This window comes from Cupressus sempervirens, chromosome 5 (genome assembly GCF_028749045.1).
Source record: "Cupressus sempervirens isolate cs-2001-9-10 chromosome 5, ASM2874904v1, whole genome shotgun sequence".
Taxonomy (NCBI): domain Eukaryota; kingdom Viridiplantae; phylum Streptophyta; class Pinopsida; order Cupressales; family Cupressaceae; genus Cupressus; species Cupressus sempervirens.
The window spans coordinates 557,989,808-558,278,165 of record NC_143122.1 but is presented as its reverse complement, the minus strand read 5'-3'; the positions used below and the strand labels follow the sequence as shown (position 1 = coordinate 558,278,165).

Below are 288,358 nucleotides of genomic sequence, written 5' to 3'. Positions count from 1 at the left end.
TTGATCTTTATGATGGATGTATATATCTTCTATGATGATGTATCATGTTTATCATGTGATTATCTTTACTTTGATGTATCATGGATTAGAATAGAATGATGTACCTTATTCTATATATGTATATTCTTTGAGCTTGTCATACCCTGTGACATGTACAATGGATGATTGAGCATTTAAAATGTAATATATAAACATTGGACTTATCATTAATATTTCATGTGGATGTTGTACTAGATGGATTCATGTATGTTAGTTGATATAGATGTAATGCAACGTTAAGGGATCTTTAAAGAATTTAATCTGTTATGTTTACTTTTAGATGGACATTGCTATTGCTTCCGTTATGGTGCATGAGTTATATGTGGTATTTATTTTCATGTTCTAGAAAAAAAAATGCTACTAAACTTAGTAAAATTCTAGGTTAATTCTTTGGATCCCTTGGCGGGGCATTACATTTGGTATCAGAGCCTATTTTGTACATTGGGAGTTCTGGGTACTTTGGAATAATTGGAACTTTGAATTAAAGTGTATTTGTTCAACTTGAAACTAGGTGATTTGAAATAGAACCTAAACTGTTACTTGTATATTTTTCATACTTCAACACTTAGTTTCAAAACTGGAAATTTTACTTAAACCTAAACATAGAATTGAACTTAGTCTATTGCAAACATGTGTCTTTTGATTGTAATAGTACTTTGTACTGTTGTAGGATGGTATCTGGGACTAGGTCTTCTATTAGAGGCCAGGGTCGTGGCAGAGCTGTTAGTGCCCATGATTCTTCCCATGAGGGATCGACTCATGTAGAGAGCAAGGAAGAGCACTCTAGTAGGCAGTAAGAAGAGAGCTGTAGAGAGGACCAAGCTGAGTCTAAAGAGGTTGGTTTGAGACAGATGATGTAGACTATTCTAGAATGTTTACCTCCTATTCAAGAACAACCCAAAGTGCATCAGACAGAACAAGAGCATAGACCCAGATCTAGGAGTCCTCGAAAGGATCATCAGAGGTCCATTGTGTCCACTCAGATGAAGGATCTTTCAAGATCCAAGGTCAGGCCTTTCAATGGGCAAGGTTCTGATTATGTGGTCGAGCAGTGGCTTATTTCCCTCGACAGGATTTTTGCCATGCAGGAGTTTGACAACAATATTAAGGCAAGATTTGCAATCACTAATTTAGAGAATTTTGGGGCCACTTGGTGGACAATTGAGGAAGATCCTGTAAGGAAGACTTTAGATCACCCAGTTTTGCAAGATTACATAGATGTCTTTCCAAGTGAGGTTCCAGGCATGCCTCCAAAGAGGGATATTGAGTTTAGTATTGATTTGATTCTTGGAGTGGAGCCTATCTCTAAAGCTCCTTATCGCATGACTACAAAGGAATTGGGTGAGCTGAGTCTTTAGCTTGAGGAACTTTTGGCCAAAGGGAGCATTCAACCTAGTGTATCACCATGGGGAGCTCCAGTGCTCTTTGTGAAGAAGAAAGATGGTTCTTTGCACCTTTGTATTGACTACAGATAGTTGAATAAGGTGACTATTAAGAACAGGTATCCTTTGCCTAGGATTGATGACTTATTTGATCAGATCAAGTGACCTACAGTATTCTCCAAAATTGACCTTAAGTCAGGATACCACTAGCTTCGCATTAAGGAGGCTGATATTTACAAGACCGCTTTTTGAACTCGTTATGGGCATTATGAGTTCACAGTGGTGCCTTTTGGGTTGACTAATGCTCCATCGATTTTCATGAGTTTGATGAATGGTGTGTTCTGATCTTATTTGGACATGTTTGTACTCGTGTTTCTTGATGACATATTGATATATTCTAAGACTTAGAAAGAGCATGAGGAACACCTACGGTTGGTATTGCAGTGTTTGAGGGACAATCAATTTTATGCCAATGTAGCTAAGTGTGAATTCTTCAAATTAGAGATTTAGTATTTAGGTCATGTTATTTCAGGTGATGGTATTTTAGTGGATCTTGCAAAGATTCAAGCGATAATAGATTGGCCAACACCGACTAATGTGTCAGAGATTTGTAGTTTCATGGGCTTAGCTGGTTATTATCGCAGATTTGTCTAGAACTTCTCTAGGATAGTACATCCTATCACTTCCCTTCAGAGGAAAGGAAAGAAGTTCGTGTGGATAGAGAAATGTGAGGAAGCTTTCTAGAAGCTCAAGGGGCTTTTGACCAGTGCACCAATTTTAGTCGTACCTGATCCAGAGGGTGGTTTTATGGTGTGTATAGATGCTTCTCTTGAAGGGATTGGGGCAGTGTTGATGCAGAATGGACGGGTGATTGTGTATGAATCATGCAAGCTCAAGGATCATGAGTTAAATTATCCTACGCATGATCTTGAGTTAGTAGCAGTAGTTCATGCTTTGACAAGGTGGAGACATTTCTTGTTGGGGCACAAATTTGAGCTACATAGCAATCATTGTAGTCTTCAGTACATTTTCACTCAGCCTAATTTGAATGCTCGCCAGAGGTGATGGATGGAGTTTCTACGCGAGTATGATTTTGAGGTTAAGTACATTCAAGGTAAGGAGAATGTGGTGGTAGATGCTTTAAGTCGTAGGAGACATGTGGTATCATCGATGACTCTTAGTGTGGACTTGAGGAGTCAGATTCTTCAGGAACTTCCTATAGATTCTTGGTATCAGGAAGTTTGCAGAGAGATTGATTCAGGAAGACCTTTGGAAGGTAGGTTTGCAGGTTACGTTTGAGAATCAGATGGTCTTTTAAGAAATTTGGGGAGGATTTATGTGCCATTTCTGGATGAGCTTCGCACCTTAATTTTAGCAGAAGCCCATCATACACCTTATTTAGCATAGCCAGGTGTCAAGAAGATGCATGCTAATTTGAGACATTGTTCTTTTGGTCTGGGATGAAGCGAGATATTGCTGATTTTGTGGCTAGGTGCCTTGAGTGTCAGAGGGTTAAGGCAGAACATCAACACCCGATTGGACTTTTGCCACCAAATCTCATTCCTTCTTGGAAATGGGATATCATCTCCATGGATTTCATAGTAGGATTACCTATGACAGTTCGATGTCATGATGCTATCATGGTCACCGTTGATCAGTTGACTAAGGTGGCACATTTCTCACCGATCAGGTCTTCCTACACAGCAGCTTCTGTAGCTAATGTCTTCATGCATGACATTGTGAGATTACATGGTATTCCTAGAAAGATCATTCTGATAGGGATCCTGTATTCACATCTACATTATGGACATTGTTGCAGTATGAGCTTGGAGCACAGTTAAACTTCAATTCAACATATCATCTAGAGACTGATGGTTAGACAGAGAGGGTAAATCAAGTTTTGGAGGATATGTTACGGATGTATGTGATGGATAGGCAAACACATTGGGAGGACTATCTCTACCTAGTGGAATTTTCTTACAACAACCGGTATCATAGTTCTATTGGCATGGCACCATTCAGGCATTATACGGATGTCCTTGTCGTACACCATTGAGTTGGGACAACCTTAAGGATCGCATCCTGTTGGGTCCTGAGATGCTTCGTGATATGGAGCAATAGGTAGTGTGTATCTGTGAGCATTTGACTATGGTACAGGATAGGCAGAAGAAGTATGTTGATGCTCATAGGACTGATAAGTAGTTTGTTGTGGGTGATAAGGTTTTCTTGAGAGTGCGTTCGTGAAAGAGTCCGATCCGATACGGAAAGGGTTCTAAGCTAGAACCTTGCTTAGTGGGACCATTCAAGATTCTTGAGAGGATTGGCTTGGTTCCTTACCGCCTTGCTCTATCGCCCAACCTAGCTCGCATTCATAATGTTTTCCACATTTTAGTGCTTCGGCAGTATATTCTTGATATTGTACATGTTCTTGATTGGAATGCGTTGCAGATAGAGGACAGGCAGCTGGCTTTAGAGCCGGTTCGTATTCTGGAGCAGTGGGAGTTGACCCTCAGGGGTCAAACCATTAAGCAGGTAAGGGTCCAATGGGACCCTACTAATGATTCTTTAGCTACATAGGAGGATGCAGCTAGATTGTAGGAGTTATATCCCTACCTGTTTGTAGGCTTCCAAGAGTAAGCCTAACCCAAGGGGGGGTGGATGTAGTGCCTACCCTCGTTCACATCTTTTCTGGACTTATTATTGCTATTATTATCAGACTATGATAGACTAGTTTTATGGTTGATGGATTATTGGTATTGTTATGAGACTATCAGACATTATGTTATGGATCCAGTGGTTATATGATGAGATCATTTAGACTTTACATTTTATGTATGCATGATGATCATTACATTGCTTCCAATTATTATTGATGATTAGTTAGATGGTTTATTATCTCATGTGTTTTATTATGGATACTTACCCCATACTTGCATGTGTATGGTGTGCGTGTTTTCTTATTGTATGGCATTTCTAAAAAGGTTTAAGTAACGGAGTCGTAGTCACCTGCTTAGTCAGAATCTACACGATGCACCACTTCCTGCCATTGTCTATTTAGTTTAGCATTATATATAATGTATGTACATGCATGGTTTTTCTGCAGGTTTCAGGTATCGGGTATTGACTTTCCTTAATTTTCAGGATGAGCGTACCCCATTATACTATCTCAATGATAAGAGAAGGGAGATAAATTCTCAAGTCCAAATTCCAAACCCTTAAGCCAATTGTCCTAGTGAGGTAGGACAAGTATCTGGATATTTTACCCACTGAATGTGTCAGATGACATAATTCATGATTTTTAACCCTTTAGACTAATTTTGTGTGAATTGCTCTATGATGGGTTTTCATATTTTGTCTTGGAGGTCTATGGTGAATTTTCTATTAATTAAGTCTTAATAAATAGATTTAATTAATAAATTAATTATTTTTGAGGAAATTAATATAAAATATCATGATATTTGATATTTTGATTATAATTAATTAAATGAGAATTAATTGAGAAAAAAGGATTAAATAAAAGAAAATTAGAAATTAAAATTTAAAAAAATTATAAATAATAATAAAAGTTATACAAATTAAAATGAAAGTTATAAATATTTAAATAGAAATTATATAAAAATTAAATTGGAGTTATAAGCTTGCATGGGAGTTAACGCACTTTTCTATTTCTCTTATGTCAACAACACGGGGGTTAGTGCATCAATTAAGCACATGGTGTCTACAACCCTATGGCTCATCTAGAAGGTTGGAAAAGACCCATGTTTAGTTGGCAACACCTTCTAGCTATTTCTAGAGGCATTCTAGATGTTTCCTGAGAGTTCTTTATATTTAGGCATTCCTAGAAGCTTAAACATAGCGTTTGGAGTGTAATTGGAGCATTGGAGGATTCGAGAACTCTGAAGAAGGGAGCTTGCTCTGCGGGTTTTCTGAGGAAGAGCGAATTAGCATTAGAATTCAGGTAGATTCTTGTGATTTTACTTATGCTATTTCTGCATCTTGCATTCCTTGTCTTCTTCGTGTCTTCCATATGTCTTCTAAGGAATTTCCTATTTTTATTGTATGCATTCTCAATATGGGTAGTTTAATTTATTTGAAAATTTTATATGCATAGATCTGAAAAGAACACGGGGCTAGGGTTTAGATTCATAGTCAAACCCATTAGATTAATTATTGGAAGAAGTTTGAGATCAAAGACTTATAGGAAAATTCTGAGAACTGAAATTTATATATTTATATTTCCAAATTTGAATACATATATATATATATATATATATATATATATATATATATATATATATGTCTATATGTTGTGATATTTGATTAAACTCTGTATATACACACACACACACATATATACATACATATGTATATATATATTTCATTAAAAAGTCGAATGACATATATTTCACAGCGAGTGAATGACGCATCGCGATTGGAGGGATGCATTTTAATAAAATGCAATATAATTATAAATTTGAATGGGCAGGGGGACGTGTTTTCCCACCCCCGCCGGCGACAATACCAAAGCGGATTGTGCTACTGCACAGTACCTGCGGTCTGTAGTGTACCTGCGATCCGCGGGTCATATATATATATATATATATATATATATATATATATATATATATATATATATATATATATATATATATATATATATATATATATATATATATATATATATATATATATATATATATATATATATATATATATATATATATATATATATATATATATATATATATATATATATATGTATCGACAGTTATAAACACGCCGTGTGTTGTCAAATGTTTATTAATTCAATTTTTTATATAATTCGTTTATAAGTTAATAATTATATATGTATATGTGTGTGTGTATATATATATAAGTATATGTATGTATATACATTATTAATAATAAATAATTGATATATTAATAGATGTTTTGAATTTAAAGAGTAATATTGTAATAACAAGTTATTTTATTATGTTGAGCAATATAGGTTCAATATAATCTTTTAATTTGGAAAGATGAATATGAAAAGAATTTAAAATATTATTTTGGATATGATGGGGGTCATTATCATCAAAATATGAACATAAAAGACATTTAGAACATTTAGAAAATTGAGTCTAATGGTTTTTGGGAGAAACTTTTATCTATCAATACAAAAACATGGGTTAGGTAAAACGTGAAATGTCTCCACTTGATATTTAAATTGGAAAACATAAACCGAGACTTTTGCATTTAAATTCAAGTTGGTAAACTTAGCAAAACCAAAACATGTGTTTGCATTGTGTATTCTTTATGCTATTGTTTTGGGTTTTGGGTTGACTAGTGTTGACCAATTATAAGATGTCTACCAGAGGGTTGGGAGCTATGTGATTGTGATGTCATGATGATGTTTTAATCTCGATCTTTATAAACCCAACCATGGTTATGTGATGGAATGCTCTATGTATTGTTTGTAATTACTGATTGTTATAATTGAGATTCTTATGTATGAGACACTTGACTTAACCATTTTTTGTCATCGATCAGTTATCCTTAGTTATTTTCTAGTCGCCATGATGGGACTGTAATGTGGATTTATTCTTGATGATTTCATGTTGTGACATGTTTGACTCAACCATTTTTGGAGTCTTCGATTAGTATGATGAGATATATTTTGGTTATTGAGAACCATTGGATACTTTGATTATCAGTGATACTTCAGTTGCCAATAGAGAGCTATTGTGATCATGATTTTCTATGGATGCTTGCTCATGGAGATTTGATGCTTTTATGCATATTTGATGATTTTATTATGGATTATCTTTTGTGATTTTGAGATTTATGATTCCATGAGCTTAGGGTAGGATATCTACATGTAGTGTTGGGAAGTGGCTTGCAATGGGGGCCAAGGCCCTAAGAGGTTGCCAGGGTAACTCATTGTAAGTTGGATTAATAAGTGATAACATTCACACCTAATACTAACTGAATGAACCTAAAAAGATAAGAGTTTTGGTTCTCGCCCATGCCTTGAGTGCTTGTACAGGTTAGGATGGGAGTAGTGAGAACGCATGGTTGCGACCTTGCATTCCGTAGTATGCCTCGTCAGTATGAGAGGATACGAGTGGCCGCATGAGATCAGTATAGACCCGTGGAGTTTAGCTAACTACTAGGGTAACTTGTACGTGATAAATGCGATGACACTTTTCCGCTTGCATAGTAGGTTCCTACATGTCATTGTGTGCCTCTAGGATTAGATGTCGATTTTGTGTTTGGAATCTTTGAGTTAGTATACTTTTAGGATTCCTGGAGTTATAGAGATTTGTGTTATGTGTTTTGGATAGCCTGTTTGGGGACTTGAGATTATCTCTTCAGCATGGTGGGAGTGGACCACTTAGGTACCATGCAGTTGGGTGGTAGTGTATTTTCCACTCTTATCATTTGAGATTCATTGAGACATCGTGGCTGATGCATCCTTCGTGATGGTGGATATGTATCCTTTCATTTGATGATTAGCATAGGTTAGATGATGTTATCTTATGCTTATATTTGCATGTTACATCACTTTCTACATATGATGTTGTATATGTTAGGAGTGACATTCCTACTATGTTAATACCGATGATCTCTTCGATGATTTGGAATGTTATGCACAGAGGGATGACTAGGATCCATGATGGTCTAATGATGCTATTAACGGTTGGGAGGAACCGTGCACTTAGTTTATTATATTTGATCTTTATGATGGATGTATATATCTTCTATGATGTATTATCATGTTTATCATGTGATTATCTTTACTTTGATGTATCATGGATTAGAATAGGATGATGTACCTTATTTTATATATGTATATTCTTTGAGCTTGTCATACCCTATGACATGTACAGTGGATGATTGAGCATTTGAAATGTAATGTATAAACATTGGACTTATCATTAATATTTCATGTGGATGTTGTACTAGATGGATTCATGTATGTTAGTTGATATAGATGTAATTCAATGTTAAGGGATCTTTAAAGAATGTAATCTATTATGTTTACTTTTAGATGGACATTGCTATTGCTTCTGTTATGGTGCATGAGTTATATGTGGTATTTATTTTCATGTTTTAGAAAAAAAAAATGCTACTAAACTTAGTGAAATTCTAGGTTAATTCTTTGGATCCCTTGGCGGGGCATTACATTTGGTTTATCTTTTAATGTTAAATATGATTACGCTTATAACATTACTCTTAATTAATTATAAGTTGATGATGTAATAAGTTATATTTTTTGATGATGATGCATTATGGGTATTGATCCATGTGTTATTACACTATTATTATGATGCATACGATCTTGATTAACTATCTCTTTAATGGATATTGACTCAATTTTGTTTGTGAGTGTTGAGTGGATGTAGGATTGATAAGATGAGGGTGTGGTTGAGGTAGAGAGGGTTAGCCTCTTGGAAGGGGATGCATCGAATGGTCTCATAGCCACACACACATATACACATTTAGTATTTTTTTAATGATGATTTGATTAATACGACATGCTATTTTGTTTAGTTTTATTTATTTATTTTAGATATGATTATATAGAAGTAATTCTTACATACTTTGTTAGAATAGTATATGTGGAATGTATCTGTTTTAGGTTGTTTAATATATATGATGACCAATAATTATCTATGCAAATGAACAGGCAGATAGAGATCAAACAAAACTTTTTTTTTTTGTAATTAAATTTTCTTTCTTTTTTAGTAATTTAAACATATCGATGGTGTTCTTTATGTGCTAGAATTTATCATGACTCTTGCATTTATTGGGATTACTTGAGCGACATTGATTTACAGCTAAGGGAGGAGATTGAGGAGGGAATAGAGGTTGGTATTGAGGGGAAATAGTTTCGGAGGAGTTGTCTATTAAGGGAGAGTACCAAATCTTGTTGAAAAAGGGGGGGGGGGGGGGAGGGGCGCACAGTGGGGGAATTAGATAAGGAGGGAAGGAAGAATGATGGGGCCATCAACAATTGGGGGACATTACAAATTGGGTAAATTGTTTAGTACAAAGGGAATTTGTGCTTGTTGGATTTGGCTAAGCCTTAGAAATTGATGGTTAAGGTAAGGAATTAGTTGGGAAGGGTGTTTGGTGGACATAGTTAATTTCAACGTCTTCTAGAAGCTCTTTATTGCTTTTTTTTTTCTTTGCTAGCAAATTGTATGAAATTTTTACTTGAATGGAAGTATGTTGAAATTATGTTGTGTTATCTGCTCTTGTTAGCTTGAAAAGAATAGAAATCATGTTCTTATTAGGCACTTTCCACCTTTTCCTAGGGTTTTATTAGTTTCCTTTTGTTCTGTTCACAGGTTCTCTTAAGTAATTTATTCATGTTTGAATGAAAATATGTGTCAATTTCTTGAACCATTGATTACTTTAGTAAAAGTTGTTAATTTTTTTGTTCACATTTTAGTGAATCTTTTAACTATAAGTAACTTCTAGTATTGTGGAACTCAAGTATCTCTACCTATGGATTTTGGAGTTAGCATAATCATTTATCATATTTGGAATTTAGGATTTGTTTAGTACCTAAAATTTTGTTGGCAATAGGGATGTGTTAGACTGAATTGGTATTTTTTTTACATAGCCAATGAATTAGGATAAAGAAAATCTTATTTTATTAGATTTTCTTGAGTCATGGATAAGACTGCTATGAATCACGATAACTTTTCTAGATTTAGTCAAATTGACCATTGTAGATGCAACGTATTTGTTGATAAGAATTATGTACCATGGCAAGTAGTGAGCTTGAATAGAAATTGTTAGATGATAAATTCCTACTACTATGAGCATTTTAAATTTAGCATAGGTATCCAACCATTGGCTATTCCTAAGACTACGTTATGATTATCCTAGATTTAAATTTCACAAAAATAGTAGTTTTTTTTATAAAGACGTATGCTTAAAGAACTTATTCTTATATTTTGTCGATGTTATCATACACTCATTGGTATGAATATGTGGAGGGGTTTGTATTATATCTTTTTTCTAGATTGTCACATTCTTTTCAAAGCTGACCATGATTCAGTTTAGATATTAAACTTCTTCATTATAATTCTTGTTTTCAAGTATATTTATCTAGAGAATTTTTTTGTATTATAATCAACATGCCTGTATAAGAAATGTGGATATAGCATGAAATTGGACCTCCATTTTTTTTAATAGATTTTTTAAGAGAGATTATGTTCTTAGTTCCAAGGAGGTAGATAGCCAACTAGAATAATTTTTAGTTCCATGGTAAACTAAATTAGTGATATTCCTAGGTGACAATGTTTATTCTTTTGATAATTGGTGACAATGTGGAAATTAGGAGGGTGGGATGGATGCATTATGTTTTGCCTCTCTCGGCCTATCACAATCTAGAATGTAGAATTCATTATGTATTGTCTCTCATTTCAGTATTATTGACAAATCTCTGTGCTTGGCCAAGCCATTATTTTTACTAGCATTTAAATATGTTGTTTCTGACATTAGCATATGTGTGTGACTATGTTTATTTCCATTTTGCATATGTGTAGATATGCTTAATTAAAAGAAATGAACATGTCGGTAGATATGTTATAGTTTTTCTTTCACTACATGTGGGTAGATGTGTAGTGTTCTTTGCTTTTCCTACCACATTTACGTGAATAGGCTACTAGGCACATGGTTGTATGTAGTATGTTTCATAGTTGCACCAGATCCATTCGATCCATCTTGTTCTGGGAAGCTAGGCTTCTTGAGCTAGGGTCGAGGTATTCTTCATGTTAGAAAGAATTTTGGGGGATTAAACACTCTATATTTGGTGAGGTAAAAGCACCTAGGCCACACTCTAATCTCAGTTAGTAGATGGATGATGTCCATGGGCTTTGGAGACTAGATACACTTCAGAGAACCTATCAAGTTTCAGAACCTTTTATATGGCCTTGTAACTTCATCTTAGTGATGATATACAATATTATTCTATTGATATAATGTTAATGATTAGATATTGTAAACTTAAAATTTGGTTATGAACTAATGTTCATGTCCATGATGTTCAAATGATGTTATATTCTTGCAATAGAATCAACAATTTGATGTTATGTTGAATTTTTTAGTAAAATAAGTCTATCAATTATTTAGTTTTGGATTATGAATGAGATTTGACTTTTCAACATTTATTGTGATTAGTTCCTTTTCTGCATTTTTCATTGATGTGTGATGTGGCATTTTTTCTTAGGACTTGGTTCTTACAATTATGAAGTTAGTGAATCATCCAGATCCAAGAAGACTAAACATGATACTAAACATCCACCAAAGTTACCCAAGATAAGTCCTTTTAAGAAATCCTATAAACCTATTAGTTTCAATTTTCATGAGGTGGGACATACTACAAATATTTGCAGGAACAAGCCTTATACTCCTACATGTTCAAATTTTCATGAGTTGGGTCACACTTCTAGGCTTTTCAAGAATAGACCTATTATGTTTAATGGTCATTGTTATCACTAAAAAAAATTTCATAGAGCTAATGAGTTTAGGAAAAGGATGAACAATTAGGAATTATTTGTAAACCAAAAAATTCCTTATCAGAATGAGAACTAGAGGTATGTTACATGTTCATATCACTACAATTATAGTCACATGACAATTAACTACATACCAAGGACTAATGTAGGTAATGTTATACTTTGGAAACATACTCAGATGGCATATTTTCATTTTCATAATATTGGGCATACTGCAAGGTTTTATAGATCAATAAATAATAAGGAAACTAATTGGTGAACAAGCCAAGTGATTAGAAATGGAAAAAATTACAACTATTGAAGAGATCAAAAAACAAATAAGTCAAGTCTGGTAAATAAGGATGACACTAAAGCATTAGAAGGTTTGACATCTCCATCAAAAATAGAGAATTTATCAACAAACTAAGCCTACATTGGCTCAAGGTGAGCAAGTATTGTCAAATCAATCTTTAGACCCCCTAGAAGAATGTGTGGTAAGATCTATCTACATATTTAGATGCACAAAGATGAATTATGATATGTTATGAAGTTTGTATGTATTGCATGAAGATTTACTTTACCAAAAGTAAGATCTTTAGTATTAAGAAGTGCATAGTTATGCACAAATGATGATGCATTAAAGGCTAATTTGTAAAGGCAAATAAAAGGTTTTTTGGACTTTTCTTTCTCTCTTACACATTTGAAGAGCAGTACAAAATCTTCCAAAGCAAATTTTAAAAGGTATTTATTGATCTCGAGACTTCAATTTTTTAATCTCACCATGGATACACCAATTTTTATTGACGTGACTAAAAGACCTTAATCAAAATTCAAGAAATACCCTTTCAAGTTGATTGAGGTTGATCTAATAGGTGCCCTATCTAGTGTGCCCTATGAAGTCATGCATATTAAGGATGTGAGATCTAACATCTGTTGAAAACTAGAGAATATGAATGCAACAATGATCTTTGATTAGTATAAGGGTTTATGTAATGATAATATGGTATTAATAGAGGAACATAAGGTTTTAGTAGATAAGGATTTGGTAAAAATTGTACCTTTTAAAGGACTTCAATGATGAATATGTGAGATAAGACTTGGGTCGTGTACAAGATAAAGTCATGTGGTTGGACTAGCCCTACAAGATTACCAAGGAAGAAATCCATGCTATTAATGGCTATTGTGCTACCAATGAAGTGCTCACATTAAGAACTACACAACAAGATGAGTTCACTTGGTTGGCCAAGTCAAGATGGGATGTAAGGGTTGTGGTTGTGGATGATATTGAAGATCTAAAGGTGAGATTTCCTCCATGGTAATTGGTTATAAGGTTAATCATTCAAGTCGGATGAATAACATACATGCAACGACTATACTCACTACATATAAGATGGTGGAAGAAAGTAAAAATTTTGATCTTTGTGAACCTATGAAAGATAATTTATGTTTGAACATGGAGAAGATCAAAAGGGATAAAAGGGAATCCATCAAATTCATTTAGGTATTCATGGATTTTTTCTTTCAAAATTTATGTCCTGTCATTGGTAGTATTGCATGGTCAAAGGTCACATTAACAATAGTTCATATAAAAAATTGCATTAAAATGGTTGGAGATAACTTTGCTAGTAAAGTGTAGGGATACTTCAAGAATTTCCATAAAGATACACCAGAGAGACATACTCCCATCAATTATTGTTGAGAAATACAAGGATACCATTTATTTCATGGTAGACATTGACACTTGTTTGATGAAAGTACTAGAACCTATAATTACATGGGTTATGTTGATGGGATATGAAGTTGAAGTTGGTTCTTTGATAGCCTACATGGAGTACTTATTGTTTGAACCAATAGACCAAATTGTTCCAAGGTTCAAAACATTTGATGAGAAGGATATTAGTCAACTACAACAACTAGTTATTGAGAAGATATTATAAAGGAAGTGCACTAGTTTTCCTTGAAGAAATGTTCTACAAAAGAGAATATTGTTAAGGCTGGAGAAAAATATGAAGCAAATAATGATGGTACATCTATTGTTGTTGCAGTAGAAGATGAAGAAGTTGGAGTTATATCATCAACAATTAGTAGAGCTCCAATCAATACACAAACCAAAAGCGCAATTGACAAGAAGAAAAAAGGAAATCCTCTAGTAAAATTTCAAGAAGAAAGGAAAACCATGATAAGGATGATAATCTTGATCTATGTAAGGCCAAGAAGATATATGAACTAATAAAGTCAACTAGAAAGAGGAAGAAGGAAAAGGCACAAAGAGAAAAGGTTGTTGAAAAGAGTGAAGAAGAAGGAACAAAATCTAATGGTTAAAAGGAAATGAAGACCACTAGAAGGAACTTGGGTAGTTGGTACACCTGCCATGTAGACTGTACCACCAAATATGAGTAAGTTTGTTGGTATTAATGGAACTATAGATATGGTTAGGAATATGAGTAGAAAATATCTGAAAGATGGGTTCACTCCATTGCATTGGATAGAGTCACATTAATAGTAAGTGTTAACTAGGTCAAGGAGGCATTACAAGATGGTGGTAAGCTACTCACAACTATTTATGACTTTTCAAAGTTTGTGCAATATTTGGAGAAGAGAAGACCATAGACATAAGAGGAGTTAAAGAAGCTAGTTTCAAGTTTTGATTTGGTGGTTCATTCAACCATATATTTTAGTATATTAGTAGGTGTAATTAATAATAATTTGAAGACCTACAATAATATATAGGAGAAGAGAATTGCAACCTTACTAGAATTGTAGAGAAACTTGATCCCCAAGATGGACTTGTTGCAAAAAGGATTGAAGGAAGCAAAGGTTTTCCTTTCTTCACTAGATATGTATCAAGTAGATGCATTAGAAGAGTTACCATTTTTTCTAAGAGGTAATATTTTACCATGAGGAATATACTAAAGAAATGTGGAGAATGATCTTTAGGTATTGAAGACTAATTTTACAAAAAAAATTAAGAGGATATGAGTATATGTTGATAATTTTTTTTTTACTTTTTAAAAATATCTTTACATGCCTTATCATTGTTGTCAAAGGGGAAGTAGTATGCAATGGAATTTTTCACATGGTATTCAAAGGGGGAGTAATAGATTCATGAAGTCATGTACAAGATGTTTGCATCAACTGAGGAGGAGTCACTTTTTGTTCAATGATTAGTGATTCATTTTTTCTTGTATTGACACTTAGTCAAAAAATTCACAAAGTGTTGTCAAAAATTTTAGTAAGTTTTTCCATCAATGTCATCATTGGGAATTTTATATCATAATGATGCAATTCATAATATTTATGGTACTAGATTTCATGAAGGATCATTATGGTGTTTTTATTGTTGACAATATAGTGTTATGGAATTGATGAACCGATCAAATTGGCAAAAGAGATATTCAAATAATCAAAATAATGAAGTCATTAGTGTACCAATGACTAGATATTAAAATGCAATAATTTTAATGTATGGTAATATTATTGTGTTTTAGAGTGTGTGGTTGATAGGGAAGCTTCATCAAAGGTATATCTACATAAATCTAGATTTTAATCTACTAGAGTGAAGAACAGATCAAGTTTTGATGAGTTAAATTGGTCACAACATGAAGAATAAAACAAATAACATAAATTAGGCAAGATCCTACCATTATGAGCCTCATATATGAGAGGTATTGGGTTTGAATATAATAAAACTTAATAATTAATAATTAATCACAATGCATAATAATAAAAATAATTAATCCTGGATTCTGTCCCATACCGATAAAAAAACAACAACCAACAGATTTTTTATATAGGTTCAATAATTTGATAATTGAAAAGTCAAAGGATGGGCTAGTTACCTAGTAAATTGTATTATTCTAACATTAAGACACCAATTTTAATGCATTTTCACTCACTCGTAAAATTTGAATTTCTTATGGAGTCAAATCATGGTAAACCATTTTAGGTTTTTTCCACCACCTTAAGAAAAGTATAAAAGGAGATGTAAGATCAAATTGTGGTAATTGTTGGTGTGATTTTTTATGTTGCAGTGATAGCTCAAAAGTGAATAAGTGTATTTATAACAATTTAGAGCAAGCATTTGATCAAAAATACATTGGATCTATTATGCATTAAGTGCAAATATAAAATCACCTCTACTTTTTTATTCCAACAAATCAGCGAGAAAAATCCCTTAATTAGATCACTCCTAATAGGTGAGAAAGATTCTTATGGATTTGAAGTAAAAATCCTCTAATAAGGTGACTCCTAGATAGAGTACTTTTAAATCCCCTAACTAGGTATATCTTAACAAGTCTTTGCAATAGATCTCAACTAGGCTAAAATAATCTTAATTGAGTATGTCCTTAATTAGGTGGATGTAATTGCTCCTAATAGGAAAACTTATTATTTCAGTAGCAAGATTTATGACTACTAATTCCCATTCTAGTTTTTCCCTCTAACTAAGGGCTTCCACATGGAAAATATTTGTGTTCTGTTGTTGCATATGTAGATGTTCAATTTACTTGCTTCTATATTTTCATTTTCATTGCATGTTGGTTATTGTGGAAATTATTAATAAAATTTTATAGATCTGTGGTTGCATTGATTCACTCCCCCTCTTAGTGCAATTTACCATTATCACTGGGTGCATGAAACTTCCATTCTAATTAAGCATGTAGATCTCCATTTTATGCATTGTGTTGTTCTACATATCTAATAGAGTCTTCACTAAAGAAGAAATACAAGGGTATGGAAGGAGGGGGGAGGGGGCAGGGGGCAGGTTTAAATAGAGCAATATATTTTACCAAATGGGATGAAGAGTATTTTTTCTAGGTGAGGTCGAGATTTATCTAGGAAAATGGGTGTGAGGAGTATTGGGTGGTATTGTGGTTTCATAACACATGCCCCATTCTTCTAGAAATGGGGACCCCCTAGTAAATTTTTTGTCTCTTAGACCCCTAGTCTGAGGCCTAGGTCATTTTAGAACTTCACCTATAGTTTGAGTCAAGCCCTAGTCCTCTAATTGAGAAAATTTGCTATTAAAACTGGGAAAATTGAGCCAAGGAGGATCATTTTGTGCTAAAAGATGCACTAGCACACCTAGTGCACATGCACACCCATCTGGGGTGCATAGGTGCGCTAGATGTGCAAGTGCACACTTTTGTCCTTTGGAGATGTGTACTTATGCACATGCATAGGTGCACACCTCCAAAGGGTACATGTTTCCCAGGCCTATATGATGCAGGAGCAGAGGACTGGAAAAAAAAAAAAATTGTGGAGGAGAGAGAAAGTGACGAAAATAGAAGGAAAAATAATTTAAAAATAAAATAAGGGAAAAAGGAGAAAAGAGGAATTTCTATTTTCAAGATGCATAGGTGGCATAAATAGAAAAATAATAAAAATAGTTGTTATTCCATTAATTGAGGTGTGTAGGTGGCATCATGCATAGAAAAATAATAAAAATAGTTGTTATTCCATTAATTGAGGTGTGTAGGTGGCATCATGCATTTAATATTTGTTGTGATCCACAAAAGAAATGTAATTTTCTAATTAGGCCACATAGTGGTGCTTAGTTGTATTTAGGTGGAAATTCTAGAAGGTTGTAGATATTGTAGAAGGTTGTGGAGATTCTAGAATGTTAAGTGCCTATTTAAGAAAGGCCTATTATCATTTGTAAGGAAGCTCTTCGAATGTAATCTCTCTTAAGGAAGCTTGAGAAGTAGAAGTTCAAGAAATGGAAGCTCTTCTAATGGAAGTTGGAGAAATAGAAGCTCTTCAAGACAAGCTCTTCAAGTAGAAGCTCTTCGGATGTAATTTCTTGTAGAAGCTCTTAGCGAGCAATCTCTCTTATATTGTAAGAATTTGGAGTTTTTCCATTTGGAGAATATTCTAATGAATTTCAAGTATTAATGGAAGTTTTATGAAGCATTTTGTCATCTCTCTTGTCTCCATATTATTGCATTTTTTTTGTGAGTTGGTACGGGTGGTGTGGCTCATCATCAGTGGTATCAGAGCAAGAGTTCCTGAGAGTGCAGACAGATCACCGAACATGAGGCAGTTTGCACCAGGACCTTGAGTTGGTTGAAGTTTGTCAAGAAGTTCTTGATTGTGTAGATAGATCGCCGACTATGAGGCAGTTTGCACAAGGTTCTTGTGTTGCATGAGATTTGTCTTCTAAAGACTTGATTATGGAGAAGAGAAAGAAGAAGATGACTTTTTTGATTGGATGGATTCTGAGGATTCCTCGACTTGAGAAATTTAGAGCAAGAAATCAACAATCATTGCTAGTTGATTTGTAGAAGCAAGTGAATGAATTAGAAGCTGAGTTGCGGAAACAAAGAGCATGTCACCAGAAAAGAGATGTTGATAATTCCTTGGATGTGGAAAAGAAAGATGATCCAGTGGAAGAGCAAGTAGATGAAGAGGAAATCATTTGCGAACCTAAAGTTGAAGAAGATGAACGAAAAGAGGAAGAGCATAAAGATGACAAGACTTACGAACTTGAAGTAGATCAAGATGATTTGAAGATTGCAGCAATGGAGGAGAAGTATAGTGCCTTAGTTGGAGATCAAGCAAGTGAAGTAGTTACATGCATTGTTGACAACATGAAAGAGGCAAGAAAAGATGACTATGTCAAAGAGGTAAATTTCTATGAATTATATGATGTTGAATTTGATATGAGTTTAAAAGATATTGATGATTTTTTGCATGAAGATCTTGTTAGTCATGTGTGGTATGCAAAGGAAGATTGGTATGGTGTTGCTGGATTTATTACAGGTGTGATTAATTCAACAAGATTGAATGAGGATGAGATTTATGCTTGGATAGAGTTCATTGCAAAGGAGAAATTTCAGCATCGGATACTTGTTCCAGCTATGTGTTGGAGGAAGAGGAAAAAAAATTATGTCAACAATGGCTACTTCATTTTGTGACTCCATACTCACAAAATTTTTCCTACCATGGGAGTCGGATGCAGGAGCATCATGCATCAGCAAAAAAAAAAATGTGGAAGATTTGCATGTTGGTTTTCTTGTCCCTATTGAGGTGGAAGCTTGTGGTGAAGATGAAGATGGTTCTATATCTCTCTTTTGACATCAAAGTGTGGGACACACTTTTCTATCTACCAAGGGAGTCTGATGCAGGAGCATCTTGCATGGGAAAATTAAATTATTAGAAAAAAAAAAAAAAAAAAATTGTGGAGGAGAGAGAAAGTGACGAAAATAGAAGGAAAAATAATTTAAAAATAAAATAAGGGAAAAAGGAGAAAAGAGGAATTTCTATTTTCAAGATGCATAGGTGGCGTAAATAGAAAAATAATAAAAATAGTTGTTATTCCATTAATTGAGGTGTGTAGGTGGCATCATGCATAGAAAAATAATAAAAATAGTTGTTATTCCATTAATTGAGGTGTGTAGGTGGCATCATGCATTTAATATTTGTTGTGATGCACAAAAGAAATGTTATTTTCTAATTGGGCCACATAGTGGTGCTTAGTTGTATTTAGGTGGAAATTCTAGAAGGTTGTAGATATTGTAGAAGGTTGTGGAGATTCTAGAATGTTAAGTGCCTATTTAAGAAAGGCCTATTATCATTTGTAAGGAAGCTCTTCGAATGTAATCTCTCTTAAGGAAGCTTGAGAAGTAGAAGTTCAAGAAATGGAAGCTCTTCTAATGGAAGTTGGAGAAATAGAAGCTCTTCAAGACAAGCTCTTCAAGTAGAAGCTCTTCAGATGTAATTTCTTGTAGAAGCTCTTAGCGACCAATCTCTCTTATATTGTAAGAATTTGGAGTTTTTCCATTTGGAGAATATTCTAATGAATTTCAAGTATTAATGGAAGTTTTATGAAGCATTTTGTCATCTCTCTTGTCTCCATATTATTGCATTTTTTTTGTGAGTTGGTATGGGTGGTGTGGCCCGTCATCACTATATAAGCTCAGGACCCCCTCCCCCTTTTCCATTATTATCCACACTCCCCAAAAGATCGTTCCCTCGTACCCTTCAAGGTGCACCAAAATTTAGCTTGCAAACACAAAAAATAAATAAATTCAAAACACCAAAGGTGCACACATGCACACCTATTCAAGGTGGAAAGTGTGCACCTTTGTTACACATTAAAAACCTAAAAAACTAATCAAACACCAAAGGTGCGCATGTGTGGACCTTTGAAATTCCAAACATAGGGAACACAAAGGAAAGGTGCACACATGCACACTTTTTTTCACACTATGTCTCCTTTGCACAAGTAACATAAAGGTGCACAAATGCACACCCCATCAAGGTGCACATATGCACACCCTTAGTACAAAGCAAAGGGAAAACAAGTGAAGTTCCCCCACAATGCACTTTCACAATGCATGTGTGCAGTTTGCAATGGTCTCTACACTTATCCAATATGGGTTGGTCAATGTAGCATCTCATCCTACATTAGTGCAATCCTCAAAACTTATCATGACATTGGTGAAAAACTATGTGTCAAAAGAAAGAGTTGTTAAAAGTGTCAAGGGGAGATAGTCCTGGACCTTAGACCTAGGAATATTGAGAAAGTATTACATCTCCCTAGAGCTGATCAGTATGTGAAGATAACTTATCATCAAAAAGAAAGATGGTATAGGGAGAATGACAAGAAGGCCACAAAGATCATACAATCATCATTTTTTATTAATAGAACATCGGTAGGATGTAGAGATAGAAACCTAGACATGACTAGGGGATATATAAATGATGACATCAGATATGTCATTGTACTTTTGAGCAGAGTCATGGGTCTACCGATCACTAGGCATCTTCATATCTGGATGGTCCATTTCAAAAAGACCATCAGGATAACCAAAATGCTGATTGATTAGGCCACAATGTTGAGTGAAAACTTAAATGATCAACTGGTAGGAGTTAAAGTCGACCCCAAGTTTTATATGACATCATATTTGATGTACTTATTGGTGGCAAGGAAAACTAACTACCCAAGACTGTATAAGAAGGAAAGAATGCAAGATGCCAATGCCTAGCCCTATGTGCTATATCCTCATTTGGTAAAGAAGAAGCTCTAAGATCAAAGAAAGAAGTACTAAATAGTGAATGATGCTTTTATATTTGAAATCTTCCAATTTATAGAGGGTGATTATCCTGAAAGGATGTCAATAGAGGCAAAAACAAGGATAGAAAAAATTGATGCTTACTACATCTAGTTTAAAATATTCAATTACCTAAGGATAGTTGGTACTATGGTGAATCCAAAGAAACTCCCAAGATATCCATCGAATAGACTCATCTTATTGGAGATTACTAGACAACTCACATCTGCATATGACAAAGTGAGAAAGCAACATAAGAAGATATGGGTATGGCCTATTATTATAGGTGCATTTTAATTCAAATAGAAACAAGATATTATGACCTTTGATTCATAGTGGGATCAATATCCCATGGAAGATTACAACTCCCCTCGCCCTTATTTTGATAGTATTAGTAGAGTTCAACATTTGGCAGGGAAGCAATTTGTGCATGAAGATGCTATAGAAGACCATTGGATGAATGCAATAGATGACTATGATATCCAAATAAGGGATTATTGTAGGATGACTTGATATTTGACAGAAAAGGCCTTAAAAAGAAAGATCCTTCTCAAAGTTATTCAAAAAGACACTCAAGATGTCTTGGACCCATGTACAATTGCGAAAAAAAGTCTATGATAGGCCAATCATCAATGTGGAGATAGATAGAGATGAGAATGTAGATATAAATTACAAGGTAGGGCACATAATTTAGTTGATGAGGGAATGGATCAAGAAGCCTTTTAACCTTGATCTAGTTCCACAAGTTATTACCCTTTAAGCCACAACACACCCAATTAAGGGTAAAGGTGCAAAATTTATAGTACCAACTTTCCTTTCTCAATACCCAGTTAGGCTAGAAACAGTGTATCAACATGAGAGGGTTGTTGAATACTTTAGGGCAGATAAAGGGAAGAACAAGAGGAAAAGAGAGTCCCTGAAGCAAGTTGATCTCGAGATTGAAGAGCCTCAAGATGAAGAGGTAGCTCAAGCCCAAGAAAGTGAATGACTGCCCCCACTTGGAGAAGAACAAGAACAAGAGCTGGAAGAAGAAGCATAGGAAGCACCACCAGCTGGTCCAAAGGAAGAAGCCTCCCCTTTAGTTTCCAAGAAGGCTAGGGTTGATCCTACAGTGAAAAAGACAAGAAGAGGGAAGTTATAGAAGAATTTTATTCCCATCCCTTAGATGCCTAAAACCATACCTGAGGTGGACGATGAAGAAGATGAAGAAGATAATCTCCCCTTGAGTCAAAGGACTCACCTAGTCAGGGTTATGAAAGAAGAGTGAAGAAGGAGCTCCACTGTAATGTCTCCATCTATTCCTAGGCAACCTATTCAGGTTAGGACTTCACAACATGAGCAATAACAATGGAGGTGTACTTGGCCAAGGATTTGGATCAGTTAGAGGATTGATTGAGAAGATAGTGGCTCCATTTATTCCTAGGCAACCTATTCATGGTAGGACTTCACAAGATGAGCAACAACAATGTAGGTGTACTTAGCTAAGGAACTAGATCGGTTAGAGGATTGGATTGAGAAGATAGTGACTAGTAATAAAGTAATAGAGACATTACATAAGGGTATATAGAAGCTGATAGATCAAACATAGGAGCATATTTTGGAAGCTGAGAAGTATTATAGTGATGCCTACATTAATATTTTTAAACATGAGTTAAAGACTAAACTCATTCTAGTGCAATCAGTTGTCCAATAGTTCTAAAAAACCTTTGAAGTTGATTCGTCAGAAGAAAATATCAAACAAGCATTTAGGATTGAAGAGGCACTATTGGAGTTGAACACTAAACTTGAGGATTTTGTGGATATTCGTATGGAGGTTAGCAACTACTAGCAAATAGTAAAAGATGAGTATAAAAATTTAGATTTTCCAAATGCTACCCAAGTGGTGGAGATTATAGAGAAATTTAAGAGAAAACATCCAAACATTGCTCTAGTATAAAGGGGAAGAAAATCTAGAAGCTAGAAAGTCAATTTTGACACTTGGAAATTTTTTGAATTTTTTAAACTTGCAACCAAGGTGTGTAAGGTGCGCTTTTCATACAGGTGCACCGACAATTTTGAAGAAGTAACAGTGTGCTAGCAATTAACTACTTGTTCTATTTTTGGAGCATTCCATGCACCAAAAACATGTTTTGACGACAGTTCAACCCCCAAAAACATTTAAAGAAGGCCAAGCTTCCATTTTTAGAGCTTAGAATGACTTTCAAATCCTCTTACAACTTCCTTCTTATCTACTTCTTCTTTCTTTGTTTTAAGACATGCAAATGCTCATGCACCCATTAATTGATATAAACAAGGGTGGAGTCCTACTTAGCACCATTTAGAGAGTCTGTTTGTACATAATTAGATTTGTTTTATTAGTTTAGAAGCATATATTTGGATTAAGAGAGCTCTCACTCTCAATGCATATTGAGTAGATGATTTCTTATAAATATAGGGATTGAATATGTATTCTAGGCCTTATTTTGATGCAATAATAAATGCTATTGGTGCTCTCATTCTAAGTGTAATTATTCTTGCCAGAGTGTGTTATTTTTGTGAATGCATGAATAACATTGGAGCCAATGGTTTTATTGTGTTGATTTGATTGTGCAATCTTTTAGTTCTAGTATTTTCCATGTGTTGATGAATTCCATTGACATACCAAGTTGGAGAAGAGACCACCCTATTGTTCGTAAATAGCTTCTTGTCTCGCATGGTCACACTTTTCGTGGCCTTGTGATTTGATGAGAAGTGAAACATCTTTTGATTTTTACTAAGTTACCATTGATGATTGCATCAGTGGATTTGAGGAAGCACTGCTCCTATTTTCATTGGTTTCCTACCTAATCTTTTTGACAATTTAACTCACAAACATGTTGTTACTGTGGTTTATGTCTGTTAGGAATTTCCTTTCATGTTATTTTCTTTCACCTCTTGTTACCTTATCTTTGTTATTTCCTTTACTAACACTTGGTTAAATTAGGAATACATATAGTTTCATTGTTAAATTGCATTCATCATAAAACATAAAATACCAAAAATATATCTCTTTTGTGGTTACTTTTTGAGACAACAAGCAGATTGAACATCTTATTCAAAATTGGTCTGAACAAAAAAAGGCCTCCTTGTGAACAAATACATTTATCTTCAACTGAGCAGATTCCAGTAGGTCACAAGATCGCTTGAAACCTTGGATTTGATCCTAGATTAGCTTTTCATGAGAGGAATTTGAAAGGATTCATGTCATTAAGCATTGTGCAAAATGATAGCTCAATAGAAGTGGTGCTAGAAATAGGGCCCAGAACCATTCGAACAAAGAAAAAAAAACTTGCAATTTGAAAATTCTACACTTTTCACAAGTTCAGAAAAGTTATTGTCTGTCACTGTACAAAGGCGCACTTTTTGAAGATGTATGCTTTTGCAAAGGTGCACTTTTTCAGAATTTGATACAAACTAGAAGATCTTGATCCATGATCTCCATTTCAACAAGCTTTAAGATCTTTGGATAGTGATCCCGAGTTTTCATAACTCAGTCATTTTCACAAGCCTCACAGTGATAAAGGATTTCCCAAAATTCTACCACTTCCACTCCAAATTTCATCACCTTCTGTTCCACCTCCAAACCAACCTCCACCCATTGTTCCACCAAATCATCCACCTATGGCCTTCTTTGCAAATGCAATGATTCACCAATTAAATTGCAAGGTGCATTCAATGAACTTCCCATGAATCCTAAGAAATTGTGCCCTAGGTTCATCTATGGAGAAACACGAACAATTAAGGACCATGTTAAATTTTTCAAAGAAATATGTAATCAAAAGAAAATTCAACAAGAGAATGTGGTCCTCCATTTATTCCCATACTCATTGGGAGAAGTTGCATTTAATCAGTATGTGAATTTTCCACCATGATGTATCTAGAATTGGGTCACCTTCAAAATGTTGTTCCTAGAATGATTCAACTCATATGTCAACCCTGTTGTGATACATCATTAGTTCATATCAATCAAAAGGGATCTAGCAGAGATTATTTCATGGTTCAATCATCGCTTCCATATGGCTTACTGCAAGTTGGAAACACCCTATGCTAACTAGTTGAAGCTGCAATTTAGATTTATCTTAACACTATGGACTAGTTGACAACTATCTTTCTATGAAGACTCCCTATTGCAAACATTGACACATTAGAAAGAGTCTTCAATGAAGCAAACTCTTTTACCAAGCAAGTCAATCCTAATGGAGGAGGATTGATGATTCCAGCTAAAGTGACTATAGTGAAACCAACATATCCTACTGGAACACCATTGATGCTTAGTCAATTCATTCCAATGAATCCAGTAGCACTATAATAGGAACTAGAGGTACCGGTTCCAACCATAACCTATCTAGGATATGAACCTCCAAAAGTTGCTTTCTTTGAATAAAAGGCAACAATTTTTGTTGAACTAGTAAATAACGTCAATTCTGAGATTGGTCAAATGAAGAAAACAATGTCTCAAATTACCAACAAACTAACCCACTTGAGGTTGTCACAAGGGAAAAACAACAACTTTCAGAGAATGAATGCAGCCCCTTACAACAACTATGGTTAGAATTACAACAAGAATTTCAATAGAAACATCAATGCAGGAAATAACAATGTAGGGAATAATTATAACCCTCTAGATCGCAATAATAGTTTCTAAAGGTAGAATTGACAATGGAATACTCATCCTAACAATGGAAGCAACCCTGCTAATAATAACAACAATACTCATATGTGAACATCAACCAATATGAAAATAATCAGAATATACCTAATGATGGTAGCTCATATTTTAGTAGACATCAAGAGGTGAACCAAAATTCACAAAGCAATAATGGTGAGTCCCCTATGCAGTACAATGCTATGGTGTTAGAATCTTATGATTCTCCACAAAATCAGCAAATGGAACAACTAACTAGTGAAGAATTCACATTTCTATTTAGTCAAGAATTGAATCCTTAACAAGAAGAGATGTCTTCTTTTTAAAATGACAATCTAAATACTTACAATATGCATAACTAAAGGGAACCCATGAATGATGGGATTCCTCTTGCTTTGCATCTGACACCTCATAATCCAAGAGCACCCAGTACCTACTAGAGCACCCTATGTTGGGCAACAAAATCAAAATCAAGGGAACATATCTACAATCTTGAAGAATCTTATGTGGGCAACTGAAAAGTACAATGTAGTGAAAGATCTAAAGAGATCCAAGGCTAATATGTCCATGTTTGATATGCTACAAAATTTTCCTAATCAAAGGGAAATAGTGCTGAGGACTCTAGATCATGTAAAGGCAACACCAAATGTGAACACAGTCCCTCAAAAGACAACATCACAACAAGTCAATACTTCTAAGCCAATGCCTACTATGTATAAAGACAAGGCTAAAGTTCCTCCATTTTTACTTAGTCTCAAAATTTTTGGAAAGAACATCCATAATTGTCTTATATATTCAAGAGCTTCTTGCAACAGCATGCCACTTTCAATAGCTCAAAGGTTGGGAGTCACTCCTCAATCCTCAAATCGAATAGTGATACAATTTGACAAGACAAAAGTAAAAGTTATTGGGGTATTGAATGATGTTATAATACAATTGACTATAGATGTCCAGATTTAGGACATTATAGACATACATATGGTTGAAATTCTTGGAACTTACATATTATTGCTAAGTAGAGAATGGATAAGGTGCTTGAGAGCATAGTTTTCAACCGATTTTACTCAATTATGGCTACATTGGAAGGGAATAAATAATCAAATTGAGATTGATGTTGAGCCAAAGCTTACGATGATGATCACAGAATACAATGCACCAAATGAGGTAGCATTTTTCCAAGCTGAGTTAAGCTCCTATAAAGTAATGTCTTTGGACATAAATATAGTTGAGAAAATTGACCATCTGAATAAAGAATCTATGGTTCCTACTCTAAAAGAACTTGTTGCTCAGTTTGTAGACAGTATGGTTGCAAACTTACAATGCTTAGGAGAGGAAGAAAACCCAAGTATTTTTCTTCTTCTGGGATTCTATAGGTTACACAAAGTTAGTCATTCAAAATTTGGATACTCACATTGTCAGGAAGTAGTAGCTAAGGTACTCACTCAGATAATGCAATTGAAAAATGACCAAATACAAAATAGGGTACAAAAGGAAAGTTCAAGTTCTACAAACACATTTGAATTGGTTGAGATTCATGAAGAAGAATAGCAAGATTCCAATCCGTCATATAGTGACACTTCTTAAGATAGTGGGGGCTTATCCAATCCTCCACCTAGAGTGATCAAATTCCAAATGAGGAGACATTTTATAAAAGGCCAAGGTTGGACTTTAGTGGTCATTCATCCAAAACCTTAGATTGATAAAATAACTAAATTGATTGGAGATATTCAAAGTCAACAATAAAAACAAATGACCCCTATATCCAAGATAAACTGTGGAAACTCCACCACATGAAAGATTGCAATGGGTCCCAAAGAAACAATCCTTTAAAACTCAAGTCAAGGAAAAGCTACATACAAACAAGCACAAGATCAGAAAGCCCAAAGAACAACTAATCTAACACTCAGGTATGATGACTCTAAATGAAAATTAGGAGTTGGCACTGGTATTGAGCTAATTAATCCCAAAGGTAGGACTTTTTATGCAACATATCATTTACAATGAAGTCCCCCCATAGTGCACTTTCACAATGCATGTGCGTATCCTACCAAGGTGTGTAGGTGCACAATTGCACAAAATAGTCTAAAGAATGTTATTTGGTGCACCTAGTGTACATGTTAGGATGCACAAGGTGTACTAAGTTGCATTTCAGGGCTCTCCAGGGGGATTTGAGCTTATTTCCACTATTCTGGTGATTTGGGTTTGGTTTTCTTACTTTTAGGGTTTGTTTTAGGCAATAATTTTAGATTTCTAGACTAATTTTTTTCTCTTGTATGCAAATTAAGTGGTGTCTTCATCATCCTCACTTATTGAAAAGATTACTCCAAAACCCATTGTCTTCAAGTTTCAAGATGCACCAAGGAAATCATGTTTTTAGGATGGACGTTCAGAAATCAGAGATACAAAGTTGAGACACATAGACTAGAATACATTCCTCCTACATTGCAATAAGCCTAAAGAGAGGTTCGCAATGGTCTCTACACTTATCCAATCTGGGTTGGTCAATGCAACATCTCATTCTACATTAGTGCAATCCTCAAAACTTATCATGGCATTGGCAAAAAATTGTGTCAAAAGAAAGAGTTGTTAAAAGTGTCATAGGGGAGATGGTCCTAGACCTTAGACCTAGGAATATTGAGAAATTATTCCATCTCCCTAGAGTTGATCAGTATGTGAAGATAACTTATCATCAAGCAGAATGATGGTATAGGGAGAATGACAAGAAGGCCGCAAAGATCATACGATCATCACTTTTTAGTGATAGAACACCGGTAGGATGCAAAGCCAGAAAGCTAGATATGACTAGGGGATATATGAAGGATGACATCGGATATGTCATTGTACTTTTGAGCAAAGTCATGGGTCTACTGGCAGCTAAGCATCTTCATATCTGGATGGTCCATTTCATAGAGACCATTGTAACAAACAAAATACCAATTGATTGGACCACAATGCTGAGTGAAAACCTAGATGAACAATTGGTAGGAGTTAAAGCCAACCCCAAGTTTTATATGACATCATATTTGGTGTACTTGTTAGTGGCAAGGACAACTGACTACTCAGGATTGTATAAGAAGGGAAGTATGAAAGATGTCAATGATTGGCCCTATGTGCTATATCCTCATTTGGTAAAGAAGAAGCTCTTAGATCAAAACAAGGAGTACCGAATAATGAATGATGCTTTTATATTTGAAATCATCTAATTTATATAGGGTGATTATGCTAAAAGGATGCCAATAGAGGCAACAACAAGGATTGTAGAAATCGGTGCCTACTACATTTAGTTCAAAATATTCACTTACCTAAGGGTAGCTAGTACTATGGTGAATCTGAGGAAACTCCTGAGATATTCATCAGATAGGCTCATCTTATTGGAGATTACCAGACAACTCACATCTACATATGACACAACGAGAAAGAAACATAAGAAGACATGGGTATGGCCTATTACTATAGGTGCATTTGAGATCAAGTAGAAACAATATATTATGATCTTTGATTTAGAGTGGGATCAATATCTCTAGGAAGATTGCAAATCCCCTTGCCTTATTTTGATAATATTGGTAGAGTTCAATATTTGGTAGGGAAGCAGTTTGTGCACGAAGATGCTATAGAAGACCATTGGATGAATGCAAATGCAATTGATGACTATGATATCCAAATAAGGGATTATTGTAGGATGACTCTATATTTGGCTAAAAAGGACTTAAAAATGAAGATCCTACTCAAGGATGTTCAGAAAGACACTCAAGATGTCTTGGACCCATTGTACAACTGCGATAAAATGTATGATAGGCCAATCATTAATGTGGAGATAGATAGGGATGAGAATGGGGATATAAATTACAGGGAAAGGCACATAATTTAGTTGATGAGAGAATGGATCAAGAAGCCTTTTAACCTTGATCCAGTTCCACAAGTTGTTACCCTTCAAGCCACAACACACCTAGGTAAGGGTAAAGGTACAAAACTTACAGTACCAACTTTCCCTGCTCAGTCCCTAATTAGGCTAGAAATAGTGTATCAACATGAGAGGGATGTTGAGTACTTTAGGGTACATAAAGGGAAGAATAAGAGGAAAAGAGATTCCCCAAAGAAAGTTGAGCTCTAGATTGAAGAGCCTCAAGATGAAGAGTCGGCTCAAGCTCAAGAAACTAAATGAGTGCCCCCGACTAGAAAAGAACAAGAACATGAGCTGGAAGAAGAAGCACATGAATTACCACTAGCTGGTCCATTGGAAGAAGCCTCCCCTTTAGTTACCAAGAAGGCTAGGGTTGAGCCTACAGTGAAAAGGACAAGAAGAGGGAAGTTACAGAAGAAAGTTATTGCCATCCCTTAGGTGCCTAAAACAATCCCTGAGGTAGACGATGAAGAAGATGAAGAAATCTTCCCTTGAGTCAGAGGACTCACCTAGCTAGGGTTACAAAAGAAGAGCAGAGTAGGAGCTCCGCTATTATGTCACCATCTATTCCCAAGCAACCTATTTAGGTTACAACTTTAGAAGATGGGCAACAACAATAGATTGAAGAACAAGAGGGGCAAGGAACATATGTCTGTAACATTTTTTATTTTTATTTTATGCTTGTGGGCACTAAAATGGTGGGTGATAAGATATGAGATACACCTATGAACAAACCTTTGGGAGAGGATTGGAACCAAATACCATCTCTACCATAAGGATCTCTAAGTATACCACCACCACCATTTCAAGACATTTCTTTCTTGGACAAAGGCTCAATCACCCCACTTCCTTCCACTATATAGATGGAGGAACAAGTAGTGGATGAAGAAGAGCTAGAATAGATGCCGACTGATGAAGTATTAGAGGAGGGAAAAATACTTGAAGAACCTCAACAACTTCTCAAGATATAGAGGCAAGGACTTTAGCTACAACGGATACATGAACTCCCAACATAGATCTCTCTCAGAAGGAGAAGGTTCTAGAAAGGAGTGATAAGGGAAAAGGGCTTGCAATGCAAACCTTTCCTTTAGCCAAATATATGTCTCCCATGGGCACTACAACTACTTGGCTAAAGAGGGAAGTTATTGTCTAGAAAAAGAGGCAGCTGAATTTAATTGCAGATGAGGGAATGGAGTTAATCAAAGCTATCAACAAGCTTGAGCCACCTATGAAGGACCAAGACGAAGATGTGCTTGCACATATTGCCATCCCTCCTCCACATGCTAACATTGAGGACTTGACCCCTACAGACTATCATATCAAGGAGGTTCAACTAGGGAGACCCATGGTAGATATTGCCAAAGTATTAATCATTACAGGTAAAAAAGAAGTATTTTGGCACATGGATGAAGATGAGTTTGAGTTGATAATGTTGAGGAGACAAAACAAGCTTATAAGAGGCTATTTACATGGTGTAGTGGGCCCCATTGTCCTAAATAATTGAGAGATTTCTCTTCCTGCAACATTAGAGAGGAGAGATAAGGGGAGTGTACAAATAGATTCATTTTTGGGTACATGAGAGAAATGACACGACAATTTTGAGGACAAAGGTGTACATATTATATAGGCTAATTTGAACATGTTACACCATATTTAGTCTAGTGCAGATAAATTGGTATCTATATCGAATTGATTTTGGGCTATTGGATGAGGTACATACCTAGGGAAAGGACCTCCAAGAAATTCAATCAATAAAAGGTAAAAGGTATCATGTGCTCATGGAGGTGTAATCGATTGAGGAACTGGATCAGTTAGAGGATTGGATTGAGACAGCTAGTAATAAAGTAATGGAGACATTAGATGAGGGTATACATAAGCTAATAGATCAAACACAAGAGCAGATTTTGGAAGATGAGAAGTATTACAATGATGCCTACATTGATATTTTTGAAGATGAATTAAAGACTATACTCATTCCAATGTAATCAATTGTCCAAAAGTTTTGAAAAACCTTTGAAGATGCTTCGTTAGAAGAAGATATTAGACAAGTAGTCAAGATTGAAGAGGCACAGTTGGAGCTGGACACTAAACTTGAGGATTTTGCAGATATTTGTATGGAGGTTAGCAATTACCAACAAATAGTAAAAGATAAGTATAAAACTTTGGATTTTCCAGGTGCTACCCAAGTGATGAAGATTATAGAGAAATTCAAGAGAGAACATCTAAACATTTCTTTGATATAAAGGGGAAGAAAACCCAAGAGCTAAAAATTCAATTTTGACACTTGAGAAAATTTTGAATTTTTTGAACACACCACAAAAGTGTGCTTTTGACAGAGGTGTGTCGACAATTTTAAAGAAGTAATAGTGTGCCAATAGTTAACTGCCAGTTCTATTTTTGGAGCATTCCATGCACCAAAAATGTGTTTTCATAACATTTCAACTCCCAAAAACATTTAGAGAAGGCCAAACTTCCATTTTTAGAGCTTCCAATGACTTTCAAATCCTCTTACAACTTCCTTCTTCTTATCTACTTCTTCTTTCTTTGTTTTAAGACATGCAAATGCTCATGCACCCATTAATTGATATAAACAAGGGTGGAGTCCTACTTAGCACCATTTAGAGAGTCAGTTTGTATATAATTAGATTTTTTAAATTAGTTTAAAGGCATATGTTTGCATTAAGGGAGCTCTCACTCTCAACAAAAATTGAGGAGATGATTTCTTATAAATATAGGGATGTAATATGTGTTCTATTCCTTATTTTGATGCAATAATAAATGATATTGGTGCTCTCATTCTAAGTGTAGTTATTCATGCTAGAGTGTGTTATTTTTGTGAATGCATATTCATGAATAATATTGGAGCCAATGATTTTATTTTGTTGATTTGATTGTGTGATCTTTTATTTCTGGTGTTTTTCATGTGTTGATGAACTCCACTGACATACCAAGTTGGAGAAGAGACCACCCTATTGTTCCTACATAGCATCTTGTCTCGCATGATCACACTTTTCGTGGCCTTGTGATTCAAAGAGACGTGAAATGTCTTTTGGTTTTTACTAAGTTCCCATTGATAGTTGCATCAGTGGAATTGAGGAAGCGTTGTTCCTATTTTTATTGGTTTTTTGCCTGATCTTTATGATGATGTAACTCACAAACATGTTGTTACTGTGGTTTATGTTCATTAGGAATTTCCCTTTCATGTTATTTTCTTTCACCTCTTGTTACCCTATCTTTGTTATTTCCTTTGCTAACTCTTGGTTAAATTAGGAATACATATAGTTGCATTGTTAAATTGCATTCATCATAAAACATAGAATACCAAAAATATATCTTTTGTGGTTACTTTTTGAGACAACAAGTAGATTGAACATCTTATCCCAAATTGGTTAGAACCAACAAAGGCCTCCATGTGAATAAATACATTTATCTTTGATTGAGCAGATTCCAGTAGGTCACAAGATTGCTCAGAACCTCAAAGTTGATCTCAAATTAGCTTTTCAAGAGAGGAATTCAAAAGGATTCCTATCATTAAGCATCGTGCAAAACAACAACTCAAAAGGTGGGTTTTGAAGGAAGGTGACGAAAAATAAGTTTGGAAAAATAGTTTTTTAAATGGCGGGTTCTTTAGTAAGCCACAAAAGCATGTTCTATGATTTATATTCACTAAGTTAAACTCCCATGAGATATCTAGGGTCATCTATTGTACATCTTGGTGAATTTGACTTTTCTTGCATACTTCTTATTAGTGTTTAGATCTCCTTTTGTGCATTACGTTAATCATTGCATACTTTTAATTATCTTCATATTTAATTTAATAGTTATACATGTTTTTTTTTATTAATGTAGTAATGTGTTTATTTGATGAATATTTGCACATCTCTTTCAAAGTTCATATTTACATTAGATAGATCAATCTTTTATCTTATTGTGCATGATTTTTATTACATTTAGTCCTACTTATAATATTCTTATTCATAGAAGTTATTAACTTATGGATTCTTTTGACCCCAATTCCTTTTTATTTCCTAGGAATCTTGATGAGACTAACATGCTAACTAATTATATTACTCCTATTGAGAACAAATTTTCTCACTCTTGTCATGATGAAGATGAGACCATACATTTTCCTCCTATGAAAGTCCAAAAGCTTTCCCATGAATTTTGAAAAAATTGAGAAAAAGTTAGGACAAGAAAACTCCAATCTTGAAGTCATCTTCATTGTAGAGGGTTTGAGGAAGACAATTCATAATGATAAACATGGTGCTTACATCTTGCATAGCATCTCTCATCTCATTTATATTAATTTCAATCTATTAGAGATTTGTTCCTACCAATTAGGTTTGTTTCTAGGTACCACTAGTGTTGAGACCTCTATTCTTATTCCGCATCAATACCTAGTGTGTCAACTTATGCTCCATCTCTCATAACTACTTCAGTTCAAAATACCAATCCAATACATGTCAACATTCCTAATCTTATTGATCCCCGTTTAAGTGTTCTATGTGTGTCCTTAATTTCATCAAAGCCCACTTACAATAGTGTTCCATTTTCATACTCTTACCATTCCTTCCATTTCTCAAAATGGTAAAAACCTTTCACACATCTCCTACCACACTTTTTACATGGGTATGTGAGTTTCCAACACCCATCTATGGGGGTTTATCGAAGGTGAATTAAACATTTAACTTTTTAAAATATTTTCCTTTACTCAATTTCCTTTAATTTCAAAGGCTTATTCCTAAAAAGGGGTTTGAAAAAGGAAACACATGTCCACCCCACACTTTTGCCATTTTTCTATGCGTAGGAACATGTTATAGAGCTATCACAACTTTTCCAAATAGATCAATAATAGTTATAGAATCCCTATAGGTTTTAGGCATAAACTAAGGGAACAAATGTTTTAGCCACTTTGCAACTAGGTACGAAAAAATTCAACTATTATGTACCCTCCAGATCAGGTTCAAAATTGGCAAGAAGATGGGTAATAGTCGTAGGATCTTAGAATAACAATTACAAATATTTTAGGGATTTTTTTTGTCTTTCAATCATATATATGAAGTAGAACTATTCCTATTTTAGTTCAATGTGCATATAAATCTTCCCTAATTTGCATGTCTTACCTCATTATCATTTCCCATTTTAACTTTACATATCAACAAAATAACATTGACCTGATTAGAATTTGGGACCATCCAAGACTATCGGAACATCTTTTCTTCCAAATGTGCAATCTTGAAGAGGAGAAGCAATCTAACTCTTTTCATTGCTTAACATCTCCTATTGCACAATTATATTATTGGCCATATGTGAGTCCACCAATTGCTTTTTTTTTACCATATTCTTGGCCTTAGGTAATTCTTTCAATGCATATCATATTGTTTTTTGAATCCATTTGGTTTTTATATTATTGTTCACCATATTCTCAACATAAGGTAGGTCCACCAATTTCAACATGGATAAATTTATAATGTTATCTAAATATACATTTCAATGATATCATGTTGTTCTTAGATTCGATTTGGTTTCTATGGTATTTTTCAACACATTCTTAGCCTTAAAAATTCCAACATTTGAAAAATGTATTAAATTTATAGTATTGTTTGATTATATATTTTAATGCATGTCTATTTAATTATATATTCAATGTATACCATTTTGATATTGAGTTGGTTTCTATGTTTATTTTTTGTACAGCATAGGTATTCTCGCAAACTATCTCAATGCCTAACCCACTTAACCTTGATCTTGGTGCGAAGTTGGGGTTGGGAAGAGATAAGATTAATGGGGTAAAAACCCATATCCCAATCTATTAAAGCCTTAGGTAAGTTGAGCAATTTTTATTTTATTATCTTCATTAGGTAAGTATTGATCCTAGTTTTTGAATTTAGTATTATAATTGTCATGGTTTCACAATAAAATCCCCATTTTAAGCACTTGCAGAAATGAGGATCCCCTCTTTTTTGCTTCTTTTGTCTCTAGTCTCTCTTGATTTTGTTAACTATTATTTTTAGGTTCTTGTGTTTTAGTCCTTTCCTTTCCTTGTTTTTTTTTTGAATTTTGGAGTGTTTTTGAAGATCAAAGATGTGGAACATCTAATATGTCTGAAATCCTGGTCAAGTCAATCAAGTTGAAGGTAGATTTTTGGAGTTTTGCACTTTGACACCTCCAAACACCCTAATATCTCCACATTTTCTTCCTTCCACTTCAAAAATTTGTCCAACTCCATAATATTTTTCAAAGTTGTCAAATGTTTAGACATCTGATATCTTTTCTCTTCTAAAAACTTTAAAATCTAGAAAAAAAGGTTTCCTAAGTCCATAATTTTTTTTGGACATGTCATACTTTCAGACATCCAAAAACTTCAAAAACTTCAAAAGTCATAAACCTCCACATTGGAATTCCAACCAAAAAATTAAAATAAAATATTCTAAGTTGACAATTTTTTTGAACATGTCAGACTTTTAGACATCTAACACCTTCGACAACTCCAAAAGTCTGAAAACCAGTATTGAGTAAAATTCCCAATCCCATAAAACTTTAAGAAATTGTGGAGTTTTGCACTCAAAATTTTCAAGTTTCACAAATTGGAATTAAGACCATCTTCCTTATGAGTGGCTTCCATAGAAATTTTATTTTCATCTTGGTATAATGAGTAATGTGTCATACTCGGTAAAGGCATATCTCATCTACCTCCTCTCTATCATTTGCATATTTGATGACCATATTTCTATCTTCAAGAAACTTAAAATAATCCAATTTCATCTTTATAACCAAGGCCTTTTTAAGTTTCTGAAGGTGTGCACTAATAATTATATTCACTATTCCCCTTTTCTTTTCTTCAATTTGAACTTCTAGAAAGCCTCTTCAATGTTTTTATGAGTGTTATCAAAATGCACTAAAGCTACAATAACTATATCATTTGAGACTCTTCCCTAATTACTTGCTCCAAAATCCTCATCTAGAAATAAAATTTGTGATTGGTCATTCAATTAAAACCATTTAGTGGCATCCTCATTGCCAAACTCATGTTTACAATTTTGGACAACCCCTTGGTTGGAAGAAATTTAATTATTTATTGCACTACTTTCAAATTTATCAAGAGTATTTTCCTCCTCTAAATGTATGGCCTCACATACTATTATGCCATCATTTACTAAATGATTCATCAACGTGGGAAAATATATTTCCTTCTTCATAGACATCTTGAAAATAAACATCATCATAAAATTGCATGTTAATAAACACTTCCAAGTCACCAAGTATGACGCTACTATATTCCTCACCATTAACCATAGTTGATTTCAAGTGAGGAATATAGTAGCGTCATACAACTATACTTTAATAATTATAAAGTTAATAGTTATACTTTAATTACAATAACTTTAAGGGTGACCCTTTTCCCTTGTTGTTTCCATACATGTGATCAAGTCAGCAAGCCTCTCGGGATGTAAAACAAATATGCTCTTCCCTTATTTAGTTCCTACTCTTTTTAGAAGGTCCTAAAACTTGTACATTGAATGATATCAGCTTATTTTTCATCATATATTCCTTAAACCTTCCAATCTTATGTTCAATTAATTACATCATGATCTCATAAGGCATAAGTGAGAGTTTATATTCCCTCTCCAAAATGCCAACGAATCAAATTGTAAATATTTTCTTATGTCACCATCCTAATCTAAGATGAATGGCGTGATTTTTTTATGCAAGCTCTCACATGGTTCGGATGATGCTTCTTGAATTCTCTAAAGAAACATTGAAACAAATGTAGAATCGTTTTTTTTTACAATTAAGATCCAACATGGTGATAAAAAATCCATCTTCTACAATAATCTCGAAAGTCTTATCCCTCTTATCAAAGGTAGGGACTTTGACATCATGTAATCCACACAAAATTTCTACTATTAGTTGAAGAACCTTCTTGGATATGTTATCATTATAAGTTGTAGTGAAGCTATTACTTATATGATTTCACTAAGACAAGAAGCAACTATTAGTCTCACAACTTCACACAGATGTTCCATTACTTGCACTAGACTAAAGAAACCATCGAGTGTAGTAAGTCTCAATTCAACAACCTCTAATCAAACTGGTCCATTTTGGATAAACATGATTCCATTTCTTCCATCTTAGAAATAAGACTATCTTGAGATTTTCATATTCTAATTGCAATCCAATGATATACAATTCATTCCCTATTTCTTCTTTTTGGAAGTCTCATAGCTAATTGCCATTGAATGTATCATTAGTTTCCTTTGAGAAAAAATGCATTTTGGATTTTTTTCCCACATTTTAAAAATTTTGTTTCACTTTCACCAAATCTGATGCATGAAATAATACCTCTATTTCCACTATGATTTCTCCATGAACACTACTATATTATCTCAGAATTTTCACCATACAATTTGCATGCATGTTGGTTGGATGTTCCAATCTTAAATAGAATTGCCAAAAATAATTGCCATAACTCAAAGTCCAAATTAATATCATAATGTAAATGTGAATGAACACAGATTAAAAAGCTCAATGATTGAACAAAAATGAAAACTACCACCAACTTTTTAGTCCTCTAACATGTTACCATTTGTCAAATTGTTTTAAGGTGTTTATCGTATAAATGAAAACCACCGCCAAATCTTTTGTCCTCTAAGATATTATCATTTTGTCAAAAGGTTTAGGGTGTTTATTGTATAACCAATAAATTAAGAGTTTATGAGAAAAGGTTCCCACTAACTTTCAATTCTATCAGCTATCTCCTCAGGTTCTACTCATGCCAAACTACTTATTGAATCCCTTGAAATATTTCCTAGCAAATTTAGAGTTTACATTGAAGCCATGAGATAGTACTACCAACATGTATATCCACTAATGAGTGATAAATGACAGCATTTAGACTGAGTCATCACTAGTTTGACAAAAGAACACTCATGGAGGAGAAATCATTTTTCCTTGCGCTATAACTCCAAGAAACCAAAATGTCAACCTTATTGATATGATAATAGTCCATGACATGTATATTCAATTCTATTTTTGCAGTATTCTAGTGTCCAATCAGATTTAAATTAGAAAGACCTCCCTCCCAGATTGCATTAATTATGCAAATTTTTAAAAATTACACTCACAATAAAAATCTACAAACTTTACACACAATTTGTGGGAATTTTTATTTGTAGGAAACAAACTTCTTGATACACCTTACAACCCTAGTGAATGTAAAATAACAAACAAGAACTATATGGACTCTAAATATTTTTTCATGTTCTTACAATACTTCTAGTTAATGATGACCTTCCACCAAATTTAAACTCTATTTATGAGGATGTACTCTTCTTATGAATGATTATAACAAGCTTGACTGGGCTGACAGGTTCACTATTGACACTCAAGTATAGAGAATCTTTTCCCATAAGCCAATGTCTCATTGATAATGTGTAATACCCCCCTCTAGCATTCAAGTAATTACACTATCAATTAAAGAATAGAAAGATATCTTGATTATCTATGATAAATCATTTGATAAATAGAGGCAAGTATTTCATATATAAGTAAAATGATTATATAAATTCTAAACATGAATTAACTAAATATTACAAACAAATATAAGTTAAATAATTAAATCAATCAATATATAGACACGAACTAAATAGTTAAATAAAAATTAGTACTACTAAATATAGAAGTAATAAACAAATCTTTATCGATAAATGGAATCCCATATTAGATTTAATAATATATTAAAATCAATCTCTACTTTACAAGTTTAAAAACTATTATAATAAACTTCTAAACTCTTAAGGAAAGTATTATTAACCATTCTTAATAATTAAGGCAGAAATCCTACATAGTCGACAAAGGTGGCAAAAGTGTAGACATGCCCCTTGGCACAAATGAATAGAGGCATATATAATTTTATGTGGTTACAATAAAAGGGTATGGAGCGATAAGGTGAAAATAAAATAAAGAAAGGAAAAACAATGGCACCATGGAAGGAGGAGATAAGAAAATACATAAAATATATATTCATAAGAAAAAGGCAAGTACCCACATTGGAAAGGATATAAAAAAATTGATAGGGATTATAGAAGAGAAATCCTTTTGAAATGAGTGAACTTCCAAATACATGGAGTTAAGGGGGTTAAAATATATTAATTGAAGAGATATAAAGTACAACCATAAACATAGAATAAAATATAAAATGGATAGGAGTGAGCAAATTTGAAACAAAAGACAAAAGGTCTTTGGAAAATAAAGGAGCCACGAGAAACAATAGAGACCAACACTAAAATTGGGTGTATAAAAATGTAAGGGAAAAAAGTAATTTAACTAACTCGTATATGTCATTAAATATAAGGTGGAATAAGATAGTCTAAAGAATTAATGCCTTTAGTCCCCACCACTATAACATACTATATATGAAGAGGTTTATAATTTTAAAATAGAAAAATACGTATGTAAGGTAATAAAGCATAAGGAGAAAGGGTGAATATCAAAATGGTAGAATAAAATGAAGGGAAATAATAGAGGATAAATACAAAGTATATAAATTGAAAACTTTCATATTATTAGAGGAATTCATAATATTAAATGCACCCTACTTTGTATACAAAGTAATTATCTTTCACATATAGATATATTATTTAAGATCTTATATATCTTTGAAGGGACATAAACTTCATACAATGTTTGAGTGTAAAATATAATCAAAATTACTCATAATATCTATTTTGAACCCCCAAATACAAATTTGAAGCAATTAAAGAATTTATTCAAAATGGAACATTATATAATGTCAACACATCTAATTCATCTTATATTTATTACCCATACAACTAATACTTCACGACCAAGTCACCATGATTTTGATTTTTCCCTTTGTGAAAACAATGCTACCAAAGTAGCCCAGAATGAGACGATGACAATATCAAACCTAAATTTTTTTGTTATGTTCTATCACAACATACCACTAAAATCATGCTTAGAATGTTGAGAGAGGATATAAGTCATCTCTTCAATATGTTCACTAGATGTTTTTGGCTTTATTCCCATGGAAAACTATCAAGAATCGTGAAAAAAGTCTGTAATTTTAACTCTTTCTCCAAAATGGATATTGAAAAACTATGGAAATACTAAGGTTGTTCACCATTCATTATTTCAATTACCAAACTTCTTTCTTGTTCAAAACCAATACTCTTGCAAATGGTGACCACATAGAAGTATGAAAACACACAAATCCTCAACTTTCAAACTTTTCAAACCATCCATATGATGTAATCCAACTTCCATCTCAACTAATGACATAAAAGGTTTGCTCAATTGATGATTCTAGTTACATTTGTCATTCCAGTCAAGGAAAAACTAAGATTCTTCTTAGTTGCATCGACTATGCTCTAAGTTATGATGCAAGTCTTTCAACTACTACATAATAATATCAATAACATTCTCCAAACGATTGTTGATATGCCTTCTTTCTTTACACAAGTGCATATTTATTCACCCAACCAATAGAAATGTCACCCTTAAAGTATTACACCTATAACTTCCTAAGTACTGATCATGAAATATTTGATCGCATCTTTACAGATATATTTGTGGCAAGGCGATATTTGATGTCTTAGTGCTATATTGTTTCAAAATATATATAATAAGTGTCACTTAATATGGGTTCAAGAATTTTAAAGGCAACATGAGCTTATAAATCTGATTTACTAGTTCCCATGGTGAGAATAAGTAGTTGGATCCACTATTGTATGAATCAACTTTGATACTAATACTTCTTCAAACCAAAATGGAGTGAGCATGGACATAGAGTTAGACAAAAAGGTTGAGGCCATCACGAGATGGAATTTGAAGCAACACTTTGAGCCACACAATGATAGCAGATCCAACATAAATAGAGAAGTAGGAGAAAAAATAGAAAGCACGAGGGAACTATGGGTCAGACAATGGATTTCAGGAAGGTGGAGTGATGAAATCAAGGAGGAAATACCAATGCATGAATCTATGGAAAAGATCAACAATGGATGAATGATTTATGCTAAAGAACTGGAACAACTAAACCATCAACATCAATCATAGTGGGTTTTGAAAGCTAATAGTTACATTGATAAATCATGGGAAAACCACTCAAAATCATGATAACCTCCTCAGATTTGGAAGCCAAAATAACTTCTCAATCCCATAAACCCTCTATGGGAAAGAAGGTTTGGACAAAACTATAGGTTGTGGTTACAAATAAACAATCAAAGTAGGTATGGGAAGTGCATGCAAAATGTTAATTCATAAAAAAAATGGCAAGAAGAAAAAAAAAGCCCTAGCAAGCCCTAATACATGAACCAACTAAACTTGGAAATCATAGGTCACGCATGCAAGGATCCAAGAACAATCCAATCTGGTTTTGTCTACTACTCCAACATGTGGTTCTATTAAGCTAAGGCAAGGACATATAAAACAATCAATCAGGAAATATCAAGACACTTGCTTAATATTAAAATAGAGTGGAGGATTCATTGAATTAAGAACATAAGAAAACCAACTTTTGATAATTTGGGTGTAGATTTCTAGATCCACAAATTGCCTTCAATTTTTTTCTTTATGAACCTTCCTTTAGAACAAAAAGGGACGACATTCTAAAGTGGGATGCTAGAAGGTAGAGGGTCAATAACTACTCATGGACAATGATAACTTAATATTTATCAATGAAAGTTTGAATTTAGCAAAAATATCGTGTGGATAAAGATTGCATGAATTGTTAGTGGAATGTGGATAGAAATGTCTTAAAAGAGATAGTCAAAGGAATAAGAGAGCTTCATGAAATTGGAGAGATTATTTCAGATGAGAATTGGGGAGACTATATCATTCTCAATATCAAAACTACTATGTATGCCTAGAGCCTGGGTGAAATTGAGATTCGGTCTGGATGAAGGATTTGGAAGTAAAAACTTATTGAAGACATAGAATCAATTCTTCACCAAGAAAGGACATCAAGGATATGAGGTAGTTGTAGCACCTCAGATCGTGACCAAAGAACCCTATGTCAACTCAGAACCAAGGAAAGAGATAGGAACTCACATCCTAGAAGAAAACCCTAGACAAGAAAGAGAAATATTAGTCGCTCCTAAAATGGGCCAAAAAAAATCCCAACTTTACAAAACCAGCAGAGCCTATCAAGATAAGAATGACGATGAAGAATTGTAGTTAGAAGAGACAAATCATGCAAATCAAGAAAGTGGTTCACTAGTACCTCTAGTATAGAGAATTGAAAGGAGGCATAAAATAATTAGTCAAATGGTAACAATGATGATTGTATTAATGAGGCAGAAGGGTTTGAGGACATGGTAATAGATGAGGTAGTGGATTGTGATGAAGATATAATCAATAGGATGATGGAGCTAGGTATTGTGCAGTAATCCTCCAAATGTAAGAAGTATGTCTACACCTCGTAGAAAAGGAGAGATCACAAATCTAATGCACATAAGTTTGTAATCGTCACCAATGCAAAGTGTTAGAGAAAATTGTAAAATGGGCCATTTAAGCCAAATGGTGGCACATCAAGTGCCAAATTGATCAAAGAAATGCTGACCTCTTCATGATTCAAGACACAAAGTGGGACCAAGAAGAAGGAGAAAAGTGTTTGAGAGCATAGAAGCAATGTTAGGGACTTCTTTTGGACATCCTAGGAGATTCAAGAGTTTTGAGGGTAATATGGAACCCTAGAACCATGACTTGTTCACTTAACCAAGAAAACCAATTTTGGATACTAGTTGATTGCAAATTGCTTAGCAAGAACAAAAAAATCATATTGATAAATGTATAAGACCTAGTATCAACACTTCTAAAAAGTGTATTATGGAGGGAAATTAATGAGTGGTTGGGTTACTATAGGGATTGTCATATCATCATTGGTGGATACTTCATTGCTACCCTAGATAATTGAGAAAAGAAAGGGAGCATGAAGAAAACCTTTAGAACTCAAGTAGACTTCCAAAACTAGGTTCAAAGGATAACTAACCTAAGAGAGATTGTAACCAAGAATGGTGTGTACACTTGGACAAATAGGAGAAGTAGATTTACAAGTATTGCAAAAAATTTGGATAATTTGTTTATGAATGATGGATGGAATGAGCCACTTGATTCTTTTGAATCACATATTACCTTATTCTAGGTCTACTCACTATCTAGTTCAACTCACTGTAACCTAGGGTCATCCCTTGGGAAATTCCCTCTTCATATTTATGAATAGGTGTCTAAGGTTTTACCCATAGTGGTCAAAAAATGGAGGGGAGAGGTCAAGTGTAGGAATAAACACAAAATGACTCAATTCAAAACAAAAATCGCTCATAAGGAATGGAACACAACTTCAAAGACATCTTCAAGGAGAAGACCAAGGTTGAGGATGCATTAGCTAATTTAAATGAAAAGGTAATCATATATGGAATGAGAGATGTATATTTTCTAGTTGGGGAGGAAGTCTTCTAGAAGCATAAGTCCAAACAAAATTAGCTTATTGAAGGTGACAAGAACACAAAATACTTTCACAAGACCAAAATGGAAAATAGAAGTAGGAATCAAGTTCATTAAATCATAAGGTATAATAAAACAACATGGCCACTGTAGAGGAGGTTAATCAAACAATCATTGACTATTTCCAAGACATTTTCAATCAGGATTATCTGGCAAATGAAGAGGATCGAGGTTGCACTCCTTAGCCATATCTCCACTTTAATCAGTGATGAAGATAATTAGAACCTTACACAACCAATTAGATTAGAGAAAACCAAGAGTTGTTTTTCAATTAGGTGCAGACAAGGCCCCAAGGGCCGGCTAGGTTCCCTACCATATTCTTTTAGACCTTCTAAGGTATTGTAGAGAAGGATCTTCATGGAGAAATGGAAGAATGTAGGTGAAATAAGATTATGTTGGGTTTCTTTAATCACACCTTCTTGGCATTAATCCCCTAAAAGAATCTATTATAAACAATAGGGGACTTCAAACCCATCGTATTATATAACACCATATGTATAGTCATAAAAAAGGTGATAAAACATAGGCTCAAGATAGTCTTGAATAAGATCATTTTGAATTAAAAAATCACTTCTCTCTAGGCCGGTCAATTTCAAAAAGGGAAAATCATTGCACATGGAGCCATTTATATAACTAGAAAAACAACATTAGACATACTTAAGGATAATGACTTGGTAGACAAATATTTGTTGTCATGTATTTCAAAAATTTGGAATTTGAAATGAATGGGTAAGTTGTGTCATTTTTTGTATTTCAAATCCACACTATTTGATTTTGGTCAATAGTGTGGTGCAAGGCTATTTTTTCTCCACAAGAGAGATTTGCCAAGTGGATCTCTTATTCCCCTTCTTATTCATAATATACGAAACACATTAGGAAAAGCAAATCAACACCATAATTCCACCAAAAAATGAACTCAAATAAGAGCTTGCCTAGGAATAGATAACGCTACATGTCAACCATTTGCTGATGATACAATTTTGCTTAGAAAAGCTTGTCAAATAGAAGCCAAAATCATCAAGTCTTCTCTTGATAGTTATTCGAGGGCCTCTAGGAAGATAATTAAGTGGAGGAATTCTAATGTCTATTTCCTTAATGTCTAACAAGGGCTACATATTGATATTGCAAGGATTCTAGACTTGTAAAATAGTTCCATGCCTTGGTGAATTCTTAGGAATGCCACTTTTTGGTGGACTGAAAAAGAAGGCATATTGGGATTATCTAATTGTAAAGTGCAAGAGAATGGAATCTAGGAAAGCCAAGTAGTTATCATCAACAAGAAGGAAATTGATGATTAAGTCTATGCTATCAGTGATCCCAATCTATTCTATGACATGCTTGAAATTACCCAAGGTTGTGGATAACGATCTTGTCCAAATTATGAGGTAATTCTTGTGGAATGAGCTAGAGGACAAAAATGAAATTCATTTGTTGGCAGGGGATAAGGTCAACAAGCCTTATAGTGTCCAAGCAGCATGCATTAGGGAAATTCACAATATGAACCTAGTAGTGGGTGTTAAACTAGTTTGGAGTAATATCAAGATGGTGACAGGAAATGAGTCAAATTGATCAAAGGAAATATTTGGACTTTGATGACCCTATCAAAATTCTCAACACTTTGGATTTGTGATTTGGAACTTTGACATTATGGAAAGCTAGAAGGTAATCCTCAAACATATCATGTGGGAGGTCAACAATTGTAGGCGAGCATAGTTTCAAGAGGATTCATGGGAAGGAAACTCGACCCTCAAAACCTTGTTGGAGTTGGATGAAATCAAATTTTAGACCTCTAGGTTATGGGGAAACAAGGTTGATAACTATGGCTAGGTGGATAAGCCCAATAGTATAAAACAACGAAAGCTCTTAGATTATATTCATGCCCCAGATGATCAAAAGAGTATATTGAGGGAGATTCTCTAGACTTGGAGAATTCTTTAGCTGACCAAGAGGATACAATTCTGTGGAAGGTCTCCCAAGATGGGAAGTATATGGTAACTATTGGATAAAAGGCTCTGGAGGTGACAAGAGTCGATTGTTTGTGGCACAAGAACTTGCTATGATGCAAAGATTGCTTATTGAGAGCCAAAGTGCATGCATGGCTTGCCATTCAAGGTCACATTATGATATAAGACCAATTGAATAAGATTGGAATATATGTCCCAGAGTGGTGTCTGCTCTATAAACAACAAACTCAAGATGTTGATCATCTTCTCCTTCAATGCTCTTTTGTAGATTTTCTTCACAAGCTAAATTTCTAGACACCCAAACCCAAAATGATAAGCCATTGATTCTACATGTGGTCCTTCAAGATGGGCAAGGGTGTATTTAGAAGTCTATGGCAAGTAATACCCTCTATGGTGATTTAGGAGGTTTAGAAAGAACGTAATATGAGTGTTTTCAAGGAAGAATCCATGCCCACAAAGCAATTGGCCAAGAAAATTGAAGCATCTAAAATTGGCCGATTTAACTACAAAGAAAGGCAACCATAAAACTTTCACTCTATGGGATGATAATATGACCAAGACCTTTGGAGGACTTATCGTTCCACCATTGGTTGGCAATAATGGTGTCAATGATAAAGCAAAAACATGTGAAAAGACCAGCCTTGTACAACAAGTTTGGACCCTATAATTTGGTATTGTAATTAGGAATGACTTGGGAAACACATTTGCAGATGACTTAGAACATATAGAAATGGGAACAAATAATCTAGTTGAGTTGTGTACGACTATCAAAAGCATAGAAATGAGCTTACAAATGATGTTAAAAAAGATTCAGCTCGAAGGAGACTCCATGGTCGTGATCAACACATTTTGCCAAAGCCAATCAACAAATTGGAAGCTACACAAATGGATTAGATAAGCCATGGAACTCTTACCATAATAAAAGTCTTCAGAATTAGCCACATCTATTAGGAAGGCAATACCAAGATCGATACCCTTGCCAAAAAGGGCATCATTGGCAACCATTAGTAGAGAAGGGAGTCTATGGAAACAAGAATTACAATCACACCATGATAGAGCACAATGCAAAGTGAGAAGGGATTGAGGATGGCTCGTGTATAAGTTAAGCATAACCCAAACCACATAATTAATGAGCGAAGGCCTAAAGGGCGATGAGATGTGAACACAATTTTCGAGACACATGGAGAAAAACATGTCTTGGGATGGACATAAGTTTGGAGGAGGGTGTGCAGGAATGATGGAGCTCAGATGATTGACGTGAAAATATTGCTTGCCCAATGTACTTCAATGAGTGAGACCGGGGTAAGCTGGCAACATCAAAAGGATCCTTAATAAATATAGTAGGCCTTTTAAAAACATTCCAAGAAATTGTGGCAATAACGAACAATACTCACTACCATTAGTAGGCATGTCTGCAGGATTTATGATGCAATGAAAATTCGAGGGTACCCCTGCTAGAGGTGATCTGGATCCTTGCAAATAACCACATAGTGAAAACACAACAATAATACCAAATCACAACACTTTATTAAAAAATATAACTGTTTACATGCAATATGCTTGGCTATAAGGCCTTCTAGGTTAGGGCCAAATACAACAACAATTACAAAACAATTTTGCAAGATATCACAAGATCCAACTCACAATCCTAATCCCAGCTAGTCCAAATCCACACTTTGGTAGAAAACCTCAAGGAAATCCCAACTTGTGCTCTTAAGCCCACCAAACAATCTCCTAGTTTACCAAGTCTCGACTACTAGCCCTTCAAAGTTCGCTCCTACACTTTTTCCTCTTTTTCAAGCTAGATGAGTCTCTACTCTCCTCCTTACGACTCCACAAAAACTCCTTACTTATACCCAACAAAGCCACAAGTCAGCCTAGCCCATTAGAAATTAAAATAAACCCTTACATTAAATGTTTGCATAAGCCACAAGTCGGCTACAACACAAATTAAATACCCATACATAAATTAAATGCCAAAAGTTGGCTCACAAACAACTTGGGCACCACATGAACCAAGACCAAACCAAGTGTTAGAGAAAACCATATTGAGTGTCAACATTCCACTAGACATAACCGAGTTCCTTCACTAATTGAGTTGCTTAGGCAACACTACCGTCAAGCTCCCAATATCTACCGAGCTCCCCAAGCATCACTAAACATCTTCATTAATCGAGTCACTCTATTAAGACATCAACCAAACCAACTCAATATCGATCGAGTTACCCTTCGTTCTTTGACCAGTCCTCCAACTCCAAGGTCAAACCACACCAACATGCAAGATTGCTAGCCAACCAAGGATGCTCCTGCATCAGACACCCCAGGTTCGAAAAGATGTTCTTAATAGCTAGAAGAACATCTTTTGGGATTCAACCCATAAATCCCAAATTGGTTCTTCACATACATATCCTCCAAGTCCTCAACTTGTACACTCTTTCCTTTGATCTTCTTCTGCTTCTTCACATCCATCATCGGTATGCTACAAGTCTTCTTTCCATTATGATCTCTAACCCTCTCAAAATTCTTCAACTCAACTCGACTGCCAATGCCTAGGTTCCTCCTACCATGCTTCTTGCCACCTTTCACAATTGAGAACACATTCTTGACACAATCATGCATAGCCCTACAATCATATTGCCAAGGTCTACCAAGCAACACATGACAACTGTTCATATTCACAATATCTCACAACACTTGATCCTTATACTACCCAATCTGAAAATCAACAAGGCATTGCTCCCTTAATTCTAAAGCATGCTCACCTTGTAACCAGCCAATCCTAGAAGGATAAGGATATCTTACTCTTCTCAAACCAAGTTTCTAAACCATCTCCTTAACAACAAGGTTATCAATACTACCACCATCCACAATCACCTTGCAGACTTTACCACCAGACTCACAAAAAGTCTTGAACAAATTAGTCCTCTGAGAAGATTCCATTGTTCTCTGACCAATCAACACTTGCCAAGCTAGTAAATTCTCTCCTTGCTCAGGTTGGTTGTCTTGGATTTCAACCTCATTCACAACAGCGACTCTTTTGCACCAGCCTTAGGACATTCAGAAACTCTATGCCCTACTTCTCCACATTTTTAACAAGCATGCTTAAACTCACCTCTACCTATCCTTCCCTTTTGATCAATAGGTTTTGGTTCATCTTCATCACTCGGTTTAGCTTTTGCCGAGCTATCCTACTTCTCCTTCCCTCTAGAATTACCTTGACTTTTTCTTTTCAATTTATCTTCTGACTTCAAGGCATATTGATAAGCATCCTCAACCGAAACAATCTTCAACATGCCAACCTCATCTTAGATATTGAATCTCAAACCATTAATGTACCGAGCTACCTTCTCCTTTAACAATTCTCTATTCCAAGACTGAATAGACAATTTATGGAACTCCTAAATATAATCTTTCACAATCATATCTCTCTGTTTCAAATTTTGCATCCTCTTGAACAACTCATTTTCATAATCAGTAGGAATGAACTTAGCTTTCAACTTAGTTACCATCAACCTCCATCTAGTGATCTTCATTTCACCTTCCTCCTCTCTGTTTCTTTGCAATTCTTTCCACCAAAGAGCAACATGTCCTTTCAACTTAGTTTGTGTCAACCTTACTCTGAGTGAATCTTCAATATCCTCAAGCTCAAAGTAGTCTTCCAATTAACCAATCCAATCAATCAAGTCTTCAAGAGTCAAAGTACTTGAGAAATCAGAAACCTCCATCTTATGCTTCAACTTCAACTCAAATCCAGGTCTAGCAAATTGACCAACCCTAATTTCAATAGGTCTCTCCACACGATCAATTATGTCCTCACCACTTGATCCAAGAACTTCAAAATCTTTAGCAACTTCCTTATAACCATCTTTAGTACCCACATGCCGAGGTACACCACCTATAACACTCACAATTTCAGCAATCATGTCACCCTTCATCAATGCTATCTCAGATCTAAATTCTAGTTTAATCTTCTCTGAGATCCTTTCCTCTGCAACATCACTAAGATCATCAATTGCCCTAGGGTCCAATCTTCTTGGAGGCACCTTCCAAGACCCTCTGCAAGCCCAAAGCAATAAATCCAAAAATCTAGAAGATTAATTAGCTCCACAAGATCAACCTTCTCTTCCAGCCTTCACCCGAGTCCTAGTGCAAACTACCTCAACTTTGGCGCTCAGTCTACACACTCAGGAACAACTGAGCTCTAATACCACCTGATGCGGCGAGAATCCAAGGGTACCCCTACTGGAGGTAATCTGAATCCCTGCAAATAACCACATAGTGGAAACACAAGAATAATGCCAAATTTGATACCAAATCACAACAATTTATTAAAAAATATAACTATTTACATGCAATATGCCTAACTGTAAGGCCCTTTGGGTTAGGGCCAAATACAATAGCAATTACATAACATTTATGATCCTCTGCAAGCCCAAAGCAATAAATCCAAAATTCTAGAAGATTAATCAGCTCCACAAGATCAACCTTCTCTTCCAGCCTTCACTCGAGTCCTGGTGCAAACTACCTCAACTTTGGCGCTCGGTCTACACACTCAGGAACAACTGAGCTCTGATACCACCTGATGCGGCGAGAATCCAAGGGTACCCCTACTAGAGGTAATCTGAATCCCTGCAAATAACCACATAGTGGAAACACAAGAATAATGCCAAATTTGATACCAAATCACAACAATTTATTAAAAAATATAACTGTTTACATGCAATATGCCTAATTGTAAGGCCCTTTGGGTTAGGGCCAAATACAATAGAAATTACAAAACATTTATGCAAGATCCTACAAGATCCAACTCACAATTCTATTCCTAGCTAGTCCAAATCCACACTTTGGTAGAAAACCCCAAGAAATTTTCAACTTGTGCTCGCAAGCCCACCAAGCAATCTCCTGGTTTACCAAGCCTCAACTACTAGCTCTTCAAAGTTTGCACCTACACTTCATCCTCTTTTCCAAGCTGGATTACTCTCTAATCTCCTCCTTAAGACTCCACAAAAACCCCTTATACCCAACTAAGCCACCAATCAGCCTAGCCCATTACAAATTAAAATAAACCCTTACATTAAATGTTTACATAAGCCACAAGTCTACTACAACACAAATTAAATACCCATACATAATTAAATGCCAAAAATTGGCTCACAGACAAGTCGGCCACCACAAGAACCAAGACCAAACCGAATGTTAGAGAAAACCATATCGAGTGTCAGCAATCCACTAGACATAACTGAGTTCCTTCACTGACCGAACTGCTCGGGCAACACTACTATCGAGCTCCCAGTATCTGTTGAGTGCCTCAAGCATCACTGAACATCTTCATTAACCAAGTCACTCGGTTACTAAAACAACCAAACCAACTCAATATTGACTGAGTCACCCTTCATTCTTTGACTGAGTCCTCCAACTCCAAGGTCAAACCACACCAACATGCATGATCGCTAGCCAACCAAGGATGCTCCTGCATCAATTTAGGAAGATTTGGGTTGTTAATGCAAAAATGGAGCAATGTTATTTAAATATCAAGGCCCTAGTGATGAGTCATCTTTGTTAATTTATGGAGAAAATAACACCTAGATTCTATGGATACTCCTATTTGCCTAGAATTAACAATAAATATAGTGGCATTTTCTAGGAGAGGTGACAAACAATCACTTCCTAAGAATGCTCTCAGTATGACATCCCCTCAATCTGTATGCAATGAAGGAATATATAAGGCAAGAATGTTTATGGACTTACCATAGGTACCACATAAACACTTATATGATGACCATGTTCTTGGCTTTGGCACTTACTAGAGGTATTCCAAAGAGAAAAGCCTAGAACCTCTATTAGTGCATGTTGAAGCGTAAGTATTTGGGGGAGATCGATGTGGTGCTTGATAATGTGGATGCCCACAATATGGTCCCCATGATACAACAATACTATTTGGGTCGCAAGATGAGTTTTGAAGGGAACAATAGGAAGTTCCCCCTCATTTTTACAATGGAGTTGGACTAATTGGTGAGAGGTTTGGGGGCTATGGACAAGCATGTCCTCTTTTTGTGAAAGGAGGTAGAAGCTCACCCTCCACCTTTTGTGGAGTGGTTTAAGGACTATAGATAGGAGGCAACATTCTAGGGTCTAGAGGGGGAAGAATTGGAGCTAATAGATTTGTACTTCTTTTTGTTGCCCAAACATGGGGATAATTGACATACTTTTGACGATCGATATGTTGAGGAAATTGCTAAACGAGAAGCCCACAAAGAGTGCAAAGCGACTATTGAATTATTCCTCATCCAACACATGCAAGGAAACTCAAGGCCAGAAGTAGTCTTTCACTCCGAATGTAGGGGTTTTCAGTTCGCATGAGCATTGCAAGGTCCATAGTAGGAAGTGTGGGAGGCATGCATAGTGTTTGGGGTATTGGTGCTCTCTTGTTCTTTTTGAGATAGTTGTTTTAAGGTTATGGTGGTTTTTTGTTTTCCTATTAATATGCATTGTGAAGGTAGCATAGAAATATAATGTTGATAGTTGGGTATGTATAATTCAGTCGACAAGTAACGTCTAGTTGGAGAAACGGTTCCTTTCTGTATGGGCTCTTTTTCTATTGGCTGAATAATACTCACTTTGATGATTTAGGTAGGGTGTTTTTCAATGGCTTACATTCTTAACAAAAATTTGATGTAGACATCTTTTTGATATTTAATACTAAGGGAGGTGGCCCTCTCCTGCTATCTACTTATTAAAAAAAAAAAAACTTCAAACCCTCGATTTAAAATTTGCCAATAAATTAAACTTTAAAACCTTAGATGAAAACTAAGGAAACCCAAATACTAATTGCCGAAATTGCTTCGATTCTGCCCAACTTTAGGGGATGGAGCTTGACAACAATACTTAATCAAAGTATTTACTCCTCATGATAACATTAACATTGCCCAAAACCACTGTTTCATTTGTGTTTATCAGACATTATAAAATCTCATTAAAGTAAAAACCTAGTCCACCATCTTAACAAGTAAAATATTCAAAATATTAATTTTCTCATAGCTATGACACCTTAGAATGATGCTCTTTTTTTTAAAAAAAATCACAAGTACGAATGGATTAAGCACCACCAATGAATTCAAATGTAAAAGGTTGTTGCCAAAAGTTCATCTTAATATCTCCAGAAATCATTAATTTATACTTTGGATCCCAAGTAATCAAATTGGATTACTCTCTTAATTAGAAAAACCTCGCAGGCTATGATACCATTGAAATATCCCACTCAGATATTTAACCCAATAATAACACTCAAAAATTTCAGAAATTTAAATAGATAAACTTATGCAACACATTTAAGAATAACCAGTAATTAAACCAACAAATACTTAGATAAACAGCCTTAGAAATGTTATTGCATTGTAATAACAAGCGATACAATAACATAATATTGTCCAATCTTAAAAACAACAGTACGGTCAGATTGAAATACTAGAAAAGGAATCTACAATGCACTGCAAACTCCATTGCATATTCACCACGGAGATGAACTATGTTTGCATCCAATTTGCCATGAAGCTTGAAAGTTTTTGTCCTCAGGTTTTAAAAATGAAAGTTAAAAGCTTCTCCAAGGGAAAATTGAAATCCAAACAAACCAAATAAGTCTCAATTCCTTCTTTTGATGCATCAAGTTGTGACTCTTCAGCTTCATCCGTCTTTTGTCTTCTTTCTCATTTGTCACTTGTTTTTCCCTTATTCAATATTAAATTGACTTTTAATGGTTTGCATTCAGCTCCCAATTAAGTCATTTTTAATGTTTTATTTATTTGGCTTGCAATTTGCCACATGTCCCAAAAAGGGAACATTACAGATCGAGTGCTTGACACAAACTTGTTGAGTTTTCTTGAAAAACTCATTGTTTAAGTCAGAATTACTCACCAATGAGAAAAAATTGGCATGTTTCTATTTACTTTGCCAGTAATCGACAAGTATGCCAACTATGGTTATCAACATATTATTAGAGTAAATAATTAATTTATTAATTATTTATTCTATTACTTAAGCTTACTTAGGTAAATGCATTTATTTAATATTTTGCATTTAATGCATGTAGTAGTTAGTTGTTGACAACACGAGAGTTTGTTCCCTTCTAGCATGTTCCACCTTTTGTGGATATATGTTGAGTTGTTATCCTTATCTTCTACCACCTTCCAGCTTGTTCTACAAGCTTCCATGAGGTCTTTATAAGCGACCTCTCACTTTTTGTATTTTCATCACAATATCATTATCACATCATCACATATCTCATTTGTGCATATTGTAAATACATTTTCATTGTGTTTGCATATTCATCTCTCATGTCCGTTTAGGTTTTTACCCTTGCTCCATGCTCTTCCTCTTCTTGGCTTCTCTTTGACAGGTTCTCGCATGCAGGTGATCATGGGCATCTTCGGAGTGCTTTCCTCAACTCCAACACATATGATAAAAAAACCTTCAAATTTTTTTTTAAAATGTCAAAATATAAAAACCAAACAAAAAATTCAAATTGGCCCTACAACAACTAGAGTTTCGTTCCAAGAAGCCACTATAGTATTTACGCTCTCTCTAATCAGACTTTGAATCCAAAGGACCACAAGGAAACATCACTAAGATTGCTATAAAAAGAGATTTAAAAATGTTTATTTTTCCCTTGGTAATAAGGTTATTCGAAGATTTAGTCGTTTGTGGTCTAGCCTTCGAAATCTGCATAAGTGGATATCTGAATCCTGGATGCCCTTAATTGGAAAATGAATTAGATATGTATCCTTCTACATATCTTTCTCAGTGTGTGTAAAAAAGACTACTTGTCATGATAGCAAAATTTGTTGATGCTTAAATCATGGTATCTGCATTTTAACTCGTCTATTGAATCCTTCTTTGTCATGCTAAGCTAGTTCCATTTGGTTAAGTCTTCCCTTCCACTTCTGGTTCAAATCTTGCTTCCCAGCTATACAAAATAGTATTGGCAACTTTATGACTGGATTTAAAAAATCAGCAGATTTTAGTTACACCACCTTGGCTTTAATCTTGGCGGAATTAGATATTTCCCAAAGATCTTTTGACGCGAACAATTTTAGATGGTCAAGGAAGGAAACAAACCTTAAACTATGAAGGCTTATCATTCCAAGACAGGAGATGTCATAAAATTGTACATAATGCATTAGACTGCAAAAATATTACAGAGCAACCGAAGAGAAGCCTCATGATGGAATGATGTTTCTCATTAACATTACATTGTTGACAGTATTTCCAGAAGGATGGCTACCTCACCAAACAATGGGGAAGGGAATAACAATGATTTTCAGAAATCTGCTTTCCTTTTAAGCTCAGCTGGATCAAAAGCCTCCTTAACAGGTTGCTTCTGCATCATTGGATACTTCAAAAGGTAGTAATTAATCAATTCAAGGGACCCTTCAAGATTTAGCCAAGTACCCAAAGGCCAATCAATCAATTTTGACACCTCCTCATCTTTCACCGAGAGGATCTACTGGCTGGTGGGGGTGGTGGTTACGAGTGGCAGATAATGTAGAAATATAAAAAGAACATCTACAAATGTGAAGAGTAATGTAACAAAATGCAACTGCAGTCCCACTCCTATCCACGCGTTAAAACATTAACATAAGTAATTTCAGAAGTTATTGTGACTGTCTGTTTAATGGAATTCTTTGGTTTATTCTAATGTAATGTACTCCTACTTTTGGGTTCATCTCTGTATTTTGCTAAGATTTCCTTGATGATTTGATTTGTTTGGACTTTTGAAGCAATCATAACCTTAAAAATTCAGATTATGTAATATTTTTTATTAATATAGCTGGAGAAATCCCTGTGGTTGCAATTTACTGATCAAATATATAAATAAATATAACAGCTTGTTTATTTTTATCCTCATTCTCTGATCAACCCACTTGACACCATGTACTTCTGGAGTTATCTATATGATGAACTCTAGTCTCTCATCCTAATACATCATTCTTAATATCCTGCACAGTTTTCTTCCAAAGATGTTTTCTTATTAATGAAGTCTTATTTTCAACACCTAATCAATTTAGCTGCAATTTGACTTAGTTAATGGATTGGACCATATGAATTTCTAGAGCTGATGGAAACAAGCCACACATTTTTTTCATTGAAAAAGATACTAAACTAGCCATTATTAACCTTAAAGAAATGCACTTGGAAACCCTGGCATTTCCAACTGAAGTTGAAACAAAAGCAGTCCATAGTATACATAGTGGCACCATGTATTAAATTACAGAAAACTAATTATTACTTTCCCAGAGCAAACGTGCTAGAGATATTGAAGCCTGCAGTCTACAGTATTAAGGAATGCTATGTGACAGCTCTCTTTTCATAAAATACAGACAGACCCATTGAACACGGTGTACATTGTCTACAGCAATTACCTCAACATTTTACAAGCATAATGGTGACATATCTTCCAGCATTAGAAGACCCACACAAATTTGAAAGAGTAAATAGTTTGAAGCATATGGTTTCTTAGGCACAAATACAAAAACCATAATGAATGGATCATTTATCTGGCTTTGCTAGAGATACATCATTATCCACAACATGCAAAGAATAATAAATATTTAAAATACAAATTGAATGATCTAAATAAATATCTTATTTATACATCATTGAAAGATTTGTTGAAATACAGCTTCAGCACTTCCGTCATACTGCGCAAGCAGCTGGATTGCATCAGATCTGGGCAAGGCTAAGAATTCCTGCAAAACAAAATTCTTATCAAAAGATATGCTTCCATCATAGCCTTAAAGCATTGGGAACTATCATATACAGGGTCACACACACATGTAAAATCAGATACATATAATTTCCAAAGAGATCCTTTTATCGTCTTAAACCTTCAATTGTTTCCAAGAAAGTCATCATTATCAAACAAAGTTGTATGGTCATGGCCACAAACATCGCTATGGTACAATTCAGATAAGGTTGCTTTTAAAGATTACATAATATGGTTTCTAAAACAGACATAAGTACATAAAACATAAATAGACACGCACACTAGGAGATGCATCTCTAGACCCCTGCGACGCATCCCAAGGACTGGGACAAGTCTCCCACCTTCGAGACGTCTCTAGAGACTGCTGGGATGCCATGGTGCTAAGGCTACGATGTCTACCAAGCCTCAAGTGTCCCACAAGCTTTTCTCATGTCTGCCGGCACTAAACTAGATCAAAATGTTTGTTTCAGCTTTTAAAGTTTTCAAATCTTGATTTATCTAATTTCAGATCTGTAAGTTTTCTCCATTCAACATTCCTTCATCAGATTCAGAGTCTCCAAGACAAGGTCAACTTTTTTGGACAATTTTGACTTTTGTCAAATAGTCCTTTGGATCGAGGATTTTTACAGCCAGAAGTTTCACGTGTAGTGTCAGATCCAGAACCATTTATGATTCCAACAACTCTATGACAGTCAAATTTAGTTCTAAAGTTTATTTGTTCCCTCCTAGCTTGAATGTGAGTTCATTCTTTCCATTTTCCTCCAGCACTTACTTTTATGCATTAGATCTGATATCATATCTTGCCAATTGTCTTTTCCTTACCATAATGTCATTCCTTTTACATATCATAATCACCCTTTATCAACAAGGAATACCCAACCCCACCTTTCACCTAGATCTTGCACTAGCAACCCTTTATCCTTCTTGGATTGTGCCAATCAAATTTGTTTAAGGGTGGGTTTGTATTCCAATGCACAATGTGATTTGATGAATGATTTAAATCCTAGCATTGCTCACCACTTTCTTTCATAGAGTCTTGTAGGCTACCTGGGACAGAAAAGGGGCATAAAGGCTACCTAGCAATCGCACCTTAGTGTGCGATAGGTACACTGTAGAGATATGGAAGGTCAACTAATTACTTGTCCTTTTATGTGTCTCTTGCTCTCATCCTCTATATATCTCGTCTCTCTATCAATCTATCTCTATTTCTCTATCTATTTCTCTCCAATCCCATCACTCTATCTTTGTCTATATTCCTATCCTTCTCTCTACCCTCCATTTCCCTCTTCTTCTCAATCTCCATCTCCATACCTCTCTCTATCTCCTTACTCTTTATCTCTTTTGCCCTTCCCTCTACACCTCACACTATTTGTATACATATCTCTCCCTATCTCTTTCCCCCCTCTCTCTCCATATCCCTCTTTCTCTTCCCATCTCCCTCCATTTCTATTTCATTATCTATCCTCTCTGCCTCTATATATCCCCCCCTCTTCATTTTACAATGTCCCTTCATTTATCATTGATATCTCTCAATCAATCTAGGCTTTTGTTCCAAAGATAACATCAATTGCCAAATAGACTCCTAATTGACCTCATGAACCACCCAAATATATGAAATAAGTAGACCTCAACTTTTCCTTGCTAACCTTCCTAGTGGCTAAATAAATGCCTTTTTGAATGTTAATTGAGTATGTATCCTTTTGTCAATCTCTCCCTCTCAGCCTCTTTATAACTCATTATCTCTTTATCAATCTATCTCACAATCTATATCTCTTTATATTTCTCTTCTTATCCATCTCTCCCTCTTTATGCATCCCTTCTATATCGCTAAATTTCTTTCTATGTTTACCTCTCAATCTATCTCTATCTCTCTATCCATTTTATTCCATCCTCTCATTCTATAATCATCTAGACAAATATATTTCTCTCTATCCATCCATCTCTCCCCATTACCCCTTTCCTATACCCCTCTCTCTCTCTCTCTCTCTCACACACACACACACACACACACACATCCTCCTCCTCCCCATGTGATTGTTACAAATTTTAATAACCAATTATACAAATAATATATTCACAATATGTTTGAATAAATTTTAACTTAAATTTGATAATGATCAATTTGAAATTGACTCCTATTTATGTTCTTTATTATTTTTATCTAGAACTTCAATTTAAAATTGTAATAATGCAGTAAAAGAAAATAATGTAAAAGAAATAGACACAATATTTTTGAAATACATTTTATTTAAAATATTATTAATACAAAAGTCATTATTTTACAATAACAATAACAAGAGTTAAAAATAATCTTACCATTCAAAAGATTAAATATAAATTATCTAAATAAAACTACCTAACAATATATATTTTTATGATTATCTATTTCAAAATGCTCTTCAAATATTAAAGTGAAACCAACATATTATAATAACAAAAAATAATCATATAATAAATAACGAGTCTGCTCTAAATCTTCTCCAAATCTCCCCTTTCAAGTCACAAAATCTTCGTGGACAAAAATGACAAAATGCGGTGGGAGGTGGCCCATCAAATTGATGTGTAGCTAGATAGACATTTACAAATCTATTATCGAAACCTCCCAAATTAAGTAGCATATGCATTATTCCCCATTGATGGAAAAGACCTTGTGCTCTCATTCTTTTATAGACATTGCTTCCAATGAGGTGTTAGCTTCTATCAATGCTTCTTGGGTCACACAATTATCTATATCCCCACCTACTCGCAAACAAAGTAAACTGACTTTGGATCCGGATCAAATGAATTAGCAATGCACCAGAATTAGAGGCTCAAGGCAATCTTCTCAAGCAACTATAGGCAACTATAGTGAACTTGCATCTATAACATAAAAGACTGGCACTAGAGCTTCATGAGGTGCTATTGTCTCTTTAACGTGTGACCCCAATTTTCCCCATCACCCAAATAAAACATTCCAGGAATTCCAATGTATCTTAATTAAGATGCAAGGGGAAAATCAATTGTGAACCGTTGAAGATGAGATTTGCTGGTTAGCTAAATCTAGTACACAGGAACAAATTCACGAGGAGATTAGAAGAATAGTTAAAAAAATACAAAACTTACATCACGGGGAGTAGAAGCGTGGGTTAATCTCTAACTAGAAAATCTCCACAACACATCATATGAGGCGAAATATCCTCATTTGGCTTTCCAGTAAGTGCCATAATCAACTACTTCAAACAATAGGAAAAAGAATTAACAATGGCCATGGCCTGAATAGTCGAGCAATATACTAAAACAACGAAGCATCATTCTAAGTATGTGTTGCATTGTCAAGAGAAAGAAAATGTTCTTTCATTATTTAATTTAAATTTGTAATATTTCTTTTTTATCAATACAATACTTTGATTTTTCATATGACTAGTAATATTTTACACTAATCTAAATTATGTATTTTATAAATTGGCAAGAGTTTACAACACAATGATAAATTGTGAGCTTCTTATCTAATAGGTATAATAATAATTAATCTTGACTTGGGCCTTTTACATATCAAAATAAAAACTATATATTTTATACATAAAAATAATAATAAAAACATTAAATAGATTTGTAAATCAAACCATTATAATGATATAATTGCATACAATACAGTATAATAGAACCATTAAAATTACTATTAATCAATCTCATTAAAACTATCTTAAATTAATATCAAACCACCTTAAACAACTATCACCCACCTAACTTTTGAATTCCATGTTAATAATCTCATCCTCCCTTAATTATAAGAAGAGATCTCTGAAACAAATATCGATTAAAAAAACTCTTCACATTTGCATAAGTCAATAAAATAAAAACATCTAAATATTGAATTCGCAAAATATAGCATCGCATCACTCCAATCTAATTATTTTCTATATAACATCTTTAGTATGAAGACATTACATTAGAAAAGGACTATCTCAAACATCCAAAGATGCCCAAATTAAAGATAAAAATGCCCATGAGAAAAAACTTGTGCCCTTGATGCTTTCATGACTGCCAAGCACAAAAAGGTCTTGTAGGCCTACATTGATTTGACATTGAGAATTCTGAGAGCAACTAACTCAACCTGAGCCCACGGGATTTGAACAGAGTCTAGATTTGATCTCCATTGTCAATGCCATTGATAGCTCTCGAACATTGCAAACGCCCCAAATCCACAACGAGCTCCACACATCTGTCAAGATAGTAGACTCACATCACTAGTGATCTGCAACGACCATCAACAAAGCCCAAAGAGATCGCCAGATTCAACATTAGCTATGGAGCCATTGTCGAGTACGAGCCATTCCGATCTAAGACACAAAATTCTGATTTGAGCAATATCCCTTGCCATTGCACACAAAGTTTTGTTCTAACAACGACAAAAACACTAGCTACTGATAAATTATTCCCCAACTAAATGATAAGCCCGTTGAAATTGTAAATGCGAAGTTTTTGACGTGTATAAATTATGTTCTCTTAACTATCAAAATGATTATTTTTAAAACAACGTAGAAGTAAATGTCAACCTAGAACAGTAAAAAGGTAAATAGTTAATGTCAACCAAGAATAGTGAAAACGTGGATAGCAATCTACTTTCCAAATTGTCTCAATGGCAGTCATTTGATTTCCACAATTTTCCATTGCCAGATGTAACTTTTAGCTCCTCCCATTCAAATAAGAAAATGTCTTTGGCGTAATTAGCCTAGGCAATTTTGGTTGCACTTCACTCCAAGGTGATTTGAGGTAGTTTCAACAGACTCTATATAGTAAGTCATTCAGACATGACTAGACATCCAGTGGCAATGACACATCGATGGTAACTATTCAAAATTAACAAGAAGTTTTATTTATCATTAATATGATTTATTGTGCATTAATATAGTTATTTAAAAAAAATTAATTTGTTTATTTAACTTTATTAATGCATTGTCTATAACATAGTTCAAAATGTCGTTATTGACAACTTATTACCGAGGGCAAAACAAAATATCAAAAAATATTAGAGATAAGTTGGAAACTTATATGAGGGAAATATCAAGAATTTAAAAAAAATGCTTAAATTTAATTAGAAATGCATTTTATATTTGCAATATTCAATAAATGAGTAAACAAACCAAACAAGATGATCTAGATATCTATAAATGCAAATTGGGTACAAAATTGCATCCTTGTGTGGATTGTAGATGACTAGTAGCCATAGTCTGATCGTCTCAACTTTGAAGCAAACTAAAAATAGCAAATTGTCATTGTCTTTGTAAAACTACATGTAAATACAACTACAATATCAAAATACTCTACTTCTTCCTCTTCCCCTTCCCAACAACTCCAATAAAACTAGGGTGTCTAGCCCTAGAAGTTCGTTACGGTTGTGGATGTGCCTCCTCTCTCTGCACAACTAGTTGTGACTTGACCTCCATCCTAGATATAGATGGTGCTAACATTGGCAATGACTTCTTATTTGTATCCTCCTCACTCTCGGTGCCCTCATCCTCCTCTTAAATGGAACTTAATCCAACTACAAATCCACCCTCCTCCATAGCCTGCCTCTTCAATTCATAGATATCATCCTCTGTGAAAAATGGAGGTTGCTCCTATGATATCCAATCACATTAAGGATCTATGTCATCCAAATCATGTGAACTAGTTGGTGCTAACTCTACCTTTCTTATGCACAACTTACGATTATTTTACACAAAGACAAGGTCATTGAGATGTTTTTGTGCTAGCTTGTTCCTCTTCTTTGTGTGAACAACCTCAAACAAGCTCCAATTATGCTCACAATTGGGGGAGCTATAAGTTTCGCATAAGATTTGAAGGGCGAGTCTTGTCACTTTTGGGACATTTCCACAGCAATTTCTCCAACAAGCATCTGTAGGATAAATATTAAAATGTTAGAAAGTAAGGTGAACACATATTTTAGCAATCTAGTTTTTATATACTTATGCATGTGAAAGACTCCAAAAATCCAAATACTGTACTCAAGGTTTTAAGTGTTTCTTCCTCTCTTTGCTAAGTTTGAAGAGAATAGTTTGCCAATTGCATTATGGTATACTTTCATCTCAACCACAATGAAGTCTCTCACCTCAACCTCAGGTAGTGTCCTTTGCATGCATTCAATGAAACCCTCTATGACCTCTCCATTATGATCCTCGTAGAATGGAGAGAAGCGAAAATGAGGGTTAAGGAAGTACCTTGCCGAATGAATGGGTCGGCAAATCTGATTATTCTACCTATCAATAATTTCCTATATATGGTCAAATTTGAAGTTGTCCTTGTAGCAATTTTTGATAGCCTCTTTGGCCCTATCCATGACCTCATAAAGATACCCCATTGGGGTTTGATCCCCATCTACTGAGTAGAGAACTCTAACCAAGGGCTTCGTCACCTACAATTGAAAAGTAGAAAAAGATTATCATTTTATTAGAGACTAGAGTTACAAATTAATAATGTAAGATTTGATTCTTGAATATGAAAAACATAAATATTCAACTTTTGAGGTTTCCAAGTTGACCTTCCTAATTTTTGTAGCAGCTAGTACAACTTAGCTGTCAAAGATGATGGATGCAACACTCTCTCCATTAGGCTTCTTTGAATAATTTGAGTCCAGTCATGCTTGACTCACAGACATTTGCTTCAAAGGGGTTAAAGAAGTAATAACACTTTGCAACATTAAGAAAATTGTTGCAAACCTTGTGACTAAAGGTCTAACCAACTCCTTCCCTTGGGTGTCTTCTATGGTAATTGTAGATATATTTTCATTACATTTCTTGCATCCTCTACAACCGGTCTCACTCAACCCAATTTTTCTCTGTCCTCCAAAAGAAGGTTAAGGACATGTGCTATACAAGGAGACCAAAAAAGTGTGCTATCCTAATGACCTCCCGACGCATCTACCTGCGACGGGACTACTCTTCTCTCATGCCTGCATCTGGTTATCTCTTTTTAGTATCTATTTACCTCTCCTCCGCGCCCGAGCCCGTGCCTACTCATCCTTTCAATCTTCTACAATGGCGTCTATGATCTGTGTGTGGATGAGTGTGTTTGTGTTGTTTGCTGGTGCTCTCTGTATTATTCTTTTTGTTGCGATTTTTGGTGCTTGCGTTGGTCATTGGTTAGGTTGCTTGTTGTTGCTCAAGGGTTACTGGTCTTCGAGATACCTTTCATTAGTTTGACGGTAGTCACAAGTCCTTCCTTTTGTTTATTTGTGCATTGCGTTTGTTGCTTTTGCATTCTGTTGGGTCTGTTACTGTTTGCAGATTGATGGTAGTTGCTTAGCATTTATTGCTTCTCTCCTGCTGCCAGTTCTATTATTGTTTGCGGATTACTCGCGGAAGCTGCTTGGCATGTGACTATTTTGTTTGTGGAACTTGTCTCTCCTTATAGCCACGGGTTTGTGTGTTGCTTCCTACGACCGTGGGTCTATTGTTGCTTCTCTAAGGATTGATGTTGTTTCTCTTGTTGTTTTCTAATCCTGTTTGCTACTTCTTAGCAATGTCTGACATTGGGGATTCATACTCTTTACAAGCCCAACAACCTTTGACCTATCAAAGGCTTTGTGACAATATTTCTAAGCTGGAAATGAATAATCAACAACTCAAAGAGCAAATTATCTCTTTGAATGATACTATCTCAAAACTCAAGACAACCACTAGATCCAACTCGTCTCTGATCAAGCATTTTTCTGATACTTTTACCTCCGAGACTACATGTTTAGAATCTAATATCCATTCCATCAAAAAGGAACAATCTATTATCGCAGCAAAGCATTCTTCTTTAATCACTGAAACCAAATAGAAAGTTAAATTGTGAGCTTCCCTCTGCAATAACACAGTTTCTATGCCTTTAGCTAATCCTGACAAGATTGTTCAAGGGAAAATTGATGATGAGAGGGTGAGGTGGATTTGATAGCTCAATCTATAGGTCCATGGACTCCCTCCTATATCTGATCCTCTCTCAGCTAGATGCTCTTTCGTTTGTGATCAGCTTGGTATATCTGACATCACATTGGATAAATGTCGGGTTGGTCATCGTGACATTTTGTTTATCCGATTTCTCACGCTTACAGATAGGCTCTGTGCTCTTAGAGCTAAGAGGAAATTGTTCTCTCTTCTAAGATTTTTCTTGATGAAGATCTCACAAAGGCTTCGGTTGCAGAGGTGAAACACACTCGCGGTATTGTGGCTGAGCCTAGACAGGCTGGTAAATGGGCAGTTATTAGAAATCTCAAAGCATTTATTCAAGACTCCCCCCCAGTGGTTGGGAAGCGAGACTGGCCCCCAAGACCAAATGATGGTCTCGCCAACAGTCGGACAAGAGGGAGACCCCCACTTGCTCCCTTCTTGTTAACTGTTGGAATGGCAATGGCTAGTAATGGCTCTTTATGGTCATTACCTAGTCTTTTATATGATGTTGTGGGGTACGCCGATATTCTCATCATTACCGAGACTCACAAGAGTCCTATCAGGCCTCTTCCGGGTTTTACAGGTTATTAGTGATTATCTATTTGTAGAGAGGAGGTTCATGCTTCCAGTGGGGTTCGTAGTTCTGGGGGTGTGGCCTATTTGATTAGAGATGATATTTTCAAATGTACTTCTATTATTCACTCTAATCCGTTTGTCAAATTTTTGTGGGTCTGCATTGATCATAAGTGTCACTGTCAGAGAGATTTCTTTATTGTTGTTTGTTATTCTCCATCAGCGTCCTCCCATTATGCTATCCATGCTTCCAAGGGTAGAAACCCTTATGTTGATCTTAGTAAGTGTTTCTCAAACTGTTGCTTTGGGAGACATCATGATTCTCGGTGATTTCAATGCGAGGACCAGAGAATTCCAGACTCTGCTTTATGACTGTAGCTCTAATTCCATGTGCTCCACTGAAATTGATCTGGCTACTTTAGGGCTTCAATGTACTTCTAATGATGCTCTTGCGTCCGATTTCTTGTTATGGTCACCATCTTCTACAACTTTTTGAGTCTACTGGGCTTGTGATCTTGAACGGTCTTTCATGCTTTCTTGGGTCTAAGCTTTTCACTTTTTGGCCTCATTGTGGCGGTGCTAGCATTGTTGATTATGCCCTCACCTTTTCCTCCTTTATCCCCTTCATCCACAACTTCACCATCTTACGCCTTCCTCTTGCAGACCATGCTCTCCTTAGTATTCGTACTCCCATTTCTCCTCTTGTTCTGCCTCCCCTTTGGTCACCTCGTCTTTCTCTTGCTGTTGTTCATTCCCCCATCCACTTCTGCTTTCTCGACGGTGGTAGTGATCTCTTCTCCTTCCATCTTTTGAGGCTCCTCACTCCTGACCGTTTCATTCATTCTTGTGAAACCTCCTCCATGTTCGACTTGCTTGCAATGACCATTCGGAAGTCTACCATCCTTTCCATTCCTCATCGTCCTTCACTTCCCCATGGTAGCAAACGCCGTAATACATGCCTTATGAACCAATGGTTCAATGTAGATTACAAAGTTTTCCATTGCTCAGTGCGTTCTGTTTTTGAGACTCACTCCCCTAACTATGTTCGCCTTAGGTTGTCTTACCTTCATTTTCTTCGCTATAAGAAACGATCCTTTACCACTTCCTAGTCCAAATCCCTTTTCTCCACGCTAATCCGCAACCCCCAACTTTTTCGGCACATCCTTTTTCCTCATTGTTCCCTTCTGTCTTCCATCCTTGACTTTTCCTCCCTTACCTCTCATACTATGGCTCTTTATGACATTCCTGGGAAGCCTTCTATCCACCTCACCCCGCCTCCTCTCTACCACATGTTCACCCCCTCTTTCATCTATGAGGCCATTAGATCCATGAGATGCAGTAGAGCAATGAATGAAGAGGGGTTTCAAGCAAAACTTTTTAAGTTTGGTGCCTTGGTTCTGGGCCCCTATATTTCTTCTCTTTTCAACAAAGTGTTTTGCATCCGTTTCCCAACTTCTTGGTCCAGGCATTTGATTTACCTTATTCACAAATCTAGTCCTGTCTCAGATCTTGAGAATTATAGAACCATTATGATTGGGCACACATTTGCCAAACTTTATGCCACAACTCTCAATGCTATGTTATCTAGTGAGCTTGACAGGAAAGGGTGTAGAGAGAGAGGTCAGGCTGGTTTCCGAGCAAACTATCAGACCATGGATCAAATTTTCACATTACAGGCTATTATTGAGGAGGCTAGACATAGATCAGCAAAATTTTATTGTTGCTTTGTTGATTTTTGTAAGGCTTTGATCTTGTTCCTCGGGTGGCTCTTTTTGAGAGGCTTCAGGCGATTGGGATTTCTGAGATGTTACTTACTGCTACTATGAGATTATATGAGACCATGGTTGGTAGATTTAGGACCCCTGAGGGATTCTCAATTCCGATCCATAGTAGCATTGGGGTTAAATAGGGATGTCCTCTCTCCCCTACTTTGCTTTATATATTGATGAGCTTGAGGAATTCCTTTTGAAGTCATCGCTCTCAGGTGACGGTTGTTACTTACAACAAGTTTTGATCTCCATTCTTTTTGCAGATGATGTGGTTCTTCTTGCTTCTTCTCCAAAGAGTTTACAAAGGCTTCTTGATGACTTGGCTTCCTTCTATGATCAATTGCAGCTTATGGTTAACCTGGGTAAAACTCAGGTTATGATCTTTAATTGCTTGAAGACTTCTCATCTTTACTTCTTTTTTCAGGGATAGGAGATTGAGATCACTTCATTGTATATGCATCTGGGGGTGAAGTTTTCAGGACCTCGCTTCAGTATGAGATCAACAATTCAGTCCAAAGTTAATAAGGGTATGGGTTCTCTTGCTATGCTTGAAAAACAATGTTTCAGACACCACTTTTAGGATACTTTGTCCGAGTTATCCCTCTTGGACTCCCTTGTTCGGCCGACAGTTCTTTATGACTCTATGGTTTGGGGTCTGTCTCTCCTTGGTTTTGACTGGGCCTCAATCGAATGGGTTCAGACTTTGCTCTTACGACGCATCCTTAGATGCCATAGGTTCACTCCTCATAGTATCATTCTTGCTAAGTTTGGTGTTCATCCCTTCAGTCTTATGGCCATTTTTTATTTGGTTTGGTTCCTTCATCGTTTGTGTTGTTTTGTGGATTCGGCTAGTGATCGTGATACATACTCCTACTTGGCTTATTGTTCTTCTGTTGCTATTGCGAGTTCTGATGCTTGTTCTCGTGCCCATTGTTGGTATGCACAAGCATCTTCCCTACTGAGATCGATTGGGATTGATATTGACCACCATCCTCCTTACCAATTCTCGCTAAATGCCCCTGCTCATCTTCTCCCCTCATGAGAGGAGTTAAATGAGCATGTCAGACTTGATATTTATAGACAATACATTATCACTACCTAGATTATCCTGCCTACTGGGTTGCATCCAAGGATGACCTTCTATGCGGAGCACTTTTTGGAGATATGTGATGGGATTATTGTTTGTCCTAGTTATCTATCTTGACGGTGGTTTCATGCCCTACATATCTCCCTAGGATCCTTCAGAGTTGGTCTCACCGTCTTCGGGCTCAAGCTGACCATCATATTGTTAGTGGGGAGCGGATCTGTAATTTATGTACTTCAGCTGAGGTCGAGACAGAGACTCACTTTATCTTTCGTTGCCCTATCTATTATGAGATCAGAGGGAGATTTTACTGTCTATCTGAGATTGTTCTTCTCTTTTAGACTTCTTCAATTATTGTGCCCGTGATTGCACTTTACAGTCACTTCTTCCTCACCGACATACTTCAACTTAGCTCATTACTACTTTTTTCACACCCTTATCTCCTTTACATAGTGTGAAAAGACCGTCTAGTTCTAGTTCTTTTGGTCATTCCAGGTCTGTTAGACCCTGTACAGGGTTCTTACATCAACGACACTCCTCTATGAGCTCGCAAAGACAAATTAGAGCTCCTATCCACTCGTAGTCGTATCCTTTTGTGACTGATTTCTTTTTGGCAAGAAAGGACTCCTAGTCTTTGTCTTGGCCCCTCTCTCTACATCTCGTTTTGTCTCTCTTCTTCTTAGTTGTATGCTTTCCTTGGACATCGTTTGATGTTCCTGTTGTTTTCAACTTTATGTTTGTAACCTTCTAGCCCCATAGACCTTTTGATCTTTTGTTGGACATTAATACTATTATCTTATCTTATCTTGGAGGATCCTACCTGCTACCACATATGTCACTACATTGTTAGTTATGACTTGCACCAAATTATCAACCCCACCCCAATCACAACTTTCAATTGTCTTTACCTTGTTTGATGCATCCAAGGATTTCGTAATAAACACTTAATCCTTGAAACAAACCAAAACATTGACGATACAGTTGCTTCCATCCATTCATCCATCTAAAAGTATGGTGCAACCAAATTGTCTCCATTGTAATATTTGGTCATCTACCACATGTTTGCCCTTATAAACATCTTGGAGCAACCTACAAGCACAAACTATAATTAACGTTAAGTACACATTTTTGATTAAAAAAGCTTACATCCAACATAATAAGTAAATTGTAAAATTGTAAAACATTTAAAAATTAGAATAAGTGAACTAACCTCTCACTCAAGTTTGCAAGTATAGGCACCTTGGAGCTCTTTCCTGCCACAATAATTCCCATCATAAAAATTAGCAAATAGGGACTTGCTACAACATTGAAGGGGATGTTGAAACACCAGAAATCAACATATTGAATGTCGACTTGCTGATGCACATCATTGTTCCACTTAGTACCCTTCAATGGTGGTTGTGCTCCAAGTGTGTTTTTTTTGCACAAATGAACTATCTATACAAGATGTGTGGCACAAATGGTAGTGGTCTACTAGAACCAAAGAAGTAGTGGCTGAAGGGATGGTATATTTGCGGATCTATGAGCCATGAAGAGAGCCCACTATGTCCTCAAGTGTTTCTACTTCAAGGCTAATTGGGGAACTTGGTCACAACCCACATTATTTCATTATGATCATTGTTAAAAAGGAGATAGTTGGATATCCGATACTTTGAGATTCAACAACAACTACCTTCATGGCTCATTTCACCCCTCCCCATTGTAACTTTTTCTTTTCTTGGGTAGTGAGCAAGTCATTAATCTATCTCTTTATTTCCTTTGTGGTGAACTCACAAACCCTTATATCACATTTAATGCATATTACAATATTACATTCTAGTCCTTCAAAGGTATATCTCCAAGCCTTGTCTCTAGCCCCTTTAGGATGTGTGCCTAGATATCTTGATAGACATGCGTCTATTGAGGCATTGGCAGACCCTACATCTGATCTAGTTGTGGAGTTATCCCTATTTGCCATTTTAATGAAAAATCAGCCAATACATACAAATTGAAGGCACAAAATTAGAAATTTAATAAAGAAATTTAGAAACAACTAAAATTAGTTTACAACATTAACTAAGTTTAAACATAGCTGAAACTTGAGAGAAAAAAACAAAATGAGTATTAGGTTTTGAAATTTTCAAGAAAATATGAGATTATTGAGAAAACTATGAAAACATTTGCAAAAATTGCTAAAAATGGTGTTAGACCTTAATCATTATGCTCTAAAATGAGTACATTGAAAATGGTATTATAGAGTTTGTATAAACTTAGATGCAACTAAGACAAGAAAAAATGATTTAAAGACAAAAAGAAAAAAAGAATTTGAAAACAATAAAAAATGATTTAAAGAAAAAAAGAAAAAAAGAATTTGAAAACTTACTTTTGAATCTGAATTGGCTTGAAAAATCTATTTGAATTTGCTTCATATTGCTCTACAATGTTGCAAATCACATTCTTTCTCCTCTAAGATCTCTCTCTTCAGTGCAAACTTGTTTATACAACAAAAAATTATGTATTGACCTTCTTTAGACCATCATTGTTTTCTAGCTCATCATGATAATTTAGCAATTTATCTATGATATTTTGACAAGTTATGTATAATAAGTTTTGAATTTATCTGCTATATTCCTGCGAGAAAGCAACACAATTTCTCGGCACGTATAACTTCTCACAATAAGTGAATTTATCACAAAGATATCTACAATATTTTAAAGTATGCTCTATAGTTTGTAAGAAATATTTAAATTACAGTCCCATTTATTTTATAGAACATGGGAGGCATAAAATAAGAGTTATTGGGGACTTCATGAAGAAAAATCATATTTTTTTTATCGATAATAAAAGTATTATATATATAATTTAATATCCAAAAAGATTGCATAGATTGTAATGCCCATTATAGGCTATGCCACAAGACAACCACCGAACCAGCACATCCAGCTCTCTTGACACAAAAAGGGATTACAAGACATCAAAATGATTACCAGATCCAAAAATGTGATCACATTAAACAAGCCCAAAAAACCCCTAAAACTAGAATTGGTTGGAACAACAAGACCAATTGTCACTTGAACCAATTGGCAGCCTCCTCGCGGGTGAAGTTAAGGAAGTCACAACCCATAGCATCCTTAGTCCCACTACCAATGAGCAACACCAGCCCTTCTAGCTGTAGCACTAGCAACCTTAGTATGTTCTGACAATAAGGAGAGGTCTACCACCATCATCACACCACTAGTAGATGAACAAGAAGCACCACTTCACAAACCACCAGCAAAGCTTCGCTTAGCTAACACACCACTACCCACACCCACAACACCACCCCTACTCGAAAAAGCCCCGCAACCCCTATTACCATCCAACTTGCCTCACTTCAACGGAAGTTGTCTACCAATCAATGGGCACCCTTCCTCATTCACCGCAGTAGAGAATTTGACTGTCGTTGATTTCTTCCTCTTCACTACCCTTTCCCCAGCAAGAGCACGTGCATGTGCCTGGGATCATAGTGAAAACCCCAATTTAAACCAACCTAGATGAGCAATCAACAGGTGGACCTTACCGTGTGCATTGAAGGACCATACTGGCAAAGTCTACAACTCATACAAACCTCCACCAATCAGCCTCCATGGATGCTCCTCCATATTTATACCGAACCCCAACTAGGCCCTATTCACAACAATTTCCAAGCCCACACCCCACTTTGACAAAACACAAGCTCATGCCATGCTCAACACCTCTGACATGAAGTTAGTAACCATCAAGGCAAGCACCAAAAACTAAAGAGGAAATGTCAATGTTTGATCTCGGTCTCCAATCAAATGCCATATAATTTTCCCCAAACAACAGCTTCAGAGCATCCCAGTACAACTCATCGTTGAACTTGAAAACATTCTGCAACTATTTCATTGAGATTAGTCCTTCAAATGATGGAATCGAGCCTGTCATGTTCAAAGAGAAATTCGCTTCCATCTTTGATTCCTTCCTTATGCTCAACACCCAACTCACACTATGACTGATCTAAAAGTGTAGTAAAGTTTAAAACCCACCATTGAAGCCTCGAGAAGTAATGTATTCCAATGATCATAATGGTAAGCGATTTCCCAAATGACTTACACATGCCAAAGGCATGGATTCAAATTGTTATCAGTCACTCCCGCCTACATTTGATTATGGGATGAAAATCTAGTGGTATTTAGAACCATGGCAGGTTTAGATCACACGAGGAAATATCCCTATAATCTTCAAAAAGTACCAAGTTGGCCTTGCTCCAATTTTTGATAGTTTGTTTGCTACCTCATTGGCCTTCCTCAAGATGTGTAATTCTAAAATCCTCAATTTCTTCCAATAAACACCAAATCTGTCTAATATGCTTATTCAAGTACCAGGCCTCCATCTCACCTTTCACAATTCCCCTTAGGACCAATTGGGAATCCCCCTCTAGATGAATTTTGCATGCCCCAAGCTTTTGACCTAATAAGCTCACTTTTATTGCTACCAAGCATTCTATCTAATTGTTCGTGCCATCAGCAACTCATTTTGCTATCATTTCAAATGCTACCATCGTCACCTTTAGCAATTGCTCCTATACCCAAAATTCTTGGGTTGCTTTTTGACGCTCCATCAAAATTGATTTTAATCCATCCAGCTTCCAGCGGCTACCACTAAACCACTTCTCTGGCACTATCACAAGGATTAACCCTCGAGGGCCCATTAACAAGCCTGAACTTAACTAGAGGCCATCCCCACAAAATCTGCACGTCTTTCAAATTGAAAGCAATTTTCCCAAGATTTACTCTCGAAGCTGCATTGGATATCAGTTTTGAAATTACTCTCTCCAACCTGGCTAAGAATCTGGGCACTTTTTCGGCTTTGTCTTGAAATACTCTTATGTTCCTTTTGTTGGGTGGATATTTTTGCAATTGACAGTTTATGTTCAAATTTAGTCACAAAATAGGATGACCAGCCACATCATGTGAGATAGTCTCTCCTACCTTGAAGGGAAGGCTCCCTTTTCTCACTGTTCCTTGGATCAACTCAAGGTAAGCAAGAAGTAAGAGGTATTTTGAAGGGTGTTACTAATATTGTTTCCTCTTGTTTCAGGAAATAATCCACTTACTCGCACAGCGAGTAATGGGCAAGAAGAACCCCTAAACTACACCTCTATCTAGGATTTGGATACAATGATACCGATAAACCAACACTAACTCAAAGGCTGATTGAAAGCGTACAGGGTTGGATTCTAAATCCAGTTGTTCTATACTATAAAAGTAAATCACTACTATTGGGTTGCAAAGAATTCCAAAAGTAGATGATTTCTATGCTATAATCCTTTAAGTTATTTCAGTTCAAAAATATGAAAGTAACTTCAACTTAACAAAGTACATGAATATCATGAAGTAATATAACCTACAGTCAAAGTTTCTAGTATCATATTACCACAATTGTTCCTAGTCAAAGCTTCGGATCTAATTGTTTCCTTTACTCACTTGCTCTAATAAACATACAATAGTAACATGAATCAAATACAATAGACACAAATCACAGTCAAAGCTTCTAATTTGTTCTATCACAATAGCTTTTAGTCAAAGCTTCGAATTCAATTGCTTCACTGTATTCACTTTTCTTCCAAATTGGTACTATATAATCAAAGTTATGCTTGCACAAGTTTGGCTGAGCTCTCTCGCATAAAATAAAACATGATTTTTACAATGAGGGGGGCACTCTTATATAGGAAAAATGAGTGAGAAAAAGATGGGAACAACTCAACCACCTTGACACGGTCAAACTAGGAAAGAAGCTTTACTAGATTACATGTACTGAACGTTCGTGTAATCGAATTACATGCAATTTATATTACATGTAATCTATCTTCTGCATCTACAAAGCTGAAAATGCTAAAAACAAAAAAAAAAAAAAATGGAAAAAGTTGAATCAATCCCATAGATTGTCGTCCAAAGCCTTATACTTGGCAATACAATCATGAAGCATGGGAAGATTTGGAATCTTCATTGTCTATGAAATGGCATCAACTGTGATTACATTGGCATGTCCTATTTTTATAACTTGGTAGTTTTCCGCAATGGAATCCCATAAGTGCTTTGCTGCAAACTTATATGTGCCAAACTTGTTCATTATATATGCTCCAAAATCCTCTTAATCAAATTTAGCATTAACTCTAGCGATGAACTTTAGTCATTTCTTCTTCGGCGAACAAGTTTTTATCCTCTATAAGGATCTTGCATCTGATGTGTCTTAGATCGCTCATGATCTCTATTTCCACAACCTGGCAGCTTTCTAGGGCTCCCTGTGTCTTCGTCAAGAGCTTTTCCATCACATATGCCTTGTGACCCATGAGTCCTTGATATTCATAGAACATATCCAGGGATGGAATGATGTCGTACGTAATCAAGACATCCAAGTCACCCTTTTGCATTTGATCCCACGAGCCAAAATCTTCTTTCAAGGCATTGGTGTCTTGATTGAAAGAGGCAATCATATCATGGAGGCTTTCTTCAACACCTCTGATACGTTCAAGGACTTTTGAGTGCATCTTTAATTGACTGAACTCCCTCTGAGATAAGCTCCTTGAAACAAGCCTTAGCTACCTTAGCTCTCCAATTCACTTGAGCTATTTGTAATGTGATTACCACTGGCTAGGAGGATTGTTAGCCAATGATCTCATGAAAACAAGCATTTTCCAGCGTCAGTTGAGTTTTCTTCTCCTAGAGCTCATTCTTCATTTCTGACAAATTAGAGAGTGCATCATGGTCATTTTGTAGACACCTCACCCGTGATTGTTTCCCAAGTTCAATTTTGATTAACTTGTAATCAACGTGATTAAGATCTTCAGCTACTTATCCACCAAAGGATCTGCAATCTCAGCATATTTGATCTTCTCAGAATCAACAAGGATTCTTGAGACAACCATAGCCTTATTGCTTAGACTTGTTTTTCTTTGTAGAGAGATTGTTTGGGGGCAACTCGATCTTTCTCCTTTTCATGGTGATGTTTCCTAACCATGCAAGCAAGCTGAAACCTTCATCCACCGAGACTGAAATAGTGGCTATGATAGACATTGATCTTGATTGTATTTCTGTTGTCATAGTGCATGCTTCAGTTTGCACAGTTGAAACCATAGGTGTTCTTTGGGATGATTCTATCGTGAACATTTCGAAACTTGCAGCTGAGGTATCAAGTTGGGAAAGTTGTCCTTCAGTGAGAGTTGGAAATATCATCAAACATATTTCTCAAGTTCTCCCATTACTTTGCTGTGAGGATAGGAGCTACAGAAGAGATAGGTAGTGCTAACATATTCATTTCTGAAATGGGACTTGTAGGCATGAATACGATGGAGAATGAATCCATATCATCGTCTATGACAACCAAGAATGGTTCCTCTATTGTAGACAACTCTTGGTTGCTTGGTAGCTATGGAGGAGAATGATCATTATCTCTTCTACTTCATCTGATTCTTGTGCTTGTAGGGGTGCTTGAGAAGAATGTAAGCGCGAAATCACAACTTTTCCACCTTTCAGCTTAAATTTGAGAGTTTTCGCTAGCTCTCAGGAGGATGAACCATCTTTCCTCTTGATCTCCACTTGAGACTTCCTTCCAATGGCTCCGAAATTATTGCAATCTACTCCAACCTTTAATTGGACTCAATTAAGACTTTTGCTTTTTAGTTATTTGTTGTATTCAACAAAATAGACTGGAATCTATCAAAGATAGCAGTTTCCTCTAGATTTTTGAGGACCAAAAATATTTGAAGCTTCAATAAACTATGGTGGAAATAAGGGATGTTAGAGGATTTTTACTCCTTTCACCAACTTTCAAACTTACTTTCTCCTCATGACACCCTATCATCTCCTTTCATCCTCTTCATGTTGCAACTTGGAAAATGAATGTTGTTTCTTTTGGCTACATGGTGCAAAGGCGAGATTTCAACATGTTTGAGAATTTTGGATTCCTCTTGGGGTAGGATATCCACCACTACTAGAGGAATTTTGCCCTTCACTCTATTATTCCTCAAACTCCTTTTTCATTGAACTTGCCCAATAATCTAGTCTTTCATTTTGTTGACCATCGCAAAAATTTAAAGGACTTAATTCATGTTTTCGTGTCATAGATGCAAGGCCGAAATCATGGTATCAAGATGAATTTTGGAACTGCTCACCTCAACTCAATCTTCACCTTAACTTTCTTTTAAATTCTCCATCCTATCTTTTATTTCCTTTCTCACAATGCAGATTGGGGGCTTTAGTGCATGTTTTGCTTCTTTTTTCCAAGACAGAAATATGGGGTGGGAGAGGGATATAGATTCCTCATAGGGCAGGTGTATGCTACCATGCCTTGAGAAATCTCATCTTGGTCTTCTCAAACATCTTTTATCATTGTGGAGGCCATGTTACACTTTACAATCTCTCCAAACTCATGGCCTCTTCCCTTACCTCATTTGTCCTTCAATATGTCAACATCATTTCCTTCAATTGCCTTCAATGTGGTGGTGGAAATTAGGGATAGGAGAGGAATTCTCTCTTCTTCACACTTCAAATTTCAGCCACCCTGATTTTGCCTCAAACTCGCAGCATTTGTTCGAAGTTGACGGGAAATAAGTTAGTCACATGCTATAATGCTCTTTCCAAGCTAGACATAAGGCGAAACTTTGTGGGTAGAGAGGAATTCTGATTCCTCTAGGGCTGGCGGATTCTGCCATGCCCCAAGGAATTTTCCTCTTCCACTTGCATCTTTATCTTCATCTCTATAACCTTGAGTTTGCTCCTTAGCTGAGTTTGAAACCATCTCATGCCTTCTTCAATGCAATCAAGCTCTCCATCATGTTTCTAAGGTAATATTGGTTATCATTTCAATCTGATTTTGCCTCGATTAAGTCTAATTTTATGCTCCATCCCTCATCTTTCACTCTAATTTTCGCTTTCCTTCAACAAATTATCCTAAAATATATCTCATTTTCTCACTTAATGACCTTGCTTATGATGGAACTCTAAATTTTGGCAAAATTTAGAATACCAAATACCATGGCAATGGGAGAATCTGTAGATCTTACCCACTACTTACATTCAAACAATATGTTTCAAAAACACAAGCAAAATAGTGTCAAACACATAATACAATCTGGAATCATAAACAAAACATGACTTTTTCAGAAAAATCCTCAAAGAAATGTGTTCCCATATAATACAGTAGTGACAAGAACACATAGGAACCTACAAAACGGGATCTAAGCAATCAGACAAAGGAATGACACTCTCAACTCTTTACTATGTCCTTCTGATTACATGCTAAGCTATATCACCATTCACTCCATTTTTACTGAATCCATGTATCAAAATCCAGTTGAAGTTCTTGATTCTGGAACAGCAGATTAATGGTGTAGCAGCAACTTTGTTGATTCTGTCACTTACAGCCCTACCTCCACACCTCTCGCATGGTGCCCAGATCTTTATGTGCAAGAACTATTGAGGGCCAAGAGGAGGTTGGAACTCCTAGAGGCTAAGGAACAAGAAAGTTATCGTAATATACAGGTGTTAATTGCAGCAAATAAAACTCTTGCATATAATAACAACATTTTAAAAGCTCAAATCTCAACGCTGCAAGAAACACTTTTAGCAGGGAAGCTTGAATGGCAGAACATGAAGGATGAATGGAAAAATCTAAATGCTACATTGGAAATAAACAAGGTCACAACAAATATCGAATCATCTCATTATAAGGAGAGACCGATTTTTCACACTAATTCGTTGGGAAAGCCAGGGGTTAAAGAGGAGAGGAGAAGTTTTTCAGAAGTCACCAAAACTTGGGACAAAAATAGCAAACACCTTGATATGGCAAGAGAAGAGGCAAAGATTCGTGTGAACACACAAGACGGAGAGGTCAAGGAAAGGCAGCGTAGGGCATCCAATATAACTATCAAAGGGATAAAAGATTATGGGGAAGGCGAACACACCCTCGACTTAACGAGGGATTTCCTACAAGATGTGTTGTTGTGGCAAGGACAAATCTGTGAAGCTTGGAGGGTTGGCAAACCACAAGCTGAGAGAAATAGGCCAATCAAGGTAGTCATGCCCAGCATTAGCGACAAACAAAATTTACTTAACAAAAAACAGCTCTTGAGGGGTTCTCGCTTTGTTATAGAGGAGGATTTAACCATGAGACGGCAAGTAGAAAGAAGAATGGAAATGGAAAAAATCAGAACAGCTAGAAATGAAGGCAAAAGAGCTTGGATGTTCAAGGGAAAAGCAATTATTGCTCATTTTGGCTACCGCTCCAATGAAGGGCAGCAAGAAGGCAACAAAGGTGTGACAACAAACACATTAGCATGCAGCGATACAACAAGATCAGCAATCACGCTTAGCGATAATAACTCAACTTCGAGTCTTTCACATCAAAACAAATAGCAATCAAACTTAACTCAGGTGTCCTTAAGTTTAGTTTGTTGGAATTGCAGAGGTTATCCATGGAGACGTGGGCCTGGGTTAGGACCTATTGCGGAAGGCAAAGACATTATTTGTCTCATAGAGACACATGAGCATGAGGGATGTAAGACCCCATTGTTTGAAGGCTACTGGAAGATGGCAGTGTGGAATGAGGTAGTGAGAAATGGTAAAGGTTATGGAGGTATAATGGTTCTAGTAAAAGAAAGGGAAGGTCGTACCATTCAGTTGGAAAAGATTGATTCTAATAAACAATTCATATGGCTCAAAATTGTGAAAAATAATACTCTGAACAAGATTGCAGCCTGTTACTTTGCTCCACAAGTATCTAAAACTTATAAAAAGTGTGGCTTAGATCACAATGACCCCTATGTTGCGTTAAAGAAAGATGTTGCTATTTTTCCACAGCATGGGGATGTTCTTTTTGTTGGAGATTTCAATGCTAGGACAGCAAATTGGCAAGCAAGTATTTTCAGCTCCAAAGTAAATGATAACCCTATTTGGCTCAAAGAAGAAAGAAATCATCAATGGGAAAGAATATCCGAAGATGCTAAAGGCTGCAATCATTTTGGGGAAGAATTGATCACTCTATGTGGCACATTTGATCTCATAATTTGTAATGGTTTGGCTAGATGGGCTAAGTCAGGCACTTTCACTTGCAACACATACAATGGAGCAAGTGTGGTAGATTATGTAATTTGTTCGCAGAATTTGTATGAAAATATTGAAGAAGTTGCAATTGGAGAACACATTTGGGATCTCAAATTAGATCATAGACCGCTGTACGTAAATTTGTATTGGGCAAAGGATAGGCGGATTGGAGCAAAAACCCAAGGCCCTCCATACCCCCCTTTTTAGGGCAGAATTTTGTTAACTTCAGAAAACAGTAACACTTTCAGAACTACTCTTGAGGAACTTTGTATGGGACACCCTATGTATAAACATGGTGTTAACAATTATGATTTATCAAATTTGATTCATAAGGCTCTTTCAAAATGCAAGAGAGCAAAAAATAGAAAATCTAAAACTAATTGTTTTCCAGCCAATGCTTGGTTTGATAAGGAATGCAAGAGGGCTAAAAGAAACCTAAGGGAGTCAAATAAAACTAACCTTGACATTAAGGCCTACAAACAGATCCTAAAGAAGAAAAAAACTGATTTTATGTTCACAAGGAGAGAGGAGTTAATTTTCTTGGGCAGAAATAACCCCAAACGTTTTTGGAAAGAACTCCAACCAAGGAGAAAACAAACTGAAAATAATAATATTACTGCCACCCAATGGTTTGAATATGCTAAGAAACTTTATGAACAAGAGGGTGGAGTGGGACAGCCACCTTTGGTCAATGATGATACAAATCTTTTCACTGTGCAAGAGATAGAGGCAGGGATTAAGAAGTTAGGTGGAGGTAAAGCAAAAGACCTTGTTGCGCTCCAAGCAGAATATCTAAAGTGGGGTATGAAAACTCTTGCACCGCACATCATTGAAATTTTCAACAAAATTTGCCAAGAAGGGTTTCCAAAAGATTGGACAATCAGCCTTGCAATACCACTTTTTAAGAGTGGTGATGTTAACAATCCCTCCAACTACAGGACTATAATGATCAATCCCCTCTTTGCTAAACTTTTTGGCAGCATGATAGAAACTAGGATCAGCAAATGGGCAGAAGAAAACCATAAACGTGCTAAAGGGCAAGCTGGTTTTAGGCCAAAGCACTCGACAGTGGATCACTGTGTCACTTTGAGACACATTATTGAAAAAGAATGGGAGAAAAAGGAAGAGGTATTTTGTTGCTTTGTCGACTTTAAAAAGGCTTTTGACACCGTCCCGAGACACAAGCTTTGGTTTAGGATGGAAGAATTGGGGATTCCTATGCATCTCAGAGCTGCTGTTCATAGGATGTACGAAGAGGTGAAAGTTAAAATCAGAACTTCAGATGGCATTTTAGAATGTTTTAGGAGCGATATCAGGGTCAAACAGGGCTGCCCTTTATCTCCTACTTACTTTGGTTTATATATTGACAAACTGGAAGAGTGGTTAAACATGCAAAAGGGTGAAGGCATTCAGCTAGGTGAATTTGTTATAAAGCTGCTCCTATATGCGGATGATCTCATTTTAATTGCCAAATCTGCCTATGGTTTGCAAGATCATCTATCTTCTCTTGAGCGCTTTTGCGGAATGGTGGGGATGCAGGTCAATATCATCAAGACTAAGGTTATGATTTTCTCTAATAATAAAAAACAACACCAACATGAATTTTATTACAATGGAAGTGCTCTTGAAGAAGTTGCGGAGTATAAATACCTTGGCATCGATTTCAACAAAAAACTAAGCTGGTCTAGCTGCAAGTATAAAAGGATATTAGGTGGGTGGAAGGCTTTTTATGCTCTTCAGAATAGGTGCCGTGAAGCAGAGTTGTGGGATTGAAAAACTATTCAAACCTTGTTCGGTCTTCTTGTGCTGCCAGTTGTTCTTTACGGGTGTGAATTATGGGCCAGCAACACTACTATAGCACAATGGAAACAAATCGAAGGAATCCAAAAGCGCTTGATCACAAGCAAGTTTAAAATCAAAAGCACTGTTCCATATGATATCATGCTAAGTGAAATGAGAGCTGCTCCTATTGAGGCACTTGCTATGGTTTGCCTTCTAAGTTATCTAAAAAGAATCGAAAAAATGGAAGAGGATAGATGGCCTAAAGTGGTCTTTAGTGACACACTATGTCAGCGAAAAAGGACATGGATGCAACAAAACATCAAATGGATGAGTAAATGGAATATTCAATTCAATATGTGCCCCACAAATAATAAAGAAATAAAGGTCTTTGTCATGGAGAAATTCTACAAGAGAAATTGGAGAAGCGAGATCGGAAGGAAGAAATTATATTATATAAATGAGTTCAACCCCGCTTGTGATCAACTCCAAAAAGCATACATAGGAGCCAACATTTCTTGGAGGGCTAAAATTCTTATTGCTCAGCTGAGAACCAACTCTCACCAGCTTTGTTATGAGACCGGATGTTGGAAGAGGCCAAAGGAGGCTTGGGAAGAAAGAATTTGCAGATTCTGCAATTCTGGGAAAGTGGAAACTGAACAGCACTTTATTTTAGAATGTGACGCCTACAAGAGTAGTAGAGATAAATTTGCGGACACTATATGTGACAGTTCTTGGCATAACCTATTCAACGAAGAGTACATTGAGCAATTGGGTGGACTCATCATCATCCTACACAAGCAACGAACATTGTTACTTAAGTCTGTTTGAGTTGTCTTGCTGTCCCATAGGCTATTTTTAGCCTCGTGGACGTTAAAATTTTATTTATTTATTTTATTTTATCAACTACTCTGGTTTCAATGGTATTGCCGGTGATTTCAGAATAGGAATGATATATGGACTAGTTTGAAAGTAAACAGCATTCCTGACTCCAGTCAATGTGAATCTACATTCATATCAATAAAGAGACTTAATAAAGCATAAAGAGACATGTTAACAAATGAAACTGTATGAGACTCAGAGCAGGACATAGTATGAAATGTATACTGTCATAGTATACCAATACATTGAATGCAGGGATTAAAGACAAAACCGAATACAAAAAATATAGAAACATCATCAACAGATTCCATGGACTGCAATATTTGTATCGTGCCTGAGCAATGATATGGAACATGGTAACAAAGGTAAAAATAACACCACAATGATAGAGCAGTTATATAAGGATTATTATTGAAGAGAAATATACAGCATTTATACACAGTTCAAACATCTGGAGATGTCGTCAATTCTGTAGCGATAAAATTGAGGATGCCCAATAGAAATCAAATCAGTAATCAATTATTTCCCAATATTACAGAAATAGATAAAGACTTATGCTGGGCAGACATTCACACAGGAAAAGGACAAACAGAGTTGAAGATTTACTGCAGATATTTTCAACAAGTCAACGTATGGAGAAATGGAAATATACAAGGGGCCATGAAGTCAGTGATAAGGAATGATATACATCGATGGCATGAGAGAACAGAAGCCCAACCTGAAGACAGTCACCGAGTGGTTGTGCGGAAGTTTTAATCATAGCAGAACTCACATGAAATTGACAACAATATGATGAAGTCGATAGTTTCCAAAGAATATATATTGGGAGATATACGCAGTCAAAGAATAAATCTACGAGAAAGATAATACTTGCATCATTATGAGTGGAGGCATAAACCATTAACGTTGTTTCCATTACCTTGTGCGCTCACGGAAATGAAAAATTCATATATTGCTTAGTATGGAAAGGCCCGATAAACATATTTTAAATGTTTAAATGTTTCGTAAAAGAAAACGATGAGATTAAGAGAATAATTTCAGAAGGGTCCAATGTTTGATGGAAAGAAACGATGTTCTATTCCAAGCGGTCACACCCATACAAGGATAAGATATAAAACTTATTTCATTTTTGAAGAAGACATATTCGTACATTCACATTCAAATTCGGGAGAAAGTATTTTATATTTATTAGTGTATGGAGAGATAAGGAGCAACATTATGACTTTGTAATATAAATTCTATTATTTTATTTTTATAATAAATAAAATGTCTTTTGTTTATTTTTAAATGGTATTGAGATTTAAATCTGCAAATGAATCGTTTTTTGTAATTATATTTTGAAATTTTGTGTACAATTTAAATGTCGGATAAGTAGACATGGTCATTTAGCATTTTAAATTTGATTATCACAAATATCATGAAATATTAAATTGTTTTCGTATTTGTGTCCAGTTTGTCCCTTGCCAAAGGAGTTAAAGTTCAATCTGCACTAATTTAAGATTGCATAAATATTTGATCTATCGCATCTTGATTATTTAATTGTTGGTAGTAAAGTGTGTAAAACATTATAAAGTTGCACATTAAAATTCATTGAAGTTGACTCTATTGCCCGAACGAGCAGAGGCACTGGTCTTTCTATTATTGAAGTCAGAAAATCTATAACTTCTTTCCTACAAGCATCAAATTCATTATTAACAAACCTTAATCAAAACATTCAATTATTTCAAGCACTCAACATCCAGTTCTCATTTTAATTGAGTTCGAGGACCTTGCTAGCCAGAGAACTCCAAAGCTTAAATTCGCTTTAGTAAAACTCTAAACCAAGTGATCAGGTTCGAGGAGAAGGTCTACCCGCCTAGGTGTAGTGGAACCTGAAGTGCAAGGGAATCAAGGTGATTCTTGTTCATTGGTCAAAACTGATTGAGAAGTTCTATCAGAGAAGTGGCAAGCTCTTGGATTTCCAATTTGTTGTTTTGGGAACCAACAGCTTACTTGCCCAAACGCAAAATTGTGGATGAGGAGATGATTTTAGGATACAAATAGGGGGTAGAAAATTTAAGTGAGAAGAATTTTGATTCCTTTGGGGTAGGCAAAGTCCATCATGCTAGGAGGAATTTCCTCTAGGCAACACATTGTCCATAGTCATTTTCTTCAGCTTAGAGGGTTGAAGGATTTATATAAAATATAAAATTTTAGTTACATTTCTTTAAGTTATATATTATAAATAATCTTACGATGTTTGAGATAGGTTTCAGATATATAGGAGTTGTCATAAAGATTCTAGGTTTTAGGAGTTTTTAAAAAATTCTAGACTTGTTCAAAAATCATGATTCAACATGCCTTCAACATTGTTACCTCCCACAACCTTTCCTGACTTTCTAAGGTCAAATTGGAGCTGGAACAAGGAATTTCAAAAGCTTCGCAATCATATCATCACAAATCACTTGGTTTCAACTCCATATCCTTGACTAGTTTAGTCCAACAATCACCCATATTCTTGATAGACTTGACTACCTCGACAAGCCAAAATTGCCCAGACTTATCCCTTGAGCTTAGAGACTTGAAATTTGCCACTAACCAAGACATTCTAAAAGCATCTAAGATCACTAATAGTGCTAAAGAAAGAGAGGAGGGCCCCATTTGTAATGGGGAGATGGTGTGAAGACATCACAAAAGGTCCCACACATACCCACCCACGCATTAACCTTTTTTCCCAATTTTTTTAAAAATAAAATTTTTATAAGCACGAGACTGTGTGTTTTGTGTGTGTGTGTGTGTGTGTGTGTGTGTGTGTGTGTGTGTGTGTGTGTGTGTGAGAGAGAGAGAGAGAGAGAGAGAGTAATGTCCTCATTTTTAGTAGGTTCTTGTAGTTGGCTTGGTCAGTTCACCATTGCGACCCTCGTGAGCTAATAGTGAGATTTGAGGGTCTCAATTGTGGGGTTATAGGATTTCCAGCAACCTATGGTGTGTTTTGCCTCCGTTTGAGGGACTTACTATTTATAGTAAGTGAAACTGTTGGTTCCGATGAGGTTAGTTAAGTTAGAGGAGTTGAGTGATGCCCTCAATTTTTATTTTGGGCTTTTGGTTTGGGCTCCAAGAATCTTGGAGGGAACATCTATTTATAGTAAGTCACCCCGTCAGGTTCATTCGTCCTCTTTTTTCATCAGGATCACTCTAGTGTTGTCAGATTTTGATTCAAATGCTTCTTCAATTTCTTTTGTAAGATGCGTAACTTATTATTATTCATCTAAATATGTTGAGGTTGCTACTTTTGTTTGTATTGTATGTTGGTCAGCTCAATATCATAGCTCATTGGCACTGGGTTGAAATTTTTTAAATAGTGAGCACAAGAAACAGTGGCCTTGTGTGTTAGAATATTATGTTATGGTCGAAAAGGTCATTTTTGGAAGCCAAAAGCAATTAATAAATTATATTATAATGACACTTGATTATATTTTAATGTTGTGATGAGGAAGCTTCTTAAGTGGAGTTCATTTTGGAAACTTGTGCCATTTGCAATTTATAGATATGTGCCCATTTGATGAGAAAAACATCTGATTATTTGATTATCTTATTTTGCTTTGTAGATTTTGTGACATTTTCTGAGGTGGTTTCCTGTGCCCTTGCTTAAGTATAAGGGTTTTGAATTCTAATAACTGACTGAAGATTGTTTATGCAAATTGTTGTTGTTGTATGGCAATTTGCCTTCTCCTATTGTATTTGTTGTGTCTCAAGAGAGATTGTGATTGACTGAAATTTGTGAAGGAGTTTGAGCGATTCAGCATACCTGTGTTTCATATCAAAGATTCACGTGGGTTTTTACAGGCAATCATTCCACTTATTGGCAATGTTTGGCATTTGTAGAAATTGCCTTAGTCATTCCCAGGCTCCACATGGTAATTTAGAGGGAAAGCAATCATTCTTTATACCTTGAGGTTTGTCCAGGCATTTGCGTTTTCGGTCTAGAAGCTGAATCATAAGTTGATGTTGCATATTTCTAGGCTTTTGTTGCCTTGCTTTACCTAGCAATTTACATTTGGGCTGCCAGTCAGTTAATTGGACCTGTGGTTGGAGATTAAGGGTTGCAGATCAATTTCAATCACATACCATTCTGGTGACTGCAAATTGGTTGGTGAAGAAAGCTGATCTTATTATTGGCTGCGATCTGAACATTGAAGCCAATCAATCTACTTATACACACACATTCCAAATTATTGTTTGTAACTCTCAATGTAATAGGAAATTAAATAATTGCATGATTGGTTGTTGGTTTCGCAAATTCAAATTATTGCATTTTCAATTCAATATTTCAATTGGGTTTAATATTTATTTCAAAAAACCCTAAAAAGCATATATTCCCAAAATCACAAAAAATCAAAAAAAAAAAAAAAACCAAAAGAAGGGAAATTTTCCATCAACATATTAGTGGTGTTAAGGAAGGATCTTTACAGTGGTATCAGAGCAGTTTCTTGCCATCCTGTGGGGTGGGAAAGTTATTTTTATTTCCAATCTGCTATTGTTTTGGGAGTGACCAGCACTCTAGTTTTTTCCACCTATGGACAAATACAAGAGGCCTAGTAGTTTCGAGAGCTGGCGGAGTAGTGAGGAAAGATAGCAACAAAATAAATGCCTTGAGGAGAGTATGGAGAAACTTAAGCTTCATCAACAAAGGTTGGCGGAGAGACTATTGGATCTGGCGATGGTAGATAGGGCAACAAGATAAAATGGTTTCTGCTTTTAGGAGACCTACACTGAGGATGTAAGGAAGAAAGTTTTAGTTCTCTCTGGTTGGCATTCAAGAGGCAAATTTACTTATGTTCAATATGACACCCACTAGTTCTATTCGTAGTTCTGATGATGGACTTTCCACACATAGACATGTGGATATGTCAGTGCCACTGGTGGACTGCAACACTGAGCATCAATGGGTTCAAGATTCCAGAGTTTTCACTATAGATAGTTACCACTGATTGTTCAAACTCTCTCGAGGAGGGAATTATGATTGGATATTTATATAAGAGGTGTCGTAGTGTTGCTCCAGTGCATGAGGTAGCTACCTCCTTAGGTGGGACTCATGCATGTACGAAGTCACCCAATTGTGTTGATGATTTGGGTGTTACAGCAGAGTCAGTAGATGTTAGTTTAAGCTCTACCATTGTTGAATTACAACACGACATAGAGTCGTGTGCAAAGGTGAGTGTCAACAGTTGAGGTTTTATTAGGAGAGTTGGAAATAGATAGTATGGACACATCTAATGATCCTTTTGTTGATGTGGAATTGCATTGGATATGATATCCCTTGCAAGTTATTGGGTGATGACTCCAAGGAGGTTTTGGATGGGTCCTAGGATCAAGATTTACAGGAACTTTTTGTTGAGGGGGAAGCAGAGTCATGCAAGGGGTTTGATACAGAGACGACTTCCACTTTACCAAAGGAAGTGTTGGTTGAGATACCAAGTAGTTGTATCACGGTTGCAGAGGTGTGAGAGGATGATAGCACACATGTGGTGAGCAGTTCTGATTCAGTTTCCTATCACAATGTAGATAGTGAGGTAGTGTGCTTGCAGAGGAGTCAAGGGTTACAAAGGCATCATGTGACTAGTCAGTTGAAGGTGAGTGAGAGTGACATCACTTTAGCTCTAGAGCATTATGATGCTATCAATCAAATGCTAGCTGCATTTGGTTGGGGTGCTCTGATGTCACATGAGCACAGTAATAGTAGTCTTTCCCTAGCAGAGGTTCGTGCACTTCGAGAGGCTGTCAGAATCTTGAAGCATACTTATTCACACTTAGTTGCTAACAGGAATTACCTTATGGAGTGGGGTAGCACTTGTTATGAGACATTGTAAGGGAAAGAGGAGGTGGTTGAGCTCACCCAAGAACTTGAGGTGATTGTTGACTCTCTTCAATTTACTCAGTTGGCTCTCTAGGAGTCACTGTCACATTTGGATAACGTAAACAATGGAGTTGGAGGATGTTCCTTTTGCACCAGTTACAAATCCAATTCAATTGCATATTGTGGTGGTTGTTGAGTTTTCTTCCACAATTGGGGATGAGGGATGTGATGATGTGGCAAACACATTTGTCCACGATATGGGTGTAGTAGCTACAAAGGAGGTGAGAGCATTAGTGGAGACAAACTCTCATGGTGATTTGCTTCCTTATGTTGGAAGCGAATCTATTTCTTCATTTCATACAACTAATAACATTGGACAGTTGGCAGTGTCACATTTTCAAAGGGATCAGTTATGGGTCACAGGGGAGCAAGTTGATGGTTCCACATATTATTTCTACTACGCAGAGCCTTTCATGGAGTATCTTTTGGAGAGTTTGAATGTGCAGGAGGATTCATATAGAGTGTCTGAGGGTACTCTCATCCGAGGATCCTGTATTATTCAGAGGTTGGTGGGAAGAATTGTAGAGACTTCGTTTATGATGCTTCCTCACAAAAAACTTGTGGTTGGGTTTGCTGAGAGAGTTGCCCAGGATCTTGCTCGACTAGTAGTTCAAAGTCAGAGATTGGAGCCATTTCCTGATTCCGAGTTTGATATTGATGAGCTCTTGATAGAGATTGGGAGTTTTATTAGCATCACACTATGAGGAGTGCCCATCACTTCTCTCTTGACCCACAGGTAGACGATTGAATTTTATGTTGGTGTGGGTCAGCTCTAGTTTCATACCATCCATTATGGAATTGGTTAGCACCATCTTTTGCAAATGTGGTCGACAACTGCAAGTTACACCTCTTGTACTATCCAGACACCCAAAACAGTTTATCAGATGTTAGAGTTTGTGATAGTGGTTCAGGTACTTATGGTTGTTATCATATCCAGAGTGTAGTTGGGTGTGAGTGTCAGTTTGATAGGGACTCTAATGTTGACAAAGTTGGCATTTCAATTGGATTGAGTTTCGATGAGTTGTTACTACCATTAGCGCCTATATTCAGTTTCCAAATGGTTCTATTGTTGATATCAGTTATTTGGGTGCTAATGCTACAGGAGTTGCTGGTACACAAGAGGGATACTAAACAGTTCTACCCTTGGGATCCAGGTGGACTGTGATGTTCATTTTGCTCCGGGATTGCTTGGGGACAAGCAATCTTAGGAAGGGAGGACTGTAATATCCTCATTTTTATCAAGTTCCTGCAGTTGGCTTGGTCAATTCACCATTGCGACCCTCATGAGTTGGTAGTTGGATTTGAGGGTCTAAGTTGTGGGGTTATAGACTTTCCGACAGGCTATGGTGTGTTTTGGCTCCATTTGAGAGACTTACTATTTACAGTAAGTCAAACTATTGGTTATGATGACCTCAGTTGAGTAAGAGGAGTTGAGTGATGCTCTCAATTTACATTTCTGGCTTCTGGTTTGGACTCCAAGAATCTTGGACAGAACGTCTATTTATATTAACTCACCCTGTCAGGTTCATTCATCCTCTTTTGTCATCAGGATCACTCGAGTGTTGTCAAATTTCAATTTTGATGCTTCTTTAGTTCTTTTCGCAACATGGGTGACTTATTATTATTATTCATCTATATATGCTGAGGTTGCTATTTTTGTTGGTATTGTATATTGGTCACCTCAATATCATAGCTCGTTGGAACCCAGTTGAAAAGTTTTAAATCATGAGCACAAGAAATAGTGGCCTTGTGTGTTAGAATATTATGCTATGGTGGAAAAGGTTATTTTTGGGAGCCAAAAGCAATTAATAAATTATACTATAATGACACTTTATTATATTTTAATGTTGTGATGAGGAAGCTTCTTAAGTGGTCATTTGGGAAACTTGTGCCATTTGGAGATTATAAATATGCACCCATTTGATGAGAAAGGCATCCAATTGTTTGATTATCTTATTTTACTTTGTTGTCTTTGTGACAGTTTTTGAGGTTGTTTCTTGTGCTAAGTGTAAGGGTTCTAAATACTGAGAACTGGTTGAAGATTGTTTATGCAAATTGTTTCTGTTGTATGGCAATTTGCCTTTTCATACTGTATTTTCTGTCACCAAGGAGAGATTGTGATTGACTGAATTTTGTGAAGGAGTTTGAGAGATTCGGCATACCTGCATTTCATATCAGAGATTCGTGTGGGGTTTTACAGGCAGCCATTCCACTTATTGGCAATGTTTGGCATTTATATGTATTGCCTTAGTCATTCCCAGGCTCCACATGGTAATTTAGAGGCAAAGCAATTGTTCTTTATACCTTGTGATTTGTCCACACATTTGGCTTTGGGTCTATAAGCTGAATCAGAAGTTGACATTGCATATTTCTGGGTTTTTTGTTGCTCAGCATTACCTAGCAATTTATATTTAGGCTGCCAGACAGTTAATTGGACCTGCGGTTGGAGATTAAGGGCTGCAGATCAGTTTCAAAGTCCACATTTTTTGTATGTTTACAATCACATACCATTCTGGAGGCTGCAAATTGATTCGTGAAGAAAGTTGATCTTATTATTGGCTGCAATCTGAACATGGAAGCCAATGAATCTACTTATACACACAGGTTCCGAATTATTGTTTGTAACTCTCAATGCAATAGGAAATTAAAGAATTGCATGATTGGTAGTTGGTTTCATGAATTCAAGTTATTGCATTTTCAATTCAGTATTTCCATCGAGTTTAATATTTATTTCAAAAATCCAAAAAAGAATATATTCCAAATATCACAAAAAATCAGAAAATAACAAAACAAAACAAAAAACAAGCAATTTCCCATCAGCATCAGTGGTGTTAAGACAGGGTCTTTAGAGAGAGAGAGAGAGAGAGAGAGAGAGAGAGCTCAAAATAAAACGGAAGTAAAAAATATTCCATCTACAATGAAAATATTCCGCACTGACATCGGAAGGTCAGCCCTTATTTGCGCCCCTCTATTTACATTTTCATTATGTGAGCCAACATTTGAACAACGATATCTCAGTCATCTGGACTCCTTTGTGTGAGCAATCTTTTGGACTTGGACAAACCTTTTATTCAGGGCACAGTGGTGGAATCAAATGTTGGCTTTGCAATCATAATGCATAGATCTTAGTTTGATTTTTTACATATTGATCTAATTCTGATATAACGAAATTGTGGCCATTGTAATCACTAAAATCAGAAGTCCCTGCCTTCCTGTTGCAAGTGGTCATTGTAATTGCACTAAATATAAAAACACCAAATCATTATTTGTTTTTTTTGTTTTCTTTTTTTTTTTTTTTGGGGGGGGGGGGGGGGGGGGGGGGGCGGGTGTAGGGGGGTGTTGTGTGATTGTGCCTTCAACTATCTCTTGCTCTCTTCTAGTTTTGTTATAATGGGATCATTAAAGTTTCCTCTTTAAACTCCACATAATTATGCAATATGGAAAGTAAATGCATGAAGTAAACTAGTGGAGAAAGAACTAACTCACTGCAATGATGGAACTGTTCAAACAACCATTCGATCCTAGGTTGAAAATAGATTAGCTCATTAAAAGTAATGTGACTTGGAAAATTGAGGTACCAGTTTATGTTATATTTCATTAATAGAAGTATAAAATAATTGAGGAGTCTTGGAATAAACTTGCTAAATGGCATCAATTGATGAGATTAAGGGATTTAAAAATGATAATATCTCACAAATTTAAAATCTAAGATTTTTTGTACAATCCAAAACAATGTAAGGCAAATGACATAAGAGTGTAACTCAAAGATTGTGGCACTGATAAGATGGATGCACAATTGGTCTTCAATTTGTTGGACAAGCTTCCTTCAAAGTATGGAACTTTACTTTTTAGTTTTTACACTCATCAATTGACAATGAGGAGTGCCTATACTACACCATCAATTGATTCATTCATTGAAAATGTTGATGCTTGAACAAGAAAAGTTCATCACAATGGGTATTATTAGTCATTCAAGTCACATGCTTTGGTGGCTATTCATGAGAAAGGGTCCAACAAGAAGCAAAAACAATCAAAGCACAAGACACAAGGAACAAAACTACTTCTCCACAGCAAGAAGATTCTACATCCGCTCCTAAGTGGCAATCATCTAAAAAGGACAAACCTACTCGTTATGAGAAGGATATCGATGAATTGAAGCATCTTCTTGAGAAGAATAGAGTCATCTCAGGTTCAAAAAAGTCTACTTCTTCCAAGAAAACAAAACTTCAAAAGGAAAAGAGTTGCACTTTTGGGACAAGAAAGAACAAAGGACTACCTTTTGTGCTACTACATGTCATTATTCAATGAGATTGCTTCTCTATTCAAGGGCTTCTCATCATATGTCATCTTCATAGTCTATGTTCTCTTCATTTGAGCCTTGCAACATGCCACGCATTTTGATGGGCATTGATATAGATATGAATGTAAATGGGAAGGGATCTATGCTATGTGGATGACAACTTCAATGATGTGTTGAGTGTACCTCAGTTGACAAATAATCTTCTTTCCACCTGTCAGATTGCTCATGGTGGAGAGAGGCAGATTGCGGAGTTCACTCATGTTTCAAATATTATCAGAGACTTGGAAACTAGAGCAATCATTATTGATGGAGTGGTAGATCATGCATCTCAGTGATACTCCTTTTAAACCTTTATTCCAGTATCGTCCTAATAAGTTCGCACCCATGATTAAAGGCTCTAGGACCTATTAAACCCCAATTTGGTTATTTTGAGGTCCAAATGTCTGTATGCTTGATCCTAACATCCTATATTTTCTCCCCTCACATCTTCTCGGGTCCCCCCAAGATACCAACAAATCTTGAGGTGATTTTACCTATGAAAAGTTGCCTTGTCTCCAGGTTTTTGAGCCCAAATTTGGCCCAAGGCTTGATGCCAAGGTTTTCTTCCAAGGTCTAGAATTGTAATTGCCTTGGATTTAGTTTGAATCTTGAAAAGAGTATTAAAAGACATCTCTCCTCATTTTGCATATGACGTCTAAGTGAAAGCTATTATTATCAATTATTCAACCAACTAGGAATTCAAGTTGTGTAATTGAAAGTTTGTACTTAGGGTTTGAAAACAAGCATCAAATTCAAGATCTCCAAGTCTCCATTTCTTTAAGATCCATTCAAGCAAAGGCAATTATCTTTCAATGATGTAAGTTTCTCTTCTATGATGGTCAAGTAGAGGAATTTTCAGTCAAGCAAGACAATCAATACATCCATTCTTTCTCTCTCCTTCATGTGGTTATCAAACATATCAACATTCAAGATCCTAGGAGTGACAATCATAGATCCAAGTGTTTGTAAAGGTTCTTTTCCATTAGTTCCCTTTATGCAAATTCAATTTCATTTTACGGTTAATTCTTAAACAGGGGCTTGACTGACACAAAACCTTTTCCCCTTCTTTCTGTGTATAAGAACAAGTTGTGTGGTTACAAATTCAAATTTGGGAAGAACAGGGTCACAAGATCTCGGAAAATTTCATCAACTTTGGAAGAGTTGGTAACAAGTCAACCTATTGACTTGTTCTTGGAAAACTGACTTTTTCCTGTACTTTTTGGTTGAAAACTACATAATAGAGAGATATAGGTCTCAGAAACCTAGATTTGGAGTCACAACAGATTTCGACATTCTGGCAACAGTAGAATTCAAATCCAAAGACCAAATCTCCTCATCTTATTTCAAGGTACACTCATTCTTTCCTCTTTCCTTGCATTTACTTTCATAGATCAGATTTGTCATCATTTACTTCACCATTTTCATTTCCATTTAACACATCTACTAGGAATCCACAAAAAAAATCTTATTGAGTTCCATCCATTCATGAGGTTTTCCTGCAAGATCAGTCAATAATTTACCTTTCTTTTCCATTACTTTCCTTTATGCAATTTCAATTTCATTTTACAGTTAATTCTTAAACAGGGGCTTGACTGACACAAACTCCTTTCCACAACATTTTCCCCTTCTTTTTGTGTGCAGGAACAGGTTGTGTAGTTACAAATTCAAATTTGGGAAGAACAAAGTCACAAGATCTCGAAAAAATTTCATCAACTTTGGAAGAGTTGGGAACAAGTCGACCTATTGACTTGTTCTTGGAAAAATGACTTTTTCTTGTACTTTTTGGCTGAAAACTACATAATAGAGAGTTATAGGTCTCAGAAACCTAGATTTGGAGTTACAACAGATTACGACATTCTGGCAACAGTAGAATTCAAATCCAAAGATCAAATCCCCTCATCTTATTTCAAGGCACACTCATTATTTCCTTTTTCCTTGCATTTTACTTTCATAGATCAGATTTGCCATCATTTACTTCACCATTTTCATTTCCATTTAACATATCTACTAGGAATCCATAAAAAAAATGTTATATTGTGTACATCTCACATTGGCACCCTTACTCTCATAGTTGTGCTAATTGGGTTCCATCCATTCATGAGGTTTTCCTGCAAGATCAGTCACTAATTTACCTTTCTTTTCCATTACTTTCCTTTATGCAAATTCAATTCCATTTTACGGTTAATTCTTAAACAGGGGCTTGACTGACACAAACCCCTTTCCACAACCTTTTCCCCTTCTTTCTGTGTGCAGGAACAGATTGTTTAGTTACAAATTCAAATTTGGAAAGAACAGAGTCACGAGACCTCGGAAAATTTCATCAACTTTGGAAGAGTTGGGAACAAGTCGACCTATTGACTTGTTCTTGAAAAACTGACTTTTTCCTATACTTTTTGGTTGAAAACTACAGAATAGAGAGTTATAGGTCTCAGAAACCTAGATTAAGAGTTACAACAGATTCCGACATTCTGGCAATAGTAGAATTCAAATCCAAAGATCAAATCTTCTCATCTTATTTCAAAGTACACTCATTCTTTCCTGTTTCCTTGCATTTTACTTTCATAGATCAGATTTGCCATAATTTACTTCACCATTTTCATTTCCATTTAACATATCTACTAGGAATCCACAAAAAAATGTTATATTGTGTAGATCTCACATTGGCACCCTTACTCTCATAGTTGTGCTAATCGGGTTCCCTTTGTAGGGGGGTTTCGTATTCTTAATGTATAGAAGATTTGGGTCTAGTAGCTTCTATGTTGCCTAACCCATTTTTCCTCTATACAGTTCCTATTTATGACTTTGATTCTTCAAATGATGATCACATTTCTGGTATCAACTCGGATACTAAGGATAACTATGGTTCTTTGAACTTGGATATTATCAATTGCGATCTACCGCTTAAGCCTTGCATTGGCACCCTTACTCTCATAGTTGTACTAATCGGGTTCCCTTTGTAGGGGGGGTTTTGTATTCCTAATGTATAGAAGATTTGGGTCTAGTAGCTTCTATCTTGCCTACCCCATTTTTGCTCTATACAGTTCCAATTTATGACTTTAATTCTTCAAATGATGATCACATTTCTGGTGTCAACTCAGATACTAAGGATAACTATGGTTCTTTGACCTTGGATATTCTCACTTGTGATCTAGCTCTTAAGCCTTGCATTCCATCTCCTCCTAATGAGGCCAGATTACTGTTGCTCTTGATGGTGCTTGCGTTGCTAAAATTTTGGCTTCTTGCGACTTAGTGCAGCCAGATATACATTATCTTTTGTACACAGTTCCATGGGATGACTACTTGACAGACATTGCAAGTTTGTTAGTGCAGTCTTATCTTGTAGATTTGGAAGACACAATTGATGAAATTCATCTTCTATTTGATTGAGAAGATCCTTCTTAAATTGTCGAGGGAATACATTGACCCTCTTCATTCTCTGCATAAACATTCTTCACAATTTGACATGAGTATGGATACTTTGAGCCAACATTTGGAGGAGGTTGTTTACTCTCAAACAAGATGCTTGAGTTTTTGGATCATGTTCTACATTCATCTTCACTACATTTTGGATTGGTTTTTTCAGCAACACGGCCTGGTACACCTAAGTTGGAAGAGGTAACTTTCAATGTTGACATGAGGACATTTGAGCAGCTTTTAGGAACTCCATACATTTTGAGATTTCTTTTAACATCTTCCTTTCAAGTATGGAGCGATTTCATTAATACACTTTTGATTTTGATTATTTTGAAGGGGGGAAATGTTGTTCAATGATCATGGACCATCTTCTACATCCAATTGGGAGCATCTACCATTGGTATGTATTCTACATTGAGGAGTCACGGGGGGGACTTTTTCCTCACATGGGGGTCCGTCCTTCTCATTCTTCCTTAAGTGTGTTTTGTATTTTAATGTCTCCTTTCGGAAAGAGCTTTTTTCCATCGAGAGTTCTTCCTTTCTCCATTTGCCAAAGATTGCATTGCATTTCTACAAGGGTATCTAACAAGGCCAAGTAGGCAAGACTTAACTTACTTGTTGGCATACATTCTCCTAAGTTCCACTTAAGGGTGTGATGAAGTGTTGTACCTAGTAAGTTCTCTTAGGTTCTAAAGACACACATTACTTAGGTTTACTTAAGGACCGCATACGAACATTCCTACTTTTGGCAGTACTGTCACATTACCACTTCCCCACCTAAATTGGGACTTTTAACTTTAGTGGACATATCACGTCATCACTCTTCCACATAAACTACATGATAAGTTATCAAAATAAGAAACTTAATAGGATTAAGGCACTTTTCATATTCTTATACCTTCTATGTCTCACCTTGGCCTATTTAAACAAAGGGTCTCCCATGTATATTCATTCCATTAATCTAGAATATGGCCTTCTTGATGATAATATAGTTTATTCTTATCATATTGATCTTCTCTTGTTCTTGTGCTTTCCATTAAGGCCTCTAGATCTTGAGTGGCTATCTCCAAAGACAAATCTTTAAAAAATTACAAACAATATTTAGTGATCTTTGCAATGATTTTCATCGAGAGCATCAAAGTCAACATTTGGTTCAATTTCATTTGAACCCCAATGAGTTACAATGCCACTTCCACTAGCCATGTGATGTATAGAAGCTTCCTTATTTAAGGAGATTATTGGCAAGGTGCACAATAGTAATGTCTAGTCAACACACTCGAGGGTTTCAGAATTCCTTGGCACACACTCATTGTAATCAAGTTCCTTATGCAAAAAGAGATCCCAATAACTAGAGGGGCTTGAGAGTGAAGACTCCAATGAGGTTGAGGGGCAGTGCCCCTCACAAGGGTCTTAAGGAAACAACCCCAGTAGGATTGAGAGACAACACCTTAAAAGAGTTCTAAAGGCAACAATTCAAGTGCACGCCATGTCATCATACGGAGTAGGGTCAATGGATAAAACCGACACCACCAAACTCGGATTAAAGTTTTTGATACCACACAACAAATTGCATTTTCACAATTTTATTACTAAAGGCAAACTAGAATCATTCAAATGTTGCAAATCTCTTCATTTTTTGTGCATATGGGACACTTTCTAATTTAACCATTAAAAGACATTTTTTAAGTATTTTCTAACATGATTGAACATTAGAAAAGGTTTAAACAATTTAAAGAAATTGATTCCGAAAATGCTTATAGACCAAAGACTTGTAGCAACAAACAGTAAAATACCACCAATATAAAGCTAAAAGCATGGATACATTAAATATCTAACATTTAATATAACAAGATTCAGCACACCCTAGGGCATAGATTATAAGTAAAACCACCTTGCAATTGCATGCCCCTGAAAAATAATGCAAAAATCACAGGTAAAAACCTTCCTAACAACTCCAATAGGTGTGTAGGTGGAACCACACAAAAAAAACAGTTAAATCAAGAAAAATAGGTCAAAATTGGTGCTCATCATTTTTTCATAAAATCACATTTTGCTGTGGAGGAAATTTGAGAATTTCCCCATCCAGGACTTATGTTGTTTCCTGTATTTTCCCCCAATTTATGCTTATATGGACTTTAGGCTAGGCATTCATACAAAGCACAGTGAGAGAGAGAGTGTTTCCATCATATGTTTGTCCATCTAGAGCCATGGAAAAATAAAATTGCAGTATTCCACTAGTCTAGCATATTAGTTACCCCAGTAAAAGTGATTATTAAAGTAACAAGGCAATTAAATTTCTATAATATAAGGTGCCTATTATTAGAAAACAGAGATGAATCATAAAGTCTCTTGCAGACTTTTAAGAGTGATTCTGCATCTGATCTAGGAGTACGATACAAGATAAATTTTACTTTTGAACAGATCTTACCATTACTTGTAGTATTGCGGTTTCATTAAAAGCCAAATCTCTAGAAGGATCTAATGGTTGATTACTGCCATCCGATGTCCTTGAAGTACTTGAACTTCCAATTACTTGTGAAGTAGCACCACCAAAAGAGTCTAGGCTGTACTCAGAATTTAAGTTTGTGTGTGTGCTATGCTCCATCTCTTTCAACTCATTTATCCTCAAGAATTTCTCAAACCGATCTGTACACATCTGAAGCTTAAACCATTCTTCATGAGTGTAAAGTGTAGCTCTTATTATCTTCATCAATAGTGGTTCTTCAATTCCCAGACTTTCACCTAGTGTAACCTGCAATATAAAGACATAAGTTCTTCTTACTAGAAACAACAACTACAAATCGTATTTGCAAAAAAGGTGTCATTTTTATCATATATAAATATGAGAAAGAAAGCTCCTCAGCTACACTAAAAAGATAACTAAACATGAAAAAGATAACATATCAGAGAGCTGCCATTTAAAAGTCAAATTAGGCAATGCGCAACGATGATCCATATTCACTTGTTATTTTGTGTATTTTCCCATAAGTGAAACTTAAAAGTTAGCGTTAAAATTAGTAAAGAATTGAAGAATAGCTACTAAGAAACGAAAATCAAGTGTCTTAAAGGTTATATTAAATCACTTTGACACCAACTGATTAATGTTTTGATGGCAACAATTAAGAAACTAACCAAATAACTGTTTATGTGGAGAATATGGGTTGTTTGAGAATGGAAAATCATTGTGTCATGTCTAATGCCTTGGTTAACTACATCCAGTCCATCAAAAAGCTTGTAGAAGCAATATCAATTTTGACATAAATTAAATGCTATTTATTTCGTAAAAGAAATCACAAGTAAGGTTTTCTGTGCATATATTATTTTTTGCTATATGTATTCATGTACTTTTGTCCTGAGTTGACAAAAAATAAGAGATGACAGATTTGAATGAAGTGGTACCATTAAGTTCATAAATCAATTGGGTAGTGTGTGACACACTTTCCTATCCCCCAAATTGTAAGAAAGCCCCTTCGCTCATAGTTAACATTTACGAACACTCAACTTGTTGGATTGTGAAGATTCTTTTCATTTAACCACGAAAACTCCATTCTTGGTTTCAAATGTATGATAATTGAGTCCCCAAATTAAAATTCATAGGATGGTGCTGATTGCCCTCTACTGCCTTGGTCCAAACCTTGTAACCAACATCCCATAACAATCCTTTTTTATGGTGCACTAATGATACACAAGACATTCAACTGCAACCAATTGTAAATACTACGGGATTTGTCTACTTATGCATTGAGCACCTATTTAGGTCAGAAATAATTGGTGTGAAAGGCAAGCTCATAAGTGAAAGGATTAGCACATTTTATCTGCATTATTGAAGCAATAAAGCTTAAAAGAAACTGGCGTTGTGGGGAGTTCCAGAGTGGGGCAACTCTTCATAAAGATTGAGGGAACCATAACAATTGTTGGCAACATAATGGACCAGGAAACAAGGAAACTAGTACAATTTGCCAGAGGTCAACTTCAGGTGATATTGACAGGTTTAAGGTGTAGCATTAGGATCTCCATGCACCCCAAAGGAAGGAAACCTTTTCATGGAGGACTTTGAGAAGAGTTATGGACAGATTTGTTGATGCCACCATATTTTATTAGCCACAGAAGATAACAGTTGGGAAAAAGATAAAACCAACTTAATTGCCACTGGCAACAAGTAGAGTTTACAGGAGAAAATGAAAAGAAGAGTTCCCGTTGCTTTGATTACATGACTGTTAGAATTCTTTAATAATTTGTCTTTGACTGGGAGAGAGAAGGCTATGCGAAAATACTAAGATTTTCTTCTGCAAGGTAAACTGGTTTTGTTTCTTGGAAGGACGAAATCCCTTCTCATATCTCGAATAGAATGTAGCTCCTACTCTTTCCTTTCCCATACTCCATGTAATCCTCGGTAGTGTTTTTCTATAGGTTGGCAACCATGTGGGGATAAATTGCAGTTAATGTAGCACCCAAGGTTACAGGCACCATGCAAACATCACAAGAGATAGCTGGTTATAGTGGTCATTTCCAACAGTGAAATAAGGGAGTGTGTGGATGATTATTGATCACAGTGGAGGTAATTTCTCAATCACATGCTACAGGAGAATGCCTATTTGTTGACCACAACAGAAGACTACACCTCATGCACATGCTACAGGAGGGACTTGGGATCACATATATGACCTGTGGAATTGTCAAAAAGACTTCTTTCTAGTTATGAACTCGCCGGAGTATAGGACAACTTCTCCAGATCTCCATCAAAGCTTTGCCACAGGACTGGTAAAACTTTATTAATTCAAACAGTACTTGTGTTTCTTGCAATACAAACTCATTTCCAATGATAAAGTTGTTGTGTCTGCAATTTTTCGAGTGGTAGAAATAGACTCAAATTCTATAAGAGTTTTGGCACATAATATTCCTCAGTGCTCTATTACTGATTATCGCTTTTGAACATTTTGCATGAATGTATTTGATTGAATCTAAATAATATCAGTACTTCCTTATGCTCTACTGTGTTAAATTGAGCTCTGTTGCAAACTTAAATTTTTACAAATCAGGAGATACAAAATTCTATAAAATTTGGATAAAGGTCATAACAGTGGTATTAGAGCAGCGATCCTGCTGCCTTGGGATTATCATGTTTGAATGCGTCAATACAATAGGTAACCCTGTAAAATTTTGAAACCCCCACAAATTCGAGAAGGTAAACCAACTTCAAAGGTTATTGGAGTGCATTCAAAGGCTGAAAGGGGCCCAAATACAGTTGAGGAAGCAGACAGGGAAGCCAGGAAAACCTTGAGGGCTCTTAAAGATGGTCAAAATCATGTCACTAATGTTCTGCAGCAACTTACACAAGCTATACGACAAATGAATGCTGGGCCTAGAAGACCTCAAAACCATCAGTGTGGGTGGTAGTGTAGTTGGATCACCGTGAGGCAGGGAAGCACCCACTCAAACCACAGATGGGCCTTTAATGCCACTTTTTATTGAACCTCAGGATGAGGCTGAGGTTGTTAATGTTGAAGCTGCAGGAGACATTCTTGACGATGTCATGGCTACATATGCTAAATGGGATTTGTTTTCAAATAATGTTAAGGCAGTCTTGGGCTTTGTTCAGTATATGGACCAGCAGAGGGAATTAATGAGAGCCAGGCAGGATAGGAGGCCAATGGCTCCAAACAGGGATTTAAAACATGCTATGAACAAGCTTTCATTACCAGTATTTTACGACAGTGGGATAACTATAGTCGGGGCATGGATACGAAGATTGGATACCTTTCTCACAATAAAGCCCATGTCTGAAACCAATGCAATCAAGTTTGCTACTATGCATTTGGATGGTCCAGCTTACGACTGGTGGCACATGATTTAGTCACTTAGGATCATGGCATGATTAATTCTTATGAGGAATTTAGTAATATACAGATAAACATATTTGACAGGAAAGACATAGAAGTTTACTATAGGGAAATAGCTCAACTCAAGCATAATGGAAGTTTGGATACTTATATTGTTGAATTTCAAAGGATATCCATCATTTTCCCAGATATGACTAAAAAACAGGAAGTTAATATTTTTTGTGGAAGGTTTGAGTGAGTGGTTCAAAGGGTTTGTCAAAGTGCTGAAAACAACTACTTTACAGATGCAATCAAGATGGCACTTGATTTGGATAGCTCATTTAAGCGGTACAGCCTCCCAAAAAGCCTCTTAAGGGACCTAAGACCAATCTGAAATCTTCAAATCATAATAGGAGTGATCCATCCAAAACTGATTTTGAGTCAAGAAATGAGCTAAGAAGGCAAAATTTATGTTTTATATGCAAGGAATCTTGATCACTAGATCATATATGGCGAGGGAAAGGCAAGGTTCACTATATTGAAATAGTTTCAAATGTTGAAAATGATGGTAACAAGTCTGATGACAGCGATGAGTATAGTGTTCATGAGCAGCCCAATTGGGTAAGGTGGAGAAACAAGTTTCAAATCAGCCACCTACAGTTGCTACTCTCTTAGGAATTCCTACTGGTAGTCTCATCTGTCTTAAGGGAGTGGTTAAAAGACAGCAAATGGTTTGTTCGGTGGACACAGGGGCCAAACATAACTTCATTAGCACGTCTATAGCAGCCAAAAGGAAGTTACAGGTAGATACCATTTTGCACTTTGATGTTAAGGTTGTTGGTGGAGATCTTTATTGTTCAGGCATAGTTTCTCAGCTTGACGTTCAGCTAGGTACTTACTCTCTCACAACAAATTTTTATGTGATTGAGTTAGGTGTGATAGATGTCATTTTAGGCCTATAGTGGCTCCAGACTCTTGGCAGATATATCATTGATCATGATGAGAAACAAATTGAATTTATGAGGGGAGATCAACAAATCATTCTCCGACCCATGACTGATAGAGGTCCAAGAATTGCTTCAACTTAGAGAATGGAATCCATTTTGAGGCATGAGGATACAAAGTGAGCAACACAATGTTTTATCTCCACTAAGTTTGTTTCAGACTTAGGACAGCAACATCACATCGATATTCAAATACGGTTAGACAAGCACAAAGTAGTCTTTGGTGATATCCCTCCTAGTATACCTCCTGACCATGGATTTGAGCATGTGATAGAGTTGGAAGAGGGTGAGAAGCCAGTCATTATGACCATAGTTGGAAAACTCTCACTCGGAAACAACTCGCTAAGCTCCTAAAATTTTATTCAAGAAAAAATCAGCCATTATTTTGAAAAAACTCGGGAAAACTCGAGAACCTAAAAAAATTGCTAAAATTTAATTAAAATTAGATTTTTTTTGCTATTTCAATGACAAGATGCATTTAATGAGCTAATTAAAGAGAACACAAAAGAAGCAAGCAGAGTTTAGATATATATAAATGCATAGTGGGTACAAAATCGCATTCTCATGCAAAATGTTGATGGTGGGAAGCAAAATAGTAAGTAGTTTCTATCAAAAAAATAACATTTTTTGCTTTTACCTGTCATGACTAAGTCGTTTTGTAAAACTCACAGAGTCTTTTCCAAATACTTACAAATTAAATAGCGAGTTTTTTGGAAAAATTGAGGTTTTTTTTTCTACGAGTAAAACCGCCAAAAACTCGCCACCGAGAACTCGGCTGTTAGTGGCAAATCGTTGAGTATTCGGCAATTATGCCAACTATGATTACAACGCCCTATCGTCACCCTAGACACTACAAGGAGGGGATAGAGAGGACCATTCAAGAGTTACTTGACAATGGGCATATAAGGTCGAGTTCTAGTCCGCTTTCTTTATCTGTGGTTCTGGTTAAGAGAAAAGATGGAACTCTACAGATGTGCATTGACTATAGGGCATTGAATAAGAGGACCATCAAGATTAGGTATTCCATACCACATATTGATGAGTTGTTAGATGAATTGCATACGGCTGTCAACTTCTCTAAGATTGATCTCTATTCTAGGTACCATCAGAATAAGGTTTGTTTATAGGATGTACATAAGACTGCATTCAAATGCCACTATGGCCACTATGAGTTTTTGGTGATGTCTTTTGAACTCACCAACACTCTTGCCACACTCCAGTCATTCATAAATCATATATTTAATAGGTAGTTGCATAAGTTTGTTCTGGTGTTCTTTGATGACATTTTGGTTTTCAGTAGGACATGGGAGGAACACCTGCAACACTTGGATGAGGTTCTAGGGATCATGGAGCAACACTCACTGTTTGCTAAGAATCCAAATGCGAGTTTGGGTTAACAAAGATTTTGTACTTGGGACATGTAATTGGGGTTAATGGGGTGACGATTCATCAAGAAAAGATCCAGGCTATCCTAGATTGGTCACCCCCAAAGAACATGTCAAACTTGAGGGGGTTCTTGGGCTTGTGTTCTTACTACAGGAGGTTTGTGAAGGGATTTTCACAACCTGTAGCACCACTCATTGATCTTACGAAACTAGGGGCTTTCAAGTGGTCTGCAGACTTGGAGGTGGTATTTGGCAGAGTCAAGAAGGCGATGAGTACATGCAGGATAGTAGCACTACCTAATTTTACTAGACCATTCATCTTGGAGTTTTATGCTTTAGGTGATGGTATTGGTGTTGTACTTATGAAAGACAGACATCCTATTGCTTATGAGAGCGAGATTTTGAAAGATCATGAGAAGTTGTATTCCACCTATGATAAGGAGATGCTAGCTATCATGCATGCTCTACCTAAGTTCTAATAATATCTGGTGGATGGACATTTTGTAGTGAGGACTAATCATAACAGCTTGCACTTTTTCTTGGCACGGAAGGAAATAAATGAAAGGCAACAAAAAGTGGATCTGCAAGATCCAAGCTTACGATTCAATATTGAGTATATCAAGGGGAACAACGTGGTTGCAAATTCTTTGTCCAGAAGAACAGCTAGTACTTCTTGTTGGGCTATGTTAAAGATCTCAGCTGATTGGAAGTCTCGACTACTAGTTGAGTATTCCAAAAACACCTTCACTTGTGAGGTTATGGATGGACAAATTCAGGATGACAGGTACAAGGTAATAGATGACCTTGACATTCTTTACTACAAGAACAAGATTTTACTTGGTTTTTGAATCCAAATTGAAGGAGTAAATTGTGCATGTCATTCATGACAACCCTATAGCAGGCCATCCTAGCTATTTGAAGACCTACAAGCACATATGTGAGAGTTTCACCTAGAAGGGTCTCGAGGACGACGTCCTCCACCATGTTAGGAAGTGCTTACCCTATCAACAGATAAAGTCAGAACATGTACACCCTGCTGGTTTATAGCAGCTCCTACTAATTGCAAAGCACAAGTAGGAAAGTATATCGATGGATTTTATCATAGGGCTTCCAAAAGTACAAGGTAAAGATAGTATTTTTGTTGTGGTAGATAGATTAACAAAGTGCGCTCATTTCTTTGGAGTTGCAGCTGATTGGACAGCTTCTTAGGTAGCAACATTGTTCTTCAGGGACGTCTTGTGATTACATGGTCTACCCAAGACTATTCTCAATGACACGGATAACAAGTTCCTTAGCATGTTTCGGCTTGAACTTTTCAGACATTAAGGGACTCAGCTTACACCCAATACCAATTACCATCCACAGATGGATGGTTAGATGGAGAGTGAATAAGTGGATAGAGAGGTACCTCCGTACTTACATTTCTAGACAACGAGCATGGGTGAGATGGTTGTATTTGGATGAATATTGTTACAGTTCTACTTATGACATGACTATTGGTATTTCACCATTCAAAGCACTTTATGGGTATGAACCTTTCTCTTTTATGAATTCAGCCTTAATAGATAGTCAGGTACCATTGGCCAAAGATTGGTTACAGGAATAGCAAGACATTCTATCCACTCTCAAAGAAAATATGCAACGTGCTTAGAATCAGCAAAAGACTTCTGCTAATCGGTACCATTAAACAGAGAGATTTTTTAAGGTTGGAGATGTTATTGCTATGATTCAACATTACCAATAGAGTTCGCTACAAAAGATGTGCGAGAAACTCAAGCCTAGGTTCTATGGACCTTACAAGGTAACAAGGAAATTGGGAAAATTGCATATGAGTTGGAGCTACCATTAGAAAGTCGTATTCATATCTTTCATGTCTCTTCTCTAAAAAGGGCCTTGGGGCAGCATGCTACCACATCGCTATGATTATCACCACTTGATGAAGAAAGTAAATTGGAACTTGTAATCTTCCCAAGTACAGAGGACTGAATAACTGGCGGAGATGAAGCTCAAATAACTTGTACACGTGTGAAAAGATCAGCCACACAATGCAATGGGTGGGGTCTGTATAGTGGAGAAAAGGGAAGAAAGTACAACGTTTCTGTCCAAGAAGTCCATATGGTGCTGGAGCAAGGCGCAAGAGAGGTTGTACAGTATCCATAGGAGGGTCATATGGTGAAGAAGTAGGAACCGTATGATCGGTGTGTCAAGGTGACTCCTGTACAGTAGAGATCAAAAGGTCGTACGGGAGAGATCAAAGGCCGTACGATGAAGGTATGTTTCAGGCCGTTCGATGGAATTAGCAAGCCGTACGGTGCAATGAAGGGTAGTATGGAATGTTGGAGGAGGAAAATCATCAATGACTATTTGTGTCGGAAGTGATACAACCAAAACTATGATGATAATCTTGCTCATAGAAAATAACAACAAATTTAGATGAACTCTAGACAATAATAGAGACTTGAATACAAATAATCCTTTGATTAATATTAGCCAAAGATGATGCTCAGATTTGCCAGATCCGAGCGAAGTAGTACAGGCGACGGAATACGGTGAGGGTTGAATCCCACCAAAACTGCACAAGCCAAATAGGGAAGATCTTTCACTTCTGAAATGGCGAACAACAAAGAATCCCAACTGGAATTCGCAATACTAGAAATAACCCAAAAATGCATGCCTAAAGACTACCTACAAGCCGTGTTTAAATACCCATCGGGAAAACTTTCAGAGGGTGTACAAAGATAGTCGACGGTGACACAAACTACGGAAACAAAATGAAAATACGTCTGAGATATATTAAATCAATCAGCCCATTAACAATAGTTTTTAAAAAAATGATTTATTTTATAATAGGAATATTACAGTCCTCCCATCCCAAATTTTGCTTGTCTTCAAGCAAATGCAATGTCAGGTGCTGGAGAATGTGCTCACCCTCCCATGTCGCATCGTCCAATGGCAAGTGTTTACAACGCACCAAATATTCCTTCACCGCACAGTTCCGCAAAGTCTTCTCACATACTTCAATGATCTTGGTTGGTTCTAATATGAGCTTTCCTTCTTCATTGAGTGGTGGAAGGTCTGTGACTACCGTGACATTCTGCCTTACGGCCTTCTTTAGGCATGAAACATGAAAGACGTTATGAATACGGCTTCCCTCCGGAAGTTTGTACTCGTAAGTGACTTCACCAATGCAACAGACTATGCGATAGGGGCCATAAAATTGTGCCTTTAATTTCTCTTTTCCCTTTTCCTTCAATGAGGATTGTCAATATGGCTGGAGCTTGAGATAAACCAAGTCCCCAACTTCGAAACTCCTCTCTATTCAGTGTCTATCGGCGTACATCTTTGGTTGATTTTGTGCCCGTTGTAAGTTTTCCATCGGGTATCGTAGGATGTCCTATCCCTCCTGAAGCCAGTCCCTCACCCTTGGTGCGTGATTGTCTTCCAACATTATGTCAATGAAGGAGAGGGGTTTGTACCCATACAGAGCTTTGAATGGTGCCATCCCGATGGACATGTGATACGTGGTATTGTAACAATATTCTCCTAGATGTATCCACTTGACCCACGCCCATTGTTGTGCCAAAACATAGTTTTGAAGGTAACATTCAAGCCACTTGTTCACAATCTCCATTTGTCTGTCTGTTTGAGGATGGTAACTAGTACTTGGTGACAATTCTATCCCTACCAATCGAAACAATTATGTCCAAAAGATACTAATGAATCGCCCATCCCGATCACTGACAATGTTTCAAGGTAACCCATGCAGACGAAAGATTTTTCTAAAAAATAGATCGACAACTTGTGCGGCTTGAAAATCTGAGGGGATGGCGAAGAAATGTGCATACTTTGTCAATCTGTCAACCACTAGGAAAATACAATCCATTCTATTCACCTTGGGAAGCCCTGTTATGAAATCCATCGAGATACTTTCTCACTTATGTTCTGGAATTGGCAAAGGTTGCAGTAACTCGATAGGAAGAGTATGTTCGGATTTGTTCTATTGGCAGACCGCACACTCTACCAAGGGTGAGTCGTCTACTTCCTTCAAGATTTTCTACTTCAATTTGTATTCTGGCACTAAAAATATCCGATTCTTATGGTAGATGATGTCATCCACCACTGTGTACTGATCATCCTAGGTGTTGTCATCCATTAGCTCGTAGGAAAATGTGTTTTTGGAATATTCTACCAACAAATGTGCCTTCTAGTCAGCTGAAATCTAGTTTAGTGAGCAAATGTCGAGTTTCCTGGACAAGGCATCTGCAACCACATTGTTCTTTCCTTTCACATACTCAATGTCAAAATAGAAAGCTTGAACCTTGCTTACCCATTTTTGTTGCCTCTCATTCAAGTCTCTTTGCTCCAGAAAATATCTCAAACTGTTGTGATCCATACAAACGACAAACTTGGCACCCACTAGATACTGCTAAAACTTGGTTAGTGCATGTACGATGGCCAACATCTCTTTGTCGTAGATGGAATATGGGCGTTCCGTTTGTGTAAGCTTCTTGCTCTCATAAGCTATGGGGTGTCTATCCTACATTAGTACCACGCCAATGCCTTCTCCGGATGCGTCGCACTCCAAAATGAATGGTCGAGTGAAATCAGGTAATGCAAGTATGGGACAAGTGCTCATTGCCCCTTTCAATTTATCAAAAGTGAGTTGTGCCTTTTCGTTCCACTGGAAAGACCCCTTCTTTGTAAGATCTGTTAAGGGTGCACTGAGCTGAGAGAATCTTTTAACGAACCCTGTAATAACTGCACAGTCCGAAAAATCCTCGCAATTCCGAGAGTGATTTTGGAGGAGGCCAATCAAGGATAGCCCGAATCTTCTCCTGATGAACTTGAACTCCATATTTGCTAACAACATGACCCAAGTACAATATTTCTGTCATATTGAATTCACACTTGGATTGCTCGACAAACAAAGACTATTCCTCCATGATCCTTAGGACTTCCTCTAGATGCTTTAGGTGCTCCTCCCACGTCCTACTATAAATAAGATAGTCAAAAAATACCAATAAGTACTTATGCAATTGTTTGTAGATGTGATTCATGCCTGATTGGAATGTAGCAAGTGCATTTGTCAATCCGAAAGACATGACTAGAAATTCATAATGCCCGTAGTGACGATGGAAGGCCATCTTTTCTACGTCTTCCTCCCTCGTGCGGATTTGCTGGTATCCAGAATGTAGATCTATTTTTGAAATATAGACTATGCCATGTAATTCATCCAACAATTCATCTATCCTTGGAATGGGATATCAATTCTTTATTGGTTTTTTGTTCAACGCACAGTAGTCCACACACATGCGCATCGCCTCATCCTTCTTCTTGACTAATACTACTAATGATGCAAAGGGGCTAGAATTGGGACAGATCCATCCTTTCTCTAGCAGTTCCTAAATAGTAATTTCAATCTCATCCTTGAATTTCTTGGGATGACAGTAGAGTGTGGTTATGACCGGCTTGGCTCCAACTTCCAACTCGATAGTATGTTCAAACCCTTGATGAGGCGATTTGCCAGGAGGAATGTCAATGAAAACTTTACCATGTTTACTCAATATTCTAGAGATCATCATCCTGGGGAGGTGTCTGCTGCCCTTTTATAGGTTCTACCAAGACAAAACAATGTGCAACCCATGCAATGTCATCATGTTGAAAAATTGCCTCCATCCGATGTGTAGAAACTTCCTTCGGACCTTCATTTGTCATTCCACAAAGAATAACCTTCTTTCCATCAACAACAAAAGTGAAGTCCATTTGTTTGAAACTCTATATATTCATCAAGTGTCTCCGTCCATTGTATGCTTAGAATAACCTCCATATCATCAAGGTCTACTATAAAAAAAATTCTTGGTCACCGTGTGATTTGTCATTGTGATACTTAGCTGAGGAATAAGGTGTGTGCAGTGCAGGAGAGTCCCTCCGGCAACCTTGACTTAAAATCCTGCGTGTGTCTCCAAAGGTAGACCTCTTCGCTTCACCAGAGATGAATTTATGCAATTTAGAGTAGCTTTGCTATCCAGCATCACTGTAACCCTTTGTCCTTGAAGGATACCCCGTACACGAAAAATTGTGCACCTCAGGCTACCAGCTAGGGCAATAGTTCCTCCGCACTATACTAAAGCTGCAATTCTTTCCATACGGTTCAAACTAACGATGTCGGTGTCATCGTGATGTTGGTTGTCTTCGGTGAGCGTTTCTTCCTATTCATCCTCATCATCGGACATGACCTCAATGTAGTGTATTTTTCCTTTTCCAATGCATTTGTGGCCATTTTCCCATAGTCCCTTGCAGTTGAAACATAATTTCTTCCTTCCGAGTTCTTCTTTGGTAGCTTTGTCCAATGACGACTTCCTTGGCGGAGGTTTATTATCTTTGTCCCTCGGAAATGACAGTGGTTTGGGGTGTGAGTAACTTCAAGAGGATGACGTTGATGATGATGCCATGCTCCATGCCTTGTTAATAGACTCCGACGGGGTGGTAGGATTGAACCCTTTTACCCAACCTTTTAGTAGTTCTGTCAGTTGAAAGATCCCTGATGCATCTCTTTTGTTGATCTGTTGTAATCTTATATTTTTAAATCTATTTTCTTATTTATTTATGTTTTCTTGCAGAACTAGACAGAAGTGCAGAAAGGTTTGTTTGCTTTTGATGGTTTTATAACATAGAAAGGAATAGAGAATAGCAACCATGAAACAAGACTGAAATAAATAAGGTATTTAGTAAAAATCAGAATTATTGCAAACCATACCAGGTAGATTTGTCTGAATTATAGAGCCAAGCAATAAATCCAATGTATTTCCCAAAGCTCACATACAAATTTGATGTCAAATTGGAAGGTGAAGATTGTTCTAGAATCCAGCATACATTTGAAGGTGAATACAAACAAATACTCTATACACCACATGGTGTATCTGCTGCAAATGGCGTCCCACAAGCTGCAATGAACCATATCCCAACTGGAAAGATGATATGCCACGCTGAAACCCCAATGAGAATTGATGCCTTTGTCCTTAATCACCACGCACAATGCCAAAGAGATTCAGTGCCAAAGATTGCTAAGGGTTATGTCCCAGCCAATCACTAACTTGGGGTTTGCATCCTAGAGTAGAAATCGCCCATTCAGAGAAAATTCATAAACAAGTTGTCAAATATGCAAAAGACGCTCTTAGAATGAAGCTTCTATCTCCTTATAACCCCTCTCAATTGCAAATCAAACCCTAAGTGTCTCCAAGTGGCGTTGGGTAGTGAAAGTGTTATAATTTCTTATTTTAAAGTGGTCATGTTACTAGAAAATGACCTTTTTCCTCATAAACAGAAATCTGTTCACTGAATTGCCCTAAGACCAAAGAGAAAGATTTAGAGAATTTCAAGACCTTTCCAACAAGCTATCACACCAATAGGATGCACATCCAGATGAGGCCAAAAACCCCTTATTACTCCAAAATGGTGTTGTCGATAAATATTGTGTAGCCGACAGGGTGTATGTTGTCGATAAATGCCCCTTCAGGAAGGTTCTTCGGAAAGTATTTATACACCCTCCCGGTAATCATTGTAATTGTCAGAAGCATAATGTAATATCTTTGGCATATGCGAATAATACAAGGAGTTTTGTTGTTCTTATCTATTGCCTATATGCATTAATTTCTTTACCCCAATGCGGTAAACATTTGGCATCATTGTCAAGGACCGAACCTGGGTCACCCGCATGACAAGCGGGAATACTCACCACTATACTACAAAGCAAGTGCACAAAGCACACTTGAAGGACACTACTGGTACCTTAGCAAGAAATTGTGCGGAACAGAACATCGTACGATAGATATTACAAACTGAAGTACCAGTCAAGATAAACGATCTGCTGCTCACAATGCCTCAACTTTGATCGGCACTCACAAACATCGCTCCAACTACTAAACTACCAGGAGAACATGGAAGGGAGCAGAAAAGTGGAGCAAGTACAGTGGACAGAAGAGAAAAGGAAAGTGGCGCAAGTGCAGAGGATCTAATGCTGCTAGCCCTCTCATCCGGACGGTATCTGGTAGTCATCGAGATGGGAATTCTAGGAACTGTTCTGACAGACACAATTGTGGATGGAGGGTCTGGTGTGAATGTGTTACCAGAGGACACTTGGAAGAAGTTGGGACAGCCGACGTTGTGGCCACCTACATTCCAGTTGCTAACAGCAGACCAACACGGCATTAAACCTCTCGGCGTCCTGATGGCACAACCAGTGACGATTGGAACACAGCTGTTCCTGCTCGACTTTGTCGTCATCCTGTTGAAGAGAGGGTACAATGCTATTATGGGCCATGGATGGCTCGTGCAAGCGAAGGTCAAGCATGATTAGAAGAAGAAATACACTATCAATGGAAAGTAGGGGACGACGATTCATTATTGATTTACACACACAAAAGGTAGGTGGGGAGGCAGCGTATGGAACCAGATCAGGAGGGAGTCCTGCGATTGGAAGGAGACAACAATTTGGATTTAGTGAACGGTCTCTACCATTGGCAGATGGAGGGCTATGAACTATTTCAGAGTTGCAAAGTACTGACAATAGAGGAAGGGCACAACGCTGATGGATTTCTAAGAGAATTCACAGAGATAAAAGAAGAGGATGCACCGCTCAATGAAACACCCGCCCATGCATTCACTAAAGGGGAGCCCATCAAATACAATGAAGCCACACTGCAAACAATGAATTTGGGAGATGAGGCCGAACCAAGGAACATTCTAGTAGGAGACAATTGGGATCCAGTATTAAAGGCAGTATAGCAACACTTGGCTCAGTGGACCCAGAGTTGGAAGCAGAAAAAGTGGCACGGTTGGCTATCTAGGTTAGCTTGACTAGGGAGACAATATTGTGTTAGCAGAGGCTACAGATGCAACGTGGGTTGGAGACCAGTTTAGTGCAGGCACAGAACAAATGTGAAAGTGATGAGGCAAATCTATCTTGTTGTAGTTAGTCAGTTAATGTATTTCATTTGTTAATTTGTCTCAGATATTTTGTAGTTGTTTTGAGTTTTGTTATGTTGCTTTCGTGAGACGACTTTTTTTTTGGGGGGGGGATGATGTTGTCGGTAAACATTGTGTAGCCGACAGGGTGTATGTCGTCGATAAATGCCCCTTCGAGAAGGTTCTTGTTATGTAGCCGACATGTTGTATGTAGCCGACAAACCCCTTCGAGAAAGTTCTTCAAAAAGTATTTATACACCCTCCGAGTAATCATTGTAATCATCAAAAGCATAATGTAATATCTTTGGCATATGCGAATAATACAAGGAGTTCTGTTGTTCTTATCTATTGCCTGTATGCATTAATTTCTTTACCCCAGTTCAGTAAACAAATGGCTAATAACTTAGCCTTATTTAATTATTAAACGCTAACTTAGAAAATATTATCAATATATCCCAAATAGCCACGAAATGCCCAACTGACATCACAAACCATAAAATCATCCTGTCATCTATCTGTGAACAAAGTCGGAAATCAAGGATCCACTGGCAGTCTCATCCCTAAAATCTAGGGATGCTCCTAAAATTTAGGAAACAAGCCCTATCCCTCTTAAACTGAACCCAAAGAGTTATCTCATGGAGACCCAACCCTGGGCCAGATCATACCTACTAAAATGTAGGAACTACCTCCTAAAAACAAGGAACGTCTCCCAACTGATCAATAACTACCAAAACATCAAGTCCCCAACACTGAATAACCATACTGGGTCTATATCCAACCCTGTTAGCCTACAAGACCCCATAATAAGCTAACTCACATGTCTCTACTAGACTAAGCTAAAAGAAGGGACATGACATCAGTTCATCCATGAAGAGCACTATCTGTCTTCTTTCAGAAATGTCTATGACCAAAACAGACAGTTTTTGAAATTCCGCAATGTACTGGTCGACCGATCCAGTTTGCCTCAGCTGTGCGAAATCTTTGAAATTGAGTTTCGGATCTTTACCATCAAATCGATCTATCAATCTTTCGGTGAATTCCACTTAAGTATTTATTTGATCAAGTCCCAATGTGATGGTGTCGTGATGCCACCATTCATGCGCAACTCCCTCCAAGTGTAGTGCCACAAATTTGATTGCTTCTTCTAGCATGGGATTAAGCTAGAACTATCGGCCTTCATTACCCACGCTTGCGCAAATATAGATCCGGATTCGTCAAATGGAGACATTTACTTTACTCAACTTTATTCTAATATCATCGTTAAAATATCCTCGGTTTCCACCTCCCAAACATCTCATTCTCAGATCCGCGTAATCTTTGTAGGATATATCTTTCTGAAAATTCGCATTCCAGTCTTCTCTTAGTTTGTCTTGCATCTCTTCAAAGGTTGGTTATTTCCCTTCGTGTGGTGCCTTCGTCCGTGGGGGAAAAGATGGCATGAAAGGTCAAGAGCATGTTGGATGAGGGTTTGATTTACCTGACACTGAGTTCGCACTGTGACCATTTTGTTCTCCGCATATTTTATTGTCTGGCAACTTCTTGATAGTCTCTTCCACAAGTCGCTAAGCATTAGTGATCTATGCCTAATTCCTGACAAATTCTCTTAGTAGTGCCATGAGTTTGGCAGATGTCGATTTCGGTTCGGCAACCATTCTATCAATGGAATGTGTCCTCTTCCGGCTATAAACTCTCATTCACTGTCCACATCCCCAGGTTGGCAAGATCGAAGCGCTCTAATACCACTAAATGTTCCCAAGTACAGAGGACTAGATAACTGGCAGAGACGAAGCTCCGATAACATGTACATGTGTGAAAAGATCAGTCGTACAATGCAATGGGGGGTTTGTATGGTGGAGAAAAGAGGAGAAAGTACAGAGTTGCTGTCCAAGAAGTCCATATGGTACTGAAGCAAGGCACAGGAGAGGCCATACGGTATCCACAAGAGGGCCGTACAGTGAAGAAGCAGGAGCCGTACGGTGGGTGTGTCAAGGTGACTCTCGTACGGTAGAGATCAAAAGGTCGTATAGTGAAGGTATGTTTCAAGCCGTACAGTGGAATTAGCAGGCCGTACGGTACAATGAAGGGCAGTACAGAATGTTGGAGGAGGAAAATCATCAATGAGTATTTGTGTCAGAAGTGATACAACCACAACTATGACACCGATCTCGCTCATATTAAAATAACAACAAATTTAGATGAACTCCAGCCAATAATAGAGACTTGAATACAAATAATCCTTTGATTAATATTTGCCAAAGATGATACTCCGATTTGCCAAATCTAAGCAAAGTAGTACAGACAATGAAATAGGGTGAGGGTTGAATCTCATTGAAACCGCACAAGCCAAACAGGGAAGATCTTTCACTTCCAAAATGGCGAACAACAGAGAATCGCAACTAGAATTCGCAGTGCCAAAAATAACCCAAAAATGCATGCCTAAAGACTACCTACAAGCCATGCTTACATACCCATTGGGAAAACTTTCCGAAGGTGTACAAAGATAGCCGATAGCAACACAAACTACAAAAACAAAATTAAAATGGGTCCGAAATATATTAAATCAATCAGTCCATTAACAATAGTTTTTAAAAAAATTATTTATTTTATAACGGGAACATTACAGAACTAGTACCAACAAAAGTTTTGGACACCAAAGAAAGGCAACTAAGAAGCAAAATCATTAGAGAGTATTTGATTAGATGGGCCAATTTACCAATTGAAGATGCTACTTCAAAAGGTGATGAGATTCTTCAGCACCCAGCTCTTTGACTACTTGAGGACAAGCAATCGTGGTAAGGGAGGACTGTCATGTCCCCTCCCACCAACTAAATATCCTACACCAGCACTTAACCTATCCCACACCCCAATAGGCCTAGGTCAATTATTAAGGGGTCACTTGAGCGTGGAAGTGACATAAGCTTACTACATTTAAAAACATCCATCTCACCTGTTCTTGCTTCCACTTTGTGTCTTTGTTGAGGTCTCTGCTTACGTGGCTTATGTTGATTGTCTTCCTCCAATTTGGTAGCCAGCTCACCAACTCCCTCTGACTGCTTTGAGTAATGCTTGCATGAGAGTAAGCGGTAATGTTTCTTTGCAACTGCGGGTGGTATCGTGGGTGAGTTTATGGAGATGTTCGGGAGAGAGGAGGCTATGTGAAACTACTAGAATTTTCTTCTGCAAGATAAACTAGTTTTGTTTCTTGGAAGGACGAAATCCCTTCTCATATCTGGAATAGGATATGCCCCTATTCTTTCCTTCCCCGTACTGCAGGCCCATATCCATTGTGTAATACTCGACAATATTTTTCTGCAGGTTAGCAACTGTGTGAGGATAAATTGTAGTTAATATAGCACCCATTGTTAGGGGAACCATGCAAACATCACAGGAGATATCTGGCTATGGTGGTCATTTCAGCAATGAAATAAGGGAGTGTGTGTGCATGATTATTGATCACAGTGGAGGAAATTTCTCAATCGCATGCTACAGAAGAATGCGTATTTGTTAACTACAACAGTAGACTACACCTCACTCACATGCTACAAGACAGACTTGGGATCACATACGACCTGCGGAATTATCAAGAAGACATCTATCTAGCTATGCACTCGCCCGAGTATAGGACAACTTCTCCAGATCTCCATCGGAGCTGTGCCATGAGACTGGTTAAACTTTATTAATTCAAACAGTAGTTGTGTTTGTTGCAATTCAAACTTACTTCCAGTGATAAAGCTGCCATGTCTGCAATTTTTGGAGTGGTAGAAAACGACTCAAATTCTATAAGAGTTTTGACACGTAGTATTTGTCAGTGCTCTATTACTAGTTATCGCTTTTGAGCATTTTGCATGAATGCATTTGATTGAATCTAAATAATATTAGTACTTCCTTCCTTATGGTTTGCTGTGTTAAATTGAGCTATGTTGCAAACTTTAATTTTTACAAATCAAGAGACATACAGAATTATATAAAATTTAGATAAAGGTCATCACAGGGGATGGAGGTATGTGTTGTCAAAATGGATAATTTTAAGGTTATTTTTAGGGAATGGCTATTAAAAGAAGAAAAAAGCTAAAATACAAGGAAATTTCAAATACTTATATTATAATACTGATCAAGCATTCATCATATACATAATAGAACCTTCAAAAGCATTGGTAGTTGAATAGGAATTATAATTTGTGTGGGTGTGTGTGTGCAGGCATGTGTGCATGTGTTGATAAAGACATGCTTTATATGTGTGTGTATTCATGTAAGGGAATTATAATTGAAGGTTTCTTGAATTGCTAAAGACCACATGTTATGTTGTCGAACCCATAAACTGATGCAGGAGCATCTTGCATCCAAAATAAAGGGGAGACATGTTGAATGTAAAATTTAAAAAAAAAAAAAAAAAAAAAATTGGAGGAGAGAGAAAGTGACGAAAATTAGAGGAGAAATAATAATAAAAAAAAAAAAAAAGGAAAAATGGAGAAAAGAGGAATTTCTATTTTCAAGGTGCATGGGTGGCATAAATAAAAAATAATAAAAATAGTTGTCATTCCATTAATCGAGGTGTGTAGGTGGCAAGTTCCTTAAATCATGCATTTAATATTTGTTGGGTGCTTAGTTGTATTTGGGTGGGAATTTAATATTTATTTAAAGGTAGTTGTATTTACCTTTTATCCCACATTGCTTGTGTTTGTAATGTCTTGGGTTAGAAGTGCCTATTTAAGCAAGGCTTATAATTGTTTGTAATCAAGTTCAAGAAGTTCTTGAATTGTAAGCTCTTCAAATGTAATCTCTTCTAGTGGATTTCAAGTATTAATGGATGCTTTATGAAGCATTTTTTTTTTTGTCATATCTCTATCTCCATCTTGTTGCATTTTTGGTTGTGAGTTGGTAAGGGTGGTGTGGCCCGTCATCATAAACAAAGAGGTAATGTTAAATAAAACAATAACTGTTTATGTTGCAGCTTGATCTTGGTTAGGATACTAATAGATGGGATTGTTCCATGAATTTTGTGTGTAGGAGTGATTAATATCTGTTTTCATTGTCAAAGTGACATCTCCTACCGACTATGGCTTAACATATATTCAATTGTATAATGGCTATAACATGCCAAGCTATCAGTGGCAGTCCTTATCTAATGAAAAAAATGGCAAATGCACAAATAAGATAATCATTGATAGTGTCTTTGACTGTGAACATATAGAGATCTGCAATAGGCAATATGTACCTTATAGATTTTGAGGTCATGTTTAATCACTGATCTATTTACTTGGGTAGGCTTATAGTTTGGTGGTGGTTTGCAGGCAGTGACACAAATAGGTTGAGTGACAACAAAACCAAGCCTAAATGAAGACCATTAAAACCAAATAGATCTTCATGGTGCACGTCATTTTCATAATTTTAAAGTTTTATACATATTACATTGGCATGTCATAAACGAAGCAGACATTGAAAGGTTGTAAGCTTGAGGAAAAGAAAAAAAATAAAAAATCCTATGTATGTTGGGGGCAGCTAGTTGTCCCTAGGATAAATGGGGAATGTTTGGACATCGCCTGGCTATCAAAGTCAACCATCGCCTAAGAAACATTAGTCTGTACGAGGGATGTTTCCAATTTTTTGCAAAATTGGGGATGGACCACAAACACTTCCTACATGTCTTTGCATCCCCAAAACATTCCTTATGTGGGACAAGGACATATTTAGCAGGGAAGGTTTCCCAAGGAGCATAGATTTGAAACACTCATGATAGTTAACAACAATATGCCAACATTTGCAAATACCAAACAAAAAGAAATTTGTGAAGATGGTTGCAATGCTGATAAAAGTTGGGATATAAGGAATTGTATAAAGATGGACCGTTTCTCATTCATATGTCGCAAGTTGCCCCTGCAGTTGGTTTCTAAATTGAGGGAGTAATTATGGTGTAAGACCTAAGTATCTTCAATATAAAAATCAACAGTTACAATATAGGTGTGCCGGGAGAAACATATCAGAATTTTTCAAATTTGCTTAAGAATCACCTCAGATAGAAGAGTGAAGAATTATCAATTCCAGGTGAGGGTCAAACTGCTGAAAATAATAATGTCATCAAAGAAGATGTAATAACCCTCACTGGTTCAAGATTAATGAACTCCCAATTCTTTACAACTCAGACATTTGGCATTTTGTCGAATGCTTGACAAGCAAACTTATTTCCACTGAATGATTCTGAACAAGTCCTCTGACAGTGCTAATAGATTGCAATTCATATATCTTCTTTTTTACTTGATAAAAGACTTTGAATTTCTTTAGTTTTTTAGGAAATATAGATATATATAAATTGTAAGGAACAAATATGGATAAATCTGAAACAAATTCTGATGTTTCTGAAGTATTCAATTCTCAATAATCACAAGCAATTTTATTATGCAACAATAATTGATCAGCCTTACAATTTAATACTTCAGAATTATATTTACTTGGCCAAAATAAACAAATACAAAGGAACCTGATTTGTCACTTCTTCCCAGTCCCTTCCCAAGAACCAAATCACAGCCCAAGAGGAATGTTTTGTGTTGCAAATATAGCCATGATTGGGTGCCAAAGATAGGCATTGAAATACAGAGATCAAACGCAGGTGAGAGAAGTGATACAACAGTAGATCACACTCCAGTTCAAGGTGCCAAAATGAACAACAATGCAGCCCCAATATCCCATACTTCCAATACAGCAAATAGGCACTCGATTGAAGTTGCAATTGCTAGCAGATTTAGGCTGTAATGAAGCCCAGATTTGCAATAATTCCCAGTGACTTTTATCAGTAATCCCAGATAAGGAAATGCTGCTTGGGGAAGCACCCAGGTTTGGCGTCTAAGTGCAGAAAACTCTTATGCTGAACAGTAATAATACATGCCAAATTCCCTTCACAATCTAACGCCAACTTGCAGAGGTAATACACAATACTTTCAGCTAAACCAATGACCAGATTCGTGAATTCTAAATCAGAATTCCAAATTAACAGAAATCAGAGATAAGAATTACCAATCTCTCTAGAATATTTTTGCCCTCTCAGCCACAGCTGATACAGTAAGAGAAGACACTTAATGTTTCTTCAACAAACAATTGCTCCTCAGCTACAGTGGATACAGAAAGAGTAGAAAATAATAAAGCTCAGAAGTGAATCTACAATACTTCAGCTATAGATCCATTGGAACAACTCAGAATTCAGACCCTTATACTTCAGCAAGGGCATCAAAATTCAGGACCTCAGAAAAAACCACAAAGGCAACAAAAGCAAATAAATATCCAAGCATGCTTTTTCCAATAAAATGAGCTCATATATATAATACTTTGTTGATAAAAGTTTCTAAAAGAACCCAACTTCAGAAACTGGGAAAGTTTCCCAAATGAACTCAGCTCTTCAAATTTTCCAACCCAACATCACTTAAAATATTTAATACTTGGCTTAGGCATATAATAAATGGCCCCTTTCAATGATGACTCAACCCTCAACTTAAGTGAAATTATAAAGTTTAATTATAATTATATAATAATCCATTTAATGATTTAATAATAATTTGGCCACTAAAAAGGCAAGAGCCCACAACACAATGGTAAATTGTGAGCCTCTTATCGAAGAGGTCTTGGGTTCGAATCTACCCATGCTTAATAAAATAATAATTAATAATAATACATAATAATTAATCTTGGCTTCGGCCTCTTATCAATAAATAATAATAATAATAATAATTTGGCCACTAAAAATATAATAACTCCCAAAATACTCATCATTTAAATATGTCGTCTGAAATAGGAGTCACACCTATTATTTCTCCATGTGACCAAATGCACTTTCCAAAAATACAAAAGGTCCATCTCAATCAACACCCAACTTACCACAAATAGTAAGTACATAAGTCTAAGCCCAAATGAAGTCCAATCTGAGCCAAATGAAGACCAACCTATAGTTTACTGAATTGTGGAGAAGATAAGACCCTCCCAAGCCAAGCCTCTACCTCAGAAGTTCCTCTATCCACAAATATTGGCCTATGAGGATCACGATAATAAGCTAATCTCTCAAGCTTCGATGCTAGCGAAAATGGGGACATTACAGAAAATCATAAAAGCATCAAATGCAAAGGCTAGCCAGTGGAAGATGCTAAAGAGATTGGGCATTTATACAGCACATGGTGAAGAAAGAGAACTGCCTCAAAGCAAGTACTTCATAAAAGAAGAAACTTTGCCCTTTGGAATTAAAGAATACTTTGGGTACAATAGTTGTAGAGGTTATTAAAGGGAATAGTACAATAATAAAAAATAGGGAAAATGAAGATGATAGGTATAAAAGTTAAACTGAGTGTTATTAAAAGATGGATCATAACACTAACGGATGTATCGAAACCCATAACACATTCCACATAGGAAGATATTGTATAAAATCTAGATAATCTTACAAACTAATGCATCAATGATACCTCAGAAATATGGTGCAGCGACAAAACCTCGCTGATATGGAGAACCAAAGCTAACACAACGAATGTGTGACATTGGAACCAATCACAAACATAAGATGTTCACAACCTTACAAATAGACCAATTAGCAAAGAAAATGAACTCTTGGTGGGAACCTAAGCTTAGCCTTAATGCCTTTTTCAGAATAAATAAATAGAAGAGTGAAGAAAAGTCACTTGTTAGTGGATTTTAACATGATACCAAATGCAGCTCTTCATGAAAAGAAAGTGTGTCAAGTAAGCTATAGCAATAATTGGCAACATTGCTGACCACAAGATACCAAAACTAGTGGAGTGCATGTCAGGTCAACCTTTTTCGTGATTAAAGGTGAGAGTTTTAAAAGGTAGAATGCACAGCGATTCGATTTCCCCTCCCTAAACAAAATTTTTCATTGGAAACATTTAGAGAAATTATGAAGCTAATTTCTTAGAAGAACAAGATCGGAAAAAAAAATTGAGGGGACATTCACAAACTACTGTTGGCAGCATAGCTTCAAAACTCAGCAATTGGGAAAACATGGCGGACCCAAATTTTGGCTTGAATTGGTAACCCGCCAGGAACTTGGAAAAACTCAGCAAATTATAGAACAAAAGAGAAAATAAATAAATAAATAAAAATAAATATTTAAATTCATTAGTTTAGCAAACTTTGGAAGTATTTGCCAAATTCAGAAAGGTGAGTAAATGGACAAATTACTAAGCAAACCAAACACTCACAAGTTAGGCAAGAACTTAGAGATTTGTAAAAACATGGATAGCAGGATGGAAGATAAACTTTGGGGAAAGTTGAAATATCTTAACGAAAGATTTCCACATAAAATTTATGAATAAGAAATATAGCCTTCCTTTTTTGGACATGTTCACATCAAAGAAAGTGGACGAATCTCTCACAATGAAATGTAAACAAAGAAAAAACGTATAAAATTGTACCTCAATGTTGGCTCATATTGCCTCCCCTCCGAAAAAATGTTTGTATTGGACACCTTGGCAACTAGAGCAGATAAGGACCACTTAGATAACCAATTGGGATGCCTCAGAAAGGTCTGCACAAAAACAAAGTGGAGGAGGTACAAAATCAAGAAAAGATTAAAAGTGTTAACAGATGGAATGCCAGATTATCAAAGAACTAACTCACTGAAAACAAAGGGATAAGGAAAGACACAAGTGATCAAGCTTCCATATATATGATGTCAAATGCAATTAGGCTAGAACTGTAGAGAGGGGCCTCAAAGTTGTTTTTACTACTTTTGAGATTCTTAGGGACACATTGGACAGAAGACCCTGCAAGATGCAATGCTCTATTGTATATAGATATACTTGACAGAAAGTACTGCAGAATTTATTTTAACCATGGCAATGGTGCTTGAATTAACTTTGGATTGCAATGTTATTGCAGCAGGTAGTGGACAATGCATTAGTAAGTATTTGAACTTACAACCTATTAGAAACCAGAAAGAATAGAAACAAGGCACATGACACAGAACTTAACCTGGAAAATTTGAAGTACGGGAACAAACAGACTTTGGCAAATCCACAGCACTCTCTTTGCATTAGAAAGAGCTCCCTGGAGCAGCTATTCCTCAATTATCTCATGCAACTAATCTTCCTAATTTTTATTTAGAAAGATTACAAGGAGCACATAGTAGATGTAACCATTACCCATATGTCCATTAGCTCAATTTTTTATCATGCCTTGTAATTAAGCATGTCCTACCATACAAAATTTGGGAGCATCCTTTTGAGCTTTAGATGAATCCCAAATGACTCAAAATTGCAAGAACCAACACTTCCATCAAGGCATAAAATGTCAGATAACTATTAGAACCACTATGGTGCATTCAGAAACTCGAAGACACAAACAAAACCAAAATTGACAACATAGTGGTACACTATTGTATCAAGAAGTATTACCACTATGCAAAACATACTTTGTCTACATGTCTGATTGTTATAAGACATGGATTCCAGTGGAATTTGAAGTTTTATGTATATCCTTACCAAACATACCTCCTCTTTTCCTGGGTCCCTCCTGGTACCACAAAACTTGGGTTTACAAAATGTGGAAGAACTACACCAGCTACCTCTTGACATTTCTGTATAGTTTTTTAGTGTTTGGCCTTGAACATAGGACTTCATGCAAAAAAAACTTTCCTTTTCCCTAATTATCGAAAAAGAATTTCAAAAGCTTTCTTGTTCATCCCAAAACAATGTAGCCAAGATAAAAGGCATTGATGCAAAACATTTAGAATTTACATCTCTCCAAGGAATTCTGCTGAAATTTTGTGCACGAGCTCCCATGCTCAAATAGAAGGGTGGTAACTTCTGTGGGACAGTAAATTGATTCACCTCTTATAGAGTGGATCTATCATCTTTGCCTTGCTATAATTAAAATGGTTTTGAGGTCTCCTCATTGTATAACAGACAATACCTTTCCTCTTCTCCACATATTAATAGTGATGCCCAATGTAGTAACAGCTATGTTTGCAACTTCCTCCAAAAGAAAAAGTGATAGAAAGTTATTTCTACAATGAGTTGTTCAATCTACAATTTTTGAATTGCATATCAATTACAATTATCTTGCCCATTCATGCATCGACATGAGAGCAATACAAGTTCCTTACAAGAAAACACACTAGAAATCATCTATGGAAGAGCAAAAATCACTACTTATACATCCACTTTTATTCAAAAACTGTCTCCAATTAGAAGCCAACTATAGAAGAACAAGACTTGCAACGTGATATTCAAATTTAAATGTCCCTATGGGAAATTGAACTTGGGTCTCCACAATGAAAACCCATTGTTTTAACCAATTGAATAATTCCACCTGCAACTACATTGAGCTAGCTACTCATTAGACTTGCAACCTTTTCTGATGCCAGAGCATTTTACAGTAGCTGCAATGTTCAATTCGCATTCATTCTTCCTACATAATTATGATAAGTTATGAAATTTCTGTATACACCGCACTTCTACTTTAATCTCATGGGAAATATGTGTCAAACACAATACAACGAATCGTGTTATATAATTGATAAAATAAATGCCTTTCATTGGACATATTGTCAACATTAGCAGCCTTTGAGTGTCTACTACATAGAATGTCTCTTGCTACCTGTTATCTCCAAAATCTACACCCTAATTTGCTTTAGGTCCTAAAACTCTCAGTGATTTTGGAGAAACATTGGATCAACCAGAAGTTGTAGGTAACCTATGACTTGGTTAAACCTCTGGATTCTAGGCCGGTTCCTATATGATATATCTGATACCTTACTTGTACTAATGGAAACGTGAGAAACTTATATGGAAAAGGGTAAAAGGACAACCTTAAACATGAAAAATCTAACAGATTAAAATAAGGTGATACACCAAGATTGATAACACAAAACACTGTTATACCTGAAACACAATGAAAGTTTTTGACCGATAATCACAATAAACCCCTGCTTGAAGATCTGCTAATTCATATCAATAATTTAAGAGAAGGTATATGAATTTGAAAATATACGAAAGGAAACTAATCACAATCGAATATATCAATAACAGAAACACAACTCAAAACCTATGAAACAGATATTAGATAAGGAAGATGCAAGACGAGACACAATTCAAAAAGGTTTATCAGCAAAACACAATTGACTAACATCAATCACCTTAAAGCATACAACCAAATCTTTCACCCCAAAGCTGGTTTCAATGAAAACTTTATTCCAATCAAAGGCCCAAATAACAATACATTTGCATAATAGCTCAGAACAATGAAGAAAAAGATACCAAGGACCAAAAATCACATAAGCATCCTTCTTCTATCAAAATCTGAACCCCTTCTTGAAAAACAAGAGGGGTATATAACAACAATACCACTTTCCATCAAATCAAGAAATCTGGGTCGAAATAATGAGTTAACTCATTATCAAGAACCTCTAAAAACTCCAAAAATATGTTCCAAATATCTCAAACTGAGCCTTCACCATCCATGCATAGGAAAAGCCTAAAAAAGACTCCAAAAATGTCACAAATAACTCCATAATGCACTCCAAAGTCCTCAGTCTGAACTGGGCCTCTAAAAATATCAACTGAGACTGCCCCTTCAAATTTGGCATTAAAAAAAATATTAACACCCTCTCAACCCTAGTTCAACTTAAAATTACAATGCAAAGTCCTTTTTTTAAAATCAAACTCTCCCTTTTTTATTATTATTTATTGCATTTTATGACTATTATTATCTAATAGTTGATATATAAATTATCAACTAAAGAAAAATAATAATATTTATAATTTGGAATGCAATGAATAATAATTAAAAGTTTTTTAAAAGAATAATATAGACACCTAGGAGATAAAGTCTATACTATTATTAAAATAACTTGCATAAGATAAAAACAACTCCATATTACATTTCATCTTGCATGGACCCGAAATCTTCTAAAATGCAATTAAGGAATTCATAAAAGGAAGAGTCGAGAGTTTTATTTTGTCTTTTGGATTTATGAGAATGTGCAAGCAACACACTAGGGTTATTGTCAACCCTAGCCGCCATGGAGCATTCAGACCCTGCATTTTTGCTTCCTTGACGCCACTATTTGGTGCATCCTGCTATATCCAGCTGCTTGGCATATTCTCAACTGCTGGTATGAGAAATGAGGGGTTTTTCTTAAGCCTTCAGCTGGTGTTTGCTGTTGTTTGGAAGCAAAACGTGCCTACTATTTTATGAGTTCTTTTTGCTCTGCTGAAGATGCCACTTTCTATGTATTTGCTTGTTCTTAGACGCCTAGAAGATTCTCATATCCTGTCATGAAAAATGAAGGGTTCTTTAAAGCTGAAACTGCTTTTCTTTTTGTGGGTTTCTCTCTCCTTCACTAGGCTTTGGAATATACAGTTTGAATATTTCTCTTTGGCCGCCATGAAGCGTCCATGCGGATTTCTCATGAAATCATGGCGATTATTTGAAGACGCCAACTGTTGCTGCTGCACTTTGAAAGCAAAAACGTGGGTTATTTGCTGGAAGATGTCATTTGATGTTGTAAGCAAACTTCTTCTCTTCTTTTCCCTGTTAACTTTCTCTACTTAATGGGCATGAAAAATGAAAGGTTTCTCTAAAGATACATCTGCTTTCTCATGGATTCTTTTTGCTGTATATAAAATTTGGTTGCCATTTTATGAGTTTGGATCTTGACTGAAGTTTGGATTTGCTGGGTCTTCATTTCTTTCATGAGCTGTATGGATGTTTCGTACCAAATGCTGAAAGTTGTAATATCTGGGCATTATTCCTTATTCCTTTAAATACTCTGCTTTCTTTAAAAGATGCATCTGAAAGCTCATCTCTGCCATATTTCTTTATGAGGGTTTCTCTGCAAGTTGTAATATCTGGGAGTTTTTTTTTTTGGCTCCTTCCTGGGTTGCTGTTTGAACTCATACATAACAGATTTTATGAGGGTTCTTGCTGTATGTGAGTTTTTAACTAAGATGTTTGCAAAATACTCTTGTAGATAGTGATTGCTTTGCTGAAAGTTGCCATAAATTGCTCTCTGTTACTGGTTCTTGTTGAATATGAATCTTGAGCACCCTTTTTTTATTTCAGACCTGTGATTTTATTCTGAAAGTAGCATACTTCTCAAATGGCTTTCTTTTTTCCCTCATGTTCGTCTGTAATATTTATAATCCCAGATATGCACATTGTGGACTACTAAGCAAAATATTGTTGACCCTGCTGTAGCATATCAGAATTACATAGAAATAAATGTTCATGAAATATTTCAATGCTGGAACTTTCTTTTAATTCTCACTTCTGCTGGTTGTTTGTTGAGATAGTAACACACCTTCACATCACATAGTTCTATCACACACATATTGTCGTTCAAGTAAACTAATACATGACTTTCTCACATGAATATATCTCAGTCCTGTCACCTTTTAAGTGCTTTCATTTCCAGCATTACCTGATAGTCATGAACGTATTACTTGCCTGATGTCTTTATTTGGAAATGATGCTTAGACTGTTCACTTTGCTCTATAGTCTGAACTTATGCTTCTCGTGCAAGAATTGAAGTTTCTCCTCCTCTTGCTATCATATCTTGAGTGTACATGCAATTCTTGATGTGCTTTTGCTGCTCTTACACATGTTAAAGCAAAAGGTTTCAAAACTAGTGTAGTTTGTCCCTTTAATGCTCTTTTGTTGTTATTTGTATGCATACCAATCTCACCTGCTACACCTATCCTATTTTCACCAGTTTTTATAAGTAAAAGGTTTCAAATCAAAATGAATTGTCACTTTAATACTTTTATCTTTTGTGATTGGCTTCTCGATCTGCTGATGTATGTCTGTATTTTACTGAGATGAATAGCATGTAGGATGATGAATGTGAGATGAAGTGAGCTATCAGCATTGCTTAGATCCATTGGATCTAACCTATTCTGTTTCATGGATGCAGGGATTGGAAGCACGGACGGGGCGAGATCCAAAATAGCAAAAAGATGAATGCGGATGGATGCCACTTCACCAGTCATTACAGGCGATGACTGGTGCCCATGACCCTTTTCTCTTTTTACTCCTCTTTCATGTTACTGATTTTAGTAGAGTATAGGTGTATATCAGCACATAGGGACTACTCTCATAGTCAAATGTGTGGGAGAAATTTACTTTCAGCATTTTATTTCTATCATGATTTGTTCCATCATACAAACATTGTCTATTATTTCAATATGAATAAAATACTTTCCTTTAATGCATTTCTGCGAATTACTTGAAAGTAATAAGCATGTATGTTTTCCTCCATTTGAACATGTGTAAAAATTGAGCAACACTACCATTGATCAAGCATCATGCCTATCAGTTTCTATATGACAATCAGGTTCATAATAAATTTGTCATACAAAAATCAGATGTGAAAACTCTTGCAATCATGTCCACTATGAGTACAATAACTTATAAGTACGCATGCTCTATCAAGCCCTATCCATTGCAGCATTCTGTGTGCATGCCATACACACTCAATAAAGCCCCTTGGAGTCAATGTGATGCCCACATAAAACTATAGAGAATAATGTTGAAATCAGTCTTATGCATGATACTAGAGTCATTTAAGTGCCCACATACATTCTACAAGAACCAAATGATACTGTAGCAAACAGTTTCTGATTTCCCAATCACATGAAACAAATATGAAGAGAGAAAAAATACAAGCTACAACCATGGAAACTCAAACAAGAATTTTCCCCTCTTGTGATTAACGATATCTAGAGGTTGCTGCCCAACATCATGCTTTGTGTGCTTGTTCTCTCTTTCCCCCATGCCTTAGTATGCATAGTGTAAGCATGCTTTCAGCCCCCAAGTTTTTAAACTCTTAAAACAGAACTCCATGAAGGAATTTTCCCAATGTCCTGTAGCACATTATAATGGTTTCAGACTAATGATGTTTTTGTAAAGCATTCTAAAGAAGAAGCATTAGAGATGCCACCTCGCCGATGAGAAGATGCCACCTCGCCAATGGACCAATGAAAAAATGGAAATGTAGCAACCAATGAGAAGGCACCAAAATGGTGGCCAATCAAAATTAGACACTTATCCTACCCTAGAAGAAAGAGAAATTGCCACTTGGGCTTACATCAAATGATCTTCTAATACAAATCTCTCTTTTTCTTTCGTTCTTTTAGTTAAGGCAATGAACCTAGGTAGCCTTTCATTGAGTTCCTCTATGGGAGGGTAAGGTGTATGCTTTATCCTGAGCTTAGCCGATTTCATCATGCTACTTGCTGCCTGTAGTGTCTTCTCATGGTCCTTCTCATACTCTTTTGCAAATCCGATAAAGGCATTGAAGGAGGAAAGGGTTCCCAAATGTTTCTTCTTGATAGCAACCTTTCCTAACTCATCCAATCTTGATCTAAGTCTTGTCTCATCAATGTCCTCTTCTCTGATGTTTTCAAAATCAAGTGCCACCCCAACGTCGCTCATCATGGTTGAAATGGAAGTGTCGACGCTTGGGCTGTGCTGTGCAACTGCATTTTGTATCTCTTTGAGTGTTCCCAATTTGGTAGTCAAGGCAACAAACCAAGACTCAACCGTACTCAATCCTCCTTCATCAACCAACTTGGCCCTTTCCAAATATGCCTCTGGTAGCCTTATGAACGCCTGTAGCCTGGGAATAGCTAAATCCTTGACTGGAAGGAAATCCTTCCACTCCTCTTCAAATATTCTGAATTTCTTTCTAACAGTCACTAATGATTGGAATGTTGAGACAAAGGAAGGCAAGAAATTTCGCCCATCTTGGATTGTATCATGGATCCAATCCCTGACTTCATGTAGCTGAGCTGCTATCTCATCTATATTGCTCCCAATGTCTTGAGGAAGGGTTGCCTAGTGCAACTATTGGATAGGCTAGTAATCTCTCCAATATCTGTTCTTGGCCTCCAACTTTATGATTCTTTCATTTGCCTTCCTCAACCTTTCTCTAATTGAAGCTATACCCTCCTAGATCTCTTCACATTCCATGTCATCTGTGTTTCTTCCCAAATTATGTTCCACTATCTCATATTCTTGGGTCGCAATCTTATCCAATGCCATGTTGACTGTTGGTATAGCAATCTGAACCTTTCGGTGACCATCGTTATCGCTCCTGATTACCTTTGCCACCATTTTTGCCATTTGTTTTTGGTTCTCACTATCACCCTTTTCTATTAGTCCTTGGACATCTTCAACCGTTCGGACAGTTACTACCTCGCCTCTTGGCATAAGCATTTTTCTTAGCCACAATAGTGCGGTGCATCTCCCCAAATCTGGATTTGGTTCGACTAACAAAGCATCAGCAACAGCCTCGAGTGCCTGAGTTATTGCCTCAATATCAATTAGCCGATATCCTTCTTCATTAGTAACTACCATGTCATCTCCATGTTGATTTTCTGAGAGAGGAGAGTACTCAGTGCTATTACTGTAACCACTTGACTCTGAATCAGAGCTCACTTCTACCACGGTCCTTTGTCCACTTGTGTTATATTCTTGGCCTCTAGCCTCAATTATACTATTCACTTGTGTTATCTTCTTGGCCTCTAGCCTCAATTATACTTGACGGCGCTATGTGTTGTCTCTTGGCTAGATGTTCCGAATATTCTTTACTTTTCTCAACCTCTAAAGCTCTCTTCTTGCTTCTAACTATTTCTTGTTGCTAGCTACTTCCTTCACCCTTCTATCTGACTGATTCCACTGGACCTTCTTTTGGCTTCATCTTCTCATAAGGGGAATCCTTTGACTTTGTAGCTTCCTTAATCTTTTATTGTACCATGATTCAATATGCAAATCAACTACTCTTGTAACTGCCTCCAAGAAAGGATCTTGATGATCATCCCAATCTTCTGGATTCAACTTTGTTCCTTCAATTGTCTCATAATCTTCTATCAACACATTTCCATCATTTTCCAATTGATCGGGAATATCAAGGCCTCTCCATTTGATATCTCTCATCATGTTCACCGACAATCTTGAGAAAGCTAGCTTTCTCACATGAAAGTCATCCTTGGCATTGGCCCAAAAGTCCTCTATAGTGGGAACATGTTTAATTGCATTTCCATGAGATACCTCGATAAGACCATTAGGATTGAATCCTTGCCTTGCTTTGTACCATCCTAGATGATACCTTCCAATTCCTTCTCTGCAGCTGCAAAGGCGACCCGATTGGGGCAACTATCATTGCCAATTCCGAATGAGAAGGTAATCCCTGACTTACCCTCGAGTTTCATTATTCTATCATAATGCTCAAGTTGCCTAGCCAATTCCATCAAAACTACCTTGTCGAGTGGGTATCTTGGAAGCCTCCTAGGACAAACTATGCTTCCTGCTACTCTAATGTAGGTGAATTGTGGAAACTAGATAAACCAACTCCCATATTTTTTTATCTTTGCTTCGGCTTCCAATGAGAGTCTCCTAGCAGGTGTCCCTTGTAATACCCTTACTATCTTCATGGCAAAGGCATCACAAAACATCTTGTAATCCTTGTTGTTGTGCAAATGAAGTTGCGGATATAATTCATGCACCAAATATTGCCCCGGCCCATTGCCAACTTTTCCTAAGGCCTTAAGTCTTGGACTTTTATACAATCTAGCAATTAGGTAAAATAGATAGGATCCCATGTAGAATTGCTTTTGGTTTTGTACGGTTCTAAGTTGCAACTCTAGATTCTCGCTTATGATCCTAGCCCAATCTAATCTTCTATTTCCTTTTTCAATTTCATCAATAAAGAAGTACATCCAGTTTTCGAATTGCATACCTTGAGTTAGGCCCATGATCCAGCTAAGAAGCACAATGAGATCGCCATATTCTGATTTGAAATCTACCATTGTGAGCCTCAATGATCTTGTTACTCCTTTCTTTCACTCATGTAGTCAATCCTGTTTTAGATGCATGAAATAAGCTTCTGGTTATCCTAGAATGACTTGGCAACCTGATCCATCATCACCACTATTATGCTCTTGTACTAGGGAATGTTAAATGCTTCTTCGATTGTCTATCCGCCAATGTTGGCCAACACCCTCTTCCCTTCATCAAAAATGATGGATTTACTAATCTAATCAAACCTGGATGCGCACTCCATAACCAATTTTGTACAAGGCAAGGTAGGAGGAAAAATTGTTGTCTATACAATCCCACTTCTGTATATCATCTTTGCCATGGGGGATTGTCCATCCTTTAGCCTATCCTTTATCTGTATCATATTTATTATACCGACATTGGTATCGGTTATTCACCTCATTTTCGAGAAGAAAGTTGTTTTAGGCATCATATCCTCTTTATCTTTCTTAGTATTTGTTCCCTTAGAGTTCTTGCTTGCACTAACATCTACAATCCTAAACACTTATTTTTGCCCCTTCGTTCTAAGTGATATGGACTATCCTTATCGATCTCCAACCTTCTTTCTATCGATGGATTCTACACCTATTTTGGCCTCACCAAGTCCTTTCACTACACTTATCAATCTCCAATCTTCAACCTAGGGTGGGACTAACACTTATTTCTGCCTCGCTATTACCTTAGGATGGACTATACTTATATCTCCCAACTTCAACCTAGGGGTGGTCTAGCTTATTTCTGCCTCTTCAAATGTCCTATCATGGATTCTACACTTATCAATCTCAAATCTTCAACCTATGATGGGATGATAAAGTAGTGGATGATGAATGCAAAAAAAACCAAGGGAAACAAAACTAGACAAGAACAAAAGAGCGAAATCCACTTAAGGACCACTTTCAACTCTAAATGAATTGAATTTACCTTTACCAATGGCCGGGTCTTCTTATTAATTTTGGATCAGATCTAAGAAATTCAAGCCCCTTGCAAATATTGATGCCAGCTGGAGAAATCAGAATTCAGTGCTCTTGGAATTGCCCATGCATGTGCCACAAAAATCAGACTTTACCCCTTGTTTTCTTCTTCAACCAAAAATCATCCAACCTTGGGAGAAATTCGCAACCTCTAGAAGAACACTAGATCTTTGTCCACTTGAAATTGCATAGGGCAAGGAAAAAATCACAGCCTTATAGCAAAAAATATCAGACTTCAACAATAACAAATCTGCCCTTTAACCTTGCCAAATTTCAAAATGTTCTTTGTCAAAATAAATCGCGAAGAATGGGAAGTCTGATCTGCCCTAGAGAAAATCACCAAGCATGAAAATTTTGCCTTTAACATGGAAAATCACCAATATAGAGTGCAAATCAGCCCTACAAAGAAAATCGCCAACCATGGGAGATCTCTATCATGAAGAAAATCGCCAAAAATAATGCCAATCTGCCCTTTCTAAAACTGCCAAACACAATGAAATCTGCTCCAAGTCAAAATTGCCAAACACCATGAAGAGGAGGAATGAGGAATGAGGAGATAAAGGGGAAAGGGCTTCCTCTTATACCCCACTTGCTTGCCCTCCTTAGCTGGCCAACTGGGACCCTAGGAGAAATAAAACATTAATTAGAGCACAAAGTTGGTCCCAATTAAATGCTTAGTTAAAAATTAATTTTGCCAAGATGAAATTTACTCTATTTTAAATTGCTGGCTAGACCAAGATTGCAAAAATAAAGTAAATAAAGCCTTGGGGATGCTAAATGTTTCCATTTAATGATGATTTAGTAATTAATATATCATTAAAAATCGGATTTTGAGTAGCCAAAATTGATTTTTTTTAATTTTAAATTATTAAATTCTTTAAATATTTTAAAATCTTCAAGGCAAATTTAATCCATTTAAAGCCGATTTTTCCAATTTAATCCAAATCGATTTTGCTTTGCAATTTTAATTTTTTGACAAAAATACATCATTTCTCTAGAGTCTAAAATCGATTTTCCTATTTGATGTCATCATCACAAAATTAATTCTCCCCGAAAAAAATTCAAGATTTTCCAAAAACCTTAAATATAACAAAAAATTATTTTTTGAAAATTATTCAAATTTATACAATTATATCCAAATTTTCAAAAACAATCGCCTAAGTACAAAATTTACAATTTTATCCTACAAATTTTGTTCTTTGAAATTTGTTTGGCCTAAGGATGAAATTGGTTGTTCTGGAAAATCAAGTTGAAACCAGGTGAAAATAAATCTAACCCTCTCCCTTTTGGCTTGAAGGCATCCAAGACTCAAAAAATTTTGCCAAGGCGACCGAAAAAGGGGGTCCCCAAAATTTTGGGGCAATGGTGTGAGAACCTCACAATAGATTCTTTGTTGTTTGCCATTTCAGAAGTGAAAGATCTTCCCTATTTGGTTGGTTTCCAGTTTCGGTGGGATTCAACCCTCACCCTATTCTATGGTTACATGTATTACTTCGCTCGGATCTAGCAAATCGGAGCACCGTCTTTCGACAATTATTAATTTCGAGGATTATTCATGTTCATTTTCATTTCTTGTTTGGCTATTGAATTTGGTTCTATTGTATGTCTGAGCATTCCCTCTCTGTCTGGACTCCATCCACTTATTCAGCACGAAGTCCATCTTTCTGTGGCTACATCACCCACCGTACGGCCTAAATTGTTGTCTATGAGACACTTCCCTTCCTACACTGTACGGCCTTCATTTGTGTCTTCCGTGTATCATCCACTCTCATCTCCATATGGCCCTCTTACCATGCTACCCCCGCATACAACCTACTATACGGTCATCACACCATACGGCCCCTACACCCACTGTACCGTACGGCCATCAAGATCATACCGTACAACCACCACATCCACTCTACCATACGGCCTCCCTGTCTCTTGTTTGACTATCACTGTATGGTACCAGTCTCCTCCACCGAGTCGTACAACATCCATCCTAGTCACTATCGTACACTCTGTATACCATACGGAATTGGACTCAAAGGGTATCAAATTAAGTCTCCAGAGGTCAAGAACATTACAGTGGTATCGAAGCTTTGATCCTGCCAGCTTGTGTACAGTAAATGGGAGTTCATAGTCGAAATAGAAGAAGAACCCATTCCCTTGATAGAATGACTGCAAAATTGGAACCCACAGCTACTAATCTCGTGGCACTATTGAGAGAACTTGCGAGGAATCAACCATAGATCAATGATACTCGGCATCTCATAGAAGAAACTCTCAAGAAATTGGTAGACAATAAAATAATTGGTGAATAAAATGGTCCCAACACGAACTCGATGTTGGATAAAGAAAACCCTCATCCAGCCCACTCTCGACCTTCCATGTTGTCTTTTCCCCCAAGAACAGAGGCACCACACAGAGGGAAGCAGCCAACCTTTGAAGAAATGCAAGAATAGCTGAGAGAAGACTGAAAGAATGAAAACTTGGAGGAAGATATATCCTACAAAGATTACGCAGATCTGAGAATGAGATATTTGGGAGGCAAAAACCGAGGATATTTTAATGATGATCTCAGAAAGAAGTTGAGTAAAGTAAATTTGTCTCCATTTGATGAATCTGGATCCATATCTGCGCAAGTGTGGATAATGAAAGCTGATACTTCTAGCTTCATCCTATGCCAAAAGAAGAAATTAAATTTGCGGCATTACACTTGGAAGGAGTTGTGCATGAATGGTGGCATCACGACACCATCACACTAGGGCATGATCAAATAAATACCTATGCGGAATTCACTGAGAGATTTATAGATCGATTTGACGGTAAAGATCCGGAGCTCAATTTCAAAGATTTGGCACAGCTAAGGCAAACTGGATCAGTTAACCAGTATATTGCGGATTTTTAGAAACTCTCTATTTTGGTCACGGACATTTCTGAAAGAAGATGAATAGTGCTCTTCATGGACGAACTAACAAAATCACTAAAAGGTTGGATAAAGGGATTTAATCTTGCCACCCTTGTTTACCGTATGGATTAATTAAGCAACGCACACAATGGACACAAACACCGAACAGCAAATAGCAGAACTCTTATTATTATTCGCATATACCAACAGTACATTATGCTTCGATGATAAGATATGATGATAAGATCTCATTACAATGCTTTCCGAAGGGGTTATAAATACTTTCCCGAAGGAGTCCGTTGGCCAGATACATTATGCCCGCTACAAACTGTTTACCCGTCGACTACATAACAAGACTTTTACCGAAGGGACCCGTTGGCCGATACACAATTTCTTCCGATGACAACCCTATCAGAGGCCATTAAGAAGGCACGGTGTATGACATCATCATCGGCATCATCTTTACAAAGTTACTCACATTCCAAACCACAGGTGTTTCTAAGAGACAAAGATAATAAACTTCTGCCAAGGAAGCCATCATTGGATGAAGCTACCAGACAGGAGCTCCGAAGGAAGAAATTATGTTTCAACTGCAAGGGACCATGGGAACCTAGGCACAAATGCCTCGGGAAAGGAAATATCCACTACATTAAGGTCGTGTCCAATGATGAGGACGAACAGGAAGATATACCCGCTAAAGACAACCAACCCCATGAGACACCAAAATGGTTAATTTGAACCACACGGAAAGAATTGAAGCATTGTTATGATGCAAAGGAACCATTGCCCTAGCTGGTAGCGCAAGGTGCACGGTGTTTCGTGTACGTGGAACCCTCCAAGGACAAAGGGCTATAGTGATACTCGATAGCTAAACTTCATAAACTCATCTCTGATGAAACGAAGGGGTCTACCTACGGAGATGCACGCAGGATTCTAGGTCAAGGTTGCCAAAGGGACTCTTCTGCCCTACACACACCTTGTTCCTTAGCTAAGTATCACAATGGCGAATCACACGATGACCAAGGATTTCTTCATAGTGGACCTTGATGATATGGAGGTTATTCTAGGCATACAATGCATGGAGACATGTGATGAATACACTGAGAGTTTCAAATGGATGGACTTCACTTTTGTTGTCAATGGAAAGGTTGTTCTCTGCAGAATAGCAAATGAGGGTCTAAAAGAAGTTTTTGCACATGGATGGAAGCAATTTTTCAGAACGATGACGTTGCTTGGGCTACACACTATTTTGTCTCAGCAGAACCTATAAAAGGGCAACAGACACCTCCCCAAGATGATCTCCAGAATATCTTGGGTGATCATGATAAAAAATTTATAGATATTCCACCTAGCATACCTCCTCATCGAGAGTTTGAACATACTATCGAGTAGAATGCAGGAGCCAAGCCGGTCATAACCACTCACTACCGCCATCTTAAGAAATTCAAAGATGAGATCGAAAAGATGATTCAGAAACTGCTAGAGAAAGGATGGATCGGTCCCAGTTCTAGCCCTTTCATGTCATCAGTGGTATTGATCAAAAAGGATGGGACAATGCACATGTGTGTGCACTACCGTGCGTTGAACAAAAAAACAATAAAAAAATAGATAACCCATTCCAAGAATAGATGAGTTGCCAAATGATTTACATGTCGTAGTTTATTTTCGAAAATAGATCTTCGTTCCAGATACCATCAGATCCACATCAGGGAAGAAGATGTGGAAAAGACAGCCTTCCATTGTCACTACAGGCATTACGAGTTCCTAGACATGCCGTTTGAATTAACGAATGCACCAGCTACATTTCAATCATGCATGAATCGCATCTTCAACAAATGATTACATAAGCACGTACTGGTATTTTTTGATGATATTTTTATTTATAGCAGGACATAGGAAGAGGACGTGAAGCATCTGGATGAAGTCCTAAGGATCGTGAAGGATCAGTCTTTGTTTGCTAAGCGATCCAAGTGTAAATTCGATGACAGAAATATTGTACCTAGGGCATGTTGTCAATAGATATGGAGTTCAAGTTCATTAGAAGAAGATTCAAGCTATCCTTGATTGGCCTCCACCAAAATCACTCACAGAATTGCGAGCATTTTTCAGACTGTGTTGTTATTATCGGAGGTTCGTTAAAGGATTCTCTCAGCTTAGCGCACCCTTAACGAATCTGACAAAGAAGGGTTCTTTTTAGTGGAATGAAAAGGTGCAACTCACTTTTGATAAGCTGAAAGAGGTAATAAACACTTGTCCTATACTTGCATTACTTGATTTCACTCAACCATTCATCCTGGAGTGCGACACATACGGAGAAGACATTGGTGCAGTACTGATGCAAGATAGACACCCCATAGCCTATGAGAGCGAGAAGCTTATGCAAACAGAACGCTTATATTCCATTTATGACAAAGATATGTTGCCCATTGTACATGCACTAACCAAGTTTTGGTAGTATCTAGTGGGTGCCAGTGGGTGCCAAGTTTGTCATTCATACAGATCACAATAGTTTGAGACATTTTTTGAAGCAACGGGACTTGAAAGAGAGGTAAAAAAATGTGTAAGCAAGGTTAAGGCTTTTGATTTTGACATTGAATATGTGAAATGAAAGAACAATGTGGTTGTAGATGCTTTGTCCAAGAAACCCGCCATTTGCTTATTGACCCCGATTTCAGCTAACTGGAAAGCACATTTGTTGGTAGAATATTCCAAAAACACATTTGCCTGTGAGCTAATGGATGGCAACACCCAGGATGATCGGTACAAAGTGGTGGATGACATCATTTTCTATAAGAATAAGATATATTTAGTGTCAGAATCCAAATTGAACTAGAAAATCTTGAAGGAGGTACACAACTCACCCTTGGCCGGACACCCGGGTTTCCTCAAAACTTACAAACGTCTCAGGGAGAGGTTTTCATGGAAAGATCTTAAAGGAAACGTATTGCAATATGTAAGGGAGTGTGCAATCTGTGAGCAGAACAAATCCGAACATACTCTACCCGTCGGGTTACTGCAACCTCTGCCAATTCTAGATTAGAAGTGGGAAAGTATCTCGATGGATTTCATAATTGGACTTCCCAAGATGAATAGAAAGGATTGTATCTTTGTGGTGGTTGACAGACTGACAAAGTACACACACTTCTTCGCCATCCCCTCAGATTTTCCAGCCGCATAAGTTGTCGATCTATTTTTTAGAGAAGTCTTTTGTCTGCACGGGTTACCCCGAAACATTGTCAGTGATCGGGATGGGCAATTATCAATATCTTCTAGACAGAACTGTTTCGGTTGGCGGGGATAGAATTGTCACCAAGTACTAGTTACCACCCTCAAATAGATAGAAAAACGAAAATTGTGAAGAAATCGTTCAGAACTACATTTCGAAACAATGGGCATGGGTCAAATGGATACACCTAGGAGAATATTCTTACAATACCACGTCCCACATGTCCATCGAGATGGCACCATTCAAAGCTCTATACGGGTACAAACCCCTTTCCTTCATCGACACAATTATGGGTGATAGTCATGCACCAAGGGCAAGGGACTGGCTTCAGGAGGGATAGGACATCCTAAGATACCTAAAGGAAAACCTGCAACAGGCACAGAATCAACAAAAGATGTACGCCGACAGAGACCAAATAGAGAGCAATTTCAAAGTAGGAGACTTGGTCTATCTCAGGCTCCAGCCATACCGACAATCCTCATTGAAGGTAAAGAGAAAAGAAAAACTAAAGCCATGATTTTATGGCCCTTATCGTGTAGTTCGCCACATCGGTGCAGTCACCTACAAGTTGGAACTTCCAGAGGCGAGTCATATTCATAAAAATTTTCATGTTTCCTACCTAAAGAAAGTTGTGGGACAAAACGTCATGGTACCTATAGACCTTCCACTGCTCAATGAAGGTCTCATATTGAAACCATTCGAGACTATTGAAGCATGTGAGAAGACCCTATGGAACCAAACATCGAAGGAATATTTGGTACACTAGAAACACTTGTCGCTAGATGATGCAACCTAGGAACGCGAGCACATTCTACAGAATTAGGCATTGTGTTTGCTTGAGGAAAAGAAAAATTTGGGATAGGTGGACTATAATATCCCCGCCATAAAATATATTATTAATTAATGGGCCGATTAATTTAAAATATCTTGGACCCATTTTAGTTTCGTTTTCGTAGGTAAGTGTTGTTGTCGGCTATCTTTGTATGGGTATTTAAGTACGGCTTGTAGGTAGTCGTAGGCATGCGATCTAATTATCTTACTTTGTACTGCAAATTCCTGTTGGAATTCTTTGTTGTTCGCAATTTCGGAAGTGAAAGATATTCAATATTTGGTTGGTTTCCAGTTTCGGTGTGATTCAACCCTCACCCTATTCCGTGGTTGCATGTAATACTTCGCTCGGATCTAGCAAATCGGAGCACCATCTTTTGGCAATTATTAATTTGGAGTATTATTCATGTTCACTCTCATTTCTTGTTTGGCTATTAAATTAGGTTCTCTAAGTTTATTGTATGTTTGAGCATTCCCTCTTTGTCTAGACTCCATCCACTTCATTCAGCACAAACTCCATCTTTCCATGGCTACATCACCCACCATACGACCTAATTGTTGTTTGTGAGACACTTCCTACACCATACGGCCTTCATTTGTGCCTTTCGTGTATCATCCACCCTCATCTCCGTACGACCCTCTTACCATACTACCCCTGGATACAACCTACTGTACGGTCATCATACCATATGGCCCCCACACCCACTCTATCGTACAGCCATCAAGATTATACCGTACGGCCCCAACATCCACTCTACCGTACAACCATCAAGACTATACCATACAGCCTCCCTATTTATTGTTTGACTGTCACCATACGGTACCAGTCTCTCCCACCTAGTCATACAGCATCCATCCTCGTCACTGTCGTACACTCTATATACCATACAATACTAGACTCGAAGGGTATCAAATTAAGTCTCTATAGGTCAGGAACATTACAGTGGTATCAGAGCTTCGATCCTACCAGCCTGTGGACAGTGAATGAGAGTTTATAGTTGGAAGAGAAGGAGAACCCATTCCCTTGATAGAATGGCTGTAGAACAAAAACCCACAATTGCCGATCTTGTGGCACTACTGAGAGAACTTGCAAGGAATCAGGCACAACTCAATGATACTCAACGTCTCATAGAAGAAACTCTCAAGAAGTTGGCTGAAAATAAAATATCCAGTGAACAAAATGGTCACAGCGTGGACTTGGTGTCGAGTAAAACAAACCCTCATCCAGCACGCTCTCAACCTTCCATGTCGTCTTTTCCCCCATGGATGGAGGCACCACACGGAGGGAAGCAGTTGACCTTTGAAGAAATGCAAGAACAACAGACCGAAGACTGGGAGAATGCGAACTTGGAGGAAGATATATCCTACAAAGATTACGCAAATCTAAGAATGAGATATTCAGGAGGCGGAAATCGAGGATATTTTAACGATGATCTCAGAAGGATCCAAATCCATATCTATCCAAGCATGTGTAATGAAGGTTGATACTTATAGCATAATCCTATGCCAAAAGAGTAAGCAATTAAATTTGCGGCATTACACTTGGAGGGAGTTGTGCATGAATGGTGGCCTTACGACACCATCACACTAGGGCATGATCAAATAAATACCTATGTGGAATTCATTGAGAGATTGATAGATCGAATTGACGATAAAGATCCAGAACTAAATTTCAAAGATTTGGCATAGCTGAGGCACTACAAGTAAGTCTAATTAGGATTAGGATCATCTCTTAGAGTTGCTTTGATACCATTACCGTTCACCATTTTGCAAGATATGCAATTTTGAGAATATTTGAGTGCACTATAGTTAAGTCTGATCAGGATCGTCTCTTAGACCTGCTTTGATATGAAAAAATAACAATATGATATATTGAAAACATTATGATAATATATATATATATATATATATATATATATATATATATATATTATCATGTTACATCCCAAATTTTTGACCTAATTTTAAACTTGCTCGTAACTATTGGATTTAACGGATTTTTCTTTCATGATCATGTGAAGTAGGTAGTTATTTATATCCGTTGTATTAACTATTAATGAAGATGGTCGTTAACCATTAACTATTATATGATGTTAGGAGTTGCTTGATTTTGGAATTATGATTAATAATTTAAAGTCTTTTAATGTTTATATCAAAATTCTTATAGAATTATTATTATGGCGGAAGTGTTTTCATGGGTGATTGCAGGAGAAGATGAAGGGGGGGAAGCATTGCTAAACGAAATCATTGGAATGGGATGCTCGCTTAGTTTAGTTAATGGGATTGACAGGTATGACCTTAAACTTCTTTGGTAAGGACTTAACACAAGATACATCTATGGGACCCGCATGAGCTATTTAAATAAATAATTTGATAAACATAAAATAATTGAGTCAAAATATAAAATGTACCTCATAGGATTTTAAATGATCTTTCACCATATTATTATAATATATATATATACGTACATATAGATATAAAAATAAATGCACCATTATATTATAATAATTTAATAAAATTATGTCACCTCATTAGTATATTTACATGTACATATATAAATATAAAATAATAATAATATTCAAATTTTAATCTTCCAACTCTAACTCCAGTTTTATCTTTCTTGCTTTTAACCAATTAAAACACTTGGCATGATAAACTGGCAAATAATCTTTTAACTTGCGGAAGCCAAGAAGTCACAATTTGTTCTTTTAATATGGAAGTCATGAGAAGAGACAGACATATATGTCATACACCCGACTATCTTCTTCTACTACGTTTTTCTAGTATTTTCTCTGCCCTCCATAACACCCAACTTCCATATATTTCATATGCAGAATTCTCTATTATTTTCAATCTGCACTTTCCATTCACAAACAGCACCTTAAAACTCTGTCATATGCGACTCGATCATCACTAAAGACTAAGTATCTCTGCATTGTGGATACGTCCACAGTAACTAAAGGAGAGTTGGTTACCAAGTCGATTTGCATATACTTCAGGATAGACCCAAACTTATATCAGGTCATGTAAAAACCATTCCAGTTCATGTTATTCCCATGATATTTTTTTTACAAGCGATTTCCATAGCTATAGATGTAACGTACCATCACTTATAACTTTAGAGAGTTGCTTAGCAATAAGCATATTGATGTGTTATAGCATGGATTCATAAACTATTTGCCAATAAATTTTAAAGTTGGCTGATAAATATTTATGCAAGTCTCTTTCTTTAAAAGAAGCTTGTGAAATGCTAGAAGATTGCAGTATTCATGAATCAATAAGAGTCGGATGCTCTGAAATTCTGAACACCTAGGACTCGTCGACTGTTAAGCCATGGAAAAGGTGAAGAGGTGAGATAAAATCCTACAACGATAAGAGAGTAAAATCAGACCTAATACATTAAAACAAAATAAATAAATCTTACTTAATAGCTCATGCTCGTCCCTAATAATATAACCTGTTGTCAAATCAAGCGGTGGTGATCGGGTCATTGAACCCAACAGAAATCCTTGGCCAAGGTAGTTTAAAGGCATGGTTGCCATCTACTGATCACTTGATGTCAATGGCGCCAGTTATGCACGCATGTTTGTTTCATAACTGTGCGGACATTCTAAACACCAAGATGTTCAAGTGACTAGACTAAGAACATCCCAAGCCCGATCCCGAGGTAGGGAGGGTCTTTCTAATTTAATAGATTGTGTGGGGATAGGTATGGTCCGAGTTTGGGAGGTTAAGCCTATGTCAATGCTTCTCCCCTCACCAAAGCCGAGGCTTGCACAACCAGCTAAAGATCCTTCAGATGACTCTTGTATGGTCTTTTCTTCTTTCTTGTTAAGCATTTACCTACTTGTATGAAGATCGTTAATCTAGCTAGTTTCAATTGATCATAAATACAATTACTTTCAATTGATCATAAATGCAGTTATTTTCAGTTAATCGTTACTTTAGTTATTTATAGATGATCATAAATATTGTTATTTTCAGTTGATCGTTAATCTAGTTAATTTCAGTTGATCATAAATACAATTACTTTCAGTTGATCATAAATGCAGTTATTTTCAATTAATCGTTACTCTAGTTATTTACAAATGATGATAAATATAATTATTTTCAAATCTAGTTAATTTCAGATGATCATAAATACAGTTATTTTCAGTTGACCATAATTCTGTTATTTCAGTTGTTTGTTAAAACAGTTAATGTCATATGAATAGGATTTTCAGTTATCTATCAATGAATGTGGGTAATCTTTATTTAAAATTGTCTTTGTTTATATATACATATATATACATATATACATATATATATATATATATATATATATATATATATATATTCAATAATAATTTTATCCTGATTGAACTAACACATTAACACTTCAGAGTGAGCCAGCAGGGGTCCTTACAAAAAACAAAAATTTCTAATGCCCCAATGTAGAATTTCTTGAAATCTATGATTTTTTTTTCTGATTTTATGATAATTTGAAATAGAAGAGCGACTGAAAAAAGTTTTTAAAAAAGTACTTTGAATCCTCAACTTCTTCTCAAGCAACTTGCCGATTAGATCAAAATTGTATTGCATCAAACAATAGTTGATTTACAAACCCTATATTCTACAACAATGCATATAACTCCACGTTTACAGTAAATAAACAAATATGATGCTCCAAAGTCCAACTTGAATACTGCGATTGTAGGTGACAATGTGGCAGCTAATGACACGCCTGCAATCTGCATCTAATAGCCACAAAATTCCTGACTCTGCATAAGCTATCCATCAGTTATGGAAGTACAGAAAACCCAAACTCAATAATCTGCTGTTTACAGGCTTCAATGTCTCCTACAGCCTTCTGACAATGACCTGATCACTATCACAATAAGTCAAAGATCACACCTTGAACCCTTGTTGTATGTTAGCAAGTGACTGTACTGATGCAATGGACAGTTCGGGAAATGTGAGCTCCAGCAGGCAGCAGGTGACAACTCCCAAAAATCTCTCTTTTTATAGATGTGCCTATTCAAACGTGTCATGATTCATTCACTCTACTTCAATATGCTGCAGACTACGGACAAATCTATGATAGTTGCAATCATACTTGATTAATTATGTTGAGTGTTGTGGATGATCGATGCCTTAATGTGGCCTCACCAAAATAGGAGTAAACTCTAAAATCAACAATTGTGCCCTGAAATTTGCTTGCAAATCAAACTGCACCATGTGGAAACTTGCGCTCTCCAAAATCAACTCCAATGCATCTCTTGTGTGAGGACACTCTGACCAGAAATGAGTGGTTTTGTCCCCAATTATGAAAATGAAGTCTGTGAGGGTTTTCATCTTCATATACCTCTGGATACACAAAAGATTGTGTCCTCGGTTGTGCATCTGAACACAGATACTCCAAAGTGAAAACTGCCAAATGAAACCAAGAGCCAGCTCTTCAACATCTCCAGAACCAAACCCTTGGTAACATTTCCCTGAATCCCTCCAGAGGATTTTAAATGCATTTTTGTAATTAAGTATTTAGAACACATTAGATTAGTTATAATAAAAGTATTAGGTTTCCCCTTGAATATAAAATCGTTAGGCCCAACTTAAAATATATTATTAATTCATTCACTCTTTAAAGAGGACATGACAATCCACCCTTTCTAGAATTGTTGCCCTCGCACGATTCCAGATGCTCAAATATCATCATGCTAATGTGATTATTTATATTGTAGAGTCCATAAAGTTTAGATCCTATACTTGTCAAGTGAAACAAGTTCTGGAAAAAGCATCGTGGGATCTACAATCTCCTTCATCCATAACATTGCTAACCAATCCATATAACTTAATCACTTCTTTGAAAAATAATTTGGCTATTTTAATGCAAATAATGAAGGAATGTGCATGATTCATTACAATAGAAATGCAAACCTTTGATATACTCATGATGAGTCACGTGATTGTACCTTCCACTGTTTGACTTGAATCAGGAAAGGAATGACACCTACTCAGAAAGTGCTTTTGTTTTGTGTAATGAAAAATAATATGCTCTCCCCCATGATTGAAGGTGTCCTCGAACTCTAAAAAAACCGAGGGCTGTCCCATGGACTCAACAGCATGTTTTTGCACTCTATCCTCACAGTGAGCTGAAGAATCTAGAACCCCAAATCAGTCAATGTCCAATAGATCATACAACCATCATGTGAGCAGAAACAATCATTATATTCTCCACATCAAATTGTGCCCGAGTTGGAATAAAATTGGAAAAGTGCAAAATCATTTGATAACCCCCCAACAACAACCAAACATTAGCCAGAGTAATTGTTTTCAGCAGCTCCATTGGCTAAAACCACTTGCAAACATGATGCAGGAAAATCTCTTGGAATCTAGAAACCAGTAGCTGCATGCAATTTATAAAAGGAGTCCACAATCAAAAAATAGTGAAATTCAACAATATAAAAGTAGTACAGCACCTGCAATGCTGAAAATCCTTCGCAAAATATAGGAATACTAGCAAAAGAGAGGCTCAAAAAAAGAAAAAAGAAAACAAACTCCTTCGGAAAACAGAAGCTCCCTCCTGAAACCCCTACAAATCAACAACCATAGGTGTGTAAACACTTGTATGGCTGTAAATGATGAAGTGTACTAGCTGGAAATGGCGATGGTAGCAGCCCCAAAGCTGAAAAACATAACAGCAATCCCTTACATATTTCCTTTGTAACATAATTGTAATATTACATTACAACTCTTTCCCCATGACTTGTTTACTATCGTCTGAAATCAATCCAACGAGCTTATGCTGCACTATTCTTTTATTTTAATGGACAACTTCTTGACGCCTTGTGGTGCCAATCACTTCCTTAAAAAACAAAGATAACTAAAACATAACTCTTCCCTATCACTTGATGAAATTCCCTATTTAATGGTCATCTAACAGGTATAACATCAAACACCGTACTTTGCTGATCCAAAATTTAGACTAATTACCACAATGCAACTGTATCTCATCTATAGATTAAGTCATGGTTGTTGCCAATTGATATTCCATCATTTTCGCTATGATGACCCTTAGAGCTTCATCTTCAATGCAAGGCACTATCTTTTCCCTTTTATTTGAAGGAGAAAGGCTCTTCTGTCACATGCAGCACCATCACAAATTGTTTCTAAAATTTGGCCAAACACTACTATTTCTTGCTTCAATTGTGCTAGATCTCCTAAATGAATTTCTTGGCCCCTCCTATCAAATCTCTTCATTTGTCTTTGATCTGATTTTCTAAGGTGGTAATAGTGTCACTCCCTTGAGAACCATGTCATTGCACCACAACTCATCAACCACACCTTCCAAGAGGAAGGTAGTAAACTTGATTGCAATCTCTTGGCAAAAAAAATGTACACTATTTTTGCAACGAAGCTGTAGCATACCATGTCTTGATCCATCATATTTAGGTATGGTGATATTACCCAATTGATGTTGTATGTCATTCTAAGTCTAATCAAATCAATTTTTCCTTCTTCTAATATGCCCATTCTAATCCTGAAATTATTGAGCTCACTAAAGAATAATATTACAGACTGCCTAGCTTGAGCTTTATACACCTCCTCATACATAGCCATATCACCTATCACATGACACTGACATTGATTTCCCTCCTATAGTGGTTCTTCTTCCCTTGGCAGAAACATTTCCCAAAATGTCCATTTAGGTGTGTACATTGAAACCGAATCATTGGTTAAATTATTTTCCTTATTATTTTGGATTGGGTTTTCCCCCTCATGATATTTTAATTTTCTTGCAGTAGCTTGCATCAAAATTGTGTTCAACAAGATTTGTTCTTCCCACACAAGTAGGCAAGATCAATGCTCTGGTGCAACAGCAATGTCTAAATCCAGACTTTCTAGACATATATGATTTTTTTATTTTCTAATATTTTTAAAATATAATGAATTAGAACAACTGAAAAATTGAAACAAGTATTCCAGAGTCCAAGTTTTCATCAACCTCTCAGGCAGCTTAATAATTAGATATAAATTGTCTTACATTAAACAAGAATTAATTTACAAACCCTATGCTCTACAACTAATACATGTAATTCCAATCAGCAAATATGATAGTCCAACTTGCAACTTGCATGCTATGATGCTAACCTTCACTAGTGCTGTGACAATGTGGCAGCTAACAACAGATCTACAATAAATATATAATATCTGCAATTGTTTTGATTCTGCACAAACTTTACAATCAGATTGGAAGCAAAATAAAACCTCAAACACAATTATCTGCTGTGATCAAACTTCATTATCTCACGTAACCTTTTCACGACGATTTGATATCAATGTGTGATGCAACACTGAAAAACAATGTGTACGGATGATAAGAGCCTTGAATCAATATTGTTTAGCAGTGAGCGAGCAGTAGGATGACAATAGGTAGTTAGGAACATGTTAAATTCAGTGGGAAACAAATGCCAACTCCCTAAATCTCCCCTTTTATAGCTGTACTTATTCATAAATGTCAATTGCCCTTGTTTCATACTCTGTAGCCTCTGGCCAACAAAATATACTCCCTCTAACAGTTGCAAACACCCTTGGTCAATTATGTTGAATGTTGTGGATGAACAAGATTACTGTGGCTCATGAAAAAAGAGTAAACTCTGAAAATCAATAGTGGTGCTCCCTCATTTTCAATTGCAAATCAAATCACCACACCAGAAACTTAACCAAATTTTTCCACAACCAGCTCCAATGCAATCCCTAATTTCAATAATCAAGTCCAAGAAGGATTTCATCCTCCAAGACCTCTAAACAGCCAAAGGTTTTCATGCTTGGTTGTGAATTTAAAAATGAACATTCCAAATTGAAAAACGTCAAACAAAGCCAAGTAAAACCTTTTTAAGCCTCCAAAAATAGGCCAAAAAACAGCATACTGGGATGCCCTGATAGTACCTTGGCATATCTGACCAAAATAATGGCATATTTATACATAAACAATGAAACTCATAGCAGGCATTTGCCCTTATGTCTTATTGTTATAGATGCATATTTTCTTATCATTAATCCTTGCTTATACATTTCCACAATAATACAAAAACATTTGCATCTTCATTGTTAGTTATTTGGAGTTTTTTGCAAGCGTGTCTGTTAAAATTTGGTATTTAGAAAGAAACGGAATTTAGATCAGCAATCTATTCCTTGCATGCAAAGTGTTTGACAAAATTCTCAGGTCAAGAAATTAGAAAATTAAATTCAGAATTGCAAGGGATGTTACAAATCATGTGTAATTGGGCATTCACAATATTGGCAAAAAATCATAGCATCTGAGTGTAGATACAATTAAACTATGATAATGTAGACACAAAATACGAAATATAAACAGCAAGTTAAAACATGACCTGAAAAAAAAATCATTCACCAGTCAACAGTACAATACTATCTTTTCAGATGGAAACCCTAGCAAAATAAAATAGATTTAACATTTTTTATCTTGTTAATTTAAATTGAAAAATCCTTATGATGTGGACATGAAATTTTTATTTGACAAAGAGAGCTTTGTTTGAATTTTATGCAAACATTATTTATGTAGCATGAAGTTATAGAATGTATTTGTGATAGTCGTACAACAAAACTCGCCTACCTCCAACTCGATGCATTGCCTCCCATATCAATGCAATTTTGCATCAAGTTGTGCCTTCCATGCTCATCTTGGTAAGCTCTAGTTTGTAGTCATGCCCTAAAAATGTTGTACAACCATTAAACATTTCAATGTAATTAAAATGTAAAAATTGTACGAAACGTTTTTTAAGAAATATGTGATTTTCCTTTCAGGGGTGAAGGGGATTGCTTGTGGGCCTAATTCAAAAAATATTATATATAATGAATAATTGTGATTTACTTGACTATTTTGCTTCAATGCTATCAATTATGTTTTAAATTGTAGATATATTACGGATACTTCATGTACTTTGAATAACCTCCATATATTTTGTATGTACTAAGATGATACTCAGCCATACCAAACCCAAGAGAAATCACGATACAACCCTATGCCTAGAAAAATAACTTGGCTATTAAAGAGTATGTGGATTATTGAACTGTAGAGTTTGAACATGAATACACTTATGTTAGAATCTATGGATTATCATAAGGTGAGATGGGAAAAAAGCAATTGACATTAAATGTGCATTTCAATAACATGTCAGTGATAAAAAGATACTACCTTATTGGATATGAAGATATTGTAATGTGTTAATGTCAAATGGAATACCCAAACCCCATTTAAGGCATGAGTAATCGTAGTGCCTAAACATTGTCCAATATACATTACTGACACTCTCATGTTTAAGATTGTGTGATGTGATTACTGATTGTCGTTAGTATGGCTAGAACAGATCACCCTGATTAATGGTAATTTTTGTAGCATGGACTAAGTTGTAATGGGCAGTTGGATTGCTAAAACGACATGTTGAATAAAGGCTATCTAATTTTAAATATTCTCGAGCGGTAGTAATACATTAATGGCCAATTGTTGACTTGTTCTAATCAACAAGCTCCAGCAATTTAAATCTCCCTCAGGTGTAACAACATCAAGAAAATGAATTGAATATGATATTAAGGTCCTGTTCAAGAAATTATACACTGTCATTTAATTTGAAGACCTCATCACAGTGATTTAGTCTGTTAATGTGAAATCTGAATGAGTTAAGCTAGAGATAAAATAATCATGCTATATTATGATAGAATTTGTAATATAGCACAAGTGTATTAATAAGCAAATGATGCACCCAAATATCAAGTCCTTCATGTCATAATAACACTAATAGCTGTGTCATTTAGATTCCAGATCGTACCTGAAGTGAAGTCGCAAGAACAGTTAATGACATGCACTTTATTGATGCACTATCCTTCGCCTTTGTCAATACCAGCATTGTCTCTTTCAAAGGTTTCAACAATTCTGAATAGCTTTGAGCAAGAGGACCCATGTCAGATCGTGCAACTCTGAGAGCCCCCGCATAATCCCCATCTCTTACAAGTTTAAGAAACTCAACCTGGATATCATAACCAGTAGTCTGAAAATGCCGTGACTGTGAACATAGAAATAATTGACCATCCTTTTATATCAAATATACTAAAAATTATAATCAATGAGACCATCCTAATACCTGCTTTAGTTGAAATAGCAACACAGGATTTTCCTCAAAGAAGTTTGAATTCCATTGCTTGATATTTTCAACAACCTTGACAAACATGCCTTTGCTTACCAGTTCTCGCATCTCCAATACAAATTCAATTTTATCGGCATAATTGCAATTCAAACCACCCTAAATAAAAGATCAAAAAGACTTGAGGGTAAGTATCTAAGAAAACATGATCTCCTTAAGGGAAGATTGATCTTGTTTGTTCTCACCTGTACATGATCAAGAGTCTTACTACTGATGCCAGAAAGAAGCTGATTACGATCTATTTGTTTGGTAGAATCCACCAATAAATTCCCTTGTGATTCACTCTCATTATGTCTCCCTTTCCACCTAGGACGATTTCCAAGATGTACTCCTGATTTATCAGTCTGACAAGTTCTGCTGGTGCTGCAAGCTTCACCACCATGAACATGTTCGATTGGAGATCTCAATTCAACATCTTGATGTTGCTTCTGTAAGCAATTTTCTCGGAGGTCATCCATCACCATGTCATTTGCAATGGTTTTAATAACTGCCTGCCCTTCCCCACTCCCAATGTTAACAGTAGAAAAGTCCATTGAGCAAGTATCATCTCGCTTGGTATCTTCTGCAATCAGCTTCAGTGATCTACTTGTGAGAGAGACGTCTGCACCTATCAGCAAAAGTCACGGATTATGAAATTTGCAGTAATACCTTGCTGAGGATAAATTCTTTATTTCAAAGATTATTGGCATCTCAAAACTAAAAAATGTCACCACTTTGAAAAGACATCTTGCCTTTGCCTGAATCTATAAGTGACCTTACCTGAGGGAGAAATTATGCTAGAATCTACAAGACCTCTGTATACACAATATTCTCGAACCAGGTCATCAAGCATTTGCATGTTCAGCTTCATTCGGCTAAGTTCATTCTGTGAGAAGAAATGCACATAAGACAAGAAATTCATGCAACAAACCTGTGACACCTTATCGAAAAATTTAGTTGCATTTTGAGCTTTTAATGTTACAGGGATGTGTAGACAAGCATATTGCACTTCCAACATGACAGAAGAAATTTCTTGAATATAAATAAAATCTGACATCTGACCAAAGTCTTGCAGGAAAATCAAATTCAAGCTTGCTTGTACTGATGTCACTTAACTTTTCACAACTGCATTGCTGGTAAAATGAATTCAAGTCTATAAAAAAAGCATGGAACTTTTGACATGCTTAAGAGATATGGCAAATTCAGTCTTTATGTGATAACATGGTAATGACAAATTTATAATAGACAATATCCAGGCTATGATAGATGAAATGGAAAGCCTACAGCATGTGACAGATACTCCAGACCCTGTGCATTTATGCTTCTAGTTGCATCTAAATGAATCTCTCCTCTCAGAGACTGAAATGAAGAACTTTTTCAAGGAACATAAAATTGATGTTAACACAATTACATCTACCAAATCACTTCAGCTTTTACACTTATTAAACTCATGGCTCAACCCATAGGCAAAGCTCATTTGGTACAGATTTTGCCAAAGAACACCACTAATCATACAGAGAATTTAAATTAAAACATAATAGCATCTTCAAGGAAAAAGAAGATTCCCCTGTATTGTATATAAAGTTATAAACTACTCATATAACATTCACAAACTAAAACATATTCTTATCATTGAAATTTGTTATAGAGAAAATTTTCCAGTGAAATACATTTTTTCATGATTAGGACCAACCTAACCTTATAAATACTGATAATTATTCTTCATCCCATTTGACAAGCAGCATCTTCAACATCAGTACAGCATTTTACAGCATATTTCAGAGCTGCTGAATGGCACTGATGGTGCAAATTGTGAAGGACATAATGGAGGTTCAAAAATGACAAAGCTAGTACAGATAAGCGCCCAACTGTGGATCAGTCATCATAAACTTCCAACCAAAACTGAATTGGCCAAGTTGTCAAAACATTCTGCTTCTACTCAAATACTGGCAAACTTTGCTTAAAATTCCACTTCAGATCTTAGAAGTGGTGTTGCCAGTGCAACCTCTGCGAAAGGCATTCAAAAGTGGCATTGATCCCTCTAACTTGTGCCAGGCTTGGTTAATCCATTGTGAATTACTACTTTCATCACAAACTTCTGCAACAGCAAAACAATTTCGTTGTTCTGCCTAGCTAGATTGGTGGCGATTTTTGCCTCACAGAGACATTAATCTCTGATATTAAATTTATAATAACAATGTCAACAAGAGTGCACACAAATGACGACAAGGCCACTAAGTCACTCAAAATATCTGCCTCAAATCTGAATATGCTGAGTCATTTCAAAGTCCCATCAAAACAAAAATTGTAGCAATAACACATATAAAGCACAACAATCAAGCAGTTAATCCACATTTCTATAAAAAGCTGACCCTGCATTGAAGAAAGCTGATTCTTTATGTTCAACTTGATGCAACAACTATAAGCAGTTTTCTAAGCAAAAATTGGAACTTATACAGCAGAAATTCATCTCTTTTCAATCATTTTGCAAAGTCTGTCAGCAGGATTTCAGAGCCATCACAAGACATTTTCAAAGGTACAGTAGTGCTGAAAGTCGTCACAATGAGTGTGCAGCATTTAAGGGCAATGGTCAGTGTGGATTAGTGATATTCCAGGAGTTTCAGGGCCTAGGGCATTTGTAGATATGAAGATCGTTTTCCAACTATATGGGGTTTATGACTCTTAGATGAAGATGTGATGATCCCCTGAGGTCTGCTGAGCCTGAGTTTATTTCAGCCTATTAGACTTAATTTATTCATATGCCACACAAGATGTGATATCCTACGGTTTGGTCTACAGTTTCTAAGAATAGTTGTAGCTATTCTCATGGCTAAGATTTTTCTCGTCTCCACCTCTGATCATCTTATCACCACCTTTTTTTGTGCTCGCCTCTGGTGCGGGGGGTGAAATGGTCATCCAGTATCTCCACCACTAGTCACTCCAGATCTGTGCATCGCTGCAGCGTTTCTACTTGCCAGTGGCACTCCTCCAGCAGTTTTCAGCAACGGCTTAGGGTTCCCACTCGCCCTGACCCGTACCCTTCAGTGCTGGATTTCTTTCAGCCGAGGAAGGATCTCTAGTCCTTGCCTTGGGGCTGGTTCTTTTGTCTCTTTCTCCACTTCCTTTTTTCTTTTCCAGACAACATTTGGTGTTCCTTGGATCTACTACTTCTTTGTTTGTATGCTTTAAGTCCTGTAGACCCTTCTGGCAGTCTCTTATTAGACATTAATAGATTTATCTTGTCTCCACAAGTTGTTGCCAGTTTAACCAAACTTAGAATCAAGGTTTTCAAGGGAGAATTCTGGTGTCGTCAAATGTGTTTGAAGCTTCAAAAGTCTTATCATGACCAAGGTCTCAGAGTTCGCAAAAAAATCCATCAAAGTTGCAGTGCCAAAAATGTTCTCAGAATCAGAGGGTGGATGTACGCAAATCACTATTACTTACATCTACTAGTGTCTATATCTGGTGTTCTACAATCATTGGATAATGGCCTATTTTTAGGCCACTTATGATTTTATTTTGTTGGTTGTTTGGATTGATATTGAATTAAAGTTATCTTTGTTCTCCAGTTTTCTGCAACTTTTGGAAGATTTTTTTAAGAACAGTTGTTTTTGACAATTAATTATAATTTTTGAATCCCGTAAACTTATTTTTATAAACATTCCATAGGGTTTCTGTCATTGTATCAAGGTCAGAATTCATCTTGGCAAGTAACTCTATGTACTTCTAACAGTTCATCTTTCTAAAATCTTACATTATCAATGTTCAATAGCCGTAGTTTTGTTTACCCTCTAGTGTATGTGGCTCTATTATCAGCCAGTTAAGAAGAATTCTATAATCTCATTTACTTTGTTTCAGTTGCAACTCTTAATGATAAAAAACTTGATCATGAGAGAAGAACCTTTCAGATCTTATACTCATCTTGCTAGAACCAAAAAAGTAAGCGGAGTTTATTTCAGTTATTTGAATTTCATTTATGCACACCCCTTTTGATAATATTGTGAAGTGTAAACAATTGTTGATTTCAGTACTAGCTTAACCTTAGGCTTGAGGACATTGTTTAATTTTCAGGAAACTTCCCATACAAATTTATAGAGAGGTTTGTCTTTGTGTGTTGCTCATTTTGTGTTGTCTCAAAAGAGTCAAATTTAAACACTAACGAAAATAAACTTGTACAATTCTGGCCTTCAACAATGCTCCATAAAATATGTTGGTGTTGTTAGTTGTCCTCGTGAAATATTTTCCATCAACAATGCTCCATTTTTAATTTACTATTAAAGGCCGCATGTATTGTATGCTCTTAATCGTAATTCAAAAATCTCATTCTCTGCCACTTATCAGCGAGGCCAAAAAAAGTTTTCTCGGCAAATATCAGAGATAATAGGTAACTTTTCGGGAGGATATTTTAAAATGACTTAAATAAAAATAAAATTACAATTTTTTGGCAAAATTCAATAAGTTGATGCATCTAACGAGTCAATAATTGAGTAAACAAACCAAATGAGCTGATCTAGATATATATAAGTGCAATAAGTAACAAAATTGCATCCTCATGTGGAATGCCGATGTAGTCAAAGACTCTAAACTCTGAAATAAACTACAAATACCAAATTGTCTTTGTAAAAAGATAAGCAAATATGTTATATGCCAATTTTTGGCTCAATTTTAAAATGCTCATATAGTTGTTGAGGTCTAAGTCACAAGGTTTGAATTCGAATTCGAGTTCGGCAACTATAAAATTCGAATGAAGTTCGGGAAGAGTAAAAATTCGAGGAAAAATTCAAATTAAATTCGCCTTATACAATTTTAATTATTTTTTAGATGTATGTAATATATCTCATCAATTATCAAAATAGTAAAAATTGTTAAATAGATCTCACAACTTCATAAGCTTGATGAGACATTTATTAAGTACAAAATATAAGAAACATGTGAAATCACAATAGCAAAGATATGTTTTTGTTGCGAAGGTACAATCAAACGTCAAGACTTCATAGCTTCAAGAAAGCTCGAAGTCATCAAGAGCACTTGGCTTAGATGGTGTAGCATCATCATCAGTATCACTAGACAATTCTTCCTCAAAAAAGTCAAGCTCATCTGCATCTGGTACTGCTATGTCTTTTCAAGTATGTTGTTGTGAAGATGACTCATTTGTTGATTTGTTCATAAGCAATTTTAAATTGCTGCGAACATAGACAAGATCTCCCAACTTTCCAAACAACAACTTGTTCCTCTTTTTGGAATGGATGTGATCAAAGCAACTCCAATTTCTCTCACAAGCTGATGAACTTGCTCCTTGACTCAAAATTTGAATGGCAAATCACTGAAGTTCAAGAGTTGCTGCCCCATAGCTCATCCACCATCTATAACCAGGTACCTCATCTCATCTCATATCATATTTGGCTGTTCCTATTCAAAACATCCCTTCCGCTGTTTTGTATTTCCAACATTGTTCTCTAATTAGAGATGCAATTGTTGGATCTGGTTCAAATCTACCAATGGCTTCATAAAACCCCAGTGTAACATGGGGACGCGTCCCCCCCCCCCCCCCCAAAAAAATTGGGCCGTTTCGGAGACGAGGACATCCCCGGGACGGGGGGACGGCGTCTCGGTGTTTCGGGCGGCGCCACTTAGAGCGCCGCCGTCGCCGGAGACAGCGAGACGTCTCCAAGACGGCTAGAGGTCTCCGAGACAGAGGAGACATCTCTAAGACAGCTAGAGGTCTCCGAGTGTGGGGGTGTGGAGGGACGCCAAGGAGTCTCCTTCATTGAGGGGGGACGCCAAGAAGTCTCCTTCATTATGGGGGGACGCCAAGGAGTCTCCATTGATTTGACATTTTGATTTGGACTCTAGGAGACTTGTAGTTTTTGTTTGCATTATATACTTATTTTGATATCATGATTCATGGCACATGATACTTATTGTAGTCATCTTTATGTGATGACTCATATGATCATTGATTACTATTAGATAGTAGAATCTAGATACTCACACTATTGATTAGAAGGCTAATATATAGAGTTTAGACTAATATTTATTATTTGCTGATGTTCAATGTTTAATGTTCATTGTTTGTTTGTCATTTGATCATAATTCATGATATTCTAGTTGATATGGTATATGCTATACCATATGTATAGTATATACACCCCTACTCCTTCCGCCAACCCTCCATCCCCCGCCGTCGTCCCCAAATCAAGGCCCCTCTGTCCCCCCATCCCCCCATCTCCCAGGGCGGTGTAACTATGTAAAACCCTGCCATAATTTCAGCATCACCTTTTGTCTATCAATGTGAAACAGTTTAGGCTCCAAATAGCAAGTTGTTGCATGTAAAGGAGTGTGCATCATTTTCCATCTTGAATCAACAGTCTCCCATATCTCTATGTACTCTGCTTCCACATTATTTAGTGCTCTCTGAATAGCTTCCTTGCAACGGTCCATGCTTTCATAAAGCATTCCAAGGCAAGGAGTGTCACCATCAACCATGCGGAGCATGTCGACAATTGGACCACATATATTTAAAGCCTTTGCGCCACTTTCCCAAAAGCTACTATTTAGAACAATTTGCTCTATGATCTTCCCCTTACCACTTTTTGAGAGAGTTGAATTTTCCTACTCATTGGAACAAATTACAAATCTTAAAGCTGCTTTCTCTTCAACCACTCTTCTCAAAGTGATATAAAATGAAGCAAATCTTGTATCAGAAGGCCTCGACAACTCTCTAGATGAATGTTTCTTGTAAAGGCTCAATGTGAGACGATGATTTCGTACGAAATTCGCAACTTCTCTTCCTCTATGAATTACTTCATGTATCCAAGGGAATTTTGCCAAATCATGAAGCAACAAATCCAAACAATGAGCTGCACATGGGCTCCAATAAATTTATGGGTACTTCTCTACAATCAACTTGCCAGCTCTCACACAATTTATTGTACTATCAATAACCACTTGAACCACATTTGCAACCCCTACTTCAAGAATTGCTTCCTCTAATATCTAAAATATATATTCAGAAGTTTTTTTATGAATCATAGTGTCAATAACCTTCAAGAATACAACACCATGTTGCCTTCCAAGAGGCTTTGACTACAGTTAATTTATTAGTCACTCTATGTTTTGACCTCTCTAAGACAGTTGTTCTCAAAGCCTCAAAATGAGGTATGTACCCTTTGCTAAACTCTCCAACCTTTTGAAATACAACACGATAAAACGGATTTCTAACTACATTGAATGGAATTGCACTAGTATAGAATAAATCAGCTAATAAATCATCAACTTGTTGTGTCACATTCGGTAATATTGGAATATCAAGCTTGATATTCACCGAACTTTGTGACACAGGTTGAGGTTTCATGTGAAGTTAGTTGATAGGTAAAATTAGTTATGATCATGTGAAATGGTAAGATGGTTAATCATTATAATTTTATATAAAGATGGCATGCTAGTTAATTGTTATGATGCTATTATATTGTTATCTTGAAATATAGGAAAGTTGGTTATTCATCATAAATTCATGGGAAGTGATATGGTGGTTAGTCGTTATGATGGTTTGTGAATAATAACTTGTTATAGTAAATGTGATTTTATTGAGGAATATGATATTTGTTGTCGATAAATTTGGTATTCTGTAGCCGACTGGGTTATGCCGTCGAAAATTTTGTATTTGGTAGCCGACGGGTAGATTAGGATTGTTTTGTAGCCGACGGACCCCCTCTAGAAGGTTCGGCGGAAAGTATTTATACACCCTTTTGAGTCATTGTAAATCATCTTATCACCAGTTATGTAATCTCTAGGCATATGCGAATAAAGGAGTACTGTTGTTGATGTTCGTGTTCATTATCTATATGCATTAACAAATTAATCTATGCGGTAAACATTTGGCGCCATTGCCCTATGAACCTGGAAGGAGGGAGGAATGAAGCTTAATGCCAAATCGGCTTAAAAAAGATCGAAATAAGATAAAGGGGAAAGATGACATACGTACTGCGCAAGAAAATTTAATTTTGGCATAGCAAGCCGAACGCAGAAGGAGGTTCCAAAAGATTGCCGACGGACACAGAAGTGCGGAAGAATTGTTGAAGGAGACTCGAGAATGGGTGGAATTGGTGGAGGAAGCAAGGGAAGAGTTTTTGGATTTATATTCGCCGAGGGAAGAGAATCCAAACGGAAGAAAATCGACTCGCATGGCTCGGAGTACCTAGGGAGCAAGAGCGTGGAGTGAACTCTTCGTCCGGGATACACTTCTGGAAGGGACAACTTCAGAAGATCCTTCTTCACCACCGTTCGCAACTGTTGAGACCGCTAGTGTGGGAGAACAATCTGCTAGTGTAGGAGTGCAGACCGTCGATATGGGAGAACAGTCCGCCGGTGTGGGAGTACAGTCCGCTGGTGCGGGAGAGCAATCCGCCAGTGTGGGATTGCAAATCGCCGGTGTGGGAGTGCAAAGCCACAATGTGGGAGTGAACAGCGCTAGTGTTGCAGGACCAAACAACGCCCATTCACAAAATCCAATAGTGATGGCAGGACCAAAAGAAAAGCTGTCGAAGTTTGATGGCGATGGTACGATCGACCCCATTCAACATTGCAAGACATGCGAGACGATTTGGAGGGAAAATGGCATAATAGATACAAACGAATGGGTCCGGCAGTTTCCAACAACCCTACAGGGTGTTGCAATCAACTAGTTTGCTGATGCAGATCCTCAAAACTTAACCACTTGGGATAACCTTAAAAAGGAGTTTATGGCAAAATTTCAACTACTCCGCAACGACAACAAAATTGTAGCAGAAATATACAATACAAGACAAGGGAAAAATGAAAAAGTCTGAGTCTATGCCGGCAAGCTGAAGGACTTGATCAACAAAATGGAGAATGAGCCAGCTGATGGATTACAAAACAGGTGGTTCATTGAAGGCCTACACCCAAAATTGCAAAAGAAAATGAAGATCGTGTCGTAGTCATCGTACACTGAAGCATACAACCGGGCACTGAACCTGGAGAGTGAGCAAAAGACGAAAAAGAAGAAGAGTAGCTCCTCTAAGTCAGACTGGAAGAGAAACACTTTATCACTAGAAAGAAAAGGGAGAAAGTTTATCATTAATTTGCACACTCAGATGGTGGGAGAAGAAGCTTTGTCATCAGATTCCAAAGAAGAAGATGAAGGGAGGCAGCGTATGGAACTAGATCAGGAGGGAGTCCTGCTGTGGGAAGGTGGATAAACAGATGACGATTTGGATTCGGTCAACGGTCTCTACCACTGGCAAATAGAGGACTACGAACTATTCCAGAGCTGCAATGTATTGACAATTGAGGAAGGCCTGAGGGCAGATGAATTTCCAAGAGAATTCATTGAGATAAAGGAGGGGGATGCCCCGTTGGATGTCACACCTACCCATACATTCAATGAGGGGGAAACAATCAAGTATGATGAAGTCACACTGCAAACAATGAATTTGGGGGATGAAGCAGAACCGAAGAACATTCTAGTGGGAGATAATTGGGATCCGGTACTCAAAGCAGCAACATTCAAGATATTTCTGGAATACAAAGACGTGCTTGCATGGACATATAATGACCTAAAAGGAGTACCACTAGAGTTGTGTGTGCACCGCATCTTGCTGATCGAAGGAGCAGTACCTGTACGAAAGTGGCCCTACAGGATGAACAAGAACTATGCAGCACGGGTTACGAAGGAAATCAACAGGATGCTGTAGGCCGGAATTATTTTCAAGGTGCAAACAAGTGAATGGGTGTCACCTATAGTTATTTCATTGAAGAAAGACACCACCCAGATCCGGATATGTGTGGATTTCCGATGCCTTAATGCAGTCACAATTAAGGATCCCTTCTCGATTCCATTTATAGACAGCATTGTGGAGGTCGTCGGACATGAAATTTACTCCTTTATGGACGGATTCTCCGAATACAATCAAATCTCTATAGCGGAGGACAAATTGAAGACCACGTTTGTCGTCGAAGATGGGGTCTATGCATACAATCGGATGCCATTCGGATTGTGCAACACGCCTACCACCTTCAAGCGGATTATACTGCACATCTTTGACAACATGTCCGTCAGCAACTTCAAAGCATTCCTCAACGATTGGTCTATATTCAGCACGGAGGATAGACATCTAGCAACACTCGGCGAATGTGTGGAGAGATGTCGAAGGGCGTGGCTAGCTTTGAACCCCAAGAAGTGCAGATTTATGGTTTCCCAGGGAAGACTGCTTGAACACATCGTCTATAAAGAAGGATTGAAGACTGACCCGGACAAAGTCAAAGTCATCCTAGAAATGCCGCCATCCACTAATGTGACAGAGGTAAAGTCTTTCCTCGGACATATAGGCTATTTACAAAAGGTTTATCAAAAATTTTGCCAAGGTATCATATCCGCTAGATGGGTTAACCTGCAAGGGAGAATCATTCAGATGGGAGAAGGAACATGATGAGGCATTTGAAGTGTTGAAGGTACGATTGGCTACGGCACCCATCTTGGCATATCCAGATTGGGTTAAGGAATTCCATGTTCATGTCCAACTATGCGATCGGAGCAACCTTGGCGCAAACAGGTAACCACGGCTTGGATCACCCAATATACTTTGCCAACCAACTATTATCTAAAGCAGAACAGAACTACGCACCACGGAACGGGAAGCATTGGGCATGGTGTACACAGTACAGAACTTCCGACACTACTTGTTGGCGACACCATTTGTGTTCTATGTGGACCATCAAGCTTTGTTGTACCTTGTCAATAAACCTGTCATTCAAGGAAGAATCAGCAAATGGTTGCTTCTATTGCAAGAGTTTACCTTCAAAATCATTATACGGCCAGGGAAGAAGCATGTCAGTGCCGACCACCTGTTGAGAATCAAAATAGGGGAACCCGCAGACAGGGTGCACGACAACTTTCCTAACGCACAGTTATTTCAGATTGCAGTACTGCAGGAATGGTACAGAAGCATTCGAGAATACCTGTCAACAGGACAGTTTCCCAGTGAAATGCCAGCAAACGAATGGTGCAAGTTGATAATCAGGAGCCATACCTTCCAGTTGATCAACGGATTGCTCAACAAGATGGGGCCGGATCATATTCTTAAACAGTGTGTGTTGGAGGAAGAAATACCGAAAGTACTGAAGGAAGCACATGAGGGACCAGCAGGTGGACATATGGGACCCAACACCACGGTGAGGAAGATACCACTGGCAGGATTGTGGTGGCCAATGGTATGCAACGACGCACAGGAATGGGTCGTCGGTTGTGACACTTGCCAACGGATCGGTAAGCCGCTGAAGCGAGACTTTATGCCGCTCAATCCCTCACACGCGCAGGAGCTCTTTGAGCAGTGGGGATTGGATTTCATTGGACCCTTGAAGGTGAGCAAGACCTGACGAAGTGGGTGGAGGCACGCACACTACCAGACAACTCGGTCGTCAGCACAACAAGGTTTATTTATGAGCAAATCATTACCAGGTATGGAATTTGATTACAGTTAAAAAGTGATAGGGGCGGACATTTTGTTAATCATGTCATCAGACTGCTCACCACCGAACTCAAGATCTGCCATTCATTATCGAGCCCGTACTATCCGAGAGCAAACGGGCAGGCGGAAGCTACCAACAAGATTCTAGTATCCATTATCTGCAAGTCTGGTGTAGTCGAAGGGGAGGATTGGGAGGAAAAGCTACCTTCTGATCTGTGGGCATATCGTACTACATACAAAGTGACGACAGGGCACACACCCTTCCAATTAATGTTCGGACAGGAGGTAGTGGTATCGATGGAATTTATGATACCGAGCTTGAGGGTAGCACTCGAAAACAAGTTAGGCGATATGGAAAGCTTAAGGGAGCGGCTGTACAAATTGAACAGGCTCGAGGAGAAGCGGTTATTGGCACAATGGGCCACAAAGGTGACAGAACAGACATAAAGCGTGGCACAACAAGCATCTCAAACTCAACAGCTTTTAGTCGGGGCAGTTGGTACTAAAATATGACGGTCAGAATGAAATCAAACCCGAAAAGTTTAAGGTTAGATGGGTTGGACAATACCAGATCCGGGAGGTCGGCAACAATGGAGCAATAAAATTGTGGACCTTGGATGGGCAAGAAGTGCCTCAAACAATCAATGGATCGAAATTGAGGATATACCATGCAAGGAAGAGCTCGTCGTCGTTGCAGAATGACCAAGCCCAACAGTCCCCATCGTCATCGCAGGGTGGCGAGGGAGGGAAAATTGAGCAGTTGTATTTTTTTTATTTTTTTTTAAAAAAGAAAAAAGAAAAAAGAACAAAAAAAAAAGAGAGAAAGAGAGACAGGACTATGGAAGTTTTGAGATCTCATTGGAGCTAACCATTAAAAGAAGCTTCATGTCGCTAATTATTTCTATCAAGAAATAAATTATAGTGAGTGCACTAAGAAATAAAATTAAACAACTATCTATTTCTTGTGGGGAAGACTGCCTTGAAGGGAGTGTAAGAGAAGAACGGTTAAGGTGCGAGGGGGGCTAGCAATAAATAGAATGAGTGAACAGTCAAGAAGTATGCTATCATCAATAACAATCAGCTAGTACAAGCACGCATAGTGGGAGAAGGCGGTTGACCTTAATAATCTGTAGCTTATTTCTCCATGGGGCCATCCAGCAATTTCTTCTTCCGCGGACCCTTTTATGTTCCCCCATGTGCCTGGCCCGGAGTTACAAATGGTTCTTAGCCGCGGATAGCACATTTCCACGGACAGTTGTATCTTCCGCGGGTCTTTTGTTTCGTCGGCGAGCACTCTCCTTTCCCTATCTCGCGGGTGATTCTTGCTTTCCCATGGAGGTCTTTTCTTACCCACGGGCGGCATATTTTACTCTCGACGGCGTTTCCCTTTCTACGGACCAAGCAATGTGCCGCAGGTTCTATTCTTCTGCGAACTAGTCTCTTTCGGCGCGATGTTCCTTCCATTCCCCGTGGTCGGCGTGTCTCGCAACAGTTAAACTTTGCTCCTCGCGGATATCTTCTCCTTCCACGATAAAAACTAAAGCATTTTGGCAGTTGGGCCATTGGCACGAGAGGATCGCATCGACAAACCAGGCTCAGCGGTAGTTTGTAAGACTCTGGAGCAGCACTTTCTTTCCGCAGACGGCAGTTATGTCTTGGTATTAACTTCTCGTGGGCGTCCTAAGTTCCCTGCGCACATTGTATTCTCTCTCTGCGGACATCTCCAATGGATAATCTTATTCTTCAGTGGTTATATAGCTCCCAGCCATAAAATCATTACCATTGAACTATGAAAACGAGATGTTTATTGATTTGAATCAAAGATAATCGCGGGCATTGAGCAGGTTGCAGCATTCTCTTCGACTCTGGGCAGGCTCTCCACCAGCACTCTACGGTTCACGTCTGTTGCTATGATCGTAGGCGACAAGAGTAGTTGGCTTCCATCTGCTTTCATTCCATCTCCGTCGGCATTGTTGCATACCTTGTGCGGGTTCCTTTCCGCGGGTTGTGAGATTTGCTTTTGGCTTTCATTCTAACCTTTCGTGGACAGCATTTCAAATTGAGCGAGAGCTACTATAAAAGCAAGAAGGAAACCATTGCTATGGAATCAGCTGGCAAATGGAAGTGGAAGAACCAGCTGAAGACAAGTATGGAGAAAAATGCAAGGGTTTTAGCATCGGGAATCCGAGTTGCAGGGCCATCCGCTTCCAGCAGCAAGAAACGAAAAGTTAGGGAGGAACTCACTCATCTCACGGTCCAGTTTGAGGGTCTCCATGGTAGTGAATGCCAGAAATGGTGGTAGGAAATTCCGGACGCCGACCTCGTTAAGCAAATTTTGGTACGGGCACAGGTGCATTGGGCCATCCAGCTTCTAGTTTTTTCTATCCAATTATTTGAATCAGTTTTGTGGACTATGATAGAAGCATTTAATCGGCACAACAGAACAAGCACATTTTTGTACAAAAAGCATCGGATGACAGTTTCTTTTAAGCCTATGGATTTCACGAGGGTTTTTGGCATTCCTGGTCCTAGAGGTAAGAAGGTGGAAATCAAGAATCACAAGCTCTCTCAAGAATAGAAGGAACACTGGATTCGATTAGTGGGCCGCGATCTTACACCTAACGAGATGGAGTCAATAATAAACAGGTCTAAATGCAAAAGACTTTGGCGAGATCTTATTTGGGAAGGCCACTGGAGGTGCATTATGGATGTTATCAAGAGCAAGCTGACAGGGGCGACTCGGGCTTCAGATATAGCATTGCCGCAAATAGTATTCATGAATGGCATCATGAACGGCACAGTCTATGATTGGGCTAGAATTCTTGCTGACAGGATGGGGGAGTTCATGACACTCCAGCACCACACATTCTTTATGCCGCATCATGCAATTGGCTTGTTTCTAGAGGCAGCGGTTAATCAGATACCCATGGATGATTTTGAGGCGCCACCTCGGGGGAAGTTGGCTCAAGGAGAGCCTCCGATATTTTATTGGAGACATCTAGACACAGGTGGGACAGCAACGGGACAAAAGAAGGTATTTCAGGGATTGCAAGAGGCTCACGAGGACACTGACAACAGACGGGAGGAGACTTCGGAGAGCAGCGGGGCAGAGTACGAGGAAGAGAGTACTTCTGCGGAGGTTGGCAACAAACCAATAGATAGTGAGCCCACATTTTTCACCCCGCCCTAGTTGACACTTGTCCGCTCCCACGTCACACATTCCTCCTTTTGGTCAGCGTCATGCACTGGTCGTGATGACCCCGCCGACGATAGCAGATGTCCCCCGGGCAGTAGCAGGGGTGTCCAACCAACGACAACTGTTGTTACACCGGCGACCACTCCATGTGCTACTTTCTCCATGGCCATAGCAGATGTTGTTCCAATTGCACCAGTGGAGCCAATCTCGCAGAGGGTAGAGTTGCCAGCATCGGAGCCTAAGCCTCCAGTTCGCTTGGATGTGATTGACTGTGATGCAATCCTCACCGTTTCGTCTTCCTTGTTAGCAGTCGCCGAGCCAGTACAGACAATCCAATCAGCCCAGCCAGCACAACAGGAGGAGAGCATGGAGCCCGCACAGTTAGAGCAGCCGGAGGTGATGGATAGAGCTAGTGCTTTCTTGAGAAAGCAGTTCCAACTCATCCCTGCCGAGGTTGGTCCGTCCATCCAGTGCCCCGGGCACTTAGGAGTATCAGCTACAATACCAGAGCCTAAGGAGGTGGGAGTGCCACAAACTGAGGTTGCGTCGAGAGCAGAGGAGGCTGCACCGGATGTGGGCATGGTCCCCGCAGATCAGGAAGAGAATAGTGATGCCAAGTGGACGATGGAAGGTTTTGCCAAGGACGATTATGGGTCGAATGAGGATAGGTGCAGGGACTACCTCAGGGCTATGAAGGTTGTGCTAAAGAAGGGAAATGATGTGGCATTGCAAGCTATGACTCGGTGGAGGGAATAGCATTTGGTTCGAGCTTACATCAAGGGGATCTATCCGCAGCGATTCCATTCATGTTTTGAGGAGAGAGGTTGGCCAGCAGTTGAGACACCGAATATGTTGGCAGATTGGGCCAATGAGTCAAAGTTGGGGCCGCGCAACACCCCGCTGCAGAAGCTGGCGCATGAGATTGTGGGACTGTATAAGGAGGTTTATTATGCTCACAGACGCATGGAGGCGGACAGGGCAGCGGATAGGATTGCAACCAACAGATCTCTGGCAATTGAGAGGGAGGCTAGACAGAAGTTCGCAATGGATTTGGCCAATCAATACTAAGAGGGCAGCTTTGTTGAGGAATAAGGACTCGGCTGTGCAGGATAAGGATGCAACAGAACAAGAGTTGCAGTTAGCCAGGACGCAAGCTATGGATGCGGCGCTTCTCCTGAAGGAGGCCGTCAAGGTTAATTCACGGATACAAAAGGATTTGAACATCCGAACGGAGCAGGTCCATGAGTTGCATCGGCAACAGCATTCTTCAAGGGCACCACCTTCTCTCTAGTATTTTTGTTTTGTTGTATGTGGGTTGTCTCCTATTTTGTTAGTTGTCAAGAGACGACTTTTCTCTTTTGGGGGGGATGATGTCATCGGTAAATTTGGTATTCTATAGCTGACTAGGTTATGCCGTCGGAAATTTTGTATTTGGTAGCCGACGGGTAGATTAAGATTGTTTTGTAGCCGACGAACCCCTTCTGGAAGGTTCGGCGAAAAGTATTTATACACCTTTTAGGGTCATTGTAAATCATCTTATCACCAGTTATGTAATCTCTGGGCATATGCGAATAAAGGAGTATTGTTCTTGCTATTCGTGTTCATTATTTGTATGCATTAAGAAATTAATCTATGCGGTAAACAATATTATCATGGAGAATTTATTTCCTTGCAGAAGCACATCGAAGAGGGGGAAGCATTGCTAGAAAGGAATTGGGCACGGGCACCACCTACCATTGAGCAAATAAGCAAGATCCTAAACCACCACGACCAAGGAAAAATGACTAGGCAAGCAAGGGTATACTAAGGGACAACCATGAGCTAACCAATCATTATGTATGACTTAACAGTTAAAGAAAACACTGAGCATATTTTTAACTAAGAACAAGTTTATAAGTAGGAGATAATTTCCACAACAAGTCAAATTGTGATGTGAATATCAGGGTTTAACTGTGTGATTTTGAGTCAAACTCATTGACCCATGTTTCATGAGTAGTGATTCAACATGAATCCATCTCTCGTGAGAATAAATGGAACGCTTAGCACTCATTGGATTTAGGTGATGCTCACAGGGGTGAAGCACTGGGACTTCCCGGGAGGTCACCTATCCCAGTACTACTCCAGCCTGAGCGCGCTTAACTACAGAGTTTCCTCCATAGTTAAACCCAAAGCTTGCAGCCCCATTTGCAAAACCTTCACCAAGTGTTGTGCCTTATGAACCATTCATTAGAAAGCCCCTTAAGCTCATCAATTGATAAGTAGGAGATAATTTCCACAGCAAGTCAAATTGTGATGTGAATATCAGGATTTAACTGTGTGATTTTGAGTCAAACTCATTGACCCATGTTTCATGAGTAGTGATTCAACATGAATCCATCTCTCATTAGAATAAATGGAACACTTAACACTTAGCATCACCTAGATCCAATGAGTGCTAAGTGTTCCATTTATTCTCATGAGAGATGGATTCATGTTGAATCACTACTCATGAAACATGGGTCAATGAGTTTGACTCAAAATCACACAGTTAAATCCTGATATTCACATCACAATAAGAACAAGTTGTTACCTTTTTATCTAAGGATTATTGTGGAGCCTCCTGTCATACTTTATATATCATAACCATGATATCATGATACCTATACTTACACACACACATAAATATATACATATATGATTAAATTTAGGCACATGTATGTATATGTCTATGTACAAATATAGGTGGCATAGGTAGCATGATGCCAATATATTTTTAAATCATTTGGAGGGAGAACCTTTATCATTATTATTGTTCCATGGCAAAAAGAGCCTATTTAATTTATTTTAAGCAATTACCTATCTTTCTCATCGGCATTATATCTCTCAATTGTTCTTTTCAATATTTAAATCGATGGTAAATATTTTTTTTGAACCGATGGAATTATGATTATTTTTGGAACTGATGCTAGCTATGTGTCTGCCACCTCAGCCTTTCTTGTAACCGAGCATGTACCTGCGGACTATTTTATATCTTCATGCCATAACCTTGCGAGCATGCTTCCAAATTACTAGCTCTACAATTTCTATTCATTCTACCGGCAATAATTATAAGCCATACTGCGAGCACTGCAATTAGTCTTGTGTTCGAGCTCCTATATCTTTCAAGAGCCAAGTGCCTATGATTTTCAGACTTGCCAAATCTTTTTAGCATCCAACTTGTACAGATTTTCATTACGTCTACTAGATGAGAATTTCAATTTATATCTGTGTAAGGTTTCATATCTCTTTCTATTAGTAAAGCAAGGTTATGCATTTCATTTATTCCTTTATTGCTACAGCAGGAAGATCGAATGATGATATCATAGATTTGAACTCCATATGTTGTCAATGTATTAATGCAAGTAATCCGTCATGCATATATTCCTTGCAAATTCTGTGTATGATATGATATTTCAAAGCACCAAAGTGCCTTTACTACACATATTGTCTATGTGTGTTGGCTTACACAGAGATGTTGGCAATATGCCTAGGAGATAAGTACAGCATTTGTTGCCATGATAATAATTTTGTACATGAATATGATATCAAAACAATAACTAGAAACAAAACTAAAACTTTACTCAAGGGATCTCCCAGGAAAGCACCCATAAGGACAAGCATGGTTGAGATGAAGGATGGGAGGAGAGAACATCCCTACAATAGCAAGAACAAGATGGCTTAGTAACATATAACAGTAATAAATAACTGAATCAGCTCATGGTAGTCCAACATATAAGTCATGTTGTCTAGTTGAGCAGTGAGTGATACTCTAACACCAAGTTGCTCAATGGCTGAACAGTGGTGGTCCTAAGCCTAGGCCCGAGTAGGGAGGGTCTTTCTCGGTTGAGATTGTGTGCGGTTACTTAAGGGTCTACAGTTGGGAGGTTAAGCCCCTGACAATGCTTCTTCTCTCCAACAGATGCCAAGGCTTGCACAAGGCAGAGATAGATCTCCATTCAAATATCTCCCACTAACGGGTAATTTACTTTTAAGAATTTGGAAATTCAAGTTGAAGGTATGTCGGATGGTTAATATCGTTTTATCTATTATTCCCTTCAATGCTTAGAAATTGGTTTTCCTTTTCAACGTATTAGGAAAGCAGTTGATTTTTCAATTGAACATGTAATGTAACTGCATGCATGAGATAGGCTTACTTGATGGTTGTTATAACTGTCCTTCATTCATGTGAATACAAATATGAACATATCTTTTATTTACAATTAATTGTCATAGTAAAAAATGGGAAAATGGGGATGTTACAACAGCTTAATTTCCCTAAATGGTATTGGTTATTATGATGCAATGGTATAACGTTTTGTGCCCTAAGTGCTATATCTGGACTAACCTGGGTTTTGCAAGTGTTGCCCTAGGCAGATTCTAGTTTTAAAATTTAGGTTATTGCAAGCTTAATATCCTCAATTTAGTTTTTTTGATTATGCCATCAATTGTTAGTTATGATATTTCAATTAAACTGATTGTAACCGTTAATCTCTTTCATATGAACTAGCTGTTATAACTGCCTTCTCATACTCATGAATATGGAAAAGCAACTGTGTTCAATCATATGAATTAGTACCTAAGACCGGGGAAAAGGGGTTGTTACAAAATACAAATTTCAAGTACAATATGATACTAGTCTACAACTTCCTCTTCCCCCTCATAGTAGTTCTAGTAAAAACCATGGGAGAGGGAGGAGTCTAGTGCCTCTACCCCTAGCAATCCTCTATGATGTAGATTCTGTCGGTGTGGTGCAAGTGTTGGCACTAGCAATAACTCCTCATCATCCAAATCCTCACCGGAACTATCCTCAATCTCACTGCCCTCCTCCTTCCAGTTCCAGTGCAAAACCCTTCTCCTCTATAGCCTGCCTCTCCAAATCATATATGTCATCCTCTGTGAACAATGGATGTTGCTCCTGTGTTGTCCAATCACCAAAAGGAACTATGTCATCTAGATCAAGTGGCTCAACATGTGATCACTACCTTTCTTATGCACAACTTAAGGTTATATTGCACAAAGGAAAGGTCATTTAGGCACTTGTGTGCTAACTTGTTTGATGCAATGTAGAACCGAATGAACCCCCTATGGAGGTGATCCAGTTCCCAACAAATAACCACACAACAAAAACATGACACAAAATACAAGATATGATACCAAACACAACTCTTCATTTATAAATCAACTGATTACATGCAATGCGTCAAGTTGTATGGCCTTCCTGGTTACGACCAAATACAAAGCAAGTAATAATTCTGCAAGATCCAACTCAAACCGTAGCTAGTCCAGATCTGTAACACAACAATACTCTGGTAGAAACCTCTCGCGAAATCTAAACTTGTGCTTGCAAGCTACCAAGCAATCTCCTTGTTTCCCAAGCCAAAGCTACTAGCTCTTCTCAACCTCACTCCTCTCAGCTTCTCCATGTTGAACTTAATAATTCAAGACTCTACAAGACGCTCTACTTACACCAAACTAAGCCACAAGTCATCCTAGCAAGTTACAAATTAAATAAACCCTTACATCAAATGCATATTTGAGCCACAAGTCGGCCTGCAACAGATATTAAATACAAAATGCCTTAGTCGGCTAACAACACCAGTTAAATGCAACTAGGATAAAGATCCAAGGCCCAAATAACTCCATACATCCCTACAATCGATTCACATCATGATCACATGCATTAAAGATGCCAAGTCAGCCAAGCAAATCTGCAAGAACTCCATTCCACAGCCACATTGTCGAGCGTCAACAAAAACCACAAGCATCGTCGAGCTCCCACAAGCATTCTCAAGTTCCACATGTGTCAAACAGCCAACACATGCAGAGCACTATATTGAGTGTCGAACATCATACCGACCGAGCTCCTCGGTCAATACTCATCAAGAACTACCCAATAACAATCGAGCACCACTCCTATGCTGACAGAGTCCTCAACTCTAAAACCAAAATCCTTCCAACATGCAGGATTGCTAACTACCCTAGGATGCTCCTGCATCAGACACCCTAGGTGCGAAAAGATGTTCTCAATAGCTGGAAGAACATCTTTTCGGATTCAACACATAAACCCCAAACTGGTTCTTCACATACATCTCCTCCAGATCTTCATATTGCACACCCTTTCCCTTGTTCCACTTCCGCCCATCCTTTCTAGCGACAGACAATTGTTTTCTTTGCTTCTTCACATCCATCCTCGGTGTTCCACAAGTTTTCTTTCCATGCTGATCTCTAACCCTCTCAGAATCCTTCAACTCAGTCAACTACCAACACTCAAGTTCCTCCTACCAAGTTCTTCATTCTACAAAGCAATCAAGGATTGCTTCCTGCCATCTTTCTCAACGATAATCACATTCTTGACATAATCATGGATAGTCCTACAATCATACTGCCAAGGTCTACCAAGCAATATGTGAGAACTAATCATGTCCACGATATCACACAACACTTGATCCTTAAACTACCCAATTTGAAAATCAACAAGACGTTACTCCCTCACTTCCAATGTATGTTCATCTTGTAGCCAACCAATCCTATAAGGACAATGATGTCCTATTCTCTTTAAACCAAGTTTCTGAACCATCTCCTCAGCAACAATGTTATCTTTACTACCACCATTCACAATTACATTGCAGATTTTACCACCAAACTTTCAACAAGTCCTAAACAAATTACTCCTTTGACAAGGTTCCAGTGCCTTCTTACCAAACAATACTCGTTGAGCCAACAAATTCTCCCATTCTTGCTCAAGTTCATTGACATGGTCTTCAACTTCATTCACCACAGCACCTCTCCTATCACCAACCTTCTATGAACACTCAAAAGATCTGTGACCTTCTTCACCACATCAAAAATAATTATCTTTAAAGGCAACCTTACCCATCCTCTTCCTCAGCTCAACAAGTTTTGGTTCATCTTCTGCACTCGATTTATCCTTTGCCAAGTGATCCTTCTTCTCCTCTCCATGCAAACTACCTCGATTTCTCCTCTTCAACTTATCTTCTACCTTCAGAGCATACTGATAAGCATCCTCAAGTGAGTCAATCTTCAACATACCAACCTCATCCTAAATATTGAATCTCAAACAATTAATGTACTGAGCCACCTCCTCCTTAGAGAGTTCTCTATGTCCAAACCGAATAGGCAACTTCACAACTCCTCGGTATAATCTTTCACAGACATCCTTCTGCTTCAAATTCTACAACCTCTTAAACAATTCAAGTTCATAATCAGAAGGTATGAACTTAGCCTTCAATTTTGTCACCATCAATCTCTGACTGATCTTCATGTCACCTTCCTCTTCTCTATCTCTTTGTAATTCTTTCCATCATAAAGCAACATGTCCTTCAACTTAGTCTATGCCAACCTCACTCTGAGCAGATCTCCAATATCCTCTAACTCAAAGTAGTCTTCCAATTCACCAATCCCATCAATTAGGTGTTCAGGATTCAAGGTATATCAATTCAAACATTCAAGGGTACAGATTCATAGCCCAAATCCTCAGATGCTACAACAGAGTAAGATGGAGAATCCCTTGTGGGAGAAGAGAAATAATTCATCATTCTGAAATAGATCGCACTTGCCTTTGAATAGGTCCAATAACAATCATCACAGGTACCAATGAAAATTTATCCCACATGCATCTAAATTGAATTATTGGATTAACATCAAGGACCCAAATAATTCCCATGTTAGATACAATGGCCTTGACAATGAACACATCCTTGCTACCTATTTACTATGGTATTAATGGTATTTATGACATTTCTGTTTAATTTGAAGATTGACTGCTGTGGAGATAAAAACAAGCCTCAAAGATCCACATTAACCCTTACCATAAAATGAGGTTGTTATTCCCATAAAAGAGGATCAAAGTTTGAATTGGGATATCAGTTCACAAAGCCCCATACCCTTTTGATCCTTATTAGGAAGTTTGAGAGGACCAGAATCATAATGCCCCTTCTAGCCAAATGAGAAGGAACCCTCATCGAGTTGTGTTTGGCATGAAGATTGAGATGTGTGAGGATGTGTGTGAATTGACTGACAATATGCCAATATAGTTTTGATGTCTTAGCAATCACGCTAAATGCAGTGGTGTTATCAAAATCTCTAGTAAGAGCGCACCACAACCTGTTACAGGATGTAAGGCATAATCTTCACATGCATACCAGCCATCATTATGTGTTGAGCCAAATTCAAGACAACCGACTATTTGCACAACAAGATTCAAGTGAGTATGGCGCATAATGGTTCTACATCAACTCATGATTCCTCAATCTGACCCTATGACATCCAAATATGCACAAACCTAGGCAAGTTATCTTTAATTGAAATCAAGGTTGTGTAGTTGGCACCATGAAGAAACGAAGCCATCATTTTCAATTAGGTTGATCAATCCAGAATATAGAGTCTGTGGTTCTATTAACATATGACATGTAAATAGCGCCTTGAATCACAGAGTTCCAAAATCACTGTCATGATGGAGGCATTGACGGTCATAGAGTATTCACGCTTGAATATAAGAACACAACTCAACGCCTCACTCATGGTCAACTTCCGGTTGCATCTCTAATGTAACTTATGGCATCACCCAAATGAACCAAGCATATAGGAGTACGTTCACAATTACCTTGCTCCGTTGAAGAAACTTAAAGGCTCACAGGTTCGTGGTTAACGATTTTGACTCTGCACTAAGGCTCATCGCTGAATAAGTTTCTCAATCCCAAACCATGCCCAAGAACCTTCTCCAATAATCATTATGTAATGAAACAGAGGCAGCACGTACGAATTGCAGAAGCATAGAAAATGTATGCTCGATGTTCACAATGAGTCAATGGAGGGCTTGATGAAAAGCATGGTTTGTCATCAAATCAATACACCTAAACAGAATGGTAGATATGCATGTGATCAAGGTACGTGGAAAGATTGAAATAGAATTGACTAACTAAATGTCATCTTGACACAAGTATTTGACAACCAAGGGAGAGGCGAAAGTCATGAATGCATGTGACATCTTCGATAGAACGCCCCAGTCCATCATGTTTGAGTAACAAGGTGTAACATGTGCCCGATTTAGAGGAATAGATTGAATGGATTACAAACCCATATGGATGTCAATAAAAATTGAAAATCAAGTCCATCCACAATTAGAGCACTCAAAACCCGAGCTTGGAACAGATGTCGATGGGAATTCAAACACCCAAGCATGTTGGATGCCACAACCAACGAGGATCTTCAAATGGTAGAAGAAATGTGTAATGAAGGGTGATTGTGCATATGATGACCTTGAACCAAGTAAATGGTGAGCCGATGGGTAACTCATGGTAGAATCATTGATAACTAAAGACATGTTGATAAAAATAGGCACTCCACATACATCATCAATATTGAAATAACATATTATCATTCAAATTTGTTGCAAACACATAAACAAGAGGAACGCTCTCCACATGGCTAAGTGTCTTTGGGAATGTTTGCATAAAGATTGGGATGATAAGAATGTGTAACCCACGGTTCCTTCTCCAGAAAACACCTGTCAGTTAGTTGCACCATATGTTAAAGAATGTCGTTTTGTCTTAATGTTCATAGAATATTAGGTCATATATTTCAAAAGGGTTAATCTGTTAAGATAATAAAGAATCAGTTATAGAAACTGAAAAAGATTATCAAGAAGGGAGAAGATAAATATGTAAGAGAGAACAAGACCAAGGGTACCAGTTCGAGGGGGCATGGGCTTCTTTTTCTAAGACTTTGGGCCATAGGAAAGGAGGTAGTTCTTTGTTGTAGACTTGTGCTACAGGAAGGAATGAAATTTTATCTTTAATTGTAATGCTGAGAAGGGGACATTTTGTTTTCAAATAATGATTAGTGTATATACAAGTAGAATCTCTATTATTTTGTTGTGTTCAGAGAGGGGAAATATCAGCATACTAAAACTTCAAGTTTAGATGCTTGTGTTCTAATTAATATTCATCTTGGAATGATATTGGTTTTTCTTTGAATGCATGTCTATTACATCTGATCATCATCACGATCATCTTTGGACTTGGTGCTCTAGTTCTTTGTGTATTTGGAAAGAAGACTCTATCTTTCTCTCCACATTCTTTCTGTAATGCAGCATTTGGGTAAACAAACTTTGTGTTATTTACTATTTATTTCCTCTTAGTTAGTAAGTCCTTTCGCATCTATGTCATGTTTACAGATAGATGTTTGTAAACCTTTATTTCTTTTAGGTTAAAAACATTATCAATTATAGTTTAGCTGATTCATTGTAAATCTTACACAAGGAGCTGTACCTGGATGATTCAGAGGGTGCTTACGCTTTTCAATAGCGAAGCAACCAAACTATTAGTTTTGATCGAGTCTTTTTGTCTAGGTGATTTAGGGTCAATTTGTATGTATTTCTTTGGAAGACAATATGTTCACTAACATGTTCCTTAAAGGCTATTGCATGCTCTGACCCCATTGGTCGGGTTCGTTGTTGGTTCACACAGACCTCATCTCTATTTGGTTCTATCAAGATTAATTTTGACTGTCTCCCCCCTTTCCAATACTCCTTAATGCCCCCTTCCATTTTTTTCCTCCCAACAAGTGTTGAATAGGCATGTCAAAACAGACATCTACAAACAGTATATCTGTACCACTTGGACTACTCCCACTGAGGGTCGTCGTCCTAGGATGGCTTTCTATGTTGAACACTTATCGAGCTATACGAAGAGGTCATTATTCACCCCTTGTACCTTTCTCATGGTTAGTCTTGTGCCCTATGTATCTCTCTTGCATCCTTCAGAGTTGGCTCCCACTAGCTTCACACCTAGACTAACCACCATATTGCCAAAGAGGACAGGGTTCACCATTTTTGTGATATTGGGGAGGCCGAGATGAAGACTCGTTTCATTTTTAATTGCCCCATGTAATATGAGATTGGAATGAGATTATGTTGCTTATTTTGAGACCTAATCGCTTCTGACCTCCTCTTATACTTATCAGAGGTGTCTACACTATCTTCAGGAGATGCGGAGACTTTGAGACCACACACTCTCGCAGATTACTCCCTCGAGATTGCACGCCGACTAACTCATTGTTTACCGTACTGGTAAAGAAATCAACGCATACAGACAATGGAACAGAATAGCAAAATTATATTCGCATATGCCAAACATACATTATGCTTCATAAGATCCGTAATAGAAGATAGAAGATGATTTACAATGTTCCAAGAAGGGATATAAATACTATCCGCCGAACCTTCCCGGAGGAGTTCGTCGACCACAAACATTATATCCGCTACAAACTATTTACCGTACTGGTAAAGAAATCAACGCATACAGACAATGGAACAGAATAGCAAAATTATATTCGCATATGCCAGACATACATTATGCTTCATAAGATCCGTCATAGAAGATAGAAGATGATTTACAATGATCCCAGATGGGATATAAATATTATCCGCCGAACCTTCCCAGAGGAGTCCGTCGGCCACAAACATTATATCCGCTACAAACTATTTACCGTACTGGTAAAGAAATCAACGCATACAGACAATGGAACAGAATAGAAAAATTATATTCGCATATGCCAAACATACATTATGCTTCATAAGATCCGTAATAGAAGATAGAAGATGATTTACAATGATCTCGGACGGGATATAAATACTATCCGCCGAACCTTCCCGGAGGAGTCCGTCGGCCACAAACATTATATCCGCTACAAACTATTTACCCGTCGGCTACAAAATACAAAACACCGACGACAATCATTCTGTCGGCTATAGAAACACCGTCGGGACCATCCAATCGGTGACACCATCCCCCCCAAAAAGAAAAGTCGTCTCCGGACGACAATTACAAAATATCTAAAACAAATTAACAAACAAAATACATTAACGGACTAATTACAACAAGATAAATCTGCTTCTGACACGTCACTGTCACTTTGTCCCGTGCCTGTAGCCTCTGCTAACACAACACTCTACCTCCTCAATGAAACTGACCTTCATAGCCACCTGTGCTGCTTTCTCTATTTTGAATTCCACGATACCCTAAGCCAAGTGTCGCTGCACTGCCTCCAACTGGATGATTAGCTCCTCCTGAACTCTCTACGCATCCACCAAAACAGCCTCCTGGCCAACACCTACTCCCAGTGCCTTCGGTACACAGAAAGTCCATCCCTGCAGCAACTTCAATTCTTCTCAGCTGGTCAAACTCCCACGACTAATATCCGCAACGACTGGGGGTCCAAGGGGCAACGCCCCCGGCCCTCGCCGCCAAGACCAAATTAGCACTTCGAAACCCACACAAAACTGCACAGAACACACCATTTCTGTCATTTTCTGCCGATTCTACATTCTTTCTGGCAACCACTAATGCTTCCCCTTCCCTTTGGCATCATCTGCTACTCATTTCAAACAACTTGAATTTGTCGTCGTTTTTTTTTTTTTGAAAGAAAACCCCTCACACCCATCTTCTACACAGACTCGAATACTCTCTCCTCCACAAATGAGAAACAAAACAACAATCTTTCGCTGAAACATATCCTCCAGCAATGAGAAACACAAAATTTTGAGAATCACAATGGATGTATTCTAATACTGCTCCTTAGATGGCGCCCTCAAAAACAGAGGAAAGCTTCCTCGGCAAGAATAGCCCAAATGTCACAGCCGGATTCCAAAATCCTTCCTCTGGAAGCCCATGGCTAAGCACATAAGCCGCGGTGAAGAGAATAATGGGCCAAGCTCATCTGAGAGTGTTGCCAAATCTTTTCGTCCACCAAATACTGGTTTACATCCGTGGGAGGCTATTGGATCTAATAAACAATAGAATCGCCACGTGAATACAGCAAGAAGAGAACCCCGCGGACAACCTACTACAGACAGGTGCCCGTGGACAGATGCTCGCAGAGCACCTCCCCCGGAGAGGTGCGCACGGACAGATGCCCGCGGAGCACCTCCCGCGGACAGGTGCCCACGGAGCACCTCCTGCAGGCACCTAGCACCTCCCGCAGTTTTTTTTTTTTTTTTCAATTTTTTTTTTCTCAAAAATAAAAAATACAGAGGTACCTCAATTTTGCCTCCAAGCGTCGCCATTCTGCAACGACGACGAGGGAATCATCTAATCATTCTGCGACGGTGACAGTGACGGCATCTTCCTGGCACGGTAGGATCTGTTGACTGCATGAGGTATATCTTGCCCGTTCAACATCCCCAACTTTATCACTCGATTGTCGCTGACCTCCCAGATCTGATATGGTGCAACCCATCTTGCCTTAGACCTTTCCTGTTTGCTTTTAGCACGACCATCGTACTTGAGTACCAACTGCCCCGGCTAAAACCTACTGAGTTTGTCATGCCACGCCTTATGTCTGTTGTATGTTACCTCTGTCGCCCACTGTGCCTGCGGTCATCGCGCATCTACCTTAGTTGCTTGCTGTCGGCACCCTTCAAGTAATTTTATGGTGCGACGCGTTCTTTTCCTCTTGTGCAATCCGTTCACCGTGTACCAAATGGTGGGATCTTTCTTTTTTCTAGGTTTGGACTATATGTTCTTCCCCTCAACTTCAGGCATAACCACCTTTCCTTCTTCCGCTGCTCTGTATTCCTTCAGACACTCATTTTCCTTTTTTTTCTCACCTTCGTCGACCCTTAGCATATTACAACTCCGAAACAATTTGTAGTCTTCTATCTGCCAGTGGTAGAGGCCATTCACCGAGTCTAGGTCGTCATCATTTGATCCTCCTTCTAGTGTCAATACTCCTTCGTTGTTCGGTTCCATTCTCCTCTTTCCTTCATCGTCATTTCTTTCGTCGTCACTGTCGCCTTCACTTTCTGAGTTTGACGATGCTGCCTCCTCACCTACCATTTGTGTGTGCGGGTCAATTATGAATCTTTTGCCTCCACGCTCCATTGATAGGGTATTTCGTTTCCAATCATGTTTTACTTTTGCTTGCACCAACCAATCCCGTCCCAGAATAGCATCATATCCTTTTCTTTTCAATGGAATGACTACGAAATCCAATAAAAATGGTTGCGTACCAATGGTTACCGGTTGCGCCCTCAAGATTCCTAATGGTTTGATCCCATGCTGGTCCGCCGTGAGCAACTGGAATGTAGGTGGCCACAGCGTCGGCTTTCCCAACTTCCAAGTATCCTTCGGCAACACATTCACGTCGGACCCTCCGTCAACAATTGTGTCTGTCAGAACATTTCCCAAAATCTCCATCTCGACGACCGCTGGATGCCGTCCGGAGGTGAGTGCCAACAACATTGGGTCTGTTGCCGTCGTTGGACTACTGTCCCTTCCTGTGTCCTCCGTTTCTTTCGAAAATCGTGTATGATTCAGAATGGCCATCCGTAACTAGGGCATTGTGAGAAGGAGGTCACTTATCTTGACCGGTATCTCCGTTTGTAAGATCTATTGTACAATGTTTTGTTCTGCGAAGTTCCTTGCCAAGGTGTCGGTGATGTCCTTCAACTAAGATGTCCCCGTCGACGATGCCTTTGCAATTTCTGCCTGCTCTTCCCCCAATTTTCTCTTTTTCTCCGCTTGCCTCCGTGTAATTGCCAGAACCTCCTCTACATCCGTGCCGACAGTGATCAAGTTTACTCCAGACTTTGGGCACTTGGCATCTTCATGGTCACTGGGTCCGCACCATCTGCATAATAATTTCGGTGTGTTTTCCACTGTACAATCCCCCGCAAAATGACCCCACAAATTACATGCTCAGCATTGAACGATCGGCCATCCGTTTGCATCATACTGAGTTCGACTGCAGCTCCCATTATTATTGTTATTATTTGTATTGTTGTTGTTTTGCCCTCTGTTATTATTCTTGTACCCTCCAAATGTGGCACCTGCATTATTCGTATTTCCGCTACTGCTCGACGGGGAAGCCTCCTGTGTAAGAAACACCTGCGAAGATCCTCTTGTCTTCATGTTAAAGGGGCACTCTTTTGTGGGATGGCCTATGATCTGACAAATGTCACAAAATTGGTTCTTCGGACACGATCCTTTAGTATGACCGTCGGTCTTACACTCCGTGCACCATAGCTCACTACCTTTTGGCTCCTTCTGCATGTTTTTAAACTCCTTTATCATGTGGATCATATCCTTCTGTAGGGCATGAACCTTCTTGTTGCTGCCTTCATCGTCACTGCTATCATCTCCGACAGGCTCGTCGTCATCAAAATCAGAGGAGCTAGTCTTCTTCTTCTTTGTCTTCTGCTCACTTTCGAGATCCAGTGCTCTATTATAAGCGTCCGCGTATGACGACAGTGGCACAATTTTCATTTTCCTCCACAACTTCAAGCGTAGGCTGTCCACGAACCATCTTTTCTGCAATCCGTCCGCCGGCTTGCTTTCCATTTTGTTTATTAAGTCTTTTAATCTCCTGGCGTAGACGCGGACAGTTTCGTGCTTCCCCTGTTTGGTATTAAAAATCTCTGCTACGATTTCATTATCATCCCGCAAGAGTTTAAATTCTGCCAGGAACTCCTTTTTAATGTTATCTCAGCTATTTAGCTTTTGTGGATCCGTATCCAAAAACCAATCAATTGCCACACCCCGTAGGGTTGCCGGAAATTACCTAACCCATTTGTTGGCATCTGTGATTCCATTTGCCCGCCAAATCGTCTCACATGTCTTACAATGTCGGATGAGGTCGACTGTACCATCGCCCTCAAACTTCGGCAGCTTTTCTTTGGGTCCTGCCATCACAACTGAATTTGGTAGAGAGGTGTTACTGGGTCCTGCAACACTGGCGCTGTTTACTCCAACACCGGAGGTCTGCACTCCCATACCGGAGGTCTGAACTCCCACACCGGAGGTCTGCACTCCCACACCGGTGGTCTGAACTCCTACACTAGAGGTCTGAACTCCCACACTTGAGGTATGAACTCCCACACCGGAGGTCTGAACAGCTGTGGACCTTGGTGAAGAAAAAGGATCTTCTGAAGTTGTCTCCCGTGGAAGTGTATCCTGGACGAAGAGGTCACTCCACGCTCGTGCTCCCTCAGCACTCCGAGCCGTGCGAGTCGATGCTCTTCCGTCTGAATTCTCTTCCCTCGGCGAACACAATTACAAGAATGCCTCCTATGCTTCTTCCACCAACTCCACCCGCTGTCGAGTCTCCTCCAATAATTCCTCCACGCTTCAGTTTCCGTCGGCAATCTTCTGGAATCTCCTTCGGCGCTCTGCTTGCTGTGCCAGAATTAAATTAGCTTGAGTTGCGCGAATCTCATCTTTATCCTTCACCGTGTTCTTATTTTTATTCAACAGATTCGGCATTTAATTTCCATCCGCCTGCCTGCGTACCAGGTCCATCGGGCAATGGCGCCAAATGTTTACCGTACTGGTAAAGAAATCAACGCATACAGACAATGGAACAGAATAGCAGAATTATATTCGCATATGCCAGACATACATTATGCTTCATAAGATCCGTAATAGAAGATAGAAGATGATTTACAATGATCCCAGACGGGATATAAATGCTATCCGCCGAACCTTCCCGGAGGAGTCCGTCGGCCACAAACATTATATCCGCTACAAACTATTTACCTGTCGGCTACAAAATACAAAACACCGACGACAATCATTTCGTCGTCTACAGAAACACCGCCGGGACCATCCAGTCGGCTGACACTCATCACCTCCTATTTTACGGTGGTTCCCCACACACGGTGCACCAAGCAAGTATTGGATCCCACTTCAAGATCTCTAATGGTTTTGAAGCCTCATAGATCCTCCACTTAGCAGCGACTTTCTTCTTCTAGCACTTCCAAGGGCTCTTAGGAGGTCATGGGACCTCCTTTCCTATGGCCTATCTATCGATTCATGACTTTTTGCCAATTGATCGAAGTAGCTAGTTTGTTGGGATTTGTTTTTTGTTTTGTCTTTTTCCGAACACCATTTGGTGCTCCCACTGTTTGTTGGGTTGTTGCTCTATTTTTGGCTGTCCCTTGGGCCCCTTGTTGGACATTAATCAATTTATCTTATCTTATCTTATCTAAAAGCTATTAATATTCTTTGAACAAACAACATAAATCCCCCTCCCCTATATCACCTAAGCATTAACTTTGGAGGTCAAATAACACTTTACTCGTTAGGATCTTTAGAGGAAGGCACAAATGGAAAAAAGACAAATGGAAATGAAAAGTGATTCTTATGTTGTTGGTTTACATTAAGTTGAAGTAGCCTTTGAGTCTTTGAATCATATTACTTATGTCTACTTTCAGATAGGGACTCCATCTTAAATGTTGCCGAAATAAATGCTAAACAATTGAAAGAAAATGAGGATGAGATTAATAAGCTCAATTGGGAGCTTACTGTTTCTCTTAAGGCATTGGATAATACACAAATTGCTCTTTGTGAAGCAGAAAAACAGATTGTTGCCACCAATAAGTACAAGGAACAAGAGATCATGGAAGGCATAAATTTTTCCAAGAAGTGATAGTGGAACGTAATAGCATTGACTAGACTTATGATTTGGATAGCTGCCCCAATAATTTGTTGGAACCATTGGAACGTCGAGATGAGATGGAAAAAACTCGGTTAACAATTTGGATAAAATGTTTTGGGATTCAATTGTGTCAATATTTTTGCATCAACGTTTCAAATCACACTCTGTGATCCAAAATGTTGACACAAAAACACTGACACAATTTGATGGATCATCACAAAGTGTGATCCAAAATGTTGATGCAAAAACATTGACACAACTTGATGGATCAAAGAGTGTGATCCGAAACGTTGATGCAAAAACATTGACATAATCAAATCCATAAACATTCTAAGAATTGTTCTATGGATTGTGGAAATATGCTCTTTATGGTTAACAATTGTTTATTTTTTATGGATGTTGATATAACTTTTGATAATCAACTTTTTGAATTGGATGAGGAAGATCCTATCGACTCACATGACGACAATGGGATTGATTGCGGGATTTGGGACCCAATTGCATGTACTAGTGATGTGACTCGGTCACAAGACTACATTGATGGGGTGATTCGCAGAGAAGAAGGTAGGAGGATACACATTTATTTCTACTCCCAAGATTGTAAGGATAGACTAGTTTGGGATCCAGAGGTTGATGGGATGAGTGCTTTACTTTTTAGGGTTTATGACGAGTTCCTACATAGTTTGGGGCTTGGAGCAGTTGTAATCAGAGTAGTGCAACAAATAGGTGTAGTAGTGTTTTTTAGGTTGACATGGAATCAAGAGATCCTATGCATAGATGAGTTGTACTTGGATTTGTTGCTTCACAGTATGACAAGATGTTATCTCACTAGTTCCATACTGGGCTGCAGAGCTTCTGGCAGATTTATATGGGATCCAGGGATAATTGCAGTCTTATGACTGCTCGAGGACAAACAATCTCAAGGCAGGAGGACTGTAATGTCCCTATTAGGGACATTAGAAAAATTAAAGTTAAATTTATCAAATATTTAAATTGACTTATTAGAACCTAATGCAGATAAAAAGGTCAATTTAATATTATAAACGAAAGAGACAAAAATGGCAAGAAGACAAGGAGACAGTGAAGAGGAAGCCAAAGGGTCATGACATTGAATGTAAAAAGGAGAGTTGGTTTATTTTGGGCTATGCATGGGATTGAGTTTGATTTCAGATTTCTCATAGACAATCCCGGAAGCTTGCAGCTTTCAAATTCAGAACCTAAGGATGGAAACCTTCAAGCTCTGTGGGTGGATTGGACAGAGACCCTATTCATTGTGCTGTGGTGAATTCATCATAGAGTTCACAGTTGCATTTCAAGTTCATTATTGGTTATCCAATTTGACTGTAATCACTGTTTTTATAATTGGATTGTTATTGTATTGCTGAATTTTATAATGCAATGGCATTTTCAGAGTATTTCATATGAGCACTTGACATTTTCAGAAAATTTCATGAGCACTTGCTGGTACATTTGTTGGTTTAATTGCATAAATTATCTGTTAATACTCTAAAAAATATTGTGAAAAAGTTGGGGAAAAAAAATCCGGGTGGGATATTGCATTATCACTGTTTCTTTTTCAAAAAATGATGGATACTATCAATCTGCAATTTATCTTTCTATAAGCTCTTTATTAGATCTGTTATCTATCTTCTTAATAATGGTTCTTGGTGGCTATACATTGTTTTCTTTTAAACACACTTTGTAAGGATGTTATGATTACACAGTTTACACTGTATGTCAATCAGCGGTATGTCCAGCACCTATGTACACATTTTTATAAGTATTCACTTTTTGGATCACAAAGCAGTCAATTCTGTTTAGTTGCATCACTGGTGCAAATTTCCTTTTTCAATGCATTGTGAGCAATGGCACAGACAAGAAGGAAGACAAAACTCCTTTATTTCCACTTTCCTTATTTCTTGAGGCCTTCTCTGCAGTTGTTATGTTTGATTGTTACTAGATTCCAGAAATTTCTGTCAACAAGTTTCTCCTTTAAGATCCACATCATTTTATTAAATAGACAAAATTAACATAATATACTATTACTCCTTATAATATTCCCGACAGCTCCTCTTTTCATATTCAAAATAGAAGTTGCAGTTTAACACAAGAAGCATTATCTACAAAAACTAAAAACACTAAGGCGGTTTAAGGCTTTGACAAATGACAGTATGTCTCAATCTGCACGAAAATTGGAAAATGCTCCTCCCAGTATTTAATGCATGTTGCAAGTGTAAATTACAGAAAAGGTACACAAACAAATATGCTACAAATGAAACATGCCCAAGATAACATGTAATATGATAATATAAATTAAAGAAACAAATATGTACCTCTGCAAAATAAATCAAGTACTAAGAGATGTGGTAAACATTAAGTTTTTAAATGCACCTGAAAGGCTGCATATAAGTCACCATCTGTGTATCTCAAACTGTCTATTGCACCTTGTCTTGGAAGTTCCACTGAATGTGCAAGGGCTTGCACGTCAACCTAGTCAAAGTCACCTTTAGACTCATTGAGGCATCTCTGGGACAATCCATAATCTAAAATATCATGAATCATTGATATTTCAAAAGGAGTTACAAACCACAAATAATAACACACCTCATTAAATTGAGGAGCTTCATATAAAGACTCACGACGTGTTGCAGGAGGATCTCGTTCTTGTAAAAGTAATTCGTTGCTAACATGAGAAATTGAGGATATTGAATCTTGGCGGAAGTAATATGCATTGTGTATACTGCAATTGATTTTGGATATGGACAACAATCATTGAGTTTTATATAAACCATTTAAAACAAATGCATACACATGAATATTCTAAAAGAACAATTTGTTAAGTGATATCTACATTTTGTAAATTCAATTTTATTTTATTTTTTTAAAAAGACCAAAGCATGCTTGATGCAAAGCTAATACAGACCTTAATAAATATTTAAGTGTCTGGCAAAAGCATGGATCATATGCCCGTAAGTGTGCTTTCAATGTTGATACCATCAAGGCTGCTAACTCAAATCTCCTTTTCTCAGACCACTAAACAAAAGGGGGAAAAGACAGATTTTATCATTTCCAGAGTAAATTTTATAATCAGGATAAGCATGAAAACATAACCTTCAAAATATTTTTCCTCGGCACATGTTTCTGAGAAACAATCCACATTTGAATATTCTTATTCAAGAAAAAGTTAAAACACAGAACTGGCAAAACATCAAACAATTAATTTAACAAATTAAGGTGTAAACATAAGATAAACATGAATCTGGGAAATCATTAACCGATTGATTTGACAATGTTACAATATGATGAACAAAACGAGTATCAAGAAGAAAACTAAAATATTGGCCTTTGAAAGAAATTAACAAACCAAAAGTGTTAACGTAATAAGAATAAAGAATTCAAGTTTTGACCTATGTCGCAAGGTTGGTTTGGGTGCGTCTGTCAGTGGCTGTTGGGTGCGCACAAGGTGCAACCCCAGCACTGTAGGTGCACCAGGGTGCACACCTACATGCTCCTGTGCACCCAAAGTGTTGGGCACACACCCTAAAATAGCCCAATATGAGGCCTTCAAACACAAAAGCATTTCATTTGTACCTCTTATTTCAGTCTCAATAGATTTTATCTCCATCTTGGCAAAATTTTGAAGGGAGGTTATTGTATTCAAAGAAGATCGAGAGTGGAATGTCAAGTAGCTTCCACAAAGGAGATTTTAATATTTAAGGTATGAATTTAAACCCTATTCTTTAGTCTTTTGTAATAGCCTGCCTTGTTCTGCTATTTTAATGTCTATTTCTTCCACTGGAATTTGGTCAAACGATTGGCTTGCAACTAATTTTTTTTAATAGTTTCAGCTTGATGTTGATTAAGGGTTTCTCAAGATTGTTTGTGATTCATATAAGATGCAGATAGGAGGCAACCATAAAACCATATGCAGCTAATAACAATGACCATTTATTTATTTCTTATTTCTAGATTATCAGAAAGTTACAACTACCATAACAATCATATCTTCTCATTAAACTCAACACATTATATCAATTATAGAGTTCAATGGTGGTCCATACCAATTGCAGCAACAGCCGAGTTAATAGTTCTGAGGTTGCTACAGTAACTCGCAGCTACAGTGATCCGGACTGCGACAGTAACTTGCTGCTACAGTCCCGCGCTACAGTGATTCGGCCGCTACAGTAACTCGCTGCTACAGTGTTTCGGCTGCTACAGTACCACGCTACAGTGATTCGGCTACTACAGGAACTTGCTGCTACAGTACCCTGCTACAGTGATTCGGCTGCTACAGGAACTTTGCTGCTACAGTACCGAGCTACAGTGATTCGGCTGCTACAGTACCGTGCTACAGTGATTTGGCTGCTACAGGAACTTGCTGCTACCATGTTGAATCCCAAGACCATATCTTTCAATGGCGTCAAGATTTCCAGCTTGAAGCGGTTTCGTCCTTCAAACTATTGAGACATAATCTCCAGAAAATTTCCCAATTTCTTTTATATTTCCAAGCATGAATAAATGAGAGCTATCCTCTTTCTTTTAATCTCTTCCTCACTTGCTCCACGCTTCCGTCTTGCCAATGTGGGATAATACATGAGTTTTAATATTACTTCTTTTTTTCCTTTTACAAAGTCCATATATGTACTCAAAGGGGGACTCTTGATTTTTTATATTGTGACTTTATGAAACATTATAATATTTAATTTAAATAGTCACTTTACCGTTGTAACTTCAAACATTAAAATAATATACCAAATAAACTCGAAAACCCACATATAACAGCTCATCAAAAAGAGCACAACAAAACGCATCTCATCCTATCACTAAAAATTGAAGGCACTGCATCCCCCTATTGGCTTACTAAAAATAGCAAGTCTTTTCGAAAACCCAACAAACGAACTCCGTTCGGCCTATAATTAAATTTGACTAGGCCAAATAACCTCAGGATCCCTTTTGAAGTTCTAGTTAGCCCTCAGGACCATACAAGAATGGGCTAACGACAACATACCTCCAAACTGGCTAAGTGGGGGACATTACATCTTTTGATGATTATTTCAAGTTTTTGATGGACTCTTTCAAGGTTGTGAAAAAAAAAATTAGTATTTTTTTTCATTGTTTATAAATTGCAGCAATGGCCATTCGAAGTTCAATGAGAGGGGAGGGAAGTCAAAAATTCAAAGTTGATAAAGCATCTCCCTTATGGAGACATACCACAAGAATTTCACAGCTTCCTAGAGGTGGAGGATTTATTTGGAAGTGTAATTTTTGTAATGCACAATATAATAGCTCTTATTACTTAATGAAACTTCATTTTATGTGTCTTAGTGGTAAAGGGATTAATATGTATGAGGGCCCAAATAAGAAGGGGTTGTCTATTGTACAAATAGCAGGATTTATACAAGAACAAGATGTTGACAAATTAATTGCAAAACGAAAACAAAGTGGTTATAGTTCTGGAAAGAAAAAAAACAATGACATTACACTCTCAAACAGTTGCGGCCTCCAAACATCCCTTCTCGCCTATGCCCTCTACCGAAAATGAAGATGAAGAACTATAGATCCTCACCTACAAGAGAGGTCTATTGAAGAGGGCATTTATAATGGAGGCAAGAGAAATTGCTGAAGAAAAATTTGCATGTCACCTCTATGTCAATGCTCTTCCATTTGATTTGGTGAGATCACCACATTGATGGGACATGGTGTTAGTAATAAATAGCCAACCTCCTGGTTTCAAATGTCATGGGTACAAAAAGATGCATACCACCTTATTGCAAAAAGGGAGGAAGGCTGTAGTGGCCCAACTAAAACCAATTAGAGATTCTTGGACTGAAACAGGTGTATCTATTGTTTACAAAGGAGAAAGGCCAACTGCTGATGTGGTTGCCTGTGTAACATGGAGTTGGGAGATCAGCTTCCTTGTCCTCATGAAAGGATGTAATATCCCCCCAGTAATGGATGTTAATATTAAGTCATAGTAGAATTGAAATATAAAATTTATAAAAAGTAATAAATAAATAATAAATAATGATAATTAGTATTAAATAATTTTATTTATATTAATAGTAAATACAAGTAATATTTCAATGAATAAAGACTAGTTCATCAATCAATAACAATGATATTATTAATCAATATTCATGATCAATGTAATATTAATGAAATCAGTAATATTTTAATTAATAATCATTATTAAGCTACGATATAATATTAAAGAAATTAATCACAAAAAAATTGATAGTCAACTACTATTGATAATGCAATGATCCCAAAGGGAACCGCATACTTACTAATAAATTGAAAATAAAAGACTAAGTGTTATTGCAGCAGTCAAATATGGCGGGATTATCATATATGCAATGGTTATCGAACACAAGGGTCACACCTATGACAAGTGTCAAGAAGAAGAATTCATTATCTCCACAATAGATAGTGACAAAGAACATTATCAACTTCCATTCCTTGCAATAATGGAGTGTGGCTATATATTGAGGATCCCGCCATTTTCTGTCAACCAAAATAGGAAGGTGGAGGAGAAACGTGGGTCTGCAGATCGCTTGTTGCAGTGACGGTCATATGATTTGTGGTTTAGATACCTGCAATTCTCTCTGAGCTTGTAACACAATAGTTTTCTCTTGGATGGAAATAGAGAAAGTGCAAGCTATGTTCAATGAGAGACTGCACCAGCGATGTTGAGGGCATTTCAGTGTAAAATATGTCCTTAGGATCGTATGTAGAGAATAATCTACTATAGTATGATTTGGAGTGACCATGTTGACTCCACATACCAATCACTGATTCTAAATAAAGGATTAAGAGTACAATGATAGTTAAGTCTAATCGACGCTAATAAGATTACTAGCCAATTATAGGTTCATAAGATGTGCCCTTTGAATGTAACCTATCATTTCCATCAATGAGATATAAGTAATCATTCAATCCTGCTATAGCCAGGAGGGCATAGGAGAATCAATAATGAAAAGGAATAAATAATAAAGGGAACTAATATTGATCAAGTAGTAGACCTCGATTGATCTGAAGGATCATTGTAGATAATACAAAATCTCTATCAATATAATATTGATCAAGTACTAGACCTAGATTGATCTGAAGGATCATTGCAGATGATACAGAATCTGTATCAATTACTTATTAAGATAAAAGCTATGTCGGCCTGAAACATATCTATCTATCTATCTATATATATATATATAGACGTGTGCGTGTGACATATATGTAAACAACTAAGTTATCATAATTAACTTATAATGCAAGAAAATTATATATTGAATCTATTTTTATTTAGAATAGGGATATATATATATATATATATATATATATATATATATCCTTTCATAATAATAATTAAAATTATATGGTTATATGTTTGTAATACAAAGGAATTAAATGTTTATATCATATTCCTTAATCCCTTGCTATAGCCACGATGGTGTTGTGTAGGGAGAGGAAAAGTAAAACCAGAGAATATACTGTTACCAAGCACCCTACGACAAGTAAACCCACACTATTCTTATGGTTGAGTTTAGGAGAGAAGTAACAAATTAGGCTTAAATATGTAATCTAATCTACCCAATACATTATGAACTATTCATTGAGTTCTTAGTTGAATCGATTTGGTTTCATAATGAAGTGTGTTAAAGATTGAGAATTAATAGCCTCCTAGTTGGGGACATTACAAGTGTTATCAAAGTATAATCGTACTATCTGGTGAGGGAAAGCTATGCAACCATATGAAAGAAATAAAAAAAAGAATGTATAATTAGCCAATGAAATGAGGGCATTCATGGAGCAGGAAATAATCAGGATTAAACTTACCTAAACAAATTAATTAAGGTTCAGATCAAATAGCAATCATTAAGTCCTTTGATAAGTGTGATTATCTACCTGCCTCAATAGATAAGATAAATTTATTAATGTCCAACAAGAGACGAAAAGGGTGTAAGGGACTGAAAAGTATACAACAGGACCACAACCAGCTTGAGGAGCACCAAACAATGTCTACACAAAGAACGTATGTAATGTCCCCATTTGGGACATTAGACGATTTAAAGGTATGTTCCTATAATATTAAAATTACTATGAGAGTGAATAAAAAGGGGCAATTTAATATTATAAGGTGGGCTAAAGGTGACAAGGAGGGATAAGGCAAAAAGACAGGAAGGAAATTGAAGGGCCACAGCTGTGAGGATTAAAAGGAGAAGAGATTCATTCATTTGGGATGCTTGGTTTATGATTCAGATTTCAGTTTCTCTTGCGAGAGTTATTCAGAAAGCTTCAGCTTTCAGCCAATGTAAGGGCGTAGCCCCTCGTGCCAGTAGGCAGTGGATGCAAACTCATTGTCCGTGGAGACATCATGTCAGTCTCTCGCGTGTGCTTACAAGTTCTTTTCTTAGTGTGCCAATCTGACTGTTAAATTGTGTTTAAGATTGGACCTTGAATACTGCTTATTGTATTGCTGTTGAATAATGCAATAACACGCTTTAAGGACTTCTATGAGAACTTACTGGTTTTATATTGTTGGTTGTAATGCAATTTCATATGTTTATGTTCTGAATGTTATCTTGAGGAAGAAAATCAGGTCAATATCAATTTGGGATAGTTCAATGTAACAAAAAAGTAAAAGAACAAAACCAGAACAAGAAAAAGCTAGATACTTCTCACGGGCGAGAAGTAGTCAAAAACCAGGGGATGAGGCCCGGGGCGAGGATGGGCCCTAGACTGTCTCAGAGAACCGTTGGAGATAGGGTGATGTTGTCAAGTCAACCCTCTGCAAGGTCTCACAAACCTGGTATGACCCAAGAAAAGGCAAAGATACTGCTTAAGCCCCCAAGCAGGAGACCTAGGAGTGAAGAAGGGAGTGATGAGTTGGTCTGTAGTATGTCTTGATGAAAACTGAAGTTGTAGAGTGTGATCACAAAGTTGCATGGCTTCTTGAAGATAGAGGGCAAGACATCGTTGGTCGGTATACCTAAAGAATGAAGAGAGGGACTTGCACTCTCTAAACATCAATAAAACCTTCCTCTAATCTCATAGTAGATGAGGCAATAGGAAAATAAAGTGCGTCTCTAACTCCGTTTCCTTGAGAGGGCAAAGTCATCAAATCTTGTCCTCTCTATCGATGTGGTGTTTGGTCTGTATACATAACTGGTGGGAGGCCACCCTAAAAGACCCCAAGGAGATGTGGAGGGCATGAGTCCAACTACGAGTGAGGTACCACAGGTGCATGATAACCCTGTCATGGATATCAATGTAATACTCAACATAGAAGACCATCCTCAGGCAAAGCCCCCCTAAAGGGTTACTCCATATTGTACTAATGTATTGTCTATAAATATTGGTCCTAACATGCTCGTCCAACTCCTACTAAGAAGGAAGGTGGGTGGCGGAATTCAAAGAGAACTAAAAGGGGGAAACGGTCCATCGTGATCCCAATTGAGCCAAGATGAGCAAAGGCCTAGACAAACTAATAGTGAGCCCTATCGACGAGGTCAGAACCTTCCACCACCTTGGAAAAATAATAAGCTAGGTAAGAATATCTGTGACATCTCTCTATGGAATCTGTGAAGCCCCGAAGCCAATGTAGGAACTAGACCAAGTCGAAGAAGATCCCAAGCCTGAAAGGATGAACCCCAAACTCAACCAAGATGAAACTGTGAAGAGTGGACCAATGACATTTGATGATATCCCGAAGGAGAGACTAGACTCTCTCGATTGAAGCTCAACCAAACTCCAAAAGAGATGGCCCCCACACAACGGAGCCATAGAGAATGGCTAGTCTAGGTTCTAAAAAAGGAGTCCAAGAGGGGCATCTTGGTTGTGGTATCCTAGAAGTGCTCTGTGAACCACTATTCTCAAGCATAGCTGGGGAACCAAGAGCTTTATTTACCCAGGGCTACATGACCGGTCTCAAGCTAAAGTGAGGTCCACAAAACTAAACCCCCAGATAAGTATAGGAGGAAGTGATCTCAACCTCCTTGCCCTAAAAGTACAAATGGAGATGCGAGGTCTTTAAGCAATTTAAGACCATCACTAGGGTCTTGCCAAGGCTTACGACTAACTATCGTGAATCACAAAGCAAGGGCAACCCATCAAGAAGTAATTGTAGCCCCTCTGGAGAAGATGCTAAGAGAACCACATCATCAACAATGTGTAAGATGGAGATCAAAACTTAATGCAAGTAAGAATCATCACCTGGGAGTAAGAAGTCCTACAGGATAGTATCCAACTCATCAATATAGATACCAAAGAGAGTAGAGGAGAGAGGGCAGCCCTACTTAACCCCAATGGTGTTTTGAATAAGATCTGAAGATCCTAGTGGAGTCCTAAACCTACCCACCACACTCTTATATAACATCATGATAGTTGTCAAAAGGATCTCAGATATCCTAGTGTCCTTTTATCTTTGAAAGAGGATCGCTCGGGGAATAAACTCAAAGGCTTTGCGAAAGTCTACGAAGCAACAATAGACTTTCACCAAGCAGTGTCCAATCTCCTCAATGACAGCCCGCAAAGTCACGATATGACCCATGGTCTAAAAATCTGTACGGAATCCAGCCTGCCCCCAGGCCCGAAAATGTTGGCGGGCAAGCTCCTTAGATAAGATAGTGGTCAACATGGTGGTGTAGAGTTTGGAAAATGTGTGCCCAGCCATGATGGTCCCATAGTTGCCAAAGTCCGAGACCATATTGGCCTTATAGTTAAATAAATAGTGTGTCACAACCAAGAGTCAAGAAAGGTAGTACAAACAACTCTGTTGAGGAGCACTATAAGAATATAGACCAGAATTGTAATGTCAAGTTTGAAGAACTCCACTTGGAACCCTTCCTCATCAGTTGTCCTGCTACTATTCATGAATCTAATTGCCTCACTAATGCTGGAGAAGGTGAAGAGGAGGCAACAAAGCTGGTGGGTGAGGTGTAGAGGGGCTTGCCCAAGAATCTCATAAAGAGCGGTGACATGAGAGACAAGGGAGTTGTGGTCCAAGGTGGAGGGGGCAGGGGGTAGCGAGGGAACAGGGTGTGCCAGAAGAGCTTCGGGGAATGCACAAGAGATGCACAAAGGGATCTACACTAAAACAAGTACAACATCCACTTCTTGTGACGAAGAAGGGGGCGGCAGTAGAGCCTCAACTAGGCGAAAGAAGTAGAGCGGTTGGAGAAGGTTGCGCAAACCAAGTGGTGAAAGAAGGACTTGCAATCCTGGTCAAACCACTGGTTCATGGGGCAAGTAGTCTTGCGCTTGGGTTGTGGAGAAGGGAGGAGATGCAGTGGGGGAAGGAGGGCAAATCCTCACATAGCGATTGCCAGTAAATCCAACATGGAGGGACTATCTCCCGAATCAATGGAGGAATCCTAGGTGATGAGAAACCTAAAGTAGTGGACGAAAAGGTCGTATTCACTTTGTAATGTTCCCATCATAAAATAAATAAATTATTAAAACCTTTGTTTATGGGCCGATTGATTTAGTATATGTCGGACCCAATTTATTTTAATTGTTATGGTAGGTGTTAGTCGTGTCCACTATCGTCACTTAGTTTCTCCCTTGACGAAGTATTTATCTCCGTGAGGTTGAGCTGTTTAGGTATGCGATTCAAATTATTTTATTGTACTACAAATTTCTGTTGGAATTTTGTATTGTTCTCCATTTCGGAAGTGGGAGACCTTCCCTATTTGGCTATTCGAGTTTCGGTGGGATTCAACCCTCACCCTATTCTGAACCTGTATGACTTTGCTTTGATCTGGCAAGTTTGAGCACCATATATAGAAATTCTTGATGCATTTCGGTGCATTTCTTGCAAACATTCTCTATGTCTAATAAATTATTATTATTGGCGGAATCGATACGATTGCAAATATATGTAATTGTGCACTTAAGTATTGGCAAACTCGTGGCATGAAGCTAACTCTGTGCACAACTTGCAGACCATACATCTACTCTTTTCTACATTGTACACCCCTCCTACCATCTTTACCCTCATCGTACGGCATATCAATCTCACTGCACTAGCCCCAACACTTGTCTTCCTACCGTATGAGCCACCATACAAGCATCTCATTCATTGAGACACATGTTGTACAACCAATTTTGACTACCCATATGACCACTCTTGACTACCGTACGATCATCTAGTAGACACCATACCAACTAACTTCACCATTACCATGTGGCCTATTTCCACTATTGACGATGCATCCTTTACCTTCACTACTATGTACTGCCTATCTTGCACATCCTCCACTGTACAACACACATAATTGGCCACTTGAGCAATCAAAAATCTGCCCTCCAATTCCTCACCTTTAGACGTATTTGTCTCCTGGAAGATCAAGAACATTACAGTGGTATTAGAGCGAGTGATCCTACCAGCCTATTGACAATGAATGAAAGTTTATAGCCAGAAACTAAGGAAAACCCACTCAGTTGATAGAATGGAAGATCAAGAACCCACTCCTGCTTAAGTCATGGTATTACTAAGAGATCTTCCGCAGAATCAAGCACAGATCAATAACACTCAATGACTTATGCAAGAAACTCTCCGAAAACTGGCAAAAAATAAGATATTTGGTGAACAAAATGGCCACGCTGCCAATTTAGTCTCAGGAAAGGCAAATCCTTAAGTGGCACGCTCTTGACCTTCCATGCCAACTTTCCCTCCACGTATGGAGGTACTGAATGAAGAAAGGCAACCAACCTTTGAGGAAGCTCAAGCACAGTTTAAAGAGGACTGGAAGAATGCAAACATGGAAGAAGATATATCCTACAAAAATTACGCAAAATTCAAAATGCGATATTCTAGAGGCAAAAATCGAGGATGTTTTAACAATGATCTCAGAAGTAAATTGAGTAAAGTGAATCTGTCGCAATTTGATGGATCCGGATCCATGTCTACCCAAGCATGGGTAATGAAGGTCGACACCTACTTCCAACTCAACCCAATGCCAAAAGAGGAAGCCATTAAATTTGCAGCACTCCACTTGGAGGGAGTTGCACATGAATGGTGGCATCATGGCACCATTATGCTAGGACATGACCAAGTAAATACTTATGCAGAATTAACTAAAAGACTGATAGATCAATTTGATGGTAAAGACCCGGAAGTTAATTTTAAAGAACTAGCACAGTTAAGGTAAACAGGATCGGTCGACCAGTACATCATAGAATTCCAGAAACTCTTTGTTCTGGTTACAAACATTTTTGAAAAGAGACCGATAGTACTATTCATGGATGGGTTGACAAAACCACTGAGGGGCTGGGTAAAGAGTTTCAATCCTGCCACCCTCTCGGAGGCTATCAAAAAGGCGCATGTATGGCAACATCATCAACATCGTCCTCTCGAGGTTACTCCCACTCCAAACCACCATTGGTTCCAAGAGACAAAGATAAAAATCTCTACTGAAGAAGCCTCCGTTGGACGAAGCTACCAAACATGAACTCCAAAGGAAGAAATTATGTTTCACCTATAAGGAGTCGTGGGAACCTAGGCAGAAATACTTCGAAAAAGGGAAAATACACTACATCGAAGTTGAATCTAATGATGAAAACAATCAAGAAAATCTATCTCCAGAGGGAAGTCACCAACAAGACTCCAAGATGTTCAACCTAAACCATACAGAGAAGATAGCCACATTGGTACGATGCGGAGGAACCATTGCCCTGGCCGAAAGCCCGAGATGTACAGTATTTCAGGTATGGGGAACCCTCCAAGGACAGAGGGTCATTGTAATGCTTGATAGCAGAGCCACACTATATTTTATAAACTCATCTTTGGTGAAACGTAGAGGTCTACCTATGGAGGCACGCATAGGATTCCAAGTCAAGGTCATTGGAGGAATACTCTTACTGTGCTCACACCTTGTTCCCCAATTCAGTATCACCATGATTAATCACATAGCGACGAAGCATTTATAGTAGACCTGGATGATATGGAAGTCATTCTTGGCATACAATGGATGGAGTCGCTGGATGAATACGCACAGAGCTTCAGAAGGATGGACTTCACTTTTGTTGTTGATGGAAACAAGGTTGTTCTCAGAGGAATGGCCAATGAGGGGCCAAAGGAAGTTTCCACTCAATGGATGAAGGTCATTTTCCGGCATGATGACATTATGTGGGCTGCACATTGCTTCGTATTGACAAAACCAATAAAGGGGCAACGGGTGTATTAGGATGATGAGCTATAGGATTAGGATGATGAGCTATAGGCCATCTTGAATACACATGATAGAGTTTTTGCATACATTCCTCCTGGGATACCTCCCCATCATGATTTCGAGCACACCATCGAATTGGAAGCCGACGCCAAACCAGTTATCACTACACCGTACTGCCATCCTAGAAAATTTAAATATGAAATTGAGAAGACAATCCAAGAACTTCTCGAGAAGAGATGAGTTCATCCCAACTCTAACCCTTTTGCATCATTGATGGTGTTGGTGAAAAAGAAGGATGAGAAGTTACGCATGTGTGTGGACTACCGTGCGTTAAACAAGAAAACAATCAAAAATAGATACCCTAATCCCAAGATCGATGAATTGTTGAATAAGTTGCATGGCGCAATTTATCTATCTAAAATAGATCTTCATTCTGAATACCATCAGATCCGCATGCGAGAAGATGTGGAGAAGGTGGCTTTTTGTTGTCACTACAGGCATTAAGAGTTCTTGGTCATGCCATTCGGATTAACGAATGCACCGGCTACTTTTCAGTCCAGCATGAATCACATCTTCAACAAACAATTGCATAAGTACTTGTTGGTGCTCTTTGATGATATCCTTATTTATAGTAAAACATGGGAAGAACACTTGAGGAATGTGGATGAGGTCCTCGGGATCATGGAGGCAAACTCCTTGTTCGCCAAGCAATCCAAGTCTAAATTTCGAATGACAAAGATATTATACTTAGGACATGTTGTCAGTAAATTTGGAGTACAGGTCCACTGGGAGAAGATTCAGGCTATCCTTGATTGGCCTCTGCCAAAATCACTCTCAGAGTTGCAAGGTTCCCTTGGGTTGTGCAATTACTCCTAAGGATTTGTGAAGGGTTTCTCTCAACTCAGTGCTCCACTAATAGATCTAGCTAAGAAGGGCTCCTTCCAATGGAATGAAGAGAGGTAATACACTTTTGACAAGTTAACAGAGGCCATGAGTACTTGCTCGGTTCTTGCCTTACCTAACTTCACTCAACCATTCATTCTAGAGTGTGATGCGTCCGTAGAGGACATTGGCGTTGTACTGATGCAGGAAAGGCACCCTATAGCGTAGGAGAGTCGAAAACTTACACAAGTTGAGCGTCTATATTCTATCTATGACAATGAGATGTTGGCCATTGTGCATGCCCTGACCAAGTTTTGGCAATATCTAGTAGGTGTCAAGTTCGTTTTCCATACCGATCATAATAGCTTGAGATATGTTCTGAAGCAGCAAGATCTAAACGAGAGGCAACAAAAATGGGTAAGTAAGATTCAGGTTTTTGATTTTTACATTGAATATGTGAAAGGAAAGAATAATGTCGTAATGGATGCTCTGTCAAGAAAACTCGCCATCTATTTATTATCTCAAATTTCAGCAAATTGGAAAGCACACTTACTGGTGGAATACTCTTAAAAAACATTTGTATGTAAGTTAATGGATGGCAACACTCAGGATGATAGGTATAAGGTAGTTGATCTACTACAAGGATCGGATATATTTAGTGGCTGAGTCCAAATCGAAGCAGAGAATCTTGAAGAAAATGCATGCCTTACTATTGGCAGGACACCCTGGATTTCTCAAGACATTAGACAGCTCAAGGAAAGGTTCTCATGGAAGGGACTTAAAGAAGATGTCTTACAATACATGTGGGAATGTGCAATATGCCAGCAAAACAAATCCTAACACACCTTACCCATTGGATTATTACAACCCTTGCCGATTCTGGAACAAAAGTGGGAGAGCATCTCTATGGATTTCATCACTAGACTTCCAAAGCTAAATGGAAGAGATTATATCTTCGTGGAAGTTGACCGGTTGACAAAGTACGCACACTTCTTTGCCATCCCCTTAGATTTCTAGGTCGCATAGGTGGCCGACTTATTTTTTGGAGAAGCTTTCCGATTGCACGGGTTACCACAAAACATTGTTAGTGACAAGGCTAATCGACTTCTCAATACCTTCTAGACAAAATTATTTCAATTCGCGGGTATAGAATTATTGCCAAGTACCAACTACCACCCCTAGACCGATGAACAAACAAAGATTGTGAACAAATGGTTGGAAGGTTATCTGCAAAACTATGTTTCAGCACAACAAGGGGCATGGATTAAATAGCTGCATCTCTATAATATACTATTATAATACAATGTGCCACACGTCAATCGAAATGGCTCCCTTCAAAGCACTTTAAGGGTATGAGCCCCTTCAATTTGTGGACATGATTTTGGGGGACAGCCGAGCATCGAAACCAAAAGATTGGCTATAGAAAGAGCAAGACATTCTGAGGTTCTTGAAGGAAATTTTGCAAAGGGCATAGAATCAACAAAAGATCTATGCCGACAGACATCGGATTGAGAGAAGTTTTGAGGTAAGCAAACTAGTCTATCTCAAACTTCAGCCATACAGGCAATCATCGTTGAAGGCAAAGGGAAAAGACAAACTGAGGCTGCATTTTTACCGTTCCTACCATGTAACTCGCGGCATCGATGAAGTTCCCTATGAACTTGAACTATTGGAGGGAAATCGCATCCACAATGTCTTTCATGTATCCTGCCTGAAGAAAGTCGTGGCACAAAACATCACAGTAACTACAAATCTTCCACCGCTCAATGAAGAAGGGAAACTGGTGTTGGAACTAGACGAAATCATCGATGTTTGGGAAAAGACACTGCGGAACCGTACCATCAAGGAATACTAGGTACAATGGAAGCACTTGCCGCTCAACGATGCCCACTTGGGAGGGTGAACACATTCTCGAGCATCCAACGTTGCGTTTGCTTGAGGACAAGCAAACCTTGGGACGAGAGGACTGTAATGTTCCCGTCATAAAATAAATAAATTATTAAAACCTTTGTTTGTGGGCTGATTGATTTAGTTTATCTCGGACCCATTTTTATTTAATTGTTTTGGTACGTGTTTGTCATGCCTCCAATCGGCGCTTAGTGTCTCCCTCGACAGGGTATTTATTTCCGTGAGGTTGAGTTGTTTAGGTATGCGATTTGGATTATTTTATTGTATTGTGAATTCCTATTGGAGTTTTGTATTGTTCACCAATTTGGAAGTGGAAGATCTTCTCTATTTGGCTATTCTGATTTCGGTGGGATTCGACCTTCACCCTATTATATTCCTATATTACTTCGCTCGGATTTGGCAAGTTTGAGCACCATCTATAGAAATTCTTGTTCCATTATGGTTTATATCTTGCAAACATTCTCTGTGTCTGATAAATTATTATTATTGGTGGAATTGATATGATTGCGAATGTATATGTAACCATGCACTTAGGCAAGTATTGGCAAACTCGTAGCGTAAAGACAACTCCGCATACTAATTGCAGACCAGACATCTCCTCTTCTCTACATCGTACACCCCTCCCGCCACCTCTACCCACATTGTGCAGCATATCAATTTCACCGCAATGGCCCCAACAGGTGTCTTCGTTCTGTACGAACCACCATACAGAAATCTTGTTCATTGAGACACATCCCATACCACCACTTTTGATTACACGTATGGCTAGTCTTGACTACCCATATGGCCAGTCTTAACTACCATATGATCATCTGGTAGACACTATACGAACTATCTTCACCATTACTGTATTGTAATGTCCCCATTTTTTAGCATCTCAGTGGAGTTCTTAGCCTTTACATTCTCTAAAGGCTAAGTGGAGAAATAAGAAAAAATTGATTAAATTAATTTCTTATAAAGTCATTAAATAAATTAAAATTGAAAGGTGACTTTATATTTAATTTAATTTTCTAGAAGCACAACTAATTATTGTATTGGAAAGAGAGAAGCTTCTAGAGAGTGTATTTTCTAGAAGTACAACTAATTATTGCCTTAGAAAGGGGGAAGCTTCTGGAGAGTGCAATTAAATAATATTTTATTTCCTTTTAGAAGGATGAGGGAAAAGAATAAATAGAGGAAAAAGCTTCATTGTTAGGCATCCGATTATTGTCAATTGCATTTGATATAAACTTAGGAGAAGAAACTAGGGGTCTCTGATTTCAATTAGCCATTGGAGAGTGTTAATTCTTCAATGTTGCAACCATTTGAGGTGGTGAAATATCCAATGAATTTGGCATTCTGGAGTTTTATTTGTGCTTAAATTGGAGAATACATTTATTGTTAGCTTCTACAGTACACGTGAACAATGTTGCACTACAATATTTATGCTTGATTCCGATTGCAACTTTCATCTCAATCCTTGGGCATCACTATTATCAGGTTCCTCTTGCAACTATTAGTAGTTAGCATTGTAATTTTAGGCATATAATTTTGCTATTGTAATTGATAATTCAGAATCAGATTTGGCATTACTGTAGTTATTATTGTAAGCCCAATTGTCTTAACAAACTCATAGCAACATTGTACATGGGAATGAATTCAATAAAGGAGATATATGCTGCATACCATTTGTTTGACGAAATGTCCATTTAATAGCATATATGATTAGCATAATAGTTGTATGTCAATTGTTTGTCAAAATGTCAGTTGGCTGTAAGTATGCATTCTATATCTAGTTTCCACGTATATGCATTGAAAATACCAAAAAGAACTGCACTTGCATATTAGTTCATTGTAAGAGGTATTGTAATATCATTTGCGAACATTCTAAATTTCTTAGCATCATTCAAACTATATCAAACAATCTGAAACACAAAAAAATCAAAAAAGAGAAAGGCAGCATACAAGTGTTTGACAATATTCCTTGAACTAAAATCAGTCAGTTTGGGCAAGGGATATTACATTGTTATCAGAGCTAAATTATGCCATCTTGAGGGTTTAGCAATCACATGCAGCCACCTAGGGTTGGCTCTCATAGATTTAACTTGCAGGCAAGCTTTGCTTGACAGGGAACAAGATTTTGACAGGCAACCAGACACCATGGATGATAGGCAAGAGCGTAGCCCACCAAGAGACAATAGGAATGAGGATCAAGAAACAAGGAAATTTTTCAAAGCAATGGTTATAGGACAAGAGCGGATGGCTCAGGCTTTGCAGGCACTCACCACCATGGTTGAGCGCATGAACCCACAAGACAGAAGGAATCAGGAACAAGGGGATAACAGGAGTGCAATGGGATCACCTAGAGCTCATAGAACTCTTTCCAGAACAGCAAACAAGCCCACATGTCCTACCTTTGTTAGAGAGGAACCAGTACAGGAGCCAACAGAGGAGGCTGAGGATGGGACTTTAGCAGATATCCTTATGGCTGCTAATGATGAATGGGAATTATTGGCACTGCAGGTACGGGAGAGAATGACTTTTGCGAGGTTTGTGAACCAAAGAAGAGAACACTACCGTGCAGTCGGACAAAATATGAGACCTCATGGTAAGGATAATGAATTAAAGTGGGCTACAGGGAAGCTTTCCTTCACTACATTTGATGGGAGTAGCAGAATGACAACGCAAGCTTGGATTCACAAGCTTATACCTTCTTAGCACTAAGACCTATGACAGAAGTAGAGGCAATAAAATATGCCACGCTACATTTAGAAGGAGCTGCACATGATTGGTGGTACCATGGGATGGTTACCCTTCAACATAACCAAGTGACTTCATATCAGGACTTCGTGGACAGATTGTTAGAGAGGTTTTGATAAGAAAGATCCAAAAGTCTACTTTAGGGAGTTGGCACAGTTGAAACAGATAGGAAAATTGGAGTATTTCATTAGTGACTTTCAGAGGCTATCAGTTATGGTGTCAGATATATCAAATAGGAGATTGGTTGATTGGTTCACGAAGGGATTATCCGAACCACTGAGGGGTTGGGTAAAAGCCTTTAATCCATTCAATTTGCAAGAAGCAATTAAGAAAGCTAGAAGTATGGAACAAGCAGCCCCAAAAAATAAAATTCAGTCAAAAGGTGCATCCTCTAGCAAAGACAAACCATTCTTCAAAAAACCTGAGAGGAATGAAACAAAGGCTGAAAATAAAGATAAATCATTTGCTCCTTTGGATAGAGAGATATTGAATGATTTAAGGAAGGAAAAACTCTATTTTTATTATGAAGGACCCTATGACATGAACCATTACTGTCCTTTGAGGCCAAAGGGGAAAGCAAACAGGGTTATGTGGGCTTATTATTAAGATTCTGATTCTGAAAATTTAGACCAGCAATCTGAAAATGAGGTATCAATTGAAGAAAAGGAAGGCACAGATGATATATGTGATGAGAAGACTGAGGGTAGACTTAAGAAGGCCCATCTCACTAGTGTACAACAAGAGGGATCATTCAGGATGAGAGGGGTATTGGCTGGTCAGCGAGTTATTACTTTGCTTGATATAGGTGTTACTCATAGTTTTATTGATTCCAAATTGATTGAGAGGCGTGGAATATAGACAGAGGAATTTGAGGCTCTGAGAGTGAGGGTAGCTGATGGCTACATCCTCAAATGTGACAGGAAGATCACAAGTTTGCCCTAAAGATCAACAATTTTGATTTCAAAGCAGATTTTTATGTTGTTAACATGTGTGATACAAGTTTGGTCTTGGGTATGACTTGGTTACATGACATAAGGGAGTTCAGTCTCAATTTGAGAGATATGGAGATGAAGTTTCAGTTAGAGGGGAAGACCCATATACTTAAGGTCATTTGTGATAGTGGGTTTAGGATGATGTCTTGCAGATACATGGAGAGCTTGTTGAGACATGACCAGGTTGAGTGGGCAGCCCGTTGCACTTTAATGCCATCATAGGGGCAGCAAAAATCAGAATATCACCCAGACATATAGGAACTAAGAATGAAGCACTATAAGGTTTTTAGTGAAATACCACCAGGTAGACCTCCAGATAGAGGTATTGAGCATATTATTGAGTTAGAGTAGGGTGCTAAACCCATCATGATCACACCCTACAAGCATCCAAAGAGACTGAAGGATGAGATCGAGAAAACCATCAAAGAACTACTTGCTATGGGGCACATTAGACCAAGTGCCTTTCGCTTCTTCTATGGTTTTGGTGAAGAAGGATGGTACTCTTAGGATGTGCATAGATTACAAGGTCCTGAACAAGAAGACTATAAAAAATAGGTATCCAATCCTACGGATTGATGACTTATTAGATGAGCTACATAGAGCATGTTTCTTCTCCAAAATTGATTTGAGATTAGGCTATCATCAGATCTGAGTCAAAGAGTAGGATATAGAGAAGATGGCATTTAGATGTCATTGTGGCCATTTTGAGTTTGTAGTTATGCCATTTGGGCTAACTAATGCTCCAGTCACTTTTCAGTCCACAATGAACAGGGTCTTTCAGCATCAATTGAGGAAATTTGTATTAGTCTTCTTTGATGACATCTTGGTGTATGGTACGACATGGGATGAGCATGTGTGACACTTGCACACTATGTTGAGCATTCTGAGCAGGGAGTCCTTATATGCAAAAGAATCAAAATGTGATTTGGGATTATCAGAGTTATTATATCTGGGTCACATTATCAATGCTCAGGGAGTACACATGGATCCTAAAAAGATTCGTGCTATTATTGAGTGGCCTACTCCAGTAATCCTGACATAGTTGAGAGAATTTTTGTGGTTGTGTGGGTTCTACAGGAGGTTTGTTAGTGGATATTCCAAGCATTTAGCACCCTTGACGAACTTGATGAGAAAGGACGTTTTCTTATGGACTCTTGAGGCACAGGAGTGTTTTGGTAAATTCAAGGAGTTGATGACTTCTTGTCCAGTGCTAGCATTACCAGATTTTAGCAAACCTTTCGAGTTGCATTGTGATGCATCTGGTGAAGGTGTTGGAGTGGTGATTATGCAAGACAAGCACATAATTGCTTATGAGAGTAGGAAGCTCAAGGGGCCTGAGAGGAGCTTCAGCATTTATGATAAAGAAATGTTGGACATAATGCATGCTTTGGCCAAATTTAGGCAATATTTAGTGGGTAGCAAATTCAACATACAAACCAACCACAATAGCCTAAAACATTTCCTGGGGCAGGGAGATCTTAATGACAGGCAACAGAAATGGGTAAGTAAATTACAGACATATGATTTTGGTGTTACCTATTTCAAAGGGGCAAAGAATGTAGTAGCAGAGGCCTTGTCATGAAGACCCCACTTGAGCTTGATGATCGATATATCAGAGGATTGGAGACATTTGATCATTGCAGAGTATGCAAAGGATACATGGGCATCGGGATTCATAGATGGATTGATCCAAAATAGTGATTTCACCCTTGTGAATGAGATCATCATTTACAAAGGGCGCATTTATTTGGTGCTAGGGTCAAAGGTGAAGAGGATGGTGTTGAGAGTTTATCATGACTCACCTATGGTAGGACATCCAAGTTTTTACAAAACCTACCGGCAGATTCGTGACCATTTTTTTTGGAAAGGGCTCAAAGATGAGGTGTTGCAATATGTTAGAGAGTGTCCTACTTGCCAGCAGAATAACCAGCAGCACTCTTATCCAGCCCACTTACTTAAGCCACTTCTGATTCCTAACAAGAAGTGGGAGTGTTTATCCATGGACTTCGTCACAAAACTGTCGAGAGCCCAGGGTAGAGTGTAATGACCCCAATAGGTTATAACTTCTTCAAACACCAAAAAATCTTTATACTTCAGTTGTTTGACATTTCGTCAAACACTTTGCAAGCAAGCTCTGATACCACTGTAATAACCCTCCTCAGATCTGCCCTCAAAAATGCTGATGAAAGCTCAAGGAATTTCATCAAACAATTCACATGCAAGGGACGTATGACTGATATAGTATTTCAGCTAGCTTCAAATGACTTTTTTACAATTTGCATCAATGAAAATCTTGTGCTAGAAGACTACAATGGACTACACAATGACCTAACATGAGTGTGCTACTAATTTTGACAATATTCAGTGCATATATATGATCTAACCATGAGAAATGAACACCTACAGCCAACTGGCATTTTTACAAACAGTTGGTATGCAAACTAACTAGCTGATAAATAATGATATTAAATTGCTTAAATGACACCAGCAACTATTATCTTCTTAATTGCAATGAAAATTACAATGCTCATGAAATATGGCCAAGACTTTGGCATTTACATGGATTACAAAATAATAATGCTGGTATAATGCACACTTATAGCTGAAAGCTTATAACACCCTAAAAACAATACTAACAAAAGAACCTGGTTGTAGATGGCTGAAATAATTTCCTTCTATGCTGCCCCTTTTGCTTTGCTTTTTTCGAACTGCTTTTTCGGCCTGCTTTTTCGTATCCACTTTTTCAGCCTGCTTTTTCGGTTCTGCTTTTTTCGGACAGCTTTTTTCGTACCCGCTTTTTCAGCCTGCTTTTTCGGTTCCACTTTTTCGGACTGCTACTATGTTGAATCTCAAGACCATATCTTTCAATGGCATCAAGATTTCCAACTTGAAGGGATTTCGTCCTCCAAACTATTGAGACATAATCTCCAAAAAATTTCTCAATTTCTTTGATATTTCCAAGCCTGCTTAAAAGCTCTTCCATTTCTTTTATAGTGTTCTCACAAGAGCTCCATCATTCATTTTCTCAATGTGGGATAAAACATAACTCTCTTTATGTAACTTATGTCTCCAATGTGTTATAAAATAAAGGGGACTCTTTTAATTTAAATATTTCTTACAAACTATAGTCTATGCATTAATAAAGTTAAATATTTAAATTTAACTGTATAAAATAGCTTTATCAATGCAAAACAAATCTTATCAATGATAAACAAATCTTCTTGCCAATTTTAAACAATTACCATCGACATACCGCTGCCACTGGATGTCCACCCATGCCCAAAATGACTTACTATAAATAGTAAGTATGCCCAAAGTTGCCTCAAAACCCCTCAGAAAGACCTGCAACTGAAACTATCTAGGCCAAATGGCCTCTAAGCCCCTTTAATGTCCTCGTTAGCCTACGGGACCGTGGGGAAATAGGCTAACGACAACATCATGCTATGAAAGCTAAAAAGGGGACATTACAGTCCGCCCTTCCCAAAATTGCTTGTCCCCAAGCAATGGCCGAACAACAACCCAATCAATCCACCTGGATCCCAAATGTAGTCATGAACTATACTGTTGTTAGTCAACATAGGCTCCTGCAACAACCTCTGAAAATTAACCAAGAGGAATCCATAATCAAATTGGCGAATACAACTCACCTAAACTCCAAAGTCAGGAACCCATGAGAAACAAGCTCTCAAAATATCAGAACCCAAGTAGAGTAGATAACCCAAACTGCCAACACAGTAAATACCATCAACGCATCCCACTGGTCTATATGGAATGTACAATCCAACTTTGCAACAATGGTGACCACTCCCACATGAAACTGCACCAAATACAAAGAATCCACACACTGTACATCTACTGCAATTGACACAACTCTGTAGATTATGGGCCACTGTCTCATAACCATAACTCCCATGCACCGCTGATGGTGAAAAGACATCACAAGATAAACAGCAAGAAATGGAACCCAAACCAAATCTGCCTGCAACCAACTCCTCAACACAAGGATCAAATGCTAACTGATGTACATACCCTGCAGTATAATGCTGATAAAAAGAACCAACCCCAGTCAACAGCTCACCATGAACAAGTGATACAACCCACTGTGACTGATCACCAGCTAAGTCAGGAGATGTCATAACCAAAGGAGTAGAATCAATAACAACAACCGCTGAAGCATCACTCCCAAACTCCTGCTCTAAGTCATGTATTATCAAGCTATCAACCACAGAACCTATTGCCATGTCATGCCCATCACAACTCTCATCCTATGGCGTCAAACCATCCCATAACTGATCACAAGCACTAGGAATCAAAGTATATCTCCATATCATCATCTCATCAACATGGTCATCAAAGGTAAATTGATGAGCATACCTCACAGTGTAATGCCGATAGAATGCGCCAATCTTAGTCAGTGGCTCAGACTGCAACCCAGATGAAACTAACTGCAATCGATCACTAACCAAGCTGGAACTGACTACTACCTTCGAAGACATCGCCAAGGAAGTAGTATCACTAGCAGGAACCATGCCAATTGCCGGCTCACCAACATCACACATGATCTTTGATACAACATCTCTAGTCTCTATGCCATCAGTACTAGAGGCCACCACCATGTCAGGCATACCACAACAATCTGCTATATCACCCAACTCAACTGAACCTGACTCTAGTAGGAATGGAACCGATATGCCAATGTTAGTATCAAGGGTGGATGCATCCCCATCTCCACTGTCTCTAACAATCTCAACCATGGACATCCTCGGATCACTAGACACCACAGCTTGTGACTGTACAGAATCTGGCAAAGACTGCAGTCGCTCTAACTCCATGGTCACCTTAGCCAAATGAAACTGTGACTCCTCGAAAGCCAACTGTGTACTCTCAAGAATCTCAGAAGTCACCTCGAGCTGCTGAGTGAGCTCACTCACCTCATCTTCCTTGGCCAATAATGCATCGTATGTTGTACTCTCCCACTCCATAAGATAATCTCTGTCGGCTACCAACTGCATATAATCCTGTCTCAGAATCCCAATAGCCTCCCATAAAGAGTGGATCTCTGTCAAGGAAAGATAACTACCTCCCTGCTCATCACTAGTAGGACAACCCCATCCATAAACTGCTAAAAACTGACGAGCAGCGTCGAAATGCTGACAAGCGATAGAAATGTCTCGCTCACTAACTCTCAACTGACTAGACACATGATGGCACTGGCTAGACTGTCTCCTAGAAACCTCCTCTGACACACTGTCTAAAGGAGCATCCTCAAAGTTACTGGTCTCTAGACTATTACCATCCATATCCTGCGAATCAACTCCAAAGCTCATATCAACATACGTAGTATCAAAAACTGTAGCATCGTTGTCCAACCCCTCCGTACCATAAAAAACTGCTGAGGAAACTAAGTCCTCAAAACTATCCACAACATCCCCCTGGGTGTCATCTGTAATAATTAGATCCCGGGACTCTCCTGTAAACTGTCATCTTTGAGAAATCATCATGTGACCTGACTGTAAAAGAAAACTAAGTCCCTGCTATAAGCGCTAACTCCCGAACTGAGCTCACCTCAAGACAAAGCTCGTCCACATGTCTCTCAGAATCCTGGAGAGCCAACTGAATACACACCAAGGAATTCCAAGTATCCTCTAGCTCATGAGAAAGCTGGTCAACCTCCTCCTCCTTCTTCAATGCATCTAAATAGATCCCTGCAAGACTAAGGAGATGATCGCGATCTGAAAGTCGGTGTATGTAACTTACCTTCATTGCCTCCATGCCTTCCTTGATCTGTTGTAAGTCGTCACAAGAAGAACCTGTTGTGACTCCTTTCTGTCTCTCCTACAATTGAATATCCAAATGTGATTCTCAATCAATCCATACATCCTGTCATGATGAGATAAAGTCGCGACAATATCCTTGTCCCTTGTCTTCAGCTGGCTTGCCAAACCAAGTGAAGAGCTACTAGCCTCTATCTCATGTGAAGAAGCATCCAACTATGCTTGATACTCATTTTCTGCAAAGTCCTGAATGCTCACTTTCTGATCAACTATACTATCCTCAAACATGATAGTATCCTCAACTGCTGTAACTTCATCCAGCCCAACTGTACTGGAATCACTATCTGTGTCAATCATGCAATCCGATGTGCCTATGATATCACCTTCTGATGCAACTGGCTCAACCTGCACAACATCTGAAACCCCTTCTGCCTATGAAGATGATGCAGATAAACCATTACCTGAAGATGTGTTGAAGTCTCCCTGTATCGAATCTGCATGTCTGTTAAACTCGTCATACAAGTTTTTGCTTGTCATAGGGAAGGTATGATCCTTAGGCCTATCAAAGCGTTCAATCAGTCTCTCCGAAAACTCCACATATGAGGTAATGTGTGCATGACCCATAGTGACCATACCATGATGCCACCACTTGTGTGCTAACCCATCCAGGTGAATTGCTACATATTTAATAGCTTCTTTCTCAGGCATAGGGTTCATTTGAAAGTATGTGTCAAGCTTTTGAACCCAAGCTCTTGCTGTAGACTTCCCCGAGCCATCATAATATGGTAACTGAAGTTTCCCTACTTTCTTCCGTAGCTCATAGCTCTGGTTCCTATCATGTCCACGTGGCATATGCTTCATCCGCACATCTATATACTCCCTAAAGGTAATTGCAGCAGTAAAATCTGGACCTTCGGCTTCCCAATCTCTCCTCAACGGGTCTTGTATATCAGTGATCTAGGGCTCTGGTACAGGCTGCTTTGGAGCTCTAGGAGGAAATGTGGGAATAATGGGCCTCGACCTCACTGTCCTAGATTGCTGAGGTGCATGACCGAAATTGTTCCCAACTTGTTCACCTCCATTATGTGTCCCATCCTGATTATTCCCATTCTGATTGTTACCATTCTGATTATTACCATTCTGATTATTTTCTCCAACCACATTAGCATTCAACCCCATTTGACGAGCCATCATTTGCATCATAAGCTCAAATCTCTGACTCTGTTCCTATGCTCTTTGCTCTTCTAATCGCTGTCCCTGTGCTAAGGTGTCTAATAATTGTAAGAATCTTTCCTTTCCCTGATCTGGACCGGCATTTATTTTGTCAAACATATTTCTCTTTATCTGGCTAATCCAAATTCCCAATAAGACCTCCACAGGATGGCAAGAAACTGCTCTGATACCACTGTAATGACCCCAATAGGTTATAACTTCTTCAAACACCAAAAAATCTTTATACTTCAGTTGTTTGACATTTTGTCAAACACTTTGCAAGCAAGCTCTAATACCACTGTAATAACCCTCCTCAAATCTGCCCTAAAAAATGCTGATGAAAGCTCAAGGAATTTCATCAAACAATTCACATGCAAGGGACGTATGACTGATATAGTATTTCAGCTAGCTTCAAATGACTCTTTTTACAATTTGCATCGATGAAAATCTTGTGCTAGAAGACTACAATGGACTACACAATGACCTAACATGAGTGTGCTACTAATTTTGACAATATTCAGTGCATATATATGATCTAAGCATGAGAAATGAACACCTACAGCCAACTGGCATTTTTACAAACAGTTGGTATGCAAACTAACTAGCTGATAAATAATGATATTAAATTGCTTAAATGACACCAGCAACTATTATCTTCTTAATTGCAATGAAAATTACAATGCTTATGAAATATGGCCAAAACTTTGGCATTTACATGGATTACAAAATGATAATGCTAGTATAATGCACACTTACAGTTGAAAGCTTATAACACCCTAAAAACAATACTAACAAAAGAACCTGGTTGTAGATGGCTGAAATAATTTCCTTCTATGCTGCCCCTTCTGCTTTGCTTTTTTCGAACTGCTTTTTCAAACTGTTTTTTCAGCCTGTTTTTTCGTACCCGTTTTTTCAGCATGCTTTTTCGATTCCACTTTTTTTGGACAGTTTTGTTCGTACCCGCTTTTTCAGTCTGCTTTTTCGGTTCCGCTTTTTCGGACTGCTACTATGTTGAATCTCAAGACCATATCTTTCAATGGCGTCAAGATTTCCAGCTTGAAGGGATTTCGTCCTCCAAACTATTGAGACATAATCTCTAGAAAATTTCTCAATTTCTTTGATATTTCCAAGCCTGCTTAAAAGAAGCTCTTCCATTTCTTTTATAGTGTTCTCACAAGAGCTCCATCCTTCGTTTTCTCAATGTGGGATAAAACATAACTCCCTTTATGTAACTTATGTCTCCAATGTGTTATAAAATAAAGGGGACTCTTTTAATTTAAATATTTTCCACAAACTATAGTCTATGCATTAATAAAGTTAAATATTTAAATTTAACTTTATAAAATAGCTTTATCAATGCAAAACAAATCTTATCAATGATAAACAAGTCTTCTTGCCAATTTTAAACAATTACCATCGACATACCGCTGCCACTGGATGTCCACCCATGCCCAAGATGACTTACTATAAATAGTAAGTATGCCCAAAGTTGCCTCAAAACCCCTCAGAAAGACCTGCAACTGAAACTATCTAGGCCAAATGGCCTCTAAGCCCCTTTAATGTCCTGGTTAGCCTACGGGACCGTGGGGAAATAGGCTAACGACAACATCATGCTATGAATGCTAAAAAGGGGACATTACATAGAGACTGTATATATGTTGTTGTTGATTGGCTTACAAAGTTTGCCACTTCTTCCCAATCAACACTACATACACTACAACACAGGTAGCAAATTTATTCTTCAGAGAGGTATTTAGGTTGCATGGTTTACCTCGGAGCATTGTCAACGACAGGGATAGCAGGTTTATGAGTCACTTCTGGCAAGAGTTGTTCAGATTGTGTGAGATAGCGAATACTACCTACCACCCCCAGACAGATGGTCAGACAGAGGTAGTGAACAAATGGGTGAAGAGATACCTCAAGAATTACATAACAGGGCAACAAAAGGCTTGGTTTAAGTGGATATATCTATGTGAATATTTTTATAATTCCACTTATCACATGTCTATCCAGATGTCACCATTCATGGCATTATATGGATGAGGCACCCAGTTTCATGGATTTGTTGCTATCAGATAGTAGAGTGCCCAGTGCTGGAGACTTATTACAAGAGAGTCAGGACATTGTGAAGGCTCTTAAGGATAATATCACTAAGGCACAAAATCAATAGAAGCAGTATGCTCATCAGAAGAGGATTGAGCAGACTTTTGAGGTAGGTGATATGGTATATTTGATGTTGCAGCCTTACCACCAATCCACTCTCAAGAAGAGTGGTGCTAAAAAACTTAAGCCACGCTATTAAGGGCCTTTTAGGGTGATCAGGAGAGTTGGAGAGGTGGCTTACAAGTTGGATTTGCCGACAGAGAGCAGAGTCCATAGTATTTTTCATGTGTCACGTCTCAAAAAGGCGTTAGGACACCAAATTGTTCCTTCTACAGTGTTTCCACCCTTGGACGATGAAGGGAAATTGGTTTTAGTACCAGAGGCTATCATTGAGTCCAAGAAGAGGAATTTGCGGAGACGTACTATCAGGGAGTACTTGGTGAAGTGGAAGGACCTACCAGTAGAGGATGCCTCTTGGGAGAGTGAAGAAATTTTGCAGCATCCAGAGTTGAGATTGCTTGGGGACAAGCAATTTCAAGAGGGGTTGACTGTAATATCCCCATCTTTTTAGCATCTCAATGGAGTTCTTAGCCTTTACATTCTCCGAAGGCTAACTACAGAAATAAGGAGAAATTGATTAAATTAATTTCTTATAAAGTCGTTAAATAAATTAAAATTAAAAGGTGACTTTATATTTAATTAATTTAATTTTCTAGAAGCACAACTAATTATTGTATTGGAAAGGGGGAAGCTTCTACAGAATGTTTTTTCTAGAAGTACCACTAATTATTACCTTGGAAAGGGGGAAGCTTCTAGAGAGTCCAATTAAATAATATTTTATTTCTTTCTAGAAGGGTGGGGGAAAAGAATAAATAGAGGCAAAAGCTTCATTATTAGGCATCCGATTATTGTCAATTGCATTTGATATAAACTTGGGAGATGAAACTAAGGGTTTCTAATTTCAGTTAGCCATTGGAGAGCGTCAATTCTTCAATGTTGCAACCATTTGAGGTGGTGAAATATCCACTGAATTTGGCATTTAGGAGAGTTTCATTCTAGAGTCCTATTTGTGCTTAAATTGGAGAATACATTTATTGTTGGCTGCTACAATACGCATGAACAGTGCCGCGCTAGAATATTTATATTTGATTCTAATTTCAACTTTAATCTCCACCCTTGGGCATCACTATTATCAAGTTCCTCTTGCGACTATTAGTAGGTAGCATTGTAATTTTAGGCATATAATTTTGCTATTGTAAATAATAATTCACAATCAGATTTGGCATTACTGTAGTCATTATTGTAAGCCCATTTGTCTTAGCAAACTCATAGCAACATTGTACATGGGAATGAATTCAATAAAAGAGATATATGTTGCATACCATTTGTTTGACGAAATGTCCATCTAATAGCATATATGATCAGCATAATAGTTGTATGCCAATTTTTTGTCAAAATGTCAGTTGGCTGTAGGTATGCATTCCATATTTAGTTTCCATGTATATGCATTGAAAATACCAAAAAGAACTGCACTTGCATATTAGTTCATTGTAAGAGGTAGTGTAATATCATTTGCAAACATTCTGAATTTCTTAACATCATGCAAACTATATCAAACAACCTGAAACACAAAAAAAATCAGAAAAGAGAAAGGCAGCATACAAGTGTTTGACAATATTCCTTGAGCTAAAATCAGTCAGTTCGGGCAAGGGATATTACATGTGCAGCCTGTTTCCATTGCTGACAGTGCATCCTCTGCCTTCACCACTAGGTACGGCCTATCCGGCACATCCTCCACTGTATGACACATGTAATTGACCACCTAAGCAATCAAAAATCTGCCCTCCAGTCCCTCACCTTCAGATGTATTTGTCTCCTGGCAGATCAAGAACATTACACGCTCTCAAAGAAGCAGAAGGACGTGCAGATGGGGAAAGTCGCCATAGGAGGGGGTGAGGGGGGGAGGGAAGAGGTGGGGGGGAGAAGACATCGCGAGGATAAGGCTAAAGAGGGCATGGCCAACCAGGGGGGAGGCTGGAGACAGTGAAGCATCTAATAAAAAAAACTGGCAAATTGTTTACACATTTTATGTTTAGAAACTACTATATTTAGCAAGTATACTTTTTCAAGGAAAGGAAAGGCTCAAAAATCTCTTTCAATTTTTAGAAAGTTGTTTTTCCAAAAAGTGTTCTCATTAAGTCGTATGTTCACAAAATTGTTTTTCACAGACAGTCATTAATTCCATTTCCATGCACATGTTACAGCAATTTTAACAGGCTCCAAAAAAATTATAAACTGCATATAGCACATAATTTGTAATAGGAATTTATGTCAAAGTTATGCTAGCCAGGTTATTTCTTTTTATGAATGTTTAAAATTAATGATTTGGTCAGACATTAGGCAGAAACTGTCATCCAAGATGAATTATTGTTTGTCCATATTTTGTGATCTCTTTCAGTAAAATGCGTTGAATAACTTTATCAATCTTTCAGTAGATGCTTATTATGCATTTAGCACAGGTTTTGTATGATACTTCGGAGTTTATTTTCTGGGATTGTGTGATGTTCATCTTTTTAACTATTTCCTATTAAGATGGATTTATTGGTCTCTAATTTAGCCAACAGTCGGCATCCAATTTTGCCAACAGTCAGCATACATCTATATTTTTTCCTTCAAAACTTTGTTTACAGCAAAATACTAGTCTCTACGTTTAGTGGCTGCAAATAGGAAATTGAGTTTAATTTTTTGTGCTTGATAGTTTACCCTCTTTTAAAAGTAATATTTTGTATGTTTTGGTCTCTCTCGTCTGGTAAGGAGATATTATATCGCTTTGTTTTCCTATGTTGCTTGCACTTTTTGGGCTGTTTGCTAGGTTTTAAAGTGGCATTATTTCTGGGCTTTGGCATGGCGGTTAGCATATGCAACTTCGTAAACTTGTTGACACATTTTTAATTGTAAAGTAGTAAGATATTGATATATACGTAGTGTAATTTCAAGGACCCCAAAAGAGCCCTGATTTAATTATTGAATAATCAACATGCTATTTTTCTCTGACTGAAATTTTCAGTTTTCAAATTTTGAGTGTCTGAGTGGCTTGTGACGTGAACTTCAAATTTTGTCCTACAGATTATTTTAGTACTTTTATGTGTTCTTAACATGCATTATTTTTGTTTTTTTTTTGGTGAGTAATTGCATTTATTTATTTTTCTTTTGTGCCATGTTTTCCTTTATTTTGCCAGACGAAGTCAAACTCATGGGCTGCTGATTCTGTGTTTTCCAACTATAACAAATATGAACATAAAAACAGCAATAATAACACTCTTTCGTAACAAGACACAGCACAATATTTGTAAGCATAAATTTGATTTCCTACCGACTAGAACCTGACATACAATGAATTGCATGAAAATAAGATAGTACCTCTTCTGCCACAGGTGATGTTTTGTCATCTTTGTCATATATAAAGGCCAACAATATGCGCTTGAATTCCTCATAAGCCTCCTATTTTGAAATGAAAACAATTATCCATTTTAAATAAAGTAATAATAAACAAGTTACTGGAAACTATCAATCAAAATTACAGAATTAAAAAAATTGAATATAGTAGGCAGGTGTTTTAAGTAAGTGACATTGATCAGCATTCTATGGAAAATTCAGTGATCAATCATGAAGAAAAAATGTCAAAATACAGAAAAAAGGAAAAACGTTTGGATATTTCACTATATGAATTGAATTATGTGGAAATACACTCAGTCAAATTTTTGCAGCTTCTCCACCATCTATGAATGAAGCAAAGATGATAAAAGAATAGACCATATTCATTCTACAGATTGATATATCATATAAGTATTAGTATGATACAAAATGAACGATAAAAAGATTGAGCATATATCTGTAATATAAGACTCACTGGGTATGTGGTAGACTTGTCGAGTCTTGAGCTGAGCTAGGCCAAACAAGGCTTACAGACTAAGGTGATAAACACTCATTGTAAACAAAAGGAACACTCCTCCTTTAAGCAATTGCATAGATCATTTCATAGCGAAACAACTAAGAACTAAAGACAAAATAGGAACATATGAAAACTAACTAAACAACGTACAAAATAGAAAGTTTCTAAACTATATGATTCCAATGACACTATAAGCTAAATATCACAACATTACTTTAATACCCTCCCTTAATGGTCATTCTATTAACTACACCAAGTTTGGCCCAAGATTTTACAAGTTTGTGCCAAAGAGTACAGATAAAAGAACTCTAGGCAGCCAATGCAAGATCATGAGACTCAAAAATGGTGAGCACGTGCTGTTTCCAAATGCCTTTGAACCTCTAGATGCCTTTCAACATGATTTTGACAAACGAAGCCATCCATCATGTCATCCAAAGACAAAAAAATGTGACAAAAATAAGCTTCTCAAATACCTTCAATTTTGGTTGATAAAAATTTGGAAAAAAACTGAAACCCGCAATTTAAAAAAAAAAAATGCAAAAAAATGAACACCCACAATTTTTTGGAAGCAAATCGCTCTAAACATTCACAGTTCTGAAAATCCAATGTTTTCCCCAAAATCGTCAAAAAATAGCAATGTACAATTTTGAAGAAAATCTACGACATGAAGAAATAACTTCCACAATTTTTATCAAAAAATTGTTCAAAAACTTGGCTGCTAAAAAACCCCCAATCTCCAACAAAAAATCCACGATATTAAACAAGAACTTGATAAAAAATCCTACTGATTATTATCTTTAAAAAATCAACCAAAAAAATCAAGTAATGGTCGACGAATTTTATTAAAAAGTAAATCCGGCAAAAAACAAGAACCCTCAATGTATTTAAAAAGTAGAACCAAAACTTCTGTCAATAAAAACCAAGGATCCATAGACAGAACACACAATTTTGTTTTTTAACAAAAGGAAGCAAAAACTTCTAAAAAATTCTTTTAAGTCTCTAGCTAAAGACCACAATTTGTTTTTACATAACTCACCAAAAAAAGAACTTATGCTCTAATACCGTGAAATGAAAATCAATTGTTGCAAACAAAGGAGAGGAATACTCCTTACATAAGCAAGCAATTACAGAGGATCTTTCAATAATGGAAACAATCAAGAACTAAAGACAAAATAGAAAGATACTAAAACTAACTGAACAAAAAAATATATTAAATTACTAAAACTAAACTAAACGACTTGAGTGACCATTATAAGCTAAATCATAGTTGGCATAATTGCAAAGTAATCTGCGATTTTTAAAAAATCGTCGAGTATTTTGGCCAGGCAAGTTTTTCCACCAAAATATCACAGATTCAAAAACTCGGCAGCCTGCGAAAAATCGCATATTAATGGCAGAGTTTTTGGCGAGTTCTAAACAAAAACTCGCGAGTTATAATCAACGACTCGCCCACTTGCAATGGCCAGGGATATAGACAAAAAAATTACATTTTTTCTTCACCAATTTTCATTTGTGTGTTTCAAGGCTTGAGGAATGGAGAGAAGAAGGGTTCCAAGGCATTCTAAGGTGATTGCAAGCTATTGAAGGCGGATTTGAGTGGATTTGAAGAGGATTCCAACTGGTTTTAAAAGACAAATCTCTTTCCTCGATAGGTTGAGATTTTTTTTATACTTTTAAAAAATGTTCTATTGTTTTCTTGTTGCATGCTAATGAATTCAAATCATTTGAAACCATTTCAGCTCTATGTTTGAATCATTTGAAAGTATTTCAACTCTATGTTTGACCAAAAAAAAAATTTGAAGAATATGTAGTTTTTCTTTAAAACAAACCCTAGCAGTTGTGTAGTTAATGTTTAACTTTGAGTGTCATCTAAAAACAATCAAACTAATTTACCTAGTTTCTATTTTTAAGTTCTAACTTTGTTTCATCATTTTTCTATATATTTTAATTTGTATTTTAAATTTATATGTGTAGGGCAGTGGTTAAGCATTAAAAAAGCATGGCAAGTTCACAAAAAGAGTGGCCACATATACCATGCCCATCTAGATATATCATGCCCATATGGATATATAGGCACTCGGCCTAAAAATCCAAGAGATAGGGCATGGTGGTATGCCTATAAAGCTCCAAATGATGTTGGGAAGGTTATATGCATTCTATGCGAAACAATTATTTCTGGAGGCATAAACTGTTTCAAATACCACCTTGCAGGCATAAAGAAACATGATTCAACTCCTCACAAGGTAACTAAAGAAGAAAAAAGATCCTGAAGAGAAAAAATTGAATAGGGAGAGGGCAAAATTAGCTATGAGGGAAGCCATAGCTGAATCTCAAAGAGCTCCTATTTATATTCAAAAAGAAGAAGCACTCAAGAACATAGCAGGATCTCTTTGTGACCTACAGATCCGCAAACAAAGTGCCTCTTTCGCCAGTTTCACTCCCTCTTCTGCATTACCTAGTTCTTCATCACCATTGGCATCAAGATAAGGAGCTATTTTGAATCCAGGAACACAACACGATCACAACCATCATTAGAGGGCACTGGATGGAACAAGGAGGTGCATGAGCACACTAATATTACATGTGCTGATTTTTGGTTTTTAAACAATCTCTCAAAGTATGTGACTCATAGTCCCTATTGGCTGAATTCAGTGAACGCAATTACAATATCGGGCAAAGGGTACAAGCCCCCTTCTCGCAAGGATTTGAGTGGAAGGTTAGTATTTTACTATCTAGTAACTATAAATAATTTAAATCCACTTGAGTTCATAGTTATATTTTAAATTTTAATTGTTATTTCCTATTTATTACTAACACTTGATTTCACGTTAATTTTGTAGGTTTCTTGACAATGTGGATGAAATGGTAAGAGTATTGGTGGAAGACCAAAAGAAAGAGGGGAAGAGATATGGCTGCACCATTTTATCTGATGGATGGACAGATGAAAAAAGTAGAACCATTATTGATTTCTCAGTTGCTTGCAAAAATGATGTGGTGTTTTCGAAATCTGTTGATGCCACCAGTAGTGAAAAATTCACACACATTGGCTTTAATGTTGGAGAATGTTGTCATGGAGGTGGGAGTAGAGAATCAAGTGCAAATCATCACAGATAATGTAGCAACATATGTAGCACCAGGTTAATTTTATTTTTTATGTTCAATATGAATCATGAATCTAATTCTATGGTATTATTCAATTTAGATTTGATGTAATTATGGAAAGTTTGCAACTAGTTAATGATTTTTTACTAATATTTAGGTAGAATCCTCCAAGAGAGGCACCCCACACTTTTTTGGTCACCTTGTACAACACATGTCCTTGACCTTCTTTTGGAGGACATGGGAAAACTTGATTGGATGAGTCCAGTTGTGGAAGATGCAAGGCGAGTCACCAAATATATCCATAATCACCCATGGGTTCTCAATTTGATGAAAAGGATCACTAAAGACAAACATTTGGTGAGACACGCTAGTACAAGGTTTGCAACGACGTTCTTGATGTTGCAAAGTATTATTGACACAATATGGCCTCTGAAACAAATGTTTGTATGTGCTGATTGGGTTGCTTCACCTTACTCAAAGAAGCCTGAAGGAGAGGCTAGTCTTTGATGATAGTTTTTTTGAAAAGACTACTAAGATTGTGAAGGTAACTTCAAGAATCAAAACATTATTTTTTTAGTTGATTCAAGTTTCATTATTAATTTGTAACTTACTATGTTAGTAACTAATTTGTATTTTTCAAATTTCAAATCTAGATGTCCATGCCCTTAGTTAGTGTCTTGCGCATATGTGATGGGCAAGAATCCCCAAAGGGATGTCTTTATGAGGCCATGCATAAGGCCAAAGAGGCTGTAAGTAATTACTCCCATGTAAACAGGCTCAAAACTGACCCCATTTGAGAAATAATTGATAGGAGGTGGAACAAAATGCTCCACCAACCAATTCATGCAACAAGTTGCTTCATCAACCCCAAATTCAAGTACTATGATTCTCCTTAGAAATTTACTAAGACTTCATTTTACTTTATTTTTTAAGATTGTGTACTAAGATTTGATTTCATTTCTATTTGTTTTAGGGCTGATGATCCACATTCATATCCTAACGGAGAGGTCGTGGAGGGTCTCTCTAGATGCATTCAGAGGATGATATCCAATGGAGCAAAGAGAGACCTTGTGACCAAACAACAAGTCTATGTGGAATCAAGGGGTAATTTATTCTCTTCTACACTATCAAAGAGAGCAAGAGGCACACTAGCCCCAGGTAGACCGTCAAAGTTTAAAGTTAAACTTTAAAAGTTTTGCAAACTGATAAGTTGTGTTTTCTGGTTACCTTTTTTCATTGCTTTACAACTTATTATATTTTGTGTTACTAATGGTTGGTGGGCAACTTGGGGTGGTAATACCCCCAATTTAAAGAATTTTGCTCTCAAAGTCTTGTGCCAAGGTTATAGTGCATCCCATTGTGAACGCAATTGGAGCTTATTTGAGTCCATCCATCCAAAGAAAAGAAACAAATTGACTCAAAAATGGCTCAAGGACCTTGTTTATGAGCACTATAATCTTAAGTTGCACATAAAAAGGGCACGGAGCTCAGCGGTACCTGGTCCACTTGATCTGGATGAAATAGGTCCTTATTTTGATTAGCCGGCACAGGAGCCAAGTTCATTTTTTTTAGCAAAGGAGATTGTTGATTTAGAGAGGTAGGCCATGGAGGGGAGGTGGCTCGAATAGATTTTCATTTCACAATGGATGACATTCAGGATGATGAGGATTGAAAGAAGGCATTATCAATGCCACATATAGCAAGAGATACATCTGCTTGCAGGACACTGAGTTCAATAGGGATGCCAAGCAAGGAGGCACAGCCACAGACTTCACAGTCACGCCCACTCCCAGTGTGGGCACCTATTCGAGGCCTAGACCCCCCTCTTTTCTACTAGTAGAGTTGGGAAGAGGAACATGTGATTATATTGATGTATTTAGTATTTCTTCTAGTTTGACAGAAACTATTTACTATTTTGCTTCCCGCCATCAGCATTCTACATGAGAATGCAATTTTGTACCCACTGTTTACCGCATGGATAAATAGAGTAATGCACACAGATAATGAACAAGAACAACAGTACTCCTTTTATTATTCGCATATGCCAAGAGATTACATAATGCTGATGTTGATTACAATGATCCCAAATGATGTATAAATACTTCCCGCCAAACCTTCCTGAAGGGGTCCGTCGACTACATAACAATACTAATCTACCCGTCGGCTACACTATCTTTACCGACGACATGAATGTAATGTCCCCTCTTTAGTTCGACATGGCATTGATCATGGATTTGCCTATTCCAAACTCTCGTAGGCAAATGGTGTGGAAAGAGAGTCAATTCTGCGGATCAGATAGTCATATCTTGCTCTTGAAGAAGTGTTAAGAGGTTATATTTTATCATTATGTGATATTGGGGCCCACATGTTATAATTTTAATTTGAGTTGCACTTTTTATTTTATAAAATTACTTTATTATAAAAAGTGCATTATAATGAGAAATTATAAAGGATGTTTCTAGAAGTTCTAGCAACTTCTTAGAAAAGTGAATAAATAGAGGGTTGGGCCTCTCATTTGGACATGCTTGGATTGGAGAACTCTTCTACTTCTTCATTGTGAAGACATTTGTGGACTTTGGATCTGCAAATTATTCGATCTTTGGGAACGAATCACTCCCTTGGATTGGCGACTTTGAAGGTGTGAAATATCACCTGAATTGTTGCATAATTGGAGTTGGTATTCAGCCATCTCATTGGAGCTTATTGAGAATTCGTTGTTAGGGTTTGTTTTTGGTTGGAATAAGGATTTCAGATTTGCCCTATCATTGGAGAAGCATTTGACAAGAGTTTGAAGACAAAATAAGTGCATTTTCAAAATTGGCAAAGTAGGGTTCGGAACCACATAATTGCTCATATCTCCTCAATCCCTTGGAGTTATTTTTTATGGTTTTACAGGGTTACTACCTAACCCTAGGCACCCATTTTCCTTGCATTTGGGGGTCCCAAAACCCTAATATTATTTTATTACAGCAGCCGTACAGGTACGACCTGGTACGGCCCTGCTAGTTTGGGCAGCAGCAGCAAATTAAGGACAGTTTGGGGGTGCGGTTGGAGGTCTTCATCAACGATCTGCAGCAAAACGTGGTGTTCTTCCATAGTTCTTCAAACCAGGTTCTTGCATTCTGAAATATATGTCAATTTTTGGGTAAATTTGCTGTCATACAGTCATTGTAATAACCAGTCCAGAATTGGTAATAAAATAATTTCAGAATTTATTGCATTGTAATTGAAATATAGTTCAATGGCTTTATATATATTGTAATTCTGTGAGTATATTCTGAAAGTATCAAATCTGAAATTACCATATTCTGAATATTGTTACTGTTACACGCCAAGTGTTTGACAAAATTCCTAAGTTCAGTTTGAGGGTTTCTATGGCCTTTATAGAGAGGGTCATTACAGTGGTATTAGAGCTATAAGTCCTGCCATCCTGTGGAGGTCTTATAGGGAATTTGGAACAGCTGGATAGGAGGGAAAGTGTTTGACGAAATGTCAAAACACTAAAATCAGAGCATGCGACAAAGGCCTTATAATTTCCGCAATACCAAAGCAAGACAAGATAGGATTTCAGACCTGCAGAGCGAACAGTCTAGCTCATCTATCCAGGTGGACATAGAATCCAGTCATACTGACACAAGGGAGGTATTCTTTGATCAAGACTACGACTACAATATGGATAGAGGTGGGAATATTGGTCCAGATCAGCGAGAGGAGAGATTTTTACAGTTATTAGACACTTTGGCACAGGGACAGCGATTAGCAGAATAGAGAGCACAGGAACAGAACCAGAGAATGGAGCTTATGATGCAGATGATGGCTCGACAAATGGGGTTGAACGCTAACATAGGTGGAGGAAATAATCAGAATGGTCACAATCAGAATGGGAATAATCAGGATGAGATACATAATGGAGGCGAACAAATTGGGAACAATTTCGGTCATGCCCCCCAGCAAGCTAGAACAGTGAGTTCGAGACCTATGATTCCTACGTTCCTTCCTAGAGCTCCAGAGCAGCCGGTACCAGAACCCCAGATCACTGACATACAGGATCAGCTGAGGAGAGATTGGGAAGCAGGAGGACCAGATTTTACAGCTGCAATCACCTTTAGAGAATATATGGATGTGCGGATGAAGCATATGCCCCGTGGACAAGACAGGACTCAGAACTATGAGCTACGAAAGAAAGTAGGCAAACTACAGTTACCATATTATGATGGCTCGGGGAAGTCTACAGCAAGAGCTTGGGTTCAAAAGCTTGACACATACTTTCAATTGAACCCTATGTCTGAGGAAGAAGCTATTAAGTATGCAGCAATTCACCTGGATGGGTTAGCACACGAATGGTGGCATCATGGTATGATCACTATGGGTCATGCACACATTACCTCATATGTGGAGTTTACGGAGAGACTGATTGAACGTTTTGATAAGAAAGATCCAGAACTCCATTTCAAGGAATTAGCCCAGCTTAAACAGTGGGGCTCATTGGAAACATACATTTCAGAGTTTCAGAAACTTGCAGTGTTAGTAACAGATGTATCTGAACGAAGGCTATTGGTTTTATTTATGGATGGGTTAGTTGATCCGTTGAGAGGGTGGATTAAAGCTCTCAACCCTCCCACTTTACAGGAAGCCATTAAGAAAGCTCGTGACATGGATTCCTCTTCAGCTTCAAAAAACAAATTTCAGGCAAAGAGTTTCCCTTCAGGAAAAGATAAGGACAGGAAACCCTTTCATAGAGAGGCACAGCTACCTAAGGAAGAAAGTATGAGGCTGGACAAAGAGACACTTAATGACTTGCGTAGGAAGAAGCTATGCTTCTATTGCAAAGGCCCATATGAGTACGGCCATGACTGTCCTATGAGGCCAAAAGGGAAGGCCAACCGGGCAATGTGGGCTTATTACGAAGGCTCAGATTCAGATGGTTCAGAACATCATGATGAGGATCCTGATGAAGCAGAGGGAGAGCAGGAGATAGACAGTGCAGGGCAAAGGCAGGAAACAGAGCTACATTTACAGGAAGCACGACTGTCTAGTATCCAGAGAGAGGGATCTTTCAGACTTCGAGGAGTCTTGGCTGGACAAAAGGTTATTACATTATTGGACACAGGTGCCACGCATAATTTCATTGATGCACGATTCATAGAGAAGCGTGGACTCATTACTGAGGAATTCGAGGGACTAAGAGTCAAGGTAGCTGATGGATACACTCTGCGTTGTGACAGGATGGTACGAGACTTACCTTTGCGCTTGAACAACTATGAGTTTAAGGCGGACTATCATGTGGTCAACATGGGTGACATGGACATAGTACTTGGAATGCAGTGGCTACATTCATTGAAGGTGGTTACCCTAAGATTAGAGGATATGGAGATACAATTCGAAATGAATGGTAGGACTCATGTGCTAAAGGCTATCCGTAATGGAGACATCAGGACTATCTCATTTAGGCGGCTGGAGAGATTAACTAGGCATAATGATATAGAGTGGGCAGCAGTTTGTACTTTGATACCTACACAGGAGGAGCAACATAAGGCGGAATATCATCCTGATATTCAGAAGTTGAGGATTAAGTACGAAAAGGTATTCAGTGAGATTCCACCAGGCAGGCCACCGGACAGAGGCATTGAGCATATTATTGAGCTGGAGGAAGGTGCTAAACCTATCATGGTCACACCATATCGACATCCAAAGCGACCCAAGGATGAGATCGAAAGGACCATTGAGGAGTTGCTAGCAATGGGGCACATCCGACCCAGTAAGTCACCTTTTGCATCTTCTGTTGTTTTGGTAAAAAAGAAGGATGGAACGCTTCGGATGTGTATTGATTACAGGGCATTAAATAAGAGAACCATTAAGAACAGGTATCCTATTCCTCGCATTGATGAGTTGATAGATGAATTGCATGGGGCCTGTTATTTCACGAAAATTGATTTGAGATCAGGATATCATCAGATCAGAGTCCGTGAACAGGGTATTGAGAAAACTGCTTTCAGATGTCATTGTGGGCACTTTGAGTTTGTAGTCATGCCTTTCGGCCTGACCAATGCACCTGCCACTTTCCAGTCCACTATGAACAGAGTTTTCCACCATCAGTTGAGGAAATTCGTGCTGGTGTTTTTTGATGACATTTTGATCTATAGCCGATCATGGCAGGAGCATCTAGAGCATTTGGAGACGGTGTTGAGCATTCTACAGAAGGAGTCCTTGTATGCAAAGGAGTCCAAATGTGACTTAGGGATGACCGAGCTGTTATATTTAGGACACATCATTAGTGCAGAGGGAGTGCGGATGGATCCTGAAAAGATTCGCGCTATTGTTGATTGGCCTCCGCCAGAGAACCTTACACAGTTGAGGGGGTTCCTTGGTTTATGTGGTTTTTATCGCAGGTTTGTCAGTGGCTACTCACGACATGCAGCTCCCATGACAGATTTACTGAAAAAAGGGGAATTTGTGTGGACTCAGAAGGCACAGGACTGTTTTATGAGATTTAAGGAGATAATGACTACGTGCCCAGTTCTAGCATTACCTGATTTCACGAAGCCATTTGAGCTTCAATGTGATGCATCTGGAGAGGGAGTAGGTGTTGTACTTATGCAGAATAAGCACCCCATAGCTTATGAGAGCAGGAAGCTCAGAGGCCCTGAGCGTTCATTCAGTATATATGATAAGGAGATGTTGGCCATCATACATGCTTTGGCCAAATTCAGACAATATCTTGTGGGTAGCAAGTTTTGTATTAAAACTGATCATAACAGTCTGAGGCATTTCTTGGGACAGCAGGACCTGAATGATCGCCAACAAAAGTGGGTAAGTAAGTTGCAGGCATATGATTTTGACATCTCATATATCAAGGGAACTCAGAATGTTGTTGCAGATGCTCTATCTCGAAGGCCACACCTCACTCTTATGGTTCAGATATCAGAGGATTGGCGACACTTGATTATAGCAGAGTATGCCAGGGATACATGGGCCTCCGATATAGTAGAGGGAACAGTAATTGATACCAGATACACACTTGTAGATGATTTGATCATTTACAAGAACAGGATTTACCTAGTCCCAGGATCTAAGGTTAAGCAACTGATTATGAGAGCACTTCACGACTCACCGACAGCAGGCCATCCCGGGTACTTCAAGACTTACAAGTCGGTTCGAGAGCGGTTCACTTGGAAGGGGCTGAAAGCTGATGTTTTGCAGTATGTTCGAGAGTGTCATGTTTGCCAGCAAAACAAACAAGAACACAGCTATCCGGCAGGGCTCCTACAGCCACTTCTGATTCCCGACAGGAAGTGGGAATGCATCTCCATGGACTTTATCACAGGTTTGCCCAAGGTACAAGGACGAGATTGTATTTATGTGGTGGTAGATAGATTAACGAACTATGCTCATTTCTTTCCTATCACCACTACACATTCAGCAGCTCAGGTGGCAGAGGTTTTCTTTCGGGAGGTTTTCAGATTGCACGGCTTGCCTCAGAACATTGTGAGTGATAGGGATAGCCGTTTCATGAGTCACTTTTGGCAGGAGGTATTCCGGTTATGTGGCACGGAGCTTACACCCAGCACTAGCTATCACCCACAAACCGATGGTCAGACAGAAATTGTGAACAAATGGGTGGAAGGGTATTTAAGGAATTATGTGGCAGCTCAGCAGCGAGCTTGGGTCAGATGGATATATCTCTGCGAGTATTGTTACAATACTACATATCATATGACTATACAGATGACACCCTTCATGGCACTTTACGGTTATGAAGCACCTAGTTTCTTGGATTTGTTGTTGAGCGACAGCCGGGTACCCAGTGCAGGTGAATTATTACAGGAGAGTAAGGATATAGTTGCTACCCTCAAAGACAATATTGCAAGAGCTCAGAACCAGCAGAAGCAGTATGCAGACCAGAAGAGAACTGAGCGTAGTTTTGAGGTAGATGATATGGTTTACCTCATGTTGCAGCCATACAGGCAATCTACTCTTAAGAAGAGTGGTGCAGAGAAACTTAAGCCACGCTATTATGGACCATTCAGGATTATCAGGCGAGTTGGTGAAGTGGCTTATGAGTTGGAGCTTCCCGCAGACAGCAGAGTGCACAATGTGTTTCATGTGTCACGCCTCAAGAAGGCGTTGGGTCAGAATGTGGTGCCTTCTGCAGTATTACCTCCTTTAGACGATGAGGGAAAATTGATTTTAGTACCAGAATCCATCCTGGAGAGTAGAGGAAAACAGCTTCGTAGAAGGGTGATCAGAGAATACTTGGTTAAGTGGAAAGATTTACCTGTTGAGGATGCTACTTGGGAGGGGGAGGCTATTTTGCAGCACCTGGCGTTGAGATTGCTTGAGGCCAAGCAATTTCAGGAGGGGCGGACTGTAATGTCCCCTCTTTAGTTCGACATGGCATTGATCATGGATTTGCCTATTCCAGACTCTCGTAGGCAAATGGTGTGGAAAGAGAGTCAATTCTGCGGATCAGATAGTCATATCTTGCTCTTGAAGAAGTGTTAAGAGGTTATATTTTATCATTATGTGATATTGGGGCCCACATGTTATAATTTTAATTTGAGTTGCACTTTTTATTTTATAAAATTACTTTATTATAAAAAGTGCATTATAATGAGAAATTATAAAGGATGTTTCTAGAAGTTCTAGCAACTTCTTAGAAAAGTGAATAAATAGAGGGCTGGGCCTCTCATTTGGACATGCTTGGATTGGAGAACTCTTCTACTTCTTCATTGTGAAGACATTTGTGGACTTTGGATCTGCAAATTATTCGATCTTTGGGAACGAATCACTCCCTTGGATTGGCGACTTTGAGGGTGTGAAATATCACCTGAATTGTTGCATAATTGGAGTTGGTATTCAGCCATCTCATTGGAGCTTATTGAGAATTCGTTGTTAGGGTTTGTTTTTGGTTGGAATAAGGATTTCAGATTTGCCCTATCATTGGAGAAGCATTTGACAAGAGTTTGATGACAGAATAAGTGCATTTTCAGAATTGGCAAAGCAGGGTTCGGAACCACATAATTGCTCATATCTCCTCAACCCCTTGGAGTTATTTTTTATGGTTTTACAGGGTTACTACCTAACCCTAGGCGCCCATTTTCCTTGCATTTGGGGGTCCCAAAACCCTAATATTATTTTATTACAGCAGCCGTACAGGTACGGCCTGGTACGGCCCTGCTAGTTTGGGCAGCAGCAGCAAATTAAGGACAGTTTGGGGGTGCGGTTGGAGGTCTTCATCAACGATCTGCAGCAAAACGTGGTGTTCTTCCATAGTTCTTCAAACCAGGTTCTTGCATTCTTAAATATATGTCAATTTTTGGGTAAATTTGCTGTCATACAGTCATTGTAATAATCAGTCCAGAATTGGTAATAAAATAATTTCAGAATTTATTGCATTGTAATTGAAATATAGTTCAATGGCTTTATATATATTGTAATTCTGTGAGTATATTCTGAAAGTATCAAATCTGAAATTACCATATTCTGAATATTGTTACTGTTACACGCCAAGTGTTTGACAAAATTCCTAAGTTCAGTTTGAGGGTTTCTGTGGCCTTTATAGAGAGGGTCATTACAATGAACCCGTCAGCTACATAGTTTCTACCAACGACATCATCCCCCCCAAAAGAAAAGTCGTCTCTTAGCGACTTCAAAACTAACAAAAATAGGAGACCACGAGATACAATATAGAAAGAATATACACTAGGGAGGAAGCTGTGATCCTGAAGAATGCTGTTGTCTGTGCAATTCATAGACTTGATTCGTCCGGATGCTCAAATCCACTATGCATTTATATATATCTAAACTCTACTTGTTTCTTTTGCATTCTCTTTAATTAACTCATTACATGCATCTTCTCATTGAAATTTGCAAAAAAAATGTATTTTTAATTAAATTTAAGTGGTTTTTTAGGTTCCCAAGTTTCTTTAAAAAATTTGCGTACTTTTTCCCAAATAAACTTTTGGGGGTTTGGCGAGTTGTTGCCGAGCGAGAGGTTTCCAACTATGAGCTAAATATCACAATATTACTTTAATACAATCTCAACTACAAGTTTGGGCAAGTTTCTATCAAACTCACCACATCCACAACCACTCATGAGTCCCAAGGGTAAAAGTCAACCATGTAATAATCCCATCAAAAAAATGACAAAATGACTTTCTAATTTTTAAAAAGCCATATAAAGTCAACAAAAGATGCATACTTGTGACCAGTAACAAAGACAAGAAAAAGTCATAGACAGAAAAATGAGGACATTGTAGCAAAACAGAGCCAGCGAATTATGTAGCAAATGGTGATTTAAGTGTCTTATGTGTAGATTTGTACTCAACAACCCCAACCAACACACACAATGGGTCCCAAACCCAATCAACACCAACAAAACCACCTCCAACATCCTCCAAACTTGTTGAAATGAAAATTAACTGGCCTGATATAATTGTTCGAGTGATATCAGATTTGAAACAACACTGTTGCAAGTCCAAACAACCCCTTTAAAGTTTAAACCTTCCAACTATTATATGCTTCCATGTTCAGCTCCAAGCAAAACCAAGCAGCAAGGTATATACTAAGCATCATCAAAAAAGGCTTTCAATCACACAAACAAGCCACCAGCTGGAAATAAACCTTAAATATATAATAAATACCTGCTGGAGTAAGTGTAAAAGACAATGAAAATGACTCATAATTCATGAATGATGCATGCCAAGATCATCACTAATAAATGTAGACTGCACTAAACACATCCAAATGTCATGCCCTTCAACAAACTAGTCCAAGAAGCCAAGAAGTGAACATTTACTAATCTGGTATGAGTAAAGCATCATAGTTACACTATACCCAACTCCAAATATCACTTCAAATACATATCTAAAAAAACCTGCAAACTGAAAGAAAATCTCACCGAAATATCTGCAAATCTAAAACACATCAAATACCTTCATATTAAAATTCCAAATCTAAATCACATCAAATACCTTCATATTAAAATTTGGTAACATAATGACATATGAATCTTCAGCATGTCACCAAACGAGCTTCAACCTCATTTATAACTTTTTGAAAGTCATTTTAGGAGGAAAAAAAGTTGTTTTGCTTCTTCTTTTTTCATAAAACATCATTCATAACATAGTTTACTAATTATTTAGAAGAATTAATCGGTTACAACTAGTGTTCACTTGTCGGATTATATTAGATTAGATTAATCTTAATCTACATTTATCTTGCCATTTCTACTCGAGCAATTGTCAATTTCCATCAACTTACCAAACTACTTCCGGAAAAATTCAAATCTCTACAATACTCAAACTACAAACTTTTGCAAATGCTCAATCTTTTGCAACTTCTTTAAAACTACAAACTTAACAACAAAACTGCTTTACAAAATTTACGTTACACTTCAACAACTTTGCAAATTTGAAACTCTAAATAATAATACGATTGTGTTGAATTTCACACTTAAAAACAAAAGCAATAACAAAAAAGAAAAGTCGTCTAAATAAAGATGACTATAAATAAAACGGGTTAATACAACTAAAAAATAGAACTGGGTTTTTGGCTAACTTAAAAACTCCTTGATTATAACAGAACAAAGGAGTATGTCCTACTTGAGGCATGTGCATGTCAACAAGCATCTTTCAAAGCCAAACTACCTTACAAGCTGCCTCAACAGTACCCTGAAATTCAGCTTCGATAGAGGAGACAGCTATGGCTTGCTACTTCTTGCTCGTACATGTGACTGCACATGTGCACAAATTAAAAACATGCATAGAAGTAGACCTTTTGTCGTCAATACAACCTACCCAGTCTCAATCTGTGAAACCAATGAGCCTTAGATCTATGCTTCTTCTGTATAGAATGCCAAAATTAAGAGTGCCCTTCACATATCTCAGCACACACTCCACCGCAACTGAATGTTCATCTTTTGGGCCTTTCATGAAGCGAGAGATGTAGCTCACAGCATAGCTGATATCAAATTTAGTAGCAGTGAGATAGATGAGGCTGCCCACTGGTTGTCTGAGCGTTGATTCATCCACCACTAGTGAGTCTTTCTTGCTAGTACATGTGACTGCACATGTGCACAAATTAAAAACATGCATAGAAGTAGACTTTCTGTCATCAATACAACCTACCCAGTCTCAATCTGTAAAACCAATGAGCCTTAGATCTATGCTTCTTCTATATAGAATGCCAAAATTAAGAGTGCCCTTCACATATCTCAGCACACACTCCACTGCAACTGAATGTTCATCTTTTGGGCCTTACATGAAGCGAGAGACGTAGCTCACAGCATAGCTGATATCAAGTTTAGTAGAAGTGAGATAGATGAGGCTGCCCACTGGTTGTCTAAGCATTGATTCATCCACCACTAGCGAGTCTGATTTAGGTGAAAGTTTCATTCCTTTCACCATAGGTATATATACGGGTTAGCAATCATGAAAACTTATCTAACAAACTTTTTGCATCCATTGATTGAGAAATGAATATGTAGCTAATTGTCTACCAAACCTCTACACCAAGACAATAATAAAGAAATCCCAAATCTATCATATTAGATGTCTAGCACAAATTCCATTTGACCTACTCGACCAAATATGATGCACTACAATAAGGATCAAATCATCAACACAAATGACAAGAATAAGAGTCTCGCCACTAGCATGCTTGACATACAAATTACAATTAGAAGGATTCTATTGAAACTCTTGATCAATCAAATACTTTTGATGTACCTCACGATTGACTGTTTGAGGCCATAGAGGGCTTTTACCAATTTGCAAACATAGTGTTCTTTATCAGCAACCTGAAAACTTGAAGGTTGTGTCATGTAGACTTCTTCCTACAAATCACCATTAGGGAAAGCATTCTTAAAATCCATGTAATGCTTCTGAGCTGAAAAGGCGAGCACAAGACAAGTGGTACTTCCTTCTACGAACCCTTTAGCTACTAACCACGCCTTGTAGTTGTCAAGTGTGCCATCAGCCTTATATTTGACCTTATACAACTATTTCCAACCAATGGACTTCTTTCTTGGTGGGAATTCTAACAACACTCAAGTTTTTTTTTCAAGATACCCTTATGTTTACCTCTGATAGTGTGTTCCCATTCAAGAATATCTTTAGCCTCTGAATATGTCTAAGGCTCAAAATATTGTGAATGTTTTCCATAAGAGCAAAGTTGACAGTGATGCCCTAATTGCTCTCATTCTTTGTAGATCTACCCTCAACAAGTTCATCATCATGAAGAACACTAATGATATTGGCCCATTACTGGAGAGAGTAGAATAAACATCCACTGCAAGAGGAACTTCACCGGGTATTTTTGGATGTGGAACCTAATTGTCCTAAGGAATGACGGGTGGCATAATGTCATATGAATTCCTCCCATCATATGAAATGAATGGAAGACAAACATCCAAAAATGTAGCCTATGGAGGCTAATCCTCGGGGCTACAAATTGGAGAAGGCTGAGATGGACCTCATTCTTCATCAAACACCAAACCTCGACAAAATATGAGACAATGAGTATCAACATCACTCGTTCGATAAGCCTTATGTGTATCATTGTACCCTGTGAATATCAATTTATAAGTCATGGAATCCAATTTGGTGTGCTTGGCATCTAGAATAGATGTTTGTTGTACAGGTAGAGAAATCAACACATACAGACAATGAACATGAATAGCAGAATAATATTCGCAATAGTAGATGAATGATGCTTTACAATGATCCCAGACGGGCTATAAATACTACCGCCGAACCTTCCCGAAGGAGTCCGTCGGCCACAATATTACATCCGCTACAAACTATTTACCCGTCGGCTACAAAATAGAAAACACCGCCGGAACCATCCAGTCAACTAACACCATCCCCCCCAAAAAAACAGTCGTCTCCTAACGACTAACAAAATTAGGAGACAACTTATAGACCACAGAAGAAATACTAGAGAGAAGGGGGCGTCCCAGAAGTGTGTTGTTGGCGACGTAACTCGTACACCTGCTCTGTCCTGATGCGGAGATCAGTCTGAATCTGAGAATTAACTTCGACGGCCTCCTTTAGAAGAAGCGCCGCATCCATGGCCTGCCTCCTAGCTAACTGCATCTCGTGCTCAGCCGCATCCTTATCTCGAACCGCTGCCTCCGTACCTTGCTTAGCGACGTCCCTCTCCTGCACCGCTGCTGCCAAATCTGCCAGTAGTGCTTCTTCCACCAATTCCACCCGCTGCCGAGTCTCCTCCAACAATTCTTCTGCACTCCGATGTCCGTCGGCAATCTTCTGAAATCTCCGTCGGCGTTCGGCTTGCTGTGCCAGAATTAAATTCTCTTGCGCAGTACAAATTCCATCTTTTCCCTTCACCTTATTTCGATCCTTGTTAAGCTGATTTGGCATTAATCTTCATTCCTCCCACCTTCCAGATTCATAAGGCAACGGCGCCAAATGTTTGTCGTACAGGTAGAGAAATCAACACATACAGACAATGAACATGAATAGCAAAATAATATTCGCAATGGTAGATGAATGATGCTTTACAATGATCCTAGACGGGCTATAAATACTACCGCCGAACCTTCTCGAAAGAGTCCGTCGGCCACAATATTACATCCGCTACAAACTATTTACCCGTCGGCTACAAAATAGAAAACACCGCCGGAACCATCCAATCGACTAACAATAGAAAAATTGGTTTTAGAGCTAATAACCTTTAGATGGTTGATTTCAGGCTTTCACCTAGACCAATCTTCCTTTGGGGTCATCTTCTTAACAGCCTGTATAAAAAACCGATTTAGAAGATAAACTAACAAAGACTACCTCTACCAAAAACTACTTTGGAACATTTCTATACTCCAACATCAATTGAGCCATCTCAATAACTGTACAATTCTTAAACTCAACAACACCATTTTGTTGTGCAGTGTAAGGTGTGGTAAGTTGATGCTTAGTGCCATGTGATGCACAAAACTTGGAGAAATCAATTGTCGGGCTGAAGAGTGATATAACAACTTAACTCTTTTTCCACTAAGGCCTTGAGCTTCTAAAATATGTTGAACACCTCTAATTTATGTTGAAGAAAATACACCCACAATTTCCTATTAAAATCATAAACAAATAGTAGAAAACACCTGCATCCTATGACTGATGGAGTGTTCCTAGGCCCACAAAAATCTACATGAACCAATTGTAAGACCTTGGATGCCCTCCAAGCATCACAAACTAAAAATGGAATCCGATGTTGCTTCTCAGCCTAACAAGCTCCGCAAACTCCACGATTTTGTGTTTGAATCTCAAGTAATCCAATAACCAAACTATCTCGAGCCAACTAAGGCAGATAGTGAATATAGAGATGCCCAAACTATTGATATCAAAGATTGTTGATAGAAGTACTTCTTGCTACAAAGGCCTACTCCTAAGAATCACTTGTATGAATGAGTCTATGAAGACCATATTATGGTAAAATAATGAATGTGTTATTAAACAAAGATCATGAATGATTTATATATGCAAGATACAAGAGAATGTTTCTATAATGAATAGGCGAGAGGAAATAGAAACATTCCTGTAGAGTGAAAAAGAACGTTTCCATAACAAACAGAAGGAGTTAATGGAAACATTACAAAAAGAGTGACGATTAGAAAAAGATGGAAGAAAGTAAATAGAAATTATCTAACATCGTAATATCCTCCCTTAATGATCAATCTATCTTCAAAAAACAAAAATTTGCATGTCCTCAAAAAGCGTAGAAGGCAGCTTTGGGTTGATCAGTGAGGTCTACATGTTCTGCAATGTTGACCTGCGGCTGAGACCCTCCCTAACAAAAGCAATGTGAGTCCTGCAATCTTGAATCACAAGACCAAATTTATGGCAACAGTTGCACCTAATTTGTTTCTTCTTGGAGCTATTCTGAGACTGAGAAGATGACATTGCATGCTTTTCAATGAAAAAGTGTGAAAAAACTAAGATGGCACAAACTTTGAGATAGATTGACGGAAGACCCAAAAAAATTGAAGAGACACTTGGATAAGAGCTTGAAAAACCCATAAAGAATCTGAAATTAGATTTTGAATCTGCTGGCTCAAAAATTAAGGCACAAAAATCAATGCACCCACGAAAAAGTGAGACTAACCCAGTTGAGATCTACAAAACTTTGGTAATCTGACACAGGAATCGAGGGTTTTTAAAAAAGCCATAGTCAAATTTAAAATCTTGAAAAAATTTGCAAAGTTCTTGAACAAAGTGCAGATTTGAAAAAAAAAGGCAGATTTTAAACCATGCAACACAAAGAAAATTGCAAAAAAAAAATTGGACGTCGAATCCTCGTCGAGTTTGGAATAAATGAATGCTTTTTAATGATGTCCACAAGACCAAAGCAGTCTAAGGGACCGAAGAACAACTGCACTAGATAATTTATGAATTCCTTTCTATTTCTAATCTTTTGATATGTATCTTAACCAAAAAAGCAGCAGTCTGCTTTATCTTATCCCCTTCAAATAAGTTATGCATGTTGTCTGCCTTCAAGATGCCATCATAGAGAGATCGGATGTTATCGTATGCCATTCCGTTTCAACCGCTCCAGACTTGCAAAATATGCAAATTCTCTGCTCCCAAGTCTTTTTGGGCCTCTTCTATCTTCCTGTCTTCCACTTGAGGTGATGAGATCCCGTCCTCAATTGTGTCACTAATAACCTTGCCTTTCCTTTAATAGCAGCCCCAAGGTACGCTTTTTCACCAAGTTCCCCGGTTGGATTAAATTCTTTAATATAATAGGCTTTTTTTCTACTCATATTATTGTTTCGCATGGCATTGTGAATTCCCTTTAAAAACTTTCTTATGTCCACAATTGTGTTCGGGCAATCTTGTAACTTGATGTTCCATTTAACCAACCATTTAATGTTTTGCTTCATCCATGTTTTCTTCCTTCGGTTAAGAGCCTCTCCTTTCACAGTTTTTGGTCAATGATGATCCTACATGATTTCAATCTTCTTTAAGTAACTAAGTAACCAAATTACCGCTGAAGCCTCAAAGAGAAAAGCCCCAAGCCTCACCAAAAGAATTTTATAAGGCACAAAACTCTTGACTTTGAGATTACTTGTGGTTAACTGTGTCATTATGTAATGGCCCTTACCAATAGGCCACTAAAAACCACTAATACTGAACTATGGAATTTCGTCAAACACTTGGCATGCAAACTAAATACACTGCTGAAAGTAAAATGTTGAATAAAGGAAATTGTTGTGCAACAAATCTACTCAAATAATTGATGTAAAATAGTGCCAATATATTCATTCAATGATAACCAAATGCTTTTACATATGATATGCGATTTTCATCTCAAGGTATTACAACATGGCACATTACAACAAACCCTTACTAGCTGAATGCAACTGAGAATTTCTTGCAACTACAAACTGAAATGTAAGAACCTGGATTGAACAAACGCTGGAGACTGAATGCTGAAGATGAAATGATGAAAATGCAACTCCAAACTGCCCTCCAATTTGCTGACCGTATGGCTTGTAGGTACAGCCATACATGTACAGATTGGTACAGCTCCTAGCAAAAATAAATGCTGGGCTGAAAGGTGTGGAAAATGATATAAAAATAATTGCCAGGCTCCAAGGAAAATTCTCACAAAAAATAAAAATCAAACTCCCAGTCAATAGTGAGATATGAGCAAAAATGTATGTCCAGGCTGAAAATCGAACTCTACTGAAAAAGCTCAAATAAGCTCAACTTGAAGTAGCTGAATACCACTTCCAAAGTGCAACCCTTCAAAGAATATTTCACCACCTCAGTTATGCAAATCCTTAGGAGACTCTGTTCCCAAAGATCAATTGACAATCTGTAGACCAAGATGGTGCCACAAATGCTCAAAGAAAAAAGTAGTGTAAACTAAAACTTGAGATGTCCAAATGAGAGGCCAAGCACCCTATTTATTCACTTTCCTAAGAAGCCTCTAAGAACTTCTAGAAGTATCCATAAAATATTCTTATGAAATCCCTTTATAATGCACTTTTATAAAAAGTAACTTTATAAAATAAAAAGTGCAACTCAACTCAAAATTATAATATTTTGGCCCTACATAACACATAAAATAAAAATATAATAAACCCCATCTCTCCAAGAGCAAATAAGACCATCCAATCCCCAAATAATCATCAGAATGACTCTCTCACCAAAACCATCTACCTACGAGAGTCCATGATAGGCAAATTCAAGCAAAATAACATGTCACTAAAAAGGGGACATGACAGCCCGCCCCTCCTAAAATTGCTTTCCCTTGAGCAATCTCAAAGCTGGATGTTGCAAAATATCTTCTCCCTCCCATGTGGCATCCTCCTCCAGTAAATCTCTCCATTTCACTAAGTACTCTTTGATAGTCCTCCTACGGAACTGTCTCTTTCTGCTGTCAATGATGTACTCAAGAACAAGAACCAATTTTCCTTCATCATCCAATGGAGAAAGAACTGCTGAAGGCACAACATGCTGGCCCAACACTTTCTTGAGTCGTGACACATGGAAAACATTGTGCACCCTGTTGTCTGTTGGAAGCTCAAGCTCATAAGCCATCTCACCAATCCACCTAATAATCCTGAAAGGACCATAGTATCTAGGCTTAAGCTTCTCTGACCCCCTCTTCCTAAGAGTAGACTATTTGTTGGTAAGGCTGCAGCATGAGGTAAACCATGTCACCAACTTCAAAACTCCTCTCTGTCCTCTTCTAATCTGCATACTGCTTATGCTGATTCTGTGCTTTGGCAATATTATCTCTGAGAGCATCAACAATGTCCTTGCTCTCTTGAAGCAAATCCCCAACACGAGGAACTCTAACATCACTCATAAGCAAATCAACAAAGCTTGGCGCATTATAGCCATATAGTGCTCTGAAAGGAGTCATCTAAATAGACATGTGATAGGTAGCATCATAGATGTGAGTATCACCGATTAATCGGCGATATTAGAAAAAATCACGATTTTTTGGGGTCGGCGATTTAGTCGCCCCAAAAATCGCGATTTTTTTTTCGCAGATTTTTTCAAAAAAATCACAGATTAATAGGCGACGATTAATCGCCTAAAAATCGTGATTTCTTGGAAAAAAATCACCTGCGCCCAGCAATCACATAAAGTGACGAAAAAACATATTTTTTTCATTCAATTTTTAAATTGCTTAAGGCGTTTTGGAGAGGAAAGGATAGAGGAGGAGTTCTTGGCAAGCAAGAGGCAGAATCGAGTGCATTTGGAGGCCTTTTGATTCGATTTCTTCGTTACTAGGTAAGTGATTTGAATCTTTGTTTTTTATTTTTGCAAGAGATTGCATTCTTTTTTCTTGCATGTAAATGGATGAAAATACATTCCTAATTAGTTAGGAATGCATTTGATGAATGTAAGCAAGATTAAATGCATTCATTTGCATTTTTTTCCATTCTAGATCAAATTTATGTTAGAAATTTGCACTTTTTTGAAAAATTTGAAACCCTAGCAGCTAGTTTCTTTGAATGTTATTTGGATTTCAATTTATTGGCGTTGTTATTGGAATGTTGCTTGAATTCTTTGTTTAACTGTTAACTTTGATCTTGTTATAATTTATTTATAGTTTTTTTTTTTTTTTTTAAAATTTGTATGCGTAAGGTAGCCTGCAGCAGTTTTAAATGGCAGACAAATGGCCATTGACTCCATGTCATTCAGGCTACATTGGCACCAGGCCAAAGAATGCGAGAGATCAGGCATGGAAATATGCCTATGAAGCACCCGATGAACCAACCAAAGTGATTTGCATTTGATGTGAAAAAGTAATATCCGGGGGCATTTACCGGTTCAAATATCACATCGCAGGGATCTCAAAACATGATACGAATCCTTGTGAGAGTACAACAGAAGAAATAAAAAGGTTTGCAAATGCCTTGCTCGCAGCTGGAGAGCAAAAAAAATTGCAAAGAGAGCGGAATAAATTGCATGTCAGGGCAGCCATAGCAGAGACCCAGGGCAGTTTCATTGATGTTCAGGAGGAGGAGGTAGCCATTGAGAGCATGGCCGGCTCTTATCGTGGGCCGCGTGTCCGCAAACAGGGTGGTTTTTCTTTCATGAGTTCCGCTCCCACTCCCACTCCTACACCTCCTAGCACTTCCGCACTATCAGGATCAACGGGTGCTTCTGGGATAGAGAGCTATTTTGTGCCGAGGCACACACCTAGTGCACAACCTTCATTAGAGGCCACTAGATGGAATTAGGAGGTCCATGACCAGGTGGACAATGCACTAGCAGATTTCTGGGTTTTCAACAACCTTCCTATTAGTGTTGTTGACAGTCCCTATTGAGAGGCTTTGGCCACAAGGTTGACAGTTGCAGGAAAGGGGTACAAGTCCCCTTCTCGTTTTGTATTGGGTGGCAGGTAAGCGAATAATTTTATTACACTCGAATTCCTTTTAATTTTTAACTTTTTTCTTAGTTCTAAATTTTAATTAATTTATCTAGACATTAGAATGTTGATTACTAAAGTCTAAATCAATTTAAAATTACTAAGAATCTAAGACATAACTAAATTCTATTTTTGTAGGCTTATTGGAACTGTTGTTGAGAGGGCCAAAGCATTTGTTGAGGAACAGAAACAAGAATGGACAAAATTTGGTTGCACCATTCTTTCTGACGGGTGGACGGATGGGAAGAGCAGAACCATAATTAATTTTTTGGCCTGCTATAATGATAATGTGGTGTTCCTAAAATCAATCGATGCCTCCAGCAAGGTAAAAAAATGCTCAGACATTGGCATTGATGTTGGAGAACATGGTCTTAGAGATTGGCATTGGAAATGTGGTGCAAATCATCACAGACAATGCTGCTGCATATGTATCAGCAGGTAAACCGTAATTTTATGTTGCATGTGCATTGTGAATTTCACAACAAGAATTTTTAATAGTTTGATATTTTTGAAAAGTTGGAAACTAATTAGTATTTGCTTTTACAATTGGCAAGAAAACTCCTATAGCAGAGGCACCCCACTCTCTCTTGGACCCCATGTGCAGCACATGTCCTTGACCTTCTTTTGGAGGACATGGGCAAACTTGAGTGGGTCACTCCAATTGTGGAGGATGCAAGGCGGGTGAAAAAATACATATACAATCACCCATGGGTCCTTAGCCTGATGAGAGAGCACACTTATGGCAAAGAAATTGTCAGGCCTACCGTCACAAGGTTTGCAATGATTTTCTTGACATTGCAAAGCATTCTCGATAATTTGGTTTCTTTGAAGCAAATGTTTGTTTCCAAAAAATGGCTTGATTCCACATTTTCAAAGAAGAGTGAAGGAGAGAATATTGTACGGATTGTGTTTGATAAATATTTTGCAAATAAGGCCGATGAAATAGTAAAGGTAACTACAAAACTTTAGATTTTAGTTTACACTTTACAACTTTATAACATACTAAGTTTGTAACTCAAGTAAATAATAATTTTGTAACTTGCCAACTAATTTCAAATTTATATTGCAGGTGTCTGAGCCTTTAGTCAGAGTTCTACGTTTGGTTGATGGAGACCAAACGCCAATAGGTGAACTACATGAGGCCATGGACAAGGCCAAAGAATTTGTTAAAAATTACTACAAGGGGGAAAGCATCAAATATGAACCCATTTGGCAGAGCATTGATAGAAGGTGGAATAATCAGCTCCACCAACCCATTCATGCAGCAGGATATTTCCTCAACCCACGTTTTAGGTATACCGTAAGCTCATTCTTACTCAAATTTAAGTTAACGAAGACTTGAGTTCATTTTGCTTTAGTAGGGTGTTGGGTGTGTACTAAAATTGCAAGACTTATTTGTTTTTGGTTTTTGGTTTTAGGGCTGATGGTACATATGCAGATCCTGATGGAGAGGTCATCAGAGGCTTAAGTGAGTGCGTCCAAAAGATGGTAACCAGCGAGGAAACAAGAGATAAAATCATCGCTGAGCAAGAGATCTTCACTTCAGCAGGGGGCAAGGTGTTCTCCACTCCTCTCTACAAGAGAGCAAGGCTTACACAAACCCCAGGTAATACATTTGCAAACTTTTGAATCTCAAATGCTAAATTAACATTTATGTTTCACTTTTTGTTGTCTATTAGTATTTTCTAACTTGTACAATTTTTGTGATGCAGTGGCTTAGTGGACCACTTGAGGTGCAAGCACTCCAAATCTTGCAAAATTTGCTCTCAGAATCCTATCACAGCCTTGCAGCGCATCACATTGTGAGCGCAACTGGAGTTTGTTTGAGGCCATCCACGCAAAAAAGAGAAACAGGTTGTCCCAAAAGAGGATGAATGACATGGTCTATGTGCAATATAATCTTAAATTGTGCATGAAAAGGGCACAACAAGATCCTCCTGGGCCAATTGATTTGGATGAGATAGATCCTTATTATGATTGGATGGCACAGGAGCAAGCTCCCTTATTTACAGAGGTGGACATCTCCAATTTGGAGAGGGAGGCCGCGGAGGAGGCTGCGGGTGGAACTGGATAAGACATTGATTTGGATGACATCAAGGAGGGTGATGATGAGGATGATGACATTGAGCTTACTACAGAGGACCTTGACATCTTGCGCACAGCGAATGTGGAGCTACTGACATCTAGTTCTATAACTACACCATCTCCTGCATTGGCACAAACACAGACACAGACACAAACACAGGCACAAACCCTGCAGGGTTCTAGTTCTAAAGCTTTACCCTCTCCCGCACTCGCTAGTAAAGCAATTGGGAAGAGGAAGATGTAGTCCTGTATTTGACATTTGTACTTATTTGTAGTCATGTTGATGTGCTTATTTGAACTCTTTACATTTGACACTTTATTTATGAGAATACAACTTCTCATGTGTTGTGAACTTGTTAGTTGTTAGTAATTTACAACTTGTCACTACTTACTTGTTAGTAATTTACCGATTAATAACTCTTTTTGCATTGATATATATCTAAACATGATTGTTTCTTATATATTGTTAGTAATTAAGTCATTAGATGCAAAAAACATTGAATTCTGTAAAAAAATCGCATTTTTTAATTAAAATTTAGTGGTTTTTGAGTTCCCGATTAAACTTTTTCAGGCCTAGGCGATTAATCTCCTCAAGCGATTTTTACATCAATGGGTAGTATTATAGCAATACTCACATAAATAAATCCATCTAACCCATGCTTTTTGCTAACCAACCACATAGTTCCTCAAATATCCCTCCACCTACTTATTTACTATCTTTGTCTGCCCATTAGTCTGCAGGTGGTAACTGGTGCTAGGTGTGAGCTCAGTGCCACATAAACGGAACACCTCCTGCCAAAAATGACCCAAGAACCTACTATCCCTGTCACTCACTATGCTCCGGGGTATCCCATGTAGTCTAAAAATCTCCCTGAAAAAGACTTCAGCCACCTGCACTGCGAAAGAAGTGTGCATACTTTGTCAACCTGTCTACTACCACATAGATGCAATCTCGCCCTTGGGCCTTAGGCAAGCCCGTAATGAAATCCATGGATATACACTCCCACTTCCTATCAGGAATGGGAAGTGGCTGTAGGAGCCCTGCTGGAAAGGTGTGCTCTTGTTTGTTCTGCTGACAAACAGGACACTCTCTAACATACTGCAACACATCTGCCTTGAGCCCCTTCCATGTGAATCGCTCCCATACTTGCCTGTACGTTTTGAAGTATCCAGGATGTCCAGCTGTAGGTGAATCATGAAGTGCTCTCATAACAATACGCTTCACCTTCGATCCTAGGACTAAGAATATCCTGTTCTTGTAGATAATCAAATCATCCACGAGTGTATACCTGGTATCGACAATTGTCCCATCAACAATCCCGGATGCCCATGAATCTCTAGCATACTTAGCAATGATCAAGTGCCTCCAATCCTCTGATATCTGAATCATAGCACTGAGATGTGGTCTACGTGACAATGCATCTGCTACCACATTTTGAGTCCCTTTCACATAGGAGATGTCAAAATCATAAGCCTGCAGTTTACTAACCCACTTTTGCTGCCTGTCATTGAGATCTCTCTGTCCAAGGAAGTGTCTCAAACTATTGTAGTCAATTTTAATGCAAAACTTACCAAATACTGTCTGAATTTAGCCAATGCATGCATAATAGCCAACATCTCCTTGTCATATATACTAAATGATCTCTCCGGCCCACAAAGCTTCCTGCTCTGAAATTCAATGAGGTGCTTGTCCTACATCAGAACAGCACCTATACCCTCTCCAGATGCATCACACTGAATCTCAAATGGCTTTGAGAAGTCGGGTAATGCTAACACAAGGCACCTAGTCATGATCTCCTTATATCTCTCAAAGCAAGCTTGTGCCTCAGGTGTCCAAACAAAGGCTCCCTTCTTCAACAAATCTGTCATAGGAGCTGCATGGCGTGAATACCCACTGACAAATCTATGGTAGAAACCACACAACCCAAGAAACCCTCTCAACTGTGTCAGGTTCTCTGGAGGAGGCCAATCCACAATAGCACGGATCTTATCAGGATCCATCCTTACTCCCTCTGCACTAATGATGTGACCCAAATACAATAGCTCTGTCATGCCCAAATCACATTTGGACTCCTTGGCGTACAAGGACTCCAACTGCAGGATCCCTAAAACTGTCTCCAAGTGCTCCATGTGCTCCTGCCAAGTCCGACTGTAAATCAAAGTATCATCAAAGAAGACTAACACATACTTCCTCAACTGGTGACGGAAGACCCTGTTCACGGTGGACTGAAAAGTAGCCAGCGCATTGGTCAGCCCAAATGGCATGACCACAAACTCAAAATGCCCACAATGACATCTAAAGGCAGTCTTCTCAATATCCTGCTCCCTAACTCTGATATGATGGTAGCCGGATCTCAAATCAATCTTCGTGAAATAACATGCACTGTGAAGCTCATCAATCAACTCATTGAACCGTGGAATGGGGTACCTGTTCTTGATTGTCCTTTTGTTCAGCACCCTGTAATCAATGCACATCCTCAATGTACCATCCTTTTTCTTCACCATCACAACTGAAGAAGCAAAAGGAGACTTGCTAGCCCTGATGTGACCCATTGCAAGAAGCTCCTCGATGGTTTTCTTGATCTCATCCTTGAGTCACTTAGGATGCCTATATGGTGTATCATCACGGGTTTAGCACCCTCTTCCAACTCAATGATGTGCTCAATACCTCTGTATGGTGGTCTACCAGGTGGGATGTCACTAAAAACCCTGTCATACTTCACTCTCAACCTCTGTATGTCTGGATGATACTCTGTCTTATGCCGCTCCCCCTGTGTAGGCATGAGAGTACATACGGCTGCCCACTCAATGTCATCATGTCTGGCTAGCCTCTCCAACCGTCTAAAGGAAATGGTCTTGATGTCTCCATTCCTGATGGCTCTCAAAATGTGTTGTTTCCCATTCACTTCAAACTTAATCTCCATGTCCTTCAATGTGAAGGTGACCTCTTCCAATGAGCGCAACCACTCCATCCCAAGAACAATGTCCAGATCACCCATGTTGACAACATGGTAGTCTGCCTTGAAATCATAGTTGTTCAAGCGCAAGGGCAAATTTCTAACCATTATGTTACACTTAAGAGTGTAACCATCAGCAACCTATACTCGTAGTCCCTCAAACTCCTCAGTCATAATACCACAACGTTCAACAAAACGTGCATCAATGAAATTGTGCACAGCACCAGTATCAACCAAAGTAATAACTCTTTGCCCTGCTAGAACACCATGCAATCTAAAAGATCCTTCCTGCTGAATGCTAGACAAGCGTGCCTCTTGGAAGTGCAACTCGGGCTCCTGCTTAGTCTCTGGAGCTTCTGCTTCTGCCTCGGGCTCTGCATCACTATGATTAATCTCATGTCCAGGATTATCAGAATATGAATCCTCGTAGTAAGCCCACATAACCCTGTTAGCCTTCCCCTTAGGCGTCATAGGACAATCATGATCTCTGTCGTAGGGACCCTTGCAGTAAAAACATAGCTTCTTCCTGCGCAAATCATTCAGTGTCTCCATATCCAAAGGTGCAGTAGACTTACCCTTGGTGTCACCTTTTTTGCCCTTGTTTTTATCAAACTTCTTATTGTCCTTGAATGAAGAAGTGCTCCTGGAGGTGAACCTACTAGAGGCTGTTGTGAGCTCCATGCTTTGTGCCTTCCTCATAGCCTCCTGCAATGAAGGGGGATCAAATGCCTTAATCCACCCCTTTAGAGGTTCAGACAACCCCTCAATGAATAGTATAACCAACCTCCTCTCAGACACATCCTGCACCGTCACCGATAATCTCTGAAACTCACTGATGTAGACCTCCAAAGTATCTATCTGTCTCAGTTGTGCAAGATCACGGAAGAAGACCTCCGGGTCTTTCTTATCAAAGCGCTCTACCAATCTATCTACAAAATCCTGATAGGATGTCACCTGATTATGTTGCAATGTAACCATACCATGTGACCACCAATCATGTGTTGCGCCCTCTAAATGCAAAGTGGCATACTTGATAGCATCCGTCTCTTGCTTAGGTCTTAATGCTAGGAATGTATCTAACTTATGGATCCAGGCTTGTGCTATCATCTGTCCACTGCTGTCGAAAGATGGTAAGGTGAGCTTGCTAGCAGCTCACTGCAACTCATTGTCCTGACCTCCTCTAGACCTCCAGTTCTGCCTGCTACTCGTCATGTGTTCTCTACTCTGACTCAGGTAGCGATCAAAATTCAGCAACTCATGAACATGTGGAGGTAGTGCCTGCCATTCTGCATCTGCAGCTCGAAGATCATCTTGAAAATCCTTTGACATATAATCCTCTACTGCCTCCTATGTCACCTCTCTGAGGAATGTAGGACGTGTAGGCATGTTTTCAGTCCATGACCTGTGCCTAGGAGCACCCTGTGAACCTGCTACACTCTTGTTATCCTGCTCTGGTGTCCCCCTATCCTGTTCCTGATTACGTCTGTCCTATGGGTTCATGCGTTCAACCATGGTGGTGAGTGCCTGCAAAGCCTGAGCCATCCGCTCTTGTCCTGTAACCATTGCTCTAAAAAATTCCCTTGTTTCCTGATCCTCATTCCTACTATCTCTTGGTGGGCTACGCTCTTGTCAGTCACCCATGGTGTATGGCTGTCTGTCAAAATCTTGTTCCCAGTCAAACAAAGTTTGCCTGCGAGTGTAAAATCTGTGAGAGCCAATCCCAAGTGGCTGCATGTGATTGCTAAACCCTCAGGATGGTAGGATTTAGCTCTGATACCACTGTAATGGCCCTTACCAATAAGCCAGTAAAAACCACTAATACTGAACTGTGGAATTTCGTCAAACGCTTGGCATGCAAACTAAATACACTGTTGAAAGTAAAATGTTGAATAAAGGATATTGTTGTGCAACAAATCTACTCAAATAATTGATGTAAAAAAGTGCAAATATATTCATTCAATGATAACCAAATGCTTTTACATATGATATGTGATTTTCATCTCAAGGTATTACAACATGGCACATTACAACAAACCCTTACTGGCTGAATGCAACTAAGAATTTCTTGAAACTACAAACTGAAATGTAAGAACCTGGCTTGAGCAAATGTGGGAGACTGAATGATGAAGACGAAATGATGAAAATGCAACTCCAAACTGCCCTCCAATTGGCTGACCGTACAGTTTGCAGGTACAGCCATACATGTATGGACTAGTATAGCTCCTGGCAAAAAATAAATGATGGGCTAAAAGGTGCCGAAAATGATATAAAAATAATCACTAGGCTCCAAGGAAAATTCTCCTAGAAAATAAAAATCAAACTCCCAACCAATAGTGAGATATGAGCAAAAATGTATGTCCAGGCTGAAAATCGAACCCTGCTGAAAAAGCCCAAATAAGCTCAACTTGAAGTAGCTGAATACCACTTCCAAAGTGCAACCCTTCAAAGGATATTTCACCTCCTCAGTTATGCAAATCCTTAGGAGACTCCGTTCCCAAAGATCAAATGACAATCTGCAGACCAAGATGGCGCCACAAATGCTCAAAGAGAAAAGTAGTGTAAACTCAAACTTGGGATGTCCAAATGAGAGGCCAAGCACCCTATTTATTCACTTTCCTAAGAAGCCTCTAAGAACTTCTAGAAGTATCCATAAAATATTCTTATGAAATCCCTTTATAATGCACTTTTATAAAAAGTAGCTTTATAAAATAAAAAGTGCAACTCAACCCAAAATTATAATATTTGGCCCCGCATAATACATAAAATAAAAATATAATAAACCCCATCTCTCCAAGAGCAAATAACATCCAATCCCCAAATAATCATCAGAATGACTCTCTCACCAAAACCATCTACCTACGAGAGTCCATGATAGGCAAATTCAAGCAAAATAACATGTCACTAAAAAGGGGACATGACACATTAAATAGGAGGAAAAAACTATAGTTATTAATGTAAATTTTAATTATTCATTGGCAATTATTAAAAAGAAGCCAACTTAAGTTATGACTTAAGTCTTTCCTAGGCTATGGGGATGACTTATTAAATGAGGCAAATATTATTATTTGCCAAAGTTGCTAAATAAAAGAATAAGAACAAGGAAATTGCTAGCTTCTTGGTTGGGGATTCTTATAAAAGGTTCGATTGGGGCTTTGAATCTCATTCTATTATGAGATGAATTTGTTACTTGAAAATTTTTTGTAATGTCCCTAATTTTTTTTAAAAATATTTGAATTAAATTAATTAATTAAAAGGTCCTAAAAATTAAATAATATCACAAGAACTTATTTAATTAGTTGATTTAATTAATAAAGTGGACCGAATCATATTAATTATCCATAGGTGTTAGCCATGTCGACACTCTTTTGTAAACTCTCAGGACTTTTCTCCGAGGGGGTATTTATGTGTGGCATGTAAGTAGTTGTTGGTATGCAATTTGGATTATTTTCTTTGGACTACGAATTCCTATTGGAGTTCTCTATTGTTTGTCATTTTGGAAGTGAAAGATCTTCTCTACTTGGCTTTCCGGTTTCAGTGGGATTCAACCCTCACCCTAATCTGTTGCTAGTAATACTTTGCTTAGATCTAGCAAATCGAAGCACCATCTTTGTCTGTGAGTATTAATTGGAGAATATCGATATTCAATATCTATTCATGTTTGGCATTTATTTGATGGAGTTGTTTTCTAATATTATTTGCATATGAGTTTGTATGCACTTTCCAATTTTTGTACAATACCCGACGTACTCCTCCATCCGCCCCCTTACTTCCAACTCCATCTTGCAACCTCCATCTTCCATCTACCAACTTCCACCCGCCATCTTCCATCTCCCAACTTCCATCCACCAACTTCCATCCGCCAACTTCCATCTACCTTCCATCTACCATCTTCCATCTTCCATCTCCATCTTCCATCTGCCATCCTCCAAATCCACTATATGACATTCCATTCCTCTATATAGGCATATACATTCCTTCGTACGACATTCACATTCCAAGCATATCCATTCCTCCGTACGACAAAGTCATTCCACCGTACGGCATCCTGCTACACCGTGCGGAATAGACATTTCCCCCTTCAGACTTAGACAAACAGTAAGGTTTGGAAAAGGAACATTACACTGGTTTGACAGTAGCAGCCATATTTGACAACAGGAACCCTTGGATATTCGTAGGTTGGATGGAAACTCAACACTACTTGAGAGGCGACCTCACTTGGAGTTCATCATTGAGCAGATTTTTATTGTTCTAAACAGGTTTTGGAGGAAAATTCATGCATGTTCTAGCATTGTAATGGCATTATATTTAATGTACCAGCCATGCATATTTTATACAGAACCATTATCAATAGATTTGTGTTTGTAATTGAATATTTCAGTGGAAATCTATAACATTTCCTTGCATATTTAGTTTGAATGTTTACATGTTATTTGGTGATGAAATGAAGCAAAACATGTCAGGATTTGAATACCCAAATCAGATTTGAGAGTATCCAAGTTTGGGATATTTCAAATTCCCTTTTTAGCAGACAAGAGAGTTCGGGATTGCTCTTCATTTGGTTCAGTTTGGTACACCTACTATTTATAGTGTCTATTTCGGGAAAGTCAAGATTCCTATCTTTAGCGGAGCGCCTGAACAAGTTATGATGCAGAGTGAGCTCTGACACCTGTGGTACCACTGATTGGAGTGGTTACTCATGGACTTACCATTATAGTAAGTCAATGTTGAGGAGTTGCTATATCTGGCAAGGCACCTGGACTTGTGGTTTGTTCAGTGGTTGACTCATTCATCAATTGGCTTAGTTGAATGACTTTATTCAGTGATTTTTTTTATCATTAATTAAGTCATTTTATTAATGATAAAGTCATTATAAAGTTATTTAATGAGTGTGGCCAAGTGACTTTAAAAGTCCATTAAATGATTATAATATTAAAAGGGGTCAATTATTTACTGTTTTCCTAACTCAACGTAAGCTCATGATAATAGAAAATGTATTTAATGATTATAAACAAAAGGCAAGTGTTTTGGCATTAATTATATAAAAAGGCTTTTTGAAGAAAGTCAATTATTATGCAAAGTATTCTTATATTGGATTTGGCATAGGTTTTTTACAGAATTGGTGCATTTTGTTCAAGGGTTTTGCAGATTGGAGGAACGTGGATTTCTTCCAAGATTTGACATTTGAGGTGTTGGAATAAACAATGAAATTTGCTTAGAGAATGACTAATCTCAAAGCTACATTTGTGCTTCAATTGGTGAAAGGAATTTGACAGTCGTGGGTTAATTTAGAGTGAAATAGCAGAATCAATTCATAGGAAGCTATCAATGATGGAACCACACCTTGTGGATGTTAATGTTTTGACCAGAAATGAAGATGAACAGCAAAAACAAAATAATGAACACTAAGAAAAACTCAGCCACACAATACAATCACTTTATTGATGAATAAGCAGAAGTCTGAAACATAATATGCCCAAATACAAGGCTCAAGCTGAAGTAATTTTAAGAAACAAATGATGTCAATATCCATCACATATAAATTCCTCTTAAAGAATAATAAAAATTTCTTGAGCGTTCATTATCTTGCTGTTACAAAGTGAAGACCCCTTTGTTGTCTTGACATTTCATTGTGTTTACTCTTCAATATTCACACACAGTCTCTTCATTAGCGAACGCTGAAGATTCTTCACGCCCTTCAAAGACGTAGTTCTTCATATGAAAGATCGTTCATAAATGAAGAGTCTTTGCAGCCCAATCATAATAAAGGATTAGATAATGCAACAGAGAGTTAGATAGCAAATATCTCAAATATAATGTTGATACAATCACAGTTACACAGATATCTCCTGCAACCACCAAACTTTAACACTCCCTCTTAGCAAAAGAGATATATGACATGGAGTCTATCAACATGATAGTCATAATGGCTACACCCATTGTAAAGGAACCAAACTTTATCATGAAATCACTCAAGATGATGGTCACCATCACTACTCCCATGTGTGAAATAAACATAGCTACCATCACAGAGACACTCAACATGATGTTGCCATGGAGTCTCTCAATATGACATCCACTATGGAGTAGAGCAACAAGGGCTTTCACCCCAATTTTTCCTTTGTCTCAAAAAATAATGCATTACAAAGCTTTCATCTCAAATTTCTCCCTCTTAGAGAAAAATGCATTACAAGGGCTTTCATCTCAAAATGAAGTGACTCCCTTTGAAGCTCCAAGCACTTGCATCAACACAAATCTTCATGATGACAGGACTCCTGAAGCTCCAAGCACTTGCATCGATACAAACCTTCGTATCATTCCTGCTATCAGCACAATCAGCTGCAGCAATCCTCCAAAAGCATCACATGCCATGCCTCCCACGGGCCTATTATGTGTCTTCCAATGACTGCAGTTTACAAATCCCTTAAGCTCATTTAGAGTACTGCTAGCTCTCATTCCAGAGCTCCAACTGCAGAAAGGAAGCATACTTTCAAGGGGTAAAATAAGAATTACTGCTAATTCCATCAATCATAAGTCGATTCCTCATGCTCAGGATTTGATGAATTACTGATTGAATACAGAAGCATCCTCCATCCAAAAAGTATCTCATTTGCCAGCTAACATCAACTTCATTATACTGGGAATGTTCAGACTTATGCCAACAAACAACAATCAAACATATGTCTTCCCTAAATATTTGCAGTCCCCTCTATATTTCATAGCAAATATGTTTCTAATATAATTCTCGGCAATACCCAAAATTGCTCAGGGATTTACAGAAGTCGTTTTCAGATATTCACATTTGCAATATACATCTTCGCAATTTATATTTGGATCAGGAAATGATTACAGAATCTATGTATTGACTTGCATAAGTTGGTAAATCCCAAAACAGTTATGGCTTATACCAGTAGTGTTGTTTGGTCTCCAACAGACATGCAGCAATAGCCCATCTTCTCCAAACACTTCCAAAAAAATAGTTGGTGATAGAGTCTTCAGACTAAATAACTTACTCCAAATAATACCAAAGCATAGTTACACCGCCCTCGGAGACGAGGGATGTTGGGATAGGGGGACAAGTATCTGGGTAGGGGGATAGAGGGGTCTCAATTTGGGGACGGGAGGGGAGTGTGTATACTAAATACTATACATGTGGTACTTAAAATCCTAGTTATGAAAAGATGTATAACAATATAAGACACAAATTTAAATACTTGAACATTGCATTGAATATTGAACATGAAAATGGACCATTGAACAATAAATATTAAAACTTTAAATACTCAAATCAACAGAAGATGTATAAATATTAAATAATAAAAGTCATGGATATCAAAAGTAAGAGTATCTCATCATAAAGATGATTACATTGAGCAACATGATATGCAAGGTTGCATGGGTACTCGTACCCACACCCCTAGTACTCGTACCCACATACCTAAGTTCCGGGTACACGTATCCCATGTACTAGGTGCTCGGTGGAGAGCATCATACCTAAGGACCTTGATTAAGATTCTGATTTTTTTTTTGCTTTTTTGTTTTTGTATTAGCTTGTTGTTTATCAAACTTAATTCAATACGAAATCAGTTTGAAACTTTGATACTCATTAACAATAAACTTTATCACTGTTCAAGTCATGAGTTTATCATTTGCAATATGTCATTGTCATATGATTTAGGATCTTCTTGTTCATGTTTAAAGTCTGCCTTCTTTGTTATGCATCTAAGCATTTACCATGTATTATTATTTTAAACATATAGCAAATCTGAAACTGAAAAACAATACATTAAATTTGCAAACTTTATCACTGTTCTTGTTTTGAAAAACCATTGTCATGACTCATAATTTCAGATTTTTTATAAATATAAAAGTATAATTTTTAAATAAGTTTGACATACCCAAGTACCTCCGTTCCCTATTATGAAAATTCAACAATAGCATATATATATATATATATAATTTGACTCATGGCTCATATTTTCAAATTTCTTGTTTTGAATGCTCAATGTCATGACTCATGACAGATATTTTGATTTTTATATTTTCTATAAAATATTAATTATATAGAAAAAATTAGGCATACACACATACCCCCGTCCCCTATTTTGAAAAATAGGCGTACCCGTACCCGTTCCCGTACCCATTCCCATTCCCGTACCCACGTACCCATGCAACCTTGATGATATGATATTCAACACGACCAATATAATATTTTAAAAATGTTTTTGTTAACAAACTTTTTTTTTGGTTAGAAGGGGGACGCCTGACTGTCCCCTGGAGGGGCTAAGGGACCCATTCCCATCCCCCCATATCCTCAGGGGACATCGAGATGCCCCCCCATCTCCACCAGAATGGTGACAAATTGGTGGCACCACTAGAGACGTCAAAATTGTGTCCCCCTATCTCCATCCTCATCTCGGAGATGTTGCAATTCTTAGAGGGGACGCATCCCCGTGTTACACATAACCAAAGGCTCGACAAGAAGAGACTTCTCATTAGTCTAGCAACACATGACCTCCATAGTGCGATAGTTTCTTTAGCTTTAGAATCCCACAATGATCTTAGAAGGTTTTAAAAAAATCTAGAGCATCGTGGATGCTCACAATAACAAAACACCCACCAATCATATCATACAAAACACTTCTTGTCAAAAAAAAAGAATAATCAATTTTCGAGATAGATACTGAAAAGACAATCAGGAAACATCAAGTGAATGCAAATAGCAAGATGCCTGTCTTTATGGTGGTTGGTACACATTTGTGTCATGAGGCTTTGACTCAGTTGTCAAAAACTAGAAAACAATTTAGAATATCGAACATAAGAATAACCTATCGTGACTCTTCAGAATTCTTGAATCATTCATCTTCATATGAAAGACGCTTCAGATCCTTAATGATCATTACCAAAAGACGTGACTCTCCAATTTATGAACTAAAAACTTTGCAGTCTTATCATACCCAAACTTTAATGTATTCATTAGCATCACATGGACAACACCAACAAATGATAATGAACTATAATAAAAATTTGATGCCAAATGTTGATTACATTCTTTGTGTCGGTTCCAATGTTTTATCTTCTTGGGATGGCTATGATAGAAATACAAGAAAGCATTGTTAGCTTAATCATATTATTAAGAGAATAAAACATTTTCTATAAGTGACTCATATGCAACTAATTTAATCCAGGTAAAAATTATACAAGTTCTAACAGACATGGTTTAACAAGTTATACTTTAGATTAGAAGATGGGATTAGGAAGCTAAATCAAGAGCAAATCTATATACTTCAAGAGTGCTTATACTTATCTCTCAAATTCATCATTAACTTTTCCCAATGCACAATGCTCCACATGATCAGTGCCAACCAACGGCTAAAGATATGACCTTTTATTCGTTATTAACAAACCCGCTCTAATACCATGTTAATGTTGACACCAGAAATGAAGATAGACAGCAAAAACCAAATAATGAAAACTAAGACAACAATTTATCCTAGGGAAACCCTCCAACTTGAGGGAGAAAAACCTAGCCACACAATATGCCCAAACACAAGGCTAAAATACAATATGCCCAAAAACAAGGCTCAAGCTGAAGTAATATTCAGAAACACAAGATATCAATATCCATCACATATGAATTCCTCCTAAAGAAAATATAAAATTGCCTTAATCCTTCATTATCTTGTCCTTTCAAAGTAAAGACCCCTTTGTTGTCTTTACTCTTCAATGTCTTGACTTTTGAATACCCACGCATGGTCTCTTCATTAGCCAACAATGGAGACTCTTCATCATTTCCAAAAGGTGTGGCTCTTCATATGAAAGATCGTTCATAAATGATGACTCTTTGCAGCTGGATCATAATAAACTAAGTTAAGTAGCCAGTCCTAATTCTACTTCGGATTCAAATTTGAGGACATGGCAAAAAAAATTTGGGCTAGACCCTAATTCCACGGGTAAATATAAACATTTATATATGTATGTATGTGTATATGTATATGTATATGTATATGTATATGTATATGTATGTATGTATGTATATGTATATGTATATGTATGTATGTATGTATGTATGTATGTATTACATACCAATTTTTTGGCCAATTCTAAATGCTCCTTTATAGTGTTTGTTAAAATTTCAAAGTTCATTGAGGATGATGAAACACCAGGGGACTGTATGTTACATCTCAATTTTTGGCTCAATTTAAAAATGTTTATATAGCTGTTGAGGTTTCATGTGGAGTCAGTTGACAGGTAAAGATGGTTAATCGTTATAATTTCATATGAAGATGACATGTTGGTTAATGGTTATGATGCTATTATATTGTTATCTTGAAATCTTGGTAAGTTGGTTATTCATCATGGAAAATGAAATGGTGGTTAGCCGTCATGATGGTTTATGAACAATAACTAATTATGGTAATTGTGACTATATTGAGGAATATGATATAATCATGGAGAATCTATTTTCTGCAAGAGCACATTGAAGAGGGGAAGCATTTCCAGAAAGGAATCGGACATGAGGGGCACCACCATCACTGGGCAAATAGGTATGAGTTATGAACCACTAAAGCTAAGAGAAAATGGCTAGACAAGCAAGAGTGTACATTGGAAGACCATGAGCTAAAACTATACATATTTCCTTGCCAAATATTGAAGCACGGAATGCAGAGCTATTGTTTTATTTGAAGCTGAAACATGTTCTTTTTCATCAGCAGAAATGAGAGTGACTATTGTTATACTTCCAGAGTCCAATAGCAGGACGGAGGCCATTCTTCTTGCACGGGATTGCTGGTAGCATATTCGGCTTGACGATTCCAGATTTGTGCTTGACCGAGCTTTACCACTTTCAGGTCATGTATTTTATATATATATATATATATATACTTGGTCGTGATTCTTCAAATTCGAACATAGTGATTTAGTTGCAGTCAATCAAATGAAGGAAATGATTCCATTATTGATGGAAATGATTTTGCAGTCCTGCTCATATCTTTCTTATTTCTTTTTATCTGTGTTGATTAAGAAAACGTTTCCTGCAAGTATGCATCAGTAATTTTAATCTTGTCAACAATTGCCGACTTGTACAGACGTATTGCCAATATACCTCTGAGACAAGTACGACAACCACATGATAATGAATCTTTTGGAAAGAACAACATTTCACATCAGATATGCCATAGGCTAGAACTAGGCATAATTAAGATGGCAGCATTTTATAATCAATAATCAAATTCCACTTATGAAACCACCCAGGTATTCATCCATGAGGACCAGCAAGGTTGAGATGAAGGGTGAAAATGTGAATACTCCTGCAAAATGAAGTAAACATAAATCAATATCAAATAATCATATCTAATAACTAAATAAGCTCATGGGGGTCCAATGTTTAGATCTTGTTGTCTAGCCGACCGACCGGTGGGCTGATGCTATAAATACCAGGATGCTCAATGGCTATACAGGGGGTCCCATGTCTATTTTCCAGGTAGGAAGGGTCTTTCTTTGTTAAGATTGTGTGGGGATATTAAAGGTCCATGGTTGGAGGTTAAGCCCCTAACAATGCTTCTCCTCTCCACCAAATGCCAAGACATGCACAACACTAAGATAAGTTATATATTCAAATATCTGTTGGTAACAGGTATTATACTTTAATGAAATTGAAATTTTCAAATTGAAGATATGAAGATTAATTAGTATCATTTAATCAGTTATTCCCTTCAATGCTTAGAAACTAGTTCCTCTTTTATGTATTCGGAAAACAGTTAAATCAATTAATCTTTCAATTGAACATGAATTGTATCTACATGCATGAGATAGGCTTACTTAATGGTTGTTATATCTGTCTATAATTTATGTGAATAATGAATATGAACGTATCTTTTAACTATATCTTATTGCCATAGTTAGCAATGGGAAAGAAAAGGGATGATACAAGGGTATTTGATGCCCTAAATGGTATTTGTCATTATGATACAGTGGTATAACTATTTATGCCCTGAGTGGTATATGTGGACTAACCTTGGTTTTGTAGATACTATCGTAAGCGGATTCCGGTTTTGAAATATAGGGTATGTAAAACTTAAATCCTCTATCTAGATTTACTGATGATGCCTTCAATTGTTAGCTATGATATTTTGGTTAATCTGATTGTAACCGTTTATCTCTCTCCTATGAACATAATTGTTACAACTGCCTTCTCATGAATGTGAATTAGTTACTGTATTTCATTGATTTGTTAGTTGTTAGCTAAGGCCTGGAAAAAGGGGTTGTTACAGTATGTATATATGTATATGTACATACATGAATGTATGTATATTCATAGATTCCATACATGTCACATGTCAATGCTCATTCGTCATTAGTTCAAAATTTCAAACATATAATGATAATAATAAGAAGTTAAAGTCAAAGTCTCATAGGGATTCTAGTGGTGGTGCAACTGCAAACATCTCACATGTTTCACCATAGGTACCTTCTTATGCTGGTTGCCATGTCATCAGCACCAGTAAGATGTCCTCATTCATTACTGCAAAGATACGCGCATGAGTTTCCTTTGTCTGTGTGATCAGTTCCAGCAGCTTCTCTCTGCTTAGATGCTCAGATTGATTGTTACCAAATCTAGACATTAGTTGTTGTGTTGCCAAAACTCGTGATACAAATCCTTTTATTACCAATGGTGCCAAAGGCTTCAGCAGTTAGCACAGATCAATAGTTGGTCGCATGAACCACCATAATTGCCTTCGAGATCAGATAATCGTAGCTTATATTGGTTTATATTCAGGTATCTCAGATGAATTCTAAATGGCTCAAGACATTCAGCGTCATAATAAAGTTATAGTGGGCTCCTTTTGTTATTGTGGGTCTATATTTTAGGGTTGAGTTTGACTATAATTTAATAAAAATATAAAAAATGTTAAAGTGGGCCCCTTTGTACTTGCCCAGAGACCCAGATTCCCACAGATCCAAGAGGATTCTGAGAGGGATCCAGATCCGAATCAATTCGGAATCAGGATACAGCACTTTCCACATGGATCCAGTATAATAAAGGATTAGATAATGCAGCAGAGAATTACATGGCAAATATCTCAAATCAAATGCTGATGCAATCACAAGCTAAGTCACACAATTCGCCGAATTTCATCCATTAAGTTCGAATTTCAGCGAATTTTTACCCTTTCCGAACTTCATTCGAATCTTACAATATAATAAGATTATTTTGTTTTAAAATAATATTAAGTTGTTTAGTTTAATTATTTAGGAATGTTTATTTTGTGAATATATTTCTTATATTTAAAAATAAATAAATATATATAAGTTCAATTTAATGTTGATTTTTTTCCAAATTTTTACCCTAGCCAAATTTCATTTGAATTTTATGATTGATGAACTCGAGTTCGAATTCGAACCTTGTGACTTAGATCACAAGTACACAAAAATCTCCTGCAGGTACTAAACTTTTAACACTGGATGGAGTTTGAAGGGGTTTAGAAGATAGTCGATCCCCTAACATGCCCCACATGGGACCTCTAATGGCTGGCATTTGACCTCAAGGGCAGCCATGTGTGTTTGAGGGGGTTAATTTGATCCTAGGATTAAGTGGCTGCATTCATAGTAATGTTTGATGAAATTTATGGGAGTTTGTGGCAAAGATACAAGGCTGCATTTGATGCCAGGTTTTCTATACTTGCTACAGATTTTTCATTACTTGTTTATATTTGCAAATGACTATCATGTTAATAACTGCAAATGAATTACTTCCATAAATGAATGTGCAATTATTGGTGATTTTGTTCAAGTCTTCAAAACTGTCACATGAGTAACTGAATTTTAGTTTGAAGATTGCAATAACCATATATTGAAAGCAGCACTTAGTTTGTATGCAAACTATATGACAGAATGCCTTTGAATAGTCTGGTGCATTTCAAAAATGATTTATCTGCCAAGTGCTTGTCTAAATGTCTGACCTATGTATGTATGGAGTAAGAGATTTAAATCTGATTTAAGCGAGCCAAGTGTTTGTAGAATTGTCTCTACATTTCAAGTCAACATTTCAGAATGATTTGAGCTTACAAGTGTTTGATATAATGATTTTGTATGAGTTCAAGACAATGCAAAACAACAAAATACTGTCTACTATCAGAAGTTGTTGAATTGAGCAAGTAGGGCTCATTACAAACTAGCATTGCTTCCAAATTGTTGCTTCCATCTATCCTGCTGCAAAAGCTTGTTGTGGATATCAGAAAACTTTGGGTTAATTGTGATGTCCCCTACACGGAGGCTGCCGATTTCCAATGATTAACGTACATTACTATGCATCTAAATTGAATTTATTTTAAGAAACGATGAGTAATACATGATAAATTTAACAATTAACACATTTAAGCCCAATTCCTTCTCTCCTAAACATGCCAACGTTATGGAGGATGGGAATTTCCATGTCATAGGGCACTTGACACCAATCTACAAGCAGGCTTCCTCAAGGCATTGGGACTACATGTTCATACACATCTCAGGATTTACCATCAAGGCATTGGATATGCATATCCTTACCCATCTTGGAATTCATCTATCGTGTAAGGATTTACTCTGCCTCTCCTGGATTAACAGAAACCTATCTTCTTAAGGGGCTATAATAAGTGATTAAGGAATAGATTACAAACATTCTAATTCCTTTGATTACAAATATACATATATTCATAATATTATCCATATTACTATTTGATATATATTTCTATAGTTGTATGTCCTGATATACCCCTATTTGCAATAGATTGTATTCTATATAATATATATTTATGTAATGCACCTTACTTATAAATATATATTTTACTAATATTAACATCACATGAGCATCAGCTTATAACAAAATGGCTGTTGCAAACCCTTGTTAGTAGGGGCATCCAAGTTTGAATCCATGGAGGAATGAAGGAATAGATGTGGGAGTCAAGGTTGCTGACAGGATTGGAAAGGTGTGTTTTGACCGAACCTGATTGGTCATAAGTGAGGAGCAAGCGCAAATGACGGACAGTGACATGGACTAAGGCATTGCCAAGGTGGATGGGCGAGTTGTGGATGGAGTTGTCAGTGAGAGGATGGAGGTGTTTGGTGGTTGTTAGAGAAAGGATGTGTCATGACCCACCTTACGCAATTCCTAATTTGTAGGATTTCATCGACATTGTTCACTCAGTCTACTTGGTCAATGAACCTTGACTGGGGACTCTGAGTTATGTCATCTTGAGTTCTCATTTGGACCTTTGGTCGATATGTTCGACTAGTTGTCTGCAATTTTGGTCTTTGTGAGATGGATCTAGAGTCAATTTGTGATCGACTTAGGCTTGTCTCGGTGTGCTTATTATTGAATCTTGACAATCTTATGCTAATCAAATGATATGATGATGTTATGTTAATGATGCATCTTAGTCCTTTTGTATTTAGGATTGTTGATTATTTCATGAGTTTTAATGCATAAATGATTATTGCATATGGGATGAGTAAATTGATGACGATACTTATGTCGATGTATGCTATGATGATCTTATATGTCATGATTTAGCATTTTACCTTATTGCTATATGTAAATGTATTGGGATAGAATATCATGCATTTTGTGATGTAATTTGTTGTTATTTCATCTGATTATGACCATTTGTTGGTACTGATCTATTCCTATGGTTTGAGTGTGATTGAGTGATTGTAGGATCGAAGGCAAGAGTGTGGTTGAGGTAGAGGAGGCTAGTTCCTTGGCAGTGGTGGGTATGGATGATTTGGTTCACACACCATGTAGACTTCATCTCATGCACACTATATTTACGCATTAAATTCTAATCTTATTTCTATTGTCACATGTCTAATTGACATGAGTTGATCTTTATGTTTGAAATTAGAAACAGGTGGCTTATTTTGGATCTGTTTATTGAATATTCGAATTGTCATTATGCTTTTACATTTCTTCTATTATATAATTAATTATATCATATTGATAAATGATAAACAAATTACAAAACTGAGTTTATGACCCCAAATATGAGTAAACACCCTTGATGTGAATAACTTCTTTTAATTCCATATCAACTCACTAAATAATGGAATACATTTTAAATTATCATACGGACACCCCATGGTACATTGGGAAACTTGGTGGTGGACTTTTTGTTTATTTTAAAAAAAGAGGACAAAAAAATTATTGGATAAGGGTAATCAGTTACTCATGAAAGTGGTGGTCCTTTAAGAAAAAGGAATTATTGTTTTGGCATGTCTCTTTTTGTGGGGGAAGAAAAGCTTATTGTTTTGGCACGCCTCTTTTTGTGGGGGAAGAAAAGCCTCTGTAAGCTGGTTCTTGGGCATTCTGATGGGCAGCCTTAGTTTGGGGTTTTGGACGCAGGGCAAAGAATTTGGATCACTATTTTTTTTCATTCCCTCCTAATCATTTGGTTTGAATCGTTATTTTCTGGATAACATGTGTGTAGGTGCTGAAGAACCGACACTAATATATAACATTTATACTTCTCAGACTTTCTTATATCTCACTCGTATTTAGTGAGCGCATATAATAGAATTTCAAGCAACAGTTGTATACTTGTAGTCTCTGCAAGTGTAATTTCGTTATGTGATGTTTTTCCTTCTTCAAGTAGTGGAAACAACTCTTGGAAGTAAACGTAGAAAATGAAAACTAATGGGAATAAATGTAGAAAATGAAAACTAAATCAAATTTCTGCAGTAGTGTAGAGTGCAGCAATTTAAACTTAAATCTTTTTATGTGCAAAGGAAGGGCATGATGTATGCCTGATTTTACATCAATTTATTTTCCATCGTACAGCAAATTTAATTATAGAAATCTGTATATAAGATTTGGGGATTTTGTGTGAAATTGTGTATAACATTTGTGTGATTTTAGATCATCCTACCAGTTCATCTTTTAATAACTATAAACTTCCAGTACATATATTTCTGCTGATCTACATTTAAATGTTAAATTCATAAAGATAGACTTTTACAAACTTTGGATATCCAATAAACAAGACACTGAATATGAACTTCCATTTTAGCAAGGAACTTCAAATTGTTTTCTTTTTGGTGTCTTTTTTCTTCTGTGAACAACGTGCTGGAAGCTTTTCTTGCCTAAAGTATCATTCTGCTGCAATATGGAAAATAAATTCTAAGCTGGCCTGATTTGTTAGTTCACTACTGGAGAAATAACCAATTTGTAATTTGAATAAACTTTTAGCTGTCAAGTTGAGCAAACACCTTTGAATGCATTTGATTTAGCTATCACCATTTTTGTCTGTGTTTGATATGGAAAAGATTTACCATATGATAGCAAATAGCAAAGATTGTTATTTTGTCCATATAAACATGATATATATACGTGGCATGAGTGCCAAGAAAGTTGTATTGAAATGAGGGAATAATGAGGGAATTTATAATTTCAACTGCTTGTACAAGTATGGAGATTTAATTCCTTGAACTTAGCTAATGTTTATGCTCACTTGAGTTTCCATAGCTGACTGAAGATGGTTATTTAATTTATTATTGAAGTGTATGACTATGAAGTTCAAAGTAGGAAGAATTTGCTCCTTTATTTGTGATGTGTTTTCTATTGATCATACTTGGACAAATGTAAAGTTGAATCTGTCTTCCATATTTAATTGAGTGAATTATCTTATCTTGTTCTCGTATTAATCTTATTGTGAGAAAGATACTATATTTGGAAGGGTGTTCAATGTGGGTTAATAAGGAAGGGTAGGAAGTGAAAATGATGTACTTTTCTTTCTACCTACCAATGGGAAATTGGTGTTAAATGTTTTGACCAAAGCTATTTAATGCATAGGTGTTCTCTATGCATGGTTAATGTTTCATCTCCCTACCACATCCGTGATTATGTTCTACATTTAGGCAAATGTGGTTGTAGTTAGTTTCTCGATTGCACCAAATCAATCTAACTCACCGGTTACGGGTTGCTAGGCTTCTCAGGCAGAGTCGGGGAGTTCTTTGTGTCAGGAAGAACCTTGAGGAAGCTAACCACTCTGTGGTTGGGCGGTAAAAGTGCCAGGGTCACACTCCATCTCCAAACAGCAAATGAACGTTGTGTGACGGCTAAGGAGACTTGGATATATGCAAATGGACAAAGGTTCAATGACATTTATATTTGGGTTTATATTTCATTTATGTTTTTGTACTTATGTGATATACTCATTATTTGATGTCCGACGTACACATCAACATCCTAGTTCTTGATGTATGATAAACTAGATATTTTGTAATGAAGTCGACATGTAGGCCAACTTCTTGAATATAGCAACAATTTGGTCCACACTTGGCTTATGATCTGTAATTTTTATTGTGCCAGGATTGATTCGAAGTGTACGTCAAAATCCAAGTATAAATTATTTCAATGAAACACGAGGACTCGCACCCCCTCCCAAACCTCGAAGTACCTGTCCCTAAGACGTTCCCGCACTAGATATTTGGAGTACTCGAGCATCCCACCTCCACCATTTCGCAACCATGTCACCATTGGGATGGGTAATTAAGTTTCTATTTGAGATTTTGATTTTTGAGTGTTACTATTGGTTATGTACTATGTTACTATGGTAAGAATATGGAGATGGAAATCAAAGGTTGAGGTGGTTGGGAGAACAAAAGGGTAAAGATGGAATTAGCGAACTAATACACATCCCTACAAAACATGCTAGCTCAATGGATGACAAAATACCACATCAAAATTCGACATTCGACTCCAGCATTGATGACTTGAAGTTTTCGTTCGAATCTACATGTGTTAATGCCTTAAAGTTGTGACAGGCGATCAAAAAGAAAAAAAATATCACATAAAAAGAATTTAATATTAAATATATCGTTTCACATCATATTTCTTTTCTTTTTTTACGCGTTGCCCGAAAAATACTACCCAAATAGTATTACTGGTATTTCTTTGTTGGTTATCCTTATTTCTTTGTATGTTGACTTATGAAAGCACTATATCACTCTGTCCTTTTCTTGGTGATGGAATACTTATCCATTCCATTATGTACCCTCTCTCCTCCAAAGAGTCCTGCCACCTACATGACTCTTGGTTACTAATGACCATTAAAGGGGGTTTGTTATAAAATATCATTTGGTCCTTAATCTACTTCTTAGCCGCTAATATGTTGAACGTTAATTTGGTACTATTAATATTAATAATATACTTATTATCATTGGTAAATATATTTATATATTTGTTACTATAGGGTTATAATATCATATATAGATGACTAAATGTATAATTAGTATATATATTTTAATCGGTATTATTAATAATATAATTAATGTATATATAATCAGTATTTACTTATTAACATTATTATTAGTATTAAACTGATTAATATTAATAATGATTGATACTTGATTAATACTAAATTGATAAGTATCTTTACACATGACCTAATTAGATAAGGAATTAACTGTTGATTACAACGCAACATATTTTGAACAATTAAATGTACATTAAATTATATTGTATATACATTTGTGCTATACACATATCAATTATGGCTCATAATATCAATGCTAGTAGAAGTGATAGTGAGCATCCCAATGAAATGCATGTAAGATCGAGGTAGGATTTTCAAAGTGATCACTACCATATCTTCTTCCTCCATCTTGCAGCCAATAGCCTTGAGCTGGTCACAAATGTCCTTGTCTTCATAAGATGGGTTTCGAGAGACATCTCATCCATCATGATGGAAAATAGCATATTCCTAAGAAAGATGGCTCAACTCTTGTTAGAAGTCTCCTAAAGATTCTTCAAGAGTTCCCATATCTCTTTAGTTGTTTTGCTGCAAGACACCAAAGGGATCCAATCGTCTGTAATAGAGAGTTTTATGAGTATGATGGTTTCCCAATCACGCTCATCAAATTTACCCTGATCTGCTCCAGCATCATTGGGATGTGTTTCTCTACCCAGAACTATCTTGTCAAGGCATTAATATTCATATCTTGTCATCATGAGTTACTTCCAGGTGTTGTAATTGCAGCCATTGAACTATTGATTTCCTTTCAACATAATGTTTTTGATTAAGTAAAACAGGTTTTTTACAGGGGTTCCTGAAACCCACCAGTTAACAACAAAATCCTACTAAAAGTTCAAGCCTAGCATCAAAGCAACAAAAAAAACAACAGGCCATACCCGGCCATCAGAAGTAGACAAAATACATATAGCCAAAAGCCAGGGTACAGGCAAAAAACCAAGAGCACCGATCAGGGCACCATTTCTTTGGCCAGCTCCTCATTCTTGGATTAGGATTTTGCCCAGAAATCTAAGAAAAAATTAGGTCACGATATTTGTAGACATTCAGCTAAATCCATAGCCACAAGGAAAAATTCTGTGAAAATCGCAAAGCAATTTCATTCAAAATTCAAAATTCCAGAGGAAAGTGCTTGCAGAAGTTTTCTAAAATTTGCAGCTTTCAAGACAATCCACGTCTTTAGAAAACACGGCAGCGAACAACAGACGTTTTCCCTTTTGAAAAAAAAGTGAGCCAAATGGCTACTTCCACACAAAAAAAAAAGCATCAACTTCAAGAACAGATTGAAAATAAAGAATGGCACCACATACTGCTGTTTGCAGAACGTAAAAAACTGCAAGTAAAAAATGCAGCAATAAAGTCTGACAGAAGTAGATCATGGATATATTAGAAAACAATTTTCTAAGGTCATTTTCCTCAAGTTGCAAGCCACAGAGGAAGAAGAAACAATTTTCTTAATTTGTTGAATAGCGAGTTGCAAAGGAAACAGAAACAATTTTCCTAGAGTTCCAGCTTGTGAAGAACAGCAAACCCCCAACTTGTGGACCGAAAAAATCACCCAAAAAAACTCTCTGCTGTGATACCATGAAACTCTAAAAAATAATATGATTCTATTAACTTCTACACCAAATATATAGAGTTTACAAAAGCTTTAACAAAAAAAACAAAGTTGTCTAAATAAAGATGATGAAAAATTAAATTCATTAAACCACTCAAAAATAGAGCCTAAATGACCATTAACAAAAAGACTCTAGAACCTGGCTAAAAATAGCAAAGAAACCTAAGGTACTAAAAAATATTCTAATAATTTTAACAACACTGTCATAAAACAATTCTTGGCAAAGAAAATACACGAGCAGTTTACACCATAAAAATTGCAGAACGATATTACCTTGCACATTCAGATCGCTTGCAAAACTGGTTGTTCTCTTTCAACAAGATTCACTTTTAAAACATTCCTCGCACATTTTCAGCTTTGCAAACCTTCTCCAAATGGCAGGACATCTTACAATGTTATTGCATCTTTGCAATTTTGCAACATCGGACCTTCGAATTTTTTTAGTTTTGCAACATCCTGTCAACTTTTCAGAATATGCCAAAACCACTGCCCCATTGCAAACGCACTCCGTCAGGTCAACTGACTTGTCATCAAGCAAAGTCCTCAGTCAATGCAGATTCTTCTCATCTAGAGTTTCAGTTTTGGGATCTCTTCTTGTGAATCACCCAATCTTCATTTCAGTCTTTTCATAAGTCCTTGACCAAATCTACAGCTGTGCATGCAATTTCGGCACATAGAATAACAACCATGGATTTTCTTGAAATTGGCATCCAACCTTAGTCGAAAGCTCATTCTTCATCTTCTATATTGTTTGAGATGACATTTAAATAGCAAAAAAACTTTTGTTTTCTGTATTATGTTTTTCTGAGTATTTCAGCATTGACCTATTGTTTCCCAAGTGAACTCAATCTCTTTCAAAATAGTAATTTTCAGATCTCAACTTCAGACTACAGATTTTAAGATTTCCCTTGTTGGTTGCTTCAGTTATCATAGTAGATATGAGGTCAAGGGCATAACATTATTACCTAAGGCATTCACCTGTTTGAAATAAGAATGACATGGAGATTCATACAATTCAACGAAATCTTATCACTGGGTTCTCCCAAATCCCCAGTGCCCCCCTGCATAACCCTATCGATCTGGTCTAGCACTGGTATGCCATTAAGTTCACCCACGATTGTGACCAAGGTCCAAGGCCAAACACTGGTTGAACCTAGGTGACAAGAAAAAAAAAACTAACACATTTATAAACAATGAAGTGCCTGATACTAAATTTAACCCCAAACTGTTAAAATTCTGAAAATGGTGTGCACCAAGAAGATCAGTGTAGGGGGCTCTGCCCCTTAACCCCACCTTGTATCACGACAGGGAACATGCCAAGGGCACTGCCCTCAGACCCTACAAGATCCACTGCCCCTCAACTGCACAAGTAGAGAAGCCCCCAAACTCTCACAAGTAGGTCTGACCATCAACTCCAATAAGGCCGCTGCCTCCAAACTCCCACTAGTTATTGTGATATCCTGTCATGCGGGAAGCTCAATTACAATTAAGGTTGAAAAGGAATTGGGACGTAACTCTTGAGTGATGAACTGGGGTCTAACTCTTGAGCGTGCTGACTCGGCCTTTATTGTGTACAACTTGCCAAAAAATCCTTAATGAGGCAGCGTTTATTTATGACATGTCTAGTGCATGTGGCATTGTAACTCATTATGGTTCAAATGAATTGAACCAAGTGTTGAGTTTGATGCTTTCAACAAACAGCAACATAAAGATTATTGATATTGATCATAAGGTGTAACCATTATGAAAGAGTCAATTTGAACTAGCAAAACAGGTAACCATGTATTTCAACAGTGAGCCAAAAAAAGGCAGGGTTTTAATTAACTATAAATTAGTGCAACTGAATGCATTATTGTCATGCTTTGTGGATTTAAAAAAAACTTTGATGAAAATTTTTCCTTCAATGTCAAGGGCAATACAAAACAAATCTCTCTCAGGTGTAAAAGAAATTGTATTCCCATTATTCGGAAAAAAACTCTTCTTTAGCTGATCAAACAATATGGTTGAGATCTAGCAGTCAGGTAGGTCATTTATTACCACAAAGACCCTAGTTAAAATCCTAAGAAGCAAGCCCCAAGTTGCTCAGGTGAATGTGTGCCAAACAGTAAAAAGTTCGAATTTTCTTAAATTAGCAATGATAAGGGGTTGTGCAACATACATAGGTCTTCAGCTTATTGCATCATGGGAGGAAGGCGTGTTTCCCAATCATCAAGTGACAATTTTCTGTAGCTGAAGGAGCATAAAATAACTGTTTTTTGGCATTTATGTATCAAACTGGATTGTGCCATTAAGCACATTAAACTTGCAATTATTTAATTGTCCTGGTTTTACTTAATTCTCTGATGAGTTCGAGAAATATTTATTTTAACAGTTCAACATGGTCTCAACTTCAAAATATACATAAAGTAATAATTATATTTTTCTTAAAACTCTGGTTTTGAGTGCATCTAGCATTACTAAGGCAATAGAGATAGTGATTTATTTCCCAAGTCACTTGCGGTGCGTTTTCAATCATTCTACTTTTTATCTCCATGTCCCTTTTCAATTTGAGAGAATGAGTGCTTTGCCAGTTAAATATGATATCAATTTCATATATACATAAAAAGTGCCGTTATTTATACAAATAAATGAATTTCGGAAACAATGCCTTGGACAGCAAAGTGATTCTAAAGATATAAAAGACATTCGTTTACTTATTGTATGACTCACAGGATAAGCGTTGAGTGCACAAGGACCAAGTGCGGTGCGAGAACAGCTGATGGCCATATTTCGAGCTTCTTCATCCCCACTCCTCAGCAATTCAATGAATTTCTACGGAAAAAAACGGTGAAAAAACAGATTAGATTCTGCAAAAGAAAATTTGGTACAATTTAAGGAAGCACAAATTTGAGAAATCTCTACTGGTAAAGCCTTTTAAATGTCAAATTTTAAATATTTTTAAATTGCTAAGAACTTAAGTTGAGTGTTCTTCCGTTTTTTTCAATATTTTCATATGCTTTGTAAAAAAATTGGTAAATTCATTAAATAATGAAATTTTGTTTCGCAAAATTGAGGCAAAACTTCGTCCCCACTTAACGGAGAGAAATTGCCAAACTTTGTTGGTTGCCGAATATCAGCCACTAAAACTATTACAGTTAAAAAAAAAACATAAAGATGAGAGACAGGTTTTATTAACCAAAAAAGAAAGGGTTTTTGATGATAAAAAATTGCCTGTTTCTGCAAACGGAAAAGGAGGTGTTGATCTTCAAGTACGAAACGAGCTTGATGAGTAAGAATGCTAAGAACTTCATCAATATGACCCGCTTCTATCATTTTACGTACGCCTTGTATCATCTCCCGCGTAGAAGAAGAACTTTTATTTGAAGACGGAGACACCTGTAAAGCAGACGAGGAGGAGGAGGCCTCTGCCTGATCATTGTCCGAAAACACAAGTCTCTCCGATTTGACATAATCCATAACAAGAGTGTCCAATCCAGACCAGTTCACAGACATTGTGTCCATTTCTTTCGCTATTGATTTGGCCATGAAACTCCTCCCCCTCAATCCTGCGATTTGGGCAACTATATTGGTTTCTTTTTTAAAAATTTGTTTGCTACGCCCGGCTTAGATTTGTTATAATGTCTGGTACGTTGTTGCAAGCATTCACAGGAATCCGAAAATCAGCAAATTTGTGTCAGGAATGATATCAATTAACGTTTTATGCGAGGTGTATAAAATGTTCTCTTGTTTGCTGAGGAAAAGGGAAGAGGTCTTTATGGTAGTTAGAGTAGGGTCCAGGCTGAACATAGTTCAAAAATTTTATAACTTTTTATGGACTCTGTGATCTCCTGATTTTTTATTAATTTGTTGACAATTTTTAATTTTTCAGTATGTTGTTAGAGAATCTTTTATATAAAAATTATAAATAGTTGATTTTAAAATAAGGAAGGAAGAAAGGAATTTTAATGACACTCGTGAAACAAAATTAATATATTTTTAAATTTTTTTTTATTCTTAGCTGTGTTTTCTGGGTAGGTTGTGTTACAATTTTTGCATCAACGTTTCGGATCACACTCTGTGATCCATCATCAGGATGAGAGAGCTGAAGGAAAAAATTGTGTGATCCGAAACGTTGATGCAAAAATTGTAACACTAAGAATTCTAATGAATTGTGGAAAACTACTATCTACAATTTTTTTTATTGTTAATTTTTTATAGTTCACTTTTAATTTTTTAAATGATTATGGATATCCTTTTAGACACACTTTATGATATTTATCTATCATTCTTTTGTACAGAATATGGAGATGCTTTCTTCCCAATATTCCTTGGTTATTACTATTCTTTCATAACTAAAATGATAAGAACCAATCTTTAATTGTGATTAAAATTTTAGTATTAATGGAGACCTCATATTGAATTTTTCATTCATCATGCTTTCTTATGAATTCTTTGACACATTATATTTTTTGACCAATTTATTTTGTCCAAGTAACAACCCTATTTATTTTCTGAAATTTTTATCTCCTCGTCCATATACATATTTTATATTGTACCTCAACAAAAGTTTAAAAAGTATACACATTATTTTTGAAATTTTATACATATTAGCCAAAATTGTAATTAAATTAATAAAAAGTCTATCCAAGCAATTGTTGTGTCCTGATTGAACACTCTCATTTCTAAATCATCTTAGGAGTAGGGACCTTATCTCAATCCCATTTTTAGTTCTTGTAATAGGCAGAAAACTATAGCATTCAATGCACCTCAACTTTTTAAGTTGTTTGTCTAATTAGAACAATTTATTATTCAAGTACTTTTTGAATTATAAAGTTTGTATATTTATTGCATGAAAAATAATTCAACACAATATATTTATTGACACTTTGATTAGTTGTTTTTGCTACAGTAGGGAGTGTAATTTTTTCATATGTTTGTCCAATCAGAATAGTTTATTATTCAAATACTTTTTGGAACTATAAAGTTTTAAAAGAAATTTGTAACTATAGACTTTTTGTTCAAATTTTTAACTTTTTATTTTTCAGCATCTTTTTTTCTAAGTATGTAGTTTTAATTTATGTTAATTTTTATAATCTAGAAGAAATTATTTATCTAGCATGTTCATAAAATAAATCTATCCTCAATATTTGGTACCTACTATAACACAATCTGTAACAATTAATTTTATTCTTAAACAAAACTTTACATGAATATTCCTTCTTTTGATTAAATTTGACAAAACACGATCATCTAGTTTAAACATTCACATTGCTACCTTGAGAAACTCTCATCTCTAAGTCATTCAAGTATATTATCTAATCGAGCATTAAAGAGATAGATAAAAATTAGGAATAAGTTTGCATAGGTCAAAAGAATATATTTAGAGGTTATGAATTAGACACAACAATAAAATGACATCCTCGTGCTAGGCAAGGAGTAACAGAGGATACATCAGCATTCAGGTGATTACACAACGATTGATTCCAGTCAGTGATCACATTATTGGAAGGATTGTATGTACATTTGTAATCATGATCATTGGAATCGAACAAGAAAAATACAAAAAGAGATTACATCCACATAAGTGATAGGGTTTAGTAGGGGAGATTTCATATACTAATCAACAAATGAAATAAGGTGTCAATTAGGGGAAAGGAAATGAACATGGATTACTATAAAAAGAATATTCAAGGAACATAAGAGAGTGCATAGACATCAAACATAGAAGAGATCTTCTTTGGAATGATAAGCAAGGGAAAGACAATGTTTTTGAAATAAAAAGTGACCAAAAACAAGGGGGTCGACCCTTACAACCAAAATGTTGGTAACCAGCACATCACCAGCAGAGACCAACAATGAACACTACTGCAGTAAAAACATACTAAAGTTCAACTTAACCACAATAATACTATGCAAGTAACTAACCAACATACTACTATGAACAGAAGCAACTAAACTATAATAGAAGTTTATAATGTTTACTCTACTACTTAAGTTCATCATAAAAACTATTGACACAACCAAGCCAACCCAAGTCTAAGCAACAGCTGGAAACCAGCAAACCAAGTAACAATAGATTAACAAAAAACAACTTGGATCCAAGGCCCTTTAAAACTAAAAAACTTAATTCTCAGTATTTTTCCTTCCCTTGCAGAACCCAAGCCCAGTCATTAGTAAGGAATTAAAAAAAAAAGCTTATGATCCTCCATATCCATCCTTGTTTCTTCTTTCTCTTGTGCCAGCAGTTGGAGGGTGGTGGCAGTAGCGTGGGTGACCTTTAGAGCAAATTTAAAGAAGGTGACAAACCCTTCTTCTAAAGTTTTAACCCTTTTGTCCAATTTGGCATACACCTCCAATTGCTCCTCAATGTCCTCCTTGTTATCCATTCCCACCTTTTTTGCTTCCTCTTTAGCTTTTTCCACTTGGTTATTATCCTGCAAAACCCTTGGGTTAGTAAAAACCTTATATTTTTCCTTGACCGAGGAGGAAATGGTAATGGGGGAGGTGTCCACTTTACTACTATCTTCACAGAAAGTAATGGGTTGCAGGGTGAAGCTGGCCAAAATATGGGTAGTCTCCATGGGAACAACATTTCTAGCCGACACTTGAGTATTTTCAGCAGACATCTAGGCATTATCAACAGAATTGTTTGCAGAGTTAACACTTTTTTCTACCTCCTCCTTCCCTTTATCTCTCTTGGAATCAAAGTTATCCTTCTCCTCCCTCTCTTCTTCATTATTTTCTGAGCTCTCCTCTTCCACCTCCTCAACCCTGAATCTATTAGATTTTTGCTTGCACCTTGACTAGGACTAGGCAATTCTTCCTAATCTTCTCCTACCCTTTCCACATGCCTCCTCCTCTGATTCCTCCTCTTCCACTGCCATTGGTTTTTCCACTTTAATCTTTTTACTACCCTTTTGTTCCACAATCGCATCAAGTTTCTTCTTTTTCTTATTTTCACGACTAGGGAAAGACAATGTTGATAAAGGACCAAATAGAAATAAAATCATCAATACATATAGTCAAAATTTGGTCCCTTGTGTGCATATTTAGAAAACTATAGAAAATATAAACGGGTGATACATGTAATGTGAATATAAATAAGCTATGAGATAATCTATGAAGACTAGGTATTACAATCAATCAACGCTAGGTTCACATTAGTCAACAAATTCAAATTAAAGTTGTTCTTTACAAATTTACATTTGAAGTCCTCATATCGGTACTTATATTATTCAATAATATTGTTGGACTATTTAAGGATAATTAAGTGTGATAGTATAAGTTATCCCAGATATCATCTAGAAGAGATATTATGCTACCAGCAAAGCTATTTATTAGAAAGAAACCTTTATAATTAAAACCTAAAGAAATCAATCTTAAATCCTAGAGTTTTGGAGCACGGAACATCACAGTGGTATCAAAGCATGATCTTGTCATCCTGTAGGGTATAGATGAAGAGTTATGAAGGCTTCCTCTAAGACTAAAGACATGATAATAATAGACAAGCACAAAATAGTGATACTTTTCATGGAGTTCGAAGAGTTTCACCATGGCCATGCCAACAAATTAGGTAATGTGTAGAAGTATATACTTTATAAATTTATTTTTTGATAATTAAGATATAAAATAAATAAAGGAAAGAGTGGAAATTAAGGGAGAACCACTAAGGGTACCCTATTGTTAGCACCTTCCCAAGGCTGCAATTAAGGCATAATAGCTAGAGGACCCTATTATAGTAGCATGATAGGGAGAACCACTACAAGAGCACCCTACTACTCCATGATTAAGGGAAAACTGCTAGGGCATCCTATTCCAGAAGAGACCTAAGTTGCAATTAAGGGAGAATCATGAAGGGAACTCGATTATAGTGATAGTTAATGAAGAACTGCAATAAGGGCACCCTACTATATTGTAAGTGAGGGAGAACTGCTAAGAGCACCCTATTGCAGAAGTAGTTGAGAGAGAACCATCGAGGGCACCTCGTTACAGTAGTAGTCAAGGGAGAACCACTAGTAAGGCACCCTGCTATATTACGACTATGAGAGAATTGCTAGGGCGCCCCACTACAAAGACGAGATTATATATTTAGAGGCCTAGTACAATATAAATTATCTCCTAAGAATTATAAGAGGTATAATCCTAAAGACATATTCATAGAGGATTGGGATGAGATAAAGTCTCTCCCAAGGATGAATAGTCCAAAGGACATCCATAGAGGCCTAGGGAGAGATAAAGATTCCTCTAAGGTTTACAAATATATACTAAGAAGGGGATCCATAAGATATGAGAAGGAATAAAGTCTCTACCAGAGAATTGTAAGGATTGCTCATCAAGACTCGTCATGAATCAACTCATGCACAACCAGAATAACACAAATGCTACAACAAATCAAGATAAGTCTAAACTTTTTGAATTGTTCTCAAATTGAATAATATCATATTTTTAAGTTGATAAGTATATTTTTATGTATATAATACAGTTCTAACCTCAAATTAAATTACCATTTTAGGATCAATGGACTGGATATGGACATAGAAAATCAACACCCACTTTTGAAAGGTTTGAATTGCTTGAGGACAAGCAATATGAGGAAGGGCAGACTATAATGTCCACCCTCAAAGGAAATTTAATCAATAGACGATAATATTAACAATAATATAATATAGATAAATGGTAATATTATATAACAATAATAATAATAAATATAATATTATGATATACCATTATAATATATCATAAATATAATAAGATAAGATAAATAACATAATAGTTTAATTTGAGATATCAAATGTTTATGTCAAAATATAAAATATTCATTAATGTAACAATGATCTATTATTATATAATCTATCATTAATTCGATAATATAATTTAGATAACATCAAATATAATAAGTAATAAAATAATAAATAAATATAATTATAATAAATGAATAATTATTCAATAAATTATTAAATAATTATTATTCACTAATTAAATAACTAATGGATATATCAAATTAAAATAGAAATCAAATAGTCGTGACCATCAATTATTCCAAACACTTTACATAAATATAGGGAAGAGAAGATATGGAGGGGCATCAACACGTAATACATTTGCTTCAACAAATACCTGCATGACAATGTCGCCAAACATTAGAGAGGAATGTACAAAGGAGAAGAAAGAATATACGAGATCGTGGTCCATACACAATCGTCCAATTTAAACATTCACATCGCTACCATGAGAAACTCTTTATTTTAAGTCATTCAAGTATATTATCTAATCGAGCATAGAAGAGATAGATAAATATTAGGAATAGGTTTGCATAGGTCAAAAGAATATATTTAGAGATTCTAAATCAGACATGACAATAAAATGATATCCTCATGCTGGGTAAGGAATAACAAAGGATACACCATCATTCAAGTGATTTCACAATGATTGATTCCACTCAATAATTGCATTATTAGAAGGATTGCACACATTCATAATCATGATCATTGGAATCAAACAAGAAAAGTACAAAAAGACATTACATCTATGTAAGCGATAGGATTTACTAGGGGAGATTTCATTTACTAATCAACAAATGAAATAAGGTATCAATCAGGGGAAAGGAAATGAACATCGATTACTATAAAAAGAATATTCAAGGAACATAAAAGAGAACATAGACATCAAACATAGAAGAGATATTCTTTGGAATGATTAGCAAGGGAAAGACAACATTGATAAAGGACCAAACAAGAGTAAAATCAGCCCAACGAAAGGGAATTATATTTTCTTTTACTTAGTGATCTCAATATCTTTAAGGAATATGATTGAGAGTTTTTGGAAAACCAAATCCAAGAAGTCAATTTGGCGATGAAAGGCAAAATAATTGTATCATATATATATAATCATCAATAAATATAGTAAAAAATTGGTCCCTTGTGTGCATATTTAGAAAACTATAGAAAATATAAAGGAGTAATACATATAATGTGAATAGAAATAGGCTATAAGATAATTTGTGAAGACTAGGTATTATAGTCAATCAACACTATGTTCACATCAGTTGACAAATTCAAATTAAAGTTGTTCTTTGCAAATTTCCATTTGCAGTCCTCATATCGATGCTTATATTATTCAATAATATTGTTGGACTATTTAAGAATAATTAAGTGTAATGGTATAAGTTATCCCAATTATCATTTAGAAGAGAAATTGTGCTATTAACAAAACTATTTATTGGAAATAAGCCTTTATCATTAAAATCTAAAGAAATCAATCTTGAATCCTAGAGTTCTGGAGCATGAGACATCACAATGATATCATAGCATAATCTTGCCATCCTATAGGGTATAAGTGAGGAGTTGTGAAGGCTTCCTCTAAGACTAAAGACATGATAATAATAGACAAGCTCAAAATAGTGATACTTTTCATGGAGTTGAAAAAGAAATGGAATTCAAAGAATTTCACCATAGCCATGCCAACAAATTAGGTGATGTATAGAAGCATATACTTTATAAATTTAATTTTTGCTAATTAAGATATAAAATAAATAAAGGAAAGACTGGCAATTAAGGGAGAACCGCAAAGGGCACCCTATTGTTAGCACCTTCCCAAGGCTGCAATTAAAATAGAATAGTTGGAGCACCCTATTATAGTAGCATGATAGGGAGAACCACTACAAGGGCACCCTACTACTCTCTGATTAAGGGAAAACCGCTAGGGCACCCTATTGTAGATGAGACCTAAGTTGCAATTAAGGGAGAATCATGAAGGGAACTCCATTATAGTGATAGTTAATGGAGAACTATATGGGCACCCTACTATGTTGTAAGCAAGAGAGAATTGCTAAGAACAACCTAATGCAGAAGTAGTTAAGGAGAACTGCTGAGGGCACCCTGTCACACTAGTTGTCAAGGGAAAACTGTCAGTAGGGCGCCCTACTATATTGTGATTATGAGAGAATTTCTAGGGCACCCCACTACAAAGACGAGATTATATATTTAGAGACCTAGTACGAGATAAAGTATCTCCTAAGAATTATAAGAGGTATAATCCTAAAGACATATCCATAAAGGATTGGGATGAGATAAAGCCTCTCCCAAGGATAGATAGTCCAAAGGGTATCCATAGAGGCCTAGGGAGAGATAAAGATTCCTCTAAGGTTTACAAATATATACTAGGAAGGGGATCCATAAGATATGAGAAGAAATAAAGTCTTTACTAGAGAATTATAAGGATTACTCATTAGGACTCGTCATGGATTAGCTCATGCACAACCAGAATAACACAAATGCTACAACAAATCAAGAGAATTCTAAACTTTTTAAATTATTCTTAAATTGAATAATATGAAATTTTTAAGTTGATAAGCTTATTTTTATGGATATAATACAATTCTAACCTCAAATTAAATTATCATTTTAGGATCAACACACTGGATATGGGATGTAGGAGCATCTTGGGTTGACGTGTTATCCTGCTCATTTGTGTTCATTCTGCTAATGGTTGCTGAGTTACAGTCATGTTTGAGTTGCAGCAATTGTCGAGTGCCAGTAATTGTGTAGTTTAAGCCGAGTTGAAGTTATCCCATGTCATGTTAACACTTGGGTTAGTATGTTATCCCATCTCACTCTATAGTGTGTGTCAAGTTCCAAAATGTTTGCCAAGCTATTCTTCATGTGTCGAGTGATTCTTCAGGTGTCGAGTGATCCTTCATGTGAGGAGTTTTTTTTTTGATGCCAAGTGTCAGCATTTTGGGCACATTTTCTGCATTTTTGGTGTAAGCCAACTTGCAGGATTTATTCCAATTGTAACATTTATGATAAGATCTTTTCTTGGGATGTGTCTAGATTGTAGTTGGGTCAACCTTTCTATTTTGTAATGTTCTAAAATGTTTTATAAGTCATTTTGACAAGTATAAATAGAGTGTTTAGGCTTAGCATTAAGAATCAATTTGAGAGGAGCAGTTTTGGGAGTAGTTGCAAGGCAAGTTTTCCTGAGTCTGTGGACAGAGCACTGAATGTAAGGCAATTTACAATAGGATTGTAGTGGAGTTATGAGTTTTGAGCAGAGCTAGGGTTGTGGCTTGCGAACTAGGGAATAGCTTGGTGGACTTGAGGGTATATTGTTGGGGGCTAGGACATCTCCTTTGGGTATTATCCTACCTTGCACTGCGTCATGTGGTATCAAAGCCAAGTTCATCCTTGTGGAGATTGGATCATGTAGAACCCTGATTCAGATTTGATTGTAGGGTTGCAGATTTGCGGATTTGACCTATAACTTGGAGACGGTTACGATCTTCTAAGAACCTAACTTGTAAAGACGGTTTGTGGCAAAAGACATGTCAATAATTCCATATTGGAGACATTGAGACAAATTACAACCAGATTAGATGCTACGAAGACAACCCAGAGGAGAGGAGCACATCTTGAAGATGTGAGTGATGATGAAGTGGTAGCACCAAACCCTAATGCAAAACTTGAAGAAGATCAAGATGAGGAAAGATTGTTGAGAGTATTATCTAGGACACATTTGAAGCCTGCTATAGAATTTGTTCCTTATGATGGAAAATTGGACACCAATGTTGTGTTGGATTGGATCTCTAATATGGAGAAGTTCTTTGAGTAGGAAAACACTCTTGATAATAGGAAGGTGAAACTTGTAGTTACTAGGCTGAAAGGTCATGCTTCACTATGGTGGGAGCATTTGCAAACTGATAGACAAAGGAGAGGAAAGGAAAAGATCATGACTTAGCTGAAGATGGTGAACAAGGTAAAGAACAAATTCCTTTATGTTGATTACCAAGTTAGCTTGTTGAGAAAGATGCAAAATTTGAGACAAAGAGATATGACTGTGAAAGAGTATACTAAGGAATTCTATATATTGGACATCATATCTAGACATGTGGATGATGATGTTGAGAAAATTGCAAGATATCTAAATGGATTGAGATCTAAAATTCAAGATGAAATAAGTTTTTTGAAATTGGAAAGTGTGGAAGAAGCATATCAATATGCCTTGAAAGCTGAGGGGATCTTGAAAACGAAGCATGAACAAAGACAAAGTGGTAGAGATGGTAGATTCCAGAGAGGTAGAGGTAGATCTTATGGTGAAGGTGGCAGATTTGATAGTTTTATGCAAGATAAAGGGAAATCTGAATGGAAGAATGATGACAAAGACAAGATCGAGTGGAAAGGTGGTAGTTCTTGCCGAGGAGGTACTGGTTCTTACCGAGGAAGAGGTCATTCTTATTCTAGAGATAGTTTACATGGTAATTATTTTAGATGTGGTAAAGAACGAGATACATATTTTAAATGTAGATCCTTTGAAAGTGGGCAAGGTAATAGAAATGATGTGATTCAAGGAGACATTGAGAGTTCACCAAGTGGACCTGAGGCTAGAGAGAACCTGATGGTGAGAAGAACCTTATGTAATAAGGGAAGTAATGAGGAACCTGTCCTTAGAAGAAGTCTTTTCAAGACCACATGTAAGATGGCTAGAAAATGTTGCAAGGTGATCATTGATAGTGGAAGTTCTACAAATTTGGCATTGGAAGAGTTGGTTACAAAGTTGCAGTTGTAGAGGCTAAAATATCACAAAGCCTATCATTTTTCATCGATCAAAGATGAGCATAAGATATTTGTAAGTGAGCAATGCATTGTGAGGTTCAAGATTGAACATTACTTTGATGAAGTGTTGTGTGATATTATGCCTATGGATTGTTGTCATATTTTGTTGGGTAGACCTTGGCAATATGATAGATATGTTGTACATGATGGAAGATTGAATCAATATACTCGTAGGGTGAATGGGAAGAAGAAAATATTGCTGTCTTTTATTGAAAGTCCAGATGAGGTTAATTGTACCACAATAAAGTTTGCATGGTTAATGGGAAAATTTTTGAAAAAGAAGTGAAGAAGAATCAAGTTTGTTTTGCTATAATTCCTAGAGGATTGAGCATTGCTAGTAATGGTCGAATTACAATAGATAGTGGTAGTCGAGTACCATAAGAAATTATAGAATTGTTGAATGAGTTTAAAGAGATTGTTACTGAGGATATTCCTGATGGTTTACCACCAGTAAGAAGTATAAGACATAGTATGGATCTAATTCCTAAAGCTAGTTTGCTGAAAAAAGCACCATATAGATTGACACCTATAGAGAATGAAGAACTTAACAAACAAGTGCATGAATTGCTGCATAAGGGATTAATCAGAGAAAGTTTGAGTCCATGTGTTGTACTTTCTATATTAGCACCTAACAAGAATGGAGAATGTGTACTAATTCTAGAGCTATTAACAAGATCACAGAGAAATATAGGTTTCCTATGCCAAGGATGGATGACATAATGGATTGTTTGAGTGAAGCAAAGTATTTTACCAAGATTGATTTGAAGACTGGCTATCATCAAAGCATAATCAGAGAAGGTGATGAATGGAAGACTACTTTCAAGACAAAAGATGGTTTGTATGAATGGTTGGTTATGGCTTTTGGTTTGACTAATGCACCTAGTACTTTCATGAGGTTGATGAATGAAGTTGTGAAAACATTCTTGGGTAAGTTTGTGAGTGTTTATTTGGATGATATTCTGATATTCAGTAAGACTAAGGAAGAACATCTTGAGCATGTTAGACAAGAATTGCGAAGGTTGAAAGAGGAGAAGTTGATGATTAATCTAAAAAATTGTTCTCTTATACAAGAGGAGATTGTGTATTTGGGATTTATGATTTTAGTTGATGGTTTGAGAATGGATCTAGAGAAGGTTAAAGAAATTTTGGAATGGCCTACACTTGAGAATGTGGGTGAGGTAAGACCATTTCATAGTTTGGCTAGTTTCTAAAGGAAGTTTATAAAGCATTCTAGTGTTGTTTGTGATGTTATGACTGAGAGAATGAGAGGAGATAAAAAGGAATTCAAGTGGAAACATGGAGCTGTTAATAGTTTTGAGACTTTGAAACAAAAGGTTATTGAGTTATCTATATTGGCTTTGCCTAATTTCAATAAGGTATTTCAAGTTGAATGTGAGGCAAGTGGTAGTACAATAGGAGTTGTATTAAGTCAAGAAGGTAAACATGTTGCTTTCTTTAGTGAAAAGTTGAATGATGCTAAAAGGAAGTATTTTGTGTATGATCAAGAGTTTTATGCTATTGTTCAAGTTTTGAAGAAGTGGAGACATTATTTAATTCCTAAGGAGTTTGTATTGTATATTGATCATAAAGCTTTACAATACTTGGGAAGTCAACATAAATTGAATCAAAGACATATGAAGTGGGTTGAGTATTTGCAAAGTTTTACATTTGTGATTAAGCATAAGAGTGGCTTTACTATAGAGTTGTCAATGCATTGAGTAGAAGACATTCTTTGTTGATTGAAATGAAGGTTGAAGTTCTTGGTTTTGATGAAATAAAAGAATTGTATGATACTGATCCTGATTTTTTTGAGGTGTGGAGAGAGTGCAAAGCACCAAATCTGACAAGTCACATGAGTAAGTATGATGAATATTTTATTCAAGAAGGTATGTTGTTCAAAGGTATTCAATTGTGTATTCCTAGAAGTTCTATGAGGTTGAATCTAATTAAGGAAAATCATAGTGGTGGATTGGTTGGACATTTTGGAATTGATAAGACATTGAGTTTGCTAAAGGAGAAGTATTATTGGCCATAGATGTATAAGGATGTTTAGAATTTTTTGAAGAGTTGTAGAGTTTGTCAAGTCACAAAAGGAGTAAGTCAGAATACTAGATTGTATACACCTATTTTTATTCCTGAGAAACCTTGGAGTGACATTAGTATTATTTTTGACAGAGACATTTAGTTTGTTGGTTATTTTTGGAAGACTTTGTGGAAGAAGATGGGTACAGAGTTGAAATTTAGTTCTACATTCCATCTGCAGACTGATGGATAGACAGAGGTTGTGAATAGAAGCTTGGGTAATTTGTTGAGATGCTTAGTTGGAGATGAAATACATAATCGAGAGATGGTATTGGCACAAGCTAAGTTTGCATATAATAATTATGTGAATAGGAGTATAGGGAAGACACCTTTTGAGATTGTTATTGGAATGAAGCCTAAAGAAGTATCAGACTTAAGGGATGTTGTTGGTGAAGAGAAGAGAAGTGTTGCAAGAGAAGAATTTTTTGATTTTATGGAGTCTTTCCATAAGGAAGTGAAGCTGAAGTTGGAACAAAGTAATCAAAAGTACAAGGAGAATGCTAATAAATATAGAAGACATCATATTTTTTAAGTTGGGGATGAGGTGATGGTTCATTTATAGAAAGGAAGATTTCCAGTTGGAACATATAGTAAGCTGCAGATGAAGAAGTTTGGAACTTGTAAGATTTTAAAGAAGTTTGACAATGAAAATGCTGATGAAGTCTCTCCTATATTCAATGTTGTTGATTTGTATAAATATCATGAATCAGAAGATGAAGTTGTTGTACCTGATGATTATCCTAAGAAGTAGATGGAAGAGGTTGAAAAAATATTGGATCAGAGAGTTGGTAAAAGCACGAGAGGAAAAGACTACTATAAATATTTGGTGAAGTGGAAAAATAGACCAATTAAAGATTCTACATGGATTTCTTAATCTGAGTTAGATTCAGCTTAGGTTATGACACTTGCATGATTCAGGAGAATCATTTCTTTCTATCCTAGTTGTCTAATGCAGGAGCATCCTAGGTTGATGTGTTATCCTGCTCAATTTTGTTCATTCTACCAATCCTTGTTGAGTTGCAACAATTGTCGAGTGCCAACAATTTTGCAATTTAAGTTGAGTTGAAGTTATCTCACATCATGTTAACACTTGGGTTAGCATGTTATCCCATCTCACTCTATAGTGTGTGTCAAGTTCCACAGTGTATGCTGAGTGATTCTTCAGGTGTCGAGTGATCCTTCATGTGAGGATTTTTCCTGTTAATGTCAAGTGTCAGCATTTTGGATGGCTTTTTTGCACTTTTGGTGCAAGCTAACTTGCAAGATTTATTCCAATCATGACATTTATGATAAGATCTTGTCTTGGGATGTGTTCAGACCATTGTTGGGTCAACCTTTCTATTTTGTAATGTTCTATAATGTTTTGTAATCCATTTTGGAAAGTATAAATAGGATATTTAGGCTTAATGTTAAGCATTGATTTAAGAGGAGCAATTTTGGGAGTAGCTAAAGGGTGAGTTTTCCTGCATCTGTGGATAGAGCATCGAATGTGATGTAGTTTACAGTAGGATTATGGTGGAGTTGTGAGTTGTAAGAAGAGTTAGGGTTGTGGCTTGAGAACCAGAGAATAGATTGGTGGACCTAAGGGTACAAGTGTGGATTCTTCTTGGTGTTCTTATCCAATTGTGGATCTAGACTAGCTAGGGTTTGGATTGGATCTTGAGGGATCTCGCAGAACTATTATTGTAATCGTTGTTTTATTTGGTTGTAACTCGGAAGGCCTTATAGCTGGGCATATTACATGTAAGCATTTATTTTATAAATAAAGAGTTATGATTTGGTATCAAATCTTGCATTGTTGTTATCTTCTATTGTGTTTCCACTGTGTGGTTATATTGCTAGAGGCTAGGACATCTCGTTTGGGGATTCTCCTACCTTGCACTACGTCAATGTGGATATAGAAAATCAACACCCAGTTTTGAAAGGTTTGAATTGCTTAAGGACAAGCAATATGAGGAATGATAGATTTGCTAAGATTGGAAAATTTATGAAGAGTGGTGGGCTTACAAAGGACAGTTTGAGATTCCCTAGGAAGTACCTTTGCATAATAATGAATTGCATTTAGTACATAAGTAAGATTATTAGTTCATCGGTAATCTTCAATACTTTATTACCTTTTCTAGTTTTTGCTACTCTAGTGTTTTGCAGAGAAAATTAAGTTTTCGAGATGGGTGGGGAACCAAGAAAGCAAGAGCTGAGAAATTGTAGGGTTTGGAAGGCTAAGGCCTCTATGTGGGAGATTTTGCAGAAGGGTAAAGTGATGACCTACATTGAAAGACTCCATGGATTTAAACCTCACATTATGCAAGCCTTCTTTTGAAGATAGGGTCACCTTGCATGGAGTCACGATGAAACTAAGTAAAGAATTTATTGCTAAGGTTATAGGGCTCCCTATGGAAGGGATTAAATTCAACAAGGAGACTAGTATCTCCAATGTGGCCTTCAAGAAATTTCCAAAGATGGAAGCTGAAGAGAAGAATTTGGAGAAAAATTGGGGACTTCTATGAACTGACTCAAATAAAAGTCATCTAGAGTGATGTGTTGTCTTGTATCTATGAGTATTTTATACTTGATGGTAGGGCTAAGAGAGTCCATAAATTTCACTTTGTTTTCCTAAATAATTTTAGGCACAAAGATAGAATTTCCTTTTCATTTTTTTGAGATATTCTACTTTTAAGCCTTTATGCACATAGGAAGAACGAGTCCCGTCATATACTTCATGAAGGTTTAATTTTACTGATTGAAAACTATTGTAAAAGTAAGGCTATAAAGCCCTCATCAGTTCTTGAGAAAAGGAAAGGGTTTGGTAATACTCCCCACTCCAAGAGAATAAAGGTGGAAGAAGGGGCTAGTGATATCAACAAGGTTTTCAAACGGGAGAGAGGACTAAGAAACATGTTGAGGAGAATAAGGAAATTGGGGATCACAGTTCTAACCTAGACGGTTACTTTTGGAGTAAAGGGGTGTCAACTGGAAAAGACAGTGTGGAGGGAAGTAAGGATAGAAATATTGACTCAAATGTTGGGTCAAAAGCCCTCGAAAAAGATGATGAAAATTAGAGTGATCACCCTTCTGATAATGCCAATGAGGAGAAAATGGAGGAGGATACCAGTAAGGAGATTGAAGAAAAAGGCCCTATGGGTAAGAACAATAGCCAGAGCAAAAATAAAATGAGGAAAGGATGGAGAATATGGACATTAAAATTTATACCTAGATCAATATTGTGACCACTGTGGTTGGTTATGAGCCTAGGGATGTGGATGACAGGAGGGATGACTCTTAGGATGCTAAGCTCTCCTTTCTTCACAGTACTAAACTTAAAGCAAAAAATTCTCTTTAGGGTGATTCTTGGTTGTATAATGAAATAATGGTTCTCAAGAAGAAAACGGGGGTTATGTAGAAAGAATTGGATGTTGAATGCACTAGAAGAATTTAGATGGAAGTGCAAATTGGTAACATCCCTGATAAGCTTAAAGAATATGAGTAGGAGCTTCGCTACCTTATAAAAGAAAGTGGTCAAAAAATGGAATAGGTCACTTCTAGTTTATGTGTTGAGGTGGCCAATCTAGGTAAGAAGAGTAATGAGGAGATAATGTCTCTTGGTAATGTAGGGATGGGGAGTCCAAGTGGTCCTAGCAAGAGAACTAGGCAAAGCACAAGGAAAAAAGTTGTTGAGGCTCCAGTTCTTTCTCCAATAGACATTATCCAAAGTACTGTAGAAGTAGGTAAAGAGGTGGCAAACATTATCAAAGAGCTAATGTAGGTGCTAGTAATGGAGCGAGTGTGTTGGTTGCTAGTCTAGGCAATTTTCCTAGTTTTTTTCTTTTTGCTTACTAGCTTGTTTAAAAACTAGGTTCCAGGTCCTTGTAAAATGTGGTTAGTTTTTATGGTTTAAACTCTTGGTTCTAGGTTCCTATAAAACCTGGTTTTTTTGTTTTTAAACTTTAGGTTTCATGTCCTTGTAAAACCTGGTGGTGCTTTATTGCTTATCTTTAGTTTTTTGTAAAGGGTTTTGGGTCCCTTCATAACTTGTTTTTACCGTAATCTAAAACATTAGGTATAATAAGTAATAAAATAATAAATAAATATAATTACAATAAATGAATAATTATTCAATAAATTGTTAAATAATAATTAATTACTAATTAAATAACTAATGAATATATCAAATTAATATAGAAATCAAATAGTTGTGACCATCTATTTTTCTAAACACTTTACATAAATATAGGGAAGAGAAGATATAGAGGAGCATCAATGCATAATACATGTGCTTCAACAATTGCCTTCACGAAAATGTCACCAAACAACATAGAAGACTCTATAATGAAGAGGAAAGAATATATGAGATTTTAGTCCATACACGATTATCCAATTTAAACATTCACATCGCTATCGTGAGAAACTCTCCATCTCCAAGTCATTCAAGTATATTATCTAATTAAGCATAGAGGAGATAGATAAATATTGGGAATAGGTTTGCACAAGTCAAAATAATGTATTTGGAGATTCTAAATTAGATATGGCAATAAAATGACATCTTCATGCTAGACAATGAGTAACAAAGGATACACCAGCATTCAAGTGATTACACAATGATTGATTCCAAATAGTAATCACACTATTGGAAGGATTGTACACATCTGTAATCGTGATCATTGGAATCAAACACGATAAAAAAAAATGACATTACCTCTGCCTAAGTGACATGATTTAATAGGGGAGATTTCATATACTAATCAAAAAATGAAATAAGGCATCAATCAGGGGAAAGGAAACAAACATGGATTACTATAAAAAGAATTTTCAAGGTACATAAAAGAGTAGGTATACATGAAACATAGAAAAAAAAATTGTTTGGAATGATAAGCAAGGGAAAGACAATGTTTATAAAGGACCAGATAGGAGTCAAATCGGCCCAACGAAAGGGATTTATATATCTTTTACTCAATAATCTCAACATCTTCAAGGAATACATTAGAGAGTTTTCGGAAAACCAAATCCAAGGAGTCAATTTGGTAGTGAAGGGCAAAATTATCGTAATGTCAGATATATTAGCATCAATACATATAGTCAACATTTGGTTCCTTGTGTGCATATTTAGAAAACTATGGAAAATAATAAAGGAGTAATACAACTAATGTGAATATCAATAAGCTATCAGATAATTTGTGAAGACTAGATATTATAATCAATCAACACTAGGTCCACATCACTCGATAAATTCAAATTAAAGTTGTTCTTTGCAAATTTTTATTTACAATCCTCATATCGATAGTTATATTATTGAATATTACTATTGGAAAATTTGAGAATAATTAAGTTTGATAGTATAAGTTATCCCAATTATCATCTAGAAGAGATACTATGCTATCAACAAAGCTATTTACTAGAAAGAGACCTTTATAATTAAAGTTTGAAGAAAATAATCGTAAATCCTAAAGTTCTAGAGAATGGGACATCACACCTAGAAAATTATGTTAACCTTCTATTGGATCCTCTATACCAAGATAATTCTCCATCACATACTCTTGCCCTTGGAAAAACTATTGTTGATGACAAAGAAAGTATTAAAGACTGGGACTTTGGCAATTTCATTTCATTAAGAAAATCCCTATTGACATTGATGGGAGACAACAAGGCATTGTAAAGGACGTGGATGGATTGAAAAAAATGGCTTTAGTAGGTGGTTATCTTTTTCTTTAAAGGTTATGCATAGCCCAACAACAACCCTCTATCTATTGTAGGACCTTGAGGTTAATGATGGAAAACCTATGAAGCAATCAATTTTAAGGATTTTTTTCAAGTTTCTCACTAAACATTAGGTAAGGATGCTTCTCTCCAAACCTGCCTACTGCAAGAAGAATTAGCTAAAGTCCATCATTTTAGTTTTTGGAAGTGTTTTCATTAAAGTTTCTTAGTGGCCATAATGGCCTTAGTGATAAAAGGTTTTTTCGTATTTTAGGTATTAATTTCAAACATTTTCTACTTCTTTTGTCTTTAAAAGTGTACACTTTCTTTGTAAGACCTTTGAGCCCTCCTTGGTGGCATTGTACATTAGGAACTCCTTTTATATTTAATTACTTAAATCAAGGTCCTTTTTCTTCCAATCTTGCTCAAAATTGTATGTTGGCACCAATTTCTATGCATAGCTTCCCATTCATCCCTCCATCCATATAAATCATGCTTTAAAAGTATGTTTGACTATTTTCTCTGCATATGTCATCACTTTTCCTCAATTTCACCAAATTTTTTGAATCGAAAGCCCATTTTTGGGCCCTTTCACCTCTAGGTCAAGGATGACCTCATTCCCTACCCAGGATGAGAGATGAGGTTATCATTTACTTAGTTGGTAAGGGACGAGGTCATTCTGAACCCCCATGTTTTCTTTTAAGAAATATCATACCTAAATTCAAATATTTCTTTCTCTTGTCATGTGAAGACAACCATTTTTAATTTTGGTTCCAAAATCACAATAAAATAAGGCCTTATCTCTTCACTTGGTCATTCACTACACATGTAAGAAATTTATTCTAAGAGAAAGCTCCTTATGTTTAAATGGTCAAGCAAGTGCATTCAAGGAGTTTTCAAGAAAGCAAGTCTTTCATCATCTAAGCATCCAAGATCTTCTTCCTTTATCATGCATTTATCCTTCTAGATCTAGCTTCATTTCTTTGTTGTGAATAATAGAATTTGTCCATCAAAGAAGTGATCTACTTTTATTCATCATTTCAGGGCATATTTCAAGCACATAGATACATGAGGTTTTGT

General features: G+C 37.3%; 1 protein-coding gene across 5 annotated transcripts; it reads right to left on the bottom strand.

Annotated features, from left to right (window-relative positions):
* Positions 1-56,349: 56,349 nt before the first annotated feature.
* Positions 56,350-269,660, bottom strand: LOC149557154 (Ran-binding protein in the microtubule-organising centre protein). Of its 5 annotated transcripts, none has more exons than XR_016364849.1 (13): positions 269,127-269,660; positions 268,626-268,727; positions 215,937-216,017; positions 185,662-185,771; positions 185,343-185,478; positions 185,130-185,228; positions 151,365-151,470; positions 150,791-151,206; positions 150,546-150,704; positions 150,234-150,431; positions 122,084-122,196; positions 97,933-98,256; positions 56,350-56,760 (listed from the first exon to the last, which is right to left on the bottom strand). XR_016364849.1 is itself a non-coding variant. In XM_089831868.1 (12 exons), the coding sequence occupies exons 1-12, from the start codon at positions 269,439-269,441 to the stop codon at positions 56,668-56,670; spliced, it is 2,139 nt and encodes a 712-aa protein (XP_089687994.1). In that variant the 5' UTR covers positions 269,442-269,659; the 3' UTR covers positions 56,350-56,667. The 5 variants fall into 5 exon arrangements, 3 of the variants coding, with proteins under 3 accessions (XP_089687994.1, XP_089687993.1, XP_089687995.1); XR_016364848.1 differs by having other exon boundaries at positions 150,791-151,212; positions 269,127-269,659; XM_089831868.1 differs by lacking the exon at positions 122,084-122,196 and having other exon boundaries at positions 269,127-269,659.
* Between the last annotated feature and the right edge of the window lie 18,698 nt (positions 269,661-288,358).

What these genes read in the sequence shown, in the direction of transcription:
- LOC149557154 (XM_089831867.1), bottom strand. Translation starts at nt 269,441, where the DNA reads ATGGCCAAATCAATAGCGAAAGAAATGGACACAATGTCTGTGAACTGG. An exon ending in ACTTATATGCAGCCTTTCAG is followed by an intron (nt 151,471 to 185,129) that starts GTGCATTTAAAA and finishes TTCTTCTCACAG; the next exon opens with AATGAACTTAGCCGAATGAA. An exon ending in CCGCAATACTACAAGTAATG is followed by an intron (nt 56,761 to 97,932) that starts GTAAGATCTGTT and finishes TTTGTTTTGCAG; the next exon opens with GAATTCTTAGCCTTGCCCAG.